Raw genomic sequence first — 244,378 nt, 5'->3', positions numbered from 1 at the left:
TTATTGATGGAGCAGGAGAGATACCCCTGTTTCTGATTTGGCAGAACAAACATTTGCTGTAATTGATGCTGGCGCAGGAGGAGAGAGAATTCAATAGGAAAGTACTGTTCTCCCGGAGGGTTTAAAGGAATATTTCTATTATAGATTTGGCTGGCCGAGGAGAGCGTCCTGTAAAGAAATAAAATAACTTTAATTGCTGATATGCCTGTCAGGTACTGAATGTATTGAATTGCTTTGAAAACCGCTTGGCTCATCAAATGTATTAATGATGTTTCAGCGATGGATGCTCTTTGTCTTCATTAGTCCAAAAAAATGTAAAAATTGCTTGGGTATTTTTTTAAACTTACAAGGATGGATGGACACTTAGTAGAATGTATAGCCTTGCTCACTCCTGACAGCTATAATGACTTATGCAAATTGGAGGTTAAGTGCGTAGATGAGACTGTTCAGCAAAAATAGATCAATGTAAAACCAAGGATGGATGGAAGATGGAGGACAAGACAGATGGAAGGTTAAACCGTGTAAACATGAAATTTGTCTTTTGTTTGTTGTGTGGGATATGACGAACGGGTGTTACCATGGACACCGATCAATATGCCCGACCGTGGAGACGAGACCCAAAAGTGCACATGAAGGAATTCATTTCGAAATTAAACATAGTCTCCGCAGGCGTTTGTTGTGCATCTGCAAAAAGTAATGGGAGATGAGAGGAATGGAGGTTTGAACCGTCACCTCAGATTTAGTTTGATTTCACTGTGATATTTATTTTTTTGCACAAAGAGACATTGAGCTAAAGCTTAAAGAAAGACGACAGCTAGAAGATTCAGGGTTTCACTGTAGTGTTGCCCTAATTCTTGAGGATTTTATCATGGGTGTTATTGTATTGTGAACACAGCATGTTGCCATTTCAGTTATTCTTTTCATTGTTTACAGAGGCATCTGAAAGGCAACGCGACTATTTTTACCCACACTCTTCTTTCTGAAACTCCACCGCGCCACCATTGAATGTCCTAATCTCGCCCCGATGCCTGATAAGCAGCCTTGAGCTTTCTGGAGAGTGGGGCTCATCTGAGGCGGATTAATGTCCAGCTGTACTCCCTGCGCCACCCAGTGAAAAAGGGAGGGGGGCCAGGCGGAGACAGAAAGCAGGATGACAGTGTAAAGAATGAAGGATCGACTGGAAATTAGGGGGGCCTGGCAATCGGGTAGAAATATAGAGACAGGGGCAGACACCGAAATAGTCACGTTTAAACAATTTTCTTCTGGGGAGGAGAGGTGATGAACACATAAGGGCTGGGGAGGATAAAGTGGAGCATGACAACAGGTAGGAGTGCAATGGAAAAAACGTAACAGGTCCCTGACTCTGAATGTATTACTGTGATTTCTGTGCAGTGGGAGGCGAGACCAGGGTGAGTTACAACATCGCCTGACCCTCTTTTCAGACCTGACTCCTGTGGAGAAAGAGGCGATGTATCGGCCCCCGGCGGCAAAAAAATAACACATTTAAAGGATGTATTTTAAACTGAGCAATTGTTTGCGTGATTAATCATCTTCCCCAGGAAGTGGCGGTCCACGTGCGCAGTAATGGGACGGTTGGGATTTCACCACGGTAATCGCCGTTTTATTGAAATATCCATATGTACAAAGAGCAATTACACACATTGGGGAAGAGACTGTTTGGTATTGCGGGGCTCACAGTGTTCAAGGCGAATCGTGCATCATCACAAGAAGTGTGTTTTCTGCTCATTTCAGAGATTGGGTAATAAATAAACTTGATATCAAGAGATATATACACATGCATTAAAAAAAACAAAAGGGAAATTAAGAAAATTGCAAAACACCACTGGGGAAACAAACCACGGAAAGAAAAAATAACCGTGGCCGTAAAACAACACTTCTAATGCAAAGTTTATTCAGCTCGCCGGATACAGTTTGCTCGGTGCCTGGCAGCTTCACAATGACAAGACTCCGGGAAAGTTATTCTTCCTACCAAATAAAAACACAACTTGGAACACTACCAATTTAAATATATAGTTTGTTAATTAGTGAGCTTTCGGCGGACTGTTTTCCCTTCTGCAATATCAGGCTATTTAAAAGGCTAGATAGATGTTAAGTTGGCAGCGACGCTGTTGTTGTAGGAACCACGGACGGCGCTCCTATATCACAGGTTAACATGACCACTCCTATGTGTCACAATTCAGAACTGCCTCGCTCACGACCACAATCAACCAATGCCACAGCGGGCCAGACCTCATTGGTTGTACATGTAACAGAGGCCAGCCAGCCAAGAAACGTTGGGAGTGACAGACAATAGCACCCATAGGATTTAGCCTCCTCCACCTTCGTCAGCCTGACGCCAATCCTGTTACATATTCAAGGCGTTGTCAGTGTTTTTTGAGTAAATATCATTTTTATCCAAAGAGTCCGTTAGTTCCCTTCCTCTTCGGTCTCCTCCATACTTCATAATAACCACGGTCAGATGGGCCGTTCCAACATCAAGTGGGCCGCCCGCGACAGAGATTGAAAAAGAAAGAAATAGATGGGATCTGGTTGAAATAGACCTGCGGCACACCGATTGTGCTTTACAAACTTTTTTCCCTCCAACACTGCGGCGGCCCTGCGGCCCAAAACTTGGCCGGCCCATCTGGCCCATTTGCCAGATTGCCAGTCCCAGCCTGGAGTTAAATGTAGTGGGAGGTTATTTTTTGCATACTTTTCAAGTACAAAAGATTAAACTTGATAAAGCATACAATGCAAAGTTCTGACTAATTTTTTTGCTCACTCCAAGCGTCTGTATTGATGATTGTTCATTGAAAATAAACTAGAATTACAACGTATTATACTAACCATGTTTTTGAAGAGCTGCAAAAAAAACATTACCCCCATTATTCAATGTAGTAGAATTATAGTACGTTTCATAAAGGATCAACATTTTTTGGGACTGAAGCAAAGATGGTGAACTTCAGTAATGTACACTTGGATGCCATCGTTGCCCATCATTTACTTTCCTGCCAACGCACAGCGTGGTGTGAAAAGGAAAATCTGAGGTTTTTAGGAAAAAAACTAAAATTGTTTCCCACTAAGTCATTAGCCAACATGCAATATACCAGGAGGACCCAGGCAGCCAATGGAACTCAGACATCATTATTGTAATTATTTCTGTACCTTTCCTACTGTGAAGTGTAAAACGTCTTCCTACGAGTTAAAAAAAAAGAAAGATGAAAAAGCAAAAAACTTACATCGGTGCTTTGATCGTGAACCACTCCATTTGCAGCCAGAGCTCCATCGGGAGTAATCAGTGGTATCGTAGAAAGTTAATGTGTAGGGAGCCTTGTGCGTTTTCACCAAAGTTTACAAGTTTATATATATATATATATATATATATATATATATATATATATATATGTATAAAAAACACTTATACACTTGGTAAGTTTGACTACAACATTCAAATATGACACTGCTTGTGATGATCCTACAGAATTCTTGGTGAGGTCAAACCCATCTCCAAAACATTATAAGGAATGTGGTCTGTGTTATTTTGGCGAGCATGTTAAAAGTCCAAGGGGGGGCCGTGCAGTACTAAGCCACTCACGCTGAACTGTGGAAGCCTTGCAGCGCAATGTGAACTTGCTCGCCTGGTTTATTACTCAAAATGGCTCAGATTGATGAATTTTCCCCAGATGAGTAATTAAAGACCCGGCACACTCACACAGAGGTGCCGTCAATTATTCTGGCTAATCAGCCTTTTCGCTCGGTTGATGCTGGGTCGGATTTTTGCTGCAATATTTTTTCCGCAGACAAGACATTTGAACGCGTCATAGAGGGAATACTAGGTCTACGGATGTCATGACCCAGTCCTCACACCTGTGCTTTCCCTGCCATGGAAGGGAAGGACGCCCAACCAAAAGGTCCACTGTCATATGACCACTAATAACAATCACGACTGTGTAAAAGTTGTCCCATCCTGAGAGAGCAAACGACCAGATTTTCATTCGATGATATATCCCTGTCATACTTGAATGCAAAAAAGTGCAAGCTGCAATACCCTGCACATCGGGATGATTGATTCCTCGAGTCAACATGCCCAGGAGCGACCAATTTTTAGCAGCAGCCATGGCTCCGAACAAATATACGAGTCCCGCCGTGGCTTTACTCTCAGTCCACTTGCTGATGTCAGTTTTTTTCCTTCTGTACTGCGTTTTAATTTCTGCCATATACTATAATGACACGTTGCTGGCTCACTGTATTATTGTAGAGTTCACGCTTTGCTCCATCCAGTCCAACGGTTTGCCGGCCTACGGCAAAGCGGACTTTTCCCTTCTTCCCTGCTGCCAGCGAGTTGATTGCAGTTACAATCATCTGTGTTTCCAGGTGTAAATCAGCCCGCGATTGGATAAAATAAAAAACCCCAGCAGGCTTTAGGCCTCCGAGGACTACAGGTCCAAGGTTAACGTTCCAGTCACGCTTCGGTTTTTTTCGCTCCACTGTACGGTCTCTCATCGAAACTAATAAATTGAGAGGGCTGGTCCTCCATCTGTCCTTTAAAAAAGTGTTCTCAATAATGAAGAGTCAACTGCTGTTTGAGCATGCAATATATTTCCCCCGAGAGCTGAAGCACATGCTTATGTATGCATGTTTCTTTCTCTCTATCTCTCTCTCTCTTACACACACACACACACACACACACACGCACACACAAACACACACGCACACGCTCACGCACGCACGCACACACGCACGCACACACACGCACTCCCCTAGACAACTGCTGAAGCTTAAATTTCGCTGTTTACTTGCAGACTGGCTGCGTTTCTGCGATAAATCACCGTCTCCTGACAGATATCTTGGGGTTTCACGCGAGCTCATGAACCTCTCGCCCTCAGCAAAGGAGGGACTGAGTGAGACGTTGGAGGGGCCCGCGACTATTTTCAGTGAACCTCAGAGAGGTCGGGACAACAGGGCCGGAATCACAATGTCGACGATTACGCATCTTTTGATGGATTGTTACCGTGAGGGTGTTGTCTCTTGGGTTGGTTCGCAAATATATTGCAAACTCACAACCTAAATGTATCCGTGTGGCCTGATGTAAAGGTAATTTGTAAAAAAATGTAAAGCAATTTCCATTTAGAGCTTGGAGAGGCAACATAGCATCAAACAAAACTCATCATTTTTAGTATTCACAACAGAATACACTGTATTTAATGTAATCGAGCCATGCTTGCTAAAAAACGCTGCAAACTGAGATTAGGCTCAATCCCAAATCTAGTCTGCACCGACAAGATTGGGGTACAAGATTTGACTCCAAATCAGACGTAATTATAATCACCCCTCCCCGTGGACCTGGCACCAGCAGCGTTAACGCGCTCTCCTCTGGGTGCCTTATCTAGTAATGTTTGAAAAAAGAAAAAAGGGGCCACAATGGTGTGATGTCTGACTCAGGTTGGCCCCTTCGATTTTCGCGGTGACTAAAGAGGTCGTTACTTTTCGCGCGCAGACTGAGGAAAGGTCAGCGGTGCTTTTATCTCTTCCAAACTCTGCATTTGCAGTGCACTTAATTCTGGTATGAGTGGGCGAAGCCTCACGAGAGGGAAGCTGATACAAAATGCTGCAGCCGGGCTGCACGTTCAAATAGCTAACAATCACAGCAACCTTGCTGCACTTCGCCGACTTCCTGCGAGTGTTGGAATTGATCTTCAGATTTGACCGCTTGTATTGAAAGTGTTGAATTGTCAGGCTGCCGCCTTTGATCTGCCAACTCCCCATGAACCGCCAGGGCCCTAATGATCCCTACATCCTGATTGGTCTCTGCCCTCCAGGCCCCTCAGGTGTGGGAGTCTCACCTGCCTGGAGATCTCAGGCAGGCAAACTCCTTTAAATGCTTTCAGAAAAAAAATACTCGTATGGTTTTTTCTTCACTGTCGGCATTGGCCAAGTTTAGTTTTTTTCCTTTGTTGTACGTTTTTTTTACGTTATTGCAAAGCAGTTAGTACCTTCGAAAGGCGCTATACGGATAAAGTTTATTCTTATTATAATGAGGGTTTTTTTCTGGACGTTACATATAAACTCCTTTGAGTAATGATTCTGGAGAGCAATCATCATAAAAAAAATAAATGCTGTTTTGAGTACAAGACCAAACTTTTTCCTTCTCGAGGGTTTGACTCTTGGCTTTGTTCCCGTTTTAATTACAGAGTTGGTCCAGCTTCTTGTCCTCCCTCCAAGGTGTTCCTCTTTCACTGGGACCCTATGTGAAATCGTTGGACTCAAAAACTTTGAGGCAGAGAAGGAGTCTGACCCTTTGTGCAAGCGGTGCGGGTGAAAAGTCAGCTTTTGTTCTCCCCACAGTATCTCCTGCGCCGAAGAACAAAGCTGTCACAGGGATACCTGAGACTCGCCGGCGTCTCAAGTGCCACAGATATCGTGCCCTCCCTCGTATAGCTACATAAAAGTCCACGGTCCTTTACACCAGATGCAGCCCAGTTTATAAACTATATTTCCTTGGTTTATACCTACGACATGTGTTTCTTGAAGGGGCAGCGGCTTGTGGAAAAGGGGCCCGGCCCTCATCAGTCCTTACAGAGCACACATTCTAGATAGGAACCACTTGCTCTGCCGACGTGTTCATCCCTTTAAAGCCTACGCCTTTTGGATCTGTCAAAGCAAACAACGCTTGAAAACACGTAGCGTGTTAAAGCCTGGAGAGACACGGCAGCAAAGTGGAGTTGCTCCACCTGACTCTGCGTGCCACGAGCCCCAGCAGTGCGTCTGGTTTTTCCGTGATTTGACTCGCATGCACCTGGAGGGTTGGATCCCGTCTTTCTCCTTTTTCCTGCCGCTCGCGAAAACACCCGTCTCGCGGCCATGTTCGCAGCGACAGGAAAGGCGACAAGCCCGATGAAGCCACGAGATGTTTTGCAGAGGCCGTACGAGTTACCGACGACTTGAACAAAATAAATGAACCTGTCGAGGCATCAGGAAGGGGAAAATTGGACAGAATACGACATCTATTTGTCTGCTCAGTGAGTAAAGCAGAGAGGGAGCGGTGGTATTAGTGGTTACCTGGGGCTCGGACCTGGCCTGAACAGACCCAGCGTAACCCTGTGTGAGCAGCTCATGTTGTAGAGTGAAGCATGCAGAGCAGAGGCAGCCAATTATGTGTTCCTCCGAGCGGCGGGGAAAATGAGACGGGGGGCAGATAGGCACAGGGTGATAATCCCAATAACATGCCACTCAAATACCTGCTACTCGCACCATTCAGCGGCCTATTTAGTAGTCCGCTTTTAAAATTCAGTTTCTAATGAAGATTCAAAATGCGAGACCCACGGGAGAGGGGATTAAAAAAAATATAGATATATACCAAGCGTTTCATGTTGGGCAATTAGTTCTAATGATCATTTATATGATGTGGAATAATATTTGGTCAATATCCCAGTGTATGCTCGGTAATCTATCTGCACTTGAAGAAGAAAAATACATCTAGCGGCGCATTACTGTGAGGGAGAGTATCACGGAATTTTTGAAACCACTGATTTGTTTCCAAATCCCAAATCTTTAGATACGTTCTGGGAGATTTAACAGTTACTTCTGTTCGTATTGACTTGATTGCAATTTGAAATACTCGCTGAACGTGCAGGAGTGCACAAAGTCAGTTTGGCTAACCCAATTTGCAGGGGCTGGATGCCTTTATCCCACTGAACCTAGTCCTTCAAAATCTTAGTACATTTTGTTCACGGAACTGTTTCTGGGCTGTTGTGGTTTCTTTCCCACACAGTCACGATGCTGCCTCCTAACAGCCTTCAGGTCGCAGACAACCAAAGGTTGTGACTGTGGATTCAGTTCATGTCGCCTGTGTGAATTAACCTATAGGCCCATTTACAGCGACCCTGAGAGCCCAGAGCACTACAGCTCAAGACAACAGGAGCAAATGGAAAAAGACAATTTTAATCGATTCGACGACGCTTGCTGCAAAATGCAAAATGCATGCAACGCAAGACTGACGCGCTGCAAATACACAACACACCTGAACACGGAAACATGCCGCAAGTAGCACAGACGCATGTATCTTCTTAAGTTGCTCTTGAGGGTCATCCGCATTCTCCCTGGTGTGTTTCTATGAAATAAATTGTACAACATTTCACATTATGATATGTAGGCCTGTAATAATGACGCTGCAAATACATAAACGCTGTGTCAAACCCTAACCCCAAATGAAGGTACCAGAATTTTATAAAATGTTGTTCTCAAAAAGTATGTTTGCAAATCCAAGAAAGTTTGTGCTCAATTTGAAAAAAAAAAATAACGCTTAAAAAAGAAAAAAAGAGAGAGAGAGAGAGAGAGAGAGTGAGAGAGTGAGGAGCTGGAGACAGGGAGGGAGGCTCAACCTTGGTGTGGTCCTGATAATTGCTGAGGCCAGAGATGGAGACTCGGTAACTAATGAGGCCAGTCGCTAATTAGCCGGTGGTGTCACTGGCCTTTCTACTCTCACATGCCATGGTGTGTGTGTGTGTGTGTGTGTGTGTGTGTGTGTGTGTGTGACGGACAAAGAGGAGACAAAGGGTGTTGCTAACGTCATTTCAGCAGGTATGCGTTCATGCAGTCGATTCGACAAAGACCAAGTGCCTTATCGGGGGTTGCTTGCATTTATGGACAGCATGTACAGTTTGCACAGTATAGACACAGAAATAACATTCGTAGCATGTTTCCACATCAGGTCTCAGAATTTACCAACCCCTTTCTCTACACATGGACACGCTGTAAAAAGGGGTTGTGAGATGCACGCCGGCAGAAGACCGACTTCCCCTCCTGTGCCAGCGCCCACGTCATGCACGTGCTGTAACTGCGCATCGCCACAGTCCCAACAAATGCACAGTTTTTTTCCCCCGTAGACGTGTGGTGTTTCCTGTTGCACGGCAACAAAAATTGAAGGTGTTTTAAAAAATTGCTTCAAGCTACAGCCATCTTTTCTCTTCGGGCTCCAGAAAAACTCAGGTGGTCAGGATCAGTGAGACATGGAGCTGCTCCTCAGCGGGGGGGGGGGGGGGGGGGGGGGGGCTACTGTGGGAGGTCCTGGAGGCGCCGTCCGGGGGGGATGCCTGTCAAACCCCCTAGTCTCAATTCCCCCTCGAGCTGTCGTCTATATGAACACTGATTGCCGTGACAGGGGCCGGAGCGTTGCTAAGCAGAGGCAGAACCGAAGAGCAGTCGGAGCTCTTTCAGGTGCAGGGCGGACCACTTGGATGCTTTTCATCCTCCGCCCCAAACCTGGAAGGAACCGCTTGAAAACAGCTCTTTGTCCGTTTGGCTGAATGTGTGGACCTGCCCCGCTGCAGGGCATGTAACAGGCCGGTGTGTGCGGATGCTGTCGCGCGAGTATGAAGTGACCCCCGAATTTCACACAGAGCGAGCCAACACTCTGGGGTGGAAATTGCTTTTTGTGTCAGCTTGAGATGTCAGCTTAAACGTTCCGGTGCTGGGCCTCTTCCTGAGGGACAGGAGAGGGAGACTTGTCTGCGTGCGAAGACCTTCAGTTATCACCCACCGTTTTTCCTCTGACATCCAGCTCCTTATCTGGCGGGGGGGCCGAGGAAGGCAGAGAAACTTCACTGTAATTGCTGTAGAACGGAAAATTGGAGAGCTGCCATTCTAATTGCTTCGCCGGTGCTTCAAGCCCATTAGTCAATGGTTGGAAAAGCTCTCAACAGCTTTGACTTTAATGAACGCGCTTCACCTTTTGTGTGGCTACAAGGTTTCGCCTATTATATTAACCGCGAGTGAAAACAACACCGCTGGAACAGGAAAAAATAAGAGGATACTGAAAATCCCAGAGTGCTTTCTATGCCTTATGCAATCAGCAGGAATGATACTTCACTTTCTCTCCCTTGCATGGATGTACCCAGTTTCTGTTTCCTGGTGTCGCACCGTTTTTTTGTTGTTGTTGTTTTTTTCAGCACAAAGCCGGAACTTGATGAAGTCCACACCGGTGCCCATTGTCTTATGGAATAGGGCAGGGTGAAGACATGCGAAATAATGAGCTTGGCGTTTTCCCCTCCGGCCTCTCGCACGGAGTTGCCTTTGAAACTCATGTTGAGAGCGTTCCTGATTCAAAACATTCCACGCCGCCGTCCTTCCCACTTCAGCGGCCGCGGAGATTGTCCTTCCGTCACCTTCCATGGGTAACAGTGGCATATTTTCCGTGTCATATCAACCCTGCCTGGTTGCGTAAGTTTTTTCTCTGAAAAACACTTTGAGATCGTCCCCTCCGAGTCCTCGGGCGCTGACCGGCTCGAATGGAGCCGTCTCCCTTTCACCACTGCTCGGCGCGGCCATAAAATGAATCTCGCGCGAGCGCCACAGAATACTAAGCACACCGAAAAGGTCAGTCAATATCTAATTGCTTTGTCAACTCAGTCTTTATTCATACCTTAAATATTTCATATAGCCATTAACAATTCAGAGGTGCGGCGGGTCTAGTTTCACATCCCGAGGTGGCGTCGGGAGGGATCTCATTAGGCATTTTTCATAATGAATGACACCTCTCCTGTCAGTGGGGGGCTGCTCAACATGGACGCCCACACCCGCAGGAGAGATCACCTTGTCGCCGGTGTCTGAAATGTAAAACAAAAGGAAAATGAGAAAATGTTCTATCTTATCGGGGAGGATACAAGATAAGAGAGCGCCCAGCTTGCGGTGGGCATGGCAATTCCAACATTGTCCGCCTCCAGCCGGGAAGAGGGATAATGTGTTTATTTGATGAGATTTGGGGTTTTAAGAAGGTTCATCTTTCACACTCAAAGGAGTGAATTCTTCTCAATATTAGCCATTTTGGGATGTGCTTTTCCCCCCTTTTCTCTCCTTTCCCAAAAACATGTCACTCTTTTTGTGGAGTGAGTTGCCCTCCGCAGTCCCTATAAGACAAAATGCAGCACCCGGGGCCACTGTGGTAGGCCTGTCAGGGGCAGCGGCCGAGAGCAGTGCGGATAAAAAAAAACAAAAAAAACGCCACGCTGTGAGTCACGCACCGCAGAGCAAACTTTGTCAAGCTGGATTAACACTCACAAGCTCCCGAGCAGGAAGGCAATTACTTGAGTTAACACTGATATCCACTGTAACGCCGCTTGACGACTGATTTCCCTTTGTGTGTGTGTGTGTGTGTGTGTGTGTGAGAGAAGGAGAAAGAGAAAAGATAAATAGTTTTTTTCCCTTCTAGCCCGTAACACAGTGTTTATATTCCGCGGAGGCTTGAATGCAATAAATGCAAACAAACAGTAATGAGGTGACACAGAGTGTGTGCGTGCGTGTGTGTGTGTGTGTGAGTGAGTGAGTGAGAGAGACTCAGGCTAATTTGCACCTCTTGAGGACTCTATGACTTCATTTTAAACTCCATTGCATCCACACACCACCTTCCTTCCAATTAAAAGAGAGTGTATGGGCAAAACCACGAACAGCGCTGCAAACCAACCAGTCATTGAGATTTGCCCCCCCCCCCCCCCCTTTTTTTTTTCTTATTTCATATGCAGGTTTATGCACAGGGAATGTGGCCCTAAATCTTCAGTAGCATTACTTTTGAGATAATATATTGTGGAGTTTGTGTAGAGTTAAGGTGAAAGTTTTTGAACTGACAGCTCCATGTCAGTTTGTGTTTGTACGTCTTTAAAGATGGCTTCTTTTCACTTGACACAGGGGCATTTGTGTCTGCAACGTTACCAGACATGAAACTTTTCCCAAACTTTCCCTGAACATAACACAATCCCCCCCCCCCACTCTGCGTAAACGTCTGTGCTCACTTTTTTTGTCTAATATTACTTTTTTGCTACTTCAGAGCCACTCAGATGTTGCCGTGTGCAGCAAGGTCACCCCTACCACTGCACACCACCACAATTATTTTTCTCTTTAGGACACACACACACACACACACACACACACACACACACACACACACACACACACACACACACACACACACACACACACACACACACACACACACACACACACACACACACACACACACACACACACACACACACACACACACACACACACACACACACACACACACACACACACACACACACACACACCTCAACATCCACTCATGCCCGCCCCCTGCCCGTGCCAGCTTGACTGACAGTTGATCACCGTGACCTTGGCAGGTTATATTTCTGACGAAGTCTGGCAGCGGCGCAGGGAATGAAAGAGAGACAGACAGAGAGCGGTTGGGATGGGGGGTGGGGGGCAAACACCCGCTGTGAATGTGTGTATAACATATTAGATACACAACGACAGAGGAACAGGCAGAGAGAGAGAGAGGGTAGAAGCAGATGCAGACAAAACAAGAGAGAGAAAGAACAAAAGAAGAAGGCAGACGAACAGAGGTGGAGATAAAAAAAATAGAAGCGAGACAGCGAAAACTGAGTGTGCATGGTAAAGACTGCAATGGCTGCTGTATGTGTGTGATGAATCTCAAGCTGCGTGCGTTGGGCTGGTGCAGTCGAGGTTAAGAGTCTGAGTCCTCGGAGGAGGCCGGTCCCTGGCGGTCGACCCGCCAGAGGGGAAGCGCCACCGTTCCCGTAGAGCCATTAAACCTGCAACCTGCACGTGTGAAGTGCCATCAAGCCACACAGCAATACAAAAAACAGGGGACGCTCACACATGCAGCGACTCGCTAAGTGAAAAGCTCATTTTCAAAGTGGAGAAAACGCCAGCGAGCAGAATGAAGGTGAGGGCCGAGAGAACAGAGACTCGTGAAGGACGGGGTCCTTCTGTTGGGGCCGCGGGGACCAGGTGGTCGGTTTACCATTAAAGATTTTACTTGAATGAATTATTAAGAGCGGCGAGACCTGAACCCTTCAGAACCTTTGTGAAATAATCTTTTCATGTTTCACATTACCCCCTTTTCTTCTTCTTCTTTTTTTAAGATTCCCTTTGTTAAAGTTTCTCGTTCCCTCCCGCTTCAATGTTTCCTCTGCCTCCTTTAATGTTCCCTTTGATTCATCTCCTTTTTCCTGATGTTTATTATTATTCTCTGATTTCTTCTGCGGTGGTGGAGACTTTGTGCAAAGCCCTTGCCTGCCTTCCTCCCCCGCACAGATCCCCTCAGCTCTTTTATTGTCTTTTGCCTAAATGCTTTTATTGTTCAAGCAAATAAAGACAAAGAGAGATTAAGAGTTTTATGAAGAAAGTGATTTGTATGGCCTCGTTTCCTTCATCAATAATCATTTTTAATTAGCTAGAAAGGAGGAAAAATAAACGGTTTAGTGTGAACTTTGTTCGTGGAGTTCAAAATGAGACAGAAATGAACAAAGTAAGTTTCGCAGAACTATTTTCCCAGACAGATTTCAATTCGTAATGAACATGGACGACAATATTCACTAAATCCTCCCGGGTTCTTGGAATCGTTGTCTTACAAAATTAATTTCGCTGAGATTCATGTCAATGTCCTCTTTAGACATTCTCTCCACTGTATTGATCGCTCGCTGCAGGAAATCTTCTCCTTCTTGTATTTACGCCCGAGCTTGGAGATCGGTCTTCCATATTGACATGTTTAGATCCAGACAAGGACCAATCGCGGACACGCTCCGGCTCCACGCTGGAATCAATGAGTTACTCTCGCTCATTTTCGGAAAAGCGTTCTCGGGATTGAGACGGTTTTTTCAGGCCCTGCCTGCAAATTCAGCAATTAAACTGCATTTAAAAATTTGTGGAGTAAAATAGTTGACATTTTGCTATTTTATTAAAAGGATCATCAGATGGACACTCAATACTTGCACCTCTTCTCCAGCTGGAATATAGTCCAACAGCGTTGGAAGCCCAGTACGTGTTTTGCTCTCTCCTGTGCTGCTCCGCGGCGCTCGCCACAGGCTGCTTGTTAATTGGCCTTTTGACAGTGATGCCCACCCACCGGTTGGCCAACTGGGATTTGGTAAATGAGGTACTCACTTTACTTGCACCCCCTCCGTGCGCCGCGTTTTTCGCAGAGTTGAGTGAAGTGCGTGGTTGTTGTTTGTTGCGCTGTACGAAAGGTGAAGTGCGCTTTGATGCACACAACCACTCAAGAAACCACAAGAGTGTGTGTGTGTGTGTGTGTGTGTGTGTGTGTGTGTGTGTGTGTGTGTGTGTGTGTGTTCCCTGTAAATCAAACAAAGAATGATTCTACACTTATGGCTTCTTGCTATCGTAGTTAGCGGCGTGTTCATTATAAGCGTTTAAGATGAATAAAGAAACTGACTATTATTTTCTCACCGAGTTGGATTTCCCAGTTCCCAGGTTCCTCTTTCATGGCTCAACATTCAGCAGTCAAACAAAAGACATTCACTCTTTGCACAGCGAACCAAGCTTGCAGGGGTATTTTGTTGTGTTGCATTCTGGGAAATGTAGGAAACCACTACCTAAAAAGGTCCCGACCACATATTTTCCCCACCAGCGTCTCACTGCGAGCGTCATACGTGAGCACACACTTTTCTGCGAAGGTCCTCTTTGATCGCAAGTAAATATCCAACACAGCTGTGACACTTACGAGTCAAAATCTAACTTCTCCTCAATTGGGCAAAGTTATTAATATCATAGAGATTGGGATGCAAAGCAGCTGAAATATGGTTATAACCTCCAGGGGGCACTGAACTACTAAATTAACCTCGGGGTCGTCGTCATAATTTATGGAGACGGGGTGCACAGACTTCTCGGCAGACACACTCTCGTCATTTGGGTGCATAACTCACCCGCGTTGCATTATTTCATATTTTTTCGGGCGTGAGTGATATAAATGTCCCGTCTCTGTGTCCTTGCGCACCGAGGAAACAGTTCAAAATATAGTCGGCTGTAAAACTTTGAATGAGATGGGGAGCAGGTCTGTTGAGATGCAGAGCATTCTTCGGGCAAATCTTTATTTCGCCTTCTCTTGAACTTGCGTTCTACAGTGCGAGGCCACTCCCTCGCCCCCGCGCGTCTCTTTCAGTTAACTTTTAATTCCTTCTTGTTCGCCACTTTTCTCTGCACACCCTGGTTATTTCCTCACCTGTGCTGCGTCGCAGCCTCTAAATGGATTGATGGAAGTGCTCCCCAGGCGCTGCACAGCTGCTTGTTGTTCTTTATTACAGCAGGAGCTTGGCCTTAAGGCGGTTTCTTCACTTTGTCCCGCGGTGGGGCAACGACTGATGCCCTTGACGGGGCGGCTCCGTTGCAGTCAGAATCATTAGCTAGCAGATGGGCTGTGTTGCCGGCGTATCGCGGCATCGGGTGCCGGTGGATACCTTTTCGCCCGGGTGTGAATATAATATCAGATTTTGTTTACCGGCTCCCCTCTCCTCAGACATTACGCAGTCGGCACCAGCCCTCCACTATCCGGCATCGAGCGAGCGCAAGAGCCACCGACTTGCCTGAGGACAGATAACTCGGCAGGAATACTTCCAGTGTTCTCTATCACCTTGCATTAAAGTTTACAGTTGCCTAACTACGCGTGGTGACACCGCCCTCTGCGCTCGAGACACACTGGGAGTCTCTGGGTAGGACATGTCAAAGTGTGTGATAACATCTCGGAGGACAATCTCGCCAGCAGAGGAGGTGTGTGTCCTCTGGCGTCCCTCCAAATCCTATTTGGATGGAGGAACTGATTAGAACATCCCTATGTGAAGTCCAAATCAGATCATGTTTGCTGGCCCCAGTTTGATTAGGGATTAATTGTAATAGGAACCAATCCTCCAGGGAGTGGAGTGGAAATAACAAGGGTTACGAGGCTTCACACACACTCCGCCTCCTCCTCTGTCTTACTTTATTGCTTTTCGGTTTGGCTATCCTGAGCTAATACTCCCTCATCAAAGGTGAAAGGACAAAACCGCTCGCATGCGCAGCCATCCATACTAATTGATTATAATAACAGAGCATGATGCCGGCTTGCCTAAAAACATCTAACGCGTGTGTTTATTAATCCCTCCGTTTCATAAGTCCTCAACAAGAATAATGGAGTCGCGGGTCATCTTTTCCTCAAAGCAAAGCTTTATTCACTTTGAAATTATGAGGAAAAATCGAATTAACAATTTGCTAGAAGGTTTTACAGTTGACGTGAAATAGTAAAGAGCACAAAGTAACAGATATTTCAGATCCAAATGAATGAACTGACGCTTCACTAAGGCGTTGATGCTGTTGCCGTGTAAAATGGGTAGTTAGGGCCCGAGCGCCGGCCAGCTGGAGGCTGGCGAAGGCCCTCTTGTTTGTTGTTATATTTTATTTCCGCGGCAGGAGTAAAACCCTAATAAAAAAATAAGAGCTTTTCGAGTAGATGAAGCAGTCATGCTGGATTTTATGTTGCCAAGGCTTTGCCCAGTGTCGAATGAGCAACCAGCCCCGGTCTCATGGCGTCTGCTGCTGCCGTGCGACGGGGGCTCCTTTTGAACCATGACAAAACTGTGTTAACTCGGCGCCTGCTCTGTCCCTTTGATACTTTACTCTTCTTCACCTCCCCAGCAGCTCTCGAGGGTCTGCTCTCGTCTGTCGCACCCCTCGTCTCCTCCCGTTCTCTCCCGTCCTGCTCGTCAGTGGGATGCGACAGGCGTATTCCACGCTACACCTCCCGTCATTCGAGCATAAAAACGTGTCATCACTACGATCAATCATTTTTAACACACCTGCCAATATCAGATCATACAAGGCCGAAGCATTTGTGCACTATTGCATCCCATAGGTGGTTAAACAGTCGTCAGTGCACATTATTCCGTGTGGGCCGACGGTCACACAACACGCCAACGCAATTGGATGCCAGGCCAATATTCACAGCAGCAACAGATGTACATCAATCAGCTATTTATGACTTGCTGCAGTCTAATCAGTGGATTCTGTTCTCTCATAAAAACATCTAACCTCTCCTTTCCTCCGTTGATCTTTTCACATTCTCTCTCTCGGCCCCTCGTCTATTTATTCTGATGCACACTGGTGTTGCTCAGTCTTATTTATGATAGTTTACATAGCTATAATCCTATGTAAAGGTGTGTTTTCAAAAAATCCTTTGACATTATATATAAATATATATATAAATTGTCTCCTTAAACATGCTACATATTTATATTAACACTAACAGTGTACAGCATATGGCACAAATAAAAGTACAAAAATAAATCAAGCATTCAACCAGTTTTAATCAACGTCTCATAAACTTATAATAATACAATCTAATAATCTTAACATCTACTGAGTCACAGGACATTACATTATCTTAATAATGTATTTATTTGTTCCTTTTAACCCGCTATTTGTCTCTGGGTTACAACATCATTAGATGGTTAACAGTGAAGCACCATTGTGTCAGCAGCACGTCACCATTGTAGCTGCTGGAAGTGAAGCCAGTTTGAACTACTTCATATTCAGTCTTATGTTTATGGTCATCAACAAATCTGTTTTCAGTTATTCAACTGAACTTTGACCTTACAACTTTTTGTAAGATGTAAGAAGCCAAGCAGGTTGGAAATCACTGCTTTGATCTCTTACTGTGTCGCATTTTATAAAAGCCTGTTGATGAATGTGGAATGTAACTTGTAACTGAAGCTGTCAGTAAATGTAATGTCACGGTTGCTGTTTGCAGGACCCAAATACAGATGAAGAGCAAAGGAGGCAGGTGAAAGTTGAATATAACAAAACACAAAAAGGCAAGCTTATAGTCCCTTGTAAAAGTAAAAAGCAGGGGACCCAAACAAAAACCAACTCAGGTTGCAAACATGCAAAATAAAAGCACAGAACCAAACCAAGGAGAGAACACATCAGGGAACAAGACAGGAGCGGAACAAGTGAACTGAGCAGTCGAGGCAACAAGGACCAAATGGCGGCACCGAGACTAAATACACAAGGGAAGCAGGCAGGGCTGATGGAACACAGGTGAAACACATGAGGGACAGGTGGAGACAATCACGAGGGTGGGAAACATGAGAAGCAAGTTGACAGAACAGGAAGTGCGCATTAAAATCAAAAGGAAATCAAAGTCCACAAAGGAACAAAAGAGTTCACACGAGTCAATGAAATAACAAAAAGAGTCCACCACTGAAAAAAACCCCAAAAGCCTCTCAAACAGTTCTTCAGGACACGTGAAGCAACTCAAAATTGGACTTAAATACAGGTCTCGGGCGAATGTCCTAAGTTGCTTTCAACCACTGGTTTCTCAATGAACTCACCCGGTTAATGAAAGTGAGAAAAAATTACTGAGAATTATACAAATAAAACGGACCAGAAAATCATGAATCGTATTAAAAAATGCAAAACCACAACAGGACGGTGGGATTTTCAGACCAAAGCATTGAACACACGCTGTTGCCAAGAGTCTTTTCGGAAGAGAGTAAAACTTTGTTTTTTTTGTCTTCAAAGTTTTTTTTTTACTTTAAATGCAGCACTTTAAACTGGGTCCGCCACATGTGGCCATTTATCTGTGCCTCCTGCATTCAAACAAGTCATTTTAGTTTCGCTTGTAGGGCCAAGACCACGTCTTCCCTCTGAAAGATTTGGCTTTTCACTTCTCTCGCTCAACTGTTTTCTAGACTTTGGCACGAGCTAATTGGCACTCCAAGAGATTGAGTGGCCAAAGCAAAAATGTACTTCAAGCTTACGATGCCAACGGCAGTCAGACAAGCATCTGGATGCGGAGTTGCTGTGATCGGGGACGGCTTTGAAGTGTTCATTGAAAGAACCTTGCGATTTGCCCGCTCGGGCACAAACGTGGTCCAACTATAATCACCACAGCACTGTGAGGCGTCGGCGTCGCTCCCCTAGGATATTATATGTCTCATATATCTCCTGTCTCCTGGGGAGGAAGAGTCAGTGACCCACTCCAAAGTTCCTAGATCCATCAATACATATTTAAGTGACGCTTCATAGTTTGTGTACTCTTTACTCTGACAGGCACCTTGTCCAACTTGGCAACACAATATCACAGTTCATCATAAACATGCAAAAAAAAGAGAGAAAAGTTTCACATTTGAATTCATTATTCCACTTCTAGTGGAAAGACAGAGTGCATTTACTGTAAACTGTGGAAAAACACTCATGTGTGTATTTGTTTACATGGTTAGTTCACTGACTTCTTGCATGAAGACAACAGTTTTTATATTTTCAGACTGCTGAGCCCGCCGTCTTCATCGCAAATGTAGCCGGAGCTTCCCGTCGGCCGAGGGCAGGATGACAACGCATGTTCACGCAATATCAGCTGACAGGAGGCTTCGGCAACACCTCGGATGGATGACTGTAGATTTTGCAGTCGGACCATATCAGGGAAAAAAACACTCAAGCGTGTGGAATATGGAATTCGGAAGGTTAGAGAACCAATTAGCTACTATACCGCGCCAGATAGGTGAAGTTACTGTAGTCGATGTCACAAGCATTATCAGTTTTTTTCCTGTCTACGGGTTCACAAGACGTTTTTTCGAAAGTCAGTTTTTCTTGTGTTTGTGTATTCATTTTCGTTTTTCTTAAACATAGTTGTGTTTTGTAAAATGTTGTTGTATTTTGACCCTCAGGGCCACGGTAACTCAGGGCCACCAATATGGATTTACTCCCTGAAGTCACTTTTTCCGATATATATATATATTTCTGAGGCAAAAAAAGAAAGAAAAAAATTGTCAATAATTTACCCTTTAACCCTTATGATAAACCCTTTAAACATAAACTTTATAATACATAACTATAAAGAAAAAGACTAAATAATGTATATAGAACTTGAATGAAGAAAATAAACTCTTGTTTTTAATGTAAAATGTAAACATATGCATTGTTTATTCTGTAAGATAAAAGATTTCATATCGGTGCATATCTGCAAACCTTTTTATCGTCAAACTCTAATTTGCATCCTAACAGCCAAATTTCAAAATCATAACACACCACTTAGAACAATGTGCATGCCGTACAAGGCACACAGTAAGTGTAACTGTTTTCAATTGACGCGAGGCCTCCTTCCTTTTCTTCCATTAAAAGTTGAAACGGCAGTTGGAGTAAATGCTTTTGAATAGTCACTGAATAAGTCAAAACCCCTCCGACCTCCTTCCCCGCCGTTCAGCGGGGGTAATGTTATTATTGCATTACACTGTGAGAAGTGCCCGATGCTCAGTCATTGTACAAAGGCTTGTCGTGCCATTTGCCGTGGGTCCACTACCGCCGGCGTCTGCTCCATAAATCTCCCTCGTTCAGCTGCCACCGCTCCTCTGATCCTCTGCTCTCCTCGTGATGGAAGCCACTGACCAGAAACATTAATAAGAAGAAGTGCTTTAGTCACGCCCCATAAAGTTACACTTTGCAGTCGTTAAAGAACGCTGGGTGGAAGTCGTCTGTCGTGTTTTTTCGCGCGAATCGCTCCAAAGACACCGTCGAGTCTAGTGAAAGGCCACGGCGAGCAAACAGTGTTCCGAGGTGCCGAACGGATATTTTGAAATTTGGTTTTCAGCAAAAAAAAGGAATTGATCTCACCATCCTTCATCGTGATTGGGTACAGTACTGTTCGCTGGCTGCACGGTTGAGGATTTGCCATCTGCAAATTAACATAACCGACTTCTGCAAGCAGTGAGACATTTGTCGTGCTAAGTATGTGTGTCTTAGTGAGTCAGTCAGAGCTTTTATCTGCTGCCCTGTATCTTAGGATTTACATCCTCAATGTGTATCCTCAAGGATTTGTGTTACTTTATGTACTTTGTTTGCTTTATCTACTTGCCTCCATCTATTTCTTCCCATCTCTGTGCCTTTTATGTAGTATATATATATATATATATATATATATATATATATATATATATATATATATATATATATATATATATGTGTGTGTATGTGTGTGCGCTTTGTTTGTGCCTGACTGTGTCCTTGAGCTCTGTGCACGTGGACGTAAGTGTGAGGGTGTGTATTAATGCATGTGTGTGTGTGTTTCCCTCCTCTCTCTCAGGATGAGCAGTCCCATCCGTCTTCTGAGCTCAGTAATGGGGGCTCAGGGTGGCTCGCGCTCGGCCCCCTGATCCGTCCTCATTTGGTTGGCATTTTGTTACGGGCCAGACACTCTTCCCGTGACACAGAAAGAAACCCAGACGAAGCCCCCCCTCCACCTGCCAACATCTCCACTATTTCTCTTTTCCTTTTCTATCTCCCCCCCCCTCTCTCTCTCTCTCTGACTTTGACACAAACAAACACACACACACACACACACACACACACACACACACACACACACCAACGTGCACATTTTGTTCCCCTTGTCTGCATCTCAGCTTTCACACCCCTACCACGGGATGAGGAAAAACGGGGACAAATTGATATGAATCCCAAGGAAAGAAGCCAAGGTGTAAAAAAAGAAAGTGAAAAAAAGAAAAAGAAAGAAAGGTAGCCGTGCCCGTCTGCAAGGCAAAGTATAAATCCAATGATATAGTGATGTTGTGTTTGCACCACGAGTGCGTTCATTCCTCATTATGATGCCCATAACGCCCGCACAGGAAGGACAACACAATGTCACACCAGCATCAGATGTAGTAGATTGTGCCTTTTTTGAACTTGCTGTATAGCCAGTATTCTCTAAAGAAAAATTAGGCTGAGCCTGCCATTGTCCTCCAGACCCCGTCTCTGATGTTCCCACGGAAGATTTTAAAAGGGAGAACGCAACGCTAATAAAAGGCAAACAGAGTCAACCTGAGAGAAGTCATCTGCATTACCTGGCGAGGGACCGGGGACAACACACACATATAGGCGGTGTGCTGCAACCGCGCTAAATTACCATGCGGCTTAAAACGGGAGCCGACAGCCGAGCTGGCACAAACCTCATCTCGGTTAAAGGCAATTCCCCTTCATAGTGGTTCTCCAGCCCTGAGCCTCTGGGCCCAAAACAAAGCCAGTCAACCTAATCATGAGAAAAGGTGAGTGGGGAGGGCAGGAGAGACAGAGATGGAGGGAAGCTGAGAAACTGCTTTGTGTTTATACGGGTGTGTGTGTGTGTGTGTGTGTGTGCATGAGAGAGAGAGTGAGTGGGTGATACGGCTTTGCAACATCAATCATATGAACTCGCTCTCAGAGGTGTTTAGGTGTCTAAAACCCAGAATGGTGGCGTCTGCTGCTTTCGCTGTCGGAGAGGAAACCTACGAGATAAGCAAGTATACCTGCTTTTCCCCCTCATCCCACTCTTACACTTCTCCTCTGCTTCAGGATCAAAAAATATGGGCCCTCTCATTTTTGCATATAGTACCCGCATACATACTGCAACTACAAAAGGAGTACTTACACGGACCCACGCTTTCATCCGGTGAAATTTGATGTACCCTTTAAACTCAAAAAGCAGCACATGCACGGAGCGCACTCGCGGGAGCACGCACCTGCACACTTTTGCGGTTTTCTCTGGTGCAAAGGGAATAAGGGTCCATTGTGTGGGTGTGTGTGGCGAGATGAGCACTCAAGTCTCGTCAGCACAACATGGCTTCTCCGAGCTGCTGGATAGACCAACTGCTGAGCGCTGCAAGTACAGTACATCTCAATTTGTTCTGGAAGGGATCAAATTCTACTGCCTTGCAAATCTCACCAAGCGGCAGGCGAAGCACACAAGGAATAAATGGAGAACTGTAGGAAATATAATAGAGCTGTGTTGGAACCACCAGAGTCCAATCGAAAGCCCGGATATCTGTGTGTATAAACTATCTGTGGGGAGTCTGGCCGAGCTGGATATGTCGTAAATCAATAGTATCCCGGATAATTACAGGGCTGCACATCAAGCAGGATCGCCTATCATATTCCAATCTCTTTGGAGATGGAAGGCATATACAGTGTAAACACCACTGTAAAGGTGAATTATAAAAAGAGATTACTTTCTTATCCTCCAGTTCATACAAGTCTGAGGCCTTATTAATAATCACAGCCGAAGTGATGGACGTCATTAATCTTTAATTCAGAACCAGTCTGAGACAGAAAAGAGAAAGTCCTTAAAGGTCCGGAGAAGGATGAAGAGCAGAGGTTGAGAAAGGACAACCCTATCATAATTACCATCATCACTCACTCTCGCTCCCAACGTATCTTTTTCTGGAAATGAAAAATGTCATCACTTACAACCAGCATCGCGCAGCTGAGGAGGAGTTTCACTAGGCAAGACAATTTCTTGCAGATATTTGATTATATTTTTTTGTCTTCAAGGTGGTCAGAGGTTAAATCACAATGTCTCAATACTTGTACCCTCTGCAATGACAATAAAGTTGAATCTAATCTAATCAGTTTGTTTTTCGGAGAGGCAAGGGCATGTTGACGAACTAACATTCATATTAGATGGGGGTCATGATTGATAAACATTCATTCATGAAGATAAGCTGTTCAGTCTGTGGCCTTGCCTTCACTTTGCCAGTTTGCTGTTGAATAATTTGTATCTTCTTTCCACACAACTGCAATGGACATGATACTGCTAGGGACACAATACTACAACTATTGTGGAGGCATCTGTATCTGTTCTAAGGGAGGTTACAAAAATGAGCAGGTCAGGCTAACAAGATTTCTACCTTGTCGTATAGCCTTGGTGAGGGGAGTATTATACTACCTTATTCTGCGGGCTACGGGTTGTTCAAGGCTATGGTGCTTTCAAATTCCAGCCAAACTTGTGTAAGATAGATTTGCCAAACTCACCCGTCATATGTTTTGGCTCGTGACAGGGAATCATTTGTTTGTATGTCAAGTTTTTGTGGTAAATCTGCAAAACATGTAACATGTCGGAATGGACAGCTTGACAGTCATAGCAACGATGACTAAGGGGCTTAGAGAAAGGTCAACCGTGAGTATTGAAAAATAAAAAATCTATCATGAATTGGCCTATTACTGTATAACCGAGTCCGGGCATCCAACAGCACGCAGATTATTTCCTTTTTTTCGTGTGATGTTTGCCGCGGTCTTCTCTCCTACTTCCTGACTCACCTGCTGGTGATCAATAGCTCATCACAAGGCCCATTAGCAGCCCGGATGAATCTAATGGTGAGGTGAAATAAAGAGTTGCTTTAAACCGAAGCAGTAAAGCCTAAATCTAATTGATGGTTGGAAAGAGAAGGGAGAAGGATGGGCTGCTGGCTGTTTTTGTATAGGACACAGTAGGGTACGAATAAGTTGAATAATTCTCCACACACTTTTTCTGAATGACTTCACTTAAGACTCACATTCAATGTGTCTGCAAACTTACCCAAGTTTGAAAGAAAGAGGATCGTGATTTTAATCAGAAAATAACGAGATCTCGGATCTCTGCGATATCGATGCTTAATTATGTGGCGTGGTGCTGGCAATCGGTCTTTCAAGGAGCAAATGAATGCTTTTTTGGTGATGCTTGGCTCTCACTTACCAGAGTTTGATGAAAAAACACGGTGATTGCTTTTCCCGGCCCCTGTAATGATCATGAAGTGGAACAGGTGCCCAGTCATTACGCTTCCTCAGTCTCCATTGTTTTCTAGTTATAGGTAATCAATTTTCCTGTGTGCGTGAATCCCCTTAAGTGTTTTCACTGCCTATGTTGAGTGCTTTCATTAATCAAATAGACAAACCATACCTCGCAGGTATGTTCTGAAAACACCAGTGAAACCCAAAAAAGAATGAAAATGAGGGATGTCACCGCACGAAGAAGACACAATAATAAAAAGTAACTTCCTCCCTCTTGTTTCCTCTTTCGCTTGTATCCACCTCCGCCTCTCCCCTCTCTGTCGACTCCTCTTTTTCCCTATCTATCTTTTCTCTCTTCCATCTCCTCCCCGTCCTCATGATGGGCCTCATTTGTCATCTGGCAGGTGATGAGTGCAATGTTTTCACTCTGACCTCTACGCTGACACTAATGAGGTATCACGCAGGCTTCTTCATGCTCTCACAACCAAAACTGAGACAAGGGTCATATCATATTTTATAACAATTTTTTTTTCCTCTCAGATTGCGTAGCCCTCCATCGACACCAGATGTGGTCGATTCTCCGCGTGGGAAACTGTAAGAAACACAAAGCACTCAAAGCTGTCACCCAGACAATAAAGCATACTGAAAGAAATGAGTTTGTATTTCTGTGATTGACAACTTACCTGACATTAGGTGAATGGTCTTTTTGCAATAAACTCCAGCCATCTGGTGAGCCAAACAGGTGAAAATAAACTCTAAGAATGAAGCCTGCAGCAAATTGTGAAAATACTGCTTGATTCGAGTTTGATACAGTCACATCAACACCATTATATACATATATGAGTGTGGAATTTATGATATAGCAGCAACATTAATGTGACAACATGCATCATGGGTCCACCAGCTGCTCCCGTCCCCTTCCAATCAGTGTCTGAAATGTGCGTCAGTATGTTTTTTATACGTCACACCTCAAAAGCCTTCACAGCCAGCGGTCCTCGCCTTATATCATGACATGCATGACATGTCGTTTGTTCGAATTCTCGGCTAAACTCTAAACGTCAGTCTTCATAGTTTGAGTCATTGGCATCGCTGCTTGATTGGTCACAGGAAAAATACAACCAGCAGGAGAACAAATGCAGTAATGTAATGAAAAATGAGGAAGGAAAGAAATTAACCAGCCTCGCTTTTTTTTGTAGAGAGATTGGGCATTAATGTTGGAAGAACTGTGACTTTTATCCATTCAAATACATTCATGTATGTAGAGATCTGTTACATACATGAATGTATGAAAGTAATCATTTACACCCGCAGGCTTGAAATCCTGTCTCCCCTGCAACAGGAAATATATGGGGGTTTTTTGCCAGGAATGATGTCATGTAATCATATCTCTCCATCTGTGATTTTACAATGCGAGCCAATGTTACATCCTGAATATAACAAATACTGTGGAAGGTGTTGGGTTAGGTGATCATTTAAAATATGCAGCGTATCAACATCACATTTGCAGACACAAATAAACAAAGAGCACAAAGTAACCATTTTTTTCCCCACCGCAGGATTTAGTTACAGCCCAGAGCTGTTAAATAGAAATTTAGATTTGTTCAGACAAGAGCTGGCAGGGCTGTATATTCCCAGACCTTAACACAGGACTTGAATTTGCAAGCTCTATTGTCATCATGTGAACAGAATCTTTTGGCTCGGGGTGTGTAAGTCTTCGCTCGACCTGGCAACAGTCTCGGAAAGATGAAGCAAATAGCCTTCACCTCGTGTGGGGTATTGTTTTAAAGAATAGTCTCACATTTTGGGAAATATGCATACTAGCTTCCTTGCTGATAGTTAGATGAGAAGATTGATGCCAGAAGCAAATCAAGAGATCTGAGAACAGGGGTGATGTGATCAAACTTTCCTATTTCTTGTTAGGATTATGACAGATGAATGAATTGGATTAGTTGTAGTCTGCCCTCAGAGGACACTGCAAAAGTCCCACCAGAAAGACATTAATGCATGTTTAAGTTTTTCTGCATGTGCCGGAGACAAGAAGCCTCTTACTCTAGATGTATACTTTGATAAAAATTGTATTGTAATCGTGAGGGAAAAGAGGCAAGAACAGAACAAATTCCTTGCTGCAGAGGATTGGCACCAACTACATTGAACTTTCGCAGGTTGTGGAACTTCCAAGCATTTGTGCCATTTATCCATTCAACCATGGATTAGATGGGGCTGAGGACTCCGAGGGACAGGGAAAGGTCACATCTGAGAGTCAAAAGCTTAATGATGGTAGCATATCCTGCGTTCATGCATTATGTGGCCAAGAGGCAAGAATGTACGGACCAAAGAGAAATGGGTCGAGTATTGACCCCTGAGGGACTCCGCAATGCAAACATTAGTAGAGACGACAGTCTCAAGCGATTGTTGTCTCTTTTAGATCCGATGCAAAGCAATAAGCTAGAATGTCCTACCAGTTTCTCAAGCCGTTCATCCTAAAAGTTGTGGTCATCCAGCCATTCATCCATTTTCTTCCACTTATTCCAAAATGAGTGTGGAGGCAGATGACCAGGCAGGGTGTTCCTGACAACCCACTCCCCAGCCAGTGTTATGGTCAGTGGTATGAAATGTTGCATCTATGCTACATTTAAAAAACACCAATATCGAACATTACCATTATTGCTTTTAAGATCATTTATGCCATAGGGATTAAATGCACCATGGAGGTGGTGGAGTCAGGTGGTCTACCAATTGTGCTTGTGAACAACAATTTTAATTATTTACCATTTGCTAATTTCTAATTATTTACTAAGAGATGGGATATTGGAGATTGAATGGTAATTAACAATTACGGTAGGGCCCTGACCAGGCTTTTTAAATATTGCACTATTGCACATTGAGGGCTGGGCAAAATGCCATGGTTCCAGAGGTGCTCACTATAGTTAAAAGAGTGGACAGGCAAGGGAAAGAACTTTTTAAAAGTGCAGCTGGAACTGCGTGAAGAGAGCAGGTGGAACTGCACCATCTATCTTTGCTGATCCATAATGATAGCAGAGAAGGTGGTCAGACCAGCAGTGCATCGGGGAGGAGGAATAGACGGAAGATCTGCAGCACAAGTTGTTTTTTTAGGTTATTTATAATATATCTGAAATAACTGTCATAGTTTTCTGTATTCCGAATCGTCGCCCCTAGTTGTGCTTTGTAGCTGTGACGATCCTTCTGCACCTTGGTTTTTTGCCATTTTCATTCAGCCCTCAGATATTTTCTTTTTCTTTATTAATGCAGTTTGGTGTGTACCAGATTTCATTGGGGTCATGCTCACAAGTGTTGTCTCTAAGACACAGTTAAAATTTGTTACCATGTCATCACCGGATGACGTGACTGGCACAACTAATTGAGAAAAGTTGGCAGTGAAAAAGATCCTCTGAGTTTACGAGGAGAAGGTGTTTCTGTGACACTGTGGTTCTAATGGGAGAAGCTGTAGCACAAAGTCTAAAAATACATAAAGGCCCTTTGAAAGAATAAGGTCTGAAGTGTGACGGGGTTTAAAGGTTGGACCTCCTCCGGGGATCTCAAACAAAGAAAGAAGATAAAACAAAGATTTAAAGCTACAGTGTGTATTTTTAATAATTTTAGGGTAGGTAATGTCGCTAACTGCAACCAACTGAGCACCCGTCAGTGGACACTCAATGGTGGCGCACTGCTAATTCCATTTCCGGTTTCCCGCATCGCCGGAAAATCAACGAGAATGAGACGTATCCTGGATATGATGATTTTCTGCAACCTAATGCTGCTTTCCATTATACCTCGGAAGTACAACACGACGTGGCACACTGTAGCTTTAAGGTTGTCGTTTAAATAAACAACCTTTTTTTGAAATGCACCGGTTGGATTGGCTACCGTCTCCGAGTGTGTTCCTGCGCTGGAGAAATGGGGTTTTTGTTGGACTTTGAAATTCCACTCAACATGGTACTTTTCTTGCCGAAAAATATTAACCACAGCCAAAGGCTAGGGTCAAACTCCTGTGGCATGCATCTCTGGTTCTCCGCCACCCGAGAATAAGATCAGCTGCTCACCAGTGAGACTTTTTACTAAAGAAAAACTTTTAAAACATACATCAACTTTAAATTGTGTGAGACACCAAAGGCCGGCTTCTGTCTCACACACATACACTTTTCAACAGTTAATTTCCTTCTGTCCTTCTGGAAGCTTCTTCCACAGGGTTTTTAAACCAGGGGAGTGATTAGACAATTGAAGTCGGGTGTGCGAGCCACTGCCCCGGCGCAGCTGGTGCTCTCCTGAGCCACCTCACAACCGGCCTCACAAGCACTCCCAACTTATAATACTTCTGAACTACCTGAGGTTATGGAATGGAAAGGAAAACTCACTCTCTGCTCCGGATACATATAAAGAGATGATTCATGACGGCAGTGAAGAATTGCTTATTCTCCGCAGGACGACAAGAAATTCGATATCGACTTTGGCGGACACAGAAAATAATATTCGCAGTGATTTACAGGCATATGGGTACATTTCCTGCTTCATAACTGTCAGCGCTGCGCTGATATACATGTCAATTGGATGTGAATGATTAAACACACAGTTCCCACAAAGCGAATATGTTTTGGTTTGTTTGAAGCTTGATTAAAAAAAATTGCCTTTTTTCAATGACTTCTATCGCTCGACTTTTTTGTTTGTTTTGTTCATGATTTGTTATGATGTGACATAGAGTAGCTTGGATATATTGCAGGCATATGTTTATTAGGAGGTTGAGCCTTTTTCAATCAGAGCAGAGAAGTGGTCTCTCTCTGGAGAGGAGCGCCGAGGACCACTGAGACTCAAGTGTCACTCCAGGAGATAATTGTCGAGGGCCCAGCTAAAAACACGCGGCATACCGAGTACATGATCCCAAAACCACATAATGTATTCCACTGTGTCAGGTTAAATGATTCTAAAACAGCATCTTAATTTTTTTTATAACTCATATTGTTTAATGACATTTTCGAAATGATATTAAATTAAAGGTCATTCTAACACAAACCTTCTGAACTGTTTCAATTCTCTCATAAGGAGGAAATTGCCAATTACCAAAACCTGCTAACCTTGTCCTTGAAAGTAAATGACTCAGTGCTGTGATGTGATGTTTCATTGTGTATTTCATATTTGGGTTTTTTCCTCTGAGTGTTATTTAGGTTTTTTTTGTGTATGTCAAAGGTCTGCAAAGTTTAAAAAGCCCACAGCAATGGCAAGAGAATGGGCATGGGCTGGAAGTGGTTGACCAATCACAACAGAGTGTGCTAGCTGGCCAATCAGAGCAGACTGGGCTTTATCGGGAGGGAGGGGCCTTAAAGAGACAGGACCTAAAACCAAGTGTTTCGGACAGAGGCTGCACCTGATTACGAGCATAATATGTCTCCTTTAAATAAAATCATAACTGGTACTAATAGTACTAGTAGCAAAAGTTGTACCTCTACTACTAGTAGTACTATATTTTTACTAATATTTACATTCAGAATTAAACATGTCATTGCTTTTCTGAAACAACCAGAAGAAAGCTGAATGTTGTTCACTTGAGAGAGACAGTCAATGAAAAAGAGGCAGGGGAGCAGCGGATAGCAGTGATGACCTTAGAATGGACATGAACAGCACCATGACCGAAGTGCAGCACCCCAGAAAAATTGACATTTATGGGCAATATATCATCTTATTATCAACCCAGAGTTAATCAGATAGAATATTATCACCGATAAATGTCTCTGCCAGTTTTTTTTTCTTTTAAAGAACACCTTTTCAGCCAATCTTCTGAAACCATTTTGTTTTGCTCAGATGATACAGGAGATTCATGTTTTGCAAGAGAGAACCTGGAGGCAGATATAACTTTCAGCCGCTTAGTGTCAGTTCCAACCTAACAAAACTATATGGCAAACACAATATATACTAATACAAAAAATTATGTTTTCCAGTTACTGATTAACTATCATCCCCAATTAAATTGAAAAACTGAGCCTTCACCCCAACATCTGCAGTGTTTTTCAGGTGTGCATAGCTTCTTTTTTCTCTCTGTGCATTGTATTATGGGGTAACATGGTGTCCTACACAAATCAGATAATATATATATAGTATCAGGCAGGAAACCTGCATATATACTCTTCTTGTTGCAACATATATCCAGTTCCCCCTGGTGACGGCTGTCAGTGGTCTGCTCACTTGTTTGCTTTGCCATACATGCTGCAGCACTGGTTACCTAAAGTCATAGCTGTAACTGCTGCTGTTCATATATATTTCATAGGATTCGGGGTTCACACATTTCTGAACTCAAAACTTACTGTCTCCAAGGTTTTTTTTGGAGTTGCATGGACTACAGGTTCATTCCGAGACATTCCAAGACCATCCTATTTTAAATTCAGTTATGTACTGAATTCTCTGAGATACTGTGAAGTAAGTGATACAAAATTTAAATATGATGTGGTCAAATAAACAACCTTATCATCCATAGGAAAATTTCGATGTCAGGAAGCTCAGTTTTCAGAAAATAAATCAAAAACATTTTCACATTTATTACATTATGGATTTATATGGGGAAGATGCAAGATGCAAATTTTAAATTCATGCTCATGTATTTAATGTTAATTTAGAAAGAACAATCTTTTTCAAAAGCGAGCCAATTAACTTAACACTGCAGCAAATTCCATATTTTGATAAACAAGATGACAGACAGCCATCTGGGGGATTGTTGACTGAATTAATTGATAATGCCAGCATGCTAAAAAGCTTACTATGACAATGGTAATGTGAGAATAATAGGCAGGTACGATATTTACCAGGTTTTACCATCTTTCACTACTATAAGTATTTGATAAGCTGTCAAATCTTTCACTAAAAATAGAAAAAAGAGTGAAAGTGCAGGGTATGGTTGTTATCGTAAAGTATACATCTGTACAGACAAGTGCATTTAGTAAAATTATGAAAATATAACTCTAATAAACACAAAACGGAACTAAGTCCATCACTATGTTACAGATATCTTCTAAATTTCAATTTAAACTTTGCATCAAACATTATTTTCTAATTGTTCATCCTCATTGCCGATGACGTTGATTGATCGGGATAGATTGTCATCACTTCTCCGTTTTCATACCTCTAAGATCATCATAATCAACTTTGAGAGAAAAAACTGATCACAGCTCTGCGTCGGTTCATCGGACGTCAGCAGTCGTGCTGACATTGCGCTTTTGAGAGACACCGCAACCCTCTGTGCCGAACACCAGAGCGGCCATCAAGGGCCCTTGTGAGCGAATCTCGCGCCGACAGAGCTCTTCTGTTCTGAAAGGTTTCCCTCTGCACAGATACTGAGGAAGCCGAGCGGCGCCAGAGCACCTGCACACGGCGAGGAGAATCGGGGCTTGTGGGGAAGTTGGCACGGGAGACGTGGAGGGGAGATGCGGCGGGTAATCGGAGCGCGGCAATATCCGCCATCTTGGCTCCTCACCTAAAAACCAGCTTTGACTGAGGTGAATAGGCCCATAAAGGGTTGTGGTGGCGCTGATAAGCTTCAGTGTGGCTTGGCTGGTGTTGCGAGGCTCTTGGCACCCTCAAGGACACTTGGCTTCCTGCAGCTGAGACCTGGATTGGCGGGACGGGGCACCTGGGATTCCAGATGTCTTGGGGTAGAATCTATGGTGGCATCTCTCAACTGGCATGAATGCCCAGGGTGACATTCATCCATCAGTCTGGCATGTCGGAGCTGGCAGCGTTGCGCCAGCTTCCTATCTACCCACACATATCTGTCTGAGTGAGCGCTGCTGGAAGTTGTGCCCTCCTTCTGTCTGTGCCGAAGAGAAAGCAGGAGTTTGTGCAGGAAACTTGAGAGAACTGGGACAGCCGTGCGATCTGGAAACTTGGAAAGCGTCACCGACAACAGACGCTAATGAAAGTGAAGGATTTAAATTAAAAAAGAAAAAAACAATTTCCGTTGATGATGGAAAATATTTTTCTTTAAACACCGCAGCAAGGGCGTTGTGGAGGTTAGATGTGCTTCTTGAAGAATCGCTCTCATCTGTTTGCTTTGAATACATAGTAATGTTAATCTGGACTGAAGCTGCATTGAGGGATATTTGCTTTAAAACGTACAAGCGCAGAGAGAATATACTTTGGGCGTTGCCTGAACACATTGGGGATAGTTGAAGAATCCTCCGTTTGAATTGGGCTATTTAAAAAGTCCCATCCCACTCAAAGATTCCGCTGAATGACAGGCGTCAGTAATCACTGTTATTTTCCATCTACAAGAGGACACAACATTTCATGACAGCTCATAAATTGTTCAGTAGTCTTCAGTCTTCCCCGGGGTTGTTTAGTCAACATCCACTTCCATCACTTCTCCCAGCTCATACAAACATAACGCAGCAGCAAACATTCGTCACCGGGTTCTCTCCCCGAAAGCATTTCTCAGACTGTGCACCGTGCCGACTGCACGGGGGGTCACACTCCCAGATGTAGCCATAACTTTCTCCTGGTTCTCTCCACAAGTAATAAATGACTTAACGGGTTTGGCAGGGTTATATCCACTTGCTCGGAATAACGTCAGCAGCTGCGGTGCCCACTCGCAGTCTGGGGACGTCGTTTTGAGACATTTGTGTACTCATTCTTTTGGAAATGTGGCCTCAAGAGGGAAAAGGGACGGGTTTAACGCTGCTAATCAACGCAGCTCTTGAATGTTGCATGAGCAGAAATTGTTTCATTCAGAGAAACTTGTCTAATATGGATCAAAATTTTGATCTAACATAAGATGAAATGTAAAGGGGTCACTACAAAGTTTTCAAATTCACCCCGAGGAGAACGTGAATGTGTGTGCCACATTTCACGACAGTTCATCCATCAAATGCTGAGACGTCTCTCTCTCAAACTCACAAATGTGAACCTCAGTCGATAGTATGGAATGAAGTGACAACACTTTGACACTTTGGATTCTCTGCACGCAGTGCAAACAAGCACTCACGCAGCCAGTGTCTTTGGGCCCTGCTCCTGTGACCTTTAGCGATGACCTTTAGCAGTCCCTAAAATGCCTCCTTCGGAAAGTCATTTATTGTCCTCAGACGTGCTGTCAAAGCGGAATGTCACATGTGTCTGACTGACTCGGAGCTGCGCGGCTCATTTTGCGAGAGAAAATTCATGGAAAGATGAAAGTGCTGATGTAAAGCTACTCTGCCTGCTTGTAGATGTGAGTGTGTGTGTGTGTGTGGGCAGGAGAAATGATGTATGGACATTATGTATGCATCCAGTAATGATTCATCCATCAATCAACATGCGGTGGGGTCATCGTGGAACAAATGGCCGTCATATGTGAAGTTTGAAAATGCATTTTGAGGAGAGCAATTTTTGAAAACACAGCTGCTCACACCACTTGCGCACACACACACACACACACTGTCCACTGTAATGTACACACACACACACACACACCTTGTGTGTACACGGTGCTGCATTGCTTTCTCAGGTGAAAAGAATGAAGTCGAGGTAAGGAGAGATTGATTTTGTGGCGTCAGACATAGCTGGACAGTACATTGAGCTGGATCAGCAAACCCCCCCCCCCCCCACCCCCACCCCACCTACCACCCATAACTGACCAAACAGCGAGCTGATTAATAACACCCCCCCTCCATTGTCCTCTGCACACAGCAGGGACGTCAGGTTGAAGGTTGATGGAGAACAGGGCGCGGTGTGTGGTGTTACCCCCCCCCGCCCCCCCATCATACAGTTCAGAGATTGGACATCAGACGGCACCGCTTCCACCTTTACCCTGCTGCCTCATGCCATTTGTATCCTTCAGGTATCCTTCCACTGCCGCTGATGCCATTTGTCACCGCTGGGCCCTGCTGAAGACTACTTAAAAAATGGGTGGAGAGAGTCTTTTACTCTGCCTCTGAGTGATTTATGAAGTGCTGATGTGTTTGTGTGTGTGTATACGTGTGTGTACGTGTGTGTTCGTGTGCTTACGGTGCCGTGGTTTTACAGTGTTGTGCTTGAGGAATATCAAAGTCTCCAAAGTTGTCGGAGCAAACCACACTGGACAGAAGTGTCCTGCACGCACAACAAAGTGTGTTATATCACTGTCCGCTTTCATTCAAGTTGAAGCCGTCTTTAGGTCTATCGCAGGAGCCGATAAAAAAGTTTATGGCATCAAAGCCGTGGAACTTTTACAAATGAGATTGTGGGGAAAATCCGTACAACTCACACTCTGACAAGTCGTCTTTGTACGAAGCAGTTTTTTAATTTATGCACAGTAACACAAGCAAACATGTAAAAAGAGTTAGTTTACAACTGAACCGTTGAATAACCTAATATTCGGTTATACACTCTGAACAGAAATATCTCAAGTCAATGAATGGATTTCATCTTTTTTAGTATATGGGGAGCACTCCGGTGGGGGTCCAGGAAAAAAAGAAAATCATGTTTGCTACGCTCCACCTGTACAGTAAATGCCGTCAACACCCTGCTCTCACAAAGAAGCCAAAGGAATAGCGAACACTATCAAAATTCAAAAACATTTTTGTTTTTACAAAAAATATAAAAAGTACGGTGACAAATACTGAACATGATGCACGCTGATATGATTACCCACCCCCCACAGCCCCCACCCCGATTACTTGCCAGAATTCACCTAGGCTTTTTTTTCTTTCCAAAAGAAAAGGTTTCATTCTTAAAACACTAAACATGAGAAATGTATTTAGAGAAACTGAAGACATAAGCATTGAACTTAACATTCCTGTACAAAAAAAACATAAGAACACAAACAAAAAATACAACAGGGAAAAAACCCAAAGCAAAAGGTATTCCACTGATTTCAATCGCTGCTCGCTGCTGGACCCTGCGAGGGGCCTGAAACGGAAGGAAACAAAAGGAAAGGAAATGAAAGGAAGTGCAGACAAAGTTGACCAAAGTCTCCAAATATCGACGCATCCCGATTCAAGGACCGGGGGGTGAATGTTGATCCTTCTGGAGTTTGCTGCAGCAGTGAAATGGTAGAAGCCACCGGACCAGACATCACCGCGGCCTTTGTTTCCACGACTTCCGAAACCAGTCCTGAACCTAAAGACCAGCAACGAGTGCCCGAACCCTGGAATGCGCTCAATCATGCAAAAAACAGAACAGAACAGCAGAGAAAAAACACGTCAGATGAAATCATGCAAAGCGGGGGTTTTTTTGTTTTTGTGGTCGTTTCCCCTCGTCACAAATACAGGTCTGTTGCGGAGGCGTCACAGGAAAGTCAAAAGGGATCACGTTTCCCACAGTCTCTTTGAGTCGAGTTCTTATTTTCCCCCTCTTGTCCATATCGGGAAATCCAGTTGTCCGTTTTCTCAGCGATAGGCAAGGCAAGGCTTGGCCCCCCCCACTCCCCCCCAGAAAGACTGAGCTTTCAAAGTGTGTACCCCAAGGCACCTGAGAGAAAGCGGGATTCCCCTCTGTTGGCAACAACGTGCGTCTGTGTTCTTTAACATACCAGCTGCCATGGAGTCCCCAAGTGGGACCATCCCGCACGTGGTGTCACGAAATCTCAATACGAAGCACAAAAGAAAAGAATACAGTCAAAAGAAACGGATGATAGAGTCGGCGTCCCCCAAGACGGCATGGAGTGCGAGCTGCCGCGTCAAAGGTTAATAGTCGTCGTAGGTGTTGAGGTCGGCGAAGTATGCGTTGGTGTAGGTCTTCCCGGCAAGCTGTGGGTTGAAGTATTTATTTCTTTCCTCCAGAATCAGATTGTTTTTGTTGAGGGCCTGTGAACGAAACAAGCGGGGCGAGAGAGGGAGAGAGGGACGGGAGGGAAACGAGTCAGCGTGGGTTTGTTGGCAATGCATGTATCAAGTGATCATTCCGCCTGGTAGATGGCAAGGTAAAAGCAAATCCAGCTAACCCCCCAAACAAAGGGAAAAAAAGGTGCAACACAAATCAATGGGAGGCCACTCGGTGAATGAAACATAGATTTCACAGAGCGAGGTCAAAGCATTTGTAAACATGCTGGAAAAAATGACAAGCCACCGCGGGGCTCAAATTATTTTTGATGCAGGTCTGTATGTCCACCTCTGTCATCTCTAATACCTGGCATCAGCAGGTTTTTATGGCGCGAGGACTGTCGGTCCTCTGGGATAATCTAAGCCATAAAAAATGAAAATGGATCAATAGAGAGTCACTTTTCTGTTAAACAAAAAAGGCAAGTGCCGCGGGGGGCATCGTCTCTGTCCCCCCATGACATGGTAAACATGGAATGAGCCTCTGATGTGCTGCTCCATACAACATCAGCAATTTGGCAAATGGATGTGTTCATATCCAGTCTGTGGTATACTGTGTGTGTGAGTGTGTGTGTGTGCGCGCGGAGTCCCTTGAGGCACCGTAATTGAACACTTGATGATGCTGCGTTTGCAGTTGATGGATGTTTCCGACTGACACTGATAGGGAGCGAGTGCGCCAGACAACCCCCCCCCCCCCCCCCCCCCCCTAATATTTGCTTGTTTCCATTATGTGATTTGCACACAAAGGGAATGTATTGAACAATCGAACAGCCCCGGAGACGGTTGTGTGTCTCTGCAGGTGGGCCTTGCTATTAAACAGCTATGAGGCGATACTCGTTCTCCATCATCTTATTTTTTCATTTTAGACCTCTTTGACTGGCTGAAGAAGGATTACGTGTCTGTTTTTGGAAACTATGAAGTAGCCTTAGTGTTTGAGAGGTAACAGAGGAGCATTGAAAAAAAGAGAATCACTATGAATTTTCTTTCTTGATTATCAAATCAAGTTAAAAATATGGGACAAAACAAGAAAGACAAACATAGGAAAAACGTGCAAATGGAGAAATGGTGAAAAGAGAAAAATAAGGGGGGGGGGGGGGGATAAACTGCCTTCTCACAAGCCAGGAGGGAGGTGAGTGGGGAGGAGGGGGTCGTGATGGGAGGAATGAAGGGTATCTGAGCAAGAGAAAGAGAAACTACAGTACTATACTCCAACCTGCCACGCGCAGCAAGTGCCACAGGAAGTGGAAGGGCAGGGCACGGCGGGGGAAGAGGAAGTAGCAGTGGTTGGGGTCATAGAGTTGTTGTTGGGGGGTGGGGGGTGGGGTGGGGGTGTTGGGGGTCAAGAGGCGGGATGTTGTCGAGGTCAGAGGTTAGTAGAAAATCTCCAGGCCACGCATGGACACCCCCATGTTAGCAGAGAGAGGCTGGTGCATGGCGGGGTCGTCCAAGGGCAAGAGTACCGACACATCGGGCTGCAGGGAGGAGAGGAACGGGCAAAAGTCATCCTCAGAGAAAAACCCCTCACGGCCGTATTGTGTCTCAAATGTAATTAACGTTACATAAGACTTCGGCTTAAAATGGTGACTTAGCTTTGTGACCATAAAGTTTACCTGCTGGAAATATTCATTCACTGCTCGTCACTCACTTCCCTTTTAGACACTCAAAAGAGGCACATTGTGGCTCCTGCAAACCTCGATTCAGTGCCACACCCGAAAGCGTTCAAGGCTCAGTGAGTGAGGGTGGGAGGCGGAGTGCAGCGTCCGTTTGTCATGCGGCTCCTTCTGTGTTCTCACAAGGACTGTCTACATTCATATCCGCCTCCATCTGCAACTGGACAAACTGAATTACGCTTTATGCTCCCTACTCTGATTGCACGACAGATGAACGCTCCTCGCACCTTTGATCCGCAATTAAATTGCATTTTGGAGACGTTTGCGCACGGAGCCAAGGGAGCTGTTCTCAACTCTGCGGATGTGTTCGAATACGCTGCCACATGTCTGCGAAGGCGTTTTCACTCAGTTTATTAAATGCAGAGGGGGATCCATGAATCTGAGACAACGTTGAAGATCTTGAATATTTTCACACAAACCTGAAAATGATCTTAGAGTCGGCCAATTCAAAACAGTTTAAAAACAAAAGTAAAATCCTGCACTATGTTAAGGCCAGCAATCAAATGTAAGCAAATTTGGGGCAATGAGCAACTTAACCCCTTTGTATCTCTTCCACTGACAGGACGAGATACTTCCTGTCAGTGGAAGTATCTCTTCCACTGACAGGAAGAGATACTTCCTGTCAGTGGAAGTATCTCTTCCACTGACAGGAATATGATCTACTTCGTTCAAGTAACAGTGGGATTTTTAATCTCAGCGTCAATTGTACGCAGGGCGAGGCAGACCACACGTGGCCACACCAGCAAAAGATCAATACATCAAGCTTAGTTCACATCGTGGAAAATTAAATAAATAAATAAATAAATAAAGCAACTTAGTCACAGGTTTGCTAAATAAAGACAGCAAGACTCCAATCAGCAACGGCACAGTCAAACGAAGGCTGTCTTGTAGTGGAGGGGAAACAAGACCAAACACTTCACAGTGGACGACGGGAAAACGTCTAATTTACCGATGAATCCAGATGTGATGTTACAGTAGGGTGCTCGTAAGGAGACGAACCTGTGAGAGATTGATGGTGGGAATATTCAAATCTGGGTGTTTCTTTTACTTCTCTGGAGTAAGACACCTGCACCCACTTGACCGAGGAGAAGCACCACTACGTTCTTCAGAGGCACAGTAACCCCTTTTTGGTTTGCATATCTGAGAATGATTCATACTGCAGCTGGATCATAAGCCCAAAGACACCACACATCTTCATACGAACCACACGGAGACCGGAGAAGACGCAAACCTGATTAAACATTTATGGCGGTCTTCTCGAAGACTTGAGAAAGTCAAGCGCTCTGTGACTTTCACGATGAGCTCTTTGGAACATCATCAAAACAGTGGACATCTGCTTCTGCTCAAACTTGTGGCGTCCATGCCAGCACGAGTGCGTGCTGTACTAAAAACCAAAGAGAGGCACGTCGATTACTAAGATATTGTACAATGAATGTACATTTTTCACAGATTCAATTTTTTACGACGATTTTTATCATTGTCCAGCATAGCATTTCATTTTACACAAATGGAAAATAAAATGTTATTTCCTTATTTTTATCTTGACTAGTGGTCTCAGACTATTGGATTCCACTGATATTGAAGACTTCATAACTTTATAACAAAAAGAAAAAAAAGTCTAAGTATGCGTTTCGGTTTAAAAACGTTGGAAGACGACCAACTCTGTGCTAAATTTCTCGCCCGAGCAAACGTGTACAGAATGGATTGAAACAGTGTGAAGTAAGTAACGCTTCAAACCTCAGCATGTCTGGCTAACTGGCATTAGAAACAGAGCATAACATCTCCAAGGTAAAGGATTGGCACGTGGCACAAACTACACACGCTTCTGAATTTAAGAATCAGCTCCACTTATAACTGTCACATCCACTGTGCGGAAACCAGTGACGAAACCCTATCAGAGTAAAGGGTAACCATTAACCGTCTACTATGTGGGATGTACTGGATGCTGTTGCCAAGGAACTACAGAAAGAAAAAACTGGAGACCCCGGACGTCAAACGGCATCACTTCACTACCCGATTAACATGATTGTTATGAAATGGTTCTCGAATGCTGCTCCAGAACGCCTGGACACACTGATCACTCTATAAAAAGAATGAAGAGCATGTTAAGTGGTCAGAGCAGCCGTTAATACGGAGCACTGGGAATCCTTGAGAAAAGCCCAGCTGGAGCACTAATCAGCAGCTCAGACCAGTGACTGGCACTAAAGCCGCGATGTGTCAGTGGATAAGGCTTCATCGCCATCCCAGGCTCTGGTGCGTCCAACTATTTTGCGCTTTCGGGATTCAATGACAACACAAGGAAAACGAGCAGGGAAAACGAGCGGATGCGGAGCCACTTTGCCGATTACCTGCCCACGCACCGGTATGTAAGTGCATTGGCATGTTATGAGAAAGCAGTGTATGACCACTGACACAGGACAAAGTCACACACTGGGACACACAGCAGAGGAGAAGGACGTACGCACAACTGCCTGTCTGTTTCACGACCGGAGAGTGGCAGTGCGTGGCAGGAGGTGGTGTGACAGTGAGAGTCATGCAGTACGAAGTGTGTTTAATCACGACTGACACTGTCGGAGGAGGCGAAACGCCGCTCACTGACTCGGGAGTGGGAGTGTGACGTCCATCGATTAAGTCAAAGAGCGGAGGAAATGTTACAAACTGCTGCTTTGCATCTACACACATCAAGCGGTGACCCGCGGGGCATAACCTGTCCCACCGACCTTAATGGCTTCCACCGAGTCGTATTTGTCCAGTTTGTTGATGTGGTTGGTGATGCTGGTGTTGAGCGGCGCGGCCGAGATGGGGTGGATGACGGTGGCGTCGTGGGACTGCTGCTGGTAGCGCTGGCAGTACGAGTAGACGAGCAGCGTCACCAGGCAGCCGAGGACGGAGCTGCTCAGGCCCACGGCGATCATGTGGAAGAGGTTGAAGTCTGGAAGAAAGAAGAGGGACGGATATCGGGGGGGATGAGAGAGAGATTGGGAGGGGGGTAATTCCCTGTCAAATAACACAAGTGGAAGTGGTAATTGAAACTGTAATTCATATGGTAATGCGGGAGTGTTCTGCAATAAAGGGTAAAGGGACCCCTCCGGACTGATGAGGGAAAATACTGAATATTTGTCTCCTCTTTTATACCTCGCTCTGATTTTCATCCTGTTCTGTCTCTTCAGTTTTCTGTCCGCTCTCAAAACTCATGCCCAGTTTGCATCAGGTATTATTATGCACGTTTTTATTTAGATACCGTTGGCTGCTGCAATTACAGCAAAAACGTGTTTCAGCTCCCACATACGCAGTAATGATCCCGTTCATTCAGTTTCGACACGCTCTCCAAAGAGGCAAATTTGCAACAAAGCCCCTGTTTTATCATTATCATTTTAGACTAACTGATAAATGATATTCTGCAATTGGTTTTATGACTAAAATCATAAGACTAAATTGAAACTTTAGACTTGCTATGAACGGTTTATCGGCCACTATTTATTCATTAACAATCTATAAAGAGCATTGTTCTCTACTGATTTAGCTCCAAAAACATGTGCAGGAGCAACGATCATGTGGGTGTTATGTTTTTCGTGCGCGTTATTAGCAGTTATTTGCAGACTAAAGGCGGCGCGCTAAATAACGATAGTGAGATCATTCTGTGGCCTGGATAAGAGGCGAACGCGGGAGAGAAAAGGTCCCTTGTATCTCTTTATGTAACTTATTGCTCTGAGTGCAGCGCACTAGTCAAAGTGACTCACATGTGACTTGGTCTATCTGCATTTTTATCAACTCCAGGGCCATTCTTATACAGTACATCGGGTTACATGCAGCTGGGCAGCAGAGAGGCCTGCTGAAAGTGATTTTATTGATGCACTGAAAACTCAAACTGGAACTGTTTTTACAATGAATTCACCACCAGTCAGTTCGCCGGGTTGTAGATTCCTCTGTGAAGGTGAGGCGACGAATGAAAGGGTTCGGACATAAATCATCTGCGGCGCTACTTACGATTTATAAGGTGGAAAAATAAGCAGAGCCACAATGAATTTCAGACGGCATTATTCTGAATTATAAGAGATGATATTTCTTTCTCCCTGAATCACACACACATGCATGCACGTGCACCCACACACACACACACACACACACACACACACACACACACACACACGCACGCATACACACACACACACACACACGCACAGACAGACACACACACACACACACACACACACACACACACACACACACACACACACACACACGCACAGACACACACATACACGCACGCATACACACACACACACACACACACACACACACGCACAGACATACACATACACACACAGACGCAGACGCAGAACTTACCTCCGCAGCGCCTCTCCTCCTGACTGGAGTGTGCAATCGAGACTTCTGACAAAGGAGAGGAAAACAGGGAGAAGGCAGCAGAGTTAGAGTTAGCGTGACTAATTGTAACCCCTGAAGGTGAGTGCGGGGATGGAAGCGGCGCTCAACACAAACCAGATTATCGCATAAATTCCCTAATCGCGGCCGTGGCACCTGGAGTGGTTTATGGAAAGTATCGGTTCTCATTACAGGAAATGAAGTACAAGACGTTTTGCTAATGAACCCTAATGGACTACCTCTCCCATTAAAGGGGATGGATGGTAAGGTATAAAGGAAAATGGGTAATCCTGCTAAGACCCGTGAACGGTGTTCACGAGCATTATGTCCCGGCTAATTCAGACGGAGAGTTTGCAAATTGATATTTCAGTCAAATGTTTATTCTGGTTGAGAACGATTGATTGCTGACGTGTGAGAGGACCAGGACCCATGAATACTTGTGTATATATATAGTTAACTGACCCTGTCTATTTTAATCTCAATGTGACTTCCGAGCTAAATTAAGGTTGTATGTATATACAAACATGTTCAGGCAGTTGCAGTGTTTCGCAGCGATACAACGTGAATAACAAAGCATCAATTTTTCACGGGCTTTAATCAGCTCTATGCAGCACAGATCAATACTCCTGGGTGTCTCACATTACTGGCTGTCAATAGGGGGATGCCTGTCTAAGCAGGATATCAATACTGATGGTGTGTGCGTTTGTGTGTGTTTATGAGTGTGTGTGTGTGTGTACAGTATGAATATTTAGGATTTAGCAGGACTTTCTCAACTTTCAGTCGATTTTTCCAAAAGTTTTCAAAAACTAATTTTCCAGTTGTCGCTTAGCAACCACACTAAAGATGCTGCAGTGGTGAGCATTGGGGCTGTAGAAAGACCATAGACTGGATATAAAAATAGACGTAGTCATCGGGTCCGGAAAAAGAGGCCAATGCGGAAGTCCATGAAGCTTGCATTCTCTGCAGACTTCTCACCTGATTTATAACGTCAGTAAACATTTTCCTGAGGAGTTTAAGGTTTATGATTGTAGAGTAAATTAGACTATGAACCACCGTTGAGTGGATACAGCGTGATTGACAGCTGGTCCGTCCAATCGGTGCGTGGCTTCAGGTGTAGTGGGCGAGCTCTCAGTTGACTAACTTACTACCGAAACCTACAGTCTTAACTGATTGTTACTTCTTAGAGTTAGATGTCAGAATAAAGCCCCACTTATACGTAGCACATCAACAGTGTGGTATATTTCTACTGTTGTGTGGAGGCTGTGCTGTGGGGGTTTGGGGATGTTTCATGCATATCATTCTCATAATACAAGGACTAAATATCTCTACACGACAGAACAAGAACAATAATGTTTCATTAAGCTTTGCGTGATAGATGCTGCAGTTTTTGCTTGGGGGACATGCAGCTTTAGCCTCAGTCTTTTATCATGTATTTAAGACCCCCTTTTTAAGGGTCTTGATTTTAACGACTACAGCCATCTTAGAAAATTAGAAAATCAGCTGAAGACAGCGCTAGCATTCCCTAATTAGCTAGATAACTGAGCCTCTGCCAGCCACAGTTGTCATTTCAACTGGCAAAATTGAAGGTTAGAAATGAGAAGTCTGACATTTGGATTTTTTTTTTCCGGATTTTCACTGTCAGTAACATAAAAAGCTCCTGCACATTGTCTATTTAACACTGAAATTAAGCTCATTAGGAACAAAGGGGAAATCTTGATGAAACACAGATGCCAGAAAAAAGAAAAAAGAAATACTTGAATGGCCACATAAAAAACAAAGCCATGTCCTCCAACATTTGAATAAAGTAAAAGTGCTGCTGTGGGTGGTTCTGAATGGCCTGACAAGACACCGAGACTCATAATGAAACTAATATAGCAGCAGGATTATTGGAATGAGCAGGGAGACCGCCCTTAAGTGTGGCACCCGGGTTCACGCCCCCATGTAATCATCTGCCGCGCTCAGAGAGAGTCCTTGAGCAAGACACTAATACCAGCCATCCCCCAAAAGTGCTGTCCTGTCCCTGAACCTGACCCCTGACCCGAGATGAGCGCCTCCGAGGGATCAATAGTGTATTTCATTATCACAGGGTTCTTTCAAATGAAATGAATTACTGCTGTGGGCAAACGGTGGTGGGCGGCGCAGAATGCGTGTGTGTAGTCGGATTTGTGTGCCGAGTCGTGCACGAGTGCCCAAGACATTACGGAAGAGAGGAATCTTGCTCTGCTCACATGGGCAACTTCAGACGGTAAGTGTGTGTGTGTGTGTGTGTGAGAGAGATCACCTGGTATAAAATTGGAGTCAGGAGCGCAAGGCCTGTTCTCGCTGTTGTTTCCTGAGCACTGGTTTCCGGTGGGAAACAGGACGTCACAATGGCGCACGCGCAGCTGGGCTCCGTTGGAGTCACAGTGGGACCACTCTGACCAGCTGGACCAGCTCTCTGGAAACGGCAATGACAGCATATCTCAGAGCCTGTCTAGTGTGTGTGTGTCCATGTGTGTCCATGTGTGTGTGCTGTATAAGTTTCCCTCAGCGGCATATTAGTCATGCATGAGCGTCCTCCAAGGGGGCCGGGGGAAAGACTAAAGAAAATAAGCAGTGAACCTGTGATGGATTGGTGGCTGAGTTGGGGCCCGAAGGTGCTGAACACTGAGGTATGTGTGTGTGTGTGTGTGTGTGTGAGAGAGTATGTATACCTGGACAGGGCTGCGTGTTGCACAGAGCCTCCTCGGTGTGCAGGCCCAGGCAGATGTCCCCTCCGTAAGCCGGCGGGGGGTTGCTGCAGGTTCGCGTCCTCATGTAGTGTCCCCCTCCGCACGTCACTGAGCACTTGGACCACGAAGACCAGCATGACCAGCTGCCGTCCACTAAACCAAGAACATCAAGTGTTAAATCGTTCATGCGCGGGCTATTCTACTCAGGGAAACCGATGTAGGACAGCAGATAATGGTTCATTGTCATTTGTCAATATGAGGTGATTTGAATATGTGTACATGCGTCAGTATTTAAATAAAGATAAATGAAGCATCGCAATCTATCGTTGTTGATCCTCCCTTGGCGGTGTGCTCAGCGGCAAGCAACTGACAGTTAGAAAACAGGTGAAACTCACCACAATGTCAGCATACAGGAAACATACAAATACCTCACTAGAGGGAAAGAAATAAAAAGAGGGGAAAAAGGCGATCAAATGGCGGCGATCTTTCTGCCAGGAATCACAACAGAGGTAAATATCCTTCACCGATCATCTGAATAAAAACCCCACTTCATTGTGGCAGAGAGAAATCTCCCTTTCGGCACCACTTGAGGATTGCTTTTAAAGACCCGAGGACGGCTGGCGGCGCTGTGCAGGTAATTGAAGTTGCCGCCGCTCTTTGTCATCTCAGTGTAATTTCTCTATCACGGAGCGACACGTTAGTCGATACCTGGCCCTCGATGACGGATTGTCTAATCTCGGGCACAGATAGCAGGGAAAAACAGCCATTCATTTGTTTCCGAACTGGATGGATAACACCTTTTTTTCCTCTCCTTCTCCTTCGCAGTATGTTAATGCTTTTAAAAAGCACTGGATTACCCATACAATTTGTCTGCTGGCACAGATAGCGCTCCCTCAAAATAACATCTCACTTCCAGAGGGGTGCTAATTGAGTACGTATTAGTATTCATTGCTACTCAGGTTGGGTCAAGTCAGTTCCTTCGGGGGGGGGGGGGGTCAGGGGTGCAGAGTTGTTCATCAGCGTACTGTAGCTACGGCATTATTGCAGTCAACATCCCAGAATGGGTTGCACTACATGATTAGTGATGCGACGCAGGGATATCACAGTGCATTTGCTCAACATAAAAAAAAATAAAAACACGAGCGCTCGTGGCAACCACTCAGGCAGAGCCGTGGCCAGATACAAGCAAACCTCTCCCTCGGACCCATCCACAGTCTTCGTCCGAGCTCACAGCTGATAATAGCTTACCCTATTAGAAGCCCCGCTCCAGCTGCTGGCGAGCGGAATGCACTGAATAAAATCGACAGGCTGTGAAAATACCATTGATGGTCGTTCATTCTGTGTCTTTTCGCCTGCTCACAGCATGGCACCATTTATAAAGACGGATCACGGACACTGAAGACGACGAGCAGATCGGGCCTTTTAGAGGGATACCTAAGCCCCTTCTCCAGGGGGCCTGATTAATAATCATCCGAGGCAACGTCCGGCTCGTCTGCTTGGCGCACCGTGCTGAATACCAGGTGTGCTTCTACGCCAAACTAAGCACTGGATTTCCATTTAGACAGCTTACTTCCCTAATCAGACAGGGTATTCTTTTAATTAGAAAAGGTTCCTCTTGCTGTCTTCCGCGAGAGGAGCGTTGGAAATGCATTGTCTCAGGGCCTCTTTCGCAACAGAATCAGGCCTCCCGTAGCCGGCGGCATAATTACCCAGCAATGTGATTACGCGCCGAAGCACCGCAGGGATTCTCTCTTTGATTCCTGGTGTAAATTGGGGTCTTCGTCACACGTCTTATCTGCGACTGATTTCTTTTCGGCATTCCTGACGATTCGGCGCGCAACGTTGTCACCATAATTCTTAATCAGGGAAAACAAAGCCCGGGCTATGGTTTGGAGTAGTGTGTATTTACCAGAAAAAGCGAGCAAATTTTTATCGTTTTTCATTTTTTTATTGTACCGATGCTGTTCATGGAACGGAGTGTGTCGCTGCAAGTAGCTCGTAGTGTGTGTGTGTGTGTGTGTGTGTGTATACCATTCGTGTGCATTTCTTACCTGGACAAGGGGTGACGTTGCACTCCTGATACTCTTGTGGTGGCCCCAGGCAGGTCTGACCCCCGTGCTTGGGCTCGGGGTTACTGCAGGCCCTCTTGCGGCTGCGGATCCCCCGGCTGCAGTCGCGGCTGCACTGGGTCCAGGAACCCCAGGACGACCAGCCGCCGTTCACCGTGTGGCCCGAGATCCTCCCAAGACGAAGCACCTCGCCTGGGTGGGTACGAGAGGAACAGACGAGACTAAAAATCACACCCTTGTCGTCACAACGGGTAACCACAGTATCTCAAATCAATGGTTTCTGAACAATAGTTTTAGATTTCCTGTAAACCCCGTTGAAGCCGACAGTCAAAAAAGCTCACGGTGGTATGTCTTGTTCCGTGTTGTTTTTAAACTATTTAGTGATAGATAGAAAGATAGATCTCTTGTCATGTCTACAAAGGGATTCAGGGAGAGTTGAGTGTGCCCTGTCAACACGAGAACATGCTCGCTCGCCAAACAACATCGCTTGACTGATCTGTGCACTCGCATCTCGAGTGAGTCGAAACAGAGGAACTCCCGATGAAATGTGAAACCGTCATTTCTATTAAACTCTAATTACCGCATGCATTAATCATTGCCGCGGAAATTCCGCCTCGCGGTGAGCGACGGAGAGCAGAAGGAGCGGTGAGAGAGGAAAAAAAGCCGAGCGAGAAAAAGAGGACTCGTCGTCTGTTTATAATAATCAAATCTGAAGAAATTACAGTCACTGTCAAAGCACTTTTTCTGAGGGGCCCACTCGCTCAACAGTATGTGTTATTATGTACTTTCCCTGAGAAGAGAGTATTTTGTGTCTTTGCTTTTGCGTCATCCTGCACTCGTTCTCATTCGACTCTTTGCCTTGGATGGAGAGAGGTGAGAGAATATTTTTTTGTGTGTAGTTGACACAGACAGCGGCGGCACATCTGGACTGCTGAGGCTTGAAAAACTCGACCATGCTCAAGGAACCTTCCTCTTTTGTCTGATTCTCCACTTTATATCCCTTTATATCTCTTTTTTAAATTTTTTTTGCTGAGGAGTTAGGGTCAGTAACTTCTGCTGCATTTACTTACGCAACAGACGAGTTTACATATGTTTTTACTACTTTTATGTTTTTATTATGTGAAAGAATACTTTACTTTACGTTCTCATCTGTTTTGCTCACCGCCTCTGTGCGTCCCTCTCTCGCTCTCTTTCTACCTTTCACATTAACATTCCCTTGATTTCTGCCTCGTTCCGTCTCACGCTGTCCTCCAGCCTGGCCTTGTTGTTTTGTCAGCGCGCTCCCTTTCACTGACAGTGATGGCGGCGCGGCTGCTTTGTATTCTCGGGAGCGAGGACAGTGTGTTTACCTGACACAAATCCTCGACCTGTTCATAACTACGGCCGACCTTGGCAGTGCACAGGCCGGCTCTCAGAGGCGTCAAGCTGACCTGTGAGCTGACAGGCCCGTCGAGGCCCCCGCTCTTTATCGATTCGGAGTAGTCAGTGGGGGCACGGCGGGGCCCGCCTGCCACTGTGACCCGTACTCTTTATCAATCCCTCTGTAGCCCAAGAGACTGCACTACCGCTCTAAACGCAATGGAGCACTTCATAAGCATGCCTCTACTACATGCAATCATGAACACACATTACAAGAACCTTACACATGCTCATGTCAATGTCAATGCACAGCCCAATACAGGTATGTGCAAATGCAAACAACTGCACTTGATTATGCTAATCCCCACAATACGCACACGGCGCCGTGGTCGCTTTGCTTGCACAAGCCTCGGCTGCCGCTTTGATAAACTGTGGGTATTGTTAATTCTACTTCGCAGGGGTTGCCATCCTGTCGCCAAAACAAACAGCGCGGTACCCTCCCCCTTCAATAGGCAGCGGCCGGATATCGATCCGCACAAGAACCACACACAGCCAGAGAGTATTAATCGTCAGCCTGCCGACGGGCTGGGCCGAGCCAAAACTCAGGAGGACACAGCGCGACATCGAGTACTGCAGAAAGAAACTAGGACAAGAAAATAAAGTTCCCTCCTCCTTCCCTTTGCACAACCTCACACCCTGCTCGGAGGCAAAACACGCTGTAAACAAACCTATGTGTGTGTGTGTGTGTGTGTGTGTGTGTGTGTGTGTGTGCGAAATTGGAATCACAGGCACGCAATGCTGTGCAATCGAATGCACTGTAGAGGCACTCAAATACTGAAAGAAGTGAGAAGCAAGGAAGAAAGCGGGCGATAGAGGCGGCGATAGCAGAGATGATATCTGCAAGCCGAAGAGATAAGTCCGCTTTAAGACGTGTTATGACCCTCGGCCATATTTGTGTTTTCCCCTTCAGTTGCAGTGTGTGTGATGATAAACAGGTGGGGCCCCTATGAGTGGCCTATGACCTCTGGATTGGACCAATGGGGTGACATCAGTCTTTTTAAACTCCGGCTGACAGCAACCGGTGTCTCCTAAAGTTCAGCCACCAGCGTAGCTCGAAGTTTTTTTCCGCTGCTTACACAAGCTTTGGCCAGAGACAGCTTTAAAACACTGGATATTGTTATTCAAAACCAATATGGAGTTCCAGTTAGAGGACTTTACTACTAATCTGACAGTAGGCAAACAAGATCGGTGCAGAAAAGCCGCTCTCAAATTTATTGCATTTTGTTGTTGTTGGACATGTGCCACTTAGTGCAAAGAAAAAGGAGATAAAGCTGAATAAAACTTTTTTTTTTTTTCATGAGACAGTTGAGCCGGGTGACCGGGCCGGTGTTCCTGCCCCACTTCTACACCTCCCGGTCCAAGCTGGCATGACTGCGGAAGAGCTGTCATCACGGAGATGTGAAGAATCACTAACCTTCAGCCGTAAAGGGAGACGCGCTATCATGTGTGAACGAAGATTGATCGACACGAGATTAAAGCTGGACCACACCGAGAGAGGGGGGGGGGGGGGGGGGGGGGGGGGGGGGGGGCGCGAATGGAGAAGTGCTCCTGCCAGCCTGTCCCTGATTCTCAACTGTGCATTCACTCCCCCCATTACTCTTCCTCCCTCTTGCGCCTCATTTACTCTCTCCCCCGCGGAGGAGCCCATTTCTGTGAATGCGTGTGCGTGTACCTGTCAAATTTGTATCCAAAAACGTGTGGCTGTTTGCGTACTGTACACCCTGCCTTATAACCCACAACATGAGGGGCTCAGTGGCTAAACAGTATGTGAGCTGTCTGCCAAGCAATGGTCGAACCATGAGACCCTCCACGGGGATGTTCTCTAGTAGGGCCAAAAACAGCATCCTCGATAAGAATCAGGGACGTGTACAGGTGCACAAATACCAAGACCAAGAATAAACATGCAGACATGATACTCCTACTGTGCTGCTGAAACATTATCATTCCTGACTACAGTGGCATTTATTGGCTGTCTTGTCAGACACTTGAGAGAAAGGTATTTCCTAGTAGGTTAAACTTCACCATTAACTTCAGATCACTTTCTGTTTTAATCACTGCCAACATCTGACAAACTCACGTTACTGTGTTCTCAATATCCATATAGTCAACATTTGCATATTCTTTGTCTTTGAGTTTGATATTGGACAACATAACGCTGCAATGCATATGGTCTTCAGTTTCTGGATGATAATTTGCTCCAGAATGCACCACCGAGGGGAGGGTTTAAATATGGTACGTGCTATTCCAAACGACAACAATTATTTTGACAAGAAACTGGGAGGCCCTCCACATGCCTGTTCCAAATCACGGCTCGAACCAGCAGCTGGTTGAAAGGTGGAAAATCTGTTTAGGAGTAAACGGTGTGCTTTAGAAAATTGTTGGGAACAATCTAAATTACAGACAGTTTGACGTTAATGGGTTTCAAATACAAAAAGCACGACTGAATAATATTTGTAGGTACTTTTATTGTTGCAAAATTCCTAAGGAAGTGAAACCTTGACCTTGGTATACTCCCAATCCCTGTGAGCAGCTTTGTGTTTATGTGAACTTAGCAGAAAATATCAAATATCAATAAAATTCCAGCACTGGTTCATCTCCATTCATCCCTCTTGCCAAAACAATCACAGGTAACACAAATTGCCAGATGGTGCTGCTGGCTGTAGTTGGTGGGCTTCGGGCGCATGCTTGTCAAAAATGACCGAATGACCTGAAATTGCCCAAAAAAACGGTACAAACTGGATTCATTTTCCCGACCTAAGGAAACTTCAATCCGAGAAACAACATTTCCCTTCGACTCACCGTAAAGGGAACGAAAGACGGGCAAAGACATCTCATGTGTCATGAGCTTAGCTCATCACTAAATCCCAACATCCCCAGAGCAGAGTGTTTTTAATCTTCATTGTTAAAACCTTGATTAGGAGACACCAACACAATCTTACTTGCGGGGTCGCTGCGCGAAAAGCAACATCATAACAACAATGGGGATTTTTTTTTTCCCCGTGACAGGCTGCGTTGTGTTTTTGATCGCCTACGTCGGCCCGCAAATCTGTTGATGCAATGTCACCGAAATCTGTGCCACTCCGCGAATGCTGCACTGGGGGCAGGGGGTGACACAGTTGTACCCTCTGCGAATGGGGCGTCAAGGATAATTGCGAGAAGGTTTCGAACTCGATTGCCTGACGGTAATCTCGCACAGGGCAGGGGTGATGAACGGGAAAACACACAGGGAGAGACAAATGACTGAAGATCTTATCGTACACAACTCTGCGAGAGCTGCACAGTTCTATGAAATATCCAGTGATATCCTCATTCAAGTCGTTGAACATCAAAGGCAGGCAGGAGGAAGAAAGAGGAGATATTATGTAGTGGAATTGCGTTATGGTGCACATGACTATTTTATAAAATATAATCACACCTACACACGTTCCCACCACCAATGAAGTCTTGACAGAAGTTGAAAAAGGTAGATATTTCTTTTTCCTTATTTTTTTGTCAGTCTGCGAGTCTGTCTGTCAGACTTACACAACCTGCCACCACATCCCTCTCTCTAAGATCCTCAGATTCCTTTTCTCAGTTTCACTGAGAACATCCATTTCCCACCTGCTGGCTTTACTCCGCCTCCACCATCATCACCTGTGGCTAGACTGCAGGGAAATCGTGCCCTGTCCTTTTAAACTCCATGCGTGTTTGTTTTGTGAACACGCTTCACGGTAATCGAGTCTAATCACCAAAGCCCTTTTCTATCTCATTAAATATTGTTATGTCATATACCGTTATGTGCCTCTCGAGTTGATCTCTTCTCGAGGAAATACATAACGTCGGTGTGACAATGGCAGTCTCCTAATTGAAAAGGTGGGAGAAAGTGCCTTCTCGCCCTAGCCTTGATTTATCTAGTGAGAAATACTTGTCAATCTCTAAATTGGCCATCTGAATTTGAACGTACATTTATTATTTTGTAATGTTTCCTTTGTAGACACAGGCACCCCCATAGACCAGACATGTGTAGCAGTACCTAACTTTCACTTAGCTCAACTAGTTCTGCTTCTTCTTCTTGATAAACAGTGCGGCCACAGAAAAAAGAGAGTGCTGACTGTGGAGAGAGACGGCGAGAGAGCGAGGCAGGAAAATAGAAAAACAATAAGGATACTGCAACGGCTGTCATCCGTCAGACGCATCCCACAGCACTGTCCTGTGTCCACTGTGTCGGCTTGCGACACCCGCGCAGAAGAAACTAATCTGCAGCCCATGAGAGAGCCCCGGCCTTGATACCAGATCAGCTGAAGTGAAACACATCAGGCTGCTGACGCGCCACCGTTTCTCCCAGGGAAAAAAAATGTATAAAGCCATCACTCACTGACACAAGCCCGGTAAAATTACAAACGCGCAACCTTCCGCAGAAATGTCTTTCATCTCCCCGGTGCTTTCTTTTCGCTCAGGTGGATCTGCTGCTGCTTGTCTTTGGAAGATGCAAAGGGGGCGGGAAACTGGGATGAATGCCTAATTTCAAAAACCCTTTTAAGCTCAATATTTACCTATGCTGCGGCGTGGCTGCACTATGAACTCCTCCGCATCATGTAGAGGTATTGATTGAATGAGACGGGCATATCTGTTTCACCGACATGTAGCGTTGCAGAAAATATCAATGAAACGGCCTATTGGTGCAGTGGACTGGCCTATAGCAGCAGAACTTTCCATTTGGCGGAGCCTGGCTAATGCTCTACAGGTAGCTGTTTGAAGCCTGGCAGGAGGGAAAACTCCATCTACTGTATATTCGTACAGGAGCAGGTTGGTTTTATTAGCGGTTCCTAAAAACCACCACCCAAACCAGTATACTTTCCAGTCATAGCTTAGCAGTGTTACTGTACTGTAGTGTTATCCCCAACCCTAACAGCCCCACTGTCCCTGGTCATCCTCAAAAACACATTAATTTCATGTAATGTAGAACGTAACTATGTTTATGAAGTACAAAAGTATACATTAAAAGGAACTCGGTTGCTGACAATTCGGCAAACTCTAGACCTCTGCTTCTTCCACTCTATTTGTTTGACATTTTTTAGATACCATTTCCTTCACGGATCCAAATTTTTATGTGCAGAATAAATCAAGATTCTCTGCTACAAATTGCATCGCAGCTGCAGTATTGAATGGTCGTGGTAAATGGACTGTATATATATTCCACTTTTAAGTCTTATCATTCGTCCATTCACACACACATTCATACAGCGCTGCTATCTTACAGCGCTTCCTCTGTCACATTCATACAATGCTGGAAGAGCTGCCAGAGGAAATATAGGGCTAAGTGTCTTGCCCAAGAACACTTAACCCTTGGGCTCCCCTCACGGGGAAGCGGGGATCGAACCACGGACCTTCTGGTTAGTCGACGACCCTCTGCCTCCTGAGTTACAGCCGCCCTTGAACCTGGCTCCAACTTCCAACTACAACAGTCACGGGGAGCTGAATTGTCTCAATTATATGAGGCCTATTTTTGCTAAAGGATTCATTGTGGTAACATTTTAATTATATATTATTATTATATTATTAGTATTTCTTATATTGCAGCACTGCTTCTTTGAGGATCTAACTGCTTCCTCCAGCACCGATAAATGCACTCCGTGGTGTCTAACCGAGCCTTATCGTCTCGTTTCCTTCCAGCTCTTAATCGTTATCGGTGTAATCAGTGTCAGACCGTATTCGCCTGTTTGCTCCATAGCCGTGTGAGCTGCGGAGCTTGCGAATTATGGAATGTCGGGTTTGTCCTTCAGGCAGCGCTTCCCCTCAGGATTGGTGCAGATTGAACATGGCACTTATTTTGCCTGTGGGGAGGCACTGCCCTACGGGCTTAACATTTTGGGCAGCAAGAGTCTCCTGTTTGCTGTTAATGCCACAGGCTGCTGTGCGTTGTTAACTATGGTCTGCAGGATATTTGTTGGTATTTTTGGGTAAGTATATAGTATATCCCCAACGCCACAACTGTGAGTACAAAAAAGCAGGCCTGTCAAGCTTTTGATTTCTTCACAAAATAAAAAAGGGGTGTGTTGGGCTGCAGTGAGAGTGATACTCGGCCTTTCAAGGGTTCAATGTATTTGTTCAAGCCTTTTGAGAATCTCAGGCACAAGAGCAAAAGTATACAAAATTGATTTAGCAGTCTAACAAAAGTTGCAAAAGTCAATGTTTCTGTCTGCCGACGCAAAACATTAATTCCAAGTCCAAAGAACACATCATTGACTAACTAATGTTACGATAGTTTGTATCAGAATATAGGCCAACGACTCATGTCATTATTTTGATCGGATTTGGGGAAGTTTACACTCTGGCAACCCCTGCCAACATTACTCAAGATAGCATCACATTAGAAAGACACATGAGACACTGCTCATTATAAACACATTTTTCATTGTAACATTAAAAATTAAACAGATTAAAAACAAATACAAAGTCGTGTGTAATCTGATTGTTTATCTCCATGTCTCCTACATGGATCATCAACTATTAAGGATGGATCATCAACTATTGACGATGGGACATGTGGCTTCATCGTGCAAAACATGTGGCGATCAAGTGCATATCTACGATTCATTTTAGGATTCTTGATTTATCCTGAATTAGCTGGAGACATTACAACAACCAACCATTTTGTGGAGCTGAAATAGGCTCAATAACTAGCTGGCTACAGCTGAGGGAACCTTTTACTGACGCCATTGTCATTTCAGATGAGACAAATCAGCAGCAAATAGGTGCATATGTGCCGTTTGAAATGCAATGCCTGACAGGCATAACAGGCACAGGCATATGAATCTATGACATCATCGATTCGAGCTGAGGACCCTTTGAGCGGGACACTGAGCCTCTGGTACACTACACTGCATCACCGTTTATAGAGTGAGCCGTAATGTGAAGAGGGCAGTGTGCAGGGTGGAGAATATGCAAACATCAATTGCCCTGTGTAAACCACCTTGTAATATTCATTGTGTATTAACGCATAAATATTACATAAAGACACTCTATATTAATTGAGTGAATAGAAGAGTCTCGTAATGGGTAGAACAAGTAAAAAAGGTCATGTCTTGGGAATTGTCTTTTGCTTTATGGACATTTAAAAAAATACATGGCCGTGCAGGCAATTATGCAAATGATCTAATGTTGGTTTTTTTCATTCAGGCATGTGAATTATGATAAAAAGCGATTTCAACTGCAACACGACTAATCACTGGGCGTTCACGAGGAGAAAGGGTTTTTAAATCATTAAAGATCTTAAGTAATTAACTCATCGCTATCATTAGGCCTTGATCACTGAAACGAAACAAGTCAGTATGTTACACAGAAAGCTCATTGTAAATGCTTAGTTAGATCACATATTCATAATTTATCTCACATAATAAAGACAGATAGCGATCTCGAACACAGAGAAGAAGCTGGTGGGTGGTCGGGAGAGTCACTCAAACATCTTTTTCTTCTCCCTTTCGTTGGGGGATTAGTTCTGTGCACCACAGATGAGACTTCCAGGTGTGTGTCGCGGACATGCGCTGCGTGTCGGTGACAATACAATCCGAATCATCAAATGTCATGTATATCTGATAGGACTGATGCTCAAAGCTGCAAACGTGGCGACATTCTGCCTGAGACGAAGAAGATCTGAGACAATACGGCAGGATGGGCTTTTTATTGAGTAGCAGGGAAGCAACATCAGCGGGGCAGCGAGACAGCTAAAGATTCTTTCACAGTTCATGCATTGATTTCAAATGAGACCACAACAATAAAAAAGTCTGCATCCTCCTATCCATTATAAAGATCCCTTATTTGAAACATGCTAAGGTCTAAGGGATTTGCGAAGGCCTTTTTCACAAACTAAGAGCTTTGAAAGTTGTGAGAGGATGTCTCAGACACTAGAGCTGGTTTGATGTCAATAAGTTCATAAATGAGTGAGGTAGTGAAAATGCAAACCTTGAAATATGCATATTAAAGCAAAATGCTCACTGAAGTATTTTAAGGGATTTGATTAGAAATTGTGGAGGATGAGAGGATGTCCCAGACACATGAGAGGTGGTTGGATGTCAAAAAAAGTCATAAATGAGTGAGCTATTGAAAATGCAAACCTTTCATTTTTAAACTATTATTTTTTTAGTTTAGTTTATTTTTTTTTCAACTCTCAGGTGTCATATACAAAATATCTGTCATTCTGTATAATGGCAGTGGTTTGACATTCCTATGTCTAAAAACCAAAAAGTTATTGAAGATTAAAATGGGTCGTCCCTGACAACGCCTATAGTGACGTGCACTGGGCAGACATTCAATGCCTTGCGCTCTCCACTGCACCTCACCGTCACCTTTGGTGATTTTGATTTGATAAAATCTGTAAAACATCTTCCTGAATGAGCTCTGCGACACATCCCCAAACTGGGACAGATCGAAGTTTAGACGCGGAGCAAATGAAGATAACAGCTGTGAAAACTGACGAATGTCAAATATGAAAATGACTTCAGCCCGGTGTGAAACCCAACCTGAGATCAACAATTAGGAGGGCCCACAGAAACATCACAATCAGACAAATACAACTGTCACACACTACAAGTGAATTAACACAATATCAGATTAACATATCAACGTATTTATCTGCCCTGTAATTATCCTCCTTTCAGATAAAGGGTAGAACATGACATAACCCTGGCCCTCTCATTCCGGGTGCACATGAGAGCGTGATGTGTGCATGTGCCAGATCAGTAGCCTGGAAACCAGACCAATAAGCAAGCTCATGTTTTTTATTTGTTTTCAGAGATGGGTCTGGGCTCGCTCCCATTCAGACTGATTTCCATCTGGCCAAACCGTTTATCTAAAACAGGGGCAGGCTTGAGATAGTGACTGGCAGAAGAGCGCTGACGCATCTTTGAGAAGAACCAATATGGCCGCCCCTGATCACATTATTTAACCCTCAATGACCCGACCCAAGTCGTCCCTAACCTGCCATGGTCTCTCTTGCTTTAAGAAAAGTTCACTGCTGTCCCTGTGGCTCAGGCACCTCATACATCTATGAGAGGCAGATGGTAGGAGGAGGACATATTGGAAACATTTCATGTACACACGCACACACACACATCCACGGACTCACAAAGAAGTGCTCTCCAGATGGATGGCAGGTTTGATAATGGCCGAAATGAAGAAGTGGATAGCTTGAGTCTGTCCTCTTCTTCTACAGTTATGACTCAGAACTCCTCTGAGAAGGGAATCATATTGAATTCGGGAGATGAACTATCAACCTGGGACAAGAGGAAAGTTGCACACGGGGGGCCACGCACGCCTCAATAGGTCTTGTTTTCAATTTAGGTCTTGTGAAACTGTCTTTTCTTTCCTAGAATAAAATTGTTTCATATTTTACATTGAAGTTTTTTTCCCCCTTCAAACAGAAGCAGTAGGGCTTTTGATGGAGAGAAAACCTTTTGACTAAGCCTGATTTGACATTGACAAGAATTTTGTTTGAACATTTACAGAAAGTGATTGAAAAATACACTTTACATGTAAATTGTTCAGTTTTCTTTCTTCCAACAAGGCTTTGAGGGAGTCTAGACCAACACTGTCGCCTGCTGCGATGATATATAATTTCTTATCCCCTTAATATCTGCATATGTAAGTTGAATATAAAGTGCAACAGCTGATCGTGGCTGTTAATCTTTGGCACTGGGCGTATAATGAAGTCTGTTTCTCTAACAGGCAGATTATAACTTCAATGAAATAGCCTAAATTTAACCTGCAGCACTGGCTGGTGCATAGTGAACACCTCGCTGAGCTTAGTGTTTTTCCATTTTCCCCGATATGAGAAAACAACACCCATGTTTGTACAATGGTTGTTGTGTGGATTTGAAGCTTGTATACTGCGCTACTCATACATCACCATCTGCCTGCTGTAGGCTATAGGCTGCTTACATACACACACACACACGCTGGCAAAAGTGACTGCTGAAATCCTGGCCTTCGCTTTTCAATTGGCGTAATTAACACCGCAACTAATCTGATTTCAGGCTACTGGTGAAAACCTCTAATGAAAAACATTGTGACTGTTACTTCCCCTTCTTTTATCAGAAACAAGACAGACCCATTAAAGCGCAATTCTTTTGTTCCCTAATGACTGCGTGGCTGTCACTCTCTCAAGGCTTCGAGTGTGCAGTCAGACTTTCTCCCCGCGCCTGCCATGCGCTCATTTAAAACCCCTCCAGGAACATTTAAACATTCCCTTCAAAGAGTGAGGAGAACAAATTGCTAACGGCGACAGCGGCTGCGGGAAAAGACGGAGACGAATAATCAGAAACAAGGCTTAAGAGGGAGATCAGAGGAGAGAAAAACCCCACTGTTAGCGTGCATAAAGGATAACCTCTGTGATTACCGCGCCATGTGGCAGCGGCAGACCACCCAGAGACACAGATGAACTTAAAGTGATGGGAGGTCACCGCGGCTTAATCAAGCGCTAAAAAAAAGAAAAGAAATATCTGCTTTTAACTCTGAGGCAGGTGGACTATATGCCATATAGACACATTAACTGATGCCCCTGGGAGGCTGTGGCTCAGGAGGAAGAGAGGTCTGTCCTCTAACCAGAAGGGCGATGGTTCCGTCCCCTGGTTCCTCCAGTCCACGTGCCCAAAGTGTCCTTGGGCAAGACCCTTAACCCCTAAATTGCCCCTGGCGGCTCTGCTAGTAGTGTATGAATGACATATGATAGAAAGAGTTGCTGTTTATAAAGGTGCTGGGTGAATGTGGCTTGTGCAGTAAAGCGCTTTGGGTGGTCAATGAGACTAGAAAATGTGCTATATAAATACATATCATTTTACCATTTAGTATGTGAATGTGAAGTCTGTTTGCTGTATGGTGGTGCCAACCCCGCCTGGCTCCCCTCTAATATGAATACTCTCACTTGACGGCATAAACAACTTGTCAATTAGCAGCCTGTTTGCACAGACGTTCACAGCGTCTAAAGTTCATTACTGTGTCTGATGCCTTGATCCATTGATACAGTCAAGGAGGAAAGGACCATGAACACGGGATTAAGATCGCGCTCCTTTAACTTTTGTAGGAAAAGTTTGAGAAGGCAAGAAAAGAAAAAAAAATCGATCGAACAACAGATGCCAGAAAGGAGGAATGGCTCGGGGCGAGGGCGAATGTAACCAGCCTGTGCGAGCCAGTTTGAGTGAGATAACAGACACGTCCAGAGGCCGAGATAGCTGGAAAGAGACCGCCTGTCTCTTCCGATTGGCACTCACCGTCAGTGGAGCAGCCGGTGGATCCGTCGCTGGAGCAGTAGCGCATCTCGATCCTCTGCCTGCCCACCTCGAGGAGGCTGGGGTCCGGGATGCGGGCTTTGCAAGTGTAGCGGAATCGCTGCTCATAGTGCCCGCCGTTGTCCGAGATGTTGACCGGGGTCCAGGGAGTCCAGGGCGTGGTCTTCTTCAGGTCGGGGCAGGGCAGGGTGTTGCATGACTGGTACTCCTGCAGGTACAGACACGGGGGGAAAAAAAACATTTTCACTGCATTGTTGTAGTAGAGCTTCTCGTCTGTTTCACTGCAAGCATGCCTGCGGGCGGCTGGGGTGAATTTGTGAATAAGCGTAGGAAGAGACAATCACTAATCATTAAAGCAATAATTAAGCATGACAAGCTGAGACAGGAATTTCTGCTGTATTTCCCAAGCATAATCATGGCGAGGACAATGGCTTTTGAAATTCACAGCAGTGACGAATGAAATGAAACAGCTTATTTTATGAGGAAATAAAGAAAGCCTTTCAAAGCTTTCATCCGCTCATCCTTGAAAGCCTCTGGATTCCAGCTCTGGCTGTTTTTTTTTTCTGCATGTCGTCGGGTCCAGCACCACTCACCCCTCAAAAAAGAAAAGAAAATCCTAACAAACCAACGCATCGCAGTTCGCCTGTCCCCAACGTAGCACTGCCATTCTGCCGGCACGCACCGACTGAGGATACGTTCCCATTAGGGCCGCTTGGTGAACATGGCAAGAGGCAAACAAGCCAGGCAGGAAAGGTCCTCGGTCAGGTTTAATTTATTACCAAGGAGAAAGGATGGAGGAGCGGGGAGAGAGGGAGGGCGGTATAAAGGAAAAGTTAATAAAGAGAGGTGAGGAAGTGGAAGGGAAAGAAAAGAAAAAAAGAAGGCAATAATCACAACTATTTTTCCCATCTGCATCTGACTTTGGGCGCTGGGTAATAAAAATGAAAAACATGCCACTGAAGCTCCAACAATATGATATGCGATTCTCATTCAGTATATATTTTCCCTCCGATTCCCTCGCAGCCAATTTTCAACAACTAGACAAAAACATAATATTCCGCCCTTCTCTGTGGCGCCATATCTGATGATATGATTCAAGGAGATAAAAGGTGGGTAACAGTCGGCCCAGACCCCCTTTTTTTTTATGCCCCAGCTAAATAAATAAGGAGGTGGCGGCGGCGGCGGCGGCGGCAGCAGTGATATGTCTGGAGAAAATGACACCACAGAGGAGAGAAGGTGAGATGAGTGTCATTTTCCTCACCACTTGTTTATTTATGCTGAATAGGCCTTGAGTGACTGCCAGACCTTGACAAAATAAGATAAGAGTTCCTTTCTGCACATCCGTCAGCCCGTCACATGGGATTGGCTGACAGGTCAGCTGAGCAGAGCATTATACATCATACAGTATGCAGGGCTATTTTTCACCACCTTGCTTCATCTCCTATGCTCTCTCTCCCTTGGTCTCACTTTCTATTCATCTATTTATCTTTTCCTTCATATTTCTTTCCCCCTCTTTTTCCACACAACGTTCATAACTGGCTTTGTGTCTGTTCTCTTTTTTTCCCGCTGTTTATCGCCGTCTCATCTCTCTCCGTCTCTCCCTACACTCCTCCCTTTCCGTCTCCTCCTCTCTCCTGCTTCTCGCTCACTCTATCTGCCTCTCTTCCCCGGGGTACCAAGGTTAAAAACACAGGGAGGATTTAGATTCCGTTAGGTGCGCCGTGATGAATGAGGGTGTCACCGCCGCCGCACTTCCTGCCTGTCTCCATCTTAGCTCTGTAATCACCTCCGGACATTGCTATTTAACATGATCACGCATCGCAGACGGTCCCACAATCTGTGATTATCAGCCAATGACACAAAGGAAGAAGGAAAAAAAACAAAAAACGAAAGTTGCCTACAGCGACAGAAAAGCAAAACATGGCATGAATGGGGGGAGAAAAAAAAAAATCAAACGATCTGCGGGTGTTTGTTGAGTGAGTTGTTGATGGTGGCCAAACAGAATAAATATTTAATGAGGCTTGTCTAGTAAGCCTTCCTCTCGATGCTCTCTGAGGACGAGTGTCGATGCAGAGGGGTTAAGGAGATAATTACTGGGTTTAAAGCTAAACCTCATTCAGGGTCTCCAAAGGCATCCACATCAAATACATCTAAAGTATATGCAGCACCGTGGTCAGTGTATGTGCAATAAAGATGTCCCACTGTAATAACACATTCAAGCCAATATTTGGGACCTTTTGGGTTTACATTTACAGACTGCAGTTGATTCATTTAAAGGGGCAGTGAGCGATTTTGGAGAAAGCTTATTCCTCTCTTTGTTGTTGTTGTGATTTCACTGCTCAGGCCGAGCCGCGAACCCGCGAGCACACAGTTGGAGCACAAGAGTAAATATGCGCTGATTTTTACAAAACGTTTAATGCTTTAGAATCGTTTACTGCCCCTTTAACTAGTGACGAGTGCAAGTGCAGGTTCAAAAATTAATTGGAGGGTTAGGGTTAGGGATGGGGTCTCGACAACTGCTCTTCCAAAAAGTTAACACGGCAACTCATCTGCCTCGTTTGAATTGACAGAGATGAGCCTGTGGAAATCAGAAAGTCTGAGGACAGACAGAGATTTCTGGGTTTATTAGAAGGATTAAAAAAATAGACAATAATGAGAATCCGTGGACGACTTGAGAACATTTACTTTCCAAGAGTTATATAGAGGATTTTTTTTTCCAAGTCATATCACCCTGTCGGCTGTTAAACTCTGTGGGTCCATTAGGTGTAATAGATATCTTATCTTATGCAATGGCAACTGAAAATTCTTGTGCAAGGGGTAAAGGAGAGGAAAGAGACAACTGCAGGGGAAAAGAAACAAAGACTTGGTGGGTAGTATCCCATAACTAATAATTAGTGTGGACAGGAATAGGCATGACTATCATTTTGGAAATCAAACAGAAATAGATGAATAATAACAGTAATTACACCGGCTACTAAGCTAATAGACTGAATGTAAAAAAGGAGATGGGGGCAATATGATGATGAATATGACAGTAATATCATGAAGATATGATGGAGGTCTCTGGTATCATGACTTAACCACAGGTGAGTCCCCACCTCTTAACTGTACTACATCCACTAACTATGTAAAGATTGTGGTTTGTTAATTTTCTTCACCGCAATAAAACGAGCCCTGTTGTGGAGGCAACAACACAATGTGAATACAAAATTTGGCACAATGATAAAAAAAACAAAAAGACAGTCCGTCCTGCCTAAAGAGTGCCAATTTTTTATTAACAACTTCTGAATAATGCATTTAAATTTAAAGGCTCAGTCCAGCTCGTCTCTTAAAAGTCCATAAACCCCACATACACATACTCCCACTAAATTTAATTTAATAACTCCGCTCAAATGACGGTCACTGAGCCAGAGCGGCGCATAGGTCATCTTAGGCGTTACAGTACATGCCGGCCATGTAAATGTGGCTGTGTGAAGAGAAAGAACGAGGCATATTTGAATTAAACTTCACTGTTGGGAGTATAATGATTTAAATGTAATATATTATTCTTTCCAGTTCATAAGGCGAGCTAATAAAACTAGAACAACAACAAGGAAACATTTTCTGCACTTCTCACATATCCACACTCACGTTTGCCTCGATTTCAGAGAAATTAACCAAAAGTGAAAACGTGGCAAAAAGCAGTCGAGTGTGACAAGTGGCGTGTGGAACACAAAATTGGATTCAATTATTCGGCAGATTTTTTCGACTCATATCGGCGACCCCCCCCCCCTCCTCCCCACAGGCTGGAGCAGTAAAATGCATCACGGGCGAACGGAGAGCAGCGATTTTATGCCGTGCAACACCTTCAGCGGGCAGCTGCTCTGAGACGGGCAACACTGTGATGTGCGTTTCCTGGCCGGAGCTCAGGAGAGCTGGGTGGGAGGATGCTCCGTGGCATCTTCACTGCTTCACAAGATACACAAGCTGCCTGGTTGGTCCGTATCGATGTGGTGGTCAGCGGCCGGTTGACTACGACTGTGAGAGAAGAAGTTTTGCCTTAAGCCTGGCACTTTGGCACTGTCTTGAGAGTGTGTGTGCACTTTGTGTGCTGTGTGTGTGTGTGAGTGTGAGTGTGTGAGAGAGAGAGTGAGAGAAGCGCTTGCATGTTTATAAGTTTATGCATGGCTGAGTTATGGATTCAGGCTGCTCCTATCTCATTCTGTCTCCATCCACAGACCTTTCTGCTTATTTTTAGGTGTTATATGCTGAGGGGATACAAGATGAGAAAGATGAAGGGCAACAAAAAAAACACAGAGGGAGAGAGAGAGAGAGAGAGACGGACAGGATCAGAATTTCTGTTGGGGAAGTATAGACCCTCAGCATCTCTTCTTTATGTATGAATGTGGAGTGTATGGATGAAATACCTTGTATGTCTTTACTTGTTTATGTGTGTGTGTGTGTGTGTGTGTGTGTGTGTGTGCTCACTACGACCCTGACATTTAAATGTATGGTCCAGCTGTGAGACGTGAGGGTGAATAATCCTCTTCAGTGGCCACGTCTTAATCTTTTGTGGTCGAGTCTGTGGAAATAGAGGCTCAATGTTCCTCAAATCTCCGTGACACATCAGTTCAATTAGCGGCGGCGACCAAAACACACTTTGTCAAACATCGACTTCCCTCGCTCTCTCTCTTTCTCTTTCTCTCTCTCTCCCCGTCTCCCCACCAGTCTGACTTCATAATGAATCCTGCTGTCGGCAGGGAGAAGGTTGCATGGCTGCGCGCGCACTCACGCACACACACACACACACACACACAAACACCAACCGCTGAATAATACAAAAATACACAAGTAAGTCCACACATCCGTCTGCCTACACACAAGCGCCGGGTACTTAACTTTCGTTTCACAGCCGGGCCGCACATCTGAACTCCTCGCAGGTAAATAGAGCGGCTCGCAATATCATTACGCAGCGCTGCGCGTCGTCGCGTCTGCATGGCCCGCATATGACTTTTGCTTAACTCTGAGAGACAGAGTCAAGATGTGCCGTTCAGCAGAGAAGAATGGCCCCCTTTTTTCGTCGCCTGCATGCGAGCGATATTAGATGTACTTAATACAGTTACGCAGGAAATGCCACAGTGAATGATGTCTCCGTGGAGACGCCGCATCGCAGAAGCAGGCCTGCTTTTATCTGTACTTGGAATTAGAATAAATACCAGTGTGCTATTTACAGGAGAGCAGAGGATCTTTTACTCCTGGCTAGATCTAGTTTAAATGTCAGACATACTCTTTAATATAGGGAAGTAGTTATTACATTGTTTCAACTTATATGAAAAAAACCAAACATTTGTAAGTTTGTTTTTCTTCTTTTCTTTTAATCTGCTGTAGAGAGAGAGAGAGAGAGAAGGAGATCTTGATCTCAATGAGATTAAATGATTAAATAAACACTGCAAGGGTCCGCCTCTTATATCTGGTAATTATGATTTTATTAATAGCCTCTTTTCCAGAATATTTTGTGGTTAATGAATAGTGACTAATTGCCTCAGTGTTCAGGGGAGGAAGAAAATTCTTCCAATCCATCTATGGCTGTCTGGCTGTGTCACCACACAGGGGGCGAGCACCGGGAGTGTTGTGCTCATGGTACAGAGCTGTGCATCACCGCCAGGCCGCCGCAGACTCGCTTGTTTTATTTCCAGCCCAGATTTCGGGCGGTCCCTCCGGGGAATTCAAACCTGCGGGTTTAATGAAAGGAGAGGGACGGAGCAGCGCTGCATGAACCGGAGCTCAGACTGATGAATTTGCAGTCACGTGGCCTTTGGCACCGGCAGAACGAGGCACCGAGCACCTCAGGACTGAGCACCTCCCCGATGATAAGACTGTTGTTGAGGCAACGACACGCCGGGTATAGTATAGCAGGTTCAATGGAAATGAAGCACCTCGAGAGTTAAGCTCTTCTAAACACGCATGTGGCAACACTTTGTTTTCAGGGTAGCAGAGTTGCGTAGTGAGGAGAGACACTGTTTAAATTAAAGTGTCCTTGACCTAAATCCCTACTACCCCCACTCGAGCTACTCTGTCCCTGACTCTGCATCGAGCTCCCCATGGAGGAGGCACGGGGTTGGGGAACCTCCTGCCTCCGGGCCATAAAACACGCGTGTAGCTCTGGCGAGTCATCGCTGCTAAACATCGCGGCGACTGTCAAGAAAATAAATAAATACATGCGGAAACGACACACTTTTCCAGTCTAGGGCTAATAGCTGAGAAGATGGAACCTCATTCAGAGGGAGGATTAGGAAAAAGAGTCTTGTTGCTAGAGTCAAAGTCAAATTGTTCCAATCTGTCAGTTGTGACAAAGAACCACAGTTGAACAGATTACTGATATGGCAAACGACACTGGATAACACTGCATACTCCTCTGGTCTGTGATGAAAGCAACCAGCATAGCAAACAGTTCCAAATGAGCCATTTTGAGACTGTCCTCAACCAAACAACGGCCACACAGGTCATTTGTTCAAGCAGCTTGTTACGACCTATGTGGCCGCTTTAAAGACCACAGACCTCTAGCGGACTTTATGTCCGCCAAGTTTGTGTATTTCAATGGGTTTGCTTATGATTCTCTGCAATGTCACCCCAACCTTAAAGCTGCTGTCGGTAGGATTTGCAAAGAATAACTTTTTTCATATCTGCTGAAACTGTCGCTATATGCTGGTAGTAATATGTGAGACAGATCGTCTGTGACAGACTCTGGGTCATTCAGCTCCCTCTACTGCCTTTAATGCCATTTGCCAGAATCCAGAACCTGTGCACAGCCTCACTCGCTCGGTCACGACCGAGCTCACGTCTTCGCAACGAGGAGCTCGCAGCAGAAGCGGAGTTAGTTTGAAAACAACGCGGCAGAGAAACGCCAAGCATCGACAAAACTACCTCCTGTAATCGGCAGAGGCGCTTATGAGACACATACGACAGCAGAGTTTGATACATGGAACAGGAATTGTTGTCTTTGTCAGCAGTGCATGGCACTACCAAAAAAAGTTGAGGATTTGTTTACGTTTTTTTACGAGCTGTGAATTGCATCATCATCATCATCACCTGACATCAGACGCCTCACCAAAACAGTTAAGCAGTTAGTTAGTATGATATGTGTTCAATAATTAAGTATGGGTTCCACAAAGGATGTCATAAAAATTGTAATGGCCCCTGATAGGTAAACGGTTCCCGAACCCTGCTAGAAGTGTTCCAAGATCTGGATCCGGGGATCAATGGAGAATCACCATAAAAAGGAACAGCGAGTAACTTTACAGCTTGTTGTGAATGTTGACCACCTACATCGTGTAGAAGGCTGCTATCCAAAAGTTAGTATTTCTCGTGAATTCCTGTTGCCCGCCTATTGTCTCCGTAGAACACCGAGCAGATGTTAGCTCGTCGCTGCCTGGCGAACGCCTGGAGCTGACCACAGGTGGCTGCGGCGATATCAATCCTGACAGGTGATCGTGAATGCGCACGCGAACATAGACACGGCAAACGTCAAAGACGTACGCGGTGTTCGTCTCTTCACGTCTCAGTCGGGTGTCTCAACTAAAAAAGTAGCCGTGGTGACAAAACCTTCAGTGTGTGTGTGTGGTCTCCTTCTGTTTAATTAAACATGGATCGGTCCGGGGGAAGTGGATACAGACAGATGGCACATCAAAAAACAAGCTCCATTCTACTTTTTTACTTTTTTGGGAGATGATTCCTCGCTGGAATTTAAAGAACTAATTCCCATCACATGGTTTTTAGTTGTTAAATACAAATCCATTTGTAACTGTTTTCAATTGGAATGGCGGATGTTATATGGATTTTTAAAGTTCCCCGGCTCCAACACTTAAGCTGCGGCTCTTTAGGGGCTTCGAGTGCATTGAGGCAGTTGTTATACATTAACTGCTGCGCAATTAAGCACCTTATCAGAGCTGTGAAGGGAAGGCAACAAATGTTTATTTTATCTGAGTGAATTACCCGGCTACAATACACGAGCAAGCCAGGCTGTCTCAGTAAAGTCTTCACGGGGGGAAAGAGAGGGTGTCTGTGAAAACCTGCATGTGATTACTGCTCTCGTGGCGGAGATGGCCCCAATTAAGTCCATGTCACAATTTAGGACGACAAGGAGCAGACGGAGGAAACACAACAAACAAGAGGGGGAGAAAAAAGGTGAAGTCCAAGAACAACAGCGAAAAAGGAAAAGTGTCGAAAAGAATGAGGGAAAGGGGGGTGGACAACAACCGTTTCCTGCAGCTCTCTCTGGAGTGTCGCCTCGCTGTCAGTAGTCACTACCAAACACGTCTCTTCCCCTGACACTGATTAAAAAACAATCCCGCACGTCCCCCCGCTTATGGAAGCTCCATACCCGCTCACTCGGCCGTGGATCATCTCAAAACTGGGCTTGAATCAAAAAATAGCCACGACAACTGACAGGCAAAGACGGGTTTTTTCTCTCTCTACAAAACAGCAGCGACGAGGCACCCCCCCCCCCCCCCCCCCCCAGTACTCGCCGATCGGTTTCCTTCTGTGAACTGAGCTCCTCCGGGAATGCCACTGCATTCCCAGGATGCTTCAGTGAGGATAACGGTCGCCGCGCAATGACAGAAATAAGACAGCTGTCATTTGATGGGGACGAGTGTGTATGTGTGAGAGAGAGAGAGAGAGAGACAGAGAGACTGTTAAACTGTTAACTGTTACTTAAATGGAAGGTCGTACTTTTTTAACTGGGTCTTCAGCAGCCACTAATGGACAGTTGTCAAATACAATAAAGTATATGCTCTTGAGGTTACAAGGCCACGTGTGGGATGTTTCATACCTGTAGGATCTGTTTATTTCAGCTAAATGGGATTTTCGGTTGTTGAATGCTTTTTCTGATATTTTTCTTTTTAACAAAACACTCCAAACAGTAACTTAAATTGTGTCTATTCATGTGCGTGTAAGCGCAAAATCAAGTTGCGTGTGTATAATTCTGATTATAGTTATAATTTATAACCAACATCGAATCCAGCTATTGAAAGAGGTGACGTTCAACGATCAGTTTTGCTTTGTCTTCCTATTACATCACAAAGTTTATATCAAAGTGGTGAAGAAAAAGCATAAACGAACAAAATAAATATACACACTTCAAGGGTCCACATGCATCCACGAGTCCCTGACCCATATTCTTTAATCCATTTCCGAGAGGGAAACAAGAAGCCGCAGCTCTCATGTGCATCCTCTTCTATTTTTTACCAGGACTGTGGGTGATGATGTGAGTGTGTGTGTGCGCGCGCGCGTGAAAATAACACCAGAAATAACACGAGCATCACATCATCCTGTCAACGAGGCGAACGCTAACATTTCAACACTTATTTGCATCATCCTGTGATTCGGCGAAGCTTTGTGACGGAACATAAGCCTATTCATATGTGCAGTGATTACCGTATGTGTGCATGGCACTAAATAGGTCTTGGTAATAAATCTGATGGCTGCTGCCACCGTGTAAATATAGCCGGGGGATTTAGTCATGTTAGATGTTCCAATTTCATCACGACTTGACTCTTCATTGCATCAAATGACTTGGCCCGAGTTTTCCCAAACAATGACAGTGACTGGGAGAAAAGACGGATGAGAAGGATGGTGCGTGCGAGAGCCATTGTTGTGTGCCACGTACCTGACCGCACCCAGGACAGTCGTTGCCGTTCTCACAGGTTCGCCGTCGCGACTGGACGCCGCCGCCACAAGGCACGGTGCAGCGTTCCCATGCCGACCAGGCCGACCAGTAGACGTGGGGCGGGCAGGGCAGGTGTTCATTACAGTACCTGGGAAGAAAGAGCAATAACCACATGGGATGAGCATGTGACTCTATTTCCTCAGACCGCCTCATTGTGATCAGGAGAGACCTACACTATCAGTAGAGTAAGATGAATTTAATAATCATGCTTCCGAGCTGACACAGACGCATTCAATGAAAATGGTCAATTGTCTTAATGTTGATGGGAAAATTTAAAGGAAGCTGTAGCCTTTCTTTGAAGCAACATCAAGTAACTTGTGCTTGCAACAGCGGCCTATGCAGCCACGGGTGGTTATTAATTCCGTCGGCCACCTCGTCCGACCATTCAAGCGGTTGCGGGGGCATCAATCGCTCGAGAGTGCAGTCCAACGCTCTGAACTTAAACACTGAACAGATCCGGAACCTGAAGTGCAGTATCTGTACCAAAACATGCAGAACTCTGTTCAGCAATGTTTGATATTTTTGAAAGTTTCCTTTGCTGAATAATAACTCTCTTTGTTTTTAATGACTTCTTAGTCTAGTTCACTGATCTGCAGTTTGGGATCATGTCTGCGCTTGCTGGGCCTGATTCCATTGCTGACTGTCGTTCAGTTGCTTCTCATGGGAGATCGCACCCACTCAAGTTGCAAGAACAGACATTCAGGGCGATTGACTGGGAATGAAAGAGACGCCAACCTTCCCTATTACAAGTCAGCTCAAACTTACATTAACTGGTTTTGTGGAAAATTCAATAGTTCCTTTATCTGACAGGAACACTAAAATCATAAGTGAACGGCGCCGAGGAAGGCACCAGGCTCGTGAAACCATGACACTGAGCTGTAATAGCTACAAAGAGTCTGCGCCACAAGACAGGGGCGTCTGCTAATAACCCTGCTAACTTCACTTTAAACAAAACTTTTACAGCTTATCTCTGTGATGTGGCCGCAGAGTGCAGAGACCACGGTGCGCTGCGTTCGAACATCTGACAGAATCATGACATGTCTGTGGTGTACGCGTGTGCACGGTGTAATGGTCAATGTTGCATTAAAGTACATCTAATAAAAGCCCAAATCGTAATGAACATACATATGCAACCTGCATAATTCATTGACACTGCCTATTAAAAAGGCCCCAAAGAAGCATGCATCATCTCTAATTACATCGTTTTACAAGACAGGATTATTGCGATGTCTAAAATACTTAATTACTTTGTCCTCATTATAAAATAACGATAGACGATTGCCAGGCTTATTAGAGCCGTATAATTCATTTTATAACTTTTACGCATACTATAAAAATTTGCTTTTATTGCTATTTTGTTGTGTTTTTGCCAAACGGCCGCCTTTTGAGGGGAACTTGTGCTAAAACAGCTTTGGCTTTAAACCCATTCCTCTAGAGGCCCAGGCTGGATATTTCCATTATAATATTCCCAAATACTCTTCAATTGTATAAGGAAAATCAAAAGCTCCATTCTGTATACCCTGGTTATATAAAAAAAAATCCTTAGAGTAGTGTGCTCTTTTCCACTTCCACTAATCCTCATGCTTGTAGTGGGATGATACTGTGGGGAGGGGAAGCGAGGAAGAGTGTGGATTACAATCAGGCCAACGCCTCAGAGGGGGAGAGAAGAATCTACATACACACTTAAACAGACATTTGCGCACGCTGGGATGTATGCAGACACAAAATACCCCTGCTGCACCACAGCTCCGATCAATATGAAGCAGCTTTAGAGCTTCGGAATCATCATTGTATACGCTGTAATCATTTCAGACAAGTTGGTGCTTTGATCCATCTTATTTTTATGCCCCCCCCCCCACCCCTCCCTCTTCTCTAAGACTACAGAGCTGATCAGACTTAAACGCTGCTAATTACTCACTATAGGCTGAGTAAGCAGTGTGGACCATGTCAGAGTGCCGGGAGGAATACGGACAGAAGGTTCATAAATGCAAGCATTAACCAGCCAGATTTGAGCCCCACAGCACTGCTGTGCGTCGGTCGGTTTCAGAACATTTGCTTCATCTTTAGAAATCCCTGCCTGATGCAAACAATCAGGCAATCTTTTTTTTGATTTTGGAAATATGTCCGCCTATGCTCGCACCATATGTATGCCCGTTTGAATATGGTACTCGAGGAAACATGGGAGGAACGACGTGTATAGAAAGACTGAAAGGAGGCCTGCGCCCCATAAAATAAAACCCTTTACGGTATTAAAACAATTATTCAGCGTGTAAGAGCTAATGAAGAACCAAACACCTTGGCCTGTGTACTTTCAGGCAGTTAGTTTTTTTTTTAAATTTTAACCCACAAAACAAAACAACAACAAAAAAACTCTTTCATTTTTGGTTAAGAACAAGAGAAAAAAAGAAAGAAAATTTTGGCTTAAGATGAACTCCCGGAGAGTACACAGACCCTCTTTCATGCCATGCCGATTAAGAGCTTGCACAGAAGACGTTTCTTTCACACACTGGTTACTGTGAACAACAGACGTGGTGGAATTCTTTGGACACAGTTACATAGGTTGAACATCCAACAAGAAGACTTCCCTTTAGGGAAAGGGGATATACAACCTCCACATCTGGATATGCCCATATTGACCACGCACACGAAAATGTTCTCGCATCTTCGTCTTACCTTACACTCCCTCGGGCAGACTGACGCAGCACAATGCATCAGTTGACACACTCTCTCTAGTCTTACTGTTCATTTGTGGACACACATCCGTGCTCGCACGCACACGCGCACGCACACACACGCACACACACACACACACACACACACACACACACACACACACACACACACACACACACAAGACCCTCACAGTTGGTCCCCTGACTGGCCTAAGGTGTTTTAAATAGCTGAACAGAGCAAGTACAGGGAGCAGGAAGGGGAGATGCGACAAAGCAGATTAAAGCGAGGGGGAGGAAAACCTGCTTCTGGCCTGCCATGGTACCGACCAGTGTTTTATGTATAAATACATTTTTTTTTGGTGTGGCTCATGAGTAACAGGGCTGTGCCGGTCACTCCATATACTCTACTCAGAGTCAGGCAGACCCTTTTTTTCCAAGGACTGCTCCACGGGGAGCATTAGTGAGTAAGGGAAAAAGGGACGATGGGAGGTTAGAGGACGGAGAGAGGAAATGAAAAAGTGCAGAGACAGGAGTGGGAAATAGAAAAAGGGATGTAATATAAGGTTCATCCTCGAAGGCCGCATCCAATTACCCATCCATTGCAATGCTGTTTCTTTTACCGTGGTAGTGATAGGGAACAATTTTTTTTCTCTTCTTTCCTTTCCTGCGCAATCGGAACTGTATTAATTATTTTTAACACTTTCCCTGCATCCACCTTTGGTTAAAGGCAGGATGAAAGGCAAGGCAGACATTGTGTTAGCAGTTTAAATGAAAACTGAAATAATGCGATCTAATAATAATGTATTAAAACCACACATTTAAAAAAAAAATGATGGATAATATCAGAGCTTCTGTCAGTTTTTTGCTGATTTGGCAACCACTGAACAAAACTTTCGGATAACCAGCAAAAAAAATGACGAGAAGAATAAAACTTTCTAAAGACTTCTAATCTCTTGACCTTTTCTACCTGGGCTGTTTTGTATATCTCTTTGTGCTTCTTCACATACTTTGTCCTTGAGAAAGTGAGTTTTTTCCAGGGCCAGAAGGTTGCTTAGAAACCACACAAACATCTTTAAAAAAGCTATTATTCAACGCCAGAGCCCCATAAGCTTCAAAACGTGGATTCAAGTCTGTGTGTGAAAGCCAGATAATTACCCAAGCACAGAGCTATCCCACTCGTTGCTTAATTGTCTGTCACCAAGTTGGACAGAAATGAGAAAAAAAAAGAAAAGAAAAGTCAAAGTCATACCTTCTAATCGTAGGTTGCAAATTATGAAGCGGAGTAGCTTTTTCCCCCCCTCACATGCACAGAAATCCAAACATGCACAGGATGTGTTTGCTTTAATCAGTACATGCAACAACATTTTTAAATGTGGAAGGGTGTGGGTGTGCGTATGTATACCTCTCTTCGCGGTTCTGGCCCACACACACTCGTCCTCCATGGCGAGGGGTCGGGTTGCTGCAGGAGCGCTGACGGACCTGGAAGCCGATGCCGCAGCTGGTGCTGCAGGGAGACCAGACGGTCCAGGGAGTCCACGCTCCGTTTCTATGGCGACGCAACATCAGCGTGAGTTACTTTAGCCATTAATGGAATGGTGGCCAGGAGATCACACAACATCACAGACGACAAGATTATAGCAAGGGGATTATTCATTCAAGCCTTAATAAATCTTTCTTCTGCCAGTCATTGTTCGGAAAAGGAAGGCATGGGCCGGGAGACTGCACCATGATGCACCTCTGCGTCTTGGGTGATGAATAATTAATGGTGGGGAATACACAAATGTACATTATATAAAGACAAATACTGAGAATTAAATCCTTGATGTAGAAATCAAATAAAAAATGGCAAAACTAGTGATTATAGAGATGTAGTCCGGTGCTCGTTCAAAACGTGCCTGATTGTTTAGCCTGCTTTAATGTAGGTTGCAGCTTTCTTGAGGATGTCAACCAAACAACTTCACACCAATTATCTGTCAAAGAAACATCCCGAAAGAATGGAGGCTAGGAGCCTGGGGTTGGCTTTACTTCATATCACATCACAACATGAAGAAAATCACTTCCTTGGTCCTCAGCAACACTCGCATCAAGTTTGAAGCCAACCGGATTGAGTAGGTCTCATGACCATCGAAACACAGGTGTACAGACCGGCAGACGTAGATTCCACTATTCATAGTAACAGACGTATATAATCTATATAAGGTGACATTGTTTGTGATCTACCCGAATTATCACATTGCAGTTATGTTTTTATACTTATAACCAACTAGAGTTATAAGAAGGATACACTGGACTCTGGTAACTCATGTTAAACCTGTATTTAAACTTTTATTAGACTTAAAGATTAATGGATTATTTATAAAAAAAAAAAAAAAGTATCCTTTACCCAAAAATGTATCTTTCGTGCAAGAATATGCCCAAGGATTGGTGTGAAGAGTGTCAAAATCAGTATTAGCTGAGAGGGTGAAAAAAGAAATCTGATATCCAATCAACACTTTTAAGCCCTGAATAACTGACATTGAATATGCAATGCGATGTTTTAATTAAAAGGTGTGAGTACACAGGAAATGATGTTCTCTCTCGTCATCCAAATGCACAGATGTTTGTTCGGAGAACGACGAGTGATTTACAGATGTTTTTACCTTGAGCAGTTGGCAACCTCCACACTGATCCCGTGGCACTGCTGGCCCCCGCATTGAGGGGCGGGGCTATCACAGGCCCGTGTCCGACACAGACAGGAGCCCGCACTCCCGCCGTCATTGTGACTACATGTGGACCAGCCTGACCAGGCACCAAAGCCTCCATCGATCGTCACATTACGGATCTGTTGGGAGCGAAAAAGGGACCAGGAATAACACATTGTTGAGTGATAGCTCTTCTCTGAAACCCGGTTGCTGCATTAGACTGATGCTTCCCAGTAATGTGTTGCTCTGGGAAACACAGCCTGTGGCTACAGACGATTGCAAACAGAAATCAATTTGCCTCAAACGGATGCAACAAAATAACTGCATTACACTATCTATAGCACACTCAAAACCTGTGCAGTTACAGGAACAATAACGTGCCTTAAACACATGGAAGATATATGAAAACATTTCTCTGTGACTGTGTTGAGATTCTGGAGAGAAAAAAAAAAGGAAAAAGGAAATGAAAGCTGTGAATGGACACGTTCACACGAGGAAAATAAGGAGGCAATAACAGTGGCCACGTAAATAGATATTTGATTTGATACTAAATACAAAATATCGCCATTCAGGGCTGCACATGATGTGAGCCATGTCGTGACGATATTGTGTGATTGAGGGATTTAAAAAATTGCAAAGAACACTTTCACACGGGGAGGAGAGGCAGCCTTAGCATCGGTCTCTTCGGCAGAAGCAGACATAACACCTACCCTCTGCTCTCAGTGGTAATTGTACTCTGCTGTGAGCCTAAATGGGGGACGCTTGGCTGAGACGGACACAATTTGTATCAATGGGCATGCTAAAAACGTAAACACCTCGAAAGGCACGTCGCATTTCTCTCCCCGATAATTCATAGCTGAGGCTACATATTACATGGTACATGCAGATAACATCATCCATTTTTTTTTTGCTGTGTTTTGGGTCGTAAAAAAAAAAAAATACAGCAAATGAATAGATGAATAAAAATATATAGTTTTTTAATTGGTGAAAAAGGCGAATGCCAAGCTTCTTTCATTAAATTGCCAGTATAAAAAAAAGGAAAGGACATCAGAAAACAGGATGATAGATCATTTCTGAAAGGTTGTCTGTGGATTATAATATAAGTAATTTCACTTTTTACAGACCAAACCAATCAGCCGTCTTCATTTTTTTCATACTGTAACATCATGTTTTCAGGGTGAAGGTTGACAACAATTACTTTTTTGGCAAGCTGCGCCCCTTACAAAAACATTCAGAGCAGACATTCAGTCAGTTTAGCCTTTTTTTTGCAAACGGTTAATGGACTCATCTGAAGTGAAACCACGACTGTGATAAAAAGACAGACTTTTCTTTTTTCAGTTCTCACATCGTGGAATTTAATTGCTGCAATCACACCAATTTCCCCCGGCTTCAGAGCCATATTGTGCGGCCATTTCTCGTTGTCCGCATACAAATTTGTCACTGCCAAAGTCAATTCACGCTCACTCCAAACGGAGGGACCTGGTTGGACAAAGGTTAAGTGAATCAATACATATTCTATCGGTGGCGTGGGCACTGGCATGTGGCCACCAAAAAAAAAAAACATCACAACATGAGGATTAGTGGCTACATGCATGCAAATGGATATTATCTTCGATCGGATCCTGAATTTAAAGTCATAGTTTGAAATTCATGGAGCTGCATTCATTTCTTATTTATAAGTGTTTTTTTTAAAGAAGATTGGCATCTCATATTTGTGTTTCATGTGAATCTAGAGCCAGGAGACGGTTTGCTTAGTTGAGCATAAAGAATGTGTAAAAAAGAACAAGTTGTTCTTTTAAGAAAATGTGCCGGACTGCTTCTTGGCTGTGAGCAGTGACTCCCTGTCCGCTGCTGAACATACAACTTGTTAATTAGTGAGATTTAGAGGTGCTGGTAGGTGGAAAATTTGAATCTTCAAATGTGGCCCGGCAAGCTGTTGTGTTGAGCCGAGGTAGCTGCGGCTCCAGCGTCATAGTTTCCTTACAAACCATGCCATCCACTTGATCATTTAACATTGGCGAGAATGTAAATAAGTGCATTGCCCAAAATATTTGACTATTCCTTTTCCCATTTGTACTATAAGCAGTAAGGAAAGGAACTAACTAGTTTCACGTTGATTGTGAATGTTGAAAATGTTGAGTTGCAGCCAACAGTGACTTGCTGAAATTACAATGCGTCTGCCCGTTTGTGCACACGTGCGTGGCTGTCTGCGTCCATGAATATGTCTGAATCTCAATGTGGATGCAGCAAAAATTCGGCTCTGCTAACAGATGCCACTGGGTTGCTCAGTGCCATCCTCTGCCAAATATTGGTCTGAACACAAAGCCCAAATAAAAGGGTATGGAGGCACACAGCACCCTCGCTGCTGTGCCTGGCCTCAGAAATGGTGCGCGAGACACAGAAAAAGAAGGTGTGCCATGCTGAAACCGATAGGCTTACCACCCCCTAATACAACCCCCAAATTTGGTGCACATTTCAAATGAATGGAAAAGCTGCTTTGCTAACGAACGAGCAGTTAAGAGGTGAATGATAGAGGCAGTTCTCTGGATCGTCCCCGGAGTAAACGGCGCTCTCCTTAAAGTTAACTTGTTGTGACCGCATGGAGAGGATGGGGGGCAGACGTTCAGAGGCGAGGAGCACAGATGAACATATCACATCCATATGGGAAGTAAGAGTGAGAACGGGTGCAGAGAAAGGGAAGCTGTGTTTTCTAAGTAGGGATAAAAAAAAAAGAAGCAAGAGCAGAAAAAAAGAGGGAGAACTACAACAAAGTACATAAAGATTAGGGAGAAGCTCACAGCGATACTCACAGGGCATTTGGTGATACTCTGCTCCCACTGGCTCATCCGGACACTTTCCTCCAGGGTGGTGCATTTCTTTAGCAACAGATCCCAACCACAGTACGGGTCCCTGGCCCCCACACAGGCTCTGGGAAGAGAGAGAGAGAGAGTAGTCATTTGTTTGTAATGGGCTTAATGGGATATTAACCTGTCATGCATGAATACAGATAGTTCTGCATCGTGGCAAGATATGAAATCAAACACCAGAGTGAAGAGGGAGCTCACGGTGGTGGGACAAAGGATGAATGGGGAAAAGGGCAAAGGGTTTTGGGAGAGGAAAGAGTGGAAACAAGAGAGGGAGGAGAGGAGCAACTCAAATGACTAGGAGAGGTGAGGAGAGAAATAAGAAAAATGCTAATTTTGTTTACTTATGAATGTGGCGCACTGGGATGTTCTACAATGCCTGCATTGCATCAGCATTGTAAAATTATGTCTTAACACAATGTGCAGTCTGATTTTTTTTCAGGTAATCTTCAGCCAGGCACCGGGATTACAATTTTGCATTTGCATACACAGACACACACACACACACACACACATTCATTTCTGACTCAAATATCTTATCAGCCAACAAATGATCGCTGTAGCAGTTATAGCGGTATCTGTCTTTGTCGTATCTGCCTCAGGTGGTTTATTGAGTGCAATAAAAGGCCTGATGTTAAATTTTTTTCTCCATGCGAGTACGAGTCTGCAGCGGCAGCACAGTGACATATCTCTGAGCCACAGCCATCCATGCAGCCCGACATGCCCCCCGGTGAAGTGCAACCAAAATGGTCCATGAGTTTCATAATAATTAACCGTGTGCAGACGCAAACACAAGTGCACTTATGAAAGGACATGGGATCACGTGCATCCATCCAAATGAAACCGTAGAGGGGCGAACACTTGTGCATGCCTACACACAGGAGGTGGCTGACGTAGCGTCTGGGTGGCTAACAGAAACAAAGAATTACGGTGTGTATCCGCACAGAAAAGGATATCAGGGGTGACGGCAGTGCGACTAAATGAAAGGGAGAAGAAACAAGCTATTACCTGTCTTTCAGATGGCCTTAAGGGCACCGCAGATTGCACACCACCCATCAGTGAGCGGCACCGACAGCCTTCTAATATTTCAAACAAGCAAACCTCAAAGAAGTGTCACTGATAAACCAAGTAACTCCCTTTGTAGCTGCCAGTCCCCATCCGCGGTTTTTATTTCTTTTCATCTGCTGTTGTTTTTTTTCCTGCTCGCGCTCAAAAAAAAGAAGAAAATGTTTCAGAGGTGATGAAGTGCCATAATGGCTGCAGTGTATATCGCAGATTCACAGCTGTTATATGAAGCCTTAACTCTTCTGTGCATTCCAATAACAGCTCAATGCGTGTGAAATAAGGAATGCAGGTGCGATTCCTTTCCTGCGTGCGATGATGGATGGGATCCCAATTATGTGGGGAGTCTTACCGCCTCGGCCCGTGTCTTGGGTTTTTCTTCGGCAATATTTATGCCTTGACGGAGCGTCTTCCGCACAGACAGAAACTCAATATATCTGATAAAAACACATGCGACCGCGGCAGAACTGTGCTTGAGGCACAAAATGCACATTTTTGAGCATTGGGCCAGTGACAACTGGAGGAAGACGGCGAGATGGATGGTCGGAGGGCAGCTGTGGGCACCTCCAGTGGCTCGGACAAAAGCTGATTTGCAGGGTTTTGAAACTCAGCGAAGGCCCCTGAACAACAACACAGGCCTGGCACTCCCCGATAATGAGCATCTTATGAAAGAGGGAGCTTTAAAACTTTGTTGTGTGCACATTTCCTCTTGGCAATCTCCATTGAGATACACAGTGTTCGTGTGTGCATGTACTCACTCTCGGCTCTTGTGGTAGCTGCATCTCTTGAGCGGGATCTTGATGACCTGGTCCCTCACGCCCACATAAAGCTCGCTGCGGCTGTGGAGGATCAGCAGGCTTCGGATCGGCTGCCTCTTCCTGGGCGGGAACAACTCGATCTCCTCCAACAAGCAGCTCCCCGTGGACTGATTGAGAGGGGAAAGCACTTTCCTGATAGTGCCATAATCTGGAGGAGAGAGAGAGAGAGGGGTGTGGAGAGGATTAGGTCACAAGGAGGAAGGAGGGTGCTTATCTGCATGAGAGCGGGTGAAGTAGTGGAGGAAAGAGCAAAAGAAGAGGAAGGTTAAGAAAAGCTGAGTTTAAAGATGAGAAAAACAAGAACAAAAAAAAAATCATAGATAAGCAAATTGGAGCATGAGCTGGCGTGAACTCAGTGTGACCCACCCAACAAACATTCCCTAACTGTCCAAAAGACTGCTGGGGGCGTGGTTATGCCGTCAACATACATCGCTGCAGATGCAACCAGCGAGTTGGTCTGGCGCCTGAATACATTATTGCTGTCCCACCTTACTCTAAGGACATATTCCAAGTAAGGAAACCACTCAGTAGTTCTGAAAGAGAACACTGTGTAATATCAGTGTCTTAGGGAATGTGTCCTGACCTTTATTTTATGTAAGGTAGGCCCCTGTGGCATAGAGTTAGTGGCAGATTTTCTTTTGGGAGAGCTAAAACAAACACCATCTATTATACATGTGTTCCCCTGGGAGAAGAAAAAAAGTAATTAGGTGCACAGTGATGCCAAAGGAAGAAGGGTGAATTGCTAATAAGTAGGGAACGTAAAAGTTAAGTATTACCCCGAGCAGTGTTGGGCAGTGATATATAACTCACGTGTTATGTGTTCATAGCGGTTTGATAATGTTGTCCTTTGGTAAGGTACCTTCAGGTATCACTGTAGCAGCTCATCTCACCTCTAAATCGTTGTCTGATGCTTGTTAACCCATTAAGTATTTTATATATTACTCCAACACTTACATACAATATCACATTAGATGTTGTTTTTATCCATATCTTACTTCGTTCAAGAGTTATTTCAAGGAACAGTTGACAGAGTTGGGCTGGCTAACTAAAGTGACAAATAATTACTTATGCTGTTGAGTAATTACTAAAGAACAGCCTTTTCCAGTTATAATATGATAATGTACTCTAATAAGTAAATAAAAGTTGTTGTTTTTTTACTGCGTGTACTTTTGCTAAGCCTCAACTCCAACGATAGTTAAGAATGAGGTACTTATTTAAGTTAAAAATCTTTTGAATGTGTTGGAATTCTGTAAATCCCGAGTGAAAGTGTAAAATGTTGGAGCACGGTTGAAATGACTAACGAGGGCCGAATAACAGTTTTGATGAAATCTCGACTTCTATACGTTGGAGCTATCGGGTTCTCCACAACGGCCCCAATCAGCAGAGTGCATTTAAGCATTAGTAATGGCATATGATTGGGTACAGTATGTACGCTACCCAATGGCCCTTGGCAATGTTTCAGATGTTTTCATTAGCGTCTGGTTAGTGTCTGGGGAACTTGCAGTGTGGGCAGCTCTGGTCTGACGCTACATTGATCACAGCACCATGCAAACAATGAGAGGGGAGGTTTTGAGGGAGATGCCAAACACAGAGGCAGTGAACTGGAACAGGTTGTCTCTGTGTGTATGTGTGTGTGTGTGTGAAAGAGAGAGAGAGAATGAGTGAGTGTGTGTGCTTGTACTGCATGCGATATATCCTAAAATAACACAGAGGCTACAACAGAAAGATCATGTTGACATTTCCCACTGGGCCCATGGTACATTATCACAGCGAGGTGGGTCACTGTGTTCAAATTCGGTCCTGTACATCCGTCCGTGATCCATCCAGTGTACTACATCATAATACAGAGCAGACACTGGTGTACCTGGCATCTTGCTTATACAATTTTCAGCACTTTGCCAATTCTAACATCACATTATTGTCTCACCAGTGTGATTAAACAGTCTGCTGATAAGCGGGCAGTATCCTGCAGTTTATTCAACGAAAAGTGTAAAAGTTAAATCAGAGCTCTCTCTCTGTGTTTGCATGTGTGTGTGTGTATTATTAATTAGCCATCTGTCTTCTTTTGACACGTTTCATGCGTTTTAATGATCCCTTTGTGAGGGAGTGCGTGGGAGTTATATGTGGTGTGATGTGCGTGTGTGTTCTGTCAGTACATATGGAGAACACATGGAGGTACAAAATAATTAAAATTGTGTCAGTAGATGACGCCTTTATGTCTCCTCACAACTACAGCTCTATTGGTTCCTTAATTCTTCTTGTAGGCCTGTTTGTCTGGTGCAAAGAGTGAACTTCAAGGGCGGAAAGTAAAAATGTATCTTAGGTATATATCTACGGAAATCAATGCAATTAATGCATGAGCAACAGTCGTGACATACAATTTGTATATGCATGAAAGAAAACATCCTTTTGTATGATGTCTTAAGACTACTGAACTGATTGGTGCACAAAGCCTTTTCCAACCAAGCCCCATCAAAACCCATGAGTGCAGACAAAAAAAAAATACTTGTGACATAACCAAAACCCCTAAATTTAGGAGAAAAGGTGTGTGTATGTAGGAACCCACCGGTCCTATTAGGAGGCTGATTGAGAAAGTATGTTTTTTGAGGTCCAATAAAAAGCTACAAAAACATAGCTGACTGTAAAATAAGTATGTAAACACAAGTACTACACACGTATGAAAACAGACCAATTTTGCTAAACATTTAGTTGAGTTTAGCAGAGAAAAAGAACCACACATCTCAAACAAATAGGCATGCACACCCTCAATTCTGGGAACCTACCTGTGGCCAGGTATATGATGTGAAACAGCATGTCTTTCCCCTGCACCACATCCACCGCCACATGAGTGAAGCGCACATTATCCTCCATGAAATAGGGCACGGGAACAACGGGCTGGACCACTTCATGCATCAGCAGAAACTTCTGGGCGTCCTGCAGGTTTCTTTCGGTCAGGTTCACGTAGGTGCCAGAGTCAATGGTGCCGCACTGTGGGGTGAAGTTGGACAGGGAAAGCTTTGACTGACGACGTTCATAAAAGCCAAGCTCCTCGGGATGGCAAGGTACATTAATAGGCCTACACTTTTTGTGCCTTGAGGTACGACCACAGATGGGAAAAGTGAGGGATTGAATGATTAAATGAACAAGGCTTTAAAGTCAATTGCCCCCTCATTGCAATGGTTTGCTATCCTCACAACCTCAAGGCTTTGTAGTCAACAGTGCGGCCGATGGAAGGAGAGTTTATTAAGGTTTGACAGAGCAAGTAGTTATCTCTTTTATTAGATTCTTCCTCATATGCATATGTATTGCTGGTGAGCGTTATTAGCACCCCAGTAACAATGTATTTTGATTGTTCGATTGTTTCATCTTTAAAGCTTTTTACTGATGCTCATATTTCAGAAAAAAATGCTCTCTCCAAAAAACAGCAATATCATTCACACAATGTACCAAAAGGTTGATACTTGTGATACTATTTTGGGGACCCAAGTATTAAAGTGCACCCAAGATTTTAGGAGCCTAGAACACAGAGTATCTCATATGAATAGGTATAGGATTTCATTGTCACATGTTTAATTTGGTTATTGTTGACTCCACGTTCCACTTATATGTTCCAGTAGAGTTTTTTTTAGCAGAGCTAGAGTCAGTATCCCAGCACTCTGTAATAATGTGAAATATCTGGTATGTAAGATATTTCCCCCCCAGTCCATTTGTTAAAAGGAGTTCAAGAAAGTGAACTGTTTCCAAAAGGAAGTTGAGACAAGGAAATAGTGAGGAGTCAAAAGGTCCTTTGTGTTTATAACAGTGAAATACCTAATGTGAATTCCTTTAATTTGAATCATATTATCCCTTATTTATACCGCTTATCCTTTGGGGGTAGGGTGTGTGTGTGTGTGTGTGTTATGCCTAAGTGCATTTTAGAGGCGAACAATAGGCTATAATCATGAGCCACAATAGCACACTAAAATGAATTGCAAGGGACGTCTCTGTCCAGTGAAAACCATGCATATCCGAAGCTGAAATGTCGATACCTGACTTTCACAAGGTGTGACAGTGACAATATTGTTTTTGGGGTGTAAATGTAGTGCAACCTTTTTTCCACCAAACGTAGTCAGACAAGGTTGAAGCGCACAGCTGCTCCAGCAGAGACAGAGCTGGATGAGTAAAGCTAACCACGCGTGTCCTTTTCAGTAACAGAGGTCGCAGGCAGGGGTCAGGACTGTGGATTGAGAGCCAAACAGATGTGCTCGACCATTACCTCAAACCCAAGAAACTCAGATGGACTGCATGAATTTGCTAAAGGCTAATCATACACTGCTTCGTCAAAACCAGAATACAACCTGGGCCTTGGGTGGCAATTAGTTCCCGCTGACCATCTACAGTATCAACAGCACTGAGAATTTGCACAGATCAATCCTCGGCCGTCCCTGGAATGACAGATGAGAAACATGGAGGGCTTCCCCGGAATGGGAAACGGATCAGTGCCCTCGCCACATCAGAAGATGGGAAATTAAAGCCCTGGAGGACAGGGAAATGTGACACCGTGCGTTACGTACTTGTGCCTCGAATATGCCTCTTGCTTACTGCAAAAATGTATTGCGTGTGTAGGGTGCGGGCTAAATAATGACAGATGTCTAAAGTTTCCTTTTGTGGTTTGTCCTTGCATTGCATGTGTGTGTGTGTGTGTGTGTGTGTGTGCGTGTGTTAAAGTGTCTACGTGATCATATTTCTGCCACGGTGAGGCAAAGCTAGGTGCTGACTATTGAGGGTCTATGACACCAGTGAATGTACAAGGGAGATGGATGCTGATGATTTCCATGGTGCGGTCAAGGTGAGGGACATCATTTGGCTGAGGGCCCATACAACACCCAGCTGTCCCGCTCATCATCGGCGCACTGTGCTCTGCCAGGACGATAAATGCCACCGAGAAATATGGTTGTTTCACAACATGCTTTTGCAAAATGTGCTTTTGTTTTAAAATGCCTCACCGAGTTATAACTTAACATATATTTTCCAACATGTGGAGCTTAATGATGAGTGCATTTTTACAGTAGTTAATTACTGAGTGACGGAAAAACCTATACAACACAGGGACAGTATTAGCGGCCTGAATAAACCAACTTGGATCAAACCGTGTGGTTCAAATAAATGGGGGAGACTTTCTCTGGAGACAGACAGGGAATTAAGCTCTCAATCAATGGCCAGTGTGTGTGCTGTGATGAGTTCAAAGTCATAATTATCCCTGTATGGCAGCAGTCTATAACCCTCCATTGTGTGTGTGTGTGTGTGTCTACACAGGATGCGTAAATGGTCAATGGATTTTATTGGTGCTCGTCTCCTGTAGGTATATACTTGTGCATGTGCATGTGTGTAGGTGTGTGCGCGCACAAAGGGATGAAAACAGACAGGCCATGTATCCTGAGCTCGTAAATCTAATCCCCCAACATTGACAAATGCTTGATTAAGATGTCACTGAAACCCAGATAAAGTGTGCATCAGTCTAGCGGTGAGGAGCGGCCATTGTACCAACGCTTAAGTGGAAAGATGGGGATAGAGAGGAAGAACTGATCCTGGTTTATCCTTGAGGAACACAGCCATATGAAAGTATATGGTACATAGAAACCCCTCTGTTATGTACCTACTGTGCGCAGATAAATCTGTGGTCAGCGTAGACCAGATAGTGAAGATTGGTTTTCTTTTTAAGCTGAGCAAATTTGACTGTACTGGCTGCTGACATGTACTGTAGATATGTGACTGCATGGCAGCATATGTTACAGATTTGTGTGCGAGTATGCATGGCAGGCTTTTTTTTGGTAAACTGTCACAGCAAGCACTTTTTCTGCATGAGCATGTCATTACAGATAACGCGTGTGTAACGTTCCGATAGCAGGCATCGCGAGCGCCCCTGCGTCTCCTGGTTTTGACGGAGACACGACCGAAGGGGCCGCGATGGGAAACACGTGTGGAAATGAGACGTGTCATCCACTGGCGGCCGGGTGTCAAGCGCAATTCAATCCCTCGTGGAAAGCTGCGTGGATTAGCCCCCTCAATATCTGCTAAGCCTGCTACAACTGAGAGCCACTTCTACAGCTAATAAAACACTCCCCCGTGTCATCAGTGCCTCAGATCGGGATCAAGTGCCCCAGCGTCACTCGGTTCGCCCCTCCAGGCGTTTTTAGGACAGAGCATAAACATAAAGTCGGTAGTTGTGCAAAACAACAATATCTTATTGGGGGAGGGATACGGTCAGAAATAACAAGGCTATCAGACACCTTGCAGGAACGACTGCACCACTGTAAAAGTCAGTGAATTTCACGAGCGGTCATAATGTGTATGCTCATGAGCAGCGAGAGGGCCGATTCAGAGAGAAAGGAAATTAGCGAGAGTGAAGCCCTCATTTGGACTCGGAGGCAGGCTCATCAGGATGAACATAGCATACGCATAAATTTCCTGAGGCATGCATCCAGCTGTTTGGCTGCGTGCTGGGTAAAAATGACTTCACGATTCTGGATCTAAACTCGCACAGAGGGTTTATAAACCCTCTTGCTAAACATGTTTTCAGACATGCACCGTAGCATTGTTTCTAGAGATGGAACTGTCTGTCCGTTGGCTGATTCTGTATATCTTAACAACCATAGGAATAAGAAATATAAAGCAACCATCCCAAAGAGAATGAATCATATTGGCTTTGGCAAAACTGTCACTTCTCCTTTTGCGCCACCAGCATGTTGAATGCTTTTATATATATCCCGTGAAATATGCCCACTTTTTTTTTTGATGGCTTGAGATTACATAAGGATCAGAACTTCAAGTTACACCCCGGATGAATTGAATTACTTTGCTGATCAATACATTTTTCCTCTAGCGCCATCATCAACCCAAGCAGTACATTTAGTTTAGTGCTAGTATGCTATCACAATACAGTAAAAATGGTGAACATGGCAGATGTGCATATGTGTGGAAATTATCAACATGTTATCTTTTTGTTGGGTGCGTGGCTGTAGATGATTTGTGTTGTTTCACAAAACTATTCTTCTGTTTGACCTTCTGGCCTCAGGGACACGCTAAAGGTCCATCAGAACATGAACCACCAGACTAATGAACATTTTTTAATTTTTTTAAAAATTCATTCTATGGACATGTGAAATATTATATCATTAATATCTGTGCAATATACATAGGAATTATTATTACAACCTAGCTGCCCTTGTTTTATGGTGAATGTTGGCATATGACGTGGAATTGACTGTGTTTTTTATGTTATGGACGGATGTGTGCAATGAAGTTTCCTTTAAGCACCGCTGGGAGGGGGAACTCGCAATTTCATTGTCTTCTGAATATAATGGCGATAAAGGCTTCTCGCCTTAGTCTTCTTTCTTAGTTTTGTTACCTGAAAGTCTGGGTTGGGGTTGGGGTAGGGCAGCCAGGCCGACCGTGAGTTCTCCTGGTACTTGAAGGGCCCGTTGAAAACCTGCGATATGGCACTGAGGTTGAAGGCACACACCGCAGACGCAGCGATGCTGTTTCTGAATGTCAGGGAAGAGGAATCGGAAGGAAATGGATGTGATGGTGGATGAGAGAGGGAGAGAGAGAGAGAGAGAGAGAGAGAGAGTATTTAAGACATTTAGCAGGAAACTCTTCAGATTTTGTTGATATTCGCAAAGCTGACCTCTCCGTCTTCATTGCATCCAGCCAACAATACAAATCAAACCCTGAATGGACAGATGCAGACGCAAGTGTAAGTGATCGTCATTATTGGACTGTAAATCAGGCGAGGGGACACAATTAAACGGTGAAGCGTGTCTGATTAACTGTACAGATCTCAGGACTGAAATACAGCTTTGACTTTTTAAGCTGTCAGTTTCAACAAGTACCGTCTCTTCCCTCTGAAGAGAAAGTAAAGAATGGGAGTATTAGCCCTCAACTCACACTGTGAGACTTGGGCGATGTGAGTTATAATCCATTGCCGCTGTTCATTAAACTCTGTGCCTGCAGGGGGAAATGTTTCCAATACCCTTCAAAAGACTTCTTTTTCAGCAATGTGAAGGCATTGACCATAAAGAATAGATTACTCAGCATTTAATAATTGTGTGTGCGTCTGTGTGTGTGTGTGTGTGTGTGTGTGTTTGTGAGTATGAGAAAAGTAAAAAAAGAAGATGGTGAGACAAAAAAAGGAAAAGGTTGGGAAATGGAAAATAATAGTTTAACACCTTTTCTATTACAAGCTCCATATGCACGTCACAGTGTACTAATAACCTTCTTTTATTAGATTTTAAAGGTCAAATGGCTGCTAGAATATGCAAGCGCATGTATTAATTCAAATACAATGCCAACATTTCACAGGAAGCTATTCTGCGGGTGCATTGAAACAAGAAAAAATCTAAATATCAAATAAACCAATGGAATTTAATTTCAAAATGCTTGAATTAAATTACTTCATAATTGTCCTAATCTGAATATTGTCAAAGGCTAGAATTCATTCAAATAAATTGAATGCAAATTAAATTACAACACAAAAAGTATACAAAGCAATCATTCATGATGGGTAAAAAAATGTGTATACAAAGATATTACATGATTGATAAAATTGCACAAAACTACTAAAATGGGGTTGTTGGACACCTCCTGACATATGAAACATAAAAAAAGAAACTGTTTAATTATACAAACAAATATTTGCAGCATAAATGCTGAATGCTGCGCTAAGCAGTCAAGCAAGATTATGTCAGACTGAAACACTGTATGGAAAAATGTCTTCTTCTACATACAATAAGACAATGTCTTTATTCCCCTGTCTTCTACCTGTATCAATTGGTGTAGATGCTGCTTTTTTCGTCAAGGGTGTAACCTCAAATTGTTTACCATGATACAATATGCAGTATTAGCCATCCTGTGCAATTTGAAAAAAATACTTTTTTGAGGTAAATTTGCCAAGATTAATATTGTGAACATCTTATACTTTGTGCAAGAATGGAGAGCAAAAACATTGACGGGGCCTGAACTTAGATAATGGTATACTGTTGATGTTAAGTCCTATGGTGCGAAGTCATGAATCTTTAAGTATCTCATCTCAACTTCAACCGCTTATCCGGGGTCGGGTCGCGGGGGCAGCAGCTTCAGTAGGGGGCCTCAAACTTCCCTTTCCCGGGCCACATTAACCAGCTCTGACTGGGGGATCCCGAGGCGTTCCCAGGCCAGTGTGGAGATATAATCACTCCACCTAGTCCTGTGTCTACCCCGAGGTCTCTTCCCAGCTGGACGTGCCTGGAACACCTCCCAGGGGAGGCGCCCACCTCAACTACGCAAAGGAGCAGCGGCTCTACTCCGAGTTCCTCACGGATGACTGAGCATCTCACCCTATCTCTAAGGGAGACACCAGCCACCTCTCTAAGGAAACCCATTTCGGCCGCTTGTACCCGCGATCTCCTTTTTTTCCTTCATGACCATAGGTGAGGGTAGGAACAAAGATTGACCGGTAGGTCGAGAGCTTTGCCTTCCGCCTCAGCTCCCTTTTCCTCACAACAGTGCGGCAAAGCGAGTGCCATGCCGCCCCCGCTGCTCCAATTCTCCGGCCAATCTCAAGCTCCATTGTCCCCTCACTCGCAAACAAGACCCCGAGGTACTTAAACTCCTTCACTTGAGGTAAGGGCTCATTCCCTACCTGAAGTAGATAATCCACTGGTTTCCTGCTGAGAACGATCTTCAAGTATGAATGAAGTAAATGATTTGAATTTTTGAGCGTCTCCAGGTTACTCACACGTTGGTCGTAAAAATGCCGTAGAGCAGCTCCAGCTCCGGCAGGTAAAACGTCCCCTGCAGCTCGTTGTAGTTGAAGGGGATCTCTCCAGGTCTGGAGCAGTTCAACCTCGCCTTCATGAAGGTCGTCCATGTGTCCTCCAGGAGGAAGCGGCCGCCGATGTCATTCTTACAGACCCGGCCGGCGCGGGAAAACACCGTACGGCCGCAGTCGTGCTCCACCGCGTTTTCCCGGAAGAAGAAGTAGGTGAAGTTGGCGATGTCATAGGAGGAGACAAAGTTGGGTTCTGTTGAAGCGGAGGAAATGAGAGAGAGAACAGAACAAAGAGTGGGACAGTGGATTCCATGAAGACAATACCCAGATATAAAAAATGAAGACGGCCGAGAGGAAGATAGACTGCAGAGAGAGGACGAGGAAACAGCAAAAGAAAAATATTTAAGGTTGTGGAGGGTAAGATGGAATGGGAGAGTGAATGGGTATGTGCAATGACTGATTGACTCAGTGCGTGTGAGCATGCGGCCCACACAACAGCAGGTGAACAGGATTAATAACTACAGGCCTCGTTATTAATGGCGTTGTGTTGCAATAAGAAAACTAATTCTTCACTCCCCCAGACCCAAAGGTTAGGATGAGAAATGGCCAAAACATGTGTAGCGCAATAACGCTCAGCGGATCGGAAACACGCGAAACCTCCACGCCACTGTCGCGAAAAGGCGTTCATCTTTGTGCATGACAACTGTTGGATCTATTCTCGCTGACGGTGATTTAATTCACCTTTAAATGAAAGTGTGTCCCCCCCTCAACACCTCCTCATTTCAATCCTCCTGAGCCTTTGGAGGGCAGCAGGAGACAGAGGGGGGGGATCAATGTGCCATAAAATTAGTGATTAAACCTTTTCTCAGAAGGTTGCCGCAAAGCAATGCATGCGGTGGCTTTTCATTTATTTTTTCCAATTTATCTTAAATGTGAATCAGATAAAAAGTCACTCGCTGACAAGATACTGATTCACCTTCACCGCCATGGGCTCGACACCGTAAGCCGTCTGATGTTCTCAAACCTGCAATGAGGAGGTTAGCGTTTGAGCTCTCCGGGTGAAAGAAATTGATTTTGACGGAATATTATGCTTGTCAACGAAAAGGTGAAATGAATATAGCGATTTTTTCATCGGTTTAGTAACTTTAGAGATAATTGCTTAATACAAACGAAAGGCAACAGAACATATTCGAAGAGAGAATCTAGTTTTTCCTGCACTCACTTCACTGCATTGAGCGGCACATTCGTGATTGGAGAAGGAATAGAATCTTTTAACCAAGAGAGAGACAGTTTTCCATTTTAGATAAGCATCTGCCTTGCTCATTTACCCTTGTGCAAAACACTGAATCCCCACCAGCTCCAGCGTCGACGTTTACTAGCCGTGCGAAAAGCAAAAAGGCAATTTTCTCCTTTATTGTGTTTCTTACTATTTAAATATCCAATTTTCTTTATGTAAAACGGTTTTTCATATGTTTACACAAACTATAACACAGATGCCCCTACCGTTGAGCCACTTGGAGTTGTACTGGGCGGTGCGCAGCGGCGGAAGGCCGCCCAGGCTGCGGTAGATGGCGGGGTCTCGCCCAGAGAAGTCCATGGCAGTGGCGGCATACAGCTCCCCGCTGGAGGTGATGAGGGCGGTGGAGTTGTGGAGGGGGTTGTACGGACACCGCGCCATCCCGCTGATCTGATCGTGGATCTCGGTCAGATTAGTCAACTGCATAGAGCGGGAAGTGGTAGGGGAACAAAAGTGGACGTTTTATAATGAAATTCAAAAATAAGACACATAAGATGCAATATGTTCTTCTAAATAAGGGACCGAGTATTAAAGGGCAGCAATAAGAGTGTTATCAAAAATAAGACACATAAGATGCAATATCTTCTTCTAAATAAGGGACAGAGTATTAAAGGGCAGCAATAAGAGTATTATCAAAAATAAGACACATAAGATGCAATATCTTCTTCTAAATAAGGGACAGAGTATTAAAGGGCAGCAATAAAATTCAAATAAGAGGAGTTCCTGCCAAACACAAATATATGAGCAAAACCTCCAGGAGTATGAAACACATTAGGAATCATTAGCGATGTAAAACACACAATCAGAGCAGCTGCCTCAAGTCTAATGCTAAGCAACCACCTGTTAAGAAAGCAATACGATTCTCACAGCAGGCACCCTGAATCAAGTTAACTCTTGAGTGCAGTTTTTCCCTGGTTTGGAGGTGGACAACCAGATGTTAGACCAGTTATAACATTATTATTCCGAGGCCTATCTTTAAGAGAGCATGTGTGAATTCAAAAGAGGCTTGATGTAGGATACAGTCCTCCCCTTCCATTCTGCCTTTGAATATGAAGCCAAATCCAACTCCCCGCCTTTCTTAAAAAATGCTTTACAGCATGACGCTGGCAAAGTCCTGACACACTGCGCTGGTTCCTACTTAAAAGAAAATACAGTGAGTCAGCCTTGAATGCCGAGAAGGACTAAAGCTTTTTTTTTAAATCCAAGATGTAATTACGGTTTGTGGCGCAAAAGTAAACAGTATACGCGGATTAGCTCATGGTTTGCGCTTCCATCCAAGTTCATGTGGGAAGTGTGGGAAAAACGCATGATGCAATGTAAAAAAGATTGCACTAATCTCATGTGTCAAAATGTACAAAAGGCAATTAAAATGATTTGATTTGCTATTTTTCTGTCCCCCACAGCCGGGTTCCACAGTATTGACCTGGTTGGGGAAGACCTCAAGGGACAGCGAAAAAGCTTTTGGCCTCAGGAGCTTCACAGTTCAATCTCACCTCTCTCATTGCACATTTTCAAATTTTCCCTGACTCAATAATCTGCAGGCAGCTCTTCCACACAGGCGGCCAGGCTCCATGCAGGGCACGAGTTGGTGGGGGGAAACGGGGCGGCTGCTTTAGCCAATTTCCTGGAGCCGGTCAATTTAGATGAAGGGGTCCCTGTTAACTCCTGCCACCTCTGCTGCATCCAGACCGCAACAAAACAGAGCGGCCCTGTCTGAGCCCGGCCCGAGATGAAAGCCCGGCATTGACGGGGGCTTGTTCTGTGGGCCGGAATAGCCACTTTGAGAGTCAATTGGGTCATTCGGAAAAAAGAGGAAGAAGAAAGGAGTGATAAATAAGATAGCAGGGCATCCGTTGCATTTTGAGGAAGTGGAGTGAAAGTCGCGTCTATGGTTGGACCCGGCAGCTGTAGGAGGCCGAAGTGACTCTGAATACATCTGATAGAGTCTTTTTGGAACGAGACAGCTCGCAGTTTAGACGGACCGCTGTGAGAGCCAGTTGGGCGCCATGTCCTAGATGGTGCCACTGAGACATTACTATGGCAGTTGAGAGGATTCTCAGTTACCCGCTATGACAGGGAATCTGGCCATAAGCACTGCGCATAATCGGAGATCATGGATGGGCTTTTCACTACAAATTCCACTGCGGATGGCGAAGCAAATGACACGTGTTAGCAGCTATCTGTCAAGTGAGCGTGTGAGCAGAATGTACAACTGCTTTATCTCGAGCATCAGTTACAACATGAACATGTGTTTTAAAACGGGATAACCTCTGACAGTGGTAAGCACTATTACGAATCTAGCGAGGTGACAAAGGTCAGGCTTCCATCCACATGTAATTCGTGAGCTCAATTTCCAGAGAAACGCAAATCAGTGCTTGTTTGTATCCTACGCCGCCGTGCACATAAAAAGGAGTTGGTTCCATCGAGATAAGCAATTATTTTGTGACGATTCTTCAGTCGGCCGCAATTATACCACTGCAGACCAAGGGGACACATCGGAGGAGCGTTATCGAAAGAGCGCCAGTCAAACTTCAAACGGTGGAAAACAACGAAGAAAGCATAATTGAAATATGGAATTTGTTTGTATTGTGTATTCATTTGAGGAGCGTTACCTGTCAGTCTCCACACAAACGTTCCCTCAGCTGAGTGATAAAAGTGTATTAATTAAATTTTTGAAGAAGAAAAAGATTATTGATGAAAAGACGTTAAATGGACTACTCTGTACAGGGGGCAACTAACTGGAATAATTTAGACAAGGGATATCAAATAAACTTTTTCTGACTTGTACAGAGTTTGTATAGTTTACTTTGATAGAAATAGAATGGTGCATTGATCTATGGTTTAGGCTAAGTAGGAAGCGGACATGCAATGTGCTGCAGGACTTCAGATTATATTATCCTGATTATACATCATATCACAAACCAGTACTCTAACTTGTATATTATTTAATGGCCTACTTAATTTGTACTGCAATGTGAATATGTGCCTTCTGTCTGTATGTAATGTTATTTTAACTGCTGTTTGATTTTATCAATTACATTAAATTGCTGTAGTATTTATTTTTCATGTGGGCAGTGATCGCAAATGAGAATTAAAATAAATAACAATTAACATCCTCATCAACTTTATTATCACAAGGTCCACTGTCTCTGTCTCCACCACTGTAACAACTGCCATCATAATCAATTTGATCACCAATCTGTATTATTGGCAGACTAATATGTACATTTTTAATGGCGTTTACAATTTAAATGTTTTAATGTTGCATGGGCTTGTTAGTTTTAACAACTGAAAAATACCATAATCCATAAAACCCCATATACAGATGAAAAACAGATATTGTTTTCATCATGAATCACCATCATGAAATGTATGACAACATTTCACACAATTCGCTCTACGCCCTTATGGGAAAGGTTTATAACAAAATAAAAATAAAAGTTTGTTGTTTTATGCTTGTACAGAGAGACGTCCCTCTAACCGAGACCTCCCTGAATGACTCTCATTGTAAGAAATACCCCCCCCCCCCAACTCATAATCACAATGATCCCTGTCATTATCAATTTTGTGCTCATACTCAACAAATGGCTAAAAGTCGGAGGAAGCCGTTTGATCAATAACCTCAGAGCACTTATTAAACTAATAGAATATTCTGCTCCCTCTGCTCATCCATCACGGCTGTAGTAAATCTGCCTGAGCGAGCGTGATTCCATCACTGTTCCTAGTGGCCAACCAGTGTTTCATATTAACGGACGTTCAGTGGGTAAATACGACGGTGGCTGATGAAATACCGCTATAATAATGTCATGACATTTCTTCTATATGTATTTCCACAGTGGTAAACAGACATTATGAGCCAGTGACCTTTGTATGCAGTGCTTTTTGGACAAAAACAAATGTCATGGGAATAGTAAAGCCCTGCGTCCTCCTCCTCCGGAATCCCACCACACGAGGAGCAGGTAAGCTGATGATGCCCAATCGACGTTCTAAGATAAGCATAATAGTCCGACATTTTAAAGGTTGGTTTCAATGTAAAACTTGGTCTAAACTTAACTTCAGTGGGCCCCTGCCACCAATAAATGTCTTTCCTGATTCGTAAGCTACAGAGAAACATTGGCCTTTTTAGCACTTTGTGCTTTTGACACAAAAATGAGAAGACAGAGGAAAGTCACAAACCAGTGGTTAATTTTACAAAGAATAATGCTCTTACTGTGTCGAGACCCTGCTGACACAATAGCGCATGGAACTTAAAAGTCCGACGAAAAATACCTTTAAAGAGGAGATAAGGAGCTGCACGGGATTTGCAAAAGGAGGAATTAAAACCCTACCACAACACTCAAATTAAATATAGAAGAAAAGAAAGCATGATGAAAAAAACAGAAAGTAAATAATTGCAATGACTCATGAAGAAGGGCTAAGCAGCACAGTGAGACCACGCATGTGTTTACCTCTAAGGCAACGATAATCATGATTATTTTTGCAGTAATGAGCTTTAGCCAATATGTCGATTGCGGGCGTTTAACCAGTTTGAGGTGACATGACTTTTTAAATAATCAAGATTAACAAGAGACATCTCATAATTAGTCTACATCCCCGACTGCACCGCGGGAGGCAAGATACAGCCAAGGGAGCTGATACAGTGAAGCCTGCGTTATGAAACTCATGACTAAATTGCACTTTGATTAAATGTGTTGATCATCTTTGACCTTTCCGCCTGACATTGTCAGTCCAATCAATAACACTTCAATCTTATTATCCGGCATGAAATATCTTACTAAGTCGTGATTTTGTTGTGTAAAAATTGGAGTTCGAACACAGATTTTCAGTTAAAACTGACAAATACATGTGACACATACTGTATTACAGCTGCCGCAATCTTCCATACTGTGCTGCAGTGTCAGCAGGACAGTTTTTGGAAGACCTACAACACACCGACCATTAATGTGTTTCTTTATTCTGTCACTTGTATTTAGTTTTTAAAAAGCGATACATCATCCCTGTTATTGAAATTGTAGCCAGTGCCAAAAATCTGTCCACAGACTTATCATCTCTGAATTTTTGACTCAAATTCTTTAAAGCGATACCATAATATTTGCTAAACAGCAGCCTCTGTGGCCATAAGTATGGAAGTAGAGTATCAAGTCAGTAAATGACCCACTGGAGTCTGTTCGACATGAATATCTGAGGCTTGTTAACATTTGCCAGCATTAATTACAATCAGCTACTGATGGCACATCGAGAAACGCTGCATTGGCACAACCTGAGCATGTTGAATTGTGAGAGGCTGCTTTCTATTGCTCACGGATTTTGGAAGGAGGAAGAATGTGTTGCGTGAGGTCACGAGGCCTTGACCTTTGACCACCAAAAATCTCATCGGTTCATGCTTGAGTCCAAGTGAACATTTGCACCAAAGTTGAAGGAACACCCTCAAATATTTTCTCTGAGATAAATGAATCACATGACTCGGACGTCACACACGTACAGACGGATGAACGGACGACCCAATGCCCCTGGCCACAGGTGATGTCACCGGCGCTGACACATGACAACTAACGTTGACGTAAACATTGTCGAACCCACAGCCAGTGAGGTTTACATAAAGTTGTTGTCCGTACCGTTCGGTTGGTGCAGATGGGGGTGAAGGCATTGGTTCCACAGGTGAACAGCCGGTTCCCATTCACCAGCAGCACCCTGATGTAGTTCTGGCATTCCTCCTGTGAAAAACACACCAGGACACACAAACACACATCACAGTTAGCCGTCAGCAGCAGCACCAGTATCTACCTATTGACAGGCAGCAGCGTCGGGCGGTGGGGCAAAATTACACTTAATGCCAATAAACGAGGAAGAAAAAAAAGAAAAAGCAACCGCGGGACGTTCACTCAAAAGCGTGGCTGAGCTCGACAGAGTGAGATCAAGGCTAATTCTCGCGCAGCTTAGCCGTGTCACATCTTAACTCAACAGGTACCAGATTTGGAGAGGGGTCTCAACAAGGTGGAGGGCAGATAAACGCCGCAGGCGTGGGAGAGGACCACTCAGGATTGGTTAAGAAAAATTCCCTTCGGCTTTGTTCACCGGTCAAAGGGAGAAATGGAAGTGAAGCCTCGAATATACATCATTCAATCCATGGTCCTTTTTTTTTACATTAATCGATTCGAACCGCTCTGAGGTTTTGGCTTGGACCACTCAGCGCTCAGTTGAGAAGCATCTGACAAATAAAGCAGGACTGGGGGAGTGAATGATTGATTGATTGCCGCCGAACGCTCGGGCTGTCACGCAGGTTTTTTTCTGAGGGATTAGCGTCAACAAAGCTCATGGTAAATGTAACAACAGCAGTCAGTAATCATGTCAGAGAGCACCATTGTGTTTTTGTCCCGGGACAAGGTAATAAATGAGTCCCCTGCATCTGAATAGGGCCGCGGCCGGGTTGAAGAGGGGTCCTCGTAGAAATTTAACACCTCGTAAATCTGCTATTGTCTGAGCCACTCAAGGTGCCCAGGGTGCCCCCCCCCCCCCCCCCCCCCGAAAAGAGCATGATTTAGGAGCGATGAGGGCACCGCAGGAGAGACGGGGGAGGAAGGAGAGGAGAGGATTTTATTTTTCCCTATCAAGATAGAGGTTGACTCGTAAAACAACTCGTTTCCTTGTGCTAAGCACAGCCTGTGCACGTGCGTATGTGTTTATGTATGTGCCTGTTCATAAGAGATGATGAAGCAAGTGTGTGTAGTTACACTTGTGACGTATGCCTATATATCTGTGCTATTATGGTTATGTATGTGTTTAGGACGGGGCAGGAGTGGGGGGTCCTGATAGGAAGGGGGTCCGCCCTAATTCAAGTCTTCCTTGCAGCTTGTTCCTACGGTTAATAACGGCATATTTATACTTGCCTCACAGTCTTGACTTGTTTATGAAAACTTCCTGACAAATGTTCCCCCGTCCGCACTATAATACAGAGGCTGTTATGCTTGGCGCTCGCATTATGGAGCAAAAACAGAGGCGGCAATCAAGTCCTGTCAAGTCAATTCAACTCCCCTTTCTCCTCCTGGTTTGAATAAATCAAATACACAGCAGAGGAGCAGACGTGTGCATTAGGGGGGAAAAAAAAAACAATCAATTGTAAATTCGCTCAAAACAGAGGCAAGGTATCTGCGTAATGGCTTAAGCGATGGTATATTGGTGCGCGCTGAGCTCGGCGATAAACCATCGAGAGCCCCGCCGGCTGCAGGGGGAGAATGAAGACCACTAATGCTGTTCTCAGGGAACGGGCGCCGATCCTCAGTGAGCAAAACAATTCGACTCCACCAGACAAGCAAGCGTCTCTCAAGGACTGAGGCAGCTTTGGTCTGTAATTCACGACAGCTATCTCATGCTGGCCAGCCCTGAAGTATACCTATTATAGGTCCCTAACCACCTTTCACAGGAGGATAAATACACAGCGGCATGGGCCCGAGCTCGCACACACACAGACACACACTGATCGGGGCTGGGCAGTTCACCCACAAGTCAAGTTCAGCCCCTACACCAGCTGTTGGGGGAGAAATATCATGCAGAGCTGACCACAAAAACATACAGTGGAGCACAAAAAGAAACTACAAAAACAATAGGAGCTCCTCCTCTTTCACAAGGACTATAAATAAGAGTTAAGGTGTGGTCGGGGGAATCTTTTGACTTCCCAACAAGTTGATCTAAAATCCCCCTCGAGGCCAATCACCGCATGCAAAGCAGGGATTCCGAGCTAAGTCCGTGTGTTGAAAGGCTGAGCGGAGAGAGCTCCACGTTGCTCTCAGGCTTCGTTCTGTTTCATCATAACTTTTGACACTTTCAGCTATTTGGTTGTGATGCGTTCTCTGGGGGTGATTCAACGCTGCCTGTAAGAGGGAAGAAAAATCGGTGACTTTCTTTCTCTTTTTTTCCTCTCCAACCATAACTATAATTCAGCACTGATGCTCTGGTGGGAAATTGTGACATCCTTCAGGTTCCTCTGGTAAACGTGTTATTTTCGTAGACGACCAGAAGCCACAGCGAAATGCCGAACAATCATCGGCCGCCGCGGTTGCTCGGACGGAGATTGTAGTTGTTTATGTTATTGTGTCGAAAGGGAAAACTCCATCAACTTATGAATTAACATAACTTTATTGGTCTCTGCGGGGCGCTTTGTAAAATCTGAGATTATACACCTTGTGATGTCATCAGGGTAATCTTGGATTACGATTGGACATCACATTTTTAGCCACTCTAGTGGCCTGGCTCAAGGCATGGCATGGTCACCACTGTGTCAGTATTCAGTCCCAAAGAGCCACTAACATAGCGGTGTCTTGTTTCACAAACAGCGTGTGAAGTTTGAAAAATATGTTGGCATTTATTAGACATAAACTGTCTCACAGAGAGATGTTATTCAGCTGCATCTCTCATCCACAGATGTGGTGGAATGCCAGATTCTGGAAGGCCGCTTCAACCGAATCAGCAGGTTTAGTTGGCTGCAACCAAGCGGAATTCATGAAGTGCACTTTGCAGTGTTTTCTTTTTTTGGTTTGCAATACCACAAGCAAAACATGTTTTTCCTCAACATCATGACAAGTGTCCCACAAGGCAACACACCAGCGTGACATTCTCAACTGCTCCGGCGTCACTTAGGACTCACCTCAGATTTTCCACGGCTGAAGCAGGCTCCCTTGGTGAACTCGTCGCAGCGCCACTCCGCCTCCTGCAGGGAGAGAGCGAGAGAGAGAGAGAAAGCGGTGGGTGTAAAGCTCCCAATAAACCGTCAAGAAGAAGAAGCACACATCACAAACATTCGACGCCATGTCGCCACGAAAACCACTTTGGAAACCTCTCTGGGAAGCCGAACAAAACAATGCCTGGGCCGCCACTGTGGCAAAATTCACACCTCTCTGAAGTCAATTGGACGTCTGGTGACTCTGTCTGAGATGGCCGGCCCGAAAAAAGGGAAAAAAAAAGAAAAATCCCACAGAAGACGAGAAAAGGATGAGATTGATGCGCCGGCTGCGGCGCTGGCTATTCTTTGACTATTTGGGGGAAGAGTTTACGACGAGAGCAAAATCCATTTAACGTTACGTCTCCACTGCACAGTCTTACACTCGCGCGCGCGCGCACACACGTGAAGAACGCACAAGTTGATAAGCCGTGTTAAACACAGACACAGAATCCAATTAAGGTGCATATCAAGCAGAGGCGTCAAGAAAAAACTGGGAGGGAAGTGAGCACGGAGCCAAATGCCAGTTTGATTTATGCGTGAGGGAAAACGGAGGGATCTGAAGACGTGACAGGCGAATCCCTGGAGTAGGACGCCAGTGTAATTTACATGTGAGAAACAGAGGGACGGCTCTTACATTTTTTTTTTTTTTACCACAGGAAATAATAGGAATGAGAAGATACTAACACGTCGTCTTGTCTCCTCCAAGGGGCGAGGACACCACCGTGCTCCGGTTTCTACCGTTTCATTTTCCGCGTGACCTCTGGGGAGAGGGGCTCCCTCGTTGATTAAAGTTCCCTACTTATGAAATGAGTGTTGGCCTCGGGACAGCACCGGGGCCACTAAGACACTCTCGCTAGTGACAGGCAGAAGTAGCGCCGACTCCCACCGGCTCCATATGACTGGCAGGGAGGAATACTTAACGGTAAAATTGGCTGTCGCAATAAGACGCTTAACGCCAAGTGACAAAAAGTCTCCCGAAGTAAAACCTATTCAACTTCTCAGGGATACGACTCTTCCGGCAGTAATAACCTGGCTAATGGCCACGGCCGCAGGACTTCACTCGGTGGGAATACAGTAAATATGGCTAACCAAAAGAGAATTTTCACCTTGGAAAGGGCTGTTTTTTTATGCCAGGACAAGAGGGGGACAGAAAGCTATACACCCCCCTCAGCACTTAGGAGAACTTCTTTCATTTCCTCTTTCAGAAGGCCCTGGGAGTTTCCTCTGTGTTTTATGACAAGAACTTTGCTTTTTTCGCCTCGGTGGCCTTTCAACTGGGAGGCATAGAAACACCCGTATGTACACACACACACACACACACACACACACATAAATGCAGCAGCAGGAGGGAGCTTAGAGAGAAGAGAGAGCTGAGGGTGTGTGGTTCTATTCAGAGAGGATAAGATATGGAGTATTAATGGGTGCTGGATTCTGTGTGTGTGTGTGTGTGTGTGTGTGTGTGTGTGTTGTGTGAGAGAGTTCACATTCCAGGCCAAATCAGGCTATTCTGGGGCCATGCAGCCACCACAGAAACAAACCGCACAAATCAGCACATGCAGCAGAGCCTGCACACACACACACACACACACACACACACACACACACACACACACACACACACACACACACACACACACACACACACACACACACACACACACACACACACACACACACACACACACACACACACACACACACACACACACACACACACACACACACACACACACACACACACACACACACACACACAGTCGGTCCCAGCTGAATTGAATGCAGGCGCTGCTGAAAAGTGATTTCACTTATCGCATTGGGGGAGAAATCCTGTTAATGGCCAGAAACCGCACTTGTCTAAAAATCAATCACAATACAATGCAAAAATTACAACTGTAAGATCACACTAATGCGAGCAAAGTGGTTGCTTTTATCATTACGGGGCGATTATATCATTCATCATCATTCAACGCAGTCATAAAGAGATTTTTCAGAATACTTTGCCTTGTCGTTACATCGCCGACACGTCAGCTATATTTAGCAAAGTAGTTTACGCTCATGAGCTCATGAGTGGGGGGATGCGCTGGCATCATTGACCACCGAAGCCGCGCTATCCGACAGCCCTGTCTCAAATGGTCCAGATTAAAGAACAACCATCACAGCCGTGAAAAAGGCAGAGCACCAAGTGTCATTAAGAAGCATTAAAAGCACATTAACATGCTTTTGTTCAGCGCCTAAGATAAATCTACCTTGAACTGAAATGAAACAGGATCCTGTTAAATAACCCTTCTCAGCCTTATCGGCGTTAGAAGCAGCAAAGGAGATGAGAGAATATGAGAGGGTTGGGATCACATTTAGTGAGCCGGGCACGGTGGTGTGTGTGTGTGTGTGTGTGCGTCTTGAATCCAGAATGGCACTGGACTTTCGAGAATGTGAATATTGCTGAAATCTGATATGAAAGAATTAAGATTCTAGCAGCATTTCAACATTTCAAGGGAACTCTCTACTGCCAGTCCCCTCGTCAAATCTTCCGTGAGCCCATGTGAGAATACAGAAGGAACATCTCTGGTAAGATTCACGGCAAACGAGTGGGCGCTCTCCACCCAGGCACCACCCCTCGTCTGAATGTTTCGGAAATTGTCCCGCAGTCGTGAACGGCGTCTGAGCCGGACGATCTGCTTCTGTGTTCTTCATACGTGGAACGGTATACTGCGGAAAATGTCCAGACCCAATATTCCGAACTCAGAACTGAGACTTGAATGCCATCAGATTAACATTAATGTGGCAGAACCAGTAGAAACACAGGTCTAATGCACATCTTGCTCACCTTTTTAGGAGCACTTCAATACATCTGTCAGGTCAATACCACATTCGACGCTCAAAGAAGCTAAAAATCGGTTCAATACACTATGAACCTCTGAATGAGCCAATAGTACACTGTTCAGGAGATTGTTCTTGTGTCGGATCAGTCCATAAAAATCGTTTTTCTGTGACTGCCAGACTTTATGAAGTGGGCAGTAAAGATCTCTGTCAAATAAACGATGAAACAGATGAGGATCCAGCAGAGGGATGTGGGGGAAGGGGGGGGTGTACGGGTGGAGGCAGCCTGCATTTCATGTCTGAAATCCGTGGTCAGACGATTAGATATATGACTGCCCTGGTGTTTTAAGGCTAAGACTAATACGCACATTCAAAGTGTTATTAATAACGCCTTTGAATGCTGAGGCAAGAAAGATCCAATTTAAACCAGGCAATCTGTAATTCTGCAAACTGTGAGGAACATGAACCACTGACAGTGTGGATGACTCATTCACCACTTACCTGTGCTTTCTATTTCACATTATATTGGCGAACCTGTTTGTTTGGATGACTGTCCAATTGTTCATGGTTTTCTTTGCCGTGTTACTTTTGAGTGATACTGTTGATATCTGACTCCTTGAAGCGAGATAAAGTGTGATTAAGATGCAGAAATTCAGAGAGCGGCAGGGGGGATTCGGCACAGTGGGTAACAGACATTTGTTGCTTCAGGGATGCTGATAAAAACAAGATAAAAATTCAGAGATTTGTAACGTTTTCTTGTGTCCGCCCGCTCTGCTGTCCCCCTGTAAAGGGCGCCGTCCTCAGAGACGAAACCATTGTGCCCGAGCCTCTCGTCAACCCCTCACACTGAGGGGCCATTGTCACCACAAGGTGGGTGTAGGAGAGATACCACGGGAGCCGGTGGGCAGCGAGGGAGATAGAGACAAAGGGGAAGAGAGACGAAAAAAGGGAAAACTGGAGACAAACAGGCAGAGAGAACAACAAAGAGGAAACAGAGTCCAACCGAGGAGTCGGGCCACAGCGAGGGAGGCCGTGTGGGTAGAGTGAAGCAGGCTCAGTGAGACGGAGGACGGGGGTGAGGAGTGGAATTCCAAAACAGCACAGTTTCCAGACATGATATTGAATATATTAATATATTTTGCATAAAGCGGGGTCCAGAGAACACACCCGCTGCTGACAGCTGTCTAGCTTTGTGAAACGACTGGCTGTGTGCGTCTCATTACAAGCGGACGGCGTTGAGGGGTCGAGAGCGAGAGCCGGACAAATCCTGCCGGGGGAGAGTCTCATCTGTCTTATGAACAGTCGATATTACCTCTTAATGTACTGGTGCAATGTTTACTATTTAGACTGATGTCTGCTGATGTAAACAACCCGAGAGATTTACACGAAAGAAATCCGTCTCGGTGCCCTGTCGGGTGAGGGCGCGTCGGTTTGTGCCGCTGCACATAAGCATCACAACGCCGCAAAATGATCAGTCAGTGTTGAAGCGTGACCCCCCCCCCCCCCGCTGCGTTCCTTAATACTCAACATCACAACCCACTTGCTTAAACATTGCCATCAAACGCCACGACACCAAGGAGCGTGCTGGTATCTGTATCAACAACGCCGTTGATGCCTTTTTTTTTTTTTATTCCATGCATTTAAACGGCCGAGTTAGCGGGGTTTCCAGTAATTGAAACAGTAATGCTTCCAGAGCGAAGGAGGATCGCTTCTGTTAGGTGCTGATTAGCAGGGCTAATTGTCTGTCTGATGAAGTGTAATTGCAAGAGACAGGCCAGCGAAATACAACAGGTGATACAGGAGAAAGCCTTTTGTTTTCTTTGGAGTCCCCCCACCCCCCGACCTCCTTCTTTACGACATGACAATACGAGGGGAAGCAAAAGGGAGAAAACGCAGGCACAGTATACATCTCAACACCACACGGCATCTGTTGCCAAGGGGAGCTGTCATGGATAGTGTTCTCATGTGCCAGTGCGGGGGGAGAGAGGGAGAGAGGCTGGAGTGAATATCCGTTATTTTCTCCTCCGGCTGCTGTATTGAATGGTGAACAATGCCACTGATCCCCCTCATCCCAGCGCTTATTGACTAATGCCGGGCCACACTGGTTTCTGTTGAAACTCGGCCTCATCATCTGCATCCTGTTTCGATCACGCACGGAGGCGGCGGGCTAATATTGGCTTCCTAAAGGGGTGTTTTTTTCATTTTTATTACTCTGCTTAACAGAGTAATAAAAATATATAATAATAGTATATAATAATTTGCGCCTGCAAATTAAACACACACCGGCTTTTCAGGGCCCAGCCTAAAAAAGTGCATAGTCTCCTATTGGACCAGGTGTGAAAGGGTAAAGATGGAGCCGCACAAAGGGCCAGCGAGGAATCACCGTATTCGCCATCAAAAGGACATTATTTGGGAAGCGCACGGGGCGAGGCGACTGAAACGCAGAGCGGTACGTCGAGCGGGCGCGGCCATTCATCAGCCCTGGCAACACAATCGGAAAAATTGAATACAATGCAAATGCAGGAGGCCCACGATTCATCATGCCTCTCCACAGCGGGGCCCGCGGAAGGTGCATAATGGCGATGCCAGCGTCGAGTCGCCTGCCCAAGGTTGGCAGCGGCTGAGGGCAGGGAGCTGAATGAGGGACAGAGGGGCCAGAAGGACAATACTGAACAGATGGGAGATATAAAGTGGGATTCACCTGCAGTCGGAGGAAGGACATTATCCTTTTGGCTGCTGTTTTTATAGCTAATCCTTTGGCTGTGGTAGCTCGAAAACGTCTCATTAGTTGTACACGCTGCAGAGTTAAGTCCTCGTCTTTTTTCTCTTTTTTTCCTTGTGCTCGAACTGCACACATTTGAAAGTGAGAAGCAAGGAGAAAAGTATCCCCCTTTCGTTCTTAACAGAGATCAGATCGCTGTTGGTGAGACTGGAGTTTGACAGGTAGAGCTAGGCCACTTCAGGCTGTTAAGACACTGCAGGAGCCCAAAAAAAAAGGACCAGATATTAACTCCAATAAAGGGATGGCTGATTCACGTTTCAAGGTCTGACTCTCCCCACTTCAACCCCCGAATTATCATTCAGTTTGCGCATGGCTGGCCAGTTCATGCAATATGGGGGATTTTCCGCTCATACTGTATGATCCTGAGAGCGTTGCACTGTTATGTGAAGACAAACTTTTAGATTTCTCCAAAGCGACTGAACTCGCTCTCCTCCCAGGATATATTAAAGATCTGAGGGGGGTTGGCCTCGAATGACACACAGGCAATGAAAGTTCTCAGATGGCTCAACGTCCAATCTTTCAACAAAAGGTCCTCTTCCTTTCCAACTCCTGATCTTCTTGGGTTCTTCTATTCTATCCTTCTTTTTTTTTTTATTACCTCCGAGCACAGAGGGCATTTACCAAGGAGATTACGGTTGCTTGTGGCTCAGACTCAATCGATCCCGGAGTCTCAGCTCGATATGTGCAATAGAGTGGGTGAGCAGTGTTTGGCTATACCACCCTGAGTGTCACCTCTCTCTGCACCCTACATAATACAACAGTAAGACCACCAGGTATTCAGAGTTCATCTGCTGGCCTTGAAAATAACTCATCGTACTGCAGCCAAGTGCAGGAAGAGCGGGTGGGATTCATTATGCTCTCATGCAGCAGAAGACCATGATGGGGTTTTTTTTCTTTCTCTCCCATAAATGTTTCATGCATGTACATTCAAGACGAGACCGGCCCATCGTCAATCATGATGGCCATTGTATCCACCTCTTTAGTGTATTGTGTCGGCTGTTTGCATTACAAGGGCTCTGAGCCTTGTGCTCTGTCAAACCGTACACATTCTCCCTCTCAGCGCTGCCAGCCATGCAAGAACAAATCACTGCCATCGAGCATTATCCGACAGGGCTGGTGGATGGGCATGAGGCGAAATCACAAAGACAAACGTGGGTGGAGCTTTTAGCCCTTTTTTTTTTTTTTTTCAATTCCTTCTGCAGGAAAAAAAAAGAAGCACCTCATGCAACTCTTTTGAACATCCGCGCAACTGGAATAAAAACGCTCTGGACTACTGAGGCAGCTTGTGCTCAAACTTTCTTTGTGTGCTCTGGCAACCACTGCGAGTCTCTCATATCCAACAACAATAACAATGACAAATATATGTAAACCCAGCCACCGAGGCAACCGAACGTCTGTGCAATTAAATCTCCCACTTCATGCCAGAATGAACGAGAAAGCAAAGGAAAGGGAGGCATGCCAGGGGGAGGTGAATAGAAAAATAGCACACTCCACAAACTCCAGCAGTTGAACTTAGCCTTCCCCTTGACTCTGTAGCCCCCGGTCCAGTCAAATGCAAAGCAGGGACTAGTGCACGGGTCATCTCAAATTGGCCCCAGGCCTTGGCAGGGATTACCAGGTCCTATTCTCTCAAGAGAAGACATCTCGGTGGGGTTGATTGGCTTGGCGGAATCTCCGCACTGATTATGCGGCACCAGCCGAGCGCAGGATAAATTCAGGGAAGAGGGATGATTGGGTGCGCGGATGGCAAAGAGCATCTTTAAAGAAGCATCTTTTTCCCAGTGAGCAGTCACAAAAGACGGGCTCTGCATGCATCCTCATCCTCATCTCTTTCACTGGGGGGGGGGGGGGGGGGGGGGGGTCCCTGAATCCCTTTTTGTGTGCAGCCCTCCGCTCCCTTCTCCCAACAAATTCAGTCTTGCTTCTTATTTTGTCTGACCGTTTTTTTTCTCATTTCTGCTTTCCAGGCGGATTTATATTAACACCACTCCGTTTATTCACCCCTTTGTTCCAAAGGCTCCCACTCCCCTGTTCCCCTCTCTCTCCCTCCTCATGCTCTCCGCTGGACTTCTCCAGGGTGTTAAATGGCTAACACCGAGAGTTGTCCAACCATCCAAGAAGCCTCGCTGCTACCACCTAGAAGTAAGTAAACCCCCTCAATGTGTCTGCGTTTGAATGGAGACTCGCGGGGGGGGGGTGACAAAAGAAGAAATATGAGAAGACTTTGAATGACAACATTTGTGAGAAGGAGATCAAAATTGCCACCTTTAGTTTACTGCTATTTTTCATGTCAGCACAGGCAAAAGGCAAAATTAAGTTAGCCTACTTTAATTTCTATTCAGCATTTCGGAACATTTTATTCCCTCGGTATGACTTTACTTTTCTACCTTGAGAAGAGCCGAAGAATTGAACCAACAAGGTGGGATCATATTAGAGAATTTGCACAAGGTGTTAATACCCTGAGGGGAAGTAAGAACAGAGTGTTGCTGCAGAGGACTTCATATACAGTCAAGCTGGAATTAAATGCGGAAGGTATTAACACCAGACTAGACTTTATATCAACGCACTCTCTCTGTGTGTTGTGCGTCAACCCACAACGCTGTCGACCGAACCCCACTGTCACTCCTCTGGATGGGAAGCTGTTGTGACATGTGAATTGCTAAAGCATTTTTACTGTAACAGCTTTTAAGTTGTTGGTGCTGGCAGCAACCGCGCTACAACTGTATGCCGCTGTGTTTACCGGAGACAGGCGGCGGTCTGGACGCCAGTGCCAGTGTGTGACTGTAAGGAGACAGATTGAGTGCATATCCGCCCGGAAAAAGTGGGTGAGTCAGACGGATGGAGAATCGGAAAGACGGGCCGAGAGAGAGAGAGAGAGAGAGAGAGAGAGAGAGAGAGAGAGAGAGAGAGAGAGAGAGAGAGAGAGAGAGAGAGAGAGAGAGAGAGAGAGAGAGAGAGCACTAACCTGGATCAGTGTCAGGTCCTCCAGGTTGAGCCTGAAGAGGTGATTTCTGTAAAAAAAAAAAAAAAAGGAGACATGTCAGCTGATTGGGAACTGCTTGGTTAAAAGGCAACTGCTCTCTGCAGTGTCTATTTGTGTTCTCCTAATAGCCCTTTCATCGTCATGCTCCCTATAGCCGTAGAGCCAACAGCACAAAGAGACCCCCCCCCTCCTCCCTTCCTCCTCCAAAAATGGCCTACACAGCCCTGCACCAAGTTGCAAAACTGCAGCAAGCACGGTGCAACTGTCTTTCCGGGTTTTGATCCAACACGCCGGTCATTCTCTCCATCCACGCAGCCATGTTGTTCAAACAGCAAATGCACTTGGGCACATCTGTGTGCCCATGGGTGTGTTAATCCTTGAAGGAGGTGCGGCCAGGTGCATTGTTGTCTTGCGCAGAAGTCAGTGGCACAGGTATTCCACTGTTATTTTATCTTCCCTGTCAAAATCTGCCACCTGCGTCCACCCGTGCACAGTGCGAGTCAACCAGCCAACAGTTCGGCGAGTAATGTGCGGTTGCTACGACAGTGATGCTTGACGTGGCCTCAGGACTTCAATTCTTTCAAACTACCCAACCCCAGAATTCTTTCATTTTTAAAGCACGTCGTCTTCAGCGCCAGCCTGACGTTTGCAAGTGATATCACTCAAAGTAATTAATCAGATTTTTGCGCAGCTCCATCTGGAGTCCCAAACGCTCTATGCAACTCCTCCCCCCCACACACACATATGCAGAAGTACTCCTTCAGTAAACAGAGTTTGATTTGTAAAACCTGTAGCCACTTAGAAGTTTACGGTAACCATTCCCCTCCCCCTGAAGGGTTGGTTTAAGCCGTCGCAGCAAATGGCAGACCTCTCTTTCTCCCCATCCCATAATTAGAGGGCGAAACAGACTTGATAAAGCCCTGCTTCCGTAAAAAAAGCTTTTATCCTCGTGACTACTGGTTTTCTGTGTATGAGAAACAATGAGAGGGAGACGAACTAAAAGAAAGTCAAAGCCGGGCTGGCGGTGAAACCTCACTCTAATAGCTGCCTATCCTGCCTCGCCTGAAGCCTGAAGCCTGGAGCTTTTCACATTTCACAAACAAAACCGTTTCATGGGCATATCCAACTGTTTCAAGAAACATTACGTCTAATGAATGCCCTCTCAAGAGCAATAGTCCGTCGGCTAATGTCTCAGGCTGTCTACTAAAACAATTATGTGCTATAGTGAAAAGTGAGATCACACGAAACCTGACAATTAGGACTAAAAGCATTATTTATTATAACTGTTTTCCCCTTTGAGAATTTTTTTTTCTGGAGCTGCTCTTCTACGGGCAAATAGAGACGTTCGAATTTGGGTCCATTCCACCACAAACCCTCTGAAACATTCAGATTTTTAGAAGCGCAATTTGTTTGTCATAAAGTAGACATCTTATAATGGAGTTAAACTCTTCGGCCCTGTTCGCACACACACAAGTACACACATACACATACAAACACTGCAGCGATCTATAAATCTCCCGAAGAGTGGCTATCGGCCAATTCTCCGCGAAGCCACGGCCCCCTGTTTTACTGCATTGATATTTGCATCGATCCCTCTTTCCTTCCATTATCACTCATACGTCTAACGCAGCCCGCGGCCATCCATCCAGCCACATCATCTTTCGCAGTCGAGACTCGAGAGACGCGGCGCTGGCACAGAGAATTGAACTCAATCTCTCGTTTGATCTTTTGAGTGCTGCAGATACCAGGTGTTGATGGGATCGACTGAGTTGTGGCTAAAAAAAGGAGATGGACGGATAAAAAAAACATTTTGCGTACTACATTATGCCATCTCAATTGTGCCATTTATTTCAGGGATTTACTCAGCTTTTCAACCTTTGCTTTTAATCTGTCAACACAAACACACACACACACACATTTTTCTTGATTAGCTGTTACCACCTAAGTAGCCGCGGTACATTAGTAAATTCCCTGGGCTCACTTTGTTTCTGTTTGTTTTGCTGCTCTCCTCGCTCGCTGCTGTTATCTCCTGCTCGCGTTGAAGTGAGTTTCTTTCCATTGACAACTAAAGCCATTAAGAGAAGTGCAGAGCACACTTCATCTGGAATCAGCCCAGCGTGAATGCTGGCACACGCACATACACACACACACACACACACACACACACACACACACACACACACACATATGGGTGGGCTTGACGAAGACAATGTACATGGAAGCTATCTCCAAAGCCATTGTCCTTTTGCAGACATCTATAGGGAACCTGATCATTACTCATGCGATGCACCAACAAACACGGGGGGGAAAAAGGGACAATGAGAGACAGGACAACAAAAGAAGGAGAGGGGAGGGAAGAACAAGAATGTTTTTTTCCCCACACATGCACCGCATCCATCCATGCATCCTATAAATTACCCGCAGGAGCTGCATGTGAGAGAGTGCAAATGTCCAAATCTGTTGGACCCGACATTAAACAGACTCTGCCCTGCCGGCTCCCTGGTACAAAGTGTGTGTCAAATTCCAAATGAGCCCATGTATGAAGAGAGTTTAGTCTAGAGAATTTCAAACAAGCGAGTGGGCATGTCGATGATGCTTCAATACCTGACGAAACCAATCAAGGGTGAAGAGGAATATTTACACATAGATGCCAACAAAATGTCTGACTGGGGAGACTACTGTTGGCAAAAGCCAATACCAAAGTATATACCGTCAGACAAATTCAAGGCGAGAGACTGAGACCTCAACAAAAGAAAGAGATTTCAACAGTGTAGTTTTTGCCTCATGACACCTAAAACCAGAGGGAGAATTCTGTAGTAGTTGAGGACACGTCTGACATGGACAGTCTCCTGATGTGTGCTACATGTGTGAGAGGGCAACTCCGGACAGTGTCCAGACCTGTTGATCTGAGAAGACAGCTTGAAAGAAAGAAAGAAAGAGAGAGAGAGAGAAAAGAAGCGCAGCAGATGTGTCCTACCTGGCACCGACGATCAGTTCGTTCTGGCCGGGGTCGAAGGTCAGCTGTGAGTAATCCACTGTGCCCTCCGCCTTGAACCTGAAGATCCACGGCTCCATCTCTGCCAAACGACACCACAGGACACGACAACGGTGAGCCAATCAGAGCGCAAGAGTTTATGACTGCAGAAGACAGCTGTGCTGACGAATTGGCCGCGTTCAAAGGGAACTGCAGTAACTTTCCCAGAGACACTCAAAGAGAGGGTTTCTTACGGGCCAGGTCTATAATAGAAGACTACAACTCTTTCCCTTACTGCTGCTGTTAAGATATTCATTCCTTTAACTAAAGCTGCATTTGTTCCAGCTTTCTTTATGTTCACTCAGTCTACAGCCTTCGCTTGGAATTCAACTCAAGATGAAGCAAAAAGGTAGCAGAGGTTGCAGACTATGAATGATATTTTGGTCTGTAGTTTCAGGGCCATTTAGTGCTAAACGCTGTCGACATGTGCGACCGGCTGTTGCCACGTCACACATCGGCCTGCAGAAGACAGACTGAAGAGGCGGAGGCTACTTGATGATAATTAGCTGCGTGGGTTTGTCTGTGTACCTGCCATCTACTGTAACTAATCACAGCTTGACATGAAATTAATTCAGATCAGTAGAGCCTCAGTTCACCAGCCTCCTGCAGACAAAACAAATCACACTTGTGATAGTTCCAGGAAAATTAACCTGAGGGGGGGATCACTGGTAATGAATAATTTTCATTTCCATTTTGTACTACTTCGTAATTCTCATCTATTTTTTAGAAGGGAAAAAGTGAAGGAGTGTTTTTAACTGCCGTTGAGCATTGCTGATTAACATTATGTATTTAATATATTATAGATATCTAAAATATTAGAAAAATATGATGCAATGTTAAAGTTTAAACTACCTAACAGAAAATAAAGTAGCCAAAATTAGATCCATGTTCAAAGGTCTACGGCATTAAAATGCTGCCTACACTTGAATGCATCAGTTACACTAATCTAATAATGTCATAATTACACCGATCCCACAGGGGCTGATGTTCTGCATCATGATGAGAACTTTTGCTCATCATCTGATATCATCTAATGAAAAAAAAATATCACATCTTGTCCCATGTTGTACGGACCGCATTCATTTCACATGTGAATATGTGTAAAGCCCATGTGGGTTCCCATGTCAAACCTTTGGGATTGCACATGATCACACGTGTCAACGAGTTTCCTACATGTGTGACGTCACCATCACTGAAATTCGTGTGATTTTTGCAGACTGTAAGTTAATGAAAAAAGTAAAAAGAAGAAAATAAACGTTTCAAAAAAAGGAAGGAAGACGGGGTAGAGGGGGTATCACAAAATTGCTCAGGTCAAAGTCAAACTCTCACCAGGGCTCTCCGACGGAAGAGAATGAAGAGGAGATTGAATAAAGAATGAAAAGGCTTAGAGCTGTCCTTGGTTTGATAAGGTCACTCGTTCAAAAAATCATTTTACATAGATCAGTGTGCTCAGACATTAGTGCTTCTATGGCTCCTTGTCTTAAAACCCACAGGACCGCTGTTCATGAGTGGAAGTTCAAAAATCAAACAACACGTTGACATTTACATTTCTTATGCCATGACTCAGTGGGAAGTCCTTTGATTTTTAAATACCATTAAACATGACTGTTGACGGAGCGGTTTCACAGAAATGTATACTCATGCGTGAGCCACAAAGACTGATGAGATTCTGACTTTTTATGGAAATTGAGCTCGTCTCCTCCAGCTCGTTACGGTGAACACACACACCCACACCCACCCACACCCACACACACACACACACACACACACACACACACACACACACACACACACACACACACACACACACACACACACATTGAGAGAGCGAGAGAGAGAGAGATGTCCCAGACAGACACTGACATCTTATCCACAACATGCCTGTTCTCATGGCGCCCAACCCATTAACCCCTGACCAATCGAATCCCAGGCCCGGGGTGGTTGCTGAGCGATGGGGACGGCCTGTCTACCATCTGGTTACCCGATAGGTTTAGTCGCGGGTGGTCAATCCGTCTCCGTGATGACGTGCGTTCCCCATCACTCGTCACACGCCCGATCCGTGGTCTTAATAACTCATCCCGGCAGTACTGTACACACGGGTCGGATTACACTTGGGAGAATACTTTACCATTTTTGGGACGTTTTCTGCAGACGGCGATAGAATTCCGTATTTTTTCGAGTGAAAGTGCAAGAGCTGCAGCAAGGCAGAGCTTTTAGCAATGCTTGCTCGGGTGTTTTTTAGATCATTCATCACTACATCTGTGAGCTAATTCCAGGCAAAAAGAAATTCAAAGGCACGTTTTTAAATTACCGGGAAGCCTCCCAAACGGGCCGAACAGAGAGAGAGAGAGACAGAGAGGACAGCTTGAACACACTCCTCAAAACACATCATCTGCTTCTTCACACACACCTGTCAGACGGCCTTTCGAAATGAAAGCATGTTCTCCTCAAAAGTGAGTGTCCCGGTTTTCCTGTGACAAACATGGGATTTCGGAGTGATTAAAAAAAAAAAATCCCAGACAAAGACAAACAGAGCAAGAAAACGGGGGCTTCCAAAGAACTCCCTCCAGCTCGCACAGAGGGACCGAACTTTTCTCTCTGTGAGACAGTGCCACTGCGTGCAACAGCATTTCCCCTTGTTCGCTTTCAATTTCCCAGTGACGACTACAAGAGAACGACAAGAGAGGGGGAAAAGAGCATCCTGGATCTGCTTTTTCGCACGGCTAATGCATTTTCATTCGAGGCCGGGAAGTAAATATCTGGGAGATCGCGACCGACTTCGCCCCAAAGGTTTTCATTTTCGCTTAATGGCTGACGCTCTGCTTGTTCTGGAGGGGTGCACAAAATTTCGGACGTGCCGATCCTTTGGCTCCACTGGGCTTGTGGTTTTTTTCACGCCATCCAGAGGATCCCTGGCATACTAATGCGTCTGTGGCGACCCTCGGGGGAAGACGGGCGCTTGACCAACCCAACTTCTCCCCATAAATCTCCCTGACTCACCGGGGGAGGCTCGCTAACAGGGTGATGGAGTGTGTATTTGTGTCTGCGTGCGTGCGTGCGTGCGTGTATGTTTGTGAGAAAGAAAGAGAGTTTATTTGTTGGGGTGTGCAAAAGGGGGGGGCGAAAGGTTTTAATTGAACACAACGGCACTGGAAGGATTGATGGCCTTTTGGTGACGAGGCCAAGGACTATGCATAAACATTCATATCCAGTGCGGACGGGCCCTCCCCCAAGGCTGCGCAGTGAAATATATGGAGCTTCCAAAAGTCAAACTCATGGGGGTAAGCAGATCGCGGTTTGATGATGCAAATGCTGTGACACACTTGAGAGGACTTTCAAAAGCAAACGCTGCAGGATACTGGTCTGAGCTCCGACACAGCAGAGACTGATAACAGGGATTTGATCTCTGATCCGTTTGGTGATATTTATTTGTTTTTAGATTGGTGATAATAATTTTAGGGGCAATTTTAAGGGGGTTTGTGACCCCTTATAGAGCCAACAAATCACCTTCATTGTTAACCTAGCAGAGAGTGAAACAGCAGGATAACACCCAGCTAATAAATATCCTCTTAAAAAACCCAGTCCTGTTAATCATCTCACTTCTTAGATCCCAGTTCTGCTCTGACATGGGTTAATGTCAGCTACACTTTTAAAGCATGTGATAATGCTATTACGGCAGCTGCCTGAATCAGGAGACGGCTGCCAATTATACTAAGGCGTAATCACACACACACACACACACACACACACACACACACACACACACACACACACACACACACACACACACACACACACACACACACACACACACACACACACACACACACACACACACACACACACACACACACACACACACACACACACACACACACACACCCCTCGTCCCCCCAGTCTTCTACTCAGCCCCATCTTATCCTCTTAACCCCTGTCTCCCTCCTCCTCGAAATAGAACAGCCCATCCCTCACGTCCTATTTGTTATTCCCCTCTCTGACACGGGGAAGTTGACGCAAAGACAAAATGACAGGACATATAAATATTTACACCCGGCGTCAGAGGCCACACCAGTCGTCGGGCCTGCCAGCGCTCAAAGTTAAAGCTCTGCAGTTCCGCCGGGCCGGCAGCCGCGGCAAAACACGTGGAACCAATTCTGAAGCATGAATGTTTTTTCTGTGAATGGTGCAAATTTGGGTGGGGGGGGGGCAGCCCTTAAATGAAAAGCCAAATTTACGCTAAATGCTGCCCCGTGGTAATGGGCACCAGGCGAATGGCAACTAATTGGTCAAGTTGATGCGAGGAAGAAAATGTGCGCAGGGCAGTCGAACAACAAACACCTGCTGAGTTGGAGAAAAAATCTAAAGAGCAAGGCAGGGTTTTCTCTTTATTATGTTATTTGGAGCAAGAAATAAAAACAACATTTTACAGCGGAACGTCCTGCAAGTCAAATTAGCGTGGCGGCGGCCTGGGGGCAACAAGTGAATCATACAAAACAAATCACCATGAAGCCACAAATAAGTGTGCAAAAAAAAGTCTGAATCTAACGTGTACTTAGGAGCCTTTGGTTGTAAGGGGTGTGTATTCAGATCCAAGAATATGTGCGGACCCTCCTTCATTTTCTTTGGCAAGCTTGTCAGCCATTAAAGTTCAAACATGGCTAGAACATAGCTGACCTTGCACCTGAATAGAGCAAAGTGAATGGTTTTGGAAATTCACACTTTGAAAGACACTGGAGGGCTTTAAATTTAAAAGAATAATCCCCCCAAATGACCAATTGGAAGATATCTGATACTGGTTGTGGCCTTGTCGCGTTTATGAATGCTGTGAGGCCATTTGTTTATTTTCCTGCTTTCGCCCCCCCTTCTCTCTCTAACGACGTGTTGGCCGTTCAGGGGGGCGATAAAAGCTGATTTTGGTTTGCGGCTGTAAAAGCCAAGTCTGGCGGTTCCGCTCCTCAGAGACGTGGCCCGCGAAGGCACCGTTTACACCTCAGTTTATAACCTTTAAAAGGCTTCGAGCCTGCACACAAAATCTCTACAAAATCTCCCATCATCCCCTCTTAGAATAATCCTGTAAATTACACATTTACATTGGACCTCTGCTGAGGATTATATCCAGACCTGTTTTTCTTGAAAGCGTAGTGCAGAGTGTCCCTTTTGGACAAACATTCAGAGTGCCGCTGCTGCTGCTGCTCCACTTTCTTTTTGAAAACCCCCCCCCCACATTTCTAAAACAACCACGCGGGGCCGAAAACAGTATAGCACTCCTTGCACCACAGTAGCAGTTCTGCCGGCCAAGTGTTGTGCCAAGTCAGAAAAGCCACCATCCCTCGTGGGGTCAGACCGACGCGGGGCGCGCCCTTCCACAGTCAGGACCACAATCACACGGAGAGCAAGAAACACTGTGACCGGAACGCAGCGCTCGGTCAACCCTTGACCTTGGCTCCTCGTGACGAGTCACAACCGCGCTGTTTGCACTGTTGCATTGTTTAACTCAACCTGAACAGCCTCAGCAGAGCTGCAGCCTTCACCCTGGTGTCAGCTCCCACGTTGACCTGAACCATACGAGTTCCTTACCTTTGGGTAGACCCAGGCTAGCTGTTTACCCCCTGCTTCAGCGAAGCGACCGCTTGCTGTGGTTTCAATGACATTTCATATAACTTTTCACAAAGAAAGTTAATTAGCATATTCCCCAAAAGGTGATAAGATAATTTAAAAACAACCGTACAGTTGAGCACTAAGCCGCGCAGACCCAACCCGACGCCCTTAATGTATGTCTGCGTATGTCCAAAAAAACACGTTTCACCCTGAGTGGAGTGTTGTGTTGTTGTAATCCACAAGGGGTATATCTCATAGTGTTTGTAGTTCTCCCAGCTTGGCTGGAGATGACACATTCACATTCTCAACAACCACTGGGATTACACTACATCACATGGCGCACAGTGTCTCACAAAAGAGAATGGAAATAGGTCTAACGAGAGGTTTCTCTTCCCCTACACATGGTGTGTATGTAACTGCATATTCCGTTATGACTCATAGTTTTTTTTTGAGTTTTTTTTTTTGTGTTTATTGCAAAAAGCCAGGGTTATAATTTGGCAGTCTTTGAAAGCTTTGTGTACTTGGAACAGTAAGATGTGTTTGAACTGCACGAAGACTATCATCAGGCCACGGAAGAAAAACTCTCCATGAGACCGTGGGATTTAGCAGCTGCTCGGCAAAAAGGTGCTGAGACTTGCAGATTAGGACGTAACAAAGTAAACAAAGTGTGATGATAAAACTTTCTGTCCCCTGCATGACGGCAAGAAATCATCTAGTCACGGGAAGTCTGCTTTGCTTCTGAGCTTTACGAGCAGGGCAGCAAAACTGGTGTTGCGGGTATTGGTTAACAAGCTCGTGAGAAACTTTGGGTGAACTTCTAGGGATCAATGGCTTTAACAAGCCAATGAAATGCATGTGCATACTGTACCTGTTCCTGGATCGGTGCAAATTAATTTCTATGAAAAATAGTCCCACCTTTTTTATAGGCTGCACTGAGACACTGAGTTGCATACCTCTGGTTTAACACGTAACCTAACACTCCCAGGAGAGCACAACTCAAACACTGAAGGCACGACAGGGTGTAATTTATTGTGAGTTGCACTGTGAAATTCCGTCCAGGTGACAGCCACCATGAGTCAAGACTCAAATGTTGCACGGCAGCGTGATCTGGTGATGGCCGAGAACGGGTCAACTTCCCCTGACGTTTGGGGAGAGAACCAGGAGACGACCGATCGCGCTTATTTTGGATTCCCGTGGGAAACGGACGGACAGTTGTTTTTTCATCTCCACTCGCACACACGACAGCTGACAACAAGCTCATCCCTATGTGCACAGCTTCTCGTTTATGCAATTACCGAGCTGCCAAAATTCTAATAAAAAAACGTGTCGGACTGAAACAAAATGCTCCGAAAGTTTGAAAGGAGACACGAGACGTGAGGCAAAGATCACGAATGAATTTGTGACTAAAATCTTTCTCAGTCCCTCAACTCTGTCAAATAATATTGGTACACAGACACACATTTTTTAGATTCATTAAGACCTACACATCATGAGGATATCATTATCTCATACTTTGAATTAATGTCCAGGAGGGAAACCATCGTATCGCCTTTTCCCTTCTTCTGTGCAGTAGCCTTTGTGTCGGGCGGACCGTGTCTGATTGCTCACTGAAATCTCTCCCCTCTTTATCAATGCTCCGATATATTTCAACCAGAGCATTAAGCCACTGGAGCTTAATGGGCCATTCTGGTACATTAGAGAACACAAACGCATTGACCACCGCTGACCCTCGCCGGCTGGTGTGTGGTCCTGGCCCCGCAGAGAGCGCAGGGCGAGAACGTGTCGCGCCAGCGCGGGCAGTTAGTCATCATCATTGCGCTCAATTGGCGCAGAGGGGAGAGTGCCACCTCAGCAGAGGATGGAGTGACAAAGACTGGGAGGAAAGACGGAGTAAGAGAGAGCATGGGCTGTCGAGGAAGTGTGTCTGTGCAGGGCAGTTACACCGAAGATGGGTTTTTTGCATGCGCACGGGTCTTTGCACACATGCAGTGACCTTGGTCTTCCGAGTTAACTTCACCCGCGACAAGCTGCTGTGTGATTATCTGACTGGGAGTCTGGACTGAACACAGCTCAATGGCATTTTCACTGCTTTGCAGTGGTTAGAGGCCGAGTGAAGTGCAAAGTCAATGGATTTGGGCGCATCTGCCTCAGGTCCCTGCAGTTTTTAAACCCAAACTATTCATGGCCTTGAACACGTTTAAAATGAGGTCCACCTGGATTTGATGTTGTCAAATGTTAAGGCGATTGTTTCAGTCACTGTCTAAAAACCACAAAGAATTGACAATGTGTCCAAGTGCGTTTATGTCTCCTAGCAACGGCAAAATGTGTGTGCGTGCGTGTTTGTTCAAAACGCTTACCTGAGTGTGGGACGAGCGGGTGCTCCGTCTTGTGACAGGGTGATTCCGGCAGCAGCACTGGCCCTCTCCTACTGGCCACGCCTGCGGGCCGCAGGACCAGCATGCACTGCAGCAGGAGCAGTGCATGCTGGGTAAAAGGGCGTCCCATTTGGGGCCTGAGCTTTGCTCACTTCTCCTCAGGCCTCAAGGGCCAAGATCATTGGAAAGACACACCTGGAGAGATGATAGGAGGGGCGGGGGAAGATAAGGAGAGATTTGGGTTAGAATACAAATTTCACATTTGAGTTAATCCAGAAGCTGAAAAGCTCGATACACCATAGCACCTCTGTATCACTGCAATCTGAAAAAAACATTCACTGCAGGTGAGGAAGAGCAGCAGATAATGAGAACGAGGGGAGAGAGGTGCGAAGAAGAGCGGGTGACAGAGGGGGAGAGGAGTGTGGGGAGCGGCACCTGGAGACCTCCCACCCCTCACCTCTGACACCCGCTGCGTGAATCAGACACGGCGCCGCATAACCGCAAGCACCTAATGGGTGTGCCTGAGCGGGCGTGTCCTCCTGATATCTGAGATGACATCCCTTTGAGCAAGTCTTTGTTCCTCTCTCGTATTTAATGATGAAGGGCGAGCAATTGGTGTGCTGCCGTGTGCTGCCGTGTGCGTTTCATTATTAAAGAGACTATTTCTTTTTTTGCGGGTGACCGATGTCTCAGCCGCACAGCACTCCTCCTGGGTCAATTAAACCCTATTGCCGCAGTAAATCTGATTTGTTTGTATTCACACCCGTATCCTCAAATTGCTGGATATTATGCTGAAACGCTTACAGCATATTCATTCTTCCTCCGAAAAAAACCCATTTGCCGCAAGAAAAACAAAAGCAGTTTGCACAACTCAATTGTTCATAATTTCTTTCTTTTTTTTGCCCTGTATGCGTGTGTGGGGGGGTGAATTGATGACTGATCTACATCATTACTTTTTAATCATTTATGTCATTCTATTACCACGCTGTGCACAACAGAAGAATAAGCCTGCATGACTGCATGCCACATTACGAGAAGCATGTGTGGCGGAGCGAGTGCAGCTTCTGAATATCTTTGGCCGTAAAGGGCTAGTAATGGCAATTTGGCTGTGCTAAAAGCTTTTCATATTTGAAAATGCATTGTGTAGCCGAGCCCGTGGAATATTGTTCGCAATTTATTGAATGTGAAAAGGGGCTTTTCATTTGTTGTCCACTCAGTTGGGGTGAGTGTGTGGAGTGTGTGTGTGTGTTTGTGTGTGTGTGTGGTGGGGGGGGGGGGGGGGGTGGTTTGCAGAGCAAGGAAGAAAACAATCTAGTCAATCAGTTTAGAGTGAATGGTAAACAAACCCAAAACTATTAATACCACTTTTTATTGTGTGGGGAAGACAGCAAAATATAGACAAATCTGCACACTGCAAAAAAAAAGAACAAAGAAAACTGAGCGACAAAATGAAGGAGCGGTGAACATTTGCTCGCGAACCCCGTCTCCACTTCTCTCTGAAGTATGAATCCACCTCAGAGAGCTCGGAGTGGCTCTGGGGTAACACAACCCACCGAGAAGGGGAAGTTCACTCTGCCTTTAGTGCGCATGAATAAGCCTCCTGACCTTCAGGCTTTTATGGAATTCATTTAAAGTCCAAAATGTATAAATGCACGGGCGGCGGGGATATGTGGCTTTGCCTTCACCCGCAGAGTAATGTGAAACACCTGTCATCCGCAGCAGCAAGTGACAGCCACTGCCAGTCGCCTCTCTCTCTCTCTCTCTCTCTCTCTCTCTCTCTCTCTCTCTCTCTCTCTCTCTCTCTCTCTCTCTCTCTCTCTCTCTCTCTCTCTCTCTCTCTCTCTCTCTCTCTCTTTCTCTCTCTCTCTCCCTCTCTCTCTCTCTGTTCCGTTTCCCTTTCCGTCTTGATGATTCACACGTCTGCTTCTACACTCTTTCGCATTTTCGCTTTAGTCACTCTTTCATTTGACATGTCACTTTTCTGTGGCTGCCAGTTTCCCTGACAGCTCCTAGCTATTTTTTTTTCTTTCTTTCTCTCCAACAAAAAGCAAATGTTACCTGATGCAGCCGAAATTGAGCGAGTCATTTCCCCCCGAGGAGTCTGTTATAGCTCGGACATCCTTCTTGTCATTTTTCATACACTCTTATAAACTTTTATGTCTCCATTGACTTTGCGAAAAAAATATTTCACTGTGTGTGTCTGTGTGTGTGTGTGTGTGTGTGTGTGTGAGGGCTGTGGATATTCACACACACTCAAACGCACACAGACTTTCCCACTGACAGGACCACGAGCCGAGGTCGGCGAGGTTGTTGACCTTTGCTCCCTCTGTTGCAGCTCTGCACACGGCCTCCTGTCAGCCTGTACCACTTCTCCACACGCATGTGCACAAACATGTGCTTGCATATTCAAAAAACTAAGTTCCGCCATCTAGTATATGAACAATATGTTCTGCCATCCTGAGATAGTTACTGCTGTCTCCTCGTTTCACTGTCTCGTGGGGAATTTGAGAGATTTTAAAACTTTCACTTTCACAATTGAACGTGTGAAGGTGTCCCGTGGAGTTCTCTGTCAAACAAACAAAAGTTATGGTTATGTTCAGCGTTTCTCACCAAATGTGTGTATCCCTGAGGTCCATCAAACACGTCACAGTGTTTAAAAAAAGTTTGCTCGCTCGCCTTTCTTTGCTGCGTAACTACGTCTCTTTGCGCATGGCCACCGCCAACTGTCGGTCAGCGGAATAGCGTGGAAACAGCGACAGGATTGTGCATGTGCATCCTCGTGCATGACAAAACAGGGACGCCTCCATAAAACCAACCACTGCTCATAGCATCGTTGATTAACAGAAAAATAACTTGGTCCATTTAATTCAACCATAGAATCGATAGACAACGATTGGTAAAATAGCACAATCGGTGACAAAGACTAATCTAAATTATGTCCAATCAGATTTTTCTGTAAATTGTAATTTAATTCCTTTCTTTGTTCAATAGTGAAAACTAAACATTTAATGTCGGGGTCGAATTGCATGCAAGCCCTTATTGTGTTAGCCTTACTTTCAACATCTGGTCTGAATGAATCTCGAAAACGCTTCCAATTCCGTATTTGCATGAAAATAAACCCTAATGAAAACCTGGCATTACCCAGTGAAACACTCGAGACATCTAAACTCCCAGAGACTGTAAGAAAAAAAATGCACACGTCACTTTAACGACCCCCAGATAACCTGATTCGTCATTTGCATGGCAAATCAGGCATTATGTACGTAACACTCAGCCGTGACTTGATTTAGACCCAGACCGTTTGAACTGTTGTCTCGTTCCCCTGAAGTGATCTCTGCTGGATCCTATTTTCTCTTTAACTCACAACAAGCCACTGACAGGTCCTGTGGGAGAAAACTGGAGGAGCTTTCTGTGCTGCTCTGTGGTCTAAACTCTAAATCATCTCCAGGGCATCAGTGCAGTCCTCCTCCGCCGCCGCCGCCGCCGCCGCCTCCTCCTCCTCCTCCTCCTCCTCCTCCCGCTGCTGCTCCCACTCCTACTCCATTCCCTGTCTCTCTCACTCTTCCACAAATAAGGACACACTGGTACAGCACCCCGGCATTTACAGCGCATACACACAGACACACTGAAATCACCTCGGGACCAGGTGATGGATAACACCCCCGGTACATTCAGGGCACGGAGCCGAGGGAACACAAGCCACACAAAAACTAAACACGGGGTAAATGATGTTTTCACTTGAAATGCATGTTACGCGCAGATAATAATGTTTGCAGCGTCAGGATAGTGTTAAGCTTTGATGTGTGATCATGATGGTACAGCACTGTGAGCAATGTTTGTGTGTTTATTTTGGCCATGTTTGTTGTATGATATGTTTTTGCTGTTATGAAATAAGAAGGAAAGTGGAAATAAAAATAAACACACCCACAGACCATCCTCAATATATCATGCTTTGCATTTTTTAACACACCAGGGTCACGTCTGAGGTCATTTTTGCCTCCTTTGTGCAAAGGCAATCAGTAATATATAAATGACAGTAAATACAAGAAATAATAAACGACGTTGCAATCATCGTTTCACTTTTACAGTAGAAACAAACTGAGACTGTAATCTTTACCCATTAGGAGACTAGTCAAAATGGTTGAATCTCAATTTCAAATTCCCCCAGACCTGCAGTCCAACCTTAGCCACCACACCTGAATGCCCAACCCTGACACTGACATCACCCTGAACCCCAAAACCATGTGTTTACCCTCAGACGGTGGTGCTCTGAAGGTCTGTCAGAAAGTGAGGACCAACGTAAATGTCCACAATTTTCCGAAATGTCTTCACTTAAAAGGTAAAAAACATTCAAACTGGTCCTCACAATGTGCAACCATAGAACAACCACACACACACACTCACACACACACACACACACACACACACACAGGTGTCGGCTGACTAACCGATGGAAGTCTTCCCGCAGTGGCGAGTGGCGAGAGGCTCATATTAACACCCCATATTGATTTTTGTCTGGGAGGGACTTCATCATGGTTAAATTACACGATACATAATGAATAGACTCCCGAATGAACGCCGGCTTTGAGTTCGTCACAGTGAAACACGCGCGTGCACACGCATGCGCGCGCCCGCGTGCAAACGCGTTTGTCAAACATGAGCGGTGCAGATGATCCATCTGTCCAAACACAGGCAGGGGAGTGTGAGATTGGGGTCACACCGCGGCACTGATAGATGCTTCTCTCTCTCTCTCTCTCTCCGTCTCTCTCACACACGCCACACACCAGTAAAAACCAGCACAGACTTTGCTCGACACCAAAGCACACAACGTACGCTGAGCCGCTCTACTGTATGTATACGTAGCCGTGTGCTTGTGAGGCGGAACGCTTGGATGCGACTGACTGGGGGTGTTTGGGGTGTTTATCACTCTGTCGATCAGGTGGAGTCTTGCCAGTTTTTGTTTGTTTGTCGTTCCGCGTCTCTATCTGCCAACTGGTGTCTGGGATTTTTGGCGTCTTGAGTTTAGACACACGCGGCAAATGGCGGAGATGTTTGCACTTGATGCACTTTGCATTCTGAAAAGAAAACAGACTACGCCGGATTTGTGGACTGATTAGTTCAGGGCTGCAACTAACAACTATCTGTCGACAATTTTTCTTGATGAATAGATTTGTTGTTTGGTCCATAAAATGACATAAAATGGTGAAACTTGTCGATTGTGTTTCCCAAACCCCTAGACGATGTTTGGTTTTGTCCCCACACCAGAGATATTCAGTTTACTGTCACAGAGGAGCAAAGAAACTAGAAAATATTCACATTTAAGAAGCTGAAATCAGAGAATGTTGAACCCTTGAACAGATTATTCGATGTTCAGTCGTGGATTACTAATCGATTAACTGCTGCAGCTCGAGATTAGTTCATGATTGAGCCAAAAAAAATAAAATAATGATTGACTTCAAAAAGTCAACTGACAACTGAACGAATGGCTGACTAACAGGCCAAAGGAACAACTGATTCAGTGACCAACGATAGACGACCGACCGACCAAGTGTCAGGCTAGCAGAGGCTGAATATGTGACTGACTGACAGGGAGACTGATGAGGCACCTGACTGACTGAGTGAATGGGTGGCTGGCTGCATAAAACACAGCATGATTGACAGATGAAGTGGCCAGCTGACAGACCTTTTATTCTTATCTAGCTGTGATGAGGACTTTTCTTTCTCTTTTTTAAACTGACATCTGTCAGATTACTAACTGCTATCGTTTCCGTCCCCCTGTCCCTTTCTCTTTTTCTGCGTTCCGTCGACCCAATCCCTCACTGTTTAGGCCTTCAGTCAAACTCTGGCCTCGTGGACCCAGCGGAGGATGAAAGAGAGAATGATGGAGGGATGATATCGCCATCAAAGGCTCATTGCCTCACAGCAGGGTCCTTTCCACCCGGGTGACCCCCCCCCCCCAGATCAGAGGGCAGATTGATTCTGTGTGAAGAAATGTTCATGTCTCTCCGTGAGTGGGATTGAAAAAGCAAACCCTGGATGAGATTGCTTGTTTGTTTCAAAACCTAGATCTGTGGCGCACAGTGTGGCTTTTGGAAAGCGCAAATCCAAATGTGCAGTTTTGTCTTTTTTAACTCTTTCACACACTCGCTCAAGTCTCTCGCTTTCAGCCTGGAATGCATTTTTACACTCCGGCTTGCTTGTTCAGAACCACCATTTCTCTGCTGTTGGATTCCATTAGTCATCATTAAGGTTGAGTTGGTGTAAATAAAAAATACCCAAATCTGTTTGGTAGTACCAGTTTATGGAATTTTACCACTAAATGTCACACTTGACTTCAGCAGACACTCCTGAGTACGTCCAAGTTTATATAAAGTCTATGCAATGAATCATGAATAAAGAGAAGGAGGCACTTCAATCAGCAGGTGAGACATCTCCAGCTTCAGATCCAATATGTTTCCCCATATATTGGCACAGTTTTAGTTTTCTTTGACACCACGTCTGCCATTTTCTCATTTTCACCGCCAAAAAACCACATGAACTTATAGTAAAAAGGGCTGTGCTCATCTCCCCCCCTCCATCTCTTCCTTCATGCTGGCAGCCTTGGCTCTGCAGTAAATTGCACACAGCTCATCAGACAATATCGACCCACCTCTCGCCATCAAACTTGTGTGTGCATGAGTTTAAAAAAAAGAGTCACGCACATTGATGCTCATGTCATCGTGTTTCCATTTCTCCGATACTATGCAACAACACTCAGAACACAGGTTCCCCAATTAAGCCTCTAACATATCTAAAGAATTGACTAAAATGCTAGAAAGTGATAGCGGATTTTCATTTTTGGCTCATAACTCATGGACTGTAGAATATTTTTTTCTCCTTTTTCTGGGGATTCAAGGGATCTCCTTGAAACTCTCAACAAAGGTCACATCCATTATTGTAATATATACATATATATGATAACAAACTTCTGACAAACTTTTGCAGTTAGTCCACTTCCTCCTGAAAAGGGACGCAATGGTCTCGCAAATATCGCCAGGCTTAGCAACAACAAGGAGCAATGGCACAATCCTTGGACGCAAAAGGGATTGTTTTCAAGGCTTGCATATAAAATGTATTAAGAAATTTCAAATGTTTTGGTTATTCATGTTGTTTTTGTCTTGGCATTTTGAAAAATTCTGCCTTGTCACATCAAATCAAAAACTTTCTCCTGAACCTCAAAGAAAGGGACATACAAGGTTCTTAGTTGACAGAGAGAGGGCATTTGTGTGTCTGTTTGGACCCTCGGGTTGCGCATGTATTTTTCTTCAGGGTAATGCTGCACCAGTGTCTTTCCCAACACATCGTCTACCTCGGTCTGAATTTTCAATCTGTTCCACAAACTCCACTCTAAATCGGATAATTGAACAAGCTGCTGGGTTTTGGAGAGATTTGGAAAACAGAGGGGTGTTCAAAGGGGGGACACGGCTGAGGAAACACAAGGGGACGACGAGGGACAGGAGAAAGTTTCTTTGGTGGTTTCCAACTCTCTCTGGTGGAGGTTGTCAACTCAGTTTGTTTGTTCCAACTCCTGTTGAATCTTTTACAGCGGGTATCACAGGGTCAGATAATGCCAGCCCTCCCCTGCTGCTGAGTAATGGCTGTGTACCCCCCTGCTACTTTTCCATATTTCTGCACAACCCATAAAACACAATGAATCCAAAGCTCTGGACCAGTTAAACCTGGCACGTACAGCACTGTACATCACTCGCAGACACTCATCAAGGCAACAGAAACACGCATACCGACTCTCTCTGCATGTCTTGCTCGAAAAACACACCCGGCAATTTCATCCGTGTCCCACCCAAACTCTCCCGAGGTTCCCCCCGAATCCCGCCGTTATTTTTACTCAACTCGCTTGTCCTCGAGCACTCGCACGGACTCCAGACAAGGGAAGGCTTCCACGACATGTGTGTGGCAGAAAAAAAAAAGTGACATGATGCCTGAAAGGCTCTCGCACGCCCCTAGACAGCAATTACCAGCATGATTGGGACCGGAGTTCCTACTTCCATGACTGCTGGAGGTAGTTTAATACGACCTGCGACTTAAAACCATTACAGAAAGCCTGGCAGGGGAAGCACTTTGAATACAGAGCACATCTTTCAAAACGGTTTCACTTCTAAATTTAGGTCAAGGTAGGCAGAGTCAGGACTTGCAGCCAACACAGCCACATAATGATAGAAAATTAATCATTTCTGAGGTTGCTTGGTTGGTTCCCCTTAAAGCTTCTGGCAACGGTACTATTAAGTAGATACAGAGAGTAATCTTTTCAGTGGGGGGGGTTATTTTGTTCTTTGAGGAACTTTCTTCTTAAATGAAAGATGAAAGGTTTGACATTAAAGCTTTCTTGCTGGAGATTGCTTAGATTGGAAGATTGATACCACTTTCATGTCTGCGTTGTAAATATGAAGATATCTCCAACAGCCAGGTAACTTAGCTCAGGTAGAATAAGGACTGGAAACAGGAAGCCTAGGTTAACAAAATCCAACCACTATCTCCAAAGCTCGCCAACTTGCACGTTAAAAGTACAAATTGTAATATTTACAGATCAGGCTAATGTCAGGCTAAAATTAACAAGTGGCAACACATTTTGCGAACTGCTAAACTAACTCTCACGTTGAAAACAAAATATATATTGAAAGAAAATGTCTTGATTGAACAATTAGTCTAATGAGATAATTAACTTTGAAAAAAATATGCTAAGCAATTATATGAAATCAAAATAGATTTTTCCACTGAAGCTCATGAATTTCAGTGCACAGCGCAGTACACAGATCTCATTTGTTTAATCCGTATAAAAACCAAAATGTAAAAAGAGACAAACCACTGTTTTACACGGCGTTATGGGTCAGACTTTTTCTCGGCTCAGAGCAGTTGCCAGGCAACCAGAGGAGACTCCAGGAAGTGATTATTCCCTGACAAGTTATTGTCAGATGAATGAGCCCCCTGAAAAAAATGGCTTTTTTTGTCATTTTAACACACAAACAAGATTCCACGTGTTAAATTACTTGGCAGAATTGCCGGCATCCAGATTTGTTAAGGCTGGCTCTTTTGCAGACAGTGAGGAGGGGGGTAATCAATCTTCTCATCTAATTCGCTGCAAGGAAGCAAATAAGTATTTTTTCCACAAATATTGAACTTGAAAGGAAAATTAAGAACAATCCTCAACGATGGATTACTCAAAGAACAGACATTCTGCGCAGGCAGGGGAACGGAATTAGAAGTTTCATCAGTTACTCAGGTGCGTTTAGGGCGTGTCTGAATCCACAGTTGTCTCTGTATTGGTCAAGGGCGTTTTGGGTACAACATGCGATAAACGAATCAGGGGGCCGTCTCCCATTCCCTTTAAAAGCCCAGTTGATTGCTATTTTAATGGCAAATTTGCCAGGTAGTAAGAAAAAACTTCATGTGTGTGATACGGTCAGCGCCCATCACCATTACTCCACATATGATTACTACCTCTACAGAAGGCTGCAGCTCAGAGATGTCTGTGTTACAGACTGTGAAAAAAAAAAATCTCGGGGTCGATCCCAGACGCTGATCAGCTATTGAGACAGCAGCTCTGACACATCCCCTCCAGAACCTCAGGCTACTGTCTGGGCTGCTCTCAGTGTCAAGAAAGCGCTGTTCACGCGGAGCAAGTTGTTTCAACAACCTCGAAGTGCTGGAGTGGCTTGAATCTCAGAATAAAGAAACCACCGTCCCCCAAAACTACATCTCGCCGAGAGACGATGTCTCCACATCAACCTCAGCAAGGTACTGAAAAGCTGCCAGCCAACTCAAATAAAAGCTCCAGAGTCATTGTTGTCTATGAATTAAAAGCCAAAACTGAAGATTAACACAGTCCCCCCCCCCAATAAAAACCTAAACTAGTTTGCAAACCAAAAGATCAAGTTTAACTTCACCCTGACGATGATCCAGACAGCATCAAAGAGTGCTTCAAGTTCAACGCCTTTGTTCTCTGTGCCGGCGCATCAGCAGGGGCCGAACCACACATGGAGAAAAGGTGTCATCTGACACCCGATCGAGGCGGCGGCGCGAAGATGGCCCAGGACTTAAAAACAAAAGAGCTCACCGCACATAAAGGGGAAGACAAACATTGCACTCGTGCGCTCAAACAGGCACATGCACACACTCACACTGACTCTGCTGAGAATGCAGTGATAAGGGGCATAAAGCCTCACACTGGCGAACGCTGACATTTTTAAAGCTTTAATTACATGCTTGGCCGACTGGTAGCCGACTGTCTCACTTGGGAGCAAAATTACACTATCGCCGTCTACAGCTGTGCACGGACGCAAGTCTAAAACTGACTCGCCACCCCACACAAACACCCCCGCCTGCTGCACCTGCGAGGCAAAGTGAGGGCAAAAAAAGAAATCACGGGTAACTTCTAACTGCTGGGACCAGCTCATTGATCTAGACTTCCAAAAGGGCACAGGCGTGACTGAGAGAAGAATGGAAACACTGCCCCAACGCAAACCAGACTCCAAATGAAAAAGAAAATTACAGTCATCCGAGGGGTAAATTCGTCTCATTGCACTGACAATGTGAAATCAGCCTGCGCAGGGTGCTGCAGTGTTCGAATCATCCAATTACTAATATTGTAATCAATCATTTCAGCTTAAGTGGTGACGGAATATGACTCGGGGGAATGATGGATGAAATCTCTTGCAGATACGATTCCCCCCGCGGGAGAGGTCAGGTGTCTTTGCTGAGATTCCAACTGTACATGATGTACGGTCTTCGACGGCAGGGGTTGAAAAGTTAACAATGTATGTTTACTTGGATACGGTACTTCATCATCAATCTGAAGGTATTTCCTGAGGATTTATACTTTGTACTCAACTCTCTGCTCTACAGAGCAGTTACTTTAAAGGGCATCAGTTCCTGCCAGTTTAAGGGTTTACAGTACGCGAAACACAAAATAAGTTCATAGTAAACGATGATGAATTGAAGTTAAACCTTACTAACTTACAAACATGACTGATTAGATATCTATATCATTATGTATCATTTATCTTTTTTTAAATTATGTCGAACTTGTAGTGATCCCCCCCCCCCCCCCCCAGCACTTCATGTTTTGTCGGCATGACAACATGAAAAGATAAACAGAAAACATTTTATCACACTTTTTTTTTTTTTTTTATCCCGGTACTTCACTGACAGCAATCCAAAGGCAAAGGGATGCGGCGGGTGGGAGAGCGTACTGTATGTGCACTGTGTACTATAATCAATCTTCCTACGTGCTTCTTGCAATCTACACACGCGAGATAACAAGCCTAACAACCTGCCAACTTCTACAGCCCAGTAATTATATGCCCGGAAAACAACAACAACAACAACCGCCACCTCTTTGGCAGGAACCCCCCCCCCCCCCCCCCAAAAAAAACCCCACAGATACATTCACTTCAACACACATGAAGGACCTACAGTACAGACGGGGAGAGAGAGACATAGGGAAGCTGCCTTGAGATGACTCGTCTTACTGTATCTGAGGAAATGTGGCAGGAGGGAGTGTAAATTAGCTCTCGGCTCCACTGGAACCAATTAATTACCCGGGCGTGTGCGGGTGTGTGTGTGTGTGTGTGTGTGTGTGTCTGTTGAGTGTCTGGCCTTTATAATTTTTCCCATTAACACCAGAGACGGGCACAATAGCATAAAGTTATTACATTAATGAGAGGGAGAGATGAGTTTGGTTAACAGCAGCTGGTTTTAACACAGAAAGGATGCGGCAGAAGTGGTCTTTGTGCGTGCCAGTGTGTGCGTCTCCCCCGAACATGTCTCCCAAGAGTAATCTGGAACAACACAGAGGAGCAGAGTCGGATACGGAGCCCGCAGGCATCCGATGCGATCGTGTCTCTGCCAGACCAAGCAAACAGATGTAGGCCTCCCTCTCCCTCCGTCTGTCTCCCGCTCTTTCTTTTTTCATGTATGCCGGTGAAGAGTCGGAAGGATTGTGTTTCCACCCAGAGAGCTGAACGGACCGGTCCCACTCTGACAGAGACACCAGAGACTCGCAGCCACTTTCACAACCAACTTGCGCTCCTTTAGCCCGCGGCAAACTCGTGTCTCTGTCTCCATTAAGGGCCATGTTAAGGCAAAATGCCGCTGTCTGACTTTGGAACGTACAACTCCGGTGATTCTCCTCCTGCAGTCGGGAGTCCAGAGGAAGACTCCATTAGTCAGTGGTGCAATTAGGAGGTGCAGCACTTGAAACATATCGACTCTGCAGTTATGTTTATCTCTCTCTCTCTCACTCTCTCACTCACACACACACACACACACACACACACACACACACACACACACACACACACACACACACACACACACACACACACACACACACACACACACACACACACACACACACACACACACACACACACACACACACACACACACACACACACACACACACACACACACACACACACACACACACACACACCATTTTCACACCGGATGTCTCAGCCTTTCTAAATGACTGCTACTGTAAATAAACATATTCACAGTTAATATATTCATTTCACTGCCGAGTCCTCTGAGAGCTTATTTGAAGAAAAAAAAAGAAGAAAAAAGTCAGTAACTCCTCTTGAGGTCATGGGATACACATGATAAAAATGGCTGGTTAATAAGCTTATTTACATCCTGTGTGGATGGTAGTGGGTGAATCAAATGATATGTGCCGTGTCTTTGAATTTCAAAACATTAAAGAGGGAAACCTTTTACATCCGGGCCTCGTTGATTAGGGCTCTGCCTGGAGGAGGTAATTAAGGTTTTTTTTCTGTGTGATCCGGTGTATTTTCCTCGCCAGTGAGCACCAGGCTGTTTGCACACAACAAACACACGCACGCACGCACGCACGCACGCACGCACGCACGCACGCACGCACGCACGCACGCACGCACGCACGCACGCACGCACGCACACACACACACACACACACACACACACACACACACACACACACACACACACACACACACACACACACACACACACACACACACACACACACACACACACACACACACACACACACACACACACAGGGGTACAACCGTGAAACCGAGGGGGGGGGGGGGGGGGGGGGTTCTAACAGTTGAGGAGGTGTCCATCATCACATTGCTGATGATGGACACCTCAGTAAAAAGCCTTTTGTGCAGGTGGATTTCCTCTGTAAATGCAAATCGGATGGTCAAGACAAGTGAATTAGAGCGCGCCGGGGCTGACAGCGCGCCATGTTTACATCAGGGGTCTCGCCCTCGTATAAGGAAGAGCCCACACTGTGATGTAGAAGATAGTAGCGACCCGTTAACCAACTGATGGTGAACTACTCAATAAGTGTATAGCCTTCAAATTGAAAATGTTCTTTGTGGCGTTTACATAGGAATCCATAAAATCCTGATTGTATGACGCACTTTCATAGTAGCATGAAGGTGGAGGGGGGACTGCCACACATTGTAGACAAGGACAGGAGGGGAGACGTTTAACGTCTAAAGGGAAATAGAAAACCGAGGCGCGCGGCGGATTTTCTCCGTGCGCCATTAGTGATGCCGATCCCTCGCCGCGTCACGCTGCACTCTTGCTAATCAGGTCTCACTGTAATGTTTCCACACTGTCTCCCCCGCTGATCAATGACACTCTGCCCTCCTTCAAAAGCACGACACTCCGGATAGACAAGCGTGAACTGCACAGTTAATCCACTCCGCCGGTGCGCCGCTAAATCATCGACCTGCCACGCTGGATGGACGGAGGGGCGAGACGAATGCAAAGTAGGTAAAAATGTGAACGTGGGGGGGGGACAGACCACACACACACACACACACACAAGGATTTGAGCAATTGCCTTTAGAAATGGGCACATCCGCAGGCCTGATTCACAGCATCGGTGTTTTCCTTAGATCATGACCATATTCAGCAGGGCAGCTATCAGGTAGAAATGACCGATCCACGTTACAGGGAAAACAGTTTTAGCAAATCATCCCTTAGCAAATGCGCTTTACGTCCAAAGGACTCTGAGGAAATGACAAACCTATACCGTAGAAACAGGAAGTGCTGAAAATGCGAAGGGTTGATTTCGTACGGCCCGCCTCACAGTAGAGTTTAACTTTGTCAGAAAATCAGAAACACAGTGCAGGCATGGTCAGAGTAGATATAGGTAAAAACTTTGACATGCCGGTGGTGCTACAGGAAATAATTCATTCTTTGGGGCACTGTGCTGCGTCAAGTGGTATGATGACCAACATCGGCAACACTAAAGACAAAAGCATTGCTAAAAAAAAACACATGGCGAACTGGTAAGATGAAGACCTGCAGGAGCAGGCGATTGAGAGGATTTCTCCCCGACACGTTGCCAGATATCTAACGCGGCATCGACTCAGCACTGGGTGGTCTGTAACTTCACTGCGCCGGTAATCCTGCAGCTTGAGCTCTGTGTGTGTGTGTGTGTGTGTGTGTTACTTGACGGAGTTGAAGACAACGGTGCTTCTTGCCCTCGGGTCAGGCTGTAATGAAAATATATCCAAGGTTCATATGTTGTCTCATAAAAAGAATGATCCAAGAGAGCTTTGTGCAGGGGGGGAAGAGGATTATACAGATATGTGACAAAGAGAGGACTGGTATCAGAGGTTTTTGGAGTTTATAACGGGTGAGAAAATTTTGGATTAATGCAAACTGTTTCTCTTAAAACAATTAAAGCTCAATTACATATTACACTAACTTGACTCTCATTTGAATCACGATAACTGCGACCCAGACGAATTCTGGGAGCTAATTTCCTTTGCTCTGCCAGACTAAGGTCTGGATCCCCTCCACTGAGAAGTGATATTCCACCAACGGCAGAAAATCCTGCCGGTCCAATCACCGTGACGCGGAGAGAAGCGACTTTAGTAAAACAACCAAGGCTGCCGCTGATGACCGAGGAAAACAAAGACGGCAACACTCGTTCGCAGACATTGTGGAATCATCATCACATCCTCTCTGCTCTAGTCTGCCGACTTTTTTGCGTCGCTCAACAAATGCCGCATCGTTGCTCTCACTGGCTGTAGGTCTATCTCTACAATTGCGTACGGACGCATTTTCATCTGCGTACGTTGGCAAGCGCCTCCTGGAAATCGAAAATGAACCGAGAGGTCCCAGACTAACACGCATTTGGGTATTAGTCTGGCTACGGCAGGCCAGATAAGCCATAATTCAGAACCAACATGACTATGCATTTGGGGCTCGTATTATAAAGTGCATTTTAAACAGTTGAACATTAGCTTTCAAATAAGCGAACACACACACACACACACACACACACTCTTCAGCTGATGACACGAGCGCCTCGGAGCAACAACTCGGCCTTAGAAGACTCCCTGCGACTCACATTTGTGAACATTTGAGGACGTCAGAATCAGACGGCTAATTGCGAGTCTTTGGGGTTCAGTGGCACATTTGCCCCCCGAAACACTGACAACCCACGGCACCGTTTCCTCTAATTGACCCAAATGCGCCGCGTAACAAATAGAAATCACTTTGATAATGTGTCATCACTCCAGCGACAAAAAACTGAGCCGGGGAGACATGGCATTGGAAGCTGCAGTACAAAGAGCGAGAGCGGGAGTCAGCCTGCCTGTTTGTGTGTGTGTGTGTGTGTGTGTGTGTGTGTGTGTGTGCGTGGCCGCAAACGCCATCTGTCAGAAGACATTGCACAAACAGACGATGCAGTGTATCTTTAACATTTTTTTTCGCGTCTGGATGAAAATATAAGGGTTGAATTATGAAGCCCCCCCCCCCCCTGCATTTTGCCAGGAGGCGGGAGAAAGGTCTATAATTGTGATAAGAATGCACGTGTCAGCAGGTTTACAGCAGGACAGCAGGTGTGCACAGTATGTGTGTGTGTGGGTATGTGTACTGTAAGTGCACTGTAAGTGCACTGAGCTCAAATGCTTCATGTTGGTGTTCAATAAGTTTTGTGTGGCGGGGGGACTGCAGGCGTTCTGGGATAAAAAAGAAAAGAAAAAAAAGAAGTAGCTGTAGACTTTATTTGAGCCAGTATTAACTCTCTGAGCCTTTCGTAGCTGCAGGCTCCTCTACTAACTTGATTAGGCAGGTACGGGTCGGGTGGTTGTGCCCCGTCTGCGCGGAGGACAACCTGACACAGCCACACACACACACACACACACACACACACACACACACACACACACACACATACTTTTGTACATGCTGCCACAGCGCCTCCCAAAAGTGCCGCCGACCGGCATGAGAAAACAATACCATCTAATCGGCAGCAACGTCCTCGGCCCCCGCGACGAAGAGACGCGCAGGCCGCTGTGGCATGTGCGCATGGCTGTGACAAGTCTAATTTAAGCTCACGGCTAAATATACAGTACGGAGCAACGCTGCCCCCTCTGAACCGTGTAGTTTCGCGCGGGGGCCTTTGATGGCTCGACATCAAAGCTGGAATATAATCGCTTTTAACTCTAATATATTATTTCACGTTGCTATGTTTAGGTTCCGTCTCATAATGCTGCGGAGGTAAAAAAAAAAAAAAATGGAAAAAAGAAAAGAAAGAAAAAAAGTTAACTTGCCCTCTCGATGCATATTCATGAAGCGTACGCACATAACAATACCTGAGAGCCACCGCGCTCTTCAGATTGTTGGTCGACTGACCTACATTTCGCCCGAAACGACGGCACGTATTCATTTGGAAAATACCTTCCTGTATCATGATGATAACAATTACAGGCTTGGGGTCCAGATTAATAACCCCCGGCACCGCGCCGCTTGAAATCCCCCGGAGTCAGTCGCAAGAATACTGGGCGTGTTCAATGTGTGGTCTCCTCTCCACGGTTGTTGACACACCGGCCCCGGGGTCCATGTGGTCTTGATTGTATAGGCCCAAAACAGATGTTCCTGTCGGTATTTATGTTTCTTTTTTTTGTGTGCATGTGCACGGTTTCTTTTTCTACCTTAAAGCGTGTGTGTGTGTGTGTGTGTGTGTGTGTGTGTGTGAACAGCTGTCTACCTGACCCAAATGTATCTGTTACTGCTGGAATGCTTCCTTGTTCTCGACCCACTTGTATCAGTTTGTCAACTTGTTTGTTCCCCCGCGAGTAAGTTCACAACCACGCTTCCTACGAGGTGTGTTTTTATGATATATTTTAACACTTTGTACTGTTCACATTCTCGTTATGTCTGTTTACATTTTCTCCTTCTACATGTTGACATGGTGTGTACATTGTGGGTTGTCTTTTTTTTTCTTGTTTTTTTTATGCGAGCAAATTCTTTTTGCTTTTGAGCATCTGCATTTTGTGGAGCTGAAGTAACTGGTTGATTAATGAGCTTAGTTGATCCACTGGAAACCAAAACAGAAGGGAATAGCGCTTTTGTTTTCTGCGATGTATATGTATACAGTATATAGATGACTTTCCCCAGGTAGTGGAAATGGCAGATGGTTGAACAACTGGAGTAACTGTGGGAACTCAGCCTGACAAAAGAAAATAAGAGTCCTGTTGTTGGAGCAGGCAAAAGAGAGAATGACACAAACCAAAGGTAAAACAAGAGTGAACCTCGGTTCTGCATTCACTTGATGGAAAGAGACAGCTCTCATCAGCACCCCGGAAAACAGGCACACAGTCAGACAGGCTAAAGAGACGGACACACAGGCTTCCTGTTGACCGGCCAATCAGACGAAAGTGGGCCTTTAAGGAGGTTAACGCTGCCTAACCCAGGGGATGCGTAACAGGCAAATACATTACATATTTTTGGGGATTTGGGAGGTGTGTGCATAATCTCTGTAGGTTCACCAAGGAATTAATGTGTACCTCCGCAGCTTGAGATCAAGGGTCTTGGGATCATCTGTATATGACGACATTATTTCTCTGTATTAAGTTTATTGTGAGCAGTGACTTACAAATTCAAAGTCAAGCTCACTTACTTGACAAAATCCAACGTTAAGTCTTTATAATCATGTTTTTTGTATAGCGTGAGGCTAATTTGGCTTTTAATTTTTAATAAAAGTGGATAGCAACAGTCCCCTCCCTTAGTATGCCGACAAGAGTGGCAGATTAGCAGCAATTTGCCAGTATTTAACACAGATCTGCTTATTTCTGATTACCCTTGTGTAATTCAGTAATCCCGACCATATTCCCCATTGTACGAAAGGCTAAAATATGTTGGGGGGGGGGGTTGCAGCGAAAACACCAGCAGATGAGACCAACTAGGATATTCAGCTTTTTCTTTTTTCAGTATGTGCCATACAGAAGACAAAGACAGACGCTCAGGAGTGGACTATCACATGTTTACACTTATTTGTACGGTTCAGATGTGTGCAGTCCCTGGACACAAGTCGGGACACATTAAAGTGTATACGTGCGTGACAACTTCTGAACGCCCCTGCAAGTTATGCAAGTTATTGCCTGGATGCATGCCAATATTATATGTTCATATTTGCTACAGATTATTTTTGTTCAAATGAATATACTGTATGTGACAATGTACATATATGCATACAATGTGTCCATATTAGCATTGCATTTGAGCTCAAAGAGCACCGGCCTCTCTCAAGTTCCATGCACGGCCCTGCACGAGGGCAGTTAAAATGGCAAGATCATATGAGATGGTTAAATATATTGGTCGGGACATTGGTAGTGACATATCATATCCCTACTGTCCACGCCCATATCTGCACCCCTGGTATCTGCCAATGAATCCTTGAAAGCCCCCGGCTGCTCAGCTGTCTGGGGAGACTGAAACCTGACGATGTAACGGCTCGCAGTCTCACACCGACCTGCTCTTCAAAAGTGTCGAGAGCGGAGCAAAAAGACCGGAGCGGGAGAAGAGGTGAGAAAGTCATTCGAGGTAGATTACCGGAGGGAGGTCGGCGATAATGAGAGGAACGCAGGAACAGAGGATGGAGGAGATGCGGGACAGGATGAGGAGTAGAGGTCGGACGAGACGGAATTAGGGTACGGGGAAAGGGATAAAGGCGGCTGGAGAGGGGTGTTAAAGAGGTTAGGCGGGAACAAAAGGAGCAGTGGCCGAGGAGGAGAGTGGAGAGGATTAATAGAAGCGGAATTTTCAGAGGGAAGGAAAGAAAAAGGGCCGAGGAGTTTAGAGGCACTTCACAGGAATGGAAGGAGGGTCGGAGAGTGCGGCTACGCCGTGAAGAGTGCGATTTCCATAAATAACACACACCACATGCCACAAAACTGCAATTCCTCACATCTCCCCGGTCCCGTCCAGTGTGTCATGTGTCAGGTTGGGGGCAGTCCGACGGAGGTAATTGAGTCAGGACATGAAAACAACGGGGTACCAGGCGCAGGGTGAAGTGGCCAGGCACAGCTGGAAAAGCAGCGGCTCCCCTGTTTTGAGCTAAAGGGAGAAGAAACACCCGGGGGGGGGGGGGGGGGACAGCACTGCTACAGACTGCGGCGTCCAGAGAGCTGACTCGACATGGCCTTTCACAGAAACCACAGGTCCAGGTGCAACACAGTGAGGATCTGTTCAACATCCAGTTCTACTCCGACACCCCTCCCCTCCCTTTTGGGTTCTTGGACCACCTCTACCTCATGATGTCTGTGTCATTTGTTCTCTGTTTGAGCGATATGACAATAATCATCCGTCACCGTGTGAAATGAAGACAGAACGGGGGACAATTGATTCAAACTCACCTCCTGACAAGGAAAGGCAGCTCCCCGATAGAAACCAGTTCACATTAAAAAAGCAAACTAAAAAACAACTACAATGCCGTTACAGAGGGGGGAAATTGCTTCTAAAAAAGTCTTAGCTACCTGATCCCTCAAACTGGAGAAAATCTGTACGAGAGGCTCAATTCTGGTGTGTGAATAAACATAAACAAAGCTAGGTGTAAATGACCCTAACTGAGTGTGTGTGTGTGTGTGTGTGTGGGGGGGGGGGGGGGGGGGGGGGGGGTCTTAGTCGTGTCTACAACTGGGCCAGACTGTTAATGTCTGCACTTTTTCTATTAGACGGCACCCCTGGGCTGCCTGGTACAATTATGTTATTCTCCCGGGGGCTGTGACGGTGGGTGTCTGCATTGTGAGACTGTGTCTGGAGGTGATAAAACAGCAGAAAGCACATAAATAATGACTTAATGATCCCCCTCCACCCTTAGCCAGGGTGCTGACGAGGGAGTTTTCCGACCCAGGGCGCTGGCGGGGGGAGCTTGGAGAAATCCACATGTGGCCTCCAGGTGTGCGTCACTCCGACTCCGGAACTTCTCAACCTTCAAAACTCGCCGAGCGTGGGTCCACCGGTACCCTTGTCACATCTTTGCCTGTCCCGCCATTGCCGTACATCCATCTATATATTTATTCTTTCCTCGTGTGAACTTTCATCTTGTTGCAATTATGGAAAGCGCGAGTGAAAGCTTTTCTGTTCTCAGGAGAACGGTACAGCCGCACGATCTGCGTTTCATCAACCCGTCACGGTTTGCGCTCCCCTCGGTACGCGACGTATGAAAGTCGTTATGAGTGGATGTGGATGTGTTACAAAAAGTGAGGAAGAACAGGCCATTGTGAGTGACGGACCGCGCGGGACCCAGATGCTGAATCAGACGTGCGGCTACATTATAGTCCAGGCCGCTGTGGCAGAAATACTGTGATTTGTGCAAACGTTTCTTTAGGTTCCGTTCTGCTTCCAAAAATCGTAGTAAATCATGCGAAGGCCATTAACATCCTTTAATGTAATCACACTCTGCAACTAAATGTGGATGTAGAATTCCTGTGTCCAAAATTATTTGTGCCTCTTCTGCTGAAGGTATCATAATTTGCCAACGCCTTGCTGGTTTTTCGCAGCTCCTGAAAAGCAATCATTTTCAACGCAGACTTTCTTCGATTCACACAGTGGGAGAGGGAAAACGCCGGCGACTGAGACAGCAAAGCGAGTCTGCAACCCGCCAATTACCGTAATTGCTTGATTTAAAACTGATGAACCCTAAATGTGGGATGAAGCGAGGAATCCCGAGTAGGAGCGTGCACGTGTGCACATTATATGTGTGCAATTACAAAAAGAAAAAACGCACATCTTTTTTGGGAAATCAGGCAAGAGGAGAAAGTGCTAATTAACATATATGGGGTTCGGTGTGGGTGTGGAGCGCCGCTGATGACAGTGATAGCTTACAGTGGGATCTTGTGTGTGCGGCGCGACCTGTGTTTGTGACTGAAACTCCTCCAGGAAGCTGCTGATGTTTCTTTGCCCATTAACACACAGACGTGGAGCCGCGAAGCAGAAGAGGCGGATCGCTGGTGTCCTCGGGTGTAAGAGACTGGATCTCAACCCTGCTGCACTACGACCTTCCACAACAGGAGGAGGAGGAGGGTGACTGAAAAAGATTATTTCCCTCCGGGGATGAATAAAGTATTGTATAATATTATGGTTTTCAATGCAGGAGGTTTGGAGCTGTAATGGGGCTAAAGGGAAGGGGGGGGGAAAAAGAAACGACATATTTCAGGTTCTTTTAACACCAGCTGTGGCATTAAAAAAAAAACTCAACAACCTTTACTCGCACAATTACCTCCCGAGTATCAGCAGCTTGATGGTCTCCCTTTTTCTGTGTGCTTTTCAAACGCCAATAAAACAAGAAGAAGCCGCCGTCCCCGCAGGAGAGCATCCCCCCTTTCGCCCTTAACTGATGCGATGGAAGGAGAGTTTTCTCTACCGAGAAGAGTCTTGAGGGAAGCGGGCGCGAAAGCGCGAAATAGATCAGAATGCTACGGGGCCCCGTGCCCCGGAAGGGCAGAGGTCTATTTCTAATGGCAACAAGAGCGCCGCAACAAAAGCGTTATGCGGTATGGCAAGTCCAGAGGAAATGTATCATGCGCGTAGGAGTTCCCCTCCCTCGCTGTGCCCGAGTTCTGCAACAACTCACGTCAACAGACAAATGCACAGGTTTTGCTGCAACAGAAAATCCATTCTATCCGCCGTTTGCATGGATTTCACTTGCGATGACCTCGGGCCTATCCTAGTTAAGGACAAGGGTTAAGTTCTCCTCCTGGTCCCCGTGCATCGGTGCACCTCACGTGTCTCTTTAAAAGTGCGGCAGGGAGGTCGGGGGTCCGGGGTCAGCCGACGGGAGCAGACTGGTCCCTGAGAAAGTAGAAAACTGGATCCTTTGACTTGCCGCAGCTCGCCGTCACCCTGCTGACCTCCGGGGCGCCTGACGCACACACACCTGAGCCTGAGAAACGATGTATTCATGTTCATGCACAAGGATATTTTTTTGCTGCCGCCTCAACTTTCTGATTTTTTTTTCATGTTGATTTCATCCTTCTGTCTGCCTCCCTCCCTTTTCCCCTGTGAAATCTAGGCCTGCGCTGTGTGACGCCGCGGGGTTGAACACTCAGCTCTTCTGTTAAGACAACACAAGCGAGCACAGTACATCGCCTTAAAAATGCGCACGTACATGTGTCTTTTTCCCGGCGCTTCGGTGCTTATTTGTATTTGAGTCTCCTCTATTCTATACGCAAGCGCCAGGACGGAGTAAAAAACACACCTCATCCCCGAGAATCCCTTTTTTTTGACAATCCACTTCGGTCCCAACAGGACAGTGCAGAGAAGAGGAAGCCCAGGCAGCGAGTCAGCACTACTCTCGAACGTACTGCAACTCGCTTCTCGGGGGAATTCAGCAACACAATAGAGCCACGGCAGGAGAATGGAAACGCTCTCTCCTTTTCGTGAACAGCGGATTCAGACCGCAGCATTAGCCGACCAGCACTGCTTTTGGAAGAAGGGAAGAAGAAAAAAAGACACTCCTGGCAATACCTCTAGACTTACTGCATTATCTTCTCCTGCGACTGGTATTCTTATCGGTGAGGTCCGGCACCTGGCTGGACTTGTAACAGACCTAAATGTTCCATAACTAAATATCCCTTGAAGCCAAACTCCCACCCTTGTATAATGGGTATTCGGCTCCAAATGGCCGCGTCTTCTTTGTGCACAGCGGTGAAAATAAAGCAAACAAGATAAAAGTCAGATTAGCACACTGTAAGTAAGCGGTCAACAAAACGAGGCGTTCAGCGCTGGCGAGCAGCCGGACAGCCAGGTTTTCTAACCGAGAGCTCATTCTTCCCTAATGGTTTGTTCAGGGAAGAATGAAATCTTAAGTCAGTGGGACAAAATAAGCGGTTTTCCTATTCACTGCTGGTGGTTTAGACTGTCGACCACACGTCCTCTGCGCGGTTTCACCTTCAGAACTGAGGCGGCATTGTATCTACGGCCGGGGCAGACTATACACATTCACATCTGCTCTCGACGCAGACCACTAAAGGGCACGACCCGCGGGAGGCTCATGTCTGGAGTGTGAGTGTGTGTGTGTGTGTGTGTGTGTGTGTGTAGTGTAGTGTTTGCAGGCGAGGGTTCTAGAACAAAATGCAGTAGGTGTGTGTGCGTGTGTTCACAGGACGCTCTGTCATTAAGCCCAGAAGACTGTCTGTCTTTTTTTCTTTACTTGTTAGCTTTTTATTGCACCTTTCCTTTTAAGGGGAACAGGTTTGGTTTCAGACAAACAATGAGGCCAGAGCTCCCTCCGTGAATCACTATGTAAATCGCTGCATTAATAATGCACCAACCCTACTTGAAAGCGAGTTTAGTTTCCTTGACGGAGACCTGATACTTTGCAATTGCCGAAGTTGCATCTATTCAATTTATATTTAAAATTTTCTTTTACATGAAAAAACAAGGTGGCAGTGTTTTGATTTTTCTCTCTCCAGCCCTGAGCAGCGTCTGCAGTCTTCCTCTCAAGCGGCCCACTAAGAGTCCTGATAGTTTACTCCATCACAAGTAATAGTCCAGAGTATTCAAATCTCACTCGAGTAAAACAGTGTCATCAGCTTAATATATAAATAGAATGGAAAGGACTTACTCTGCAGAGAGAATAGTTCACTCCTTTTACTGTAATTCATTATATTATTACAGTGTTAACACTGATGCTACAAAGCACAAATTGCACTTTATTGATGGCACACCGTACATCTTATTCCAGCGGATCCCAACCTAGGGGTTCGGGAGGGGAATGCCATTAAAAAACTTCCTAAACTTCTCTTTACTTTTTTCCTTAATCATTGCATTTTTGGAAATATTGCATAATGCAAACACGTTTGGCATGAAACAGTAATTAAAAAGAAAATCATTTGAATTGTTTCATGGGGGTATATCTGCCGCAGCGACTGACACATCTGCAATGTGAAAAGAAGCTGCAACTCGACTTCCTTCACCTTGTTTTTTCTCTCCGTCAGATCGCCTGTCTCCCTCCATATCACGTCTCCTGTCTCTCCGTCATCCTTCCTCCTCTCTTTCTCACCCAGTCCCGTCCCGTCTCTCCGTCCTTGCCTCCCATCGGGAACTCTAGTGCCGAGGGACGAATCCAGCAGAGAGATGCATCGGCTAGACCGCGGCCTCTTGAGGAGAGCTCCTCCTCGGATACACTTCGCTCTCTCTCTCTCGAACCTGCTAAGCCTGCCTGTCTACTGTATCACCCCCTTCTGTTTCTTTATGAATCCTCTTCTTTTTGGCCTTTTCTTTTTCCATTCAAAAAGCAGGCACCCCCCTCTTTTTGTCCGGAAAACTTAAGTTCCTTTCTTTGCACCTTTATCTGCGCCATCCAATCTCCCTCTTCTCTCTTCATATCCCCCCCCCCCCCCTAATCTCCCTCTTCATCTCTCTTCCGTTCTCATTTTTCCTGCATGACTGTACTACAAGTAGTGGGCCGCGCTATCTCTGAGATGCTATCGCAAACTTTCACATAAGGTCGGATAAAAAGAATATCGCATGCTCCGTAATTTCGTTTTCTCATTCATCTGCTGAGGGGAGCATCCTCTTGCAACTGGAATATTATTCTCTATTTATTTATTTTTGGGGGGGGGGGGGGGTATTGCTCTGATTACCCCTTCGTAATGATTTCAAAGTAGAGATAAATGTTTTCATTTGCTGAAGATTAAAGGATTTTCTGTATTTATATCCCCTCGCTGATCAAATTAGAGCTTCTCTGCTTGTTTGCGGCGCCGCGATACGGCTCAGATGGTCCCAAACACATCACATCAAAAGAGATTCTTATCCTATAATGATGTGCTCTTCCGAGATAAGACACAGTGATGCACGTCCCACAAGGAGTAAAATAAACTCAAACCCGCGAAAGGCTCGAGCCGCGCTCCCTCTTCCCGCTGAAGAAACATGTGGCAGACACAACACCACGTGACACATAAACAGATACATAGAAAGCACGTACCCATCTGCCTGCTTCGGTAATGGCTGCAGGCCGCTAATTTAGCTGTGACTATACATAGCGCAGTGTCAGAGTCTCGCAGGAGGCAGTCCAGTTCTGCTCTCGACTCGGAGGTACGGCAGGAGCTCCCATAAAAGAGGGATATACGAGCGGAGCGCTGCTATCAAATGATCCTCTCATTCATGCTTCGCAGTCATTCATCTTCCCGAGAAGTACAGCTGGGTTGACGGCCCAGAGACAAAAGAGTGTGTGTGTGTGTGTGTGTGTGTGTGTGTGTTTGTGTGTGTCGGTCCCTGTGTGCGTTTGGTGAAGACTCATGACTCATTTCACCCTTCAAACGGCCCCGTGGCACTCAATCAGTCAATAAACAAAGACCAGCAAAGCCTCTTGCCTCACTTCTTCCCCCCGATCTCTTATTTAAAAATCCTCTTTTCACTTCTTTTCCCCTGACTCACTACACCTCAACACACACACACACACACACACACACACACACACACTCTTCTCCCCACCCCTCTCCCGTGTTTATCTCCCCTCCCCTCAATTGTTCGCTCCCGCTCCGGCCTCACACTGACACACAAGTCCAAGAAGAGAAGCGCACCGCCAAACTCCCAAACTTTGAAAACGAGTTTACAATAGCCGCTACTCCTGTTGTCACGGGAGTTTGGAATCCATCTCCGTTTAACCTTTCAAACATCCACTTGGCTTGATCCGCAGTGAAAAAGAGGCTTTGGGGATTATTCAATCGTGACCCAAATAGAGTCTCTCGCGTCTTCCCCGTGCCGGCAACGGTGGCTCAAAGACAGATTCCCCTGCTATTTCCAGTCGGGGTTTGAGGTTGTGGTGGAGGAGAGGGACGGAGCTAATGCAGTGTATCGGCGCGGCTGGTTTAGCACTGCTGATTCCCTCTGACGTAAAGACACGAAAAAGTGGATGTTTTACTCCAAACTGCAGACACTCGTTCTTGGATCCAAGCAGCAGACATAATAATGCCTCCAGGATCACATATCGCTTGCGTGCACTCAAATTATTCCCCACACCTGCCCCGGTGCTGTTTCCACTGTTTAGCATGCAGTGTGAAATTACCACGGCTCCCCGTGCCTGTTTGACAAGGATGTTAGAACTGATGAGTGTGTGTGTGTGTGTGTGTGTGTGTGTGTGTGTGTGTTTCTACACAAGCACACACTTTTTACAACTTTCTCTCCTCCAGCTCCTTTCACATCTTCTTCTCATTCTTCTTCTTTTTGTGTGTGCTGTGCTTTAACTCACACGCCTCCACCCTGTGTAACCTTACAGGTACACAACCTCATTCAACCATCAAAGCTTATTCTTTACAGAAAATAAAGTCACAATGCACTCTGACATAATGGCGCCGAGGTAGCTCCTCCATCAGTGTGACGGCGACATAGCCCTCGTTTGTCCTTTTGTGAGGACAAACAACAGTCCCAGTTGATGGCTTCCTTGCAATCTCTTTGGCGACCGTCATAACATTTTGACCTTTAAAAAGACGCAAGCAGCAGATAAACTTTTATTTTTGCCTGTGTTTTTTATTCCCTTTGTGAAGGGGTGGGCACTCGGATCCCCTGCAGGAAACCTTGACGTAGCCATGGCAACACCTCACCGTCTCACTACGTGATGCGAGAACGGTCGACGGAGGGGAATAAAGAACTGTTTACTTTGGCCCTGACAACATTCTCCCTTGTGCGGGTATAGGGCAGAAATGTATCCGAGCGCGCTCCGCCACTCGCACGAATAAGCACAAGCCCTCAAAGAGCGCTACAAATGGACCCAAACACTTTGAACCGGTGCCTTCTATTGTGAGATGCTTCTCTGGAGCTACTACAATCTTCAAATCACAAGTGGCAGGAGGAACAAGGGAAGGAATGAGATAATGGCAAAGTGGTTGCGATGTATAAATAGCCCGTGGTAGAGAGAGGAGCGGGGAAGTACAGCAAACAACTTCAACTATTGTTTGAGTCTCTGCACAAGAGCAATAAATCATCCACTGAGGAGAATTTGTAAAAAAAAAAGCTAAAAAAAACAGGCTTCCGTGCAATTAACAGCCGGTGTAGCGGGATCTTTTGTGACGCCGTGTGTACTTTCGACAAACTGTCCCAAAGCTCCGTCTTGCTGGTGTCAGATAAATAAGTAACCGCGGGGGCCTTGAAGAGCAGCAAGGGGCCAGAGGGTAAAGGCCGTTTAGTTTACACGTGCATGACAATGCCGTTCACTTTCGCTCCCGACGGGACTGGACCCCGGAGGGGGATGCCAGATCACAAAAAGGTCAACGACAATGGGATTTGTCATTCAATGGGTTTCCATGGCGACCACGCAGGCCGCCGGGGGGCCAGCGGGGTCATTTTCAGCGTGGAATTCTCCTGGTCGGGACTAATTGCCGTGTTTGTGCCGGTGTTCTGTGTCAGCTCGCGGGCAGGTTCCCAACACGCCCGCAAATACCCATCACGCTAATCACACGCTGCCCTGCGATGGAGTTTCTGGCAGCCGGCTCACCTGGATCTGCTTGCTCATATCCGTTATGAATCCATAGGGCAGGAGTGCGAGTGTTAATTGTCCTGTCAGTTACTTTATCAATTAATCAATAAATCACATCTAGAAAGTGTCAGAATTTAGTGAAAAATGCCCAGTTTGCCAAAGCCAACACTGGCAGAGTCTAATCCAACCAATCAAAGAAAAGTGTCTATATTTTAATTTAAATTAAGCCTAATATCTTTACTTTAAAAAACTGTTGAGTCAATAATCAGTCATCGAAATAGTTGCAAATGAATTAATCAATTACTAGTTTACTCTGTAAAAAATAGTGCCAAAGGTCTATCTCAGCTTCTCAGAGTGCAGGGGTTGTCTTTAAATGTGTTGTCTTGCATGATATGATATGATATGATATATGACATAAAAAAAACAGCATATACTCACACCAGAGAAGCTGCAGTCAGCTGTTTAGAGTTTTTCAGCTTCAAAATGACTCCATTAATAATCAAACTATTTGCAGATTCATCTTTTTCTGTTTGAGTAATCAATTAGTCGGACAGCTGTAATGTCCCATGGAGTGTTTCTCCAGCGCTTAGGCTGCAATATAAATTGCCAACCGTTGCCAAAAGGCATAATGTCACATGAGTTGTTCTTGATCCAACACTTTCCCACCATCCCTCTTGCTCTCATTTAGCATTTTCTATTTCATCTCTTTTTTTTTTCTCTCCCCCTAAGGGTTTTTTTAGCATCACACAGGCCTGGACACTGAGTCTAAGAGAGATCCCACCCTGTGGATGAGGGGCACTTTATTTTTCCATCCATTGGTGAGCACAGTGTGACAGGACGGCACGAGCCACACAGCAACGTCGTTGGGTCGGAGAAAGCTTTCAAATACCCAAAAGCTCTCACGCACGCGCGCACGCACGCACGCACGCACACACGCACACACGCACACACACACACACACACGTGAATGCCAATGGGAGGGAAAAGAGTAATGACCTGTGCTTCATAATCTGGACACATCCGAGTAAAAATGTGCATGTTTTCTAAAAAAGGTTCTTGCCCGGGGTTTGGGTTGGGAAAAAAACAAGAGCAGCGGCAAGTGACTTAGTTAACAAATATGTTCAGTTAATTGGGCAATTATCAGTGTGATCCGTATGGGAGGTGAGCATTCGCCCCCGAAACCTGCTGCAGGGATGGCGAGAGTCAAGGACAGAGGCCCCTCGAGCAAACTGAGGGGCTGTGGCTTCATGTAGCACCTGAACCGCACATCCGCCCGCAGCACGGATAAAGCTTTTACCTCACCATAGTTTGTCTAATTTTCTTGCTTTCGCCCGCGATGCCGTGCGTCAGGGCGACTCTTGTGAGAGCGAAAAAAATGCCGCGGCGTGTTCAATTTGTAAGAACAGTTCAAGTGAAGCTTTTGTGCAAGCAACTTGACCAAAAGCCAAACGGTTACGAGCCTTCAAGGACTCAGCCGTGGCTCTGCCGCTGTGCGAGGAGCCTGCGAGAGTGCGAGGTGCGCGGCTGGAAGGTCTGAAAAAGGGAATGTGCAAAAGGCAGCTCGGCACATCTGTTACACGTAAAATTCAAGTATTATGCCGAACACAATCCGTGTCTCGTTACCGGCGCGCGGTGACTCCGTGCGTGTCCTGTTGTACAGTCAAAACTGTCATCATGTCACCTGAGCAAATTGAATTTCAAACATTTGGTTGAAAACATAACGCAGGGTTTGGACAGAGAAGAAAACGTCACATACAATGGCCGCGACGGTGCTCACAATGAGTGAGGGGACAGACTTCAACTCACAAGAAGACATTTGTAGAGTGTGAATTTGGACTGAAGGCGGTCACAGATTCTCAGAACTAATGCACAGACATTTTCTGGACCATTTTTCTTTTTCAGGAATCAAAAGGCACAGCTATATATATTGTTTCCCCCGTTCCTCTCACAAAGCACTTGAGCAATTGCTGCCAGACAACGAAAACTGTGCCGCTGGAGGTTGCTGGCGATGAAAGCGAGACACTGATCAACTATCACGAGACGTTGGAATAGCAGAGATAAAGGAGCCAAAATAGCATTGTGGATTTGTTGAATAATACGCAGATTGGATGAAGGGCTCCCTGGCGACTGGGCCCCTGGTGAAGGCTGCACTCTGCCAGCACCACCAAGTGGCCAGGCGTCGCAAGGCCAAAAGGCAAAAAACTTCTCCGAACTGATTGTTTACGATGTGGGATGATTTGGGATCTGTTGGATCAGTGCGTCGTTCCCGTGCGACGCTGGCTTTTACCCCCTTCTCCGAAAACACGTTGGTTTTTGCTGCTCACCTCGTTTGACAAATGATGTGTGACTGCAACATATCCCAAAAAATGGCAAGCGAGAGAAAGTCACCGGTTTGTTTGCAGGAGATAACACAAGCCATGGCGTTTGCACAGAGAACGGCTGCAGAAGCCTGAGACACACACACACGCGCGCACGCACGCACACACAAACACACACACACACACACACACACACACACACAGTCTCTAGAAATCATTTTTTTAAAAAGCTGATGCACAGTCTATTATAATAATCATAAGACAGTGTCGTCTTACCGATTGAGGTGCCCAACTCCCGTTCATCTAGCAGAGGGCAGAAAGCGGCGTGTCTCGTTCCAGGAGAGTGGCACGCACGATTCAGACGCAGCTGAAGATGAAATATCCTCAGTTCTGGTGGTTTCTCTCGCCAGAAACCGACCTCGGTAAAACTCCTTCTCCTTTCCCCTCCCTCTCCCTTTCTCTCTCTCTCTCTCTCTCTGTGTGTGTGTGTGTGTGTCTCTCGCGCGTCCTCTCCGGAGCCCGGTGTGCTATTTCTGCCCCACAGAGGAGCGCGCGGTGCCGGCGGCTCCTCGGCGCACGGGCTGTAATCGGACACCGCACTGTCGCGCTGCGCCACGGACAAAGTGCCTCCGCTCCGTGCGTTGGGAGGACGGCTCTGGGGGGGGGGGGGAGAGGAAACACACTTCACAGAGGAGAAACTCCCGTTCGAGCTGCCCTCGGTCACAGCGTGCGCACCCCGCGCCCCCACTTTGCGCGTCCACTCCGCTCCGACGGCGAGGAGAGGAGGGACGTGGCAGCGGCGCACACAGCTGTCCTGCAGGTGGGGGAGAGGAGGAACGTGCACCCGCTCACCGCTGCAGCTACAAGTGGGATGAGGGAGATTTGGACAGTTTGAGCAGTTTTTTTTAAACCTATATTCTCGCCCGCAGCCTTCCCCTCAAACTGCATGATTGCTGTGGCCGCAGGGGCGAATCTAGGATCAGAGCTTGAGGGGTGCCGAGCACCCCAATGGTTCCAAAAAGAATGCCCCCTTTAAAAAAATTGGAAGCAAAACTGTACACATTTTTGGACTATCAAGATACACACACAGACCCAGCTGGAAGACAGTAACACCTTGGATGTAATATCAACACATAGCAGTGTTTCCCATATGGGGGGTGAGCACCCCTAAAAAATGGGCCAAACACGCAGCTGACTGGGACATGAGCTGCTGAGCATTCAGCTTCAAGGACACTTTAACAAAGAGGATGCTCACTAAAGTGGGGCTTGACATATGTGCAACCACTCGTCCCCCCCCCCACCAAAAAAATTGAGGATGAAGTGTTTTGTAACCGCAGTGCATCCAAAGGGTGTTTTTAATTGAGAGAACACTAGATTTATATATATATATATATATAAAAGTTCAACAGCAAACATGCTTCGTGTGTGAGAGTGCATACTCCACCATCATTGTGGGGACATTTTGGCCGGACCCCATAATTCCAAAGGGCTGTTTGAGGGTTAAGACTTTTAGGGTTAGAATAAGGTTTTGCTTACAGGGCAAGGGTAAATGTTGTGGTGAAGGCATTTTGTTGCGCTGGTTAAGGTTAAGATAAGTAAGGGTAAGGGGCTAGGGAATGCCATGCGTCCTCACAAAACTACAGAAAGACGAGTATGTGTGTGTGGTGTGTGTGTGTGGGGGGGGGGGGGGTGTTTGCAAAAGTGACAGTGATGTGTTCCTGTGCCTTTGTGCATTTTAGTGACAATCCCAGTTCACTTATCCCCCTGTGAACGAACGCAGCCTCTATCAAGCTCCAAAAAACCCTGCGAGCGTCGCACACAGCTGTGGGGGCTGTGACACAAAGTGTGTGTGTGTCTTTTTGACAGACACGCAGCGGAGGCAACAGCAGCCTGTTAATACACCTCTTCGTTCAGAGGAGCGTGCCTTGGTGAATGCCTCGGCTCCCGTGTTATACCCACATCTAAATTCAAATCAGGTTATTTTCATAAAAATGCTGCTACCCACGACGGAGGGGTGGGGGTGGGGGGGAGGGAATACGGCTGAGATTTAGATTTCAAGTGGCCCCCATGCAACTCGGAGAAACGCGTGGGTAACCTTTCCCGTTCCTCTCGCTGCGCGGGGAGACACGGAAGGAGCAGATTGCAGATTGTGTGAAGGTATGGCACGCCAAAGGCGGCGACGGTGCTCGACAAACACTTAAGAAGCTGAAAGGGAACAACAAACTAAGTTCTGATAAACTAAGTCAAAAATTATCGTGAGAAAAAAAAAATCGGCAATCGAATATAGTTCCTTCCCCTGAAAAGCGCCGTGACCTCCAGAAATGTTCCGCCGTTGCTTGAGGAATTCAAGTCCCTCTTTCGCTCGGCACGGTTATGCTCTCCTGTAGGACAACAATAGATGTTTTAGTTGCCCGAGGCTAAAAGACTTCAGAGTGCAGGCTTCGGCAGTGTTGCAGCGGTAAAAAAAAAAAAACACTGCGGTGTCTTTGAATGAGCCATCAGGTTGATTGAGAGTATGCATCAGTTGATGGGATGCCTGAGACACATGAATTAAGGCCACACCTGTATTCAAGTCTCGTCTGGCTTGTGTGTGGTATACCTAATCTTGTCGGGAACAAGATCTGTTTACACTATGCATTATGAGGTCATGGCTACCTTGTGGGGACAAAAAGCATGTCCCCGGAATTTAAATCATTAAACTTCAATGTGAAGACATGATTTAAGGTTGTGTGTGTATGTGTTGTTCAACATCTCCTGTTTTGATGTCAGGCTAACAAATTCAAGTTGGTAAAAATATTCAGAAAAAGGCCTCCCATATTTCACCAAGGTGAATATGATCTCAGCAGGAAAGACACAAGGCACCGGCAATTTGGTCTAGAGTCAAACATCAGATTCATTTCTTTGGACTTTGGGTCGCGGGCTAGCACCCCAGCTAGCTAGAAGGTGAAGTACGTCGGTTAAGATAATAGACCCTATTCAGCTCTGTGTCAGCCTGCGGTTAATGTGTAATTTGACTATAACAAAGGATTATAATAATTTTTTTTTGTTTGTTTTGTTCTCCATACACCAACTGGTGTGACGATCAAACTACAGTGGATGGGATGAAACATTTGATGTTGAACCCCACCTGGTTCTGCAGCCTGATGCACCCTGACGAAAAAATAAAAGGGCGTATGAGACGGGACAAAATACTGATTTGAGAATAGTCCCTGGCATATTTACTTATTGTCGTGTTTCCCTTGTGTGAATATGTGCATGTGAAACGGGTTTGTGTTCCTATTACACGTCTCTGCACACAGCGATGGAAGGGTGGGGAGATAGTAACAACAGGCCGAGCCTCAGTTGACCATTGCCGAGTCCCCAAATCGCTCTTTTTCAAACACACCATCTGTCATCCAGTTTCTCTGCCGTTTCAAAGCCCCCAGGTCAGCGCGCACCTCGCAAACACAGCCAGCAAAGCAGAAGCCGCTGGGACGCGTAGAACGCACTCTCGCCGACACGTAAATGCAACATTCTCACGCGTGGAGGTTGCGGTGCTGACAAATTGCCCGCATGCCTACACACATGCATGATTGTGCAGGAGTGACTGCCGGTTTGACTGACTCAGAGATGCGAGCGCACAAGTGAGTGAGTAGAGTGAGTCAGTGAGAGGAGGGTGTTTTGGTCATTTCCCAGGAGAAGAGAAGCCGGGGGAATAAAAGTGGGGACAGACGGGGGTAGATAGAGGAAGAGTATGAAAAGATAGCAAGGGGGTGAGAGAGAGAGCGAGAAGCTGGCCAGCTGTGAAAGACTGCAGTCATTCCTCACTCTGATCCATACCTGCAGACTCAATGAGCCATCCGACGCTGCAGCAGGGCCAAAGCCGTGCGATTTCTCAGGCTTACTCAGCCTCGCTGCGCCCCCTGCAGCAGCACCACCCAAGGCCTTGTAGCGCCAGAGCTCCACGCCGCCTACTTTCCCTGCCACGCTCCACGGGAGGGAGGACTGGTCAATGACGCCGTAACTGTCACAGTGTCAGAGGAAGTATGTCTGCGACAGGGGGGGTGATGGACTCAGCAAAATTATTTAGAGGTTGAAGTCTCCTTCTTTAAGGTCCAAGCGAAGGATACAAGATAATACTTTATGATACTTGAAAAAGTAGTAGTAGTAGTAGTATAAAAGATTGCATCTTTGTTAGCCATGCTAGAGTGAGGGGTCTAGGGATTGCAATGCCATTCTTACTTGGTCAGTTCAGACTTAAAACATGAATAAATCACAAAAGATATTCGATGAATGGCCAATGAATTAGGAACAGAAGTTTACTTTCCTCCGTAGATGAATAACAGCACCTTGGGTGATTCTTTCCCTTTCCATATTGAGCCATCATTGGGTGAAAACCTTCATGTCCAGTTGCTTTTAAAGCACCATATTTTAGTGTTAACAAGAACCAATTGAAGATGGTGAACATGGTACATCCGTACACTATCAAAACATAAGCCTGTTAGCGCCATCAGAGTTACACCCGCTGAAAACATCATCGCAAAAGTTTTCTCCATCCTCATCTTTTCCTCGTGGGGTCTGTCCACATCGGTCCCGCCACAGTACAACAAACGCGTATGATAGAGTGTTTTTGGGACTCGGCACATCCAAAAGGTAGTAAATGAGTGGACTGAGTGAGATAATGAAATGCAGCACCAGAGTTCAGCAGGGTCGTCTTTCTCGCTCTCTGCCCGTTTTCCGGCCGGCTGTATTAGTCATTGTCCTCCCCTCTACGGCCAGTGATGGATAGCAAAAAGAATATGGCTGATGGTGAGAGTTTTTGTTTCTAGGACCACTAGTCTTTTCACTCTGTGTCTTCTTTATCTATTTATTTTATGATTACCATTAGCAAAGTGGCAAAGTTTAGGGCTGCAGAGATAAACTCTCTGAAATTCAGTGGTGGGAATTGAAGGGTTAGAGGCGGGAGGTCTTGGCCCAAGTGGGCAGTTTTGGAGCCTCAAATTAATTAATGTCAAAGTGGAGATGGGTTGAAGCTGCGGAGGACAATTATGTAGGTGACTGCCGGGCATGGCCCTCACCATTCATCGTACAGGGTGTAGCTTCCTGATTCTCATCTGAGTTAAGATGGTTCATTCCCCGTCAGTGGTTTTTCAGAAGCCAAAACAATTTAAGTCGAGATAGAGTAGGCAAAAGCTACCCATGGCTAAATGGATAGAAAAATAAAGCCACTTATGTAAGTACTCAAAGCAGTATAATCCAGAGAGGAAAAACTACCACCATCTCCCGCATACTGTAATCTTCTGAAGGCAGAACCCAGAATTATACATTTAATTTCCATTTAAAAGGCTTTAAATTGTCCAGTGAGGACATATGGACCACCATATGGCACCTATTGCCTGTGCATCTGTATTTTTTTTTAAAGTGGATCCTGCATTACTTTGGCAACGCTATGATCTTAGAATATAATCTTATCCGCAGACAATTTTTCCTGCAGTCACAGACACTTTCTCACTTCAGCCCCGACGGAGGTTTCTGATCGATGCAACATCGCAGATTAATCAAACAAATAAACTGAACATTACTCTCTGTGGCCACGGGGGACCGACGCTGACCAAACTGTCTCAGGAAACCAGAATAAATCCTCCAATTTCAAACTCAGCAGAGGCAGTTTGTTCCTCTCCACACCGTCTCGTGTTTCAGGCGGACTTCACTGGCCTTTTGCTGCACAAGAACTGTCTGTTCTCTCAATTCGAACTGAGGGCACAAATATCATATGTACGCTAATATTGCATTTACAAAACACTGGACTGATTAATGTACACGTGCACACTCTTTCAGATGATGCTTTGTTCCGTTGTCTCTGTCCTCCTCATACAAACCCAAAACACATCCGCATCCTCGGAGTGAGCAACACAGAGCGAGGTTTTTTTTATTTGCATGAACCGTGATGCACTCTGAGCAGGTGAACAGCACAGGAAATCAAGTTTGGTCTTTTCTCGCTACGCTGCATTTTAGATCACCAGAATTCTGGAAATGTTGATTTATTTTATTTTTTTATACACAAACTGAAGAAAAAACTGGACAGCTTCGGAAGTGATGTTAAATTTATATTAAAATATGTAAGCTCTTGGTAAATGTTGCACATCAATGTCTTTGTATTTGTGTTTTTTAAGATAGCACTGACTTTCACAAAACGCCCCATCACAGAAAAGACAATATACAGCAAAGTTGACAACGGCAACCGAAACTTGCATTAACTGATAATAATCGTACTCATTAGCGGGATATTATCATTTCTTATTATTCTCAGTTATGCAGATCCTGTTGTTTTTTCTTTATAATGAGCCCGCGATATGGCAGAGGAACTCATTAAAAAGGAGGCACCAACTGGAGATACAGACATCCATCATGTCTGCACGCCTCCTGTAGGAGCCAACTGCGAAGGACCGCTGCACGCTACCCATTCTTCTCAGGAGAATGAGCTCTGTTGACAAGCGAGGGGGAGCTTGGGTAATTGTTTTTGCCTCACTTTGGACAAGTTAATTAATTTCAATTACTGGCAGCTCTCCTGCCGGAGGTTAGAAGTCAGTGCCGGACCGTTCGGCGTGGAGGAGGTAAAGTCTGATGTTTTCTTTTCCATTTATCAAGGGCGACAGAACTACACACAGGGGTGATGACGAGTGAATGTGTTTAGACAGACCTTTCTCTGAAGTTTCCCCAAGTGCTGCTCTGAATGCTGATGGAGGGCGTCGCTCGGGAGGGCGTTTCTGTCTTCGTACAGTAGAACGGGCACCGTCGAGGTGGCATTGTAAGACGGAGGCACCTGCTTGCTTCCAAGAAAGTTAGGCCACTCTGCAAAAAGGAAGAGTTTCTTCAGCTTTGGCTTTGAACATGCCTTCTCTCAGCCCCTCTGGGAGTCACTTTGACCTTTTCCCATCTTTGAGGCATACCTTTTGGACAAGATGAAAGCAAACGTCTGAACACTTCAGTCCGGGGATGCCAAGACAAACTATTCAAAGACAGCTCATGTGAAGGAAAAGTGCCTCTAACAGCAGGAATTCAAAGGAGAACAAGGGACTACAGACAGTTTGTAATGGTACTGGACAGAATGAGTCTTGCACTAAAGTGAAAAAGCATGATCACAGGCGGGAAGAACATTTGTGTAAACAACAACACAGAGATGGGTGTGACTTAACTGGGCAATATGTATTGTAGAACAATGAAGTCAGCGAAATAATCCATTCTGATTATCGGTTATAGACCTCAGAGGTGTCGACACTGGCAAATTAAAACAGCTATTTGTGATGTGTCCTGTCCATCTTATTTTGAATCTAAAGCTCTTTTTAAGCTCTAATTTAATTTCTACATCATCAATCAACGAATGAACGGACAAACAAGCTACTCAAAAGTTGAAATAGTATCACAGGTTGCCACAACATAAACCTAAATGAAAGTCCACGTACCAACAGAAAATGATACTAACTATTCAAAATGAGCAGTGATTTGAGCTAAATGCTAACATCAGCATGCCAAATTCATGCCAGACTTAGAATGTACCAAAATAATATAACCAAATTTCATGGCAATTAGAGGGACAGTAAGCGATTTTGCAGAAAAGCTTGTTTCTCTCGTTGTCGTTGCACGTCTCTTAAGGCGTCGACGAGTGATGTTCTCACACACACACACACACACACACACACACACACACACACACACACACACAGGAAAGCCGCTCACCGGTGACAGCCTTTAAAACTTAAACATCAGAACAAACATCAAATTAAATACTGTGTGACACTGACCTGCTCCTGCCGTGACAACACATGTCCTCTGTCTTTCTCCTCTGGAAGCTTCTTCCACAGGCTTTCTTTTTTTTTAGCCAGGCGAGTGATCAGACAATTGAAATCAAGTGTGCTAATCCCGCCCCTGGTGCAGCTGGTGCTCACCTGAGCCACCTCCACCCTCCACCCTCGGTGGAAAACGTCATGGGGTCAAGGAAAGGTGCAAAGGAGGATTCATCGGACTGAGGAGAATCCGACTCCACCTTCACTACACTGCGTCATTGCTGATGCCGATGTTGCTGGCGTGCGTCTGCCGCGGTGAAACTACACATTTTTCGAAAAGATGGACTGCAGAAAACGCAGCGGCTCCATCAGTGTGTTTCATGTGTGTTTTACCATTGTGTGACCCCCGATGCAAATGCTTCATACGCAGCGGTATCTCACATGATGACGTGTGTCACTTCCCGGTCATACTCACACTCTTCGGCTTCTTCTTCTACTCCTACTCTGGATTGAATCGCGTGCGTTCGTGCGTGGCGCGCCGCGTTAAATATCGCTGCCGCAATGGACTGCGGGGCGTCTATTTCTCCTCCCCGTTTCCCATCGGGAAAATTCATCCTCTTGCTGTTGAGCCGTAAGGTTTCATCCTTCGGGGACCATGAATGTCTCTCTGGGGCAAACCACCACGCGGTTGTTGAGGCATTGTAAGTGTGGTCAAAGCGGTGGGGCCGACCGTCCAACGACGGCAATCTACGGCGCCCACAACACTGAGAGGGGTTAAACATTCACGTTGGATTTGGACATGATGATTTCAGTGAGATGTTGGGAATAAATATAACAACTGTCTCTACGGTGTGATCATGAAATATGACCATCCAGAGGTGAGACATCTCAATCCACAGTCTGGATTATTAAAAAACCGCAACCAGCTTGTTTTGGCCTTCACGAGCGTTTGAGGTACGCAGCTTTTCGGGAAAAAAAAAAAAGCTTTATATTGCCGCGTGAATCATGCAGGAGACGGATCAGTGAATATTACGAGCTGTTTGCAACAGATTTAAAGAATTAAATATTTATTTCCTCCCCATCCATTATTAATTTAGGCGTTCATCAGATGTCTGGGGGAGTCAACAGCAGTAATGGCGGGATCCGGGAGACGCTCATTCTCAAGCCGGTCATGTTCGGAAATTTTAATTTTGCTTTCACGAGAGGAGAATGTGTTCCTATTGCTCGCAATGGTGATAATAGCTGAATTTTCTGTGCCCGACTCTCCATTTTAAGCAGCAGAATGCTAATCATTTCTTAATTGTGTACTTGAAAGATTTCCCCCAGGAGGGGCACTGATTTCCCAAGTGTGACCTCTCGGTTGGAGTAGTCAACGAAATGAATTAACAACCAGACTTTGGTGCTTTGTCGAGGCCGAGTCGCGCACGTCTCACTTCACACAACGCGTGTAATACCATAACAGCTACGCGGGAGCCGTATCACACCATTCATTGCTTGGTTAATTGCTCAGAATCCCTCAGCCGAATGTCCCGATGACCGTCTGGCGTCGCGGAGGGATCGCTGGATTTTGGTTTCAAACATTTCCCCGTGCGCTCACGTTCATTCCGTTTTCTCGCTGCTCGTCTGCGGAGCACGAAGCATGAGATTGGATTAACTGTGTAATGGGATAAAGCACATTGTTTCTCATCAGCGAGAGAGGGGAGGATAGAGCCGATAAAAACCGCCCTCCACTTGTCCAGCTGGAGTGTTGATCAAAAGCCCTGTGTATACAGGAAGGAGAGATTGTGCTTTTCGTACCCCCTTGTTAAGTTTACTTCCCCCCAAAAAACAACAACAACAGTGCTTTTTTTCTGGTGCGTTTCGTGATGCTGTTGCCATCGATTTGCTCCGCCGTCTCATTCTGCGTCTTGGAGGGAGAGTGGGTGTGAATAACGGAGGTCATCATCAGGAGATCAAAGCCTGCGATGTGACAGGTGTAGTGTTGTCTGCGAGAAGCTTGTCATGTAACTTGTATGGAAGCCGACGTGATGAAATTCATACGCCTCGGTTCAGGTCATTGTTGTGGCAGCTGTGAGAGAGATGAGTCGGCATTCTTTGGCGCTCGTGCCTTCCCAATGTGAAACTTAATCAGGGCCAATGAAATTATCTGCTTTGCTTTGATATCTAGAGAATGTCCATTTTTCCTCTCTGACTCGCAGCCTTTCATTTCTGTTCACAGACTTCCATCGGAGTGAACGGAGCACCATCTTCAGTTAATTAACTCTTATCAGCTTTTACTGTTGCCATGATAACACTATCAGTGTCACACCAAAGCAAGGGGTTACAATGTCGCTGCTACCATTTGTTACATCAACTTTACTTTTCATTTCCAGATGCGCTGTCAACGCAGGGGGGCAGGGCGTGCATTTGTTCAAGTCGAAGCAATGCGAGGGGAAGGTCAGACATGACGCAATTAGTCAGAATCCTAATGGCTTCTTTCAGAAAAGGGGCTCCGACGGTCTGTCGCTCAATTCATGCGCTCGACTTTTCCGTGCGGTTTCTCCGTGCCACTAATGCAGCAGTCAATCACTATCTCGTTACGATGCACTGCACTCGGGATGGAGTCTGCAGGTGCCATGGCGTGGAAATAATGTAATAATAATAATAGTAATAATAGGGCCTAGTAGTGTGCGGCTGGAGCCAGAGAGACAGACACAGACTGGGATGGAGGCAAGCAACAGACTTAATGCTGCCTTCATGTGGTATCGGAATTATGGTATATACCAGTTGCCGACTTGGATTTTGCACACGAAGGCCCCCCCCCCCAAGTTGTAAATTACTGGTGGGGAACTCGAACACGTTTTTGATACCCAAAGAATTAGCTGTTGCTTGTGTATATCATTTTTTATCTGTATTCTATGTACACTGAATTTGACATGCCATTTATCGTTCTAACCATAGCAAATGGAATGTAGTCTTAAGTCATCACATGAGCCATTTCGCCATTTTTTCAAAACGGGAGCTTGCGACTAGCACGTTGCTGGGGTTGGCTGACTAGACTAGTGGGAGAAGCAGGTTAGCCTGGTCACAGGAATACACAAGAAAATAATACTCACCATAAACTTGCTCATAGAACCGTGCGGCAAACTACCACAAAACTAGTTGTAACAATAGACAGCGAATGACTGCAGGGCTGAAGACCTTATACTGATGAGTACACGTACACACACACACACGTACACACACACACACACACACACACACACACACACACACACACACACGTACACACACACACACACACACACACACACACACACACACACACACACACGCATACAATGAAAACGAGGCTGTGACACACTCTCCATTCAAGGCTGTGAAATCAAGAAATCTTTTACCATGAGCGGAGGACTATAAAAGACTTGGTTCCTATTAAAGGTCAAGGGTTTTTAAATTAACTGGATAACAGTTTAAAAGGCTATTCAGCCCGGCAGAGCTGAAACAATTAGTCAATGAATCAATAATTTTAACCTGAAAAGCCAACGCCAAGACTCGGCAGCCATGCTAGCAACTGAAATGCTGCTCTTGGCCGTGACATGATGTCAATGCGCGAACACGTTCACTGTGATAATTATAAACCAACAATTAACCGATTGATTGAGAAATATTATCATCACTAACACTTTGGAGTTCATGAATACATAAAACAAAGGTGTATTTTTTTTCAACCAGAAAAAGAAAAGAAAAAAAACAACGCATTTCCAGTTTAAGAAAATATATTAAGATACAAAGACAAAAGAAAAACTTTACTTTACTTCCTCAAATATGTTTGAGCCCTCCAGAGATCTGTTGATACAAAACAAGAACAAAAAAATAATATATACACCAGAAACCCACAAGGCATTGCAAAATTAACTGTGCGCCCGCAGTGTGCGCCCCCACATTGTCTGATATAATATTCCAAACAGATGTAAAAGGTCGACTCGGCGAAACAAAGACAGGTGCTGCTGACGAATCACATCTTAAAAAAAAAATATATATATATATATATCTCATATCTTATTAGACAGACTCTCAGAGTTGGCGGACATCGTACATCAAAGACGGTGTTGGAGTGGACGCGTCCGTCCTAATTAGAATGATAGAGCACTGATCTGTGAGTGATGTGAGAACACAGACACACACACACACACACACACACACACACACACACACACACACACACACACACACACACACACACACACACACACACACACACCTTGAGCCCAACTCTAATTCCCTGCTGTCTTTACACTCCCAAGTATATCTCTGGCAATGGAAGCATGAAAAAATCCTGGCACGTTCAAAGTCATTAAAATACAAACGACTGATGTGTAAACACGGGCGCTCGTACACACTGAGCCCAGCTGTAGTTTTGTGATATTGCTGCACGCTCGCGATCCGAGAGCATTTCCTGGTGATGACAGCATGGGCAATCTTTGGCACATGAAGTTGAGTTCTGTTCACAGGCGACGTGAGCAACTCTGACGGCCTGTCATCCTCAGCGCTTCTCTTAAGGGGCTCCGATTGCCTAGCAAGTACAGTTTGGCTCAAACATTGGTATTTCAATTAAAATGTAAATTCCCACTAAGCTGATAAACGGCAACGGCGGTCCTCTCAGTTCCTCGGGCGCCAGGGAGGAGGCGTCTTTTCGCAGAGAGACTAGGGAAGTTGTTGTCGTTGTTTGGGACGGCAGACGAGCAATCGGGCCCACGCAGGCTACAGGGGGAAATAAACAGGAGGTCAGAGGTCGGCGGGATTCAGGGGCCCTTCAGAGGGATTTACAGATTAGCCTTGTCTCCGCTGTCTCCCTGACTTCTTCTTCTCGCTTCCTGCACAATGCGTATCTTCTGTGGATTGCAGGTCTATTGTCTGCTCTTTTGACAGCTCCCAGAAAGAAAGAAAAAAACCCTCAATCTGCTCTGCACCTTTCAAGATTCTCTGCAAACTGTAAAAGTTGAGAAATGTTGTTTGCAAGGAGACACATTTGACACATTTCCTCGACTTGTGGTAGTTTAGAAAAACCCCCAAAAGAAAAACAGTCAGAAATGCACATCACGTCAAATCCGATCTGCTGAAGGGTAACTGTAACACTTTGGAACGCTGGAACAAGATACGTATTACTACACTTCTGGAAGTCGGAGAGATATTTCCAGACTCTTTTCTGCACCGAGTCTCGGCTGAATGGTTTGTTTTTTTGACAGTGCTGAAGGAACAGCAGTGGGACAGAGGAATGCTTTTCTTCGCAGGCCAGTGCTGAGGACAGCCTGGACGGCAACTTTTGCATTTTCGATACCTTTTCCTGGGATAAAAAATTCCAAACATCCAGTTTGTGTCTTTTAGTGGGGCCGTCAACACTAAGTCGTTGAGGAGAGTGAATGACGATTAAATCTAGGAGGGAATGATAAACTCCTAAATTTATGTTGGCTGCCACATCATTATGCGCAGACACATACCTGCCTGCACCAGGTGGCTCATCCTTCCTCCGTGACATTCAGTCATCCTCGCTTATCCCTGTCATCACAGAGACACCGGAGCAGGCAGTGGCCCCGGCCCCCTTGGATTACATCTGTAGTGGTGGCACAGGGAGAAAGATGAAACTTACTTATCATACTTTCGACACTTGATGTCGACGAAAGCGAGTCAGGACAACAGCACATGAAAGGTCAGTGTGACGCGAAACCAGTCGGTCGCATTTGACGGAGAGAACTCTGACTTGTCTTGTCTTCCTTCAGCTACAGTACAAGTTCTGATTTGCCCCTGATGAATAAAGTATATCTATCTAGCTGTCTGTCTGTCTGTCTATCTTCAGATAAGACAACTGAGCAGGATCATTTGTTCGCCAATGGTGGATAAAGTTCTCATGTCATCAACAAAACAATTTAAAATATTGGAGAGTTTCCCTTTATGCACTTCAAACAGTTACTCAAATGAAACCGTCTGAGAAGTGGAGAGGAGAAATCTCTCTTTGGCATCTGCAATGGGCCGTGGGGCCCGAACCAGACACCACTTTCTTTTCTTTTCTGTTCTTTTTTTTTTTTTTTGTAGGGGCCAATAGCCAAAATCTTTAACAAGCTTTAATCTCAAGCACTAAGATCATCACTTCTATTTCACGTAAAATCTTAATCTAAAAAAGTAAAAAGTAAAAAAACATCTGTCTAATAATTGCAGTTGGCTGTATGAAACGTATAAATGAGCCAGTCATCTGGAGAAAGCCTGGGAGGAGGAAAAAAAGATGCTATCTATTGAGTCATTTTAAAGATGTGTAATAGTTCTGTATTGGATAAATTCACTGGATTTTCTTTAGATCTTTTGTGTGTGTGTGTGTGTGTGTGTGTGTGTGTGTCTTTTCTTTTTCTTTCCACCACGTGTTTTGTACACGCAATGGTGAAATATAAAGTAGAATAAAATAGATGTTCACTGCACAAGCGTGCGAGTTGAACACAGGATTAGCATACGTAGTACATATATCCACTACATATAGATTTTACTGTGATCTGTATGCTTTCTACACAGTTCAGTCTCTGACAGAGGACAAATCCAAATGGATAAAGATGTCGCGCTCCTGCGCCGACACGATCCGCCCATTCAGCGGTTTGTGATCTTCTGAGACAATATTTGAGCTGACGTTAATATTTAGACACTTTGCACTCGGCATGGCAGGAAATTACTCTGTCTCTATAATGGGGCGAGAGCAGCTGTTAAATGTACAAACCGCTTTGAACAACTTTTATATCTGCCAACTAGATTTGTGAAATACATACTGCGTGGTGTGAAAATGAGCATCGCACAGAACTACAACACAAGAACCAACGCTTAGCTCAGTTTTCTGTGCGTAGTTACGATGAAAGTGGTTCACATCCTTAAGTGTTTTACATAATCTCGGTACATATTCCAAAAGGCACTTAACTGGATTATTTGGCTAAATCAAAAATGAACCAAACTAACACGTAAAGCGAGACAATAGAGCCAGAGGAGATGGTGGGGAGGCCGAACATGAGAAGAAATCGGTCAAGGACCTGGGGGAAAAAATGAAGGTTCTCTGTGGTGTTTTTCAATTTGAAAAATAATAAAAAATTAAAGAATGTTGCAAAAAACACAACCTTTGGTCACATCATTGGTAGGCATGCTCATCTGAAAATGACTTTTGCGGTCAGCATTAGTATTAACAGAAGTCTTTTCGGACATCTTATCCATCCTCACCCGTGACTGGAATGTGCTTTCCTGCTGAATTCAAAAGGTGTGGCTCTTTCTTCCCCCCCTCCCCTCCCATGGCCACGGCGGGCATACCAGCCTGAAAATACTTGTCATTTGATAGGTGATGCACCTTTATGCAAGGCTGGAAAGTGCAATGAATCTTGTGACAGACAACAGACGGTAATTGAGCTGTCTGGACTGTTCCCCGAGCGGCCTCGCAGACCTTGAAAAATGGTCCGTGAATCCCCCCGAGGAAGTGTTTCTGTACCGTGTGCACTTTACAGCTGTTTATACCAAATGTGGAATGATAAGCAAAGTGGTTTACATGATCCAAAAATGCAAATGTCCCCGGCCCCCCCCCCCCTAAGCGACCCCAGTTCTGTGCATTACTGTACTGCATCAACACTGACACATACATGGAGACATGGATCACTGCGTGAAGGCTCCATTCTTGGTGCTTTGATGAGAACGAGCAAATATTTGAACACATTTTTCTCCATTCATCAGTTCACATCTGATATTTTGCCCACCCTAAAGGTCGACGATTAAGTGTATGGACATTGTGAATTGTTCACGCTCAGCCTATTTGTATGCAGCTAAGCGACGCAGCAGCCGAGAGGCTACGCTGTGAAAAATGAATGTCCTTGAGTATCTACTCTGCTGTACATTCTGCGAGAGAGCGAGCGCTGCACAATTGATCTTGATGGAGCCCAATTATTTTTTCCATCTAAAGCACAAAGCTTCGGGAGCAAAAGTCAATGCCATCTTCTGTCACTATGCAGTGTAATAAAAGACATCAATCTGTGCTGCGTCACTTCTTGTGCCGCTCTCAAAAACTTTTCCTGCTCAGCAACAAGTGCAGGGTGCTCGAATACAAAAAAACCCCCATACGGTTCGAACCATCCGTTGCGCAAGACTGCTCTCTGGTGGCACGCCGTGGAAAAAACAGCGAGCAATACCCACAAGCCCATATGTACATTACAACAGCCCCTATCACTGTAATCCCCCTCCCTGTCCAGAGTGGCTGTGAAGAGATGGGGGGCCGAAGTTCATCCGCAGCTCGAACAAGGCTTCAGTGGTTCTCAGTCACACGTGGATATATTCCAAAAGTTGGACTATTTTTCAGCACAAATTCCCCCTTTGCGGGACCTTCTACTGTAGTCCAGCAAAGAAAAGCAGTGCCGGTGAAAAAAACAAAACAAAGAGGAAAAAGGATTGAGCTCTCTTCACAGCCACTACAGAGAGGAGGAACAGTTACAGCAACCCAAAACTCTTAGTCTAAATGGACATACGGGCCTGTGATTGTTGTTTCCCTTTTCCATTTCTTTCCGCAAAACCTTTTGAGTCAAATTGCACTCCACAAAATGCACTCAATGACCACCTTTCAATTGGCAAAATTAGACTATTATTGCTCTGCTTTCTGCTACATCTGGGTTAGGGTTAGGGTAATCAAAACTATATCTATAGCAAAACCAAAAAAGAGAGAAAAGATCCGCATGTTGGACATTGATGGATCACTGAATGGACCGCCCGGGGGCCCAAAGAGTTAGGGGGCCGCAGGTGTGTTACTGCGTTAACGTTACGTCAACATTTCTTGTTTGCAAGTCAATCGATTACTATGAATAGACACATTACCAAAAAGACGTGAAAATACCAACAAGGAGATGACATGACGACTACGAAGGGACTCAAAATGGCTACAAAGACGCACGACTACAAAAAGAAACAAAAACAACCCAGGAGCCAAAAAGATGACACAAATAGACCAAATGAGCTCCACCTTCAGTCTTTGGGGGGGGGGGGGGAGGGGGGGGGGGGGGGGGGGGGGGGGGGGGGGGGCTTGCTACTATGAAGGATGTGTCGGGGTCTTTTGCCTGTCTGCAGGAGCCTAGTCTCTCACAATAATAATAATGTCTGGAGACAAGCGCTTTACGCCATCTTATGGAACAGAATTCATCCTGAGATGTGCATGAAGTGCTTTAGTTGCGTCACCACATTTGGGATGCCAGATCAACTGTTGTGTTGAGCTGCAGATTGACAGCAGATATGCTGCTGCTGCTGCTGCACGGCCCCCGGATCCCCAGCAGATGACACGGATAACCTCTCATCCTCACACAGCAGTTTAAGGGCCGAGGTTGTTTTCGAGAGCAAAAAAAAGGTCTGCAGGGAAAGTTACTCACTCCGAATGTGGGTAACTTTGCCATAAAAGATGTAAAAGGCATAAGCGATAGGAATACTAATAACGCACTGCTTTCCCAGGGAAGAGGAGTCTGTGATGTGAGAGAAATAATTCAGTTCACATATTCTGGATGCGAGTGTGAAAAAAATATCAGAATATCACGGTAGCACGTGAACCAATGACACGGGGAAACTTGAAAACTTGAAAACGAGAAGTCGAGACATTCAGCCGACACTTGGCCCTGAACACTCGACAAGTCCTCTCCATACAGTTCACTTTATCGACCACTGCAGGGCAGATGGAATTTATCTCCAACCAATTTCACTTCCTGCGTCACCCATCCACACCGAGGACAAGCAGACAAGATGACTCAACGCCAAGTGAGAGCTCCCACGACACGTCCGAGACCTTGAAGGAGAGCAACCTCAGCCAACTCCCGAGGACAGTCAGGAAAAACATGACGGACATCAGATCCGAGGGACCACGATTTGACCTTTCCACCCCCCTGCTCCCCATTCAATTCTCAGCAAAGAAAGGATTAAAAAAAAAAGAAGCCAGACCCAGGTGCAAACAAAAAAGCCGTCCTGCCCATTACGATGGAGCCGGGATGGCTGCCCCCAGTTTGTCAGTCAACAAAGAGCAGACGATCATTTGAATTTAGAGCAAAGCAACAGTCGTACATTGGCCGTCACGAACAGAACGTTTCATGGTGCGTCAGTGTTTTTTACGACTGTAGCCCACTTCCCTCTGCTTCCTCAGTCCACTAGTTTTATAAATCACTTCTGCAAATCTCATCTGCAGGAAGCAGAGCTTCTGCTGGAACCACCTCCAGTCAGAACCAAACGGGGTGAAAGTGCTTTCAGCGACTCACACGACTTCCAGATGATCGTAGAGGCAACCAACTCGAACCACTTCTGATAACTTAATTAGAAACTGTTTTTTCTGAAAATAACGCTGACTGTGTCATCAAGGTTGTCTCCTTTTGCAACGATCGTTTTTGGAGGCGGCGCAAGTCTCATGACATTTTTTTTTAATAAAGCCTAAAGGAATTAAGTAAAACTTGGAAGATTAAGAACAACAGTTTAATACAGAAGACATATTTCCCCGTCAAAATCAGACAAAGACAAGGACATTCCCCTCCAGCTACTCAGCTACTGGAGAGATCCGGACAGGTCACCCGCCACAGGAATGAACATGGAGTCAACAAACAGGTCGTACGTTACAGTTTGAGTGGTCAATCGTCACCGTGCTGCTGCTGCTGTACGAGTGATGATCCTTCAGACTGTAATAACTACAGGACAGATTTGGTGGCAGGCCTCTGTGACGGACGCTCCACGATTTGTCATCACAACGCAGAGGATTATCATTAGATGTATTTTTGACATTTTTTCAGGTTTTAATACATACTTTCCCCATAAGCCAAAAAAACCAAAACATTCATACACCATTTCATTGGTTTTCTCTCCAGAAACTGTACACAGATTAAATATTTTGAGAGGTGTTGCATCACACAGTTACCTGAAATGCAATGACATAAAAAAGAAGAAGCAAAGAGCACAGTAATAACCTTCCCAAAGCCATTCTAGAACAGAAATATGCAACAGAAGAGATACGCAAAGTTGTCTTGACCTCTACCAGCCTGTGGTAGATTTACATGAAGATTACAAGGAACAGAAGGTGCTGTCAAAATATCATTTTGGGTATAGTCTTCATATGAAAAAAAAGAAGTAATAACTGAGTTTTGTCAATGACTTTTTGAGCTTTAGCTGACAGCCCCGTGAGTATTTTTTGCTTCGGGATTGTAACATTTTTAATTTAAGGATCTTGTTTGTTTTTTTTTATATCCAAGCTTTCATCTGAACATTACAATTCATGACATCAAATCTGATTATCTTACATCTGGGTCAACACATTTTAGGGAACGCAGACTTACCCAAACAGAGGTTTATGATGTTTGCACAGAACCAGGCACAGAGGCGTTAATGTGGAGCAGGAACACACAGAGCCCTGGCGGTAACACGTGACAGCCAACAGAGAACAATCTCTTGTCGGCTGCCGAGACGCACGTTCATTCAATTTCATCAATGCCGTTTCCCCCCTTTTCTGATCGTCCTCGCTCACTTCCATTCACAGATTTAATAAGCACCAGAATTGCCCGACGTCCCGGTACAATCACCGGGATGATGGCAGTGACGCTAATGAGGCCATTACTTAAGACCGTTGGCGCCTTCATCAACAGACTTTGTCACTATGTTAACAAATGTGCAACGCTGATGAAGCGCTGGGATTACGAACAGTTTGAAGCCGTTTATTTAATATGCACATGTACAAAGCACCATGCCCCCATATTTTTTATTAGATACCGTGAATTCTTCATCACAGGCTGTTGTTTGAGTTTTTGTTTTCAGAACACTGACACCAAACACACAAAGATGAAGCGATGAGCAGTGGGGTCTGAAAACTGTCGAGCTTTTAAAGTGAAATGATCTGTGAAAGGAAGTGGCCTCGGAGACACAGGAGAAAACTTGGGAGGAAAAAAAACCCCAAAACACTTTAAAAGTCTCTCTCTGCTTAAACTGTAACTCGTCGGTGTCCTGTGAGCTCAGATCCGAGGGGCTTTTATCCTCATCCCCGGCTGGGAGGCAGCCTCTGCGGTCTGACTGAGGCACACAGGCCTGCTGATGTCGTCTGTTATTGCCACACTCATCAGATGACCATTTTTGATGACAATAATACAAAGTAGAAAAAAAACTTGTCTCTAAAAACCACACACACACACACACACACACACACACACACACACACACACACACACACACACACACACACACACACACACACACACACACACACACACACACACACACACACACACACACACACACACACACACACACACACACACACCAAAATAAACTTCTGCTCTCATGTGATGAGAGGTAGGCTGGCAACGATCGCTGAGGTCGAATGTAGGAAGGCAGTGCATGGAAAAGGCCAACCGGCGTCGGGGGATGGATTAAGCGGACCTGCTCGCTGACTCGGACTCACTGTGGCTCACGGGGCCCTCCTGCACACAGACTTGTGTGATGGCGGACGCTGTGTAGGGCGGCGGGGCTTCGTTCATGCTGGACGAGTCGCCTTCGTCGGAAATGAGGGGAGTGCAATGAGAGGGACACGGAGCGTCAGCCTCATCCCCGAGAGCGCATTCGCTGTAGGGAGGGGGCTTCAGATTGTCCTCTGAGGGGGGAAAGAGGGGAGACAAGTCCATCAGTCAAACGGAACGAAATTAAGAAAAAAAAATATATAAACACAAGGACAAAAAACAAAACAAAAAACGTGACGACATCAGGGCTGCTTGATCAAACAAAAATAATATCACAAGCTGTGTCATGCCCGGAAGCAATCTAATGTGTGTGAGATTTCTTCTTTGTTTTGTTGAGAAGGAAAATATAATATAATCCACCTGCCCCCTTGTAACAAAAACATTTTTTCCCTGAGAAAACAGACACCAGAGCAGTGGAATCACACAAATTCTCTATGACGCTCTTTTCAAAAACTACTTGAAGCACTCTTTCTTGTCGCCAATTTATTTTAATTTTTCATTCAATAATGGACCCTAATAATTAATATTTCATATATATTTTAAATGGTAAGAGTGCAGACACATTACGGTAGGAAGTTGAACTAAAGCTTTTAATAAAATGGTTCGCTGCAAGACATTCCCACAGTGCTTAAGATAAGTCAGCACAATTAAAGTAGATCTATCACTGCAAACCCCCTCTGATACCTGTGATAGGGAAACACCATCTGATGGTTAGTGGCGAAATGTCACCGTTTCCAACCCCGTGACCACATCCTGCTGCCAGACTGAACCAGAGCATCGCATCAGATGAGTCACATCAGACTGTGAAACTTTGAGTGGTAGTCAGAGGTGACAGATTAATGGAAACACAAGGACTGACTGGCTTCCCTCTCGTTTTAAATAAAAACTGTGAAGCAGGAGAGAGACCGGAAATAGGAATTCATTTTTAAAAAATAAAAATGGATAGGGAACGGGGGTCCATCTTAAAAGGAAAAAATAACTGGATTAAGGACATGAAGTTGGATAAGTGATGGGCCTTTTTTTTCATGGAGCACAGTTCAAGCTCTCTTTCCTGTCCAGGACATTTTTGTCAGTGATGATCTGGCCGATATGGACAGACAGAGACCACATCATGTACACTGTGTCCCTCTCTGTGGAAGTTGTGCAGTCTCTGTCTATGAAATCATCTCTGACAGGCTCAGAAATTATGATATAATCTTTGGATGTTTTAATGTCACAATTTTTACTGCTGTCTCTTTAAAAATGTCTTGCCTTGGTTTTATACTATTTTATAATAGTTACAATATGCTGCTGATGAACAATCATTCGACTTAAAGTACCAGATCTTTTCAAATTCCTCCTACAAAAATGGCAACACGTGTTCAAAGACATTGTGGAATCATCATCACTTGCGTGACTCAACAGACGTCACATGATTCGTTTCTCTCATTGGTTGCGGGTCTATCCAATTGCGTCCGGAGGCATTTTTTACTCTGCGTCCATTGGTGATGCCTCTTGGAAATTAAAAAATGAACCGAAATGGTTCCAGAGTAATACGCATTTGAATATTAGTCTGGTTACGCCAGGCTAGACAAGTGGGATAGGGGCATTTCTTTATTTTTTTCGTCACTTTCACTGATTACTCAGGGAATAACATTGATTCTCGATGCAACAAAAATCAGGCATTTTGAGGGGCTGACATGTGAGTGTGCGCAATTTGGCTTGAAAAATTGGTGAACGTTTTTTCACACTCCGATCGGTCAGCTCGGACTGCTTGTGTTTATACCTAAAGATTTCTGATGCAGGCAGAAATTGTTCAAATAAAGCATGAGGCCCATTGAAAAAAACAACAAAAACAACTCAATTATATTTTCCTTTTCAGTAAATAATCTATGTAAATAATGGGGCTGTATAGAATACACACTCATGACTGACCCAATGTAAACACAGTAACTATGGGAAATGTAATTATAACATGATTTGGCACCATTTCATAGCAGCAACGAAATGTGGCTTTAGAGGAAGTTATAAAAGAGGAAAAGTCCAGAATGAAGAAGTCTTTCTGGCTCAACTTTTATTAGCTCGATGAATGAGGAAGCAGCAAACGCATGGTGTGTGTGTGTGCGTCGCTTCAGCATACTACAGTGTGTGCTACCTCCAGAGACGGCCTCATATGGTGGTGGCATGTCGAGGTGGGAGACGGACACTGCTGGGGGCAGAGCTGTGGACGGCTCTTCTATAGACAGTTCGTCCTGGACACCATACCAACTGGGCCAGACTGATGTTTGCTGAAGAGGAACGGAAACACAAGGGAGAGTTAATGATACACTCAGAAATACACGTCAAGACACAAGTCCAGACACGCACGCACGCGCCTGCGGCCACACCGGCGGCCAAAAGAGCCAGTTTACACAGTCAGATCTATTAGCTAGAGCTAACAGCTATGGATGTGAACACCTTGAATGCCATTAAGACACTAACTGGGCTGGTTTTTTTGTACACACCTCTGGAGAGGACAGTGCTCCTTAAAAATTCTTACGCATCTGCTCCTCCAGTGAGTTTCCCTTTAAACGTTTTGATTAAGCACACATACACACTTAAGTACAAACATCACTGAACAAACAGAAAAGAGGTTAAGGTTGTTCCAACAACCAGCACGGAAAACTTTTCAACCCAAACCTGGTGAACCACTTTGAACCCCATAAAGTCAAGACTCGTCTCAGTCATTGTTATCAGTTGACCGTTTAGAGGGGTTGGTTTGCATTACAACAGATGTGTTAGCTATTTTATGTCCTCTTCTTCCGGTAACTGCAACAGGAAGGAGACGCATGCAAGACTGAGCAGGGAGGTCAGAGATGACAGAGACCGATGACTTTGCGGGCCGATGGCGTAATCAGTTCAAACTTGCCATCCTGTTGTTTTTGCCGTGATAGCAAGTGATGACGAAAGGTGCAGACAGACAGACCGCGCGGAATTCAAGGTAATTAACCGTCAGATTAAAAAGCTTGAACATTTATTTTCCCGTAGGCTTGGAAAACAAGACCAAAACTAATTACAACGAGGCCGTAAAATTCAAAACCTATCAGTCTCCCCTGTCTCTATCTGGAGGGTCTAAATGTATCAAATGGTTTCTCCACCATTCTTCTGGGTTCACTTTGTCTTTTCAGGTAGCCACGAATGAGACTGTCCAAGGGGCTCAGTGAGTGATACGACATCCAAGACCCCCCCCCCCCCAACACTGTTCGTGATTCATTTAAGGCCAGGACTCGACACGTTTTGGCGTCCCTCCAGAAAACTTTCAGGGTGCGGGGTTATGGATGACTGTGGGGCCTCCCCTGGCGCACTTTCCATTAAAATCTAAACAGGGAACATTATACACCAGAAACAGCGGAGAGAAGGGGGAAGAAAGGAATGGGAGGAAAACAACAGAAGGAAGGGGAGAAAAGAGAAGGCGACAGGAGGGGGAGAGGGAGCAAACTGAGGAATCGCTGTACCAGGAGAGGACAGGACCTGGTGGAGGCTCGAGAGGAGTACGAGGTTAAAGAACCAGAAAGAGAGCGAAAAAAGATGAGTGCAAGAAGGATGTTGTAGCGCTTCTACCCTGGTTACCAGAAATACAACTAATAGGACGAGTATGGCAATCTCATGCTGGAACGGCATTCTCTAAAACCGAACATTAATTCGCATAGTAAACAGGATGTTGCAACTCGGTCCGAGGAAACCCGAGGCCAAAAAAAACGAGGCAACTCTCAAGTGCATTGCTTATTTTTTTAACAACTGGGGCATTTCCTGTTGCAGAAATATTCCCCCAAAAAAGCTAAATGTATAAAAAAAAGTCCGTGCCTCTTCCATGGAACTGAAGCAGAGTGATGGTAGAAAATGCGAAATGACCGACAATGGAGTTTTGATGCAGACACATTCACGCCACATCTTTTGTCAATATATAACTACCAAGAACGGTACAAAGTGGGCAAGGATTAGAAACGAATGTGAGCGAAAACCTGTTTTTTTCTATTATTCACAGAGCATATTTTAAGGAAGATTGTGAATCATGGATATTGCTCATGTGTTGTTGTTGCTTAGGTGTTATAGAGAGGCAGTTAAGCAGAAAGAACCCCTGAAGGAAGCATGGAAGACATGACGGCGGTTTTGAACCTGTGGCATCGCCCACAGAAACGACCCCAGAGCTGACGTCAACACAAATACAACTACATGCGACTGGCATTTGATAATAGAGAAGCCCGAATTCTGTACAGTATGCACGAAAAGCGCGAGTTTCTGCAAAAATTCAAGAGGCTACAAGGCAACTGTGACGATTATTTTGACGATCATATGACTATCAGGGAGCAGCCAAGACAACCGCTTCAACCATTTATAAATGTCAACCAAATTAAACATTAGAAGTTACTTATCTTTTTTTTCTACCATCCATCTTATGATTTACATGGGACACAACAGTAATACTTTCATTAAAATATGACGCGTGGCACAGAAAACATCAGAGACTGAACTGTTATGTTGGGTAATAACAAATCGCCCAAAGGGGCAAAACACTTTCGATTGTAAATCAGTCTATTCCTGTCTTGCTGTCTGCATCTTCACTGATCATATTTACACACATACACACACAATCTCACACGCATGGTTCAAATTCTACAAACTTGCTCAGAAAAGGGTCCGCTCACACACTCTGAACTGTGAGAGCTGCGACCTGTCCGAGCCGACCTCTGATGTCAACAAGGTCAAACAAACTTCACGGAAAGTACACGAAAAAGGCCGGAGGTGCGCAACCTTACTCAACCTTCCACGGCCACAAACGTACTCAGTGTGTCGGTGAAACTGAAATACAGCCCGTCCTGTCATTCTGTTCGAAAGCCAAAAGAGAGTGACTGAAAATCACATGCCCTCTCTCTCAAAACCACTCCACCGCAAAAATTTGACACAACTGTGGCTATATTAGGCTTTCTCTTATTCAGTCTTCTAATTTGTACCTTCCACACTCACGTATCCTGGCCTACATAAAGAGATTTTTTTTCTTACCCATAACCTACACTGCCAAGTCAAAGGTTTTAAAACTTTGAATTCTTTTGTTCGTAATTTGAGCACTTCAATTTTGCTTCTCTGCACCAGTGGAAGGAAATTAAGCCCTTGCAATTTGATCGCAAATAGTCGTACAGGTCTGTCTTCACAAAAAGGCAGAGGGAGAATAAACTGTGTTGCCGTGCTGTAGCAAAAGTAGGGGCGCACATTGCTATCAGAACGGCGAGAAAAAAATGACAGCGACATAACAACCCACGGAGCTGGCGTGGAATGAGGTGGGCAGCAGGTGAAAGCAAAACAACGTACAAAAAGTGCAATGTGCAACTTGTGCGAACTCCACAAACAAAACCAGAAGCATTCCTTTTGTAAAAAAAAAAGTGATAAAAAAAGGGAGCGTTTCAATGTTGAACGAGTACCATTCACGTTACATGGTAACCTTTTATGTCACTCTTTATTGTTTATTTGTTCTATACTTCAATTTCAGAGTACACAGAGACACAAACTCTGTGATCTAAGACCGGTAGCGTGTACACTTCAATCCAACCACGATAGAGTGGAGACAAGAAACCACTTCAGCAGCTGACACCTTGGTGACGTGTGTCAAAGTCAGGCCATGTCAAGTGTGATCGTGTGGGTGTGATCGTGTGTATGTGATCGTGTGTGTGTGTGTGTGTGAGTGGGGGTCTGCACTTACACTCTGTCTCTCACACATCTGATGCAGGTAGGCCCTTCCTCCCACGATGACTATCTGAGCGTTGCGCGGGTTGCTCAGGTAAGCCGACAGTTGCCTCTGTCTCGATCGGTACCAGCACACGTAGAAGAATATCTTGATGATGATGAATATGATGACGACTCTGTGCAGAGGAAGAAGAAGAGGAGAACCATTCCTCAGGGAGTGGGCGGAAAAACAGCTTTGTGCATCATCATCTTGTCTTCATACAATGAGAAAAGAGGTGTAATCAGAAGGACAAGTTACACTCACATGTACCAGTACAGCTCCATTCTTGTTGGTGGGTGTGAGACGTCACTGAGTGGAGGCTGTCATAGTTGAGGAAGAACACACCTTGCCCTGAAAACACACAAAACTATTTTAAATAATGGCGAAATTCATTCAAATTGCTTTATTTATCGCCTTTATTGATATTATGACACACAGGCAACCAGAAGCTTGGAGCCAGCCTTGAGTGAAATGTGAAAGCGCTTGTTTTAATCACCTTTAACAGTTTATTTGGAGTTTGGCGTGACGCGGCTCCGGCGGTTAAACGTGGCTAAAAAGCAAAACACACGGAACAAGGGTTGTGAACTTACTTTTGAAGCGACAGCTCGGACCGTCAGAGTTCGCTGCCCAGGTTTGTCATGTCCCCCTGTCGCCTGTCGTCCGTGGGTGTGTGAGGAGAGAGTAGCGCTCCGGGAACCAGCTGGTGGTGAGGCTACCGCACGTTAAGCTAGGCTAGCGTGTAGCGTGTAGCGTGTAGCATGTAGCATGTAGCATGTAGCAGGCCAGAACGACAACAACAACAACAGCAGGCGAGTCTATTTACCCAGGCGGAGAACAAAGAAACAACTCACGCGGACCTGCTCTGTGGATATAACCTTCTAGTCACCGTACGCAAAGGACAACTAAAGCTAGTTAGCAGGGGAGGCTGCCCGTTAACTCGGCACGTGAGAAACAAACAAACTAGTCGTAGTTTCAGCCCTCGTTGACTGACTTAGCACATCCCCGACGCGTTGCGTTCAATGCCGCGAACCACAGTGGGCGGCGTCCTCACCCGGCCCGCTGCCTTCGGCGCTTCCCCGTAAACTGCCCCACCTCGGCCCCGTCGTTGCAATTCATCTGTAGATTGTGTTTGTTTGCTGCTGTCCGGAGTCGGGTTCCTGAAATGCTGCTATGGTGAACGTTTTTTTTTAATTAATTTTTTTATTAAAAGGTGTGCAGAAGGGAGTTGATTCAATATAATGAAGGAAATAATGAGCGCTTCTCACCTGGTTTCCCAGCAGATGTTTCTAACTGAAGTGGGACTGCTACTGTATGTGTCAACACCGCGACACTAAACAGTAATAAAAGTGCTCTTCTCTCCGAAGATTACATCTCAACAGCAGTGTTGACACAAGCAATAAAAAAAGATATGTGCCCATCATAAAGGATCCTATTTCCGAGGGTCAGGGAAGGTAGCATGGCACTCGTCTGACAAGCTGGTTATTGTGATTAAATGTCTTTACACATAATGTCACAGTATTTTACATTATTGTCTGGTTCCCCCCCCCTGAAACCTATTGAAAACTATGCAAATTAGAAGTTAAAATACATACAAATATGTAAATGAATGAGACATGAAATAATCATGAAAGGGTCACATCGGGTTGTTCCATCGCTCAACTCTTTGCCTCCATCTAGTGGTCATTGTTTTATAAAGCAATGTTCTATTTGAGAGGGCAACCAAATGCAGGAAAGTATGCAATAAATAAGACACTAAAATGAACGTTTACGAGATCTCTATGATATCAAAAGTATTTCAGTCATATTAAATCAATCAAAGACTTTCCAGGTTTTTTTTTTAATTACTGCCAAAGCCCCAACTTATACCGTACATACAATTCAATAATGCCAAAAGATCAACCCTACATTGTCATAAAAAAATAAAACACTGATTTGTGCGTCCCTGTGCATATAACAGACATTTTTTATTACAGTGTAAAAGCCTCTTTGACCACATGCCACTTCAAAGTTCATCCCTCGGTCTTTGACCCAAAAAATAAAAAACCAAGACAAAACAAAGACATTGAGTTTGTTTTTCTAAGATTGACACATAAGAGTCAAGGTCATTTTTTATCTTTCGAGAGACAAAGCCTTGCAAAGCTCGCCACCCAAATGCTGACCTACATTGTCGTAGCAAAGTTTAAATCAACTGCTGTTGTTTATGTCAGACATAACAACTTTTATTCGTGAATAACACTTTAATTATTTGTCCAATAACACAAACCTGCCCTTTGAGAAACACGTTTTTCACATTTGTACAGCGAGTCCATCATCTCTCTTATCGGTTATCTTCCACAACGATAGTCCGTCTTGGGTAGGTGTCTACCTCCACAAATATGTATCGAAACTCATATTTTCCAGTGTCATTGTTCTGTAAAATAACAGAAAGTTATTTGTACTTGTAACAGTCACTGCTGTAGACACTTAATCTGTCAAATGGAATTCCTCGGATTTCATCTTACCCTTCAAATGTGTACGTTTTTAATATTGTCATAGTTAAATAAGAACAGTACAGGTTTAACTGGCCTTTGTGATGCTACCTCTATTGCACAAGATGACTTGAACAAGGAATTAGAAAAACACCAACCTCTTTTGACTCTGAGTGTACAGTTCCTTTGAGACCTGGTTCGGAGCCTTCTATGCAAAACTTAAGTCTCATATGCTTCAGTCCGTCCTTCAGGTACTCCACATGACTATGTTAGAAACAAACACACGCGCGATAATACTTCAGTGCTTTTTATACACGGACATATTAAAGTAGGATTATGAACGGAAAGTGTCAGGACACAAATGTGGAACTTAAATCTGCCAGAAAGTAAGAATCAACCGATTGTTTGGACATTAGCAAACAGTCCGTAGCAACTCAAGTCCTACCTGACTTGCTGCCTCCTTCCTCGACGGGTAGTCTCACCATAACATTTGATTGGCTCCCCGAATGCACCTATCACCTACATTTTCAAAAGAAATGTTAGGTGCCCTCAGTGATGCGGTAATTGTACACAATGCCATTAATCCACAAATTCTATATGTTTAGTAATGCACTAGATAGTTTTAGGAGGGTGATAATGTTTGGCTTCTAGAGTCAATGAACTTACTTCTGGGTATGACTTGACTTTGTCGAAGGCTTTACCATAGATTTTATTTGGACTGGAGGTGGAAAACAGCTCCTGGAACACCACGTATAACAGGCCACCTGTTACACACACACACATACAGGACAAAACATTTGAATTTGATTTGAAAAATAATAAATCTGCCTGTTTGTGATGGAAAGTCTGACATTATAGTGACCTGTCACTCCAAGCCCGATGAGTACGACTATCAAGTAGGTGAAGTCTCTGCCAGCATCCTTCACTGTAGAAGATTGGGGATGGAAGTGGTTATAAAAATAAATTGTCCCAAATAATAATTACAAACACACAGACACAGACACACACACAGACACACACACACACACACACACACACACACACACACACACACACACACACACACACACACACACACACACACACACACACACACACACACACACACACACACACACACACACACACACACACACACACACACACACACACACACACTTCATTAGGTCAGTTCTCTGCACATGGATTATTTTCTCCTGTAAAATCTGTACAGCTGTAACGCTTACTGACTGAATACATTTCCACTTTTCATATATCTTTTCATTTTTTAATTATACAGTTTTTAGGTATAGCTCTTCTTGTGTGTACAGTACAGTAAGTATTGTTACTCGCCAAAACAAATTCCTTGTATCGCAAAACCTACTTGGCAATGAGCACAATTATGATTCCGAGTTAAAAAACTAAGAATTTTTAACAACTGTCTTGAAAGCAAGAGGATATATACTTTTGTTACATCAGATTATAGTCAATGGCATATTATTTTATTTTAATAACAACCTTTTTCATTTGATTTCCGGTGTATTACCGCCACCTTGCGGCGGTAGAACCGCATTACTACTAGGCGCTGTTCTAGCCTAGTCAGTGCCTTATAATAAATCAAGCTTTTCTTTTTCAATAGATCACTCATTTGTGTATTTGATGACATCATGCCACCTCTCATTTGTCTGGGACATCCTCAACTACTACAACTTCCACAGTTGTCAGTTTGTGAAAAAAGTCCTTATAGCATCTATACCAGTGAGCATTTTGGCTTCAATATGCATATTTCAAGGTTTGCATTTTCAATAGCAAACCTTCTCATGACAAGACTACATGACTTTTCTATAATGCAGTTACTACTCGATATTCATTCCCAAACCCCTATCTATACACAGAACAAATACTGTATCGTGCAATAAAGCCTGTTGAAAACTTCGGAGAGGCCTCTGTAAATCAGTGCCTTGCTCACCTTTCTGTGCAGCCGAGGGCCTCGGGCTCCCAGCCTGATACCTGGACACGGACCTGTCTCTGTCCCCGGGGCTGCTCTTGTTCCTCACCGTGACGTCCAGGGAGAGACGCCGCCGCCCCTGCGCCCGGGTGAGGCAGCTCAGTGCAGCGGCGGCGTCAGCCCCGAGTCTCCGCTGGGAGCTCGGTCCGAACCAGCCGGTCGACAGTGGCCGGTGCGTGTGGACGAGCAGGCTGACCCGCGCCAGTCTGCACGTCTGAACTGCGCACAGTGTCGCCGTTTGCGGCAAATGTCGATGCAGGGCTCGCAGTATCTGCGTGTAAGCCATGTTTATGTCCTCTGCGGGTCGGTGTTACCAGCTAGCAAACGTGGCTTTACTTCTCAGCACGGTGGACGGCCGGCTGAAGCCGAGAAAGTAGCACACAGCGGGCTGTAAGGATGTAAAAGTGACGTGTTACTAGGCATGAATTAACTTGTGAAATAAGAACAACAACATTTACAACCAACCCGCTCGTACACGCTGCAGAGCCACAGGGGCGTCAGAGCGATGTCCCGGGCGCATGGATTTGACGTCACTCACCGGTCGCAGGGTTCATGGGAGACTTCATGAGTTGTTTTGATGCACACGGCATAGCGCTCGTCCTTGTATAAAATAGTGTACACACACACACACACACACACCTTCACAGCCTGGAAATTATACAGTTTACACATAATTACTAGTTTGTGAAGATGCATGATTTAAAAAAAATAATATATATATATGTTTACATATACACACATATATATATATATATATATATATATATATATATATATATATATATATATATATATATATATATATATATACATATATCGCCCAATGTTAGCTGGGATTGGCTCCAGCCCCCTCCCCGCGACCCTTAAATGGATAAAGCGGTAGACGATGGATGGATGGATGGATGGATATATTTATATACACACACACACACATATATATATATATATATATATATATATATATATATATAAACTTATTTGTCAATTCCTTGGTGCTGTGTAACACAAGTGATCAGTGAACCAAAACAGTAATGTTGGAGGCTGGGAAATCTGATCTCTACGGCAAAAGATTATATGAAGCTGAACAAAGCTGAGCGCCCTCTAATAATTCTCAATGCGAGCTACACATTTCGCACTGCACATGGTTATTTCATTCATTCTTATGCAGAAATGCTAAAATTTTATTTAGTTTTTTTTTATCTGATGGACTATGTGTGCAATAGGTACACCCCTAAATAATGTATGCACCGTGTGTTGTTCCAAATAAATATTCTCCCAGGTTGCTAGAACCTATTAATTCCAAGAAGAAAATATTGAGGATGTGAGGTACAGTGTCATGCATGCAAGTTTAAGTTCAAGACGAACCTTACAAAATGAATCATCACGATGAAATCAGTAAACATTAGTTTATTGAAAACATTCTGTCCAGCATTTTCTCTCCCTAATGTGTTATCAAATAAATCGCCAAATGTATTAAAAAACCCACAATGCAATCAAATTTGACAAGGACAAAGACAAAAAACATAAGCAATGTTCAGACATCAGTAAACATGGGAATGAATGAAGGTTAGTCGATGGGTCAGTGGAATCATTTTTGCACCCGTTTGTGAAGTTTCACATCGCTTCATTTCATACATCCTGTTCTGTTGTCTTCTCAACAGGGCTCTCAATTAAACCTTTAAAAACAACCCGGCATGACATCAAAATAAGAAATCTCATTTCAATTCAGCAGCTGAAATATGCAATTTCATATTTTATTGGTTACATGAAAATGATTGGGAAAAACCCTGAATTTTGTTGTTTTCTTCATGAATACTTTTACGTTAAAGGTATTGTCATTTCTCCCCCCTTCCAAAAAAAAAAATTAAAAAAATATTCACGTATCTGAAATAATCAGTGTCCCATGGCTTGTAAATTTCAGTCGGTCGTGGAGCACCGGTAGGGAAAATGCATCTCTGTGGTCCAAAAGCAAAGACATAAAACTTGATGCAATACACCACAAACCTTTATTTTATTTTATTTTTTTCATGTTCTCATCACAACATTCTACATTGGTAACGTTGCTCGGGGGCAACAGTTCAGTCAAGATGCCGAAAGGTGAGAAACCTTAGCGCCGAAATGCTGTCAGACTTGGCAAGATGCTGAGGAATGATTCATCTGTCTGATGTATCTGCAGAGAAATGAAAACACCATTACTTGAAGTCTCTCCTGGGCCCAACACTTTTCCTCATCTGCTGCCTGGGCTTCTTGTGATCGTATTGGTTCAGACTTACTTAATTACTGAGGTGTCTTCCTCCATCTATATAGTGGCAGATGAGTTGTGAGTTGTGACTGTGTGTGTGTGTGTGTGTGTGTGTGCGTGCGCGTGTGTGAGAGAGAGAGTCACTGAGTGTGAGAAACAGAGTTAGAGAAATAGGAATTAAAATATGTATATGTGTGAGTTGTTCTGAATTTTTTTTTACTCTCTGTAAGAGAAGTGTTGACAACAGTGAAACAGAGACAACACACAGAACAACAAAGAAAAGTGCAGAAAAGAAAAACGAACAATATTTTATTCAGCATCTGCCAGAACATGAGCCTGTTCATGACTTTGTGTTAATGGAAGGACCAGAAAGTGGAAAGTATGGATATAGTGGATAAAATACTTTACACTGAATACAGCAAAAAATGTGCACATGATGGAAAATACTGTAACATTTACACAGTAACAATTAAAAAAATAGGTATTTGGACAATGACGGAGCATAAGAAAAATGAACGTGCCATATGCAAGGGTGTATGAATCACATGTTGTTATGTCACTGTGCTCAGAGCTGATCTAGGTTTGTAACTTTTCCACATATACCAGGGTATTTAAAACAAACCAACATCGTTTGTTCATAGAGAGGGAAGCTAATTCTAAATACATTGTCATTAAGACAAACAGAAAATGTCAATTAACTCGTCTGTCAGATACCGGTGATTACCTGGGATTATTTGAACCCTCTAGAATTTGTTTCATTGTCCTATCTTGATGAATCTAATCCTATTTGGTTTGGTTCGGGTCTTCCTCTAAAACAAATCAACCACAACAAAATCTAAAAACATGACTGGCAGACATGGATGACACTTGCCGACAGTCTGAGGAACACACTTAAGGGACTGACCAAACGCCAATCAAACAAAGAAAAAGAATAATGTGAAGATTTATTGTTATTTATTTTACAAAGCATCAAGAAAATCTGCCCTGAAAGATAGTTTGAGTAACTGTAAAAAGTGTCGTCCGTTCAATTTGCCCTAGTATAAAAGTCTGTTTAATACAAAGATTTTAAGCTCTAACAGTAAAGAGAGAGATAAAAGATAAACAAAGTAAATATGTTTGCAAAAATAAAAACTACAAAGAAACAAAAACGTATTCTTTGCCAAAGGTAAGCTGCTTGTCAGAAAGTTAGTCAACATATTAAAAAGGGTTTTTGAGTGAAGATGAAAATGGTCATATTTATTTGTGCAATTCACTATATCTAAGGATTTAGCTAAGAAACTGCTTGCAATGCAATTAATCAATTGTAAAGATGGCTTTTTTGACCACTTCTAATGCTTATATGACTCATGTATCAGTGGATTATTGTTAGTATGTTAATGTTTAAATGGATATAAAAGAAGCATGCACAAGCCATACAACTGGACCAAGTTACTTAAATTAAACTGCTTCTGGTTATTCCAACACTATCAAATCTAATTAAGTCAGTAATTAATTGAGTATGATTCTAATTTTCACTAATAACTTAAATCTTCCCAAAATTGACAAACTGCATGCATCTAAAGTTTGCTGTTAAAATCATAATATGTGTGCCACTAATTTTGAAAAATACATGCTTAAAAATGAACATGAAGATGTTTAATCACATAAAATGTTGTTATCAGCGAGGAATCTATGACAAAGACAGATGTGTCTGACGAACGTCCCAAATTTAAAGTTCAATAAAGAATAATCATGTTCATTGTAAAGGTCCATATCTTTCCAGTGAGACATGAAAAAAATCTGGACTGCCTACAGTACATAGAGCACAGCGCTGATCCATTTCCAAAACTTTCCCCACTCAACAGCGTCGCAGCTGTCCTTTGTGTTCCTCTTTGCGCGTGAACACATATTCAGTATCCTTTTGCCAAAGTGTCCCTTCATCATCATCAGCATCATCATGCTGGTGTAAATCTCCGCTCCGCTTTTTCATATGTCAGTGACGCCCGTTCGTACTGATCCAGGATTTCACTATTCTCAAGAAGTCTACATGATGGAGACAATGCGACACAATGTAGAACATGAGCAGACACACACACACACACACACACACACACACAGAAGGTCAGCACACTTGTCACACTAAAACACGGAACAATGGGTAGCACTTTATGTGACTGCTCTGTCATATGCAGGCATGAAGCTGCAAGTAGGACTTTTTTTTTCTTTTGTCTGAATTTAAAGGATCTTGTCAGTTCTTTGTGTCATCAATTCATGCAAGCTAATTCATTATATCAATTTATTAGATTATGCTTATAGTAACTTCATGAGAGCACAGATGTGGAGCATGCACATGACGTGTTACACACACACATTATGCTTCACAATAAACAAAAACAAACAAAATCAAATACCACAAGTGACTTAAATCATGCACAATAGAGGAAGTCTGTGTAATTGTGTGATTAGCAAAGATTTGTAAATTACAAAGACATTAATGAGATACTCAAATGATCTCAGTGTGCTTTCTTTAACGTGTGCAAAAATCGTCCCGCTGACGCAATGTAAAACATCTGGGATTTGTGTTTGCTTTCAAATCTGTGCTTCTACTTTTACGTTGTTGGTATAAATGATTTGCTACTGGTCATCTGGGAGAAAAAGAGGTTAGACATATGAATTGACAACAGCGGCATCGAAGGATGCCGGAAAAAGTCCATGCTGATGAATATCCACAATAAGTGATATATTGTATGTCCCCGGGCAAAGAGGACATACAGTAAACTTTGAGCATCACAAACACTTCAAACAAACTCACTGGGAGGGCAAGATGGCCGCAAGCAAGAAAACCATCTTGGTGAAAAAAAGAGCAATTAAAAAAACAGAAATAATACAAAAATATAAACTTGTGCAAAAATCACAGAAAAGGAAAAAAAGAAACTAAACAACTTACATAAAAGTATATACTGACTGGGCGAATGATGACTACACAACAACATATAGAGATGTTGATTGTTGGATAAGGGTGCTTACCTTGAGATTGTCTCTTAGACCCTAGTTGTGTTGTACTCTGATTCATGTTTGCTCAAAGAGCCAATGAGGCAGAACCTGAAATGTCACGGCTCTTTCGTTTAATATCAAATTTTTTGCATAGAGAGGTCAGAACTCATATTGTGCTGCATAAGAGAAATACATTTCATTAGTGCTTTGCTAGTCTCCAGGAGCCTTGCATGCAGAGAAACAGTCAAGAACACTCTGGGAAGAGCACAGAGATAGTGCATGCAGGAGAAAGTTGCACGTTCAAAGTATTTTTTTTCCAAAAATGAACCTTCACATAGTATTGTTGTAAACAGTAACATTTCAAGCTGTCTAAGTGCAATTACACAATAAAATACTTTTCTTTTTTATATATCTATATATAGAAAATCTAGTTCATGCCAAAATTTTAAGCTATGTAGAATATAAGTCATATGTTTTCAGTATCACAGCTAGGAATATAAATGCATAGTGAGAATTTGCATTCATGTCAATGAAATTAGTCATATCTATGAATATCAGGCACCAATTCAAGCCCTTGTGTTAACAGTCAAAATCGGACATGTCCTAAATTGAGGTCTGTATTTTTAAAGCTCTCTGACGAACCTTAAAGCACACAGAGTGTGGTCGTGAGCTATAAATCACCATTTGAGGAAATCTAGCAGGGAGTGCTTGATATGTTCAAGTATGAGCATGCGGAAGGTAGCATATCTTAGTCCTCTGTGAAAATATACAAAAGGTTTTTAATCATAGAAAGGGGACGAAGAACAGGGAATCGAAGCAAAAAAAGAAGAATGAGCTTATAATAATTCTTAAAAAGTAATGGAAGAAAGGGGAAGAACCAAGCTAAAATAAGAGGAAAACAAAAATAAGTGTAAATATCCCGCAACATTTCCTGTAGTAAACTCTATGGTTGCTGTTCTTCCCTCATCAGAAATCTATGGATACTGACCGCTGTACTGCCTTTTCATGGCGTGAAAGCCGGTGGCTGGTGGTGGGAACTTCGTCCAGGTCGTCGTCCAGGTCACATCCATTGTCCGCCGCCTCCTGCGAGTAGCTGTGCTTCATGACCAAGATGCTCCTGCGGTTCGCCGTGGCCGGCAGCAAGGGCCGCACCGCCATGGACGGCTGCGGGAGGTCTGTGAGCAGGGTGGCGGCCCCTCCGTCACGGGCGCACATGTTGCCGCGGCTCTCTCGTCCACTGAGCGACAGCTGGGATATGTGGGCGGAGCCAGGGTTGGAGGTGGACCCACAGTGGTGATCGTGGATGCAGCGCGAGGAGGCACGGCGAAGGGCGTGGTAGTTCTCAAAGTCTTCCGCCAGGTCGACTAAGTCCGCTGACGCCGCCGCGGCTGCGGTGGCACTCCGCAAAGTGCACAGCTCGTAGTGGGGCGGCTCAAACACCTCCTGGAACATGGTGGGGTCAAAGTCCTCGCGCCGAAAGATGTACTTTTTACGGGGCTGCTTGATCTGGACGATGACGGAGACGATGAGGAGGATGAGGACGATGCAACAGGTGACGCCGATGATGGTGCCGTTTGTGTTGTTCAGGTTGTCCAGGATGTTGGTCTTCCTTTTCTCTGTACAGAGGCAGAGAGACAGCAGGACAGAGACAGAACATTTGAGAACATAACCCAAGTGGCCATGTAGGATGTCTTAAGAAAATTCAAGAGAACTGTCGCTATTAGAAAACAATATATATATATATAATATATTTCTAAAGAAATTTTGCCATTCATTGAAAACTGCAAAGCTTCACAGGCATAGCAACGGTAACTATAGGGGATGGGGCTAAACGAATGATCATAAAGACACCCTTAGCAACAGCTCAAAGAAAGAGACACAGTAGCTCTTATTACTAGCTACTAAATTACCTAACAATCCTAACCTATCATGTACAAGGCCCAGGCCATGACTTTTATGGAGGTATCAAACAGGACAAAAAGGTCATATGAACCACATGGTCTCTTTATCAGATTTATCACACACAGTCTCACAAACTGACAGCGTGAAGACAGAGACATTATTAAGGACAAGCAGGGTCGTGTGGAGGCAATCTGTGGCTGGACCTGTGACATCGAAATACTGGATGAACTTGTAGCACACTGAGCTTCAATGACGGTAAATGGAAACATTCAGAGGCGCAAAGCAGAAAGGAATAAAACATTTTAAACCACTAATGAGGATGAATGTGGGCACTGTGGTGGACCCACATGCATTACTAGAGCAGAGAGAAGGCAGAAGAAGCATGGCCTCCTCTTCTGCACAACTTCAAACTCAGCGTGCACTCAAGAGTGTAGGCTAGAGAGGTATCTTAGTGAGGGATTGGCCATGCAGGATTGGATTCATTGGTGCAATTTGTCACTGGCTCTGCTTAGAGCTTCAGAGAGCCACAGAATATACAACGTACACAGGCATTATCATCTCTCCACAGCTTTTTGTATTTGATTCAAAGAAATGGGGGTGAGGCTGGTGTTTTAAAGTAGAAAGAAAAGACACATTGCACCAGGTGACAGAGAGCTTGTGTGTGTTTGATGAACACATTTTAACCATGTAATAATGACAATCAGAAACACATTAGTTTCATTGACGTGGGAGTTTCAATGCATCAAGCCTCTAGGGTGCTACACACACACACACACACACAGACACACACACATATATATATATATTGGAGTGATTGGTTATTAAAGATCAAGCAACAGAAAAAACAATTCATTGGAAATATGTAGAGGTACAGAGAAAAACTAGTTTATCCCCAGAGTCTTCACATATCCCAACTAGAATGGCATCAAATATGTAGACGCATAAGAAGTGTTGCTAGTTTATAGTTGTCACACAGGAAATAATATATTGCGTCTCTTGTTTTATTATTAATAGCAGTATCAGCAGGGACTACAGAAGAAGGAGCAGCGGCTCATCTGTGGCTTAGCACAAAAAACACCCCCAGTTTAAACCCAGTCTCTTAGTCTGTGTCGCTGTCCATGGTTCTGAAACGTTCAAAAATACAGGATGTCTCAATTGAGACGTTTGTATGCATACAATACATGTAGTACACTGCGTACGAGGTGTATGGAGTGTGTGAATTTCAACAGGGTAGTGTTGTCTATAGCCGAAACATGGCTGTTGTGCACTTCTCAAGTACATTTGACTTTGAATGTCACGTGCCAAAATATCTACAGCCTGCTTTAATCACTTGACCTGAATTCGAACGTCTTTCTTGTGCTCTCCCTGTTTGTTGAGGGTGAGAAGTTTCCAGCATCACAGGGCCGCTGTGAGTGCACCTTTCGAGTTGTGGTGGTGCACTTTTCGTTTCCGTCATTGCCAGCGTGCGCTCACTTATGCACACAAAATAGCAAGTGGGAGTACGTTTGCGTCTTCACAATGGTGCTGCAACTTCCTCTCAAACGCTTACGAGCGTTGGTTCATTTGGGACAAAAAATGGGTCAAATGATCCGGATCGTGACATCTCACCTTTACATTGGTTCTCATCCCAGGGGTAGACACAGTTTTGCATGCCATTGCACACCAGTGTGTAGTTTATGCACATGTTGCTGTGACAGAAGAAGGCATCCGCATCGCAAGGAGCTGGAAGAGAAGAGGGCAAATCAACACAAAAGTCACACAGTCTAATCGGAAGTGATAGAAACTGCTCAGTGAAAAAGTTTAACAGCTTTTTCAGTGAGTTTCTCATTATGAACAGCAAACGAGTAGAACACCTGTTGCAGCACAAATCAAGGTTTCGAGGTGCAACGGGAAAAGAAGTTCCAGTGAGACATCATTTTGAATGGGAATTACTCAAATCAGACCTGTTTCCTGTGAACCCATCTGTTCTTCATGAAATTTCCATCCCCTTCAAACATCTGCAGAGACAACTTGTGGGTGTAAACGAACGTGTGTGCAGCCGTGTGTGTGTGTGTGTGTGTGTGTGTGCATGTCCGTGGTTTCTGTAGAGACGGCCATGGCATTTCGGAATCATCTGCACACATAACAATTCCAAAACACATCCTTTGCAATTATGCGAGAGGATGTTTATTTGTCCTCGGTGCACAGCCCTCGGCAGCACATAACCAAGCAATAAACGCGAGCATGTCCTCAAACACACACTCCATCACGACACCTGCCCTTGCGGCGTGGCTCGTCGCAGACATAAAGCTGCCGTTGTCTCTGCCTCCGTGACATGAGGTAGAGTCACACGTCAGCAGGACATGGTCGTAAGAAAATTTGTGCGATGATGTTACAGGCTCCATCATCGTATAGCTACATACAGTAATTAAAACCCAAGGTGCCCTTTCTCTCAGCAACCAATCATACTAATGCACAAGTCGCCCGATTGGCCAATTTATCGCTTCCCACTAACAGTCACAATAGAACGGTGGCATGGTAAACTGACCACGCTGGGCTAAAATTGTTAGTCCCCTTGAGTCCATAGTGTCATTTCGCTGCTGGAGATTAAGGATCTCTGCGGGACAATAGTGCAGACCAGGGCACCCGCAAGGCAATACTGGATTCAGACAGAGGACCAGTTTGATGTGTTGTGTATCTCTGGATTAGCTGAAACCATATTTTTACTTCTGGTTATATTTGTCTTTAAGGTTTGACCATTTTAATTTAAGGCAAATCTCTTGTAATAATATGTATATGTATGTATGTAGATATGTTTAAACTATATATAATCAAATGTTGTGCATGTGTGTGTGTGTGTGTGCACATTCAAATACATACATATATATATATATATATATATATATATATATATATATGATCAGAGAATAATTTTGCTGGTCAATGTGGAGGTAATTTAAACTATCTAGAACTATGAAAGTACATTAGCATAGCATAGAAATACCCATACTAAACATAGTGTTCAAGTGCTGCACTTCAGTAAATGTACTTTATTTGGTTCCACCATTGCAGAATAGTAAAGAATCAACCATGTACTGTTTGCCTATTGGGGGGAAGTGCTCATATGAGGAGAGGGGGGGAAACCACTTTCAATTTCCAAATGTTCCACGGGTAACCAATTTTGACTCTGACATGGATGTAATGGCCGGCTCTATCTATAGCTGGTTGGTAGTAGAGAAGACTTCCTCCTCCTCTCTCCAGTTCTCTGTGCATGTCTCTTATTCTCTGTCTTTATCTCCCTCCTCTCGCCCACACAACGCTGGCACTGCGTGCTAAAGCAGCTTGCCAGCGGTGTGGCAGAGCTGGGGGACTATTTGACAGTGTTACCGCTGTGATCTACGGCTGTTTTCAGCCCAGCACTCACCCCAAGTGAATAATAACACACCGCATTAGAGTGACTTATCTCTATCTCTCTCTCTCTCTGTGTCCCATCCCGAGCCTCTGCCAGCACATCCCGGGCCACATTGGCTCTCGCTGTGCATTCTGATACTCCTCTGCTCATCTTTTCACACTCCCTACCTCTGTTTTTATTCTTTCCTCCTCTTTCTCCTTCGTACTGAACACACTATTATTGTTAAACACTGCAACGTGTATTTGCCGACAACCAGCAGAGGGAGCCCACGCCCGCTCGTCTGCTGCCGAGTCCTCCCCCCCACACAACCACAGGGTGAGACCATCCACACTAATCTCCTGCGAAATTAATTTCAAGACTTTGTAATAAAAGTGCCCCTTTGACACTGTCGGAAGCATAAATGAACTCCTAAATGAGTGGCTGATGAAAATAGTCCGGGTGTCTCTGCAGAGGGGTGGGGGGGTGGGGGGCTCCAAGAGCTTGTGTAATGAAGAGCTGGAAGCCACACGTGGTTGTAATGAAATTTTCCATCTCAAATAAGCATTATATTTGTTTTGTGTGCTATTGTTTTATGGTGAGAATGTTTCCAAGAGATGAGGGTGACACGTCTTTTATCGTATATCTGATTTTATCATCGTTGTTTTCATTTTGCGACGCTCTGTAATCAGCACAATATTCAGTGATAAAATCTTTAATTTCATCAACTCTTTGGCCACCATTTCCTAGATGAATTATAATAAAATAGGTTAACAGTTATCCAAGGGCGTTGAATCAAGAGCAACTGGTAAATCAACGCCCTCGGATAACAATTAATGTGGTTGATGACAAATACTGTCTGAGAGTCAGTAAGTTTTTCATCCACCCACCAAAAAAAGACTGAACGCATCTGCCCGGATCTGAACTCCCTTCACTGGTCACCAAGGAAATATACTGTAGATTACATTTAAAGATTATTCTATTTGTTTTTAAAGCATGGCATGAGCTGGCGTGGGTATTATCTTATATATTCAATCTCCTGAGTCCGTCCACGTCCACGTGTTTCAGATCCGTTATGTCCGAGGATGAGCGAGCCTTTTCCTATGCTGCTTCCAGACTATGGAACACTTTACTTCTTTACTTCCATTGCCCCTTAAAGGCACATCATTATTGAAATTAACAACAAGAGTGTCTGTAAATGTTATTTTTTTAATTTCATCTCAAACCCCAATTTTAATTTTAATAAATAAACTGACTTGCCTTGACTAACACGACCTACTCAAAATTGTGGTTGCATTCTGCTTGATGGAGAGAAAGTGTTGACATGAATTATAAACACAAGCCAAAGATAGTGGGTCAGCAGTTTGTCAGCAAATTAAGTGGATTACATTTACTATTAACTAGTAACCAGCAGGCAGTATTCTCCTGTAGTGATAAGGGAATCTGATCTAATACAGAGCAAAGATGTATATGTTAGCAGACATTAGCGCAATCGTTGTTTCATCTCAAATCCTTCCATGCGTACGATGAAGAAGCTTTAAAAGAACGTAGATGTGACTTGTGTAGCGAAGCCAGAGCAGCTTTCCATCTGCAACCCTGGAGACGGGTATCTGTTGATGAGGCGTAACAATGCTGTCAGCTGAGATGTCACACAAGAAAATATATCACCTAAGACATAACTGCTTCTTGGTTAAAGATAGGTTTCACTTTCTTATGCTTCACACACACATATGTGTGTGTGTGTGTGTGTGTGTGTGTGTGCGTGTGTGCGTGCCTGAAGACAAAGTAAGATCAGTAGTATCAGCATGTGGGCACGATGAATGATAAAATTGGATGTTTGCATCTGGGAACGCCGCTCTCCCACTGGAGCAGCTCGCTGGGAGTCAGTAGGTATGAATGGTTCTCTGAAAGCCGCTGGTCCCACTGGGAACGAGCAGCTGTGGAAAAAAATACTTGATATGAAGGCTCAGGGTCTACTGTGGCAAGGGAGCACTTATTGTAAGAACTGCTCAGTAAGCTGCAAATCCAGTTAGTGCACCTGTAACATAGCACGCACGCATGCACGTGCACACACACGCAAGCACGCACGCACACACTCACGCACGCACACACTCACACACACACGCACACACACACGCGCACACACACACACACACACACACACACACACGCATGCGGTAATTGAATGTCTTCCCTTCCGTGAGGGGAATGAATTAACTTCCTATGGTGGTTTTGGTCATGTCTGCATCGCATACCCAAATTATGAGAAAACAACTCAAGGTCCCCTGACTATCTTTTTCCATAGCTTTCGACTCCATATCTGGAACACTTCTGTCCCGAGTGGTACTGAAGGCTATTTTACAAATCAATTTTCACTAGAATAGTATTTAGTTGGTAATGGGATGTGAATGTTTCATACACAAGCGTGAGTACTGTTATTATTTTGCTTTAAATGCAGAAAATTGGTACAGCTTACCTGACAGATATACACATAGGTAGTCATGGGGTAGCGAAGGGGATTTTAAAATGGATTTTTCCTTTAAAAGCTTAATTACACAAATGTCAGGGGGGAAACGTCACTCAATCGAATCATTGAAGATACTTTACTCGACTTTCAGTTTCTTAGGGAGCAGAAATGTTGTCAGATTTGAGCTAATCCTGTATGTATCTACTATGTGTGCCTAAAAAAAAAATAATAATTTCAAATTTGAATATGATGACATTTATAAACATCCACTTGTTTTACATAATAAAATAGTCAATAAAATAACCATTTCAGTGCTTTGTGCATATATGGAGTGCAGATGAGGACTAATCTGTAAAATCACATAAACATGATATAAAGTGGACATGATATTAGCACGGATCAGGCACAACATACTTTGTACATGTTTCTTTTAAGGTAGCTGGTTTGAATATTGTGGCTGTTGTTGTTGTGTACATGTCAATACATCGTAATTTTATACATTTTCGACAAAAAAAAGGCGGAAACAATGATTTCAAACAAATGCCATTGTAATAAGCTGCATCACGCCCCATGTACCAATACTGCGTTCTACTTCTGCACTTGAAATAAGTTAGGGGTCCACACTGGACTGAATTATTTATCCTATGGTCTCTGCTTTCCGGAGCTCCGACACACCTGTTCATTGACAGGTTTGACAGGTTTTGGTGCAGTGCTGCTGAGCTGTGGTGGATGATGCTCTAACGGCTGAGGTCTGGCGGGGGGATCGCCTGAGTGACTTAGGCAGAAGCGTTGCCCCGGCAACAGCACATCCTGGCTCCGCTTTGGCGGAAAAAGGCCGTACAAAGGGGACACTGACTCCGCAAACGCAAACGACTCAGCTGCCGCTGTCACCTGTTCTGAAGAAGCTATAGTCCCGAGGCTATCATATCATGTTGCACATATAGTGTATATCAGCTGATTGTCCTTCAGGGTTTGATGATTCCGTAGTGGACTTAGTGTACTTTGTTCAATAAATCCAATCAACCGTGCCTTATGAAGGACAAGCAAATTCAACTCACTTTAAAAAAAACAACACTCTAGGTACTTTTACATTATTTGCGATTCTCAATAAACCATAATCCCAATATGACGCACTGTGGCATAAGTAGGGCGTTCTGAAACATCTGGCGTTGAGTTTCATTTTGCCATAGTAAAAAGACCAGAGCAGCAATTTGAAATTTCAGCAGAACTATAAAAAAACGTGAAATGATTCTAATACAATATTTGCATATTCATATTTTATAATAATCTCAACAGCCAGTTAACCGGTTTTGATTTAACCTTCTTTTTTGCTTTAAGAGATTCCTCATTCAGCTCCAAAAATGCAGATGCAATGTTCAATAGTGCAGTGTGTGTGTGTGTGTGTGTGTGTGTGTGTGTGCGTGTGTGTGTATCTGTGGCATTAAGAGGCCTGAATGACGCTGACATGCTCTGTAGGTTATTCATAAGCCTCAGACCCTCTTCATTCACCTCACTCGTAAAAATAAGTGTCCTCTGCAGCCCCTGTCAAAACTACAAGCTCCATCATTGAGGAGCCAGTGAATGCGAAAGAAGAAGGCTTTACGTGCGTGTGTGTGTGCGTGTGTTTGCGTGTGTTTGTGTGTGAATTTGAATCTCTCTCTGGTGTTTGGTTCAAAGAAAACAGGTAGAAGTAAACATATTGTAAATCACACTTTCATTCATTTATCTCACTCTCTCTCAATTTCTCTTTATGCCCGACCTCTTTACCTTTTTACAATAAGGGAATTAACCATTGTAGATGTCCCATCTGTGATGGTTCTGCGGAGTCGCGCTCAAATCCCCCAATAATGTCATATTCACAATCACCCGTAGGCAATATTCATTATAGTGGAAATCATGTTTCTCGGATTCCTGCTTGGTGCCGTTTAAATGGTCATAAAAGGGAATGGAAACCTTTGACAGCACATTTTAAAAGAAGAGCATCTGGTGTAACTCCCCATAAATGTGGTCACGGTGCCTCCACCCTTCCTTTAGTGGCTACCACTGAAGACTAGCCCCGCTTTTATTTTGGCATCAATGTCACTATCGTGGTGTAAGTGCAGTGAATTTATTAGTAAAGCCTATCAGTTTACCTCATCGGCCAGATCAGGTTGCATCTTTACAATGAAGAGTAAATGTGTGAGTGTGGGTATTTGTTATTTGGAGTAGCGCCTTACGTTCTTGGTAGGTTGTGAAAAGGATGCGGAAGCGACTCTTGCGACTGGCCTCGTCCGCCCACATGCGGATGACGCCCAGTGTGGAAACCAGCATGATGTCATTGGCCACCGTGGAGCAGAACTTGCTCTTGAGGTCTTCCACCGAGCTGAGATGGGACAGGGGGGAGGGACGAGAAATGCATAGATTATCATCAAGTAACGCCGGCATTTGCACCTCAATAATCCACATCATTTTTTATTTTGTCCCATTATCCTGTGATCACAAGTGAATATTGTAGTTATCTCAAGATGAATCAGATTCTTCGGAGCTCATTTTTCTTAGCAAGTGCATTTTAGTTCATTATTCCATTATATCCTTATCTCAACATACCAAATATCCTATCTTTAATCATGATTTCAATATATGAGTCTCTTGATATTAAAATTTGCCTTTAAAGTTGTATCCTTACAATTCTATTAAAGACATACAGTAGTTCAGTATCTTTGAGAAATGTGCTTTTTTTTTGCTTTCTTACTGAGTTTTAGATGAAAAGATTGATACCTCTCTTTTATTTGCAGCAGCAGCTGGTTAGCTCAGCATAACATAAATACTGGAAACTGTAATAAAAACTTCTTGACAGTTAACATATTATAATTGATACATTATAATATGCACTGCCATTCCCATGCACAGGTTTGACGATTTTTTTTATAAAAATCTAAATCACCCATGACTTTGTGCGATATGTCATATGAAGGCTTCTCCTGAAAAAAATAAATGAGCCACTGTGATTGGCAGGCTAATTGTCACTCAATCACACGCATGTCAACCGCACGTTAATTCCCAGCTTAAGTGGAAAAATGCCCCACTTTTTGATATTTCACAGCATGCTGCAAGCCCCGAGGTCGAGGCGACTGAAAACCCTCAATCAGCAGCAGCAGAGCTGGCAAGTGAGACAGCCATGTTGATGAGGATGCCTGCGTCCACGGGTTAGCCGGCTCAGTATTGTTAGCACACATTAGCTCAGAGGGATATTTAGGCTTGTAGACTTTATTACATGAATGAAACTGTCACCCTCAACATTCGTATTGAAAAAGTATTTATTATTTAAATTATTTAACCGACAAAATTCGATTCCCAGTACAACCCTACTTAGGTTGGTATTGATTCTTCATCTTACTCTAAGCAAGAATGCATATGTGTATTTCAACTTACAGCAGATTTATGATTCATGTGAAAGTAAAATCGGATCTGTCAAACAGCCTTGGTGCACAAAGTTCAGTCTCTTACTTTAGGCTAAGCAAAAATGGATACACTTGGACAAAGAAACCACATCTGGTCAATTTGCCTTGGAACACTTAAATACTGCACTTAGCTCTTGTTCACAAGAAAAAGCACAAAATGTAAGTTATTATCTGAGGATAAAGACACTATTAGGTCATGGCTATGAAAAGCTTTCAGCCTCTGTATGATTTGCCAAAATTACAGATTCAACACGTCAGAAAGTCACACCTGCCGCCGTCATACACTGCCACAAAGTTGCGCTTGCATTCGTTGGAATTGGCCATCTCGTAGTCGAGGAAACGCAGGTAGATCTGTCCAGTGCCAGGAGGCAGAGAGGAGAGGAAATACAGAGAGGAAAAAGAAGAGATTAAGTGAAGAGAAAATCAAAGGACGCTGCAACATTTGGACACGACAGTGGAAAGGGAGGGGTGCGAGGAAATATTGCAGCTCCTTCCTATTATGGCCCGTGTGCATCTTATTCATTATCCCAGTTCCTGATATAGCTGTTCTTTAATGGAATAAGACTGACAGACTGCGGCTTGTACAAAGTCATTACATTCGCATATCAAATGAAACAGACAGAGTCTATTAGCTTTAGACTCATTATCCATACTGTTGAGATAAACCATTACACAAAAATCTACACCCTCGTTTCAACTGTAGGGAGACCTTGGACATCTTGCCACATGCTTTGGATGTACAAGAAGAGAGAATGTCATCCACTTACAGTCCATTTCTTTGTAATTCAAACAACTATCATATCAACGGACCCCAAAACATTCAATTCAGTTTTATTTGTACAGCGTCATATGTCAACATACATTATTTCAAGGCACTTTACAAAGTAAGGTTTATGACGAAACGGTTCCCACAATGAGAAAACACTGTGTGTGGAAAGAGAGGAATACACAGTATATAACAAAGGCTTTCAAACCATGGCAGATACTGTACATACATTATGTGGAGTATGCTATTATCCTAACAATCCAATATTTGAGAGCGAAATATCCCGCTTGCTATTCATCTTCAACCCTTCACGTGCGCTTCCCAGTTGCCTCGGCGTCAGTGTCTGTCACCCGTTCATCAGGGCCGATATCACCCAATCACAGCCGCGGTTCCGCCTGGCAGCGCACAGCGCTCGCCGTCATTAGTGCTAATGAGCGGACCACTCCCGAAACTGTGACAGGGAAATGTGACGCTTTAAATGCCAAAAAGACAAAAGCTGCAGATGGAGCACGATAATGGACCACGCAATGTCAACTCGGCTTCAACGGCACGAGAAGTGAAAGGGATCGAAGGGGGGAAACAACCTTGCCATCACACACTGGTGTCAAAGTTTCTTTTCATCTAATGAAAAATGTGTGTTATTCCGCCACTCTGTGGGCTGCATTGGCTTTGTCACAAGAAACATATTTATGATGTGATAGCGAAAGGAAATACTCAATGTCAATGTCACTGTTGGCTTCTCATTGTAATGACGGATACAAATATGTATTTACAGCGCATGGGGAGTATTTGCCTTTTCTAAACTTAATCTGTGCCACAGAATGGACAGACTTGTATTGATATTAATGTCTTAATCCCTTCAGGCAGGGCCAGAAGATTGAAGAGGCTCCGAGGACATTTTTCTCAAGCCGCAGTCACTGGGGAGTGCTGCTGTAGTCTCTTCAATATTGCATCGCTTTCCAGTACAGCGTGCCTTTGAATGTGATAGAAAGCTTGAGATGGTGGATATTTAAGTGAATGAAATTAGTTTTCTCCGTAGAGTGGATGACCTCAGGGAGACAGGGAGATTACATCAGTGATCTGAGGGGAATGTCATTTGATATCGCAGCAAGTAGTGTTGTCACAATACCATAATTATGACTTTGTTACGAGACCTGCCTACATATCTCAGGACCAATACTGAAACCTTACCATGGCCAAAACCTACAACATCAGAAAAAGTTATGGAATAATAGATAATAGAATATATAGAATATATATCTAATTTGACAATTAAGTGATTTGACAGATTAAAGGTTTTCTTGTGAGTTGTCTTTTTTATACATATAGTTGTGTTTTTTAAAGGAATGAGTTTGCAACATTTATAACTTTAATAATTTGATTATTGTGAATAATTATATAAAGGTTATTAATGTTATTCAAGGTTTTAAATGATATGCAGAACTCGGATGTCCCTTGTACTTGAGTTCATGGGATTTGTTTGATAGTTAACATTACATTTGCAACCAGGAATTTAACAGGATTTACTTAAGCTAATCACACCTTAGTGATGGAGGTATTCACTCTAATGAACTCATTTTCTAGTTCTAAAAATAATAGAAATAATAATAGGAACAAAAAATTCAGGTCATGATCACCATTACCAGGATTGATTGAGTATAATTTGATCATTTCTCAGCTCGTGTTATTGATCCCCATACTTGTGAAAGACTGATTTTGAGCTAATTCTAAATTATGGAAAAGTCTGAATTGTGAGGATTGTGTTTGTAGACAGTATAGATGTTTGTTATACTGTTAAGGGCCATGTGCATGAATAAATCCATCATAATTGCTAACTGGTTGCTCTTTGAGTTTTTTTCAACATATCAGAAAGTCTGTCGGCGAGATGCTTTTCCAGGTTGGACGTGTTGCCTCCTTAGAAAGGTTTCAAACATCTTTTGCAGGCTTTGTGGTGTATGGAAAAAAAAAAGAAGATTGAGGGGAAATCATTTTCGCAAAATAAAAAGTAGTTATTATGGGTGGATGATATTTGAAAATGGCTCCATTCCATGTGGCACTTGACCAAAGAAATCTGATTTAATATGTCATTGTAAAGGTTGCAGTCAAGGATGAGGTTGTTGTTCGGTGCTCTCAGCCAAATTTGTCTACATTTATTTTGAAGTTCAAGAGGCAAATAATTAGAAAAAGTACAAATAATAATGTTAATTAGGACACTTGGCCCAGTCATTCCATTAAAGCCAAATTAGACATGAAATTTTGCACCCACAGCATAAAGACCACATTAAATGCAGTAGGCTGTAACCAATGAAAGTGAACTCGCTCAGGAGGACTAATTACAAATACCAAACATTTTTGATAAAACATTATTTTTTAACGGGCTGCAAGGTGGTTAGCACTTTCGCCTCACAGCAAGAAGGTTATGGGTTCGAATCTCGGTTCAAACCAACCAGGGCCTATCTGTATGGAGTTTGCATGTTCTGCCTGTGTATGCGTGGGTTCTCTCCGGGTTCTCCGGCTTCCTCCCACAGTCCAGAGACATGCAGAATGTGGTTAGGTTCATTGAAGACTCTAAATTGGCCGTAGGTGTGAATGTGAGAGTGAATGGTTGCTTGTCTCTGTATGTGGCCCTGCGATAGGCTGGCGACCTGTCCAGGGTGTACCCCGCCTCTCGCCCAATGTCAGCTGGGATTGGCTCCAGCCCCCCGCGACCCTTAAATGGATAAAGCGGTAGACGATGGATGGATGGATTATTTTTTAATAGACTTCATTTGGTGCTAATGGCTGATAAAAGTAATGAAATTAACTTCATTAAAGGGCATAATCCCTCCCGTTGGCCATCATACCTGAATGTAGGTGGAGTCTTGAAGCAGAAGGTGTGCAGATATTCATGGTCCCCAGAGTATACACAGATTTTGGTGATGGATTGGATTTTTTAATCTAGTGCCACCGTCAAGTCAAAAACGTTCCTTAATTCTGTGAAAAATCTCACAGGGTGGCACATTGGACGGCATTTAATATGCCACTGATCCCCTGATTTATCTAGTAGCATCATCAGGTCAATATTCATTTTTTCTATGTATATTTTTTAACAACAATTAACGACAATACCATTCATTTGTTCTTTGTCTTTAGTGCTACTGAGCAAATGTTAGCATGCATCAGTGCATTGCTCGCTATATGTTTTCAGACCATGCATGGTCTGTCTAAACCCAAAGTCTTGGTAAACTTTTCAAAATAAATAATAAATGTAATATATGCTACAGCAAACACTGTGAACTGTAAACCTGAAACACGAGTGAAACACAGACATGTGGCTTCTTGACTTGGCTACCACATGAAGTACTAATAGTCGTAGGCTAAACTATAAAGGACCAACAGAAATATTTTATAATCATAGCACGTTTTGCTGCTTTGGCAGAGTAGGTTAACACTGGTAGAACAAAAAAAAAGAAGCCTTTACATGATATTGCTACATTCACCATTTTAGGCTGTAAAAACGACATCCTTATTCATGACTGCAATTTTTTCAAGTGATATGTTTGCTCAACATTTCCATCCACATTCACAGCCTCATTATTGTATGTGAGTTCAACCAACGAAACGAAAAGTGTTTGAGGTTGTTTTTTCTACAGCTTCTCTTGCGAAAGTTTTCCCACTGACCGGTGATGAAGAAAAATCAGAGTGCAGATGGCATCACAAAGCCAAATGACGGCAATGGATCAGATAGATACATTCACCAATTTGTAAGGCGAGGGATTGTCCGCAGCAGGAAAATAGGCCGTCTCTTCATTGATTCTGCAGCGGCTAATAATGGCACAGAATCCATCACTGACTACTGAAGAATATGTTCTCACTGTTCTTTTTTAAAGTGCCTGTAACAGCGTTCGTGCCTATTCACTGCAGTCGGAATAAGACGTCCCTGTTTTTTGGTGGAAAAATCCAGACTGTGTTAAACACGCAGGACACAAATGATGCCTGTGGAAAACACAGTGACTGTTGTGAGTCGAAAATGAGACAAGTAAAAATATTCATGTCCAACTTTGCTGTCCAAACAGGAAAGAACGAGACATGTTACTGGAAAACAGAGTGCAGTTGACCAGAGTTGTGATTATGACAAACTTAGTATCCAATTATTTTTTGTTGAAGCTTCAATTATGCCTTTATCTTTCCTAATGTACCCATTAGTTAAGATATTGTTGCACACTCGTATTTTAGCGTTTACTGTCTCTACGTCACTTACTGACTGAACACCAACGAAATCGAACTTGGCTTTTCTGACAAATCTATTCAAAAGGAAATAAGCTGCAATTAAAATGACACATGGACGGGCAAAGAAATCACATTATGGCGTTTAAATTGCTGCAGCGCTGTCACTTCTGGCAACAACACATGGTCATTATTGCTTACTTGCAGGTAAGCCTCCCCTATTTCCCCGCCTAACTCCGACGCCATCCGTCTCTCCGCCATCTGCCATCTCATTCCCTAAACTCCATACCTATATACGTTCAGATCTTCGGTAAAATGCATTATTAAGTACATCTTTCCCATTTTTTCTTCCTCCTCTGTCCCGCTCTCCTCGTCTCTCTCTCTCGATTCACCACGGCTGTGTGTTCAGTGAAGGAGGGAGAGCTCATCTTTCACTCTGTTTTTATGACCTGATTTATTCTGGGGTTTTTTCTGTTTTTTTGTTGCTGTTTGTGTTTTTCTTTTTTTCATTTCTTTTGTAGAGGACAGTGATGTTCTCTGGTAAATCTTAATAAACATTGTGTTTTAAAAATCAAAATCTCTCTCTCTCTCTCTCTCTCGCCCTCTCTCTCTCTCTCTCTTTCTCTCTTTCTCTCTTTCTCTCCGGAGTTCTCCGGTGCAGTCTAATTAGAGCCTCCGGTATAGGATGTCATTATCTCTTTGCTGTTTTTCTGGCACACTGGGTACAGTACAGAACTGTATCAGCATAGGGGAATGAAAGCCCTGCCCTGCATGCATGCAAACACACACACACACACACACACACACACACACACACGCACACGCACACGCACACACACCTTGGGCATCTCCTTCACTGCAGTAACATGTGAGCGTCTGTGTCTACGTCTGAGACAGAGAGATGAAGTGAGAAACCAGGAGACAAAAAGGGAGATACTGTACGTCTTATATATTGCATGTGGAACTGGGTGTGAGAGCTGCGGTGGCGGGGGTGAAAGCTCCGGGCCCGTGTGATAGATTTGTGCCAAAAAATGTATTTGTTGCCCTGTCCATCAGTGTCACTGACTGTCAGCCCTTTGGCCCATGACTCGCCTTGTGAGACGCTCCTCGGGGGCCGAATGTGACACTGATTCAGACCAGGTGAAATACATCACCCCTGCCGGGCTCAGTCACTCACTCTCACGCTCTTTCATGCGCACACACACACACACACACACACACCCGGCCTCAGCTTCACACACACATGGATGCATGAATGTGAACTGACTTATGGCCCTCTCTGGTGCTGTAGCCACAGCGCACCGGTTGACTTGTGCACTCCTCGTAGAGGGACTGAGGAATCAGAGCAGCTTTTTTTTTGGAGTGATTACCAGTTCAATGTTACAATCATTGTGCAGCTCCGCTTGAGTGCAAACGATAAGGAGAATGGCTGTGGGCGGGTGACACAGTTGTACAGTTCCTGTGGCCTTGGGGCTTGAAGTCGCTGGGTCTGAAGGACATTTCTGAATAATAACAGGTAAAATAAACTTTTTTTTTTCCCCTAAGGGCTTCAGACGGAAATACGCAACCCGATAGACTATGCCGGATAAGAGCAACTGCTGTGGCCATGAATCACAGTCCAAACGATATTATCGGCCAGTCATATCATTAATTAGTGTGTGTGCTGTAAAAGAGCCCGCGGCACAGTACAAAAAAGCCTGCGTGAAAAGGTACGAACCAAATAAAAGTATTCATCGGGGGAGGGCACAAAGTCACTAAAAAGATCTCCATGGTGGCCACAAATAGGAAGAAGATAACATCTTGTAGCATTAACAGCCGCGGAATTAGTGAAACAAAAAGTGACAAGGTTAAGTCGACATTGCGGCTGCCTTTTCTTACTCCTGGGAGCAATGGCATAATGCACACATTTAGACAAATAAGACCTACTAATGAAAACTTACACACTCTGTACTTCTTATGTTATCGACTTCAATTTTTGTAATAACCTATGGCAGAACTATGTGTACATTCACATATATGCTAAAAACATTTGACTAAAAGGTCAATTGTACCTCACATTTTCAGTTACGGTATCATAAACATGGCCAACCCCTTGAAATGCCTGAATCACAGCTTCTTATTACTACCCCGTCCTTGAAAGATTTCTTCTAACCATGAAAGTCAAAGTAAAAACCTGCTGTCCTTTTGTTATAATTAAAGTATAGTAGAGTATTTAACCCCCGTGGATTTACAGCTGCCACGGACTCGACGGTGTACGCGGGCATATGATGAAGCCATACATTTTAGACTCCTATGAAAAGTTATAGCATTTATAAAAAAAAAAGAAAAGTGTCCTTTTCCTGCTCTGCTGCTCTATCCCCGGGGGAAACTTTTAATCCTGTTGCGTTAATGCAGCACAGGTACCTCTGGGAGATAAGGAGGGATGTCTTATATGTATTCTGTGAAGCAAAGGTGTGTGTGTGTGTGTGTGTGTGTGTGCGTGTGTGTGTGTGTGTATTGCATGTCTGAATTTGTATATGCATGCAGGGGAGCATGGCGGACACTGGCAGGGAAAACAAATACAGGCGGCTGCAGGCCTTAGGGTCAAACTGCATGGCAACACTATTTCATCAGCGCGGCCTCCTTCTCTCTCTCTCTCTCTCTCTCTCTCTGTCTGTCTGGTCCACCCCTACTCCTCCTCTCCTCTCCCTCTATCTCTCTCTCTCTCTCTCTCTCTTCCTCCTTCCATCCTTCCATTCCTCTTGGCAACAGCTTGCTGATTAAAAAAATGGGCCTGACTCCAAGTAAACCCTTCTGCCTATCTGTCTGACCCGAGCGGGGGAACGAGTCTCCCCATAGCCACGAACGCTCACATTGGTATACTGCTGACAGCTGCACACAAACCCACATGCAATATCAAAGCTTCCTGACGCAAGCCCTGATCTGGCTGCACGTGTGGATGGACGCGGAGTGGAAACAGCAAATTAATAAGGAAAAAAAATGCTCAACATCTCCATGCAAGCGGAAAACACAGTATTTGTCAAATGAACAACAGTCTTGCAGCATCTATATTTGTTTTCTGACGTAACCGTGCTCTGCTGTCCAGCTGATGGGAACTCAATTTAATTTCCATTTTTATTTCATGTGACATTTCAAACTTTGCCTTTAAATCTAATACACAAAATCCAATGCAAGCGTATTTTATGTCACTGACCTTGGAGCGCGGCGGAGCGCGGATGTACCATTTACAGTCGACGGCCTCGGCAGCGCCAGCCTTCCCGTCTCTGGTGATCTGATGAGACTCAACGATACCTTCTGGACCAACCATGTCATACTGACAGGCTAAAACACACACACACACACACACACACACACAGATGCATAAAGACACACTATGAAACACATAGTGTAGGCTTTATTGAGATAAAGAGAGTGCCAAGAAAAAGAGTGAATGTCAAAGACAAAGAGAGTGAGACAAAAAGAGAGAAAGGAAAAAACAGAGGCAGACAGAAAAGAGAGAGAGAGAGAGAGAGAGAGAGAGAGAGAGAGAGAGAGAGAGAGAGAGAGAGAGAGAGAGAGAGAAGGAGTATACCTACAGGGCAGAGGTGGAGGTACTCCCAAGTCTGCAAAGTCCGGATCTGTGGAGACAGCAGAAGAGGGGGCATTCATGTTTAATACATGATTACAAAATCTGGATCTTCACAGAGGGTAAAAACAAGCAGGTGTAACAACGCACCAGGAAACAAAAAATTGCCGCCCTTCCTCCTAAATCATTTTGGGATCCTCGAATGCTCTGCCAATCTCTCTCTCTCTCTCTCCTTTGGACGGACCCAAACTGGAGCTGTCACACACACCATTTGTCCAAAACACCCTCCCGCGACTGAAACTCTTTCTCTTAGGCTGCACCCTCGTTGCATGATGGTTGAACTGATTCTTTGCACTAAAGATCCTTCCTATTGATGTCTAACTGTACCGTTCTTTTAAACCTTGATTTCTAATTTGTAAAACAAGTGAAGAGAATGAGTCAACATGTAAAATGCCCTTAGCATAGGTACAGTGTTCAAAATACGGAGTCAACAAAAATCTACTGGCAAATTGTTCGAAGACAGAGGGCAGACTTTAATGCAGCAGATGTTCTCTTGCAGTTGGGTTCAACATGGTAATCAGTCAAATTTGCAGCCGTGTTTCAGAGCAGCTTGGACAGTTATTTCAGTTTAACTGTGGCTGGCAGATTGCAGAGATACGTTTTGAGCTCTAAAAATCATTGGAATGGATCCCCAAAAAGGCAAACCAAGTAAATGACATCATATGGCCATCATATTAAAGATGGTGGCCATGTCTCACTGTCACATTACCCTGACTTGCTGACTCACAGTACTGATGATACTCTTGAGTCACAATGAGTAAAAGAACTCCTCTGAGCTCGCCCAGTAGAGTCTTGAGTAGATAAAAGTCTTATCTCTGTTCCATTTTGCGGTGTCGGAACGAAACAGAACTCGAGCTTAGCAGAGATAAATGAAAGCGCAAAAAATCTGGATGTCCTCAAGGAAGGGGTTTTCAGAACATTTCAGGAGATGGCTGGGGACTTTGAATCTAATTCTTAACCAAACACACTGGGAACCCCAAAAAATTTACTTGAACAAAAGCCGAGCTAAGTCCGGGCATTTTGTCGATGCGAATGAGAGAAGGGAGGCGCCTGGTAAAGTTTTGAAAGTCAGCTTGAAGCGAAAAAGGTTTGTTTTTTTTAAACTGTTGTTCTATATAATGTTGCAATAAATTACATCAACGCGCGCGGCCTGGCTGAGGTGCGTTACCTCCCCTTGCTCGCTCGGCATCAACGCAGTCTCGTCTCTTCTCCCCAGAGATTGACTATCGCTCCAAACATGACTTCACACGAGACGGAAAATGACTAGAACCACCTCCGCTGTTCTTTCGCGTCATCGTTTCGGCGCAATCGCGACGCTGCCGCAATCACATTTCGCTCATACACGGACGACTATTAAGAACCTATTGCAAATTGTTGCTGTGGCTTTTTTTCAAAACGATACGAGGGGGAAAATAGCCATGGTATGACACGCGTCGTTGTCTTTGGAACAAGAAAAAACTTCCAACTCCCACTTTCCGCTCCAGCACACAGTGACAGGGCCTTTGCGCTTTCACAGATGTGCCTCTGGCCGAGAGCTCCGGGCTGCATTCATCTGAAGACAGACCCAGCGGAAAACGGCAACACAAAAAGGGGTTTTTCGCATTTAATCTGATTGTCCCCTTGCCAAATCGAGACACGGCTACCACTGACTGAGCTCCGCGTGGAAAATGAGCTCTGATTGCACAGCGTGAACACCTTGCCTAAATGTCACCGTTTATTTTTTTCTGTCTGTGTGTATGCCCTAATTTTTCTGTCTAGACACGAGTCAAAGCTTCACCGTGTGCACGGAGGACACAGGGAGCGAACGCCGTGCACCTGGCAACGCGGCGTGCCCGGTGAACATCAGGATAACAAATTAAAAAAACGGGAAAAATAAAAGAGGAGCAAAAATGGTGGTTGAGGGGAGCGTGAGCATTCGGTGTGTTTGATGATGACATTCGCTGGATAAAAACTATAATCAAAGGAGAGAGATTCCTGGCCTGAATTCAGCATGTGTTCTCGTGGGGATTCAGAAGAGATGAACCTCTTCTTACAGTGAAATTGGGAATACCGTGACATTTATAAATAAAAAAAGTGGCTCCTCTGGTCTTGGAAGGCAATGCTTCTTTCTCCACGGATCCATCGACATGACCTCTCTGTGGTGAGCTGTACATTCCGACACAGGAAGTGACTTTTAAAAAAACCAAAAACGGTATTTACCATAATCCCTGCTCTATTAGTGAAGTGAGTCAAAGCTGCTGTCCGGCCTCTTTCTGTATTTCTGTATGACCGCATTCATTTGACCTCCATCCTCCTGTTACCATGTGTATGAATGTTGCCTTCCACGGGATGTTTAGATGTGTGTAGTGGGCAGGCCGACAGGCAGGGAAGCAGACAGGCACGAGCGATGAGAAAATCAAAGTGGAAGACACTTAATGAAACAGTGACCTTCAGGTCATCTGTGCTGGTCGCGCCAGAGATTTATTATTGGGCTTTGGCATTACTTAACCTGCCACGATCGCAAAGCCAAGCAACCTCAGAGGAAGGGATGTATCTATGCAGGGCGCACACACACACACACACACGCACGCACTTTTTGATAAAGGCTATTATTAACATTGCAACAAAGGTCCCACTAAGAGGCTGCTATGCCTATAAATGCTTCTCGTGCGACCCCTGACCTTTTTAGACTCGGGCTTCTGAATTTCAATCATACCCTCCATCCTGTCCACCATCAATCACCGTTTCTCCCTCCTCTGCCCTCCTTGATTAATCGATTTAATCAATTACATGGATTGATAAAATGATTGATGAACTACATAAAGTACGTGTACAGGTGATTTAACCCTGTTATTAAGCCGGATGCCCTCAGTTTGGTCACACTGTGTCATATTTGATCACGGAGTCACATTTCAGAGACTCCTCCAGAGCATCCCTGTGCTTTACAACACTGGATAATAAATATCCAACAAGTCCCCCAACTCATACGACGAACTATGTTGTATGTGGTAAAATCTAACATAATAACCGTTTCCTAAAATGATGCTTCAACCGGTGACAGGAGGTACGCCACAAATACCTTTTTTTCCGCCTCAGAGCATCCTCGGGCTTTATTTGCTTTACCTACGCATGGTTAATGAGCTTGTAAAGGTAAAGGTGATGGTTAAGGTGACACGGCAGAGAACCAGCATGATTACTTTACCGGACATAAGCAAATTCATTTAAATACACAAACTTGACCGACTTAGCAGGTCCACCACTGACTTTTAGCGGCCATGTACATAGCGGCCGCTAGAGATCTGCGGCCTTTAAAATGACCACATAAGTCGTAATGTGCTGCTGGAGGACACTCTCTAAACATCATAATAGATACACACCACCGTAAACACACATTTTAACCACAGCATATACTGTACTGTATGTGCTAGGGTGAAATATGTGTGTATCCTGTGTTATCACTGTGCACTGCAGCGTCTCCGTGGCGACTGCCTCCTCCAATGCATTGTGGAAAAGCTTTCGCCCGAGCGGAGCACATCCACACATGGCCACACCCACTCGTCTCTTCATAAAGCCCCACTAAGAGTGTAATCTTCTGGGGCTTACTGTATTTACCCTTTGCAACATAGAAAATGCTCACTTTGAAGCACGGGACAACGACTTAAAGTTGCCCCCTCCACCAGTGCTGTTCATACACACATTTAAGCTAGTTGAAGCGCAAAAAAAAAAATGACACTCACACCAGTGTACAGTAGGTTTACCTCAATATGACAGCACTGCGAGCAAAAATCAGAGAGATTTGCCATGAGAGAATAGAATTTTAGAAAAATTATGTGCAAATGCCCCTAGAAGCAAACACAAGCAGCTTGCAAATGCCAGCTCAAATTTGCTCAGCACATTGCTTCAGTAACATGTGGTAATTCGGTTTGGCAGGCACACACGGATAATCATTAAGAATTTGTTCAAGTAAATAAAAGGAAAAAGAAAATCTGAATCTGAAATGATGAATAGGTCCTGATTAGCCGCGTTTAACCGCGCGCATGCACGTACGTACGCACGCACGCACGCACGCACGCACGCACGCACAAACACACACACACGCACACGCACACGCACACACACACACACACACACACACACGCGTATAGAGGTCTTCGTTGCTGCGCTCTTGGCGTTTGAGTAATATTTTGTACGAATTAGAAAGTTTGGCTATTGTTTGCTGTTTACTTACGCTATTTAATATAATGCCTTTTGCAGCAGTGTATATTTGCATACGTAAAAATTAAACCTTGTTAAAAAAAAGGTTGATCTGGTGTATTTTTGTGTCACAGACACTTGACCATTTTAAACTGTCGATTTTTTAACATCCTCGATTAACGGTTAATGGTCGTTTTAATGACCGTCGGCCTTTGGTGAGAGTAAAAAATATAAAAAATGAACATCCCAAATAAAATCTTATTTCCTTATAGAGCTGCTCACAGCACATTGATTCGCTCAGCCTCTCTCGGCCCCGCTCTCTCACACGCACGCAGGCACACACACTTAAAACAGAATAGTCTGTCAAAGTCATAGGACTAGTTACAAACCACAGAACTTGGTCTTTGCAGGGAGAAAGGACGTAGATGTTTATTTGCATATAGAGCGAGGAAGTGAGATCAGGCGACAGTGTGGTCACTCGAGACGTATGTGGGCACGCATTCTAATGCCAGGTGTGAGCTGAGGCACTTAGAGCTGTCCACTCGTGATTGGATCACCCGAGACCACGGATGTTGATATCAGGTCGGAACAGAGCCGGAGTATGTTGTGGCTCTTCGAAAATACAGGCACGGCACGTGTTTCATTAATGAAACGCGCGCACTTCAGCACTAGCCGCTGAGAGCCAAAGAATGTGCAACGGCATATAAATATGGCTCACGGTTATCAGTGTGTGTGTGTGTGTGTGTGTGTGTGTGTGTGTGTGTGGCAACACTCCAGGAACCAAATTACACAGGGCGTGCACACACGCACACCTGAGCACCACCAGCAGAGACAAAAAACTCAATTTACCGGTGGCCTCGTTTTCCTCTCGGCTGCTCAGCGGTGACATTTAAACAAGCGTCTGATTAATAATCTCCGCTAAAGCGGCTGATGAACTTAATGAATGGCTGCCATTAATCACACCGGGCGCAGCTGTGGAAGGGGTTTTGAGGGACATAGACGGAGGAAGAGGTGAAGGGGTAGATTTTATTTCCCCCATTTTGATTACTTCCACCCGCTTCCCGCTTGTCAGGGGTGATCGGCGATGCCATACCCCCACACAGCTCCCCGAATTGACTGTTTGTCTGCGCCTTCCTCCCAAAACAAACATACAAATTACGCAGTGGACTATTCGAAAAACATCGCCTGAGAAAATAAAGGGGCCGCTGTGAAAATCCGCTTTGATCAAACGGTGCTGTAACAGATTAACTATATACTGTAGCGAATGCCCACGCAGGCAGTGCTTTTGTTGACCCCGCGGATGAGAGCAAGCCAGCTGCACAGAGCAGTGGCTGTGAAAAGAGGAGGCCACGGGAATCTGCCGAGGACTGATAGGATTCACCGCACACTGGGTGTCACGGCCAGTGAGCTGGGTCCGTGCCCCGAACAGCGATTAGCGGCGACGTGCGGCCCCCGATGCCGCGCCGGGAACAACGGCAGCGACGCACCAACGGGCCCGGCGCTAACAACTGCACTGAACTAGTCTGCAGAGGGAAAGAGAGCGCGGATAAAAAACAAAACAGAAAAATAGAGCGTGCCTTCTGCTCATGGTGCAAAAAAAAGTGACGGGAATTTTTAGCCTTTATTTATCCAGGCAGGCTTAACACATTCCGACAGACAAAACCCGCCCTTGAACCTCTACTTAAACTCACAAGCCACAGAACTGTTCACGCTGAATTCTCAAGTATTGTCTGAGATGCGGCGAGGTGAGCTTTTGACTGGGTAATCATCGCTGGGGGAATTACAAAAAAAATGATCGAATAAATAATCCTCACCTTTACGTCTGCCGTCATTGATTCAAGTGCCCTTGAGCAAAACACTTAACCCCGGTATGTTCCAGAGGAGGTTTTTAGTGTCCAGAAATATTCAGCTGTCAGCACTCGGGGGACGGAGTGTCACAGCATTTCAGAGCCATATACAATTACAAAAAAACTGTTGTGATCTCTGCCCTTGCGCGTGAACTGATGATTCATGCCATACGTTATTGATCTCCATAAGGGGAAGAAAGTTATAGAAGAGCCCCTGAAGCGGATAGGGGCACGGCGTCCCGCTCAAGGACACCTCTGCGGGGGAGAAGGCCTGACTCTCAGGGTCGTGTGGTTCACTTTGAATCTCTATGTCAGCGGTTCGCAGCCAGTTGTTTGCCCGATGTATCGCCGCGGCCACCGCCCATTGTGTTTCTAAATGTGCTTATTTTGAATTGGTTTCAAACTGGATCTTTTCCAGCAGTATTTATTGTACAACAGTGAATATTCACGGTTACATTTTTCAGTTGAAATGTCAGTGTTTGGGTCGGCTCAGTCATGTTTGCAGCTATCCTGCTGCCATCTAATCCGGATAGACTTTCTACGGCCAACTATTTCAACTGGTCCTTGTGTGCTTTTAGCTATTTCAACTGCAACTGACACACTTTCTATTGCTCAGCCATTATGGCTCAGTATGTGGATATATACTGTATTTTGCTGAGCTATTCTACAACTGCTGTGTCTCCTCTGGGGTACGAGTACCCTTGTTGGCAATTACTGCTCATATCTAGTGTAATCAGTGTCAAATATATTGTTTGATGAAAACGTATGTGATGTGTTGATATTAAGTTATGTGTGTGGTTTCATTTACTGTCCTGATTCATTTCTATTAAATCGATTAATATTCCACCCCTGTTTCCAGCCCATTTAGCATATTGCTGTTGGAAGAGAGAAAACCTCTTTCTTTGTTAATTCATCTGCTCATTTGTCCATTCATCACCATCCGTCCACGGAACCCTCTGCAGTGCGCCCCTGTTCAGATAACACGGGAGCTTGGTTTGCGCTGCAGTTTGCCGTACGCTGCGCTGCATGTGCCAAGTTGAATGAAAGTGACCATGAAGATTTCTCCTTTGGGAGGACGGCGGGAAAATGTGGTCACTTGGATGGAGTTCCACTTCATTTTGCACATTTATTCAGTGATGGATTTGAGAAATCTGTTTATGGCTTTGTGTCTGTGCGCACCCAGAGCTCTCTGTGTGTGTGTGTGTGTGCGCGCGAATGTGCTTCCATCTCTTCCATTGATCAAGCTGTTAACTGCCCTCCTCCTTCTCTCCTCCCTCCTTCCTCCCAGAATGCCCCTGGGGGAAACAAAGACAAGGGCACAAAGCTGACACTGAAACAACTCTACTACAGCAACCTTGCCGGTGAACAATGTCTCCAATCATGTGCGTACTGTATATGTGCATGTGTGTATGTATGTGCGGTTCAGGGCTGTCAAAAGGTGACTTTAAACGAATCCTACACACCCACACACCTTTTGAGTTTGACACCTGACACATAAAACAAGACTTTGAGGTCTAACAAGCAGGCAGACGTTCTAAACACTTACTGTCACTGACATCTCCTCCCCGTCGTCAGTGGAAAAAAAGAAATCCCTTGTCTTTCTTCTCATTATTGTTGTTTCGCATTCATAGAAGTTCTGTAATCAAGCAGAAAGCAACTGCTTCCTGTTTACACACATGCCCAGGGCACATTAATGATAATCTTCACGTGATACACGTTCTCAGGGGTTTCATCTTGTTCGTGACGCCAAATATGTTCGAATTTTCAGGTTTCAGAAGGTTTGCAGAAAGACAAGTCGAGGAGGTAGCCTGGTATGGATGTAGCCTTAGACTTGGCGACAACGCAGCTCTCCACATGTTCCGACCCCTGAGGATTTCACATCCTCCAACTCTACACAAATAAAGCCAACTTCCACATGTCAAGGTAACAGAGCATCACTGGGATTATTAACGGTTAGCCAAATTTAGTAATGTAATTACTAGAGTACTAATTGTAATACTTTGCACTACTCCTTGCTGTACACAAACATCACTGCAACACGTTACTAAGTCACGCACAACATGCCCAATACAATTCAATGTAGTTGACGGATATATATAGTGAGTAAGTAATACAGTAATAATCATTATTTCCCTCTCAATTACAGTGTAGTGAAAGTGCATTGTACTAGAATTAATAATACTAATAAAGTAAGTTCCCACTGCACTTGAGTATACTCCATGACTGGCATTCAAACAAAGTAATACATGGTTGGATACTTCGAAACACCAGCAACTACGTGTGGATGACCCGGGAACTCGGCCACTACGAAGTGCGCGTTGCCTTCAACTGCGTATTTGTGCGCGCGCACACACAGACACACACACAGTGTCGTTGTGCGTGTGAGTGTAAGACGCGGTGATGGGTTCAAGCGGGATCCAACTCCTGATGGAGCAGTTAGTTGTCCCCGCAGGCGTCGCAGGTGTTTCTTTCTAAGTGACGCCCCGGTGACAGACACGTTCCATCCAGGTTCCATTTGGGCAGCCATGCAATAAATCAACACAACGTCCCACTCTGACACTCATTACTGAGAGGGGGGGGGAGAGAGAGAGAAAGGGACAAAGCGAAGAAAATTCTGCTGATTTGCAAACAATGCCCCCCTCCCTCCTCCCAAAGAAACTTGAGAGTCTGATTGCTTTTTTGAGATAGTGTTTCATTTCCCTGTCATAGAATTATGAGGTGTAGCAGACTCCTCTTTCAATTTTGACTGCCGCTCTGCATCTGTCGCAGAGGGGGCCGGCGGGGAATCAATGGCTCGCAGACTTCTCTGAGGCAGCAGTAGGCTACAATTTTTTTTATGATTTGACCCAGTGCGGTTATAAACCGCAGCCAAACGCACTTAAAGCTAACAAACAGGTTGCCGTTTTAGCTCAGTAACAACTTTGGTGTTGAGTTTTTACGGTTAAAGATTAGACATAACGTGATTTCAAAGTGAAATTGTGGAGAGCGACACAGAAAGACTGGCAGGCAGAGAGAGATTATGAGGGTGAGATTAAGAGACAGAGAGAAAGATTCAGATAATCTGAGATTTTTTGGCATCTGAGCTCCACAGTTTTATTACACTTTTTCGGCACTGAGGCGATTGACAAATTGTTGAGAAGAACCATTATAGATTTGTAGCTGTAAACTGCGCTGGATTCATTACTGATATTCCTGTTCCTTTAAGAAAATAATCCCATCACCACATGTACTGCTACACATCTATTTCTAACATCCTTTACTGGAAACTAAGACGGCAGCATGAACTGCAGTTTACTCGTTGGGTGCATTTAAAGAATGACACATTTTGTTCGAGGAGTGATCTAAAAAGCGATATTCAACATTGAACACGAGAGAAAACGGCAAATGTTATCCAGAATCAATTTTTGTACAGTCCAAAAAATGACATGATGTGATTTCATTAGACAGTGGCACTGAAGAGTCACTTCTAAAATCCGATTTTATGACTTTAACGACACCATTACCATACATCCTTTACACAAAGGTGCATAAATAGAGTTTTATAACTAATCATTGAGCGCAGTAGCAAGAGTTCATTTGACCACGCATGCTACTAAAATTTACAATCAGATGTAAAATTTAAAGGGGCGCGCCACTGAATGTACACTTCAAAGTCAGTTCACTATTCACGAGGGGTACTAGTCAGCGGGTGAAAACAGTTATGTAATGTCTTAGGTGTGTCCAAAAGGAGTTTTGATTCAAGAAAATGTAACCCAGGTTATCTCCTTTTTTATTTGGAGTCTACTCAATTTCACAGGAAAGCCTCCTCACAAGCTTACGAGTTAGGGTTAGAAAGATGATAGAAATGGACCAGACAGGGAAGGTGTCTGGAAAATATGCTCTGAAGTTGCATCATGGGAACTGTAGGATTCAGTGTTTTTTGGAGCTTTACCTTCTGTATAATCAGGTCTAAATGATACCCCGGCCTCTAACTGCATCTATTTCAACCATTTTCAAGCAGTACTCAAACACAAATTATTTCATACTGTATGACGCCATATTACATTTGGACTAACATCCTTTTTTGTAGCAAATCACTGTACCTTTCTGAAACAATATAGTAGCCACAGAGTTATAAAGTCCTATATGGTATGGTATCAGTGCCATCTCTCCCTATAACCTGTTTCGATTAAGTGAAGCTGATAGACGCTGACAAGCACAGACCCGCAAGCTTCGATCTTCTGTCTTCTTTATTTTGACCCCTGTCTGTTGGGATACACCAGGTGTTAAATTGGCTGAATCCGAATGGAAATATTCAGTGTTTTGGGCTAGCTGTGTTCGGTCAGATTCCGTCTCTCTCTCTCTCTCCACCGAGCCCAGAGGATACTGTAATCCATGCTAACTGCATGTGGACTGAGTTTGTTCCTGTTGCTAATTCATTCCAGTGTTCAACCCTGATCAAACTGAGCTGAATTAATCTGCTCTTTTATGTAATATTTTTAGATAATCATTGCTTCATCAATAGTAAATGCAGGTTTGATCAGTTTGAATTGGATTGAGTTGGATTAATTTCCTCCCGACAAAATCACAAGCTCTTAAAAACAGTAACATACCATACAAATTGGTCCGAGGACGAAACCATCCGGCGTCGCTGGTGTCGCTCTCCATCTTGCTCCTACCCTCCCAGACTTGTTCTACTCAGTCTATTTCCAAAATACTTGAGCCTGCTAAATTTAGCCAACTGATGCATTAAGGCCATAACAAGCGGAAAATATAAACATAAGTCTGCAAATTGTTCTTGGAGAGACTATACCCGATGGAGTGACTGGCAACGAGCTACCAAATCCGGCTCCATATTCACCGGAACGCTAATTTCACTGGATGTTATTTAGAAAAAAAGAGAGAGAGAATTTACTGTGTACATTAAAGACTGTGTCAATTCTCCCAAAATGTCACATTGGGTATTAAATCGGATGAAATTGCCATGTAAGTAATCAGCTGGTGTGGCTAAACGTAATGACGGCAAATATCCAGGCTGAGGGCTTTCCTTGCAGCATGACATATTTCCAAGCCATGGCCATTACATCCAAATAAGTAAATGCAATCAACAGAGGCAGCGACAGTGGAGGGGGTGGGGCTGCTGGAGGAGGGGAGGGTAGTACTGTAGTCACATACTTATGGAAATTAAATCTGCATCTGCACACTGAAGATGGCCTTTACACTTGCAAGCTCAGGCTTTACCATTCCAAACAACTCCTAGAGAAGACTAGAAGGTAATGGAGGGTGACTGCAGCGTTGGAGTGCATTTTGCCAGCGATTGGGGAACAATTAAACAGCCCAAATGCCCGAACAGCGACCCGAAATGAGACTTGCTTTAGAAAATCACACCCTTAAGAATTTCATTAACTTGAACTCCCCGGCTATTTGCATTTTGTCCCTCCGTAAGGGCAATGACGGTGGCGACAGGTTGACGAACGGAAAGTTTTGAGCACAATAAAAGGCAAGGAACGTTTTCTTGTGTCAGTTTCAGTTTGCTTTAAACATCCTATAGCCCAAATAGAAAGCACACAAGCATTCAAGGATCATATCATGAATTCACTTGTATGTACTAACCTATACTATATTCACATCACTACCACTGTCTATCCTTTACATATCTGTGAGTAGCGTATACCCGTTATACCATGCTTTAGTTAACTTCCTTAGTGTATTCGTATTGCCAACACAATGTCAACTGCCAATACTTTTCATACTGCACATATCCTATTTATATTCTTTTTTACTATACATCTTAATCTGCACTTTACTGCCTTTTTGTGCACTTCTGGTTAGATGTCTCAGTATTGAGCAATGACGATAACGTTGAATCTAATCTAATCTAATCTAATCCGAATGTCCACTGTTGCCTCCTCCTCAGGGACCTTAAGGAACCCCTGCAGATTTCTCAAGGAAAAAGGAAAATCTGCAAGGAGGAAACAGCTGGCTAAAGCAGGATCTAGCTGGACACACTGGACCAGAGAAGGTCGGAATGTTTGAGTATCTGTCAATTATTTCATCATAATGATACGGATCTAAAAGCTCAGCACATCTGTACTTTTACAGTCATGGCTGCTCTGCTTTCATCAACTGAGACTGCAGTCTCACTTATTGATGCTGGCGGAAGTCGGTGCGCTCCCACGTGCATATAGATTCTCCGCCTTGACAACTACAAATGTGTGGGGGGTTTATGCAAGGCGTGAACGAGTATTTAATTTGTTTTATAGCTTTGTGTGCTAGAGAACTTATAAAGATTACAAGATGTTAGAAGGGAAGGGTAGCAGGTGTAGTTAAAGGCTTGACATTTGGGGAACTGTCGGTGTGTCAATTTTTACCAGGAGTTAGATGAAAACGTCAATACCGTTCTCATAAACTGTGTGGCCAGTAAACATTAACAACTGCCTGCAGCCAGTTAGCCTGGCTTAATACAAAGTCTAAAAATTGTCACGCGGTCCTGTCAAAAGGAACACTCATATTCACCGTATAGACATGAGAGTGGTATCGATTTACTCATCAAACTCTAAGCAAGAACGCAATGTGGAACTGTTCCTTTTAATCAACTGCCTCACAGTAAAAAAAACAAAAAACACTTTATTCAATTTATTCTCTCCAACTAAAAGTGGATAGTAAATCCACTCACTTTCTCACATCCACGCAAATAGGTTTACACATAAATATGTGTCCACTCACTGCATTGGCAAATGAGTAAGCGCTTGTTGGCAATGCAACAAATATCACCATGCTCATTGTTGAGCTATCAACTGAAAGCCACGGACAAACCGCGAGTCCGTCGTTGCCCCCCGCACACCAGTCTCACCATCGGCATGCTGTGAGGGGGAGGGACGCCCGGGGGTCAGGCATCAGATTTCATTTCCCCCTCATCCCGGCATATGACTGATCACGGTCAGCACGGACAGATTCAATTGAGAGTTGGCGGAGATATAAGGTTGTAGTCCGTCTAACTCTTAAGTAACATCCTGCGTGGAGAGTGCAAGAAGGACCATGTATTAATCTATATATGCCTATATGTGTGCATGTGCATACATTAGTACCCACATCCAATTACATGGCTGAATGTGTACATTCAAGATTTGCACGCACGCCCGGCTTTGAGTGGCCAGATGTTCCATTTTGTCGCACTGTGCGCTGTTGATTGCGTTTATGACTGCTCTGACATAAAAGCCATATGTCATAGGGACACATCTTTGTTGAGGGGACTCATCATTTCGGTCAGCCACGGAAATTTATTCTAATAAGACCGAACTGCCGCCAGAGTCGTGATGGACAATAACATGCAGACAGTGTTTAGTGTTGTCGGCCTCACAGTCTGAGCACACAAAAAACCAAAGCGGCTCCATCAGATTATGAAACGGCTTCTCCTTTTACCGTCTCAAGCAGGAAGAGATTGCAAGCATCGTGCATCACGTTTATACGGTAAAATGAATAGGTATCGGGTAATGTGCAGGAGTTCAAGGTCTTATGTCCGCAAGAATCGAGGCATCGATTCTTTCAGATGCTCTTTTTTTTTGAGAGCCTGCACCTCTGACCTACATGTGTGGGTGGAAAAAGTACAAAAGAATATAACCCTAAATGGGATGAGTAAGTCAAGCCAATGTCAATAATATAGCTCCAAATCATAAGAGATGTTTTTTCAGGGCACTTGATTAAGCCTTAATTCATAAAATTAAAAAAATAACGATACCACAGCAGCAGATGTCACTTGCTATTAAGCAATTGTCCCGTGTTATTGTTAGAAAGAAACAATTTTAGGGATGGCAGTCTTGGTCTGTTGGTGGCTCAGTGCACACAACTGCTGTTTGCTGGCTTGCCAATACATTCGATGCAGATATTCATGGTGCACCAGGGGATGAACCCTATCAACTTTGGTCAATTTCTGACTTGTAGGGTTAAAATTTGGCAACAGCTACGATGAAAATATTAACTTAACTTAACATCTACTGTAATCATCAAGTCCAATCCTTAATCTGTCCAAATATTTTGTTTAAATTCCTGCAAACCAAAGACATAAACATCAGCTGTGCTTGCAACGCTGAACAATTACTAGGAGTTTCCAGGCAGGAGGAAAACTTGATAACCTCAATAAAAAAAAAAGCCTTGTAAGGATGGGCGCATCGTGAAGGAAGGACACACCGGCGGCAGCACTCTGTGAAATATGTACTGTAGACTTGACTGTGACTTATAGGGAGCCAACAATCTAGTGTCATTGAATATTGTCTCCTTTTATCCTCAGTGGAAAGCGGCGGCAGAACAGTCGGACTGCATGTATAATCAGTCAGTAGCAAGGGCTCAGTGTGAGACTGCCCTTGAGGACTGATCTATATGTGTCCCTAGTGCCCAGGATGTCCCCGGAACATAGCAACGCAGAGTCTGGATCACTCAGAGGACTTATGGGGGCTTGAGAATCGGGGGGGGGGGTCTAACGGCTGAATTGTAGGGCTGCTTCTTTTGAACCTAATTCATATCCACTTCTTTTTTTTGTCATCCACCCCTTCTTCAGTAAGCATTTTTCACAGCAGACATTTTGCCATGTGATATTAGGAACAACTCAAGTGTGACTAATAACATAATAATAATGACGCCTGTTCTGTTCATGAGTCCCAGTGATCAATTTCCTTTTTTACATCTGTGCCTGGCGACTGCGACATGTCAAACTGTCTGCCGTGAAAAAAGACCCGGACTCCGTCTCTATTGTAAGCCGCTGCACTCGACCCATCGGCACCACGATGAAATATCCGCTTCTCGTGCGGATGAAAGGGAAAGAAATGCTTGGATATGGATATCAATTCAGCCATCTTATCAGATATATTAACATTGTATATATTGTTTTTAAATGTAACTGTAGTCTACACAGATGAGGCCTTTTATAATAGGAAAATATATAATTATATGAAACGTCTCTTTTCTATTAGTTTTTGATGCTTTGGATTTCAAACCTTTATCAGCAATAAAAAAAACAAAAAAAAAAACAGAAAACAACACAGACTGCCAGTAAAGTAAAGGTTTGCTTGATTCTAATCTAGAGGAACAATGAAAACAATATATTGCCACATTACCCCTGTGTACTTTTAGTTTTGATAGCTTTGCCCTCTGTCTGCTCCTGCGATGCACTTTGAATATTATCTTGCAAAAAAATATTTTCACAGTGCTCTTCGGGGAGCTGCTGGCACACTTTACATCTTAAAACCTAACTTTATAGTTCACTTGTCATGGTGGCAGTGTCGGTGCGAAAGTGCTAGACAACTGACCTCTGACAGTCAGACCTCTGACAAATTTGTATTGAAATAAGACCCTATTCTGGTTATGTACACCGTACATACTTACAGTATGTGTATGTGCATGTGTGTATGAGGGAGAAAGAGGGGCAAGAGAGATTGCAGCTGTCAAAATGCCACCCATCTCTCTCTCCTGTTTGGTCAACCTCTCCCCATTTGTGCCCTCTATCCCATGGTGCAGAACAGAGAGGGGTGAGGAAAGCCTCCCGTCTCGTCTTCGATCTCTCTGGCTTTGCCCATCAGTCTTGAGATGGACGTGTCAAACAGACAGTCATTGGTACCACTGTACGGCATTCTGTCAGCATTTTCACCCGTCAATTTGAGTGTCCAATGTGTGCATCGTGTCGGTTTCTGTTTCAAATCAGTGCTGCACATGCTGGAGTTCAATGTGTTTGACATGAGCAGTTTCTGCACAGGTTTCTGGGGCTGTGGTCCCTGCGCTCCACTGTCACTGTGAAGGGCTGAGGTCCTGGACTCGTGAGAGTGTTGGCAGCCCAGAAACTGAGACGCCACACTCAGACCCTGAGGTCTGCATCATTTCGACGTGTCCCACACATTCCTAGTATCACCGCGCATCAGGGGTGTCGGGCGTCGTGCTGTTAGGAACGTGACAACTGTGTCAGGGCGCCCAACATGACGGGCAGCAGTGTCAGTGTGATGTGCACGGTTGCAGAGGCTGTTCACTATCGCACTTACACAATGGGATGTTATATGCTACATATTTACTGTAAATAATCACAAAACAATTGGTTTCAACAATGTACCTTCCTTTCAAAACATATGATGATATCAACGACTGTTGTTTGAATGACGTAGCTCAATGTCACTCATATCAAACTGTATAAACCACATTTATGCTCTAAATCTATATCTATAACTACAAACTGTATGAAGTGAAGTGCTTCAAAAGTAGATTTACTTATTCCATTCAAATTAGGTCACCTTTCCCCTTTATACATAATTATCATTATCTTTCAACATTTTGTTTCCAAAGTGAAACTTCTCTCCATCATTGAACAGAGGACTAATGCTTTTTAAAGCAATAAAATCGAACTGCAACACCAGAAGTATGACTTAAACTACCTTAATCAAACACTCTTTGTACACTAAGAGCTACTCATCAAAACTAATTGGCTGTATCCTTGAGCTCTGACAAACCTGTGCAATGTGTTGATTATTTTTTTAATATATTAACATTTTGCAAAGTTTACATTCATATTTGCTTACAATCTCTCCTATTGTTTACTGCCTTTGTGAGCACATTACTTTATTTGATGCCGTCTTACTGCCACCAGCTTTTGGTCTGCTAAACAATGGCTGGATGTGAATCGCTCACTTACACAGCAAAAATAAATAAATCCAAAAGATTAATTTAATGTTATATAAACAGTAAGCTAAAATCATTTCATTATGGCAAATGTCTGAAATGCAGGCATTTGTTTACAATCATAAAATTGTAATCATACAAAAAACAGAGAAACAATACATTTGAGAATAACTCAAACCTGGAAATTATATACCGCACCTTTAAATTTTACGTCCAGGCACTTTGTTTTTCCTTTAGCCCCTTGTGTATGTGTAAAAAAATATCATGCAACTTAACTAGGCAACACCTTTTACAGTAGTCTGAGCTAACAGGTAGACAGTCTTTATATGCAAGTCACATGCTATACACCGTCAGCTGTATGAATAACATGACAGCCAGTAAAGCTGATTCAAAGCTGGGATTGCATAGACAAAAAGTTTTCCAAATGACCTCAAAAACCACTTAGACTCTTCTGCGTTACCTTCAGGTCGAGATATCTTCATATCTCAGTGAGGTACTGTATGTCAAGTGTACGTGCCTGAAGTACCATGACCAGTGTCGGGATGCACAGAGCTAATAGCAATGATCCAAATGAGCCTCACAGACCAATAAAGTCCAACAAAGTCAAGCAAATGTGACAACGACGTGAGTGCTCTTTGATTTCATAAAACTTTCATCAGGGAGACGAGTGCGAGTGCGGGCCAACGACTTTACATTAGTCTTAGTTTATGAGTTTACATCGTGAGCTTTACGAGGGCGTATGTGAAAGCATATAGGGCCTCTTTCCAATCTTTATTCGAGGGCCTTCTTTCATTTTGAGAGCATTATCTCTTCATTCTTTGAAAAGCTTTCCCTCAAAACCCTGCCCTCTCTCTCTCTCTCTCAAATAGCCTCTGCTCGAGCACCAATATGCTCTGCCCCGGCTCAAAACTGTTTGTCTGCACTCAGATATACTGCTACTGCTGCTGCAGCACACACGTCCTGTGCTTCGGTTTGAGACCTTCTCCTCACGCTCAGACTGCTGCTCGTGAAACTTCTGCTCACATATCTGCTTTCCTCAAACCAATAGATTGCCAGGACTTTTTACAGCATCCCTCATGGGCCTTTACTGGCAATCCAGCCTCAGCAGATCGCCCTCCAACATGGATCGCCCAAGTCAGGGACCTCCAGTAAGTATGTTATTATAATGGTGCTATCACAATTTACAATGCAACATGTGAAAACATCTGTGATGATGGACGTGGCTGTGAATTGCATCTAATTTGATTAAATCTAGATCTAGGCAGCAGGGAAAAAGGACGCTGACATGTTCCTATTATCTGCATATGAGTGCTACTGAATGGTTAAACTTCGGTATCCCCCAATTAATGCTACAGCAAAAACATTTAGCTGCTCTTACTTTAATAGTAATCTGAGGTTTTTTTTAAGTGTTGAAGAAACTATGATATGTATATATGAATGAACATACGGCTCACTGTTATTCATGAGTTAAGATGTTGACCTCGTTGAATTACATGTGAGTATATCATTTGTAAAGAAAATTTGATTTTATTCATATTGAAGCAGAAACTGAGTTTTTTAGTCACCTTTTAGCTTACAGTTTGAGTTTGAATGGGATTAAAAGTGATCTCCAACGTCATTTATCAGCAGGGGGAAAAATTTCTTCCCAAATAACACTTACAGCATTATGTAAAGATAAGGCCTAGTTGGCAGTGGGACTCCCGCCTGCCACCAGTACAATAAGACGGCAACAGGAAGCTAGCCAAGCACTAGCTCTCAGGACTAGCTATGGGGGTCTTAGCAGCGGGGAAGCTGCACCACAACATAGCTTTTGCTACATTCCTGCCAGATTTGGCCATGAATAAATAAACACGGCAATATCCGTCCAATTTTCCCTTGGCCCCTCGGCTTTAAACCGGAATATCTCTGACACCCGCTATGATCCTTCATTAGCCTTCCCCTCATTTGCATTGTTTTACAGGTGCCAAGTTAAAAAAAAGTTGATATTTAATTTTGATGGGTGCCAGCGAATGAGTGAGAATGAGCACACTTGTGCTTGACACAGCAGATAGTACCAGATTAGGAGATTAGCTCTGGTTAAGCTGTTCCAACTGTGATTCCCCGCGACCGAATTACTCAACAGGTCACAGTTTACTTGTCAGAAAACAAGGCAGAGCGTTCTGGGGACAGGGCGGATGCCTAAAACATCATTTACTACTACAGAAGTGGCCAGAGGTTTTAGACATCATTGACTTTGGAATAACACATCAAATTGTAATCTGTAAAGGACAGAACGGTCAAATTGCCAAATTCAATACTACTTTGAGTCAATTCACAGAGAGCAAAAATAAGAAGTGTAAAAAAACCAAAAACCTGGTGGTGTTTTCACTCCAGTACTACTGTAAACCAAGCACTTCTTGTGCTGAAGTATACCACACATTCTATATACCTGCCATAAGTCATGGGGCCGGTTGAGTTGACTGTAACAAGTAAAAATGTCAAAGACACAGCAGTGCTCTGTAAGCCTTTTCTGAACCCAGTGAAAGCTTCGCAGACTGTATGTGCTCCTCCTACTGCAACCAGCCATTCACTTCCTGGTGGAATATCTTTCAGATGAACAACTTTATCATACCGTATAGTATGTATAGATATTCTCATGGCAACTGTGGATTAATTGTGGTGGGAGTAAAAGAAGCATATGTTAACCCTCTGGAATGACCTGATCTTCATTAAAGTCACAAGTACAGACAAACACAATGCCTGTATGCTAATTGCACACCAACACTTATATAATATTTAAGTATGTCATATTTTGTGTCTTTACAGAACCAACCCATTAAAACATCCTGAGTGCTGGTGACAAAAGTGAGTAACTCTTGGATTTAATAATTGGTCAAATTCTCCTTAGGGCAGCAATAAACTCAAAGAACAATACAATGCATTCTTGTTATTAGCTGAAAATAGATTGTGGCTGTTCTTACTTGTAACTTAGAGGAGGATCTGACGGCATTCAAGACAAAATTATACATAAATGCAGATAATTCCAAAGGGTTCACTTACTTAAGTCAGCAATTTTCTCCGAATGAAAACTGTTCATAGTCAAGTTTATGTATCATACCAAATAATGCAAATTATTAGTTTGATTAACAAAGAATGTGATTCCACAGTGAAACCAATATAATATCTAATTCATCAGAAGTATGATAATGGTGAGTAAAGAGTACAAGTGCAGACGATTATTAATTTGTTCATTAAATAAATAGCAACAATTTTGAGTGGACTACATTAGGGAAAATGCCAAATATTCTGTGGCTAAAATGTTCCAAAAGTGAAGATATGCTACTGTTCTTTGTTCTTTGTGTTTTAAATTGAATGCATTTGGATTTTGGACAGTGGGTCAGACAAAACAAGCAATTTGAAAATGTCTCATCATAGTTTGGGTACTTAGAGAGGACAACAGAATCATCGATAACGGAAATGGTAGTTAGTCGAAGCCCTAATTTAGGTAATGATTAGTGCATAAGAGTTATGATTTTGTTTTTCATGTGCTAAAACTGTAATGAAGTTCAGCAATGAAGCATTAAAAAGGAAGACAAAACAGATCCGTAAATCATCTAGTGTGACAAACTGTATCAATCCAGTTTGAGAGAAGCCAGAGAGCTGGAGGCAGGTTAGACAACGTCTTCTAAAAATGCCATGAGTACATGAACACAAAAACCGCAAAAAGCCAGAAAGAGACACAGGGAGGGTTTGGAGCAGGATAAACAAGGAAGGAAAGAGGAGAACGAAAGAGTACATGCTACCAAACAGTGTTGTAAAAAGGGAGAGGCAAGTGATGGGGGATGTGTAAAACTGAGCCTGACAGAAGGAGACGAGAATGGTAAGAAACGTGAAGTACAGCAAGTCGTCTAAACTCAGAGGAGAGTGATGTGATGACGTGAGTGTAGTGTGTGTGTGTGTGTGTGTGTGTGTGTGTGTGTGTGTGCGTGTATGTGTGTGTGTGTGTGTGTGGGGGGGGGCGGGTGAAGGATAGCTATCTAGCAAGAAGGGGAGCGAGGCAAAGGGGAAAGAGGGATAGGCCACCAGCCAAGTGGTGTAGCACCATCCAAGAAGAAACAGCATCTGTCTCAGCAAAATAGAGAGGAACAATCAATAACTACACAGTTAAGGTATGTGCGTGTGTCTGTGTGTGTGTTTCTGGTGCATTGGCTGTTGCGGTTTTGCTTACACTGCATCTATGTGGCAGACAAAAAAAAACCCAACAGATATGGTATGTGAATTGAATTGTCATTGAAGCTATGCTATAGCATCATGTGGCTCATGGGATGGTGATGTAGTCCGTCAGTCCACCACTATGGTGAAGACAGACTGATACTGGGTTTTTGTTGCATATACTGATATCGTTTTTGGAATTTTATAAAAATCAATCTTGATACTTGACACTAGGGCTGAACCTGGATTTTGCTACATCAGATGTGGCTCTCTGACACGAACAGTAGACCATCCATAATTTTTTTCATACAATCATTGAGGCTGAATTTTGAACGGGGAAACGTTTGATTTTAACACCGCTCCAATGCAGCTGAATGCAAGCAGTAAAGAGTGACATACGAATTCAGTGGCATGATACCGAAATAACATTATTATTTAGTGCTCAACCCTCACTGGAAAGCTCCATTTTATAGTGGCAAAATATGGCTGCTATGTAGATGATCCGTCACCATGGAGTTCAAAGTGAAGCATGATCAGCTTTATGCAAATATTTCTTTTTTTCTATGGCGTGTGGAGGATGCAGAGTGCAATTCACATAATGAATTACCATCTCCTGCATGGTTTACTGTGCTTAGCGGCAATGCTTTTTAAAAATTATTATTTAAAAAAAGAGCTATTATTTATCCCTGCCAGGAAAATATAGAAACTCTTAACATCCAACAAACACGCCGGCTCATGATGGATTAAAGTGTGTCCACAGCGATCAGAAATATGAATATATATATATATATACTGTATATACATTGGATTTCTCTCTGCATGTTACCTTTGAAGTCTCATAAAAATGGAAGAAACACTGATCTCCCAGAGAGAATAACCCTGTTGGTCAGATCTGCTGCAATCAAAAAGACAGTCTGTTTCTCAACGCGTATCAGGGGGAATTAAGACCCCTGAATGAGAAATCAAATCACACAGCATTTCCCTTTCATCTTCTCTTGAATCGATAGCATGTCATAAAGTATGTCGGGAGCAGACCTCGCAGCATTCTGGCACAATCCACCAATGAGGGTGACTGCTGCTTCTTCGTTTTTCTTTCTTTTTCCGCACAGTTCCAGATAGAAAGGAGCTTCCTGTGACTCCTTCACTAGTGAACTCCCTTAAAGGTGTCAGGTTGGCTTAGCCACGCTGACGCGCCGGGATCAGACTTTCATCACAATGTCTCTCTCTTCACAATGCAAATATTTCCTTCATCAAATTTCAGTCGATTTAGGCTCCCGCCCTGCATGGGTGCTTGACGGATGTCCAGAGTAGTTGGCCGTGGAGTGGGGAGTAGGCTTTGATGTCCAGGCCCAGACGGTTAGAGTATTCAGGTTGACTTTGATAAACCCCATTAGAGTGTCACTATCCCTCCACTTCTCTCTCTCTCTCTTCCTCGCACACACTCACAGGCCATGAGCCTCAGACGAATGGGTGTGTGAGGTGCACAAATACAAGGTAGCTCGGACACTGCGCGTGAGACCTTGGTGAGTAAGGGAAGGAGCGGATGACGGAGGACAGATAAATAACCAGAGTCCGCCTCGAGCAGGCAGATTGATTGGGTTTTTTTGACAAAAAAATCTGAGGGTGGCACAGGGGTTGTGTTGCAAAAGATTTACATTTGCAATGCTTGGCTCTAGTCACCACAACAGACCGAGAGATGTGTACCGGCCCGTCGGCGTGGACGGCCGGGTCTTCGGATGTGCTTGGCAGTGCCGCGGCAGTGGTTGAATATCGTCTCAATCATAAAAGAATGAATGATTCGTCAAGGAAAGTCTGGCGGGGGTCAGCACTCTACATGCACGGCGCTGACGCAACGCCCCCATTCACCATTCGCCACTATCTAAATTGAAAAGAGTATTTATACCAACTTAGGGATCAGGAGTTAATGGAGGCAGTCATGCATCAATTGAGTTACATAAAAATGTCCGTCGGAAAAGGGGCGAGATAACTACATCCTTTTTAAAAGATTTTTAATTTTCTCAAATTGGCTTTTTGTGCCTGATGGAGGGGAGGAATGTGAGAGTGTGTGTGTGTGTGTGTGTGGGGGGGGGTTGTAGGCACATTACTGCGAGAGTTTTAATCAGACATCAGAAGGGGTATTAACAGGGAAATGTACTAAAGGAGTAGGATCAAATAAAGATCTCTCTCCACTGTAATGAAACGCTGCTCTGTGGTGTGCTGGCTAATCACGTTGTCCACGTTGCGGCACCGATCGCTCCAAGAAAAAAGAAAAGAAAAAAAAAAAGGTGCCGTGACAGGATTGGGAAAGTCATTAAGAACTCACTGGTCCCTCTGTCATAACACATGTCATGAAACCTTTGGCAGAAAAGAAGAACTGGTTGTCCCCCTTGCTCTGCCCTCATGTAAACTCTTTTGTCCCTCAGTATCTAATGCACCATAATCCCATCTGTTAGTTTAAAGGAAAATACTAACACTTTTGTGTTGCTTTACACATCGGAACCTCGGGCACACTTTTGCCTCCGGCTGATGAAATCCTTCTCACTTATAATGAAATGAATAAATCCAATCCTGATTGGGATTGGATTTATTCAGCAAAACACCCAAAAGATATTCTGAAGCTTGCTGAAATGAATATAACCCAATAACTTTAAAACCGGTCCCTCAATTTTTTTTTCCATTAACTGTCCTGTAAAATAAAAACAAGCCCATTGGGCATCCGGACAAGCGGCTTATTACAAATGGTTACATTTCATTTTTTATGACGACATGTAGCAGCCGTTGTGTTTCAAGGTGACAAAGTCGGCATTGGGAGAAGGTCAGGATGGCTGAATGGACAGACAAAACACTTTCGACGACTGCTGATTGTTTCCCTTCCCTGTTGTTTCTTCTATCCGCGACCACTCCACACTCATAACAGTTTATCGTTGCAAACCATGATGAGAAAGGTCCTCTGACCTAAACGTGTTTAATCAGACCGTGAGCTTTTTCCTCCAGCTTAGGAGTTGTCATGCCTCACCAAGCCATGACCGTTTCACAGCCTTGGACTGCATGCCTTTGATTGTTACCATGACGATGAATGTGCGCTACACCTGCCGCTGGTACGCAAACTATCCGCAAGTCACATCCGAGGGTGGGGACAAACAACACAAATGGTCGTTTGGGTTGGAAGACTCAATACTCTGCATAAAGTATATCAGGCCTCTAGCACTTCAATACAGAACTGAAGTAACATCCTAGAAACCATAGCAACAACTCGCGTTCCAAAACAACGAGTGCGGTAAATCACATCATAGCAGCATCGTTGCAATTACCCTCGCTTCTGAACAACAGCCGCCAACGAGTGGACAGTTATGGGCTTCACCTTTAAATAAAGCTTCATAAGGCGTGCGTGTAAGGCGATGGTTTGTGTCGCCACAACAGGGCCCGGGAAAAAAAGGTTTCTCCCAGTCGTACCTTTAGGCGTGGCTCTGCATTTCAACACAAGCGGAAGTGTCCACAGGTTGGGAAGCCAGTGAGGGATCCTTGCCATTGCACTGGTGACTCTAACCATCGTTCACACACACACACACACACACACACACACACACACACACACACACACGCTCGCGGGACAAACAAGCTGCCATTCGTTGTGGGAGGAACCTTCAAATAACATTAGACTCAAGTGCTACATGGAGAAAGTGACAAAAAGGGAAGTGACAACCTGCTTGTGTTGATATCCTCGGCTGTTTTTCCACAGCAACTGAACTACCCTTTTTAAACAACTGTTGGAAAAAGAGACGGTCAACATAATCAACATTCTGTATACAAGGCTGACTTGAAAGCAATGAATGAAAAACATAATTCGGGAAATAAGCCACTTGAATTACCGTCAACCCAGAACAGAGCGTATGAACGACATGCTCAACTGAACCCCTTCTGCAAGTAGCTGGCTCTCCGTTGCCGCTCGTGAGCTTCGGAGAAATGTGCGACACATGTTGTACACGTCTGGATCCTCCCTCACCAGATAAATACGGGAGGAAAACGACGAATGCGTCGCCACGCAACACTCAAACTGCCAGCTTCTTTTTCAAATCAGCTTTGTTTCGGCCGAAAAAAGGCAAAACCACAGATGTTTGACAGTATGTGAGCCAAGAGAGCTGGGATCGTAAAACCCCACCACCATCAAAATAAAAATTTCGGCCACACCACAGCCCTCCTCCCCACACACGCGATTTGAGCATTTTTTCACTGAGCTCTTCCGGCCACAAATCTGAGATTCCACACGGTAAAATCAATGAGTCAGATTCCCTCTTGATCACGGTCAATCTCTCTCAAGAACCCCGAACACACAATGAGGCTTTTCAGAGGGGTTTAAACTCAATCCCACTGCACCACCCCCCCACCCTCCACCTTGAGTTTTTCATTTCTCTGTCTGACCCATGTCTGGTTCGAGAGATTAACTCACAGGTGTGTGATTACAAACACAAGAAATTAGGAAATGAGTCACGAGTGCTGGTGGCCACCCCACACACACACACACGTTCCCCTCCTTCAACAAAGCGACAGAGAGTCGGAGGGAGACTGTGAAATATCAACTAAATCAGAGGGTGAAGTTGGATTCTCAGCCCGGCCTCCCAGATTCAACATAATCTTTTCTAATTTAGGAAAAAGAAAATGATGTCCCCGTGGCATTCGGCTATCTAGGGAAGGGATGGTGATTTTAATCTCGCTTGAATTCTACATCTCACCAGAGTGGCCCCAGAGGGATTATTCCTGAATATTCAAGATTACTGTACGTGGTCATGAATATGGAGTATTTTGAAGGAAACAGACACAATGTGTGCAGTGTTATACTACAGTATATTTCACATGAGGTGAAATATACAGGCACTGGGCAAGTCCAGCTTATTTTCTCCTCTCCGTGTTATTGCATGTGTTCAATTCTGACCCCTGCAAAAAAAAAAACTGGAGTACAGAATGAAAAGGAGCTTAACATCTGAGGGTTCTGATGTAGCCGCTCAGTGGTGGTCCAGTGCGTACGTCTGCATTTGAGGGGACTAGAAGGAGCATACAGATGTGAGTGTTTCCCCCAAATACGTCTTGCATCAGGTTTTGGACATTAGTGCACAAAAAAATAAGAGAATGCATCTGAGAATGTTTTCTTGTTCGCAAGCTGTGGGAGGATCATTGCAGGACGTTTTATTTGCAGAGTGCAGATTTCCGGCTCAGTACTGTGAGCAGAGATTCCCTCTGTCCTGTGCAATATTAGAATTTTACAAAAGTTGCTTTAATGTAAAGCTGAATATCCACCATCCTAACTGAATAAAAATAATCATATAAATTTGCTGAATGGATGAATTATCTGCTCTTTGACGAGCGGAAGGATTTCCCCCCAAAAACAATTTCATCCCTCTGCAGCAGATCAGATATTTCATTATGCAGAATGAATAAACAATCACCGTGCACGCATGGAAGGAGATACAGTCAGCAAGTCTCAATTTCAGTCCTGAAGATACGAAGCCAAAACAACTGTCACACAAAAAAACTGTTATCTAGTAATGCGTTTTTTTTTTTTAATGCATGGCAGTTTAAACGCACAGAGAGCAAACTGCTAAGGCTCTTGAAGCCGCTTTAAGGCTGTTTGTATGGAAGCGCGGGAATCCATCTGTGCTTCTGTGTAATATGAAGAGGCACCGCGGTTTATTAGAAAGCCACAAGGTAAAAGCCAATTGGCATCCTTTTACAGACAGTGGCGGGAAAAGCCAGTGTCAGCCCACTGAATATTCAGATAGAAGCAGAGCCTCGAGGGGACATGGAGCAGCCCCCGATCTTTTATCAGTCTTCCTCGCAGCATGGCCATAACCTATTCACAGCAATCCAAATCTTTGCCTCCATATCTTTCATTCTCTGCATTGTGTTCTGTTTTCCGTGTTACATTTATTTGCTCACATATATATATATACGCAGTAATGTAACTATGGTGTTCCTCTTGCTCTTTTTCTATGTGTCACTTTCCCCTAGCTGTACATTTTCCTGCCTGGGGGGAATAATGAGAGCCCGCACCATTGGGTGGCCATGTGCGTCGGCATTGTATAGGAGCGCTGTGATTAATCGAGCTTGCCAAATGGAAAATGAAATGCCAGCAAGGCCATGCTGTCCAGCAGGCAGTTAGCGTTGGTTCAAGAGGGGGAAACCGAGATGAACACACACGATCGACTTCATAACTTTTCCAGCTCCTTGCTCTTGGCAATCGGACAGACAGACTTCAGTCGCCCCGTGGGAGAAGATGGTCTTAACTGACGCGACCGGAATTCACTGGTGTACAGTCAGTGGTCTTGAGTAGGAAATTTGTGAAAATAAAAAGTTCTCTCGCACCCTCCTGCACCTCAATGATCACAGATGGATGAGCAATTTGAGCTTTGACAAGCATGCAATGCGACGGAACGTGCGAGAAAAGCTGATGGAAACCAACACCTCGCCGAGAACGCGTTTGTGACAGCTGTGCTGTCATCCTGACAGCTCCTTTCAGCCTCTGTGACTCGAGGTCTCAGAGCCGAGCAAATGCTTGACACCTTCCGCAAATAGGCTCAGCGTGTACTGAAACAACTGCATAGAACATTGCACAGTCTGCTTCACACCCTCCAGGACACCAAATGTCACACACACCATTAGGACGTCGAACAGTAAACATTTAAATTGAGCCCGGTCTCTCCTGTGGGAACTGTTCGGCCAGTTCACATAATCAATCCTCTGGGCGCACCGGTGACCCTTCACACAGACAGGGGGAAGGGCGGTGGGGCAGAAGAACCAAGCAGGTCCTTTTGTGGAAAACGTAGCCTTGGTCTGCTTGTGAAGTTTTGTCATTATGGTTTTGAATAAGCTGCAAAATCAGGCACCACTTCGACAACCTCTCCAAATCCAGTGCAGATACAGACTGATATTGGCTATTCTGTTTTGCTTTGAATACAATTTTTTGTTCCATCATTATTACATTGAATATTTCTTCCTTGGTTCACCCTGGGGCACCCCAGAATAAATAAAATATGATGGACTGAGAGAAGCTGGAGAATCAGCCGCAAACCCTAAAACACTTGTCATGGCTACCCTATAAGCCTATAAAATGGTAATGCTATGCATTAACCATCCAACACAGCCCCAACAATATATTGAATGGGACAGGCATTATATGACCCGGGCTGCACTTTCAAATCATGAAATGTACCATCAACTCATTTCACTGTCATTTCCTACAAGGGAGTATTATAGATTGCTGTTGGCGTCCGCTTGAATTCACAACTGTTTTTATCATTCTGAAATGTTCTAAGGATTACTCAAACTCCACATTCCATAATCCCATCATCGTCTTGCCCTGCTCCACTGTTGAATGTTGACATTGTTCTCCCGGCGGCGAAACAAAAACTTGCCATTACCTATTAGATTACCGTGATGCCAAATGCGATTTGGATCCATTTGGAATCCGACATTTGCTCTCAGATGATAAGATAAGAGTCCAATCTGATACCACAAAGGATGCAAGGAAATGGGGGAGCGACGTGTGGATAATGAAAACTAAACATTCATCATTTGCACTCCTTTTGAAACCAGTTATTAGACTTTTCATCCCGGTATGTTTATAGACCAACTCCCGCAGGAAGTATCCCACTGATGAGATGATGAATACAAAAACAGAACTCGTCAAGCATGGAAAGCAATCTGCTCTGTGATGTCCTTCAAAATCGGGGGTACAAATCAGACGCGGTGAGCAAACAAAAACTCATTCACCTTCAAAAAACAAAAAAGACCTTTTCAATCAAACCCTTCGGAGAATAATTCTCCAGGACATTTTCAATGGGTTGAGGCCTTAATGTGTGCAGAGATAAAGCACATAGCTCAATCTCATTGCTGCCTAATACAGCATAATGGAGAGAGCCAGGCTCACAGCATGACAGCCGAGGATCCACCATGATGATAGACTAATGAAACAAAGAGCCCTAGGCGAGCTGTTATGCCTACAGAGGAGGGGCGCTGGCTAAGGGGGGGGGGGGGGGGTTCAGAGATGCAGTTCAGAGAGCAAAGACCATATGCATCATGTGAACGATGTGGTAAACACTGTGTGAATACACAATGGATCCGGCTCTGTTGTGGATGTGGCACAGGAAGGACACAGGTTTTTTAATAGGAAAGCAGCCAAGATTTCTTTTACTGATTGGAGCGATGCATAATGTAGACAAACACATGCACAAATACACATGTTCCAGCGTATTGTATGTACACGCGGGTACTGATACGTTTGGTGTGTATATATTTGATACACACACACTCACACACACACACAATCCCCAAATCAGGCCACACATCACCCCCACACCCACTATGGTTTACATTACTGCAGACTTACAGCTACAACAGAGCAGTACGCTGACCTACACAGCAGAGGATGGAAGCAGGAGGCAGCCTGAGCCACTTATTGATCTGCAGGGTGATTGGCTAGGAGTGGCCGAGTCAACCGAATGACGTACCATTCTGCTGAATAGTGTAGTAAGTCGCACCGGACGGTAAACTCCGGACCGGTTGTCCCCTTGAAAACAGGCTCGTTTTCTGACATGCCGGTGAACATTCTGTGCCGAGTCAGAAGGAGCGAGGCGTGGACGATGGGAGGGGTGGGGGTGGGGTAAAAGTGGGAGAGAAGGAGAATAGAATAGCCCAGTCACACTAGCGTGTGGTACAACCAAATCCAAAGTTTGCGCAAGTGAAGTCTCGAACTCCCCCTGGTGGCCGGCTGCAGTATAGGTCATAAACCCTGCCTCCCCGATGTTAGCAGATGGGTCATGGACCAAACAGAAACATGTATAAAAGTCATCCATCTTTATCTACAGTCCAGACATCTCGCAGGTCCAGTTTGTGAACTACTGTTACCGCTGAGCTAACTCCTGACAAACTATCTAGTAAGGAACATGCTGATGCTAGTCAGTAACAATATTTACTGTTACTGTTACTCCTCTATATTTAATTTGGTTGATAATGGTTCAGAATGTTTAAATAGATGTTTGTATAATCCATGTGGTTCTACCTATTGTGTGGAAACTCTGACAAAGTAACAATATATGAAAGTGGTTGATGGAGCACAAGCTACGATATCTTCCTTCTTAGCAGTTATGTTTCCCAAAAAGGTAAACACTGTCGGGACAGTTCGCTACTTGTCAGTGTTGGGAATGTGTGTCAAAGTTTAACAAAGTCCATTTCTGCAGATTCACTTTGCTTTCTTTTTTGTTTGCCATGGAATTTTTCAAAATTCCAAAATTCTTACACATTGTGATGGTTTTGTCCATCTTGTCCATCCATTATGTTAACACTCTACCCACCAAGTAATTGCCAAGATCTGGGGACATGGCAAAACCAATTCCAAAAAGTCCGACAATGCAACAAACCAGACGGGTCGTAAACGAACCCACTGTTTAGCCAAATTACCGTAACCCCAGAAACGATCTTCAACTTAGTATGGTGTGTTTGAGTTAAATTTAAATACATTTTATTTCTTTTCTTAGCAGTGTCACCACATTCTCAGATCTCTATGAAAAAACACAATGTTATCATTCTAATAGAAAGGCTGCAAAAAAACTCCCCTGGAATTAGCTAAGGTGAGCAAATGTTCTCTGCCTTAAGATGGATCTGGTTAGACAACGCGTAGTGCTCACACCCCAGACTTTGCAGTAAAAGAGGGTAGGAGAGAAGAAAAGAGGTAGTGTTGGTTGAAAAGAGAGAGAGAGAGAGAGAGAGAGAGACACACAAGGGGATGAGTGAGGAGAGTGAGGGTGTGACCAACCGCTCCCACAGCTGCAAGCTGTGTGCCTGCAATGCTAACTCACTTCATCCATCTCGTTTTGCTAAAGCAGAGGCAGTGCGAGGGGAAGGGTGCCTCCCGAGCCCAAACGCAGCAGCGGTTACTCTTCCTCACCGCATACAAGCAGAGGATCCTCTTTTGAAATCAGACTGGTGGGGGGCGGCCAGATCTCAAAGTGAGGGGCACCACAGGAAAACCAAAAGGGAGACAAACACAGGTCACCGTACCACTTTTTTTCCATTGAAAAAGATTTTCAACTGAAAGATGAACACAATTTTTCTCTTTGTCAAAATCATTCAGCTGATTGCATCACTTTGGGGGGGGGGGGGGCTGAGAAAAGTACACCTACATCTTCCCAGGGGGAAAAAAAGACAAGATCCATAACAATCAGGGAAACAGTCGGAAGTGCTGAACAATCAGGGAAAATAAACTCCCAGAGAATGTGACCGGCAGTATGGGGAGCACTAATGACAGGAAGCACTCAAGCAAAACATTGGAAGGAGGATCTCTTTTTTTTCTGTTTCAAGAATTATTAGGATTGACTATATGCAAATAGCTCATTCAGGCAAAAAAAACAAAAAAACCCTCTTTAGGCTACTGTGATTTTTGCAGAACACAAGGAAATGGACCAGTGGAGTATTCCTTCTACATTTAGACTTATGAATTTCATCTTTCCTCTGCTCCACAGTGAATCTGAGCCCCTACCAGTGTTGGGCCGTAGAAATAGAAATTTTCCTTGCAATGCATTAAGTGTGATAGCGGTATGGGACATTGTGTTTTTTTATTGGATTTAGGTTGAGAGGTAAAGCAATAAAACAAAATCTAGATCAGATCTCTTGAGTTCTGTCAGAAAATGTATGTATATGTAATATGTGCCATGATTCTGCAGCTGTTTCATACGTGAAAATCATTTTGGGCACATGGTTAGATGTGCCAAATTTTGCATCTGCAGAATAAGAATCCTATTTCTGTCCATCACCACCTTCTTCGCCGGTAATTAAACTTTTGTTTAATAATATTACACAGGTTGAGAGTGTTGTTCAATTTTAACTTAAGATAACGTAAATGACAACCATCATAAATGATCATTCGTCTCTCTCTGGCCACCGGGTGAATGTCAGTTGTTTGGACAATTCGATTCAAGAGATTAGTGGATGCAACTGAACAAAAAAGCCCTCCAACATTTAAATGTCGAGTTGCCACCAGCAAAAGACTGTGGAGGCAGATGTGCAACTTTCATCTCCAGCTCAGAAGCGCTTCCACCGTGGTCCGTTCCTTCCAAGAGCGAAAAGTCAATCTCATTGGTTCAATTTCCAATTTTCCAGTTTGAGTCCATCAAGGTTCCATCTCATGACCCTGCCTGCCTTATGATAGGCCCATATATCCTATTCCAGCTATAATCATAAATACCATTTGACTCATCTTTCCCCCCCAAAAGGATTCTCAGTCAAGTTGGAGCTTGGCGAGGGCTATAAAGCACTAGAACAATCAGAGCCATCTTGATTGTAGCACTTTGAGATTGCGTTTACCACTGAAAAGTGCTCTATAAATGAAATTTATTATCATTATTATTATTATATTTATTAGTCATGGCCTGAATTCTTCCCACTGTCTTCATTAGACAAGTGCAATGTAATTGTAAAAATAACATTCAAACTTAATATTTAGACAGCACAAATCTACAAAAATCCAATATAGGATGCCATTTTTACTAAGCAACAACGAAAACCCCCAAAAGAGATTAACATCACAGCATATATATATATATATATATATATATATATATAACCAGTCCTCGAACCAGGGAAATGCGCATTTTTGTCATACAGCAGCATCTGCCTCAGGACCAGGTCTTGGCTCTGCAAACGGCATGTTCAATGATCAGAGTGCAGGGAGCAAGAGGGGGAGAACTTGCAGCTTTTATTTGCTCTGGCTTTGGCTTAAGGTGCCGAAACACCACTTAATCTACCAGTCTACGGTCTAAGGTCACGGCGCCCTAGGACAACCTGAATAGCAAAATACTTCTGAAAAAACCCCCAAACAACTGGTTTCCCACACACAAACACGCAGGGATATACACACCACGGTTCCTTCACTCCACAGTGAATTCAGGTGGAACAGCAATTTTTATATAGCGTCTATATTCCTTCAGCACACGACTGCTTGCACAACTTCACATGCGCTGTGAAAAATAAATAAATACATCGCAAAGATTTTCATTGGAGTTGTTTTTAAGACGGCGCCACGCCGCAGAGACAATAGCTCAAGGCTTCCACTCATTTCCTAAACACTGTCGTCGTGGGTGGTTTGCAGCTCACTCCTCTGTCTCAGCTAGGCTTCCCCGTCTTAATGAAGAATAACTGAGTTGCCTTTCACGGACGTGATTGTTGGGCAGTACAATGCGATGACTTCTGGGCTATGCTGCCAGCAATTCAACATGCTGAATCAAAATTGTATATGAATAATGTGTGAAGGTTAAATCTATTTCTCGACCTGATTTAGCGTTATCATGATGTTGTCAGGGCATCAAGGGAGAACTAACCCCCAATAAACCATAACTTTAACAGGTGCTGCTCGCCTGATATTCTTACCATCAGACAAAGGTATTCCAGCTCATACCCCATTTCCATTCTTTGTGCTAAACTAAGCTACTCAGCTTTTGACTGTACCTTTACATTTACTGTAAAGACACAAGAGTAGAGTTGTCCATAGACTGTATATAAGAATGGACGGTATGGAAAGTGGAGCCAATGCAGAAGTGCCTTAAACCTGTATTCTCCCGAATGACCAGCAGAGGGCGACTCGAATGGTTGCAAAAAATAAATCAGTTTCTATAGAAGTCTATGAGAAAAATACACGACTTCTCAATTGATTTATAACGTCAGCAAACATTTTCCTGAGGATATTATGGTCTTCTTCAGTGCACCACGATGTTCATTTTTTAAATGGTCCCAATTTAAAGTAGAATAGCCCATAAAGCACCACATGTACCCTCCAATGGGTGCAGGCCGTAGGTGTGGGTGGATGTGCAGTGGGAAAACTCTCAGTCAGCCCCCCCCCCCCGCTCCTCCAAATATGGTTACTTCTGGTTTCCAAAAACCAAGATGGCCCAAAATGATAAACTTGAGGCTTCACAAACAGCAGTTCACAAACCAATGTGTGACATCACTGAGGTAACCTTTGAATACCTTTATTTTCCAGAATGTTACTGCTGTGTACACTAGTACCAGTACTGCGTCAGCACCTACATGACCTAGGTAGGCAGAGGTGTTTCCTGTCTACAGGACAAGGTACGCTAATGCAGTCAGGTAACTAAAGACTCACACGTGCAGCTTGCCAGATGGGGTCCACTGCCTGGTACACTTCTGTGTACTAATCCCTATATACAGCTGCTATCTCATCACTGACAGTATGTCTTTGTAGCTGCATTAATCCAGTAGGAAATTGTGTGTGTGATTTTCATCATTTTGTCACACTCCTCGCATATTTTTCATACCCTTGAAAAAAAACAAAAGACTATGGCTGCAATGCATTTTGCAGATGTGGAAAAAGACTGCTGTCTCGGTTCTTTGACGTAAGAAGAGACCGGGCACGACGCACATGGGTGTAATTTGCTTGACAAATAAATTGCGCGTCGCATCACATGTGGCAGCCAAATTCATTTAGTCACTGTTCTGAGTGGATCTTGAGTGACTGTTACACCGGCAGTCTCCTGCTTCCTCTGCACATATAAATTGAGTACATAGCACCTCCTGCAGACTTAAAGTGCTTCCCTGTAGTACCTCGACGTATAAATGTGACGCTGGATATTGTGGGATTCCAGTTGCTGCTTCCTTCTTCATTCACTATAGTGCTCGTCACATTAGTCATCAAGACCGCGAGGCTCTGAAAGAACGCCGCGAGGATGTGAAGGAGAGGCATGAGAGTTTTTATTTCTTGGCTCCTAAGAAGGACTGAAGAAAGGAAGTACGGGGAGCTGATTCACGGCACCTATGTTGCCTCTCTTTTGTCGCTCTCATTCATCAGGGGAGGACTGTGCGAGTTGGCAGAGCAGATGCGGATGTGAGACACTATTCACGCTGCCAGATTTCAGAGTGTCAAGTCGAGTGAATTCAAAACTTATCTCTTCTTTAATTATGGAAATCATATGCCACAGATATTTTCTATCAAATCAAGAGGCATGAGCATTTTTTTTTCTTTCTTTTCTCTCTGCAAAATTTCATTGAAACTCCCAAGAGGAGCAGGAAGAAGAAACAAAGAGTTGCATTGCACATTATAGAACATTTGCTCTGGATTCTCTGCCTCTAAGAGCTACAAAAATAACACAATGTGGCAATCATCTCTGTCAATCAACACTCACCAGATTAACAGCCGCTCGCCGAAAACTCGTTTATTAAATTAAAACTCGCAACTCATGAACATAAACCAACTTAAACGCAGTGCTACACTGCCCACATGTCTCTCTGCCGTTCTTCTCGTGGAAGCTTCTTCCACAGGGAAAGTCTCGTTCCTATCGTCTTTCCCTATCTCTTATTCCTTGACCTCAATAGAAAAGGTAACAAGGTCAAGGAAAGGTGTAAAGGAGGATTCCTAGGACTTAGGAGAAGTCGACTGTGGTGCTAAGAGAATCCGACTCCACTCACGAGCTATGGTTGAGGCCGTGTTGTTGGGCCACAACCAGCTGTGAGGTTGCACCGTGATTGGTTGTACACTCTTCTTCGTCGTTTTCAATGGAGGTTGGCAACTAGGCGCATAATCGGCACCTTCTGCTCCGGAGTTTTCCCCTTTCCTTTGACGGAGGCAGATGTTACAATGTGCCGGGAAAAGCGAAAGAACAGCGGTAGATGTAGTGACTTTATTAATGTAGTGCGGTCGTTTTCTAACCACAATCCTAACCCTAACCAAATAAAACGCTGCATTTAAATGGTTCAAAAGTGTAAATTTAAGGAAAAATGGGTGAGATTTTACGCCGTTGCCCGCCATCTTCTGAATTCCATGAGGCGTGGCAACACGCAAGTGGTGGACCAATTGACAAGCTCATTCTCATCTGGTTGTTGGTACCGTGTTCTCGGTCGCAGACATACCGCCCACTTACACTTTACTATGTCATTGTGCAACATTGACATGTGTTCCCATCCAGGGTTTTTAACCGGGTCTGTGATCAGACAACTGAAGTGAGCTGTGCCCATCACTCCCCTGATGAAGAAGCAAATGATCCGTCCTTGTATAGTTCTCTATTTTATTCTTTGTACTTACTACTAAAGTAGTGGTGTTGCTACTTCATTCACTCGACGATTATGTAGAGCACACCTCATGACATCAGAAACTAATTTGTTAGCTTCATTGCAGTCAAACCTTGACTGCTCTACAGCTTAACAATCCATGGTATTAGGTCCTTCACTTTATCCCCAAGTATATTCATTGTTTCACGATGAATAGCTTAACCACTCTGATTTCTTGATAACAACACACAAACGCAAACCCCATGACATAAATCTCTGGTCCCTTTTCACCTCAATACCTTTGTTTTCGAAAGCCTGTGGCTAGTAGCGTGTTTTTTGGGGGCGGAAATGCACTACACGAGAGTTCATCGTGTAAAGAATGACACACTTACTGTAGTGTAAATCTCCAATGGTAAAATGCCCCTGAATGTTGCGGTGGATGCGGAGACAAATTGGCACAACGCTCGTGCTTCCTGGCACTGTGCCTTTTCCAGCCTCAAACACACTAAAGAAGTTGACAGTGTTATTAAAGCCAGTCAAGTGTAGGTGAAGGAATATTAAATGGTGGTTATGCCCTGATTCCTTGTCATCAATCCTCGCAGCGCCTCAGTAATGGGATCTCAACCAGAGATGAGGCAAATTAAGAAAGCCAAGGTTTTACACACGACCATAATTGCCATGATTGTGTTCGACAATGCTGATCACTCTGCGACGCTCCCTCGGCTTCTTCCTGCAGCCCTGTAACCACAAGGAGTGGTGCCGCTGGACTGAATTAAAATCCGACTCTGCTCCACATCACTCCAGATGCGGGGAGAAAAAAGAAATAACAGCAGAGCCAGTCACAAGGGCCAGTGACACTATATCGCCACTGGAAATGCTGAGTGTTTGCAGACAGACAATCAATAAAACTGCAAGAGGCTCCCTCAAGGCCGAGTTCCCTGGATGATGTTTGTTATTCATCTGGAGCCGCGCTGCTGGAACTATAAAGCATAGATGTGCTTACAAAGGAAGAAATGCTTTTACCAAAGCAATTGAGAAAAAGAAGTTAAAAAAATATATGTTTTAAGTACCTGCAGTGAAGTTGTAACTTGCTGAAAATCCCACCGCTTCCAGTTCACCGTCGGTGACAAATTTTATCCACAGGTATCGGCCGCTACTCCTGATGTCAGGCGGGTTGTGCTGACCACAGTAGCGTCCGAGCATTGGCGAGAAGCCAAACGGTCCATCCCGAACCTCGATGTTGTCAAATTTACATTCCCAAGAGGACTCGATCGAGTAATTCTCCTCAAAATGTAGATCGATACACTGCCTTGGGGGCGCTGGAAGACACAACGGAAAACAATTACCACCGAGCACAAAGCGGGGAGTAAAATATTAGCCGTGCTTTCGCTGATGAATGTTCAACCTGTTTCAATTTTAAGCACAACCACATGCTCAATACACACCAGCAACCATGGCTGCTAGTCAATTAATCTCTAAAACAGCAGAGCTGTGATTAGTCTTTAGCTTCCACGTTCACTTTGGTAAGGTTTATCTGTGGTGATTAATCAAGACTCACCTCTTAACACAAAACAATAAAAGCCTGAAGTCACTTGCTTTCTAATAAATCCAATACATACTTAACCCGTCAACCCCCCCCCCCCCCCCAAGGACAACCACAGGAAGGCCTCAACTGAGGAGAAGAACTGGATCACCTTGCCTTTTCTTTTCTTTTTCTACATCTTCGGCTCCGAAATAGAATATTTACCTTCAAGGATGTAAACACACTCTATGTCTGGGGGGTATTTGTTTGGGTAGTTGGGAGAAGTGAAGAGCCCTCCTTCTGATTCTTTCACCCACGTTCCACATTGACCCGCAGGCTTCACTCCCGAATTGTTTTTTACTAAATGATGTAAAAACAAAAAAGGGGAAAATAAAGTCAGAGATTAAAGTGTGGAGGGGAAAGGTGCATCTGTGCGGGAGAGACGTGCGGTCGTGGTGATGGAGATTACCTGCTGTATCCTTCTTTGTTGCCCCAGACAACCCAAGTATGAGAAGACTTGCAACAACTGTAAGATCGGGAAGAGACATAAAACACCTTTAGTATTGAAGACTGTGGCATAACCCCCCCCCCCGTTATGTCCTTTGTTTGTGCACAACTAGATTTTCAGCTGCAGAAGGGTCGAGTCAGCAAGGGACACATTTCAGGTTTCAGATTTCATGTGCTGTACATCAGCACTGTGCGATAATTCTAAACTTGCCTCGTGTGCAACTGTATACATTATCTCAACGTAGGAAACAATATCTAAAATAATGATGACACCATGCAAAATAGATTCAAATAATCTGAAAAAAAAAATCAAAGAAAACTCATATCTTAGAACATTACCTGGGGGTCTGTATCATAACTTTGTGCAGGCACATCAATTTAAGTCTCGGCCATAAATCTTAACCCAACCCCATAAAAAAAAAAGACAGCTGTAAGTTGATACCATTCACCATTTTCCCAAATGAGAACAGTTTCCTCCCCAAAACCAAAAAAAGAAAATTAAAATCAGGCAAGAACTTGCAGTGTGACCTTCAAGGGTGAGTTTACAGGTTGTAGGGTGCAGCACGTCTGTGTACGTGTGTCATCGGTAGAAATCACCAGCAGTCCGCTCCAAATCTTAAGTTCAGTCTGTTGCCCTGATGTTTAGAGTCCTGTGACTCTGATTATAGGATTACCATACTTCTTTTTTCGGCAGCAGCATGAGCATGCAATCGGAGCTTTGCGCTGAAGTGTGCCTCGGCTGATGAATAGGGATGTCTTACCGTGATGGAAGCCGTGCCCATGTACCATGTCTGTTCCTTTCACAAACGGCTTCAGTCTCAACTAATTCCATTTAGATTTAAGAATACTGGAAAAGGGGGGGGGGGAAAAAAGAAGAAGATCGGGATGAGTTTCGGGAAATTCACACCGGGGAACCTCTAATACCATACACAGCCTTTCGGTGGGAAGAAGAAGAAGAAGAAGAAAAAAAAAGAGAGAGCGAGAGAGAGAGAGAGAGAGAGAGAGGCAAATTTACTCCTTAATAAAATCTTCAGTGGGAAAAGAAGAAAAAAAAGGCCCAAATCCTTGCAGATGTGCCACAACAACTAATCACCAGTTTCATACAAAACCAAAAACAGTTCTAAGCCCTCGGCCGATTTCCATCCAAACGTTTCTAATACCCCTTGGTGCTTCTGGTGCACTGAAAGGATTAATGGTCCCGTCATCAGCCCTTCTCTAATCGCTCCACCTTTGCGATCTTCTTTGGGGAAATATCATGGGGCAGCCCTGTTTTTTGTTTTCTTTGTGTGTGCCCTCTGTATCAGGAGAGGAGATCCTTCAAGAGCATGTCACACCACGCAACACTCATCTCTGCGGCGTCTTCTCGACTCTCTTTTTTTTTTTCGCGGTGCGTAAAAATCCCCTGGAAAACAACAGGGTGGCCCCCTCCTCCTCCTCCTCCTCCTCCCCCCCCCCCCCCCCCCCCCGGAAGGAAAAAGAAAAAAGAAATCAAGTGTTTTTTTCCTTTGGAAGTCAGTAGTCGCCGGTTCCTCAAGAGGCTGGTCGGTGTTGTTCCCGGCGCATCCCTGTGTCCTGGCTCCCACCAACTGGAGAGTCAGTGTGCGATCTGCCCCCTCCTCCTCCTCCCCTTCCTCCTCCTCCTCCTCCTCCCCCTCTTCATTCAGCACCGACTGTACAGCCGGCCAATGCGCCACCACCCCCGCGTCCTCCTGACGCACGCATTGAAAACTTCCCGAAGACGCGGCTTCATCCACTCGCTATTACGCACCAGAAAAGAAAAGAAAAAAAAAAAAAAGTACAGTAGGTAAGTGCGTAAACGTGCACGCGCGTGTGGCGCGGCTCGTGCTGTGTTTGAACGACGAGCACGCGCTGCGGTGTGTCGCCGCCGCGCAAGGGAAAATGGAAAGGTAAGCAGAAAAGCCAATGAGATGGGGGGGAATTGAATAAACAAGCAAAAAAAAAAAAAAAAAAAAGGCGACGAGGATGAGCAAACATGGAAAAACGTGTAGAACGAAAAAAACAGACAAACAAAAAAGGCTGGAGAATTACAGCACTGTTGTGCATGAACAAACATCGAGCATCAAATCATACCTTTCTTTAGGCTTTTGGTCACCGAGAGTCA

The 244,378-nt window shown here is 44.4% G+C and overlaps 4 protein-coding genes across 16 annotated transcripts; all 4 read right to left on the bottom strand.

Moving 5' to 3' along the window:
* Positions 1-34,563: 34,563 nt before the first annotated feature.
* On the bottom strand, positions 34,564-155,590 carry sema5a (sema domain, seven thrombospondin repeats (type 1 and type 1-like), transmembrane domain (TM) and short cytoplasmic domain, (semaphorin) 5A). 4 transcript variants are annotated; one of them, XR_004786521.2, is made up of 23 exons: positions 149,167-149,635; positions 118,789-119,001; positions 110,777-110,876; positions 107,782-107,827; positions 99,143-99,205; positions 96,117-96,215; positions 90,708-90,921; positions 89,172-89,457; positions 86,805-86,940; positions 82,201-82,405; positions 79,358-79,565; positions 77,484-77,601; positions 74,632-74,813; positions 73,395-73,538; positions 69,261-69,408; positions 59,597-59,822; positions 46,917-47,126; positions 44,848-45,018; positions 44,436-44,591; positions 42,119-42,163; positions 40,492-40,703; positions 37,315-37,573; positions 35,960-36,089 (listed from the first exon to the last, which is right to left on the bottom strand). XR_004786521.2 is itself a non-coding variant. In XM_035618812.2 (22 exons), the coding sequence occupies exons 2-22, from the start codon at positions 118,934-118,936 to the stop codon at positions 35,970-35,972; spliced, it is 3,237 nt and encodes a 1,078-aa protein (XP_035474705.1). In that variant the 5' UTR covers positions 118,937-119,001; positions 155,570-155,590; the 3' UTR covers positions 34,564-35,969. The 4 variants fall into 4 exon arrangements, 3 of the variants coding, with proteins under 3 accessions (XP_035474705.1, XP_035474706.1, XP_035474704.1); XM_035618812.2 differs by lacking the exons at positions 37,315-37,573; positions 149,167-149,635 and adding an exon at positions 155,570-155,590 and having other exon boundaries at positions 34,564-36,089; XM_035618813.2 differs by lacking the exon at positions 37,315-37,573 and having other exon boundaries at positions 34,564-36,089; positions 42,119-42,160; positions 149,167-149,630.
* Positions 155,591-160,393: 4,803 nt separating this feature from the next.
* Positions 160,394-176,189, bottom strand: si:dkey-118j18.2. 5 transcript variants are annotated; one of them, XM_035618817.2, is made up of 7 exons: positions 175,484-176,189; positions 175,158-175,260; positions 174,870-175,029; positions 171,291-171,423; positions 169,102-169,290; positions 162,134-162,246; positions 160,394-161,396 (listed from the first exon to the last, which is right to left on the bottom strand). In XM_035618817.2, exons 2-6 carry the CDS (start codon positions 175,175-175,177, stop codon positions 162,176-162,178), a joined length of 573 nt encoding a protein of 190 aa, XP_035474710.1. In that variant the 5' UTR covers positions 175,178-175,260; positions 175,484-176,189; the 3' UTR covers positions 160,394-161,396; positions 162,134-162,175. The 5 variants fall into 5 exon arrangements, with proteins under 5 accessions (XP_035474710.1, XP_035474711.1, XP_035474713.1 ...); XM_035618818.2 differs by having other exon boundaries at positions 175,158-175,244; positions 175,717-176,189; XM_035618820.2 differs by having other exon boundaries at positions 175,158-175,244; positions 175,745-176,189.
* A 522-nt stretch (positions 176,190-176,711) lies between these two features.
* On the bottom strand, positions 176,712-179,886 carry timm21 (translocase of inner mitochondrial membrane 21). Of its 2 annotated transcripts, none has more exons than XM_035618814.2 (7): positions 179,824-179,886; positions 179,310-179,736; positions 178,224-178,286; positions 178,028-178,125; positions 177,807-177,880; positions 177,520-177,625; positions 176,712-177,303 (listed from the first exon to the last, which is right to left on the bottom strand). In XM_035618814.2, the coding sequence occupies exons 2-7, from the start codon at positions 179,632-179,634 to the stop codon at positions 177,211-177,213; spliced, it is 759 nt and encodes a 252-aa protein (XP_035474707.2). In that variant the 5' UTR covers positions 179,635-179,736; positions 179,824-179,886; the 3' UTR covers positions 176,712-177,210. The 2 variants fall into 2 exon arrangements, with proteins under 2 accessions (XP_035474707.2, XP_035474708.2); XM_035618815.2 differs by having other exon boundaries at positions 179,814-179,882.
* An 854-nt stretch (positions 179,887-180,740) lies between these two features.
* Positions 180,741-243,682, bottom strand: neto1l (neuropilin (NRP) and tolloid (TLL)-like 1, like). 5 transcript variants are annotated; one of them, XM_047329965.1, is made up of 13 exons: positions 243,417-243,682; positions 243,018-243,103; positions 242,219-242,275; positions 241,975-242,109; positions 241,298-241,546; positions 204,287-204,328; positions 203,905-204,032; positions 196,008-196,090; positions 194,516-194,661; positions 188,074-188,187; positions 185,552-186,179; positions 184,597-184,671; positions 180,741-181,518 (listed from the first exon to the last, which is right to left on the bottom strand). In XM_047329965.1, the coding sequence occupies exons 2-12, from the start codon at positions 243,043-243,045 to the stop codon at positions 184,611-184,613; spliced, it is 1,671 nt and encodes a 556-aa protein (XP_047185921.1). In that variant the 5' UTR covers positions 243,046-243,103; positions 243,417-243,682; the 3' UTR covers positions 180,741-181,518; positions 184,597-184,610. The 5 variants fall into 5 exon arrangements, 4 of the variants coding, with proteins under 4 accessions (XP_047185921.1, XP_035475633.1, XP_047185922.1 ...); XR_007030298.1 differs by having other exon boundaries at positions 181,622-184,671; positions 243,018-243,682; XM_035619740.2 differs by having other exon boundaries at positions 243,018-243,682.
* Positions 243,683-244,378: the final 696 nt, after the last annotated feature.

This window comes from Scophthalmus maximus, chromosome 21, assembly GCF_022379125.1.
Source record: "Scophthalmus maximus strain ysfricsl-2021 chromosome 21, ASM2237912v1, whole genome shotgun sequence".
Taxonomy (NCBI): Eukaryota; Metazoa; Chordata; class Actinopteri; order Pleuronectiformes; family Scophthalmidae; genus Scophthalmus; species Scophthalmus maximus.
This window is presented reverse-complemented; position numbering and strand designations above follow the sequence as displayed.

Bases quoted from the DNA above. Each gene is read 5' to 3' on its own strand.
- sema5a (XM_035618812.2), bottom strand. From the start codon at position 118,936: ATGGGACGCCCTTTTACCCAGCATGCACTGCTCCTGCTGCAGTGCATG. The intron at 86,941-89,171 runs GTGAGTAACCTG...CCTGACATTCAG, and splicing joins GGCATTTTTACGACCAACGT to AAACAGCATCGCTGCGTCTG. The intron at 77,602-79,357 runs GTGAGTACATGC...CTCTCTTCCCAG, and splicing joins AGCTACCACAAGAGCCGAGA to AGCCTGTGTGGGGGCCAGGG.
- si:dkey-118j18.2 (XM_035618817.2), bottom strand. From the start codon at position 175,177: ATGGAGCTGTACTGGTACAT. The intron at 175,030-175,157 runs GTGAGTGTAACT...TCCTCTGCACAG, and splicing joins ATGGAGCTGTACTGGTACAT to AGTCGTCATCATATTCATCA. The intron at 162,247-169,101 runs GTGAGTCCGAGT...CCACCACTACAG, and splicing joins GGAGGGCCCCGTGAGCCACA to ATGTAATCCAAGGGGGCCGG.
- timm21 (XM_035618814.2), bottom strand. From the start codon at position 179,634: ATGGCTTACACGCAGATACTGCGAGCCCTGCATCGACATTTGCCGCAA. The intron at 177,881-178,027 runs GTAAGTTCATTG...TTGAAAATGTAG, and splicing joins AAGTCAAGTCATACCCAGAA to GTGATAGGTGCATTCGGGGA. The intron at 177,626-177,806 runs GTAGGACTTGAG...TTTCTAACATAG, and splicing joins GGAAGGAGGCAGCAAGTCAG to TCATGTGGAGTACCTGAAGG.
- neto1l (XM_035619740.2), bottom strand. From the start codon at position 243,045: ATGGTACATGGGCACGGCTTCCATCACG. The intron at 242,276-243,017 runs GTAAGACATCCC...CCGATCTTACAG, and splicing joins TGGGCACGGCTTCCATCACG to TTGTTGCAAGTCTTCTCATA. The intron at 188,188-194,515 runs GTAAGGCGCTAC...CTTCTCTTCCAG, and splicing joins TTTCACAACCTACCAAGAAC to CTCCTTGCGATGCGGATGCC.